Below are 238,154 nucleotides of genomic sequence, written 5' to 3'. Positions count from 1 at the left end.
CCAGTCAAAAGTTTGGACACACTTTAGCATTCAAGTGAATGGAAAGGTGTGTCCAAACTTTTGACTGGTACTGTATTTCTCATATTATCTAGTAGGCAAGCAGTACTGAGAGTAACCTAACTTGTTTTTGTTCTCCTTTAACCACTTACAAACAGAACATAAAGATAATATATGGTTATAAATGTACAGTGTTCATTACTGCAACACTGTGAGGTGTGACGCATTGTAGTATATGATTAATTCTATCAAGGCTGGAGTTTCATTTGAGTACAGCGAGGTCTAACTTTCCTGGGAAAATTAAGGTAAATTACTAACATAGAGGGAAAAGTCACTGCTTCACTACCACACTGTACAATCTGTAACTACGCACTGCTTAACGGTGCGTACAGCCTGCCATGCTAAGTGCCCCTTCTGTGTGCCCCGAGTAGTGAGGTGGGAGGTGTTATTTTGGGCGTCCAAGGTCCCAGAAGTGAAAGTCCTGTTCATTTTCTGCATAGACAGTGTGTGGTGACTGGCATTTGGAGCACGGCTTGGATGGACATTAAGCTCTTCTGGTTGAGTCATCAGTATGAAAACGAGTAAAAATGTGCTGGGAAAAAAACTGTTACATTGATGAAAAGTCAAAAGGTAAAAGAAGTCAACTGCACTTCCCAAGGAGCATAGTTGCAACAATCTATCATAAAGCTTAAAGGTATGCAGGATTTTCCTTAAAAAAAACAAAAAAATGTGTATTTATCTGCAGAGACTCTGCCCTCTGCCTGTATTTTCTCATTTTCTTTATTCTTTATTACTCATTTTATTATTTTGCTGTGTTCAAGACGCTTCTGGGTGTCAACATTTGGGCAGTGGGTGTGTAGCCCCCAGCCAATAACAGCGCGCAGGGTGTGAAGTTGGGACTCGTAGCGTAGTGACCAGTTTACATCGCTGTCTCCATCTCTCTCCTCTGCTTATAGTGGAGTCTGTAACATTCCTGAAATTAATACATAATACGACATAAATATCATATTGCCATCATGGTTTCTGCATGGTTTTCCAGTGTTTGACCGGCACGCTTTTAATTACATCATCGTTGCTCCCTCTTCATCTGCAATAGTTAATGTTATGGACTCGAGAATTAGGGCCTAATACTCTTCATATTTACATATGAGCACTGAATGGAATTGCAGATTAATTTCCATTTTCTTTTGCGATTGTCTGGAAATTCTGTTAAAATTTGAGCTGCATTTCGATGGAAACCTGGTTATCATGACATGTCTTAGAAATATCTCATGGCTTTGGTATTATCTTTCATATGACTGAGGTGATTAATTTATGTTTACTTTACTTAATGCACAGTCTCAAAGTTTTAGTATAGGGACACAGTTTTTGATATGTTGGTCCTGTACTCCAGCATCATGGATTTGAAATGAAACAACTCTGACGTTAAAGTCCTGACTCTCATCTTTAATTTGAAGTGTTCACACCCACATCAGAAGATCAGTGTGGGAACTATTGATGTTTTTATACACAGCCCCCCAGTTTTAGTTGATGGAAAGTAATCTGAAATAAAGTCAGCATCGTCAGAACTTGTTTGCAAATCTTAATCCTTTTCAAATCAATGATTGTCTGAAGTCAATGGAGCATGGCCATAAACTTAAGTAGATACTTGTATCTTCCCTGGTCCTGGTCCTTGTTCTTCAGGAGGGGATCAGTTGGATTGACTGAATCTCCTATCCTGGTAAACTGTCCTTAATGGGAGACACTTTTTAAAATGAAAGTCAGCACTTAACTGTCAGTGTTTGATTTCAAACACCATGTTTGAGTACCAACAATGAGAAACATTTAATGTCCTATCGCTTTGTAAGTGCACTGTACATTTCACATTGTACTGTATACATAATATGCCACGTTTCAAGCCCCTAAAGACCCCAGCTAAACGCAGGACTTCTGCAAGACTTCTGTAAGAATTTGAGTGATTGAGTCTGACTGACCCTCTGAGAACATTAAAATGACTCCCTTTGACGTCAAAATCGTTCATCATCCGCCTCTGCTGACCAGATAGGATTTATGTTATGCTAAACACTTACAAACACCCTCCAAGACATAATTAAGAACTGAAGAATATTGATGTATGTTTAATTTGAATTCTTCAAACGCTGTCATTAATCTTGATCGACATCCCACTTGCTGAATAAATGTGTTATTTTCAAGGATCACACTGGAAATCAATTGTGAACAGCACTTATGGCCGGGACAAGATTTAATTTGGTCCCAGACTTAGAGAAAATCAGATAAAATGTGGGACATCTGTGAAGTGCGGGGCACATAATATGATAAAGGTAACTCAATAGCTGTTACCAAAAATTGTTTTAATGACTGTAAACCCAAAGCTGTCGTGTTCTATTGCCAGGTCATACGTCCAAACGAATTTTTGTCATCTTTGGTCCAGCAGGAGAAATGATTTGAGCCATAGGGCGTGAAGGTTAGGAAATACAGACAAGGTAAAAGGAGGGACTGTGAGGTTAAAGGGATTAATAGCGGATCGTCTGAGAGCAGAGGAAAAGGAAAATGAGAAGCGTTGTGAGGAGACGAAACAGAGCCTATTCCCTATGACTCAAAGGGATGCTGCAGTATAGCTGTTAAAGTCATTTCCTCTCCACAAATTTCTGTTGCAGGCTGAAAATAGAATTTGCTATCAGATGCGAATAATAGAATATCCTGATGATTTCACGGCTGAGCCACACTCATTCCTAACATGTTTTTTTTTCTCCTCAAATTCCCATTATCTCCACAAAAATTACAGTGATGGAGGGAAAAATTAATTCATTTTGGTATAGCTATTCAGAATGAGTGAATACAATAAAGAAGGAGGGGAGGGAGAGGGCGGGGGGTTAGTAGGAATGAGATGACTCTCTACATTTAGAGGTATACATAAAGTACTTATAAAACAAAAAAAACATACATACAGTAGAATTATAACAGTGACAGAATGGTTGATTTGAAGTGTCCAACCCAGTCCTGTGAGTGATTCTGGGACATGTCAGTGAAGGTGTGTATCAAACTTTCAGAGGACATTAGTCAAACTGTCTCACAGCTGTTTCTCTTCATTTCAGAAATACTGTATAGTGGAGAAGCACATGAACTTAAATAAGAATGCAGCAGAAAATGTAATGCTTTACTGTCGGATACAAAGCAGGGAAGAATTTTCTGTTCATCCCTGTACAAAACTGGACCTTTGTAAAAGCAGCTGTAGCCAGCTGACAGTGATAGATGGTATGACAACCACACAAGCCTGCGTTTGACATTTACATCGCAGACTTGAAAATATCAACCAGGATGTGAAGGTAATACTCAACTCACAGGCCTGCCTATTTTTAATGGAGGGATGTTATTCAGATATTTGACGTGTAATAGAACTTTTGGAAAGTAATTATGTTAAAACTACTACTAAAACTACTTTCTACTTATCACAATGCCTGTCTACATTAAAGCAAGGAGCCTTAGGTTCGGTTTATTCTCAATCAGAACTAGTTTGGAAATCAAAAGTCAGCCATCAGAGAGACAAGGGGTGACAAGGTAACAGTCATACTGTATATAAATAGGGATGTAGCCAGGTGTGACATCACCCATTGGTTTGCATTGGAGCTGGTTTGAAGCCCAGAGTTGCAACTTATGGTCCGCACCATCTTTTCCATTTGCAGCCAGGACCTTCCAAATAAGGAGTGCAGGATGTTGCCTTCCACACTCTGGAAACATGCCGCACTATCTTGGACCAAAGTGAACGCTAGCTGTCTGAGGACACCGAGCAGTGCACACTTGAGCTATCATTAGCAAAATTGCATTAACAGGGCAGGTATCATAATCAAGTAACACTGAACTTACAAAAATATTGTAACAACAGTCCGACTCAGTCTGGAGCCTTGGAGAGCAGCAGGTCAATCACAGCTGTCAATCAATACCCACACAGCAGAGTCAAAGTTAGTATAAGTCTTCAATGGAGCATAAAATTTCCAAAATGACCACCAGCACACTTATATGAGGGCCTGAATTTAGCGACTGATAACATAAAAAATGATTGATGTAGTATTTCTAGAGAGAAGTTTAGGCTTTTTGAATGGGAGTCAACTGGAGCCAGGGATTTTTTGGAACCAGCATCTAGCGGCTGTTGTGGCGTTGCACTTTAATCTACTTCTGCACTGGCTTCAACCTCAAGCCGTGATAGTTGCTACTTGATAACAGTACAATTTTTCAGACAGTTTCTCCTGGAAGACATTCATAGTGTTGCATTGTGTTGTTCACATGAAAAGTGAAAAAGAGAGAGCTTGAGAGAGAAGTTTAAACCCTGACTCTTTTAGCTGGCCAATCACAGCGTGAAATTGTTGTGAATGTCGGATTGTCAGTCTCAGAATGTTACAGAAATAGCCGTCCAGAGCCCAAACCTCTTAATCCAATGTCAAAAGGTTTGTGTAGCTCTTTGACTATCCGACAAGCAGTTCCGACCGAGTATAGTGGCCCCTTTAGCCTTTTCCATTAACACCTTCATTCAGAATCATGTATTCACTAGTGGCCATTGTACGACTACAATAGCACAATCATCTCGACTGAATTGGCCACCTCTTCCATATTACTGTGGCCTGAGACTGATCAATTGCATCTTTAAAAAGATTATATCACCCATTCTCCAGGTGGTTTAAGTCACATATCTATGTGTGTAAAATTACATTAGAAGGATTTCAGTAATTACTGTGTGTCAAAGGGATTCATAAAAAGAGTGTGTCAGTGTCAACAAAACTAGACTCAAAGTCCCAAGCCTGTCAGGCAAAAAAAAAAGAAAAAGTAATATAAGGAAACAATAAAAAAGGCAAAATCTGATCCACAAGAGATTATTGTGACCAGTATCTGAAAAAAAAGGCAAAGATCATACATGACAAAAACATATAAGAAGATATTACATATATAAAAACATAGAAGATATGATAGGTAGGTATTACTATTATTAAGAGGGAATAATAATAATAATAATACCGATTCTAAAATAAAAAGTTTTACAGTTTAACCACATACTTTAAACCTAACTAAAAGCATGTGACAAAAGTGATGTTTTTAGTCTGTTTTTAAAAGAAGACACTGTTGTAGCAGACCTTGGTTGATGTAGTAGAGAATTTCAGACAGTAGGACCATAGGAGGAGATCTTTGCTTGATGGTCTAAGGGATCTGTCCGGTGTGTACTCAGTGAGCATCTCAACAACGTAAGAAGGAGCTAAGCCATTCATAGATTTAAAAACAATAAGTATTTTGAATTAATTCTTTGTTTTACTGGGAGCCAGTGAAGAGAAGTTAAAATAGGAGTGATGTGTTCAAACCTTTTGATTTTGCTGTCATGCTTTCACCCGCAGCACACTTCCTTGGCTTCACTTCTTACTCCCATGAGGACCTCAACATCTGATACCAGCATATTGATGTTAAATGCTCTGAGCAGGGGGGATCTCCGTCCTGCCATACTCCATTTCAGTTACTGAGGAATGTCTTTGCTCTGGGGGACTGTGAGTAACACACATGGGGGTTTTTATCTCCGCCATCACTGTGCGGTGTCAGGGGATGACAAAGCTGTCAGCCCCCAACCCTAAAGGCTTTCCTTTTAAAGAGGTGTAACTGTCTGTATGGTGGAGTTTGCAAGTCCACATGAGTTAAGTTGGACAAAACATACACGGTTTGTGTCTGTATGCCTGCACACTTATTATGTTTGTGTAAGCATTGAGTTCAGTTAGCTGCATCTGCAGGTATGATTCAGCTCCACACTGAGAAAATTATTTACACTTTAATAGATTAATGACCCATTGTGCTGGGTGAGCAGTGTTACTCAGGTGATGAGGTCAATGGAGAAGGGAGATAATGAGGATGACAGTGATGTGTTGCCTCTATTATGGTCTGTGTCATCCTGCCTGCCCTTTGATTTGATCACACAACTAGTTCTACAGCACAATAAGCAGGACTCTCATTCCTCATTGTCACTGTGACAAGGATGCCTGACAACCCAGATTCTCCAGATCGGAAAAGAGAGGCCTAGTTACATGAGACATCAGACAGAGACTAAATTTAAGCAAAACGCACAACTGCACCGGGGGAAAAACATAAATTCATTTGGCTCAATGGAATTGTTTCTTCCAGTCAGCTAGGACTCAGTCTACTGACCCGCTTAGCTGATATTTAGCAAGGGGATACTTTTATTAGCAACATGATTTGGAGCGTAACTGATACACTGGCGGGCTGATATTAAAGCACATTATTTTGGCTTATCGCAGCTATTTTGGCATCTGTGTAACTGTTGGCAGATATGCAAAAAGATATTGACGTTTTACAGGATGCATGTATATTTTACTCGCATTTTTCCTAAATGAAGTTTAATATGCTTTGTTGTATTTGTGATTTTATTTATGGTGATCATTCATAATTCATTGCGGGTGACTTTTAGTCAGTTCAAAATGTACTGTTATTATTAGAGCAGGGAATCATGCCTAAATATTGGTCTGGAACTGCCTGAAATTTGTCAGGAACTGCTAGCATTAAATGTTGCTTAATTATTCTTTTATCAGATAGTTCCTGATATAAATTATTTATCATTAAGTTTTGGCCAAATTTATTTGTAGAAGAACAAATATATATGTCTTAAAGCAACGTATTCAAAAAGAATATGTTTAATATTGGCACTGAAACCCCAGTTAATTGAATGGGTGGGTGTTAGTATCAAAAATTTCAAACAATACTTACTTATTCTTTTGCTAATCTGTAAAATATCAAATTTGTCACAAATTTGATCTCTTTAATTAAGTTGTGAGGAATCCTTGCTAAATATTTTTGTTTATATTATGTGATGTGTTTATGCCAATATGTCATTATAAATATTTTCAACATTGACATAGAATGTATGACATCCAGTACTGCCTCAAGTCCACGATAACTCTTTTACATATTGACCATAAACAAGCTGCTCTAATCAATATTCTTGTATGAACAATGAATCCAATGACTGTGTGTAATGTGAAAGGTGTCACTCATAGTGATGAATTTTCATCTGACTCTGCAGTTCCCTGCAGCTCTACTGAGCTTTATAGCATTTTCCAGCTCATTGTTGTGGTTTTCTGGGCTACAACTTTGCTGTTTGGGTCACTCTCACTGCTCTCAGTAGTGCTGCTTTCTGCAACACAAGGTAGCCGTTTTCAGTGCAAAAGCTCCAATAATCCCACAGTACACTTGTTGCGGTATTACTGCTTTGGATTTAAACTTTGCACTTGTTAAGAAAGTTGGGGCATCACCTTCATTAGGAGAAAAATAAATATTGTTAAATTAATCAGTCTCATAACCAGGAATTGCAATTCTTTCTGATACAGATACGTCTGTCTTCTACTCTGAAGAACATGCACAGACAACTTCCTGCTGATAAATGAGGACATTTATTTATAGATAAATGTCTACCATTAACTGAATAAATGAGGAGTTAATAAGGAGTACATGATGAAGAAAATAATCAAACAAATAAATGAAAAATCTTTAGATGGTGAACTGAACCTTAAGTGGAGCATGTGTCTCAGTTATCATAAAATGGTAGGATGCTAAAGAAAATATTCAACTTCTCTAAGATGGAATCATTTCTATTCGACATCAACTCTTAATCACAGAAAGTTGTGGATTATGCTGACTTGTTGAAGCATCAAGCAAAGATGAGACCGTTTCAGCTGAATCCGACATTGTTGCAATGCTGAGTCTGCTGGCGGTGTGCAGGCCTGTTAGTGTGCAGGGCTACGTTGTGAAGATGCCTCTGGGGCCGGCTACACTCCCAGGTGACTCTGGATGCAGTTAGTCACCGAGCAAACGAGGGCCTGACAGTGGGGCCTACCAGCCGGTGCTGCGGTTTCACTCCAGGCTAATGCGTTGCTGTCCTGGTTCTCTGAGGTAGTCAGATGTGGGCCAGCAAGACGGCGTCTGTTGAGTCCTTGTGATTTTGTGGCTGAATTTGATTAGAACTTGCTGGCTACACTGACTTCTTTCACTAGGTTCATTGACGAGTAACAGTTCTGTTGGCTGGATGGCAAAACTACAAAAAGAAAAGGCTATAAAACGTGGGCTTATTGGTACAAAAACTATAAAAAGACAAAAAGGAACACTTTTTCAGTTTGATACTGAAGTACTCTGAGGCTTGTTTAGAAAAAAGTTAAATTATGCGCATACTTTAAGCATGGAAAGAAATAAGAAAGAGGACATCTAGAAAGACTAAGATAAAATAAAACACTGTTCACTGAGCTCAGCTGAAGGCCAGCCTGCTGAAAAAGTTGGGTCAGTCTCTTTTTATCAACTAGCCAAAACAGGCAGAGTTTTGGGCATATTTTGGGCATAGAGAAGGCGTTTCGCACCACAACCTCTAATGCATTTTAATTCCTTTTTTCTCAGGGGAAAACATGGTGAGGAACTAAAATTGCAGCTTCTCCTCTGTGCCTAAGATGGCAGCTCATATCTCCTAGGATATGAAATTTTGAGTTTTATGCACAAAAATTCAAATACTTCACCCATCACGATGGTCAAACAATCGTGATTTTAAACATAAACTGTAGGTAATAATGTGTCATACAAAATCTTCAGAAAACACATTGTTTAACAGTGGTTCTTATTTCAGCATGCAATTCAATCATTGATTGAATTCAGCATGAAAGTCATGACTAATCTGCTGTAAAGATGATTTCCAATGCTGCTAATAGATGCGCAAAGTTTAAACACCAATTTGGTTACACAATAAAATGTAAAAATGTGGTCTTACACACATACTAACATGCAATATTCATTGTTCTCAGACAGAGATATAAAACTGCATTAAGAGTCCATGGATTTACAGTCTCTTTGCTCTGACTGCGAACAGCAGGGGTCAAGGCCCATGTGCTGCATTGGTGTTTATGCGTTAAAGGCTGATATTTTTTTGAGAATCCTGAGGGATTCCTTCAGGATGGGAGTCAATTTCACTATTCATCAAAAGACTGGTACTGGACAGGAAAAAAATCAATGGGAATGGGCGGGATGGGAATCACAATAACAATAGGTCAGTTTTTTGTATTTCCCCTGGATGTTAAAATGAGTACTATCGCACAAAAGAGAGCAGTAAACTCATCCATTTTTATGCCCGTTTCATCCTGTCCGCTGTGGCCTCTCTGCTCTGCGTGTGTGTGTGTGTGGAGCTCAGCCCGCCCTCGTGCAAACAGGCACTGACGACAGACAGAGAGCAGAGGAGAGAGAAGCAAACACCCTATTCTCTCTCCACTAGCTCCAATCAACTGCTTGAAGCGGACAAAATGTGCAGGGTTTGCGTTTGTTCTGATTATTATGTAGCCAGATGTTTCTGGCAAGAGTTGGTGGAGAACAAAACAGAGCTAAAAGGAGAGTGAGTATTATATTAATCAGGGGGACAGAAACACGACTCCACATGAATGCTGATGTTCCTCCATATTTGCGGGATGCTTAAATAAGCAACTGTTTGCTAACACGTTCACCATATCAACTTTATAATGTTATAATGTGTCAGTGGCCGAAAGTGGCCAAAAAAATCTATTGATACAGGTTTAAATACAATATAACTTTTAAGCAATGTCTAGTTACACTGTATGTATTATGACAACATCTGGTTCTATCCCATTAACGTATCTTGCTTATCCAGCAAAAAAATTAGAAGACAAGAACGACACAGTCTATTGTCGCTGTTATACTCATGTTTGGGTTCACAAAGCCCAAAAACATTGGCAACTAGAAGAGTGCACTCATTAGAGTGCAGATCTCCACCAGATGTGTCTGGGTAGTGTCTCATGTATAGTCTCACATGCATAGAATAGTAATGGTATTGTAACCGAACCTGGGTTCGCCTAACTGTATAAACTTATAAGGTAACAACAAACAGGACAATAAGTCCAAACATCTGAATTTAAACAGTTATTTATTTAGAACATTTTGTTGTGACACAGCACACAAAATAAAACCCCTCCCCACCTCCCTCTCCCCTTCCAAACAAAGAAGAGTTGAATTTCACTCAATTGTCCCTCCCAGCTCCCTTACAGTCAAGATGGCGGCAAAGTAAATTTAAAAAGGATTTATTCATCTCATATCGTGCTTAACTTTAACTTAATAAGATGAGACCAAACTTTTCTATGGATGTCAGTTTTTGTGCCACGACAAAGACCAAAATGTGGTCTGCAACAGACTTGTTTTTAGCCGAGCTGCTGTTGATCACCTGTGCCCCCTCTTGGCCGGTTAAGAAGAGTGAGGAGTCAGGCACGTTATAAAATAGATTTTTCAACAATTGTGAATCACTGCAACCATGAGAGGTCCTTGAGCATATAGTCATAAATGTGCACAAAAAAATATTAGGCTAATGGGTCCAGTAGTATGTGAGATTAGCTGTGGACAAAAACACACATGGACACACAGAAACACAGACACACACAACCAAACACATGAAATAAAAAAACTCCCTTTCTGAAAGCACCACTTTTCAGCTGAGACCAGATACAATTCACACTACTGTTCAAAAGGGTAAAGGAGCTGCCATCCCCTTCCCAGAAAACACAGAAGACACAACATACGCAAAGACAAACATAAAAAACATTTATTTCCTCTGGGTGAAAACACATTTTTGCTGTAGAAGTGTGGTCTGAGACACATGGTGTGTTCAGTTTTGCTGGGCTCTGCTTTTTATAGATGACCTTCTTCATCTAAACAAAACATCACCATTTCCTGGTAGTGCTATTTCGTGCCATCAGAGTGTGAATATTTACAAGCCAGGGCTGTGATGGAGTGATTATGTCCCAGTGTCCCATTTCCAATTACCATTCCTGCTTTTAGCTGACAGGTCTGTGTTTTTTTCCTGGAAATATCAACCTCTTCAGTGAAATCGAATGGAGCAACAACAAAACTGTGCTATTTGAGACTCAGTTGAAGAAGATATTTTTCCCTGTCTTAAATGTTCTTTGATTTAAATGCATTTATTAGATGAGGATGTGCTAATACATGGAGTGTGATGCAATTAAAGGACCAGTGTGTAGAATTTAGTGGCCTCTAGTGGAACGGATTTTGCAGGAATGGAATATAATATTTATGTTTTAGTAAGTGTATAATCACCAGAAAATAAGAATTGTTGTGTTTTTGTTACCTTAGAGTGAGCCCTTCATATCTACATGGGGAGCGGGTCCTCCTCCACGGAGTCTGCCATGTTGCATCGCCATGTTTCTACAGTAGCCCAGAACCAACAAACCACTGTAGGTTCTCCTACACACTTGGAAGGGGAGGGTGAGGGGTATTCAGTTGGTTGCAATTTGCAACTGCACTGCTAGATGTCACTAAATCCTTCACACTGGTCCTTTAACCGGAGCTTTTTATACACAGATTGAAAATGAACTATTCACAGTGGTAGATGTTGCACAGTATTTGAACTGCCATTCAGTATTTGGAGGTTTTGAAGAATGAAGACGAAACATTTTATAAATTATGCATCTGTACTTTTCATGTCAAGAAAATTCACAATAGAAAATGTTAACTTCTGGTTTTCCATTTGAGGCTATTGAGGATCTGTCTCACTGAATTAAGGTGTCTAAAGGGTTAACACTTGGTGATAACTACTCATGCTTAAGACCAGTAAGAGTTTTCAGTAGATGAGCCATTGATTCCCTGGTGGCTCAATGCACAACTGCACAGCCACAATACAGGAGGAGGAGAGTCACGCAGCAAAGATAATCCACTTTCATGGACCAGAAAAAGCATTTGGATCATGACATACAATTCAAAAAGAAGATTTAGATAAAATTAGATGGCTGTTTATGCTAAAAGCCAGGATGCACTATGCATCAAGATAAGTAAAAATATTGCTAACATGCATATGGGCAATAAAAGCCATGCTGAAACATGCTATCTTCTACTTGCTCTATAAACTGGGGGTGGGAGGGGCAGGGGAGTATTCAGTTGGTTGCAATCTTCAACCTCACCACTAGATGCCACTAACTTCTACACACTGGACCTTTAAGGCACAAGACTGACAAACAGGAGAGGATGTCAACCAGCCATCTTTATCACAACTCCCTTTATCACAACATAGACTAGGGATGTCAATGATTAATCTATTATTGATCAATTGCTGTTAATAATTAATAATAATCATTTAAAAATGTATTAACCGATAATGCAGAAGACGATGGACGTGCAGTGTAACTGTCAGAAAACTTTCTGTAGATTTGCTGTAGTACCTGGTTGCACTACTAGGTGGAGCCTCTTACGCTTTAATAAGGTTGGGTTACAGGTGTGTTTGGTGACCGCCCATAAGGGCTGCACAACTTTTAAAATAAACACACCTCCCTGCCATCCAAGGAAGAAAAAAGTCACCGTGTGCCTTGATCTGCTTACTGTGGCAGTCATGTTGACGAACGCTGAAGCATAAAGTTGTGAAAATTCCATAGAATTTTTGTTTGGTGGATATCCAGTTTAGCTATCTGAGGCTCATGCTAACGCTAAACTAGCATCTTGAACTGAAGCAACTGCTCGGTCAATTCAGGCTGAGAGCTGAGTATCAGACAGCAGAGAGCAGCGCTATGAAGCTAGCATCCAGGACAAACAGGACTTTAATTACACATTTCCAACAAAATCAACACAAAAGTGATGAACTGTGTAAGTGACACTCCCCTGCTCTGAGTATAAATACATTTTAGCAGTGGCAGACTGATAAAGACTGATAGACCGATAAAGTTGGAGTGGTAGTATTTGTGTGTCTGTTGAAGCTGAACAGCTGTTTCCAGCAGCTGGACTAACATTAGCTTTAGTGAACACACGCGACTCCAACATGTAGATCAGGTCTGCAGATTATTTTATATAAAACCAGACAGACTGAAATCTGACTTGAGGTGACTTTTTTTTACATTTATATGATAATGTTACGGGTTATTTACTATTGAAAGTTGCAGCAATTTTGATCAAATGTTAATTAATTGTTATATATGTCCAACACATCTAGTCTGATCTGATTATGTCCTCTAATGAAGCTGGAAGTTGTGCAACCCTTTGCTGAGTTTAATGCTCTGGATTTTATCAGGCCAGTTGTTGAATAGATGGTGACAGATGGGAGTGGGAGCTCAATAATTCTAAATTAAGTCATTATTTTTGTGTTATTTAATGTATCATTCCAGTAACTTTGTGTTTATCTGTTCTTTGAAGTAATTACGAATATAGCCTACTCTGATTTTGTGTTGAACATAGGTCATGTCAGTGGTTGACATGGTTTTATAATGAAAAAACGTCCAGTGTATTTCATAAATTGTTAATGATTAAGCGATAATCGATTATCAACACGGCAGGCTATTGATTAAAGAAATTACTTAAAATTTGCATCCTTAACAGACACATGCATGAACATCCATGTACAGATGGACACATACTCTCCACGAGCACACTGGGGGAAAATATTATGCAATTCAAAAGATTTAATCTAACTGCAGCTATTTGTTCTTTTCTGCAACTTTGATTGAAATCAAACAAAAGCAAAAGATTAAGAATAAACTGTATGTGCATCTTTGCTGAACGAGAATCAGTTTTCTATTGGCAAAAACGAATAACTATTATTTTGTGACATTTTTGCCACCATACAGTATACAGCCTATGTGCATACAGTAAGTCCCTTTACATTTAGCACCAAGGCATTACGTGAACAGTGTGGGGCCCTGGGGAAAAGCCTTCTGGATCTGCCACATCCACTTTGGGTAGAGATAATTAGATAAGACACCTAATGACAACACTTTGAATAGATGAGATGGGAACCACATGGGCACCATGTGCAGCCTGCCTTATAATCCTGCCTATCTGTTACCATTTTCACAAGATGCCACCATTACAAGAAACACACGAAGGGTTATTAAATGTTTGTCGGTCTCACTCTCTCATCTCTGGCCACAAGTGCAGAAGTAGGTCTAATAAAAGCAAAGCTACAAAGCCCCAATTTTACACTATAAATGCACAAATTAGCTCAACAAACTGCAAAACCACACAAGCATAACGATAAACCTCAAAGTGATGCTGAATAAATCCTCTGTGCTGCAAAATACAGTAATAGTTGAAAGAGTAAGTCACATCTGGGGATCAGATTGCTTATTTTATCATATAGCCATTTGCCTGTTATGCGAGGGCAGTAAATCACCTCTGATTGGGTCTCATATGCAGCATGTGTTCAGAGACTGTAACTCCAAACCCTCCTAACCCCCCCGTGGCATGACACTGAATAAAAAAAGAAACAAAACCCTCTATACATTTGAGCGCTCAATGAATGATGTGGCCTTCATACATCTAAAGCTGCCTCTATGTTCTGTGTCAATTTTTAGCTTTTGAATAGGGTTCTTTACAATTAAGTTTGTTGGATTCATAAAAATTTATTTGGACATGTTTTATACAGTGCACCACATAAAGAGATGTGGTACATAGAGGCAAACAGATCAGGGTAATGATTTCTATATGAGGTGTTATGAAACTGTCACCATTTGCATTTCTATTTCTGTCCGCTCTCCGGCATGTCTCCATGACTGTCATAGATTAACAGCTTCGGTATGATGTTACCTCATCAAGCAGGAGGAGCAGGTCACCCTAACATTGTTAGATCCAGAGTGGAGGGGTCACATGATACAGTCGACAGGGAAAAGCTCAGTCCCATTCCCTGCCAAATACGCTGTCTTAATCATACCACTTTCTGAATAAGATTACAGTTTCATATTTTGGGATGGAGAGAGCTTCAATTTATACAGACAGGATTACAACATATTCTTACACCCGTGTAAGTTATCCAGTGGAAAGTGAAAGCACTCTTTTTGCTTTTGGGACCAGGCCTCCGTCAGCAGCGTATAGTAATTGAAATATTGATTGAAAAAAAAATTAAATCAAGGAAACTCACTAGCTTTTTCCAGAGCTTTCAACTGAACACCAGACCAAAACCTGTCACAGTATAGCATAGAAAGGAGGTCAAAGTCATTGACCAGGAGTAAAGAGATGAAGGCAACCCACATTCAGCACCAAAGAGGAGTAACTTTCTCCCCTCCAGTATATGACCAATTCCATGATAACTGAACAAATTCCATCTGCTGAGAAAAACTGTAAAATGTGTTGGAAAGCCACAGAAAAAAACTAAGATGTTTTCTTTTTGTCAAACTTCTATTTTCAAGGTCGAGAATAAACTTTTAAATGTCACATTGATTAATTCAAAATAATTTACTGGGCAGATGCATAATTTTCCCCGGTAGTTTTGAAACAGCCAGTATTTTTTTTTCTAAATAAAACAATTATATGAAGTTTAGTATGTCTACAATATGTGTTATCGTTAAGCATGACGATGTGTAGGTTGCACCGCCCGGGGGGTATGCTAAGTGAGACAAATCGAACATTCCAATATAACCGCCCATCCAGCAGGTGCATGAAGTGAGGGAGCTGAAACTGAAAAGGCTAAGCTTAACAGTATCAGTCAAAAAAGTAAGTAAAAGTAGACATTTGGAGCTAAAAGTTTATTCGGATTATTTTTCCCTGCATCGCCGTCAACGAGGGAGGAAGAGGCCAACAGGAAAATCGTCGGGCTCGACTAACGGTAACGTTAATGTTTATCCTACGTGATGTGTTTGTACTCGCTGTAACAAGTTGTTTGAAAACACTTAACGCTGTTTTGAAGAATCTTGTACTTGACTGGAAAAACAACACAGTTAACACGATTTCAAAGTCGTTTTCCAAGTTGAGAACATAGTCTGAAAAAATTTGGAACGTGACTCTTGGGTTTGTGGATTCCCGTTTTTGTTTTGAAGCCTCGAGTTTGCATTTTGACCGTCGCCATTCTGTATTTTTGGAGCCAGAAGTGAGCATATTTGGATGAGAGGGTGGAGCTGACCCTAATGTTAGCTGTTAGCTTGGTTATCATGGTGCATTTACAGTCTGTAGTTAATAGTACTAATGCTAATGCCAATTTTCGCTAGCGAAAAACAGACTTAAAACCATTAAAACAAAATTTGAAAACTGAACATCTGACTCCTGAGAGGTTTAGTACAACCAAACGCTGAACAAAACTTTTTTGGCAACCAAAATGTTAACTGTCATGGACCGAAAACCCACTGAAATAGCTACGGCTTTGCCTATACTCTGTGAATCTGGGGTTGCACCATGGTTACATAACCCAACCAAAGTGGTAGCGACTTGTCAATCACGATGTAGCCACGACATAAAGCATATGCTGCTTTATCGTCTATTTTACTCTAAATGGGACAATAATTTACAGAAGGAACATTATGATGTATTGAAGAAGAGTTGAAACTAGCGATTGAGACCATAAACTCATTAGATAACTGTTTACTGAGGTAATAAATCAAGTGAGAAGTAGGGTCATTTTGTCATAGACTTCCATACAATCAGACTTCTTTTTGGACTCAGTGGAGTCGTCCCCTGATGGCCATTAGAGAGCATGCAGGTTTAAATCACTTCCGCATCGGCCTCACTTTTCAGACCCGGAGCCACCCGCTTGGTTAAGAACGAAATTTTGTTCAGCCAAAGCTGGCAGCCGGAAGTGACATAGGCCTACATACAGGACTTTTCATAATAACATTAAGTTATGTGATTCTTCAAAGCAGTGTAAGTGTTGCAAAGTTTGGCTTGAATTAATCCCTGAGAAAAACAAATCAACTATCAATGCAAAAAGTGTGTTTACATGAGAGTCACAAACTCAGACTGCTTTCTATGGGTGTATGTTGTTTTTTTTTGTTTTCTGCCTTGATGATGCTACATGTTGCTGTGGTTTGCTATTGTTTTAAGAATTTGTGTTAATAGCTGTGTTTATGCACATGGCCCCTGCTGTGGTAGCCTATGGGTTTATTGTTGGTCATAGCCTGTTTGTTTAATGGAATTGTGTTATTGTCTGTTTGAGTCTTAGAAGGAAGTGTGAGTTAGATGTGATATGACAATATGTACAGTGAGACAATATAAATTTGTCTACTGTCAGAGAAGAAGGTGTGTCCAAACTTTTGACTGGTACTGTAGATTACATTTCGCAACCAGAACTACAAATTTTCTGTGAGTACAAGCTACGGGTCAACCAATTGTGATTTCTGCTTTGATTCTCTCTCATACATATCAGAATTTCCTTCCATCAGTTGAGGGGACTTAAAAAAAAAACAATTTTTAACGTAGCTGAGTAAATGTTTTATTTTGTGCTAGCTGACATCAAAGGACTGTACAACCACTGACGCACAGGCTGCCACCACGGGGAATGGCTGAAGTAGAGATGAATCCTTTCAAATAAATTCTTAAAACATGCTTGCTCTAGAGACTTCCCCAACCGTACAGTAAAAAGAAGCATAAACATTTAGCACAGGAGGATTTGTCATTCGAAGTTACGTTACTTGTACAGTTGCCTCTATTGCTGTTGACGAGGTTTGTGTTTGTGCTGAGAACAGACATGGATGAGTGCTATCAAAACCAAATAGCAGCTTTTCATCTTTATTTCCTTGCTGTTTTGGAATCAAATTAACTATATCAGATGGATGTGATAGTCAGCGTGTTAATTAATATTAAAAAAATAGATGAAGGAAGACAAGGATCACAGCTTCTTTGCTGTGTTCCTCTGCCAAACATTTTTGAGCCACATGATCCAGTCAGAATCTATTGCTCTGACTTTGCTCCATATTTGGTGGAATAAAAAACAAACAGTGAGACTTGTACCCATCAGAAATACAACAAAAACCTGTCGTTAGTTGTTGCAGGCCTGATGAAAGCCAGGATAAGGCCAGAGCAAGACATAAATCAAGGCTATGTCACTGGCGAGAGCTCATATGGCGGGTTTCTGGAATATTAAACTGGTGAGGCTGGTACTCCGTAAGACCCTGAGCTCAGCAGACATGAGCACACTGTTTGGCCGTGATCTGGAAGACACTGTCATTTTTACCAGACAGTGAGGAGCTCTGTCTCCTGGATGAGCACAGAGCTTTGCGGGGCGGGGGGGGTTTGGGCCAGCCTCCTAGACAAGCAACAAACAGATCTGAAAAAGAGCAGAGCAGCAGAATCACAAGAACGTAGGCTTAGGGGAAACAAGCAAAGGTGAAGGACAGCAGTATTTAACCACTCTGTATACGCGAGTACCAACACTTACGCAACTAAGTACTGGATGATCATGTTAGCATTTGGGTTATTCAGTTCTATTTCCGAGCCTTGTAAGGATTACTGATGGGCCTATCATATTTTTGGCAACATCATTTAAGAGGAATTATCTAATATGGGCTATGTCATTAAGCGAGTGAGTAGGATGAGACAGAAGAAGCACAAATATGTGAGCGAGTGAGAGAGATGGGAGAGCGTATATGCGTACAGTGCATTATGTTATGCATTGTGTCCAAAATAGCAGGCTTAAACCTTTTTAACAGTGGTTGTACGCGATCATGACGAACATCAGAAGATGCTGTGAAGCTTTCATTTATTTCTTTCAGTTCACACACACGCACAAACGTACACAAAGACGCAGACAGACACACACACACACTCTCACACACACACATAAACAATAAATATTAATTTGATCCAGCTTTGATCAGCCACCACACATGAGCACACGAGGCAATCTGTAAAGCACGTTTGCCTTTAAGTTAAAAAGGAAAACTACATCCATTCTGGTTAGAAATAATCAGCATCTCCAAAGGCAAGGACAGTGACTCAAGCACATGTACACGTGTGCATCTGTGCAAGCAGCTAGTCCCTTTCATTGCCTGGTGAAAACGGTTGGATGTTAATCTGTCATGTGGCTAATGCAGGATTAACACCTCCTTCCTCGACATACTGGTTGGTTAACTGAATGTAATATTCTTATTCTTTGTTTGTTATGATGTTTATTTTTTGCATTGGCTGTGTCCGCTGTCAACATGCAGTACGAATTAATAATTCAAAACCACTCATGTCAAAGGAGAGAGTGGACCATTTATAGCTACAAATAGCTTTATGGTTGTTTTCAGTGGAAACAAAGGACGCTCCCCTCAGCATTCAAGCAGCAGAAAATACAGAGGGTGACAGAGGAGAACTCAGCAGACACATATCACTGAGATATTGCATATACATAATGCACAAGGAGAGAAATGCCAGTGAATGTATGATTAATAAGAAACCAAATCATGGGGCAGGAGGTTGGGGCAGAGGGGGCGTAAACAGCAGCAGCTGTGTGTAGCAGGTAGATGCAAACTGCAGCAGTAATGACCAGTGGAGTGAGACTGTGAGCCTGCCAGATTGTAAAAACCACCAAATTGACTTGATTGAAGTTGCAACTAATGATTATTGCAGTTATTGTCTGTTTTTATTATTATTATTATTATTTTTTTATTAATCCGTTAATCATTTGGGCTATAAGAATGTCAGAAAATAGTGAAAAATGCTCATCCCACAGCTTAAGATATCACCTGCAAATTGCTTCTTTGGTAACACTGTATTTTAAATCCCCCTACTTTGCTTTTATAAGAAATTATATATATTAACATTTTATGGTTTAAACACACCGTAATGTAGTTGTAAGCAGAACAGCACAAGGGAATTTTAAAATGTTTATTAATGTACAGTATTTGTTAACAATTATAATTTCTCCTTCTTACTATATTGTCATTAATTATCTGTTTATATACCAGTATCCACTAATAGGTGTCCACAGGAGGAGTTATAGTTGTTGAAAAATACATTAAGAAACCCTTATGTCTGCTTACTTATACATTACAGAGCTGAGCTACCATTAATCAATTAGTCGATCGACAGAAAACTGGGCAAGTATTTTGACAAGTGAATCATTGTTTTAGTCATTTATTAAGCAATAATACCAAACATTAGCTGGTTGCAGATTCTCAAATTTGATAAATTTGAAGCTTTTCTGTGGACTGTAGACTGTTGATCAGACAAAACAAGACATGAAGATGACACCATGGGCTCTAAGAAATTATTACCTAACAGACATTTTCCACAATTTCCTGATTATTTTATAGACAAAACTTTTAACTGATTTATCCGGACAATAATTGGCAAATTAATGAAAATGATCCTTAGTCGCAGCCCTAATGTGTAAACCGTTTATTATTTATTATTGTTTTATATATTGCTTATAAATGCTAAATAGGGGGACTAAGGAGAGTGTTACCCAAATCACATTTGAGAAGCTGGAATCAACAAATGTTGAGCATTTTCGCTTGAAAAATGACTAAAGTGAAAAAACAATTCACAACATTGAGGTCAAATCAATTTTCTATGATCAATTACTCGACTTTTACAGCACCAGATTGACGGAGATTTGTGACTATAAAACAGCTGATACTAATGAGCTAACAGCCTGCATTATGTTCTTTAAGAACTAAGTCTATTCTTCATCTTTGCATCACTAGCCGCCAACACCAGCAAAGGGAGCTGACTGTACCCCAAAGGTGAAAAACTGCTCCTGAAAAATATCTCCTTAAATATCTAGAAAAGGAAGCTCTTTGTCCAGCCCCCCCCCCCCCTTTTTTTTTTTAGGTGTGAACAGTAGAGAGTTTGTTTGATCTTCATGCATTGATGCTCTCCCTCACCTCCATTAACTGGTCATGCGGACAAAGTCACATGATTCCCACTCTCTCACAGGCAATTTCCCTACAGATGAGTTGCTATGCCAATCATCAGACCCCCCTCATGTAATTCAATAAACAGACCTGAGGCCTTATGGTCTTGCTGCTTCCGCAGGCTAACTAGCAGACTTCAATCAACTCTCAGGCTGTTGCTGAAGCTCCTCAAATATAGCTATCGGGCTTTCCAGCCGTAAGAGATGTGGTGGAGTATTTCATAACAATGAGTTAGCAAAACACAAAATCCTCCTGAGGAGGAGAGAGGGCTTTATCATCTTTAGTGTTACATCTGGTATGTAAAACAGTGAATCATTTTTAATTTTCACACATACCTACAGGAAAATACAACTTAAAAATTTTAAAGCCATAAATCAAGTTAATATAACGGTATGTGTTCTCAAGAGGAGTCAAATGAGGTTACCAAGCAGATGGGCTGTAAAGCCTTTGTAGACTATTCCCAGTCACACCCCTCAGGAGCCCAATCCATCATCTGCTGATCTGTCTCTGAGTCTGCACTAGTCCCTCCCTCTCATTAAGGAAATGAAAGCCTTAATTGGAAATTGTGTTAATTCTCTGGCATGTTTGAAACTCTATCTCCCCCTTCACTTCCTCTAAATTGGAGACACACTTGATAAATTTGGGGAGGCAGCTCCACTGATGCATATCCCCGTTGAATGTTTTCATCTTCGCCCACTTTCCAGTATTCACGCCACATCACCAGCCTGATGATTAATACCTTCAAAACTTACAAGCATGCTGGTTCACCAAAGCTAATCTGTCTGTAAAATTGGAATGAGTAGTGGCGAGTTGCTCTCACTGTCATGCATGAATAAGAATTTTGTTTTGAACTAAAGATAATCGTGTAGATAGCTAGTACAGTGGCGTAGGATTACTGTTTGGTTCATGTAGGACACACACACACATATATAATAAATATTAATGTCTCTACACAGATGAGCCCAGGCAAGCTTCAAACACTGAATGTGTAAATATTATTCATGCCCCCGATTGACAGGGCCCCTCTTTCTTTTGACCTGTGATGTCTAAAAATGAAAACACAAAACAGCGTCATCATGCTTTGTGCCGTGTTTCTTGTGTCAAGGCTACAGAGAGAATAAACACTATGACAAAAACACCTTCAATAGGACAAGAAATACGAGTGAGGTCCACCTTTGCGCTACCACGAGAGCACCTAATAGCTATAATATACCTAAAAAGTAATAAATACAATGAGTTGGTCCGTACTGTGATGTATCTGCAGGGTCAGGACGCACATTCTGTGGCAATTGTCAGTTGTCTCAACCATGATCCTGTCTAAACAGTGTGTCAGAAAGAGACAGTATGCATGCATGGAAGGAGTTAAATAATCACAAGTACAACTGTTTTTTTGTGGATCTTGTATTTGCAAGTAGTGAGATAGCAATGGCTGATGGTAGTGGTGCAGTAGATGTATTTGTTGTAATATTTATTGTAATATTAGACTCCGATTCTAGGGGGAAAATGATACAGTCTGGAAGATGCTTGGTGAAAGAGGTGGTTATGTAGTGATGCACTGAATTGTGTTGTTGGTGATGATATTGACCATATTAAGTTGATTGGATCCTGGCAATGACATGACAGATCCACAGTAAAAACAGTTTCTTTGTTAATGTCATTATAAAATTCAGTGTTTCTGCTATCAGTTACATTCATTTAGTCACAGTGGGCTCAGTTTTTAGCTCCACAGCAATCCCTGGTCTCATGTTACTTTACATAAAAATGATTCCAATTAGTTCCAAGCTGTGAGGTTTGCAGATTTTAAATTTGGGAAAAGACGAGTGCTGGTATTGGATTGGTTATTGAGTCGATGTATCAGAATCTTAATTGGGAGAGAAAAAGCTGGATCGGTGTATCCCTGTTATCTTCTTGAAGAAGCAACAGTTACACAGCTGAACCAACAGGCTGCAGTTTTATACAGATCACTGCTCTCGGTTGACATGTTTAGGATATGCAGTAGACAAAAGAGAGAGGACTACAGTGAATATTTTTTTATTTTATATTTTTATCAATGTTGACAGCAAAACGAGACCAATATATCTGCCAATTGACAGTATATAGTATATATATCAGTATCAGCTCATATGTCCACTGATAAGAAACAAGAAATTGCAGTACAGAAATGGTAGAGATAATTAAGGTAATTTACAAAACAATGTCACGATTACATAGATTCTCTGGCACTGACAAATTTATTTTTAACCCACAGAGTGTTGTACTCAGTGCATAGAGTGGCAACTAACCATTATTTTCATTATTGATTAATCTTTTTTCTTATTTTCTTGATTAATAATTTGAAATTGTGAAATAATGCTCATCAAAATTTCTCAGAACCCAAAGCGACGTCTTCAGTTGTCTTGTTCTGTCTGACCAACACTGGTAGATATTTATCTTACAAAGATTAAAAAAAACACAGAAAAGCAAACAATCCTCAAATTGGAGAAACTGGAACTGCAGAATGTTTGACATTTTTGCTCGAATCAATTATCAAAATAATTTCCAATTTATTTTCTGACGAACAACTAATAAATGAATCAACTGATTGTGTCAAAAATGGTTGTTTATGGTATGTTTTTATGTTAAAAGATTACGTTTGGCTAATATGTCATTATCATTATTTTTTTTTTAAACTTTGAAATATCTATACAGGTATCGGCCTCAAAAATCCACTACTGGTCACAGTGTAGTTGCCATCTGAGGTGGGACAAATTGCAGCTGAGTGTCATTTTATTCTGTGTTCGGCAGTGGAGGACTGACTGAGAGTTGGATCTGTGGCACTGTTGGATATACATTTCAAATTTGGATCAGTTTTGTGAGTGTGGACTTGAGAGGATTTGGGCTTAGAAGCAGCTCCAGTCAGTAGCTTTGCACCAGTTTTAGCCAAACTTGGCTGATTCTGGTACATAATTCATGACCAGTCTTGCATGAGTTCAGCAATCAGGTGCACTGGATTTGAGTCAGTTTTAACCACCTGGCTACATGTGCTCACCATGTTAGGATTCAGGTTGAAATTCAAATTGGCTTTTTAATGCACCAAAGGTGAAGGAGATAAACATTTGTCCACACAAGCCAAACAGTGCAACAACAAAAGCCAACACGCTGGGATCAACACGCCTGACCCGGGTGTTATTAGCCGCTATGCTAGTTTACAACCCCAAAATCTGTGTGTGGCTGTTTAGCATAAGAATGATAAGATATGATAAAAGGAGTTTAGAGAAGGCTGATAAATATGTGTGGCTTTGAAGCGGTTGTTGTGTGATCGTGTGCAGATGAGTGCGTGGGAGGTGTCGTGTGTGTGTGTCTGGAAAGTGTTTGCTGATGAGGGTGACATTTGTGCACACAGTGAGGGGTTTAACCACCAGCATCTGGGGCTTCTTTCTCTAAACCCTAAAACCTCAAAGCAGGAGAGGTAAGAAGCATACTCAGCCCGATGTTTTAGTCAGGGTGTGTGTGTAAGTGTGTGTGTGTGTGTTAAACTGAGGACATCGCTCTCCACACACTCCACAGGATTTCAGCACTCTGCACATGCACCGTGGATTCATAACCTTAGCAACCAGTCGATTGAAAGATGATGAATCATGTCAAAGACTGCTAATTTCTTTGCAGTTGTCAAACATGAACAATGGGCGGTAAGAAGGAGTCACAGAAACGTCACCACAGACAGAATGTTGCGTGTGTGTGTGTTTTTGTGTGTGTGTGTGTGTGTGTGTGTGTGTGTGTGTGTGTGTGTGAACTTGAAAGACCATAAAGAGACAGACAGGAAGAGAGGCTAATTGAGGCTAATCGGAGGATAGAAAGAAAGAGAGAGATTTACTGTTTGCTGTTTATGCTTCTGACTGTTCAGAGGGAAATAAGCCCCCCATCGGCTTACTGAAAAGGCTTTCTTTTTTATTTCTCATAAGACAAATAGATATTTTTAAAAGAAATAAGAGGTTGTTATGTGCTTGTACTCTCTTTTAAAGAGCTCAATTACTTGCAGATTTCAGCTGCTGTGTATTTGATTGCCTACCAGGGATCACTAGCTATACACAGACCTAAATATACAGTAGGTCCAAACACAAACCTGTTTCAGTCGTCTGACAAATCCTCCATCTCCTGATAATTTCAGGTGAGAGTAGATGGTGTTGATACCGTATGATCCGATTTTCCTGTGGGGCTCCAATAAATGAAGCTGTAACAACACCTCTGACCTCATCTTCTCTGCACTTTATGGTTACTGAATAGGCCTGGATGCTATTCCTGACAAATAACAGTCTTTGTCAACAAGAGGGGATGGTCAGAGAAGTCCATCTGACCTACATTACCGCCTGCTGAGAGCGCTGACACGTACCCTCGGTGCAATAATAGTAGTGATGGTCTGGAAGACGTTGATTTAGATAAAGAAACATGGACATGCATCAGCTGTGATGCACCAGGATTCGAGAGAAGCACTGCTGCAACTAACAATGTGAATAATGTATTGAAGAGAGGCAGCTTGGCAGCCTCAAATACTGCTGGCCTGAGATGGTACGACTAATCCAGCATCAAGATGCAAATATTGCTCGAGTCGATTCCTGTAGAATCAATAATAATGCAGAATGTGAACGATTTTATGTCAAGCAGTACAGTGAAGGCTAACAGCTCCCACTGCTGGCAAACATGCTTTAGGCATGTGCAACACCAAAGAGATCCACTCAACTGCCTCTTAAATGAAGCTGGGATTGATTTACAGATCATCTTTCTTTGCTTTGAAGTACTAACAAAGGAGAGCTTGTCTTTTAGTGGAGTAATTGTCTGCTTTATCCACTGACCTGCTGATAGACCTGTGTGTGATTAGGCCTATACCTAACCCAGCTCATGATGTCATCAGTAAAGCACCTGATAATTATTGAAAAACAAATCAGTGCTGAAACGATTAATCCACAATTACAGATTGCTCGATCATCAAGCAAGTAATCAACCATAGTTTTGACAGATAATTACTGTTTTAAGCCATTTATTGATTCTCTTCTGTTCTGTATCATGTAAGAATCGTTAGTTATTAATTACACAGGGGCTTGGCTCATCCACTGCACAAATTCAAACAAGATTTATTGGCATGAAAGTTACATATTACTGAATGATTAGGTTTTACACAAGAAAACAAAATAGATAATCACAATATAACAAATATACTTCAAACAGTATAATCTGTTTGAACATATATACAAAAATACAAAATGATTGAACAAAGTACAGTGAATGAGGATTGTTTTCTCTTAGGTTGTGGAAAGTGTATACATGTTTTGCAGCCAAGAGAGCTATTTTTGCTGCTTCCTGAGATGTAGGGAAGTTTACCCTCATTTGTATGGTGGAGGATTTCTTGACATATGATGCTTCATCCCTTATCTCTGAATATTTGTTTCACTCTGTCTCTCTGTCTCAACAGCTTGTAGATCACATTGTAGACACATCTCCTCAGTATGTTTGACATCTCTGTTTTTTCTTCTGTGTATTGTCTACCTCAGTCTGTTCTGTTGTTGCTTTTTCGTCTCATAACCAATAAAAAAAAATTGAAGAAAAGTAATTCATTAAGCTAAAATGCCAAATAGTTTGCAGCTTCTTGATTGTGAGAATTAACTGCTTTCCTCGCTTTCATATTATTGTAAATTGAATATCTTTTGGATTTTGAGCTGTACACACACAACTAATTTGAAGATATCACCTTGGGCTTTAGGAAATTGTGATGGACATTTGTCACAGTTTTCTCATTTACTCTCTTTGAAGAGGTCAGTTACTTGCCGATTTCAGCTGCTGTGTATTTGATTGTCGACCAGGGATCATTAGCTATACACAGATCCAGATACATGGACATTTGTCACAGTTTTCTCATTTTTCTTAGACTGAATGAGTCATTCATTATTCAAAAAATAATCAACAACTTAATCAATAATGAAAATAATGATTAACCCAAAGATACCTTTTGAGGCATAGTTTTCGTTGTTCAGACAGTCAAACTCTAAAGGAATCTTGACATCCTCGACACCAGCTGATGTTATTTTTGCTCTTACGGGTCTGATGATTTATAACTCTGAGTGTGAAATGTATGTGGGAGCTGGTGGTGTGGAATGTGCCATGTCCTGGTCACAGTGTTCCTCCTCTCTACCGGTCACTCAGCAAGAGAGTTCCTGTAGGCAGAGTGAGAGAGCATCACACTCTGCCCACACATTTGTCCTCTAAAAACCAGTCATTCATATGCAAAAAAAAAAAAAAAAAATAGCTGAAGTCTGGCAGCAAGGCTGTGGCTGTTTGAACAAAGTCCTATTTGTAAAATGGATATAATGTAAAGGGTAAACCAAGTGAGACTCGTTAGTGTTTCTAAGTCAGGATGGAAACACCTGAGTAGTGGCTCTCCTTAGTCAGAGGTTGAAGAGTTTTTAACACTCAAATCTCTACTGGACCCGCTGGTGGGATACAGGTACAGAATATATATGTGACATTGAAGAAAGGGCAGATATAAAGGGAAAAATCACTCACTCACTTGATAAAAATTCAGACAGTGCTTCTTCCAAACCATGTCTATTTTACAAATTAGTACATCTCAAGACAGTACAACAGTACATCTCCTGTTGTGTGTTTCTCTTTGGAGAGAAAGTCATACACTATTCATAAGGATAAGGCTGAATCTCAGTGTATTATTCATTACAGTGGTCCTTGTCTGAGGCATCCATACAGTCCAGGTGGATCCTTTTTTGACGCTGTAGTACTGTCCATATTCAGTTTAGCATCTTAGTAAAGGAGGTTCAGTGGAAATCAACTGCTCAATTAAACCATAACCGCAGCAGATATATTTGTTTATACACAAATTCGCCATGAGACTTAGACAAAACATTTTTAGTTTCCGCTGAAGACAAAGTCATCTTAAGATTCGAGTAATTCATGTAGCAGGCTCATTTACTCAAGAAAACGACCTGGGTTCAGAAGTAAACATAATTATCCTATTATTAGGAAACAAATACAATAAGGTAGTATATAATGTGATGAACTATTCTGAAGATAGAAAATGATTTTAGAGAAGTTCCAGTTTAGAGTTTCAAAGACTATAGACATTAGGACATGAATAGAATCAAGAGGAAATAATGTGTGTCCTGATAAAAGGGATGAAGGTAAAGTTAAAAAATAAATCAAGATTAAAAGTTGGACCTGCTGTGTTGAATGGAAAACAGTATTTTAAATGTGAACACTCAAGTGAAAAACTGTTGCTGAAGAGGAAGCTGATGGAATTGAATTGGGGGATTTCAGATTGAACTTTGAAAACTTGGTTAAAAATGCAATCAAGGTAATATCAAGGTAATATCAGATTTTGGTTTGATGTTTTTCTAGCAGCAGTGATTATTCACCTGTGGATTAAGTGTACTTCTTTTGGCTTCCTGAGGAGGGCAGCAAAACACCTACAGATCTGCCACAACAGAGCAGAGAGACTTTACTGCTAGGCTTTGTGCTCAGCAGGTCTGTCCTGATCCCCTCCTGGATCTGTAAATCCTTTACAACATGAGGATGAATAATAAGTGTGGAGATTGTGGCTCTCATGTCTCTCTACACAGTTTTGTTTTTCACAATTTTTTTTGCTAGTTTGAAGGCTTTATTTTAACTTACCATGTCACACAATAGTGAGCCTAACACACAATAGGTACTTTATTATAACACTGGTATGTTGATGCACAGTATCCTTTATTTATGCGCTTACTACCAGACTTATACTGTTTATATCTGTACCTATAAGGAAAAAAACAAACAAGAATAACCCTTATTAGTTTGTCATTATAGATCTCTGTGGGTCAGTGCTAACCTAGGTTTAAGACTGTTTTAGATTTTTAAATATATGATATTTAGACTTTAGACTGGAAACTGGAGTCACTAGATTCAAGTCTTCATGATGTATTTTTGTTAGTATGGGGTATTATGTGTATGTGGTTGGCAAACTCTCAGTTGAATCTCAGTTTCAAGCAACAATTCTGTAGAAACTGAAAAAGTAAAGAATTGAATTTATCCTTAGGTAAGTCGAGGGTCTAAGGATAGAGGATGTTGTATTGCTTTACAGATAATAAAGCCCCAAAATGGCAAATTTTGTAATTTGTGATGTTGGGCTATACAAGCAAAATTGATTTGACTTGACTTGACCTAACTCTAGAGATGTGAGATAATGCAAGCCTCTTAAACATGGCTAAAACACTTTTTAAGGTTCCCAAACATTTCTAATGTTCATTGATGAATTGGCCTCTGTATAAAAGCTGATGTGTGAAAACTTTAATTGCAGACAAATAGAAAATTGTTGTACTGTACGAAATTTGTTTAAAATTTACACTAGTACTCAGTTAGGCTTATGCAAGAATATTCATAATGACTTTTTAAATGAATGTCTTTTATATCTCCAAGTACATTTTCTTCTCTATATTACTTATATTCAAAGGTTTTGTCTATATTATTTCTAGATGTATAACAACATCTAGATAACAATATATAATAGTTTCCACTTAGTCCACTGGTCACTCATGGCCTATGAAAACAAGATTTTCCTCTGGCAAGTTTGTTTTTAAATTGATGTCATCACATTAATTAATAACCACATTAATTCTCTTTCACTTTTCACCTGCTCACTACCCCCAAGTGCTCATACATCATCATTTCAATCACTTTTCTCCTCTTTGCTTTCACTTTCACAGTTGTTAAAACATGTCTTGATTCATTTAGATTAAATGTATTTAGTTAATGGGCTCACTAATAAAATAAATGAATAAATGTATTAATAAAAGATTTAACAACATGATGCTCTCTGCTTCTGGAAACTGGCCATTATATCAGTCACATAGTCGTGTCATTACCTTTCAACCAGAGAGCACAGTTTACTTAGAAAGCGAAAATAACTTTCCTTAAAACACTTGATGACCACCATCCACCAAATTTTACCTCAGCCCACACCAGAATAGAAATACCATACTGTTCTTTGATAATTGTTCAATTGGTCTAATGTCCTTCATAATCAATCTGTTTTTTGGTGCAATTTTATTATTGATGGGAGAAATCTTTATGTATTTAAACCTGCTACAAGCTGTTCCAGTGCATGCTGGGATAGGATCCAGTGCCCTGCAACGCTGAACAGGATAATCGGCTATAGAAGATGGATAGATGGGTGGATATATTTTATCCCAAAAGTAGTTGAGTTTGGGATTGAATCTTTGCAGTTTGGTGGAAAAGAGCAAGTTCACAGTAAATCTTTATTTCCCGTTTTTAAAAATATATCAAAATATGTAGAGAATAAAATGAAGAAAAAAATTTTCACAGGAGTGCTTCTTGTGTCCCTCACATCTACTGCTGCTATTGGAAATGGAAAAGAATATTATTTAAGAGGAAATATATGTGTACATCCATGATGTACGATGTGGCACGCAGTATGAGATTAGAGCTGAAACAATTAGTCGAATAATCAGTTAACTGACATAAAATAAATCTGAAAACTATGTGATAATTTCACAATTTTGTTTTCTTCAAGCAAAAATGCCAAACATTTAATGGTTTCAGCTTTTCAAATGTGAGGATTTGGTGCTTTTCCTTGTCTTACATTATAGTAAACTGAGTCTCTTAGTTTTGGACTGTTGGTCAGACAAAATAGCTGAATCTGAAGATGTCATCTTGGGCACCTAGGAAATTATGATGGGCATTTTCAACAGATTTCTAATGTTTTGCAGACCAAAAAATGAATCAAATAAATTCAACATGATATTTTTTTACATGGATTGTGTCTGTATGGAGTCGAAAAAGAAATTATGTTTTTATTTTATCAGGCGGTTTTGGAGAGTGTAATCAGGTATGGAATGACTGCATGGTTTGAGAACCTTCCTGTATCATCAAAATCAAAGTTGTCGCATTTGGTTCAGACCGATCAAAAAGATCATCATAATCTTCAGTCTCTCTTTCACCTGTAAACAGGTCCATCCCATATTCTATACTCTGAATACGAGTTGTTACCGTCAGACAGAATACAGAGTGGTGTAAATTGAATTGGAGGTTTTAGAGGCTGTACAGCAGTACAAAACCACAAACAGATTGATGCCTTTGGGTGTGTATTTTTCTGTATTTGTATTTTTGTATTATTTATATTGTATTTTTGTGTACTCTTTAATATCTTCTGTCTGCTGGTGTTGGATGCCCATATATATTGACGGGACTAGCTTTGTAGAGTCCATATCTATCTATCTATCTATCTATCTATCTATCTGAGAGTTAAAGGTGGTGTCTTCAAATTCCTTGTTTTTTCAGACCAAGAGTCCAAAACCCAACAATATTTGTATAACTATCCTATATGACTTGAAAAGTGACTGAATGATTAATTAGTTGTCAAAATAGTTGATAGCTGATTAATTCTGTCCTGATTGACTAATTGACTAATCATTGCACCTCTAATAAAAAGTCTTTAATTCATAAAGGTTTTCACAAATAGCCTAATAGTGTCAAGATTGACCTGCAAAAAGTGTGGGAAAACACCACAAAAGACAACGCAGGAAAGCAGAACATTACTGTTACACTAAATATCACACTTAGCCTTGTTCACTTGTTTACAATAGTAAAAATGTAGAAATAAAACACCAAACACATAGCAATGAGTGTTTCACACTTAGCAACTCTTGACCCCTCCAACATGGAGGAATAATTCCAGAACAGTCCACGAAGAGCCTCTATTATCTCTGCTTTACTCCAGTGAGTGTCTAGATCATAATAAGGTGTTAATTAAGCAAATTTATAATGTGTGTAAGCATACATGTTAATTACTGATTTAATTATTAATGAAAAATACTGACACCATGGGTTCAAAGAGGCCTAGTTGCTTACATAGAAATACTTTATGTAGTAATTTGTGGTTTGTCATAGTTAATAGTTTGTTTATTCTGAAAGTGCTACACATTCATGAGCAATATTATGAATTTAAAAAAAAAAGAAAATGAAAGAAATATCAAGGTATCACATCTGAACAAGGCAACATCCTACTGAGTGAGAGTGACCCTCTGCGACATTAAATCCATTACAGGCGTGTGAGAGTAACACATCCATAAGCCCCAAATCTCTTTAATACAACACCCATTAGGAAAGTGCTGAGCTCTTTACCAACAGCTAAGATGGTCCGCTACTCAGCAACACTACTGCCTCTGCTCTACATCCAATATATTACAGACAATCAACTACTTACCACACATTAATACAAGAGACCAGGATATATTTTTAGAAATATTTAAGGCCTGTTATCTGTTGTTGCTATCTTGGCTCGGACGCTCTTGCACAAGCAATTTATAATCTCAGTGAGGCACTCCATGCAGTTCAACATCTTTTGGAAATAATCATGTTAGGATTATGTTGTAGATCATGTTACCCCATGTGTCCATGAGTCATCATTTAGTATCAGAACTGAACAGCCTCTGATGAAATAAAGAAATCTTGACAGCGATTTGACTGTCTTCAGAAAGGCCTGCCATATATTTATTTGTCATAAGGGTAAGTTATAGTTCACTATATGAGTTATTTTGGCTGCTTAATCGGATTTCATACTGCAGATATTTAGCAAAATGTTCGTTCTTAGAATTGGACTTGACAACTTATTTTTGGGATGAATTCATAGTCATTCAGTGTTAGATATAGGGCTTGGGGTTACAAGTCATGGAATAAATTAATTCTACTCTTTGCCTGCTAAGCTCTATTCAGGTTGAAGGGGGTTTGGGAAACCTTGGATAGGTCACCAGTCCATCACACAGCTAATACACATTGACACTAATGCTTAAATTCATATATACATGAGTGTCATATGTGGCTACAAATCAGTGGCTTCAACTCCCTAGACCTGCAGGTATTTGCTTTATTACCTTCCAATTCCAAAGAAAAAGGTGCCTAGTATAGTATCTATCAAATTTAGTGGACAAGAAAAGGTGAATTATTTCATGTAGATTGCAGAAACAGTTTTACCATGTTGTATTTATAATTTAAAATGAACAGTCATCAGACAGCTCCGTAAGTGGAATGAGCAGGTGTAACCTTAATATCTTGATGAGTGGTCAGTTATGTTTGCAGTGATGGCTGGATTAGATATTAACTGTGGCCTAAATCACTTTGTGCTGACGGATTTGGAAAGTGATAATCCAAGGTGTGCCTTTAAAAGCCAGACCGTGACCACTTGGGTCCATTTGTAGCAAGGTCCCTCTCCATCACTCTCCTGAACAGCCAGAAGAAACACCACCGAAGGGCTGATCGCAACCGCAAGCCGCAACCATGAACGGCACAGAGGGACCCTATTTCTATGTCCCTATGGTTAACACCACCGGCATTGTCCGGAGTCCTTATGATTATCCTCAGTACTACCTTGTCAACCCAGCAGCTTATGCTGCCCTGGGTGCCTACATGTTTTTACTCATCCTTCTTGGCTTTCCCATCAACTTCCTCACTCTGTACGTCACCATCGAACACAAGAAGCTGCGAACCCCTCTAAACTACATCCTGCTGAATCTCGCGGTGGCTGACCTCTTCATGGTGTTCGGAGGATTCACGACAACGATGTACACCTCTATGCATGGCTACTTCGTCCTTGGACGCCTTGGCTGCAATCTGGAAGGATTCTTTGCTACCCATGGTGGTCAGATTGCCCTCTGGTCACTGGTTGTTCTGGCTATTGAGAGGTGGGTGGTTGTCTGCAAGCCCTTCAGCAACTTCCGCTTTGGAGAGAACCACGCAATCATGGGCTTGGCCCTCACCTGGGTTATGGCTAGCTCTTGTTCCGTGCCCCCTCTTGTTGGCTGGTCCCGTTACATCCCTGAGGGCATGCAGTGCTCATGTGGAATCGACTACTACACACGGGCAGAAGGTTTCAACAATGAGTCCTTCGTTATCTACATGTTCACATGCCACTTCCTCATCCCACTGATTGTGATCTTCTTCTGCTATGGCCGTCTGCTCTGCGCTGTCAAGGAGGCTGCTGCTGCTCAGCAGGAGTCTGAGACCACCCAGAGGGCTGAGAGGGAAGTCACCCGCATGGTCATTATCATGGTCGTTGCCTTCCTGGTATGTTGGGTACCCTATGCCAGTGTGGCTGTTTGGATCTTCACAAATCAGGGCGCTGAGTTTGGACCTGTCTTCATGACCATCCCGGCATTCTTTGCCAAGAGTTCCTCCATCTACAACCCAATGATCTACATCTGCATGAACAAGCAGTTCCGCCACTGCATGATCACCACCTTGTGCTGCGGAAAGAATCCCTTCGAGGAGGAGGAGGGAGCATCCTCTACTGCCTCCAAGACCGAGGCCTCCTCTGTCTCCTCCAGCTCTGTGTCTCCTGCATAAAAGGGCCATCAAACAGAGGCTCCATGATCCACTATCCAAGAAGAAGACTTCTGCTCCCCCCGGGAAACGACTGAAGGCTAATGTCTACAGAAATAACTTCCTTTTTGTATTTTTACAAATGAGTTGGTTCAACCTAAAGACAGTTGCAGGAAAGGTCAGCCCATTACAGAATGGTTCCTGTATGTACAGAATATCCAACGCAACAATCTTTGAGATTTTTCCTGAGAGGAAAGGGAAATAATGTTAATCTTTTACAGTTGGAACCTATATGATACTGGCTTATTTTTGAATGTAGAGGCATGTAATCAAGGCAACGTAAAATAAATCGCACTTTGCAAATGAATCATCCTGTTTATGTTTTACTTACAGTTTGGGTGGCAAAGTTCAAATGATTGTAGTATATTTAATCAAATGAATAAATGTGAATGACCTATTCAGAATGCATTTATGTCTTGAGTCAATTTCTACTTTAGAGCTATTATTGTAGTGACTACCGCAGGACCTAATGGTACAAACACTTGGAACAGTTCAGAAACTTAACATTGTGTTTGTAATGCTCCTGTAGTTGCACCTGTATTGCTACTGTAATCTCAATTCAGTCACAGGTCACCTTGGACTTAGAACTTGTCCTAGCGAGGGGATTATGACATTATTAATCAGGGATGAATATACACCTGACACAACACCAACTTTATCTGATGACGAATATTAATCACATTAATGAAAGGTTAACACAGACAAAGACTTATTGGATAACACAAATCGGTATTACCTAGAGACACCTTGATGCAGAGGTTATGGAATGGAAACGATTACTCTTCACTTGCATCATATCACACACAAACCATATAGACCTAAAATAAACACATTGTCAAGGGAAGTTACTGGAAGTGTTATTATGATATTTGCACAACATTTCTCAACAGAATTCAAATAAAATGTTCTTTTTTTAGCTCTCACAAGATACAGTCTTAACAGAGGATAGATATTGCAGATAATGATTATGTAGTTCATCAATAAGTAGAAACCCACTGGAGTTCTACGTAGGTTTATAGCGTTATTTTACTAGAATACCAGGTTCTTGAAGGCTGGGATTTTTAAAAACTCTTTGAAAGACATCAATAATGACTTGTACCGGTATTATAAATGACAAAAACTCAGATAGTGATGTGATTCCTCCTCCTCAGCTCTTGGTTGTGCAGTATGCCAGACTGAAGAAATAAAAACGCTTCAAAATCTCTCCTGTAATGACCTTCATGCGTAGCTATAGCAACCACCATACCAGTGGATCTGTCTTGGAATACAGATACGCTCACTGAGCAGTCTGAAGTCAAGCTCCAGCTGAGAGCTTAAGGGGAAAAAATCCTTCAATTGCTGTTTTAATTTAGAATTAAAAAAGAAAAGCCCCTCTTTCTTTTAATGACGGTATTTGAAGAATATTTGATAGATGACAATCTTATGAATGCTTGTTCACACAGGTATGATACCATTTAACTTTTTATAAACACCACTGATATTATTAAAGTTCAGAAGAAACCTTTTTTTTTCTTTTCTCTTTTGAATCCCAATTATTTATATTTTTATTGATTAGAGTAATCACTATATAATCTAAAACTATAACACCACAAACATGTTTAATTGGAAGTTATGAACCCAGTATAGACATTGTCAATGAATTCAAATAATGTTTAATAAAGTATATTTATCAGCACCTTAAACTGTAACCCAGCTCTATATAGTGTCATTTTATTATGCAATTATTATTTGAGATGAAAAAGTATATCAGTGGTATTATTAGTCTTATTACAACACTGGCTATAACTTTAAAACAAATGCAAAAATATGGATTGTGCTTTTGTTGTCTCACTGTGAATACCAGTGGAGTGAATGGAGTGAGGTAGTGTGTACCGCATGCACCATTATGTCTTGTGGAAATAAGATGAAATGCCTTTTTCTGTCAAAAAAGGCAATACAGTTGACAGCCCATGCTTCCAACTTCTTTCTTTTCCATTGTTCTATTTCCATGTTACTCTTGTGGATTGTGTGTGAACCAGTGTACAGTCACTGTTAAATGTAGTAAATATTTGTCGAGTGTCGATCTTCAATGAAAGGAAGTCTCTAAAGCTGCATATTAAAACGTAACGTGACCACGACTCCCACATCCGAGTGATTTGATCAAAAAAAGAGAGAACAAACTCAAAGGCCTCCCCAGAGACGTGAGTGAAAAACGGCTATGCAGAAATATGAAAGCCTTTTTGAATTTGTATGGAAAACTTTATTTGATAATAAAAATAGCATTCACAGACTTCTTTTGATAGCTACATATACATTGTAATCCATCTCAAGGAAAGAAGCTGGATAAATCCACATCTACTTGTACTTAGACTAATGTTATGTATAGCTTCATGGGTCAAATAAAGCTATGAACAATGTAGTATTTATATATGCATAGTTTTATAAAAAAGATTGGCCCATATACATGTACTGCTTTTATCAACACAGAGACAGCATTATGTCCGGAGCACATTGCAAGAAATAATGCTTGAAGAACACAGACTGCATACAAGTGCTTTATAATACAAAGGCAGGCTAACCATCGAGAGAGATTCAAACCATCAAACAGTTTCTGATTGACCAAATACAGTCTTTCATTCTAAAATGTCTTTACATACCTGATCCAGAGTAAATCAACATATTTCCCATAAATCATCAGGTCCATTTCAGAGATATAAACACAATATCACATTCCTCACTGCTGAGGTTTTCTCATAAATTTCTCTTTTGTACAAGAAAAAGGCAACATTTTATTCCTTGACAGGTTCCTAATAGTTACATTGGAAAAAATCTTTACAGGTGATGGCCAACAGGTTAACTTCTTAAACGTGTTTCTTTTCTTTTCTTTGTTTTTCTTCTTTTTTTGTTAAATACAGTACCATGGCGACAACAGTGATCAAACAATGCATTTGTTGTGGTTTTCCAATATATTTTTAGTTCTTTAATGAAACATAAAACAGAGAATACACACAAAACACATTATAAAGCAGCAGTCAGACTCCAGTGGCGTGACAGCATGGCTCAGCATGGCAGATTGGTCATCTCCTGTACCGGGACTCTCCATATGTTACCAACACAACAAACCACACTTTGTGTCTGGACCCAAGAGGTGGTTAGTGCGCAAATGTGGCTATCATTATCAACAATTACCGTGGGATTACAGTGCATGTTCCTTATGGATTATTCTCACTCAGATCTATCGGATAAAGTGGTTAAACTACACTTTAATTTACACATGCATCTTGCACAGGGATCATTTACACATTTGTTTGTTTTAAATTTATTTAGTTTTTTTTTTTTTTTTTTTTTTTTTTGGCATATCTGAAAATCATATTTTATGGCAGCTTCAAGCTGGTATTCTGGCATAATGCAGAGTCATCGAAAGTAGGAAATTGAAATTTTGATGCGCAACAAAGTTGGATAATTCATTTTACGCAACAGAGAATCTACCAGAACAGTTTTGTAGTTGAAAGTTAGTCAAGTTCCTTCCCTGCTACATCAGTAGGAACAAAGGATCAGAGTATTCAAGTATTTAACTTTTATAATCCTACTCACACCACCATTTCCAATTTTCACATCAGATTTTTTTTTTCTTAATTTTGGGAGTTTGGGTGTATTTAGCAAAGGAGGGTGAGCTGCCACACATTTCAAAGATGCAACACAAACAAGGGTAGAGCATGCTTTCCCAAGTACAGTGTGTACTTCTACCATGGTCCTTAAAGATTTAATGAAGCTTGCTCAAAATATGTGCCAAATTAAAAATAAATAGTGAGCAAATGCAAAAAAAAAGTCATATATTATTTATATAATTTTCACTCTAGTTTTACACTAGATCTTAAATTTAGATTTTTTGCCTGAAGTCAAACGTGATTTTCACAGTTCTTGTGAACCATCAGTGTCTTGTGCTATAGTTTGTTCAGTAAAGCAATTCAGGAATGGAAAAGACATCGAAAAACAAGATTAAAACAAGCTTAGTAGTTAGAAGTTACCACAACTGGAAGCATGTTTCATACCTCTGAGGGAACATACTATTTAGAGTCAGCAATGCCTACAAAAAGCAATATCACTGATTTCATATGCAGGCACATACAATACCTTTACTATAGTACAACAACCTCAGTTATGTTCAAAATAACTATAACAATGACAAAACAACCAGTATGAACTGATAGAGGGATTGTACTCCTGCTGTTTTATGAATCTCGGGATGGGATCACAAGTAGTTAAGTCAATCAAATCAAACAAATAAACCAGTTGACCAAATAAAGCACAAGAGTTAGTATCCTCAGAAGTCCAATTCCAGTGTATGGTACATAGTTTGCACATATAGAGGAGAGAGTGGCGAGGGGGATCTCTGCTCTGCTCTAGATGCTGAGGTCTTTGGGGCTTTCTTTGTACAGCCTTCTCTTGGGCTCAGGGAGCTGGTTTGGGCTGCGGCCTACTGCGTTATTGTTATGGCCTGTGTTGTTGTAGGCAGCATTGTTGTGTGCAGCGTTGTTCTTCATCATGCTATAGTAGTCCTTTAGTCTGGGTGCTGCTGCATAGTTCAGCTCGTCCCGGCTGTAGTTGCTGTCAGGGGAAGAGTCCCGCTCCACTCTGTATCGTCTGTCCGGTGTCCCGTTCATCCGATATTGCTCCTCCCTCCTCTCTGAGGAAGAGTCTCTCAGGAGGTTGCCGTTCTTCGGGGCTCTATCATATGTACGGCCCCTGGAAAGAGACAAGGAATCTCCGTTGTTGTTGGTGCGCTCGGGGGTTGTGGCCTCCCTGACTCGCCCAGCCATCTGCGAGTCCTTGAGGAGCCTCCGCTCGTAAAATTTGCGTTCAGGGGTGACAGCGAGGAACCCTCCATCGTCATACTCCCTCTCAGGTGTACGGTCCCGATGCGCTCGCTCTGCCCTGCGGTCCATCGACTTGGCCCGCCGACGATCAGGGGAGGAGGTGCGCTTTCGGGTTGGTGAGCGGTCAAGGGAGCCTCGGCGCTGCAGACGAAACCTCTCGTCCAAAGTAGAACTGCTGTTTGAGAGCTCTCGCCCCCTTAGTTTCTCTGCAGCTGCAGCCTTCTTCCCTGAGCTGTCTTTCCTCAGAGTCTTTAGGAGTTTAGAGATACCACTCTCCGACTCGGACTTCTTGACTTTGCGGCCTCGGCTCTTCTTGTTGCCACTGCTACTGCTGTTACTGTTGTCTGGAGACTGCTGTCTGGGGGTACTTTGACTGTGATTGTTATTCCAGGTGTGATGATGGTGGGGGTTAAATTGCCGGCCTTGGTAGTCCATCTGATCTGACACAGCCCTGTCCCAGTTCCTGTCCCTGTCTCGGCCACGCGCAGACTCCTCCTGGCGTGATGGTTTGTGAAGGTCTGGTGGATAACTGGACTCCAATGAGGTGTGATATCGGCTGTTGGGTGGCAGCGTTCTCACTTCCGGAGTGTTTTGTGCCCCGGGTGTGGGAGGGTTCCCGTCACTGCTGCCGTCTGGAGGAGAGGAGAAAAGAGGAGAGGCTAGACTGGAAATACCTTTTGTAAGAAGCATTAGATTGAAGAATATTTTTTACAAAGTATGTCAGTAACATGACATTTATTGTGTTTAGCAAACATGACTTTCCATGTTGTCCATGTGGGCTCTTGCATTGACATGACAGAAAGTCAATGCAGTGGTTTTATGGAAATCATGCATGCACGTACACTGTCATATCCTGTATATATCCCCAGAAACAATCAGCTATGGATAATTTAAACTGATGTTTTACACATATACATATAAATTACATTGAAGTGATAAATCACTTCAACATGTTTTCTCTATGGGGCTGCAGTTTGAAACACAAGGTGATGTCAGCAACAACAGCAGGTGCAACACATCGGCACGTGTAGGGCAGGGGTTATCAATGACACAGCAGGCACCTAAGAAATCATTCAAAACAAAATGTTGAACAACTCAATGTGCATCATTGGGAAGAACAAACCAAAAGCGAAAAACAAAAACAAGAGTGTGTTTGGCTGCAAGTCTGCCAAATTAGAGACAGGTTGCTATGGCAGCAGCGTGTGACGAGCAGTGGCATTAAATTAGTCCCAGTAAAAATATCTAGTCTGACTGGGTGAGGGAGAGGGTTTGTACGTGTACAGATTCACAGGAGTAAAGTTTAATTCAGGCATGACAAGACTTAAAGCATGTAGACCATGTAAACACACCGGCACATAAACACACACAAAGTGGGATTCAGGTAGGGATGAGCTGGAAGGAGGGGTGGATCAAATTTGAAAGTAAAAAGATGGCAGGGAGAGTGGATTGGGACAGACTTTTGGCTACAAACCGTGGTCTGATTTTGGCCCATTAGGTAGAAACAGGGCTCTCCCATCTTGTCATTCCTCATTGTACCAACAGCGAGATGAGGAGCCATCATCGCTGGAGAGAGGAGGAAGAGCCCAGCAACAAGAGACAATCAGAGAGAAAGGAAGAGGAATAGAGAGGAGAAAACAAATAGAACAGACAAGAGGCTGTTTTACAGTGCATCTTAATAGAGAGAAGAAGGGGTTTGTTGTGAAAGACAAGAAAATATTACACTTTATACAGTATCAAACAACCATCTGAGAGGGAAGAAAAATGTATCAGAAAATTAAACCCCAGATAAACCAGAAGATAATGCTGAGAAATACAACAATATGACTCAGAGAGTGAGAGGAATAATCCATCAGCAGAGCATACAGCTCTTGGGAGGGAATATTACTTCAGCTATAAAACATCGGTGCTACAGATCTTATAAGGTATAAATCACTGAACAAGCTTCTGTGGCAACCATTTCTTCATTAATCAATAATATCTGACAGCCCAATCTTGTGCTGAAACCACGACAAGTCATTTTAAATCAACAGATCAGAAAGTGTCTTCCTGTGAAATGTTAATTATTTACAGTTATAACGTTCATGAAAATTAGTTTAAAACAGTTTTCCTCTGTGGTGTACTAAGCAGATACATTATGAAGCTTTTTTTTCTGGTTTGCGGTACATACAGCTGGAACAAAATATAGTTTCAATTCTGGCATTAGCAGTGTAATTTACATTAAGTTTGCCTACCATATTCAGGTACAGATCCATCCCCCCGTTTGAGGACGAGTCGCGCCCTCCGACCACCATTCTTGATCAGTTCAATGGCACGTGAATGCTTCATGTTCTTTGTGCTCTCACCATTAATCTCCAGGATTTCATCTCCCACCTAAAACAGAGCAGACATGACATTGTTATGGCTAGCTAATGATAATATTTTATTATAGTGTAAAAAAAAGGAAATTGGAAGTAGAATAGAGAGGGTGAACTGAAGAAAAATAGTTTCATACCCTCATCTTGCCATTTCTAACAGCAGCCCCATCCTCTGCTAGTCTCAACACATAAAGGTCCATGTTGTACTCCCGTCCGCCTCTCAGGCTGAAACCAAAACCTTTACTGTCACGCTCGAGGTCCACAGAGTAGAACTCTGCATCCTATGAGAGAGAAAAGAGAGACCCCAGAGGAGTGAGAAATCACAGAGTCAGAAGGTGAGTCCAAACTTCAGAGCTTATCAAGCAATGTCCCACAAAAACTCACAAAGATGTCAATGACAGTAAAATACCCTGGAATGTATGAATAATTAATGCAGTGTAATCCTGTGATCACTAAACAAGGGCACAACAAGGGCTGGACCCAAACTCGCTACACTCATCAAAAGCTCTCTCCCAACAGAAATATGGTCTCCAACAAAATCATCACTTACAGGTCCAAAGCTTTATTCAATTCAAAGTACTGAGTGATTTCATAGATTGAATGTTTACTTCAAGATAGTGATAGTATCTAAGACTTACTGTATATATAACAGATACAATCTAGGATATTACAGTGATTTGAGGACATCCCAAATAAAACATAGGATTAATCAGAATTATGACTTTGTATTTGTAACAAGAAGATATTAATTGGAGGTAGGATGCTACTAAAGCCTGACAGATAGCTGATACCAATATTGATATTTGATAGTTAAAAAGAAACAAATAATCATATACTGGCAGATATTAATATTCTTTACACAACCCATAACATAAATAAAACAAAATAATAATAAAAAATGTATAAGGTTCCCCTAAATTAGTGTTGTTTTTCTAACAATTGCAACCAAGAAATGGGCAGGATGTTTTACCGTTGAAAAATAAATTTGTCACTACTCTCTTGTGGATAAATTATAGAATGGTGACACTGTTTCAAATCATATCTTTGGCATTTCTATACAGCAATTTCTTGTCATTTATCAACTGACATAGACGCCAATACTAGTGCGATGAGCTTATATCGGCTGATTCATTGGTCAAGCTCCGGACGCTACAACAACTCGATTAATCTTTACCTTCCAGCGTACTACCAAGTCATTACAGTATGTTAAAACTGTCATCAAAGAATACTGTTCAACATGCTGACACACCCTGACATGCTGCACAAACACATATATTGCTGAATTGGTTTGGTAAGATACTGTCTGTCTTATAACACTGGACATCTTTCTATAAACACACTGGTCAAATACTCAGAGAAGATCACAACAATGAAACTTAGTTTTTGAAGGGAAATATATAGGACCTTAGTGTTAGAATATGTCATATTTGTTGATGTATGGCTTTTATCTTTCTCCAGGTGAACACTGATTGTCACTCTCAGTTTAAATGGGACTTAACTGTATCTGTTATTATACTTTCCCACACAGTAGTGTTGTACAACGGATGTTAAGTGTCCATGTGGTTGTTATTTTTGTGTTTAAGTGAACATGTACCATTATTTAAAAAAAGGCTTTATATAGATTTATGATTAGTGACTTTCCTCCGTTTATTGCTATAATTTGTATTATGTGACAGAGGGTAACTGATTAATTAATGGAAACTCAGACGATTTTTAACTGTGGAGTGAAAACATCGGTTCTTACCTGTGTTTGGGTTTGTATGGGTGGTGGAGGTGGAGCTCCTTTAGACTTTGAGTTATTCCTTTAAAAAAAAGAAGAAATCCATATGAATACACATTGTGCTGTATTTAAGAATATCTTCTAGAAAGACAGTTGCATTTATAAATATTTAAAAAACGGATGCATTATCACCCACCGGGACTCTGTAGACTGTTGAGGCGTGTGTGTGGTAGTGATAGTAGCTATCTTCTCAGCATTGGTGAGCAGGGAAGCATTGGAAGAATCTTGAGAGAAAAATAAAATAAAAAAAGAAACAAATTAAAATCAAGTGACTGCTTTTGTTAAACGCATTTGCCCATAGCTATGTTTTCAAAAGACACTCTGGAGAACAAAATGTTACTGTCCAGAAGAGTCCCCTGAACCGCCCACAGGCTACTCTATTCAACCTGATGCTAACTGCCTGTGATGTTGTCATTTGCCATCTGCTCATGGACAACACTGGCCCCACTGCACGAAAGAAAAACAACAGTAAAGAAAAAAAACAACCTTATGACTTGTTTCATTTGCTACTCCAAGAGGGAAAAGGACAAGGACAACTGTCTTTTCTGGCCTTTCTTAATTCCATAGCAAAAACACTGCAGTACATGTTAGTTTCCACTGACACTAGCAGGAGTGCAGCTCTGTCTGTGTTTAGCAAGAACATCAGCCTGACTCATTTGTCTCTGGCTCCTTGCTCACTCTCCCCTCATTTCCAAAAAAAATACTGTATGACTTCCTCACGGCCACCTCTCTGTCTTTCTGACTGCAACCACACACGTCTTGCATGGTATTTGTAAATGAGAATAAAGTGGATTAATAAAATCCGTCATTCCAGCATTACAAGGCCATACCATTTTCTTTTTTACGAGGAAACCTTGTATAGTGCATGTTCATGCACAAGCTTGTGAGTTACTGAATGTGTGTGTGGGAGTTTGTTCCCACCTTTCTCACCTCCAGTTTTCAGTAAGCTTTATTTTACTTTACATTGCATTGTATTACTTACATCACTATTTAACAATACTATATTACTATTATTATTATTGTGCTTATTTACAAGTATAATTATATGCCATATCATAGTATTCTTTTATTTCTATTATATATACTACATAGTATTATATTATTACTGTATAGTATATGTATTTTTATACTGCACATATATGTGACATTATATACTCTATTATGGTATTTTAATTCTGTATCTATACCTTTATACTCATAGTTTTATATAGCTCACACATTATGAATGCCAGAGTTGCACGACTGGACTTTTTTCCCTGCAAATATTTGCACAATTCATTTATATAGTCTAAGGTATTATAATGTATTATATGTAGCTTTTTATGTCACCTCTATTGTCACCTCTATAATTTCTTTAATCACTTATTCTATTTTAATTCATTTAAATTTAAGGATTTCTTTATCAGGTTTCTTACCTCAACTTGTCTCTGTGCTGTTGTAATATGTGAATTTTCCTTCAGGGATCAATGAAGTCTTATTTATTTGCGTAGGGTTTTACAGCAGTGTTTTCACTGGTTGACCAGTGACAAGCACCCTTGTTATGACACTCAACATATTTTACCCAAAATGTGGAGTTTTGGGTCGCAAACTGCTTGTGCTGCAATATTATGCAGTTCTATTTCCTTTTCTAAACTAAGCTGAAGAGAATAACACCAACAGGAAGCATTTAATTATATGTGAGCATGGTGTTTTTAATCCTTTCAAACTATTGCAAATGGAAAGAAAATAAACAAAGAGCAGAGAGAGCATGAAGGACATCGAGGAATTGTTGAAATGCTACTGTAGTTTCTGGGGGCAACTTCACCTTACTCCTACTCAGTGAGTCACTCTCTGAGATACCAGGGTTCACACCCTGATGAAGAGTGCTCTTGCCAGTGAAGAGCAGCGGTGCCCTTTCCTTCCCACCATATCCATGAATAAGTCACATCATGCTACATTATGAAACAGCCATGTGAGGCTAGAAGCCAAAAGTCTTACCATCACCCGGGATGATCCTGAGCGAGACTGTGTTCCCGGCTTCCTTGATCAGGTTGACGATGTCAGAATGGGACTTATTGGTGATGGAGCAGCCGTTAACAGCCAATATTCTGTCCCCGACTTTCAGCTTCCCGCAGCGATCCGCTGGGCTGCCCTCGATGATGCGTCCTATTTTGTGGGGCATGGCCACACAAGCGTTTCCAGCTTTGTTTGTTTGCATGTATAAGTTGTGTGTTAGAGTTAGTGTGTGGTGATGATTTGTTTGATCGTGTTAGTTGTATTGATTTAGATTGTATAAAAAGGAGAAGACAGAAAAAAATGGAGAAAGAGAGGAAAAGAAATATTAATTATCCAAATCACCACATCAGCATGTTGCAATCAGTACACATGCAACATACCACATGCCACATAAAGGAGGAGAAAAACTGTATAATGTCCACAAAAAAAAAAAAAAAAAGAATGGGCCCGGGGTCATCTGACCCCATCGTTTGACATGTTACTCAATGCACTGTGAATCATATGCCACTGGTCAGAGCCCACAGTGACCAATGCTTGACAGCCTATCAATACACTGGTCAAAGTATCATGACTGTCCCCTCCTCCTACACCTCCCTGCCAGAGATCAATAATCAATCTTTGCTGCAGTGTAAGACATTCGAGTAATTGAGCTGTGGGATCCTGACCGGCTCAGAAAATGATAAGGATTCCTAAAGAGGGAGGGACACCGAGGTGAGATGTGCAGCCTGCAGCTTATATATGACACTAGTTATATGGTCAGTGCAAACACTGCAAGAAATACAATCTGTACCTGAGTGACAGTGTTCAAAACTGTACAAAATCTTGTTAACACAGAAGGTCCGAACAGACCCTTGGGATCTCCAGTTCTCCTCACCCTCCCTCCACCTCACTCCCTTTATCTCCGCTCCTCCCTACACTCCCCCTTCCATCCAGGATTTTTTTTTTTTTTTTTGCATATTTATTACATCTTACCTCGCAGCTGCCCTCCCTCTGTCTTAATTGAAAAGTGCACTTGTATCCTGTCACTCTATCCAAATAATGAGATATGGGACATTACAGGATGCGGCAGGTACCCAGGATTTAATACTCAATCTGCTAAGCACAACACCCACCCCAGGTCACAGGAGGAAGGGACGAGAGGGGGATGGGCCCTGCTGGACTGGTGGACTGGAGCAAAATGGTTTATGTATCCATGATGTATGGGAGGTTGAATCAGCTGAAACGGCTTTGTTCTCATGACTGACAAACATCTGGTGCTCCTGGAAGAATCCTCTGAGCCAAGTCTGTTTTTTTCGTTGGGTTTTTTTTTTTTTTTTAGTAATACACACTCCTCTGTCAGATTTCAGCTCATGACCCATGTGGTTGGAATCCATTAGGAGAAACGAGCGCAGGATGCTACAGTACGATCTCAGCTCAGCACATGAAAGCACAAAGTCCATTCATCTCATCCTCCCAAGAGGAATAGTGACAGAGCAGAACGGGGGGAGGGAGCGCAGTGAGGAAGTGGCAAAAACAGGAACCTCAAAAGACACGAAGACGTTTAGACAAGGTTGTTGACTAGCACTAGCACTGGTGTCACTATAAATAATACATGCATTCTTGCATTGCATTTTGCAGAATAACACCATTAACCCAAGGGATCAATGAAATTTTCCCTGGCCAGTCAGTGTAGCTAACATCTCATCCATTCTTGTGTTTCGCCTGTGACACACCACAGTACATCATCATAATGGCTAACTATACAAGAGACCTTGGCATGACATTGGTGTTGGAAATTCATCACTCTGAGGTTAATACCAAATTTGTTCGAGGAGAACATCTACAATTGCTCATCAATGCCTGAGCAACTCTGATACACACAATTCTGCTGTTTTGCTGCGATACGTAAATGGTATAGACAGCTATGGACTGCACTGAGTAGACTTCAATTACATGCTGAATGAATTGGTGAGGGCAGCTGTGAGGCATGAATCTGTGATGACGGTGTTTGTGATAAAGCTGTTGCCGGCCTGATCCTGAGGGAATGAGCGCTGCACATAAAGAGATTTCTTTATCCCTAAGCTCATGATAGTAGGTTTGTGACCTCGGCCCGTCTGTGGCATTAAGCGCGCTCCTGTCAAACGCCACTCCCCTGCTATTCACGAAGTGGAGGAAACTCAGTGAGGAGTAACTGCAGAAATATTGTAATCCTGCCAGGAGATGGCGTTAGTCATTTCAGTTAGTACTCTTTTCTGGAGGTATGCATAGAAGATCGGGGCTGTTTTTAATATCAAAAAGGGTATAGTGTAAAATTGTTTTCAGAAAAGTATTACTGTCAGTGCCATGTAGTAACATTTGAAGAATTTAGCTTTGAGACCAAAACGTTGCTCTGTTTTGAAGTCATTTGTGAATGCTGCTCACAGTCAGAGAGCAAATTAATCAGAGAAAAATAATGATCGTCAGAAAAACTCTCCTCACATAACTTGCACCGACACAGATTACTAATGCCTAAACAATCAAACTGTTGAGGCAGATTAAAGCCCAAATTGAACCATGTTATCCTCTGAAGTGAAAGTGAGTCAGCCTGTAGTAAACATGTCACGCCGAATTCAAGTCTGTGTCAATCTCAACTAGCTCCAGCTCGCGCTGCATCACTTACCAAAGGTGGTGCCGGCATCAGGCCTGGAAACAGACGACACAATGACAAAACCAAAGCCTTCGTTCTCTCTACGTTGGATCTCCACGTCGTATGGCTGCAGGGAGGCAGGCACCACCGCACTCCCGCTGCCTCCTCCGCCGCCGCTGCCGATGCCGCTGGTGGATCCGCTGCCGGAGCTGACGGTGTTGAGAGAGTTCTGGCTGCCCTGGGGGGTCCGCTTGCCCTCCGTCAGGCTGGGTGCCTGCGTGCTGCTGTGGTGGGAGGAGGCCGGCGATGGGGGAATGTCGCCTTCCCCTTTTGAAACTGGGGATGAGGGGGAAGAGAACAGACTGGTTAGACAAGTTTTACTTTACAACGTGCATTTCCTCAACTTCTCATCCAAGCACTCATGTCAGGAACCTTGATGAGGTTGAAGATGGCCTGCCAAAGAAGAACAAGCAGTGTGCATCGTTTATATAACATGCATGTGATGATACATGACACATGTACAAATATCCGTGCACAAGTTTTATGTAAAGAGCTCATCACCTCCGTATCCGGGTGTCTTGCGTCTGACAGTGAGGTTGACATGGCCCTGTTTGGCGGCCTGCTGCATCAGCTGCACCACCAGCTGGTGGGACTTGCCCACCACCGCCGTGCCATCCACACAGATGAGCTCATCCCCCGACCGCAGGCGCCCATCCTCATCTGCAGCCCCATACTTCACTATGTGTCCTATGTAGATCTGTAAAAGGCAAGCACACACAATGCATGATGTAATGGATTACAGATTTGCGTTCAATTGTGCTTTAATTTAATGTATCATATGTCAACACGGGGACATGAATACAGGAGCTTCATAATAATTATACTGCAGCTTATTAAGAGTCATTAAACTGTCGGAAATTAAACCATCAGCCAAGAGAGAACATGATGAGTCAGTGTGACTTATCTCCTCCTGATTTTAAATTAAACTGTTAAACAGAGCAGCGTTTCAGAGTGTACTGTTGCATTAGCTACTTCAAGGTATTTGTGGCTGACGTTCAGAGAAACAAAGAAGGCCAACGCAGCCTATTGGGGCCATGGAGAAGCTGGTGTGCTTAAGGCGTTGTGTGGGAGTGTACACACAGCTTTGACAGAAAAGCGCACAACTACCATGCAGCATCTTTGGCACAAACAAGTACTAACTCCTGTGGGGTAGACCTGAAGCCTGCTGCCATTTTATTTCCCTCTCTTCCTCAATATCTGCCTTCCACTCTCCCTCTTGCCCCCTTCTTTGAAGACAAATATATGGCGCACAACCAGAGAGATTGTGGGTAAGGGCTTTGCCTCTCTTAACAAGCTGTCTATACGATCCTCCAGAGAACAACAGCTCCAGTTAGAAACAGAGTGATGTGTTAGGACTCTCTGCTACTCCGGTTTAAAGGCAGACTAAACAGAAAAGTGGGAGGAAAATAAAAGACAAAAAACAAAACAGAAAGTAAGAACCTCTTATAAAACTAGGAAGGATACTAAGAAAAGGACAGAACAACTTATCAGCAATAGTGTGAATGATGTGTGAAAGTGTGTGGGTGTACACTTCTGTTAACTTTTCATCTATGGTGATTTTGTTGTGATAAGCTATTGATGAGATTCAAAGGTAGAAGGATACTTACAGGCTCCCCAGGCTCATTTCCTCCCAGGATACGGAAGCCGAAGCCTGTGTCCTTCCGCCAAAGGAAAATGTCTTGCTCCTGGCAATCTGGCACTGAAATACACAAAAGGAAGAATGAGAGGACTCCAAATCCGCCTGCAGGCTCCTCTCAGCGTTGACTGATTATCATCTATGTAGGCTAATCACTGAATACTTGTTGCTTTAATTGACATGTTATGACCCATTTTGTCTAATTATCACCAATCTACATCCAGTTGTGTAACTGCTGATCAATAAGGTGTTTTGTTTTTCGATTAGAGTCAGATTGAGAACAGGCAGGATCGACAGCTGCTCCGTCCCTCGCCTCAGCCCTGCCTCGTTGAGCAGATTGTTCTCGCATGTAGACCACAAACTAGGCTGCAATGTCCCATGCTGTGACCCCGTTGTGCTCTCAGAACCCGCATTATGAAAAGTCACACGATAGCGATCCCTATTATTAACCTGCATTTATAACTTAACCTTTCTAGCTTCTTTCTCCCCCGTGTGTCTCCTGCATTCCATCACGCACACACAACTCCCAACGCATTTGCATCTCGCCGGGGATGGAGCAGACTGTGGAGGAGGACACAGGCAATTTGGCGTCAGTCTGTTCAGCCCACAGGGCCAGTCCACACAGGAGGCACAGGCCATTTCTTCTCGCACCGCCTGCTGTCTACACGGCTGCCACGCAAGGCCAGTAGTGAACCCATTAGCTCCAGCTCTCCAGTTCCCCCTCCCGATAACTTGCTCAGTGTGAATTAAACTGCTGCGGTTTGTAATTAACCCTCCAATGACCCATGTGTATAGAGTAGCGATCAAAGCTCAATGTAAACTAACAGTAAACGGTTCGGGCGTGTGCCACATCAAGCGGACAGGTGACATAGAGCATTGAGGGGAGCAAAATTCCCAAATGCTCACCTTTCAGTCCCGTCACACTGAAATATTGCTCTCCTTGCGCACTCAGTGGATGCGTGGATGCACCCACTCACAAATTCAAGAGTGCGCGCTTGGATGTGACAGCACGCACATGAATACATATGAAAACACAGACAGAATCTGGGCCTCTTTGTCATTCTTTGTCTGTGTCTCTTTCTTGTTTCATTGTGTCTCCCCTCCTCCCCATCTGACTCAAAAAGGGGCTGCAGCTCCTTCAGGGGTTATCAAACAGATATACCAATCAGCCGCAGCTTAAAGCAGCCCTCTCAGGGCCCAGTTAATATTTAATCAGCAGCAGTCCTAGATTCTACAGGCAGCCATGATTATCAACCAACACTGCAATGCATAGCGTGAACGCGGCCTCAACAATCACAAATGTGCGACAAGCTAACACAACAGACCTGCCTCTGCCATCACCCCTATACAATCAGCACAGAGATGTTTTTTACAGCATACACACATATTCTCTGTTTTAAATATCAACATCAGTACAAGTACAGGAGGTCTGAGAGATGTAATTCAGCCAGAACAGGCAGGTGACCCGTTATTTGGAGGATCCATCCTGTTTTTCCTCAAAGGCTCTTCTATTTATGAACAGAAAATAAGTGGTTTGACACCCTCACAGTGTTTCCTCATGAATAATGCAAGAATAAGCCGTAACTGAAAATGATATTGAGGAGTCTTACAGAGAGGCTGCCGACATTCTGGTGCTCCAGTTTTGGATTTCGGATACCCTGTTGTGACCAGAGACTAAAACAGGCCGTGAGACAAGCTGTTTGGCTGCTGATACTGTAAATGTGGTCAGTTTTTAAACGATGTGCAGTAAAGTACACAGGCACATGTTCCTCTCTGTCTTCTTGTACTTATAAGCTTACTTCAGTAGAGAGGAAGGCAACAACAGGGTGTGTACAGCTGACACACACATACCAGCACACCACTCATCAGTGAGCACTTGTGTGTTTCAAGGACACTTCCCTCTTGGAGGCACCTTTTGTCACAGGATCAGTTGTGACTCAGTAAGCACACAATAGTTTAGCAAACACACAAAAAGGCACCAACAGACACACATACACGCAGATGTGCCTCGTGGTGATCACGCTGACTACTCAGCTGTGATTCTTGTACCCTGTGTGACATCTCCACAATTGAAGAAATACATTTGCAAACGCACTCTAAGCAAAGCAATCAGAGATGTATTTTCGGGGTGTCTTTTCTCATTTTCAAAAAGGCCTGACCATCCAATCAGTGGATATTATAGTTTTCATAAGTTGTGTTGAATCACATTTTGCCTGACCTCCATGTATAATCCCAAAATCATTCATTAGACCTTTTATATAGCACCTAGGTAAAAGTGATTTCACAAAATGCTTAATTGAAAAACAGGAAATAAGAATAATATGGAATAGAATAGACAAAATCAAGGAAAAGTGTGATATGTTAGCTATAAAGCATCAGGTCTTTTGGCAGGTCATTTCATAGTTAAGAGCTTTCTTTTTCTTTTCTTTTTTTTTTTTTAGCTTTTATCTGTCTAAACCATCCCTCAAATGTCTCTTGCCAGAGGTTACATTCTTATAGAGGGTTAAAAGGTCTGTAATAGTGCTGGAGGATAAACCTGTTTAAACTCTAAATCAGCAAAACCTTGAAATTCCTAAAAGAAGTCAGGACTGAATTCTACTCACGTCGGCTCTCGTACATGCTCCTGGACTGTGCCCAGATCTTAAAGGGGTCTGGCTTCTTCTGGAGGGTGAGGGTGCCATCTGCAGGGTCCTGAGGGGGCAGGCCTGGCAGAGGCTGGGTGGGGGCAGCAGGAGTGGGCGCCACAGCCTCACTGGGCATGACAGAGGGTGGGTGGCTGGGAGAATCGGTGTGGGTGCTGCGATGGCTGCACACACTGTGCTGGGAGCTGCTCTGGCTGTCTTTCCTCTCTAACTGGTGCTGGATGGACAAAACAGAAAGAGAGAAAAAGAGAGGTGTATGTGTGTGAGGGACGGTGGTGGAAATAAGCGGAAGATGGAGGTAGAGGGTAGAGAGAGGGGAAAAAAAGTGAGAGTGATAAGTGAGTCAGTGATAAGGGTGAGATAGAGGGGAAAAGAGATGTGAGAAAAGTGTTGATGGAGGACAAAGAGATAGAAAAACATTCAAGGTCATCTTTTTTAGACATTGCAGTAGAACATCTTTCACTAAAACGTCTGCTGGAGTGTGAGGAAAAACGACTTGGTTTCCATGGTTGCAAGACAAAGACACTTTGAAATGTGAGGGAATCTTACTGAACAAAGATATTGCTTTTTATAAATCCCATGATTCTCTGTTTAGTGCATCGAAAACAGAATCAAGGATGGTTTCAGTTGCAACAGGAATGTGTAAAATCTGGCATGAAAGCAAATTGTAAAATTCAAACAGCTGAGAAGAATTCTGGTAGGTAGGAGAGAAGTATTGTGAGTATTACATCGCCAGTTATTTGAAGATATTTAAAAGTATCTGCAGTTTTGACAATGAAGTAAGAAACTGTTTAACAATTAAAATATTCACTGTTAATCTCCTGCTTATCTTCTTTTTACAGTCTGTGACTGTGCTGCTTGGCACCTTATAGTTTTCTATAAGCTGAGTGTTTCTTTGTATTATGATTCTGCAAACAGAAAATGTAAATATTACCGCCTTATTATTTGCAGACTGTGTATGATTTCACATTACAAACACTTCACAGCTCTATGAAAAACGAGCCATACTGAGAAAATGCAATTACCGGCTGTAAAAAAGCACAAATTTGACAACTGAATCATATTTTATCTGATATGAATAATAAACCAGGGCATGAAGCGACTGAGAAGTCCTGGCACAGTCCTCCAGTTTCTCACTCATCACACTGTACGAGATGAAGGGTCAAATATTCCAGTAATGCTTCTTAATGAGGACAACAGCCGTACGAAATTGACTTCTCATTTGATCACCGGGGACTCGCTTAATGGGTTGAGACAGCGCAGTCTCTCTTTCATATGGGAGTTTACTCTAAGCATCTATTTAGATTCTGAACTGGAGGCAAAATGGTTGTTCTGCGCTGACATGAAGTCACATGCAGCATGACATTTCACTGACATAACACAGAGGGGGGAAAACTGGCTTTTTCCTCAGCGGAAAGCTAATCCAAAGTGACAGCCAGGCAGGGCCACTATTGGTCTCACTCGACCCCCTTACAGCGCCCACTCCTCTTCCAGCCCCTGTGACCATGTGACCTGAATAGGTAACGCCCATAGCTTTGACTGATAGCACTGCAAACTAATCCTAATCCTAATATCCAGCTCACTGAGGGGAGGGTTTTTAATGTCGATCAAGAGACATGGGATGAGGTTTTCTTCCATTCAAGTGGTGGGAATTGAACCCACTGCTGACCTTGCACGAGCCTGTCCGGAGGAAACGTCCTTCTACTATAACTCAACGGCTCTCCGGGGTGAATTAGGGTGACAGTAATTTAAAGCTGCACTGGCATCTCTTCTGAGCCTGTATTGATTTTTTTATCAGGTTGAGATGAGTCGTAAAAATGAGGAGGCGTTTGCTCTTTAAACTCCTGAGTAACTGCACTGTCCTCAGAGAGACCCTCGCGCTGACAGAACGCTCACAGAACTGGTCTTTCTCCCCCTCTCTCCCCCATCCACTTTTATCTGTCACTACTGTAACTACGAGCCACGTTGCAATCTGTTGCAATCTCTCCTCCAGCTTCCCTCTCCTTTTGCTTCCTGCTCCCTCCATTGTCATTGCCCCCTTCTTCCATGTCTGTTAGCCTCAGTGCGTCTTCTGTACCTGTGGGCTATCACAGTGATTCACTGCTTTGGGACAAATCATCTCCACACTGGTGTTCCCCCTCCCTCACCCGCATCCCTTTCTCCTATCTTTGCTCCATGCCTTTCTCCCATCTTCCCTCAGCTGTGGCTGTCTGCCCTCCCTAACAGCTGGTCACTGTTACACTTTTCTACCCAGGCTATGCTTAATCAGTCACAGGATGGCAGCGTGGCAGGAGTGGAGTGAAAGAGAGAGGAAATAACACACAGAAATGACAACACAGAGGCAACAAAAGCAAGAGAAAGAAAACAATAAAAGAGAGAAGCAAAAGTCAAAGTGGCAGATTGAGGGGGAAAAAAGTAAAGAGTAATGGTGGCAGCAGGATAAAGAACAAAAAAGAGAAGCTTTGGATGTAGAGCAGAAGAGCAAGAGTTTGATATCATATCTCTGTGTCTTTTGTTCTTTAAATAGCGCTCCTTTCACTCAGTAGAGTGAACATGCACACACACAAAAGAGCTGAAGATTGTGATACTCACCACCAGCTTTGGACTCCTCTTGGCTGGCACCACTCCTGCAAAGCATCGGCAGAGAGACAGAGAGAGCATTAATGACCTGTGGTGCTCGTCCCTCGTACCCTCTGATCAAAAACTCCCCAGGACAAGCGAATGGACCCCGGGTTCCTGCTGCAGAGCTCTCTCTCCTCTTCCTCCTCCTCTCTGTTGCTTTCTCTCTCTGAGCAACACACTGCGCCTAGGCTTCTCGCTAATCTAAGTGATCTCCTCCCCCTGTGCTGTATCCCGCTCCACTCAGCGTTCTCACCCGCGCTATTAGAAGGGGAGCTACTGATCTATCTGCATTAGACAGGTCAACTGATGCTGCAGCAGCCCCAGACTGCTGGTCCCAGCTACAGGTCTCCACAACCAGCCCTCAGATACCCCCCACCCCTGCTCCCCCCCTCTCTCCAGCCTGCTCGCCAGCTGTCTCCAACACGGACGTTACAGTGAGCTCTCCAACAGAATCTCAACTATTACCCACAGTGAAGGAGCTCAGCTGCTTGAGCATTATATCAAAAGGAAAGCCTGAGCTTCTGCCTTACTATGCACATCTTCTGAGTGGCTCAGTAACTACAGAGCTGTTTCCTCTCCACTCCTCTGCTTTACTCAAGGCTTACATTGAGATCTTCTCTCTCTGCTTTTTTTTTCTCCCCTTGTTCCCTCCCCTCCTCTTCTTCCATGCACCATGGCTTGCACTCTCTCTATATATCTGTCTCTCTCTCTCCCTCTCTCTCTTTTACACCAGTTAACACAGAGAGTCACCCAGAAGATCAATCTCATTTGTGCTAATGAAATATTAATACGTGGAGCCAGTCGTCAGGGGAGAACATTCAAAGTGTACCAGTGTAGGGAATAATCCACATTCCTACGTTTCACATCCATCACAACTCAGCAATTCATCATGTGGGTTCCTCTATGTAAATCACATTAACACCAACTTATTCATTCAGACTCCACCTGATTATTTACACCACACACTGATATTACACACCGCTTTCCAAGAAAACTACTTTTCTGTCCTGAGGCTGACACTACAGCACAGTATGTTGAGACAAATATAGAAAAATGAATGCATGAATGACATCAGGCAGGATTTGGGACAAAGAGTTGCCGTTGCCAAGGCAATCAAGTAGTTCTGTATACAGTGGAAACAGTCCACTTTGCTAAATGTGAGGAGTACGCAGCAGCACACAACTTTTACATTCATTTGTGGACCTTTGATCAATTACAGCCTCATTCTCCTTCATTTCTGCTACAGACGGGATCTTTTCTACGACACCTGACGCACAGCATGCACAAAGAAAAACCTACTGGAAATATTAATGGAAGGTAACACATGCAACAACATGCAAGCATCCATCTTAGGCTCTTTCTGCAGCATTGGCAAAAAATCATTAAATGTTAAAACTCTCTGTTGCTGCAAAGCCCCTCTCTCTACACGATTCATAATTTATCCCCCCCTATTTTCTCTCTCTCTTTCTCTCTCTCTCTCTCTCTCTCCCTCAGATTACGGGGTGCCAGTTACTGGAGCAACTGGAACAACTCTGCTGCTGACCGTGTTTTTGGTGAGCGTGTGCAAGCGTATTTAACCCCGGAAGGACACCCATTAGAAGGTCATACGTCAATAATAAGTGTTTCCCATTACAACAGCTGGTTACATGACCCTGGAGCCCTAAATCACACAATGTGGAAGGTCAGTAGAAACATTTCACTTTGAAACAACCTCTGAAAATCTTGAAACTGCCAACATAATTATCACCAAGCATGTAGAAATTGAATTTAATTATGGCCATATGGTTCATAAATTTGGGAATGGAACTAAAGGGGAATAAAGATTAAGGGAATTGGCAAAGTTAAACAGAAATATAACCACAGCATTTTAACCCCAGCTCTACATTTATACAACTACAGTTTGTGTCAGCCAAAACAGCTGATTTACATGCTGCATGGTGCGAATGCATCTTCACGCGTGATGCAGTCTTTAAATCTGCTTAACTTACTCTGGCATTGTGATGCTGATGTATACGTGTGATTCAGAGTCGATCGAATCTGGCTGGATGTAACATTTATGAGCAGCTGAAAGCTCGGCGAAGGAAATATGGGAATCGCATGTTCCTGCACACACGCGACTCTGTGGATACATCCATAAATGCATGCATGCTATACATATGTAATATCAGCACAAGCAGGTATGCAAGAGGATGAGCCTTTATTTATGCAGAGAGGTGAGTTAGCCAAGCACACACATACATATACACAAGACGCACACAGCATTTACATTATGCACCGGGGCCATAATCCTGATTTTTTTTTTTTTCTGCAGAAGCTGCTGAATGACATTAAAACTCTGCTCAATAACCCCCCCCCAACAAAACACAGCTGCGTTTTAAAAGACTTTGCATTGATCGCTAAGGATGCAAAATGACTTGAAAGGCCTGGTTTTATTAATACTGAGGCAACCTTCTACCAGAAAGACTGTGTCCATTATCATTCAAATGAGAGAGGAAGTAAACAAATTGCAAGAGAAAGCGAGCGCCTTTAGTTGTTTGATGACCTAAACCGGCTCTAAACATCAGTGTGGAGGAGGCTGGCTCTTTAACAGACATAGACAGTGAAGTATGCCTGTTAAAAGTAGCACAATTACAAATAAATATGCTAATGAGGGAATTATTGAACAACACTAAAGGCAGCAGGAACAAAGATGCTGTACATGCATGTATGCAGCTGCAGCCTAAAGTAACACACTCATATTATCAATCGGGAATATGAACACATGCCAGTTAGTGTTTTCTTCTTAACAGCTTGTGTAATTTGTGTATGCACAAGCAAGTACTGGTGATAGTGAGTGAGTGAGTGGGTCACACCTATGTCTTGACTAGATGTCCTTGCTGTCAGTCCCACATATGCAGGTTTTTTTTTTTACCGGTAAGAGGCAACAGCTGAGCACAAGTTCAATAAAATGTAGAAAAGTGTGTTTATGCATAGTTGTGTGGGTACAATGTGTGTGTGTGTGTGTGTGTGTGTGTGTGTGTGTGTGTGTGTGTGTGTGTGTGTGTGTGTGTGTGTGTGTGTGTGTGTGTGTGTGTGTGTGTGTGTGTAGGGGTAGTGGTGTCTTTCTTTCATCCTGGAGCAACAGCACTGAAAAAAGCTTTTCAAACTGAATCTGCAGCGAGGCGAATGGCCTAGTGTTTCAATACGCTGTTGAAGCTGTGGCCTTGGTTGGTCTATGCAGAGCCCACACAGTGCGAGTCAATGGTCCTTCCTCCAGGTTTTCTATATACATTGTTCGAGGGCGTGCAACATGAGTAGTGTTCTCTTTTGTTGAGCCAAACCTGTAAACATTTGTCCTTGCTCTTCTTGTAAGATTGTCTCATTATCCGGCAGTCCTCTCTCTTCATCTACTCCAACTGATACTGTCTCTCCCTTCCTCGTCCACTATCATCATATTTCATTCCTCTGCCTTCATTTCCTCTACATTTTATTTCCCATCTCTCTTGTCTTTTCATTTTCTCTCTTCTTTCTCTCTGTCTCTCAGGGGACAGGAGCGCTGTGCACGATTGTCATGGCAACAACGATAGGAAGACAAGATGGAGGAGTCATAGCTGGCCTGGCCTCCTTTACAGGGGAGGATCCTGTGTTTGAAAACACCAGATGTTATCTTTAAAATTTAAATGGACTAGACTAGAAAGCTTAAGATAACAATAGATATTTCTAACAGGTAGATATTTACACATGCAACTGCTTGGAGTGCAAGTGTGCTGCAAATTCACTAAATGATAAAAAGGGATCCTGCACATCACACTTGCTTATTAACACATTTGTCAGATGAGGGTTAAGAAAAGGCTAAATAAGAGAAGTGTGCAGGATTTGACAGTTTTAATATACATTTCCAAACATTAGACAGTTCAGAGTGTGTGCACTGTTAGGTTAAAACGTTATTTCCAAATTGGAAAACACCCCTTTGGACAAACTAAGTTTTTTCTTTTTAATAACTGTCACTACACAGTCTTTTGGCAGCTAATTCCTTTATTACCACAACAACCTATTCTACCTCGTGTCTATTTCTATTGCACAAATTACATGTTGGCATTCTTGCCTCTTCTAAGTGTTTGACGACCACAGAATTTATACTTGAAAGAGCATTTTTTAGGCAATCCAAAAGCCAAAGTGTGGCTCTGTTCATTTCAGGCACATTGCTCTGCTATTGCAGGGAGCATTAACGTAATGGCAAAATGCATAACAACCATCTGCAAATGCTCTGTGACAAAACACATTTGAATTTGTGAAGCTTCTGAACTCTGTGTATCTATCTGAGATTAGCCACAAGCAAACTACTCTGACGCTGTTGAGTTCAGAGTGATGCTGCCTCCTGGGCAATAAAGATAATCTGTTGAACCGGGGGAGTATTACAAAAGATGTTTTTCTCCCTTTTTCATGCATGTCAAACGTAATGTAGACAACTCAATATGAATTTGAAAGAATGCTCAAAGCTGTCATGACAGATTTTTTTTGGCCACTCAAAGACAGCAGGAACAAGTTGCAAATACAACACTGATATATTATCACCTCTGAAGTTGCTATGTTGAACTTTTTAGCAAATGACTCATTTGGAGTTGTGTTTCTGTCCACCTGGTGAATGTAAGTCCAATATTGTCTCTCTTTAAACTCTGTCTGGCTGCTAAATGAACCACTATGTTCACCAGCTGGTCGCTAACGGTGACTGCTGTTTGTTGCTGAGTAGGTAAGTGTAAAGTAGGTTTTTAGAGCTTTTCCGCAGAAAACAGCTGCCTGCAGTGGCTGAAAACAACGATACGAGAATGAACCAAAACGGTGAAGTTGCATCTGGACAGTTAAACAATGAGGTGAAACTCATTATAAAGCTCCTATCTCCTCTTTGTAGGTTCATCATTAGGAGTGATGCCTCTCGCATTACACATTCTAATTTGATACATTGTTATTATAAAATATCAATTATAGCCTTTTAAACTATAGTAAGACATTTTGTAAAAATTGAAGGATATATTCATTATCTCAAGAAATATTATTTTACATAAATTTTGTCGCTCCAAATGCAAACACAGGAAATACACAAAATTCAAATATCAGCAATTGTTTTGAAATGACTTCAATGTCTAAGAGGAAATAAATCACTGTGGGAAACAAAATATGTTTGAGAGAAAACAATCCCTGTGGAAAATCATTGTGTGATGTTATGTTTGTGTGACCTTGCGCTCTGTGCCTCTCTTAAAAATGGACTTTGCTGACTCTGAGTCAGACAGTGCAGATTGATGAGTCAGACAGCGCAGATTGATGAGTCACAGATGGACAGATTAAGGCTTCTTCTCCGCTAGCTGAAGTCCACCTTGTTCCTCCTCCTCATCCTCTTCTCCGCCAGTACTTCTCTAAACCAATCCCCTCATATACGCTCCCCTCACTGAACTTCTAGTGCTGTTCAGCAAATCTCACACTCTTCTCTTATAATCCTCCACCTCCACTTTCTCAAAAACATGATCCCCAGCCCTCATGTTTCTCATCCTCTACTCTTTCCTCTTATCTGAGCCTTAGCTCTCTCCTCTTAGCTCCCATAATTATTGTTTGTGAATGATTATGCGCTAGCTGCTAGCGATCACTTGAAAGGTCACCGCATTATTCTCAGACAGAGAGCTGAGCACAAATCTCAGTCGCAAGAGCTGGTTTGTATCAAGTACAGCTGCAACTAACAATTATTTTTTATTTCTGAATAATCTGTCATGTATATTTAGTTAATTTGTTTAGTGTTTAACCTATAAAATAGTGAAAATGTCCGTCTGAGCAATGGGCCAAAACCCAAAGATATTGATCCTTACAATGATATAAAAAGAGGGAAAAGAAGCAAATCTTCACATCTGAGAAACTAGAATCACTAAGTGCCGACTTTGTTGATTCATTTTCTGTTTATATACTATTCGCTAGGTGTTAAAGCTCAATACTTTTTTATGTTATCAACCAAAATGTCTCCACAGTATTGAGCATTTAACAGCTTGTCCCAATATGTAGTGTTCTTTACTTATTCTTTGATCAGATAGTTTCTCATTGAAAGCATAATTTTGCCAATTTAAAATTGCACTTTATGTTGTCAAAGCTCATGTTTAGCTGTTTGTGGTCAGACAGTATTTAACGTTGAGATGTTTGGCTTCTTTTATGAGATGAATGTGGAAAAAAATGTTAATATTCCTCAAAGTAGGTATATAAAATCGTTTTAGTATGCACACTGAAAGTCAGATTTCATATTGCACCATTTCAACCACACAGATAGCAGTTTAATTAACCTGAATATCAACCCCCTGGCTGTGTGTGTGTGTGTGTGTGTGTGTGTGTGTGTGTGTGTGTGTGTGTAGTTTCTGTCCCTCATCACCTGGCCACTCACCTGGGACCACAGTAATGACAGGCTGGTGTCAAAGCTAGCAGAGATGATCTATGCTGCTGTCAGTCACCCTGCCTGCCCCAGTGACTGACTGTAGCCTCCTTCCTACTTATCCTCTCCTCTCGTCCCTCTCTGCCTTGCTCTTTCCCTCTCTGTACCTCTCCCTCAGTGTTCTGGTGAGACGAATACCGCTCCTGCATCCATATCACTCTCTCTCTTTCTCTCTTTCTCACAGACACACAGGCTCATAATGACGCTGACATTTAACACAATACAGCAGTGTTATTCCAGCAGCAGTGCACAAGGTCAACTCATTAGAGGGCATAATTGATGTGGGGTGCATATCCCAACCTGCCACTAATAGAGATTGGGGTCAGTCGGCAATTTAACAACAATAAGGACTGGACACAAATGAGACACCGAATGACATTCAGTGTATACGTGGATACCTTACACCCTGGCAAATAATTTGTTTTGTTTTGACATTTCAATGAGAAAAACATTTTCTCTGGGTCATTCCAGGCCAAACGTTTCGTGAGTTGGAACATGAGCGGCATAGCGTAGTAGTGAGCAGGCGGAGAATCCAGACAAAGTAGCATCCACCATTAAAAATCCTCATTAACGTTAGCAGGCATAAAAACAACCGGGAGTGTAAGCAGATTGAATATTCAATATTCTAATCAAAAATCAATGGAAAATCCTGTAATTTTTTCTGTTACCATGACCACAGGCTCTTAATCTCCCCTCACATATTAATTCCAGGCGCAGTAATTCGAAAATAAACGAGCATGCTGAGCAGACAATGAGCAGTCCCACCCCTCACCATACCCCAGTTATCATATAGGAAACATAAGATGATAGCAACTGTGATTGACAAAGTCTCCGGGGCCCAATTCAGCAGCATCTGTATTCATAACATATATGAGTCCCTGACCTCCCCTCCCCTCTCATTCATCCATCTCACCTCTTTACCCAGCCTCCCACTCCTTCCCACACTCATCTGCTCATCCGCTACCATGCTAACTGAGCCCATCTCTTTACCTCTCCTCATTTCAGCCCATCCAGTCCGAGCGTTTTCAACTTGCCACCCACTCTCTTCCTCAGTTTTTTTTTCTCTCCTGTTTTCTCATTATGTCACTCTTTCCATGCTAACTATTCAAGCTGTTTTCTGTTTAGTAGACAACAGTACATTCTTTTGTGTACTTAACCACACATCCTTTCCTGTCAAAACCTCAGTTTCTGCATCTGTTTATCCACCCCTGCAGACATCAGCTGACATCAAGATGTAGTACATACCTCTTTGCACCAGCATGGTGACCTCGCTGCCTCTGGGACATTTGCTCAGCAGGTCCACCACCTGGTTGTGGCTCATGTTTTGGACATTTCTCTTGTTGACCTCCATCAGAATGTCCCCCTCCTTTAGCCCTCGGCAGCGTGGATAGTCCACTATCTGCTTGACCCTCTGCCCGCCTCCCGTCAGGCTGTCAGCAATGGTGAAGCCGAATCCTTTGTCTCCCTTCTCCATGTGAATGGTGATCAGCTCGGGCTGGGTGGCTATGGACGAGGCCAGGGTGACCACATCACTGGAGTAGCCATGAGAGCCGTTGGACGCCACCTCAGCTGAGGGGCTGTGCGCCCGTGGCTCCCTCATGCCGTTAACGGGTCCGGCCTGGTTGGAAGGCGAGTCAAACGTTTCCTGTCCGTTGACAATGATAGGCTCCTTGTCCAAGATGGCCACTGAGGTCACCAGACTGGTGTTGGGGTCATCAGGGTCAAAGGGCAGCGGGTAGCCACGGCATAAGGCCAAGTCCACCATGGAACCAATGGGGATGGATTGGAAGATCTTAACCACCTGAGCGTGGGTGTAGCCCAGCACGATGGTGTCATTCACACTGACTATTACATCACCTGCACAAAGCAAAAAGATACTGTTAGTGATGCAGTCATTTACATAAGTAACAGTTATTTAATGATGTTTAAAGTGCACATATCAAGTCAAATTCATGTCACACTGTTGGTGATATTTGGTGTTAGTCCACAGTTGTGTGATGGTAAAATTTCACTTTTCAGTTTAATAAATCAATCTAACTACAGTGCTTGTGAGAGGTTGTACCCTGCTTCTCACCCAGTGCATGCTGGGATACACTTTAGCCACCCTCAACAGCATAAGAAGTAGAGAAAATGGATGGATGTAGTGGAGGAACACTTCAGTGTGTGTTGCTGAATGAAAACAGTGCCCCCTGTGGATGGTGGTTATGTACTGCACCTGTCTCCATCTTGCCATCCACTGCCGCAGGCCCGTCCAGCACCAGACTCTTGATCTGTAGAAACTCATCTGGCTCGTCACCTCCGACCACAGTGAAGCCGAAGCCGCGACGACTCTTCTTCAGCTTGGTGTTGATGAAGGTTCCTTTTAGCTCTGCTGGGTTTCTTGTGAAGAAAGGCTTCCCTCCTGCAGAGCAACGGAAAACAAATCTTATTCTGTAACATTCCTGAAATAATCCTTTGTGGATATAGTGGTTATTTTGAATCTAAGGCATCATACTTTGTAGCCTGCGTTCTTATGAGTATAAAAATGTGAAAGCTCAAAGACAGGATTAGGACCCGGGTCTTAGCACCATTTACAAAAGTTAATCGATTTGTCTGTTTTTTAGAAGTGTTGTTTGCTGATGACAAAAAGGCTGTACACAAATCAGTAAAAAAAATCTGCCCAGAAAATGGACAAAATATAGATGTAGTAAACAAACATAAATGAACATTTTTTAAATTGCTTCAGTTGTTTTCCTGTTCTTAACTGAACAGGTAACATAATGTACCATTGCGTCACTGTCACAAGCACATACTTGGAAGAATCAAGCAGTAGTAATGAAGCATATACAGGGTCTATTTAGCATAAAGATTTACGTTTGACTCCTGCAGGGCCGGGAGGTAGAGTTGGGGGGACCTGCGGGTCCCTGTAGGTCTCCAGGTGGTTTGGAGCATAGTTTGCCAGTGGAGCTGCTGCTGAGGAGTGCTCCTCTATCCACTCTGTGCAGACAAATCACACCCCCGTTAATCCACACACACACACTCAACACAAAGCTGTATTTACATGCCACACATATGCACACATATAAACACTTGACAGCAACGCACGTACAAACACACAGAGCTTAAAGCACATACTTGCCATCTGATTCATTTTTTATGCCTCGGTTGTTATTAGCTTCTCATTTACATCAGCTTTATTTGTTGAACATAAAATACTTTTGTAATTCTTGTAATGCAAAGAAACATTTCATCTCGATTATGATAATGTAGCAGAAATAATGTTATTTGTAAAATGGTAAAATGAACATATCTGACAACACAGACTAAAGCGAAAATCTCCTCTCCTTTTCATGGTAAAGCAAATTTAATGAGCAAATATAAAATGATGTACAGCATATATGGTTTTAAATCATGTAAATTAAAACCTAAACACCAAATGACAACACCAAGCCTTGGGCCAGCTCTGTTTTAGTAAAACTTATGAGAATCAACATTTTCGTTAAGCAAATTATTTTTTTCCACCATGTCTTGACAAGAATGTTAAAGTCAAGCAGGGAGAATTAGTCTGGCCCAAACCCTGGAGAGCACTAGACGAACTAGAAGGACATGACACTCACAGACATGAAGAAAGAAAGAAATGGTGCCGTGCCAGGGCAGGAAACGAACCTCGAATATACCGCTCACCTTCTGGAGGCTGCGGCTGCTGCTGCTGCTCCAGGATTTTCCGACGCCGCGCCTCCACCACTGGGTTCTCATACTGGGTCTTCCTGTTTATATGACTGAGACAGACAGAGGGAGACCAGGAGAGAAAAAAACGAGATAATAGGGGCAAAGATTGATTAGAGTTGACAGCTACAGTGTATCAAGGCTCATTAAGTGTGCTCTTCCCAACGTGAAGGTTCAGCCTTTGCAGTCAAGCAGCGACATGTGGCCTAAAGGTGAAAAGACTGAACTAAAGGAGTAAAAAGATTTGTAAGGAGGCCTATATTTTGGAGATACTCCGTTTTTCTTTGTTGTCAATAAGGTGATTAACTTACTCTACATAGTACACCCCGTACACTGGATCGTCTATCCTCTCCCATCCTGGAGGCAGCTCTGAAATACAGAAGGCACACAGCATTAAACACTGAATAACAAAGCTTTCACCTCAGTCATTAACAAGGCTGCGCAAGCTAGTGTGGTTGGGTTGACTCAAAACATTCAGTGCAGCAAACATAGTCATTATAACCACAATTACAGTAGATACAGTATGCAAAATTTTACTGGAGCACACTTTATCTACAATTACAAGACATTAGATCTGTTGTGTTGTGTTCAAAGCTGCAACGATTAGTTGATTCATACAAACTATTTTGATATAAATTTTTAGTAATTTTTTTTTTAAGGAAAAAATGCTAAATATTTGCTTGTTGCAGCTTCTTGAATGTGAGGATTTGAAGCTTTTCTGTGTTGTGTTGGTTGGACAAAACAACACTTGAAGATTTCAGCTTGGGTTCTAGGCAATCAAAACAGACTTTTTCAAGCGATTAATTAAGAAAATAATTGGCAGATGAACCAATAGTTAAAGTAATTCATTCTGCTTATTTCGCTCCTGATATGTCTTTTAGCATATGAAAAACACCACATGTTAACAAAGTTAAAAACTTTATTTTCATTGGCGGTGGTCTTTAAGATCTAACTGTGGTTTCTCTCTTCCAGGGACTCAAAACACTTTTACACTCTCCCTTTAAGATCTCAGTTTTATAACATTAATAAAAGTACAACATTTTGAGCCCAAATTGGCTCTTCATCAGATACAGAGGATCCTAGTTGTGCCAGTACTGCACATGTTTTAAGAATATTTACAAATCTAGTCAGCATGTTGGGCATGCGTAACTGCCAGTAAGTATTTTCAACTCAATCATGACCTGGATCCCTTCCTGCTGCCTACAAGCACATTTATTCTGCTCATTACGACTAAAACATTTCACAGTAACTCAACAAAGATACCACACAGCTCCAAACACGTCTTCACATCAGAATGCGGACCTAACAAACAGGTGGGGTCTGGAAATCTAAGAAAATAAGAGCTAATATCTGTATTTATAATACTGTAATTCTTTTACTAAAAATTACTACAGTATTATGCTCAGCTCAACATTTCCTTACTCTGTGAACACACCTATACACACACTTGATCGGTGGACAGACGAGACCTATTAAGCTGACACATTCCCGTTAAGATGTTACCATCTCATTTTTCCTTCACTGTATTTGATTTCAGACAAAGACATTACCTCCTTGTGTTACTGCGGGCTTCTCCCAAGTCCAGTAAACACTTTTATAAGGGACTGGATTTCACAATCAATAATCACAGACTGTCTGCATCTGAGCAGCCAGCAATAATAAAGGCTCACAGCCAGACATTCAAGGCCGTGTTAGAAACTGAGAGCTCGCTCTATCACTGGGATGTTTGTGCTACCTGCAAAAGGGATGAGAACCAGCAGCTGAGCCATTTGCCAGCCTGTGAAGCAACTCCAAGTATATATATATCAACCTGTGTCCTCAGCATAACATATTCCAAATGTGTTTTGTGCATGTGAGATAAATGAGTTGTGCCTTTCATGCTATGAACTGCATGCAGGAGCAGAATACCATATTTGTTACGTAAAAAAGCAAATTGAATGATCCAAAAAGGCTCAACCTTTGTATATGGACATTGGAATCAAAGGCACAGAGCTAAGATCAACAACAAAACTAAACCACATACAGTATGTCTCACATGAATACATGTGAGGGATGAGTGCTGGGAGGCTACATTAAAACCTCCCAAACCTCCCCATTCTCTGGGGACAGATTTGGAGAGCAGAGCAAGAAATGTAATAAAACAAACTGCCAAAAGCATCAAAGTCATTTTTAAACAAACACAGGCATAACTTATGATGGTCAGGTTTACATCAGATGGATTTATTTACCATTTCTGTTGTGCATGAATCTGGAGAAGATTCTCTCTGGAGTTTTCATTGTAAACAAATACAGTTTTGTTTATATGCAGTACTTCTCAAGAAAATACATTGTGTCTTGAGGCCTGATGAACATGTTGAATGCATTGCTGACTTTAAAAATGTTTTTTAATGAAACCTGCATTATTTACATTAGATTGTGGTCTTCTTCTCCTTTTCTTCAGTCAATTTTGCTAATATAGCACATTATCGCCACCAACTGTCAACTCTCTGCAGCTGGCAGGAACATATATCACTCCCTCTGCTTGTAGCATGCAGAGCGCGAGCTGGTAGAGCACAAAATACAAACATCATAACATTGCTCTACAGCACCACTTGTGATAAAAAAAAATCTTTCTTTCAAATGCATTAAAAATCTCTCCACCGCAACCTGCTGACACAATGCAGCAGCTTGGATTCCAAACAGTGTGAATAGAAGAAATCATGTGACCATACTTATCACAACAATTAATCTCTGAACTTTTAATCAAAGAGATGAAACATTTTAATGAGTTTTATTAAGATTAGGGGGCATTTTTCCTATCTTTATTCAAGAGCGTGGTCTTTCAATTTGAGAACATGATTTATTGATTTCACGTTCAGATTTTGTAATGCTTTCCCACAAACCCTGCCCTCACACTCAAATAGCACCTGCTAGCACTTAGATTTACTCTGCTTCGGCTCAAACTGTGTGCTTGTACTCAGATATATTGTTGCTTGCACAGATTTCCTGCTCCAGCCCTTCTCCTCACACTCCTCACACGCTGCTTCTGTGCACTCATGAAACATCTGCTCTCAAATTTCTGCTCTACTCTCAGATTTTTTGTGCAATAACCCTGTCAAAACCCCCAACCAATAGAAGGCCAGATGTAGTGTTGACCAATGAAATGATCCCTACCTCCTTGTGAGTGCGTTTGCTTTACTCCTTAGAGTGTCCCATAGGACAGGCAGTTACTCTTTAACCGGGTTCATCCACTCCCACCCTCCAGGGCTGTATTAAATGTACTTCCCTTGCTTTCTTGTACAAGTTTTGGAATAAAAGGACAGTTAATATATATACCAGTACCTGTACTTTTTACTATAACAGCTACATATAATAGTAGCCATATAGCACCCCGGCCTCCCGTTGGTGTGCTAGAGGAGAAAACGACATCACCTTCATGACTCAGGAGCAGGAGTGTAGCAGATCACCAAAGTCCAGGACCGAAAGTAAGTTTTTTCTTTTAATGGTGCTATTACTTTCTTCAAATTGAATTGGTTAAATCATACTTGTGGCACAAGAATACATCCATAATAATATGTTCAGCTCTCAAGTGTTGTGTGTTACATGAACACTGTTGCAAGGCAACAGATATGAAACATCAGACATTACTTCTGTGGATGTTACTATGCGTTCTACAACCAGCTTGGGCGTGTTGGATTTCACTGGCAGATCCACACATCACCAACCCAGGTACTCTCAACTATGCCCAGACTGACCTTTTGGAGCTACGACATGCTTTCTGGAAAATACCAGCATTGCCACTCCTGATTGCGGATGTGTCTGTTTCCACATTCGGAGGAAAGGGGGATCAAGAGGAGGGATTAGAAAGAGGTTGTGGAAAAGAGTAAGTAAGCTCCCATTACCTGTTTTTATTCTATAAAATGTGCGCTCACTGTGAAATAAAATGGATGAACTCTCTGCGCTGATCAAATGTGGCTCAGACAAACTGAACACAAGCATGTTTTGTTTCACTGAAACATTGTCTGAGGACATTACAGTGAGTTTAGACGGATTTACATTGATTTGTTTTGAACACTAGAAAAACGGGAGAATCAATTGGGGGAGGGCATTGCATGGCTGTAAATGACGAATGGGCAACCGACATTACAGTTCGTGAGACTGACTGCTCATGGCATTACGAAATTATGACTGCTCATTCCGTCCTTACTATCTACCTACTAGTACATTTTCTCAAGCGTAGAACTTCTGTATTCCTATGCATGCCGTGCACTGTATTACAACGCAGATCAGCTGTTTGGGACAGAAAGTGCTGTTGTGGCATAATACAGTGTGTGGCATGCGTAGGAATATGGAAGTTCTACAGTTGAGAAAATGTAGTGCCAAAGGAAAGGGCTGTCTGATGGCAAGGTAAAGCTGTGAAAATATTAGAAATCTAGCCTGCATTTAAACTGATATTGATTTTTTTAAGTGGGCCTTTATTTAGGTGGCTAAAATACATTTTGCTGCTGTCCCCGTCCACAGCATTACATTGCTTAGCTTCCATGCCGATACTCCTGTCTGCTTCTCCAAACTGGGGGCGTTCAAACCCCCATTTACGGCAGGGGATACACTGACTATGAATAAGTACCTCATTCAACCCCACTACAAAAAATACAAACTATCCCTTTAAGGATTTCTTCATCTTTATCAGTAACAGACCCCTCGTTGTTCAACTGTAAAGCTAGTGCTTAATGTCTGCAATGTAACTACCCAGCAAACATTCGTGACGTTGTGTCCATGGCCAAAAATGGTTCCAGTTGGACACCAAAACACAGCAACATGGAAATTAAATGCAAATCATGAAACCCAAGTCAAATTGCTTTTTAGTGGACATGTGCACATATTTGGAATGCAGATATACATGTCTAAGTTTCAATTTCTCCTTCTAACGAATATGGTCTGGTTCAATTTGGGTTTAAAAACTGTTGTGAGCAGATGGTGTTGTCCTTTCCATGTTCAATAAAAGTCCACCTGGACCTGACTTCAAAAACACTTCAAATACTTCTCAAAGTTTCGCTGTGGAACACATTTATGGGTGTGATGTTTCGTATTTTTCATACAAAAACTTTTTATTTTTATTTTTATTCATTAATTGGTTGAGTGCAGATTGTCCGAGACGGACATCCTCTGCCCATAGAATCAATGTCATTGTACATTACAAGTTTTTAACAGTTAGGCAATGATGTGGTCTTAAACTGGGTTAATAAAAGTTACGAAGGGTTTATTATTGACTCAAATATCTTCATATTTTTGGTCATTCATGTTTGATATGAGCAAAGCATCACCCCGTCTCAGGAGAAAACGCGCAAGTCAGCACGAGAGTTGAGAATGAGCTGAGTTAGAAAAGAAACAGGAACAAGAGAACAGAAACTGAGCAGAAATAAAACTGTTGGGTAAGTTTGCTTTTAAAGTTTGCTTTCATGTTCTATCATGTTCATGTTGCTGAAGAGTTCAGTGATTTAGAATCTCTGTTTTCCTCTGAGTTCAGAGGAGGACTGTCAGCAGCTGTTCACATCCTGGAGTTAGCATTAGCCTGCTGCAGCGCCTCAGTATAAACATGAGCAAAGTGATTCAGATGGAATTAAAAGAGTTAAGAATTCAAACTGTTAGACTATCTACAAGAAGCTGTACTTTTCCAGATCATCTTTTTCTCGGTTTATCCTCATAAAATACTGTTGCACGTTAGTATAAACTCAGTGTGTTTCTGTAGTAATGATTGCATGTCTTGTATTAACTAAGATACTTCATGTGTTTGCAGTGTGTTTGTATTTATATATAATTTATTATCAGGATTATCTTGAAAGTGACACGTTAAAACGTATAACAGATGTCTGGGTCAGACAGGACATTGGTTGGACCATTTTAGAACATCTAGCTTATTAAATTGTTAATCTGGACATATAGGATGTATAAAGCTGCAGAACGCATGCTGTGTACATAAATCTTGTACACAGTGAATAGCAGAATAGCTGAATATGCACGTTGATGATGGTAACGACATATTTCGATGTTTCTGGAACGCACAGAGAAGACGTCTAGCTGGTGGCCTGGTAACATCCTGGACGTGGGCACAACTTCCATTTTTGAACTATTTTTGAGTCATAATGGGATGTCTTGATGGGATGTTCAGACAACGGTCATTCAACGTTGCAGTGTTTGCTGGGTAAACACTACCCAGCAAACGTACGTAAAGTAGCTACAACACTTGAAAGCCAAGCATATTATCAATGGATATATTCTTGTGCCGCAAAATTTAACCCATTGAATTTGAAGGAAGTAATAGCACCATTAAAATAAAAAACTTACTTGAGGTCCTTGACTTCGGTGGTCCATGTTGACCAGCGATCCGCTAGACTTCCGCTCCTGAGTCATGAAGGTGACGTTGTTTTCCCCTCCAGCACACCAACAGGAGGCCAGTGTGCTATATGGCTACTATTATATATAACTATAATAGTAAAAGAAAACGTACAGGCGCTGGTATATACATTAACTGTCCTTTTATTCCAAAAGTCGTAAAGAAAGCAAGGGAAGTACATTTAATAAAATCCTTGAAGGTGGCAATGGATGAACCTGGTTAAAGAGAAACCGCTCATACAGGACGCTCTAAAGTAAAGCGAACACGCCTGCAAGGAGGCAGGGATCATTTCATCGGTCAACGCTACACCTGGCCTTCTATTGGTTGGGGAATTTTTACAAGGTTGTTGCACAAACAATCCGAGAGCAGAGCAGAAATCTGAGAGCAGATGTTTCATGAGCCTGAGTGTGAGGAGAAAGGCTGAAGCTGGAGCAGGAAATCTGTGCAAGCAACAATATATCTGAGTGCAAGCATACAGTTTTAAAAGAAGCAGAGCAAATCTAAGTGCAAGCAGGAGCTATTTGAGTGTGAGGGCAGGGTTTGTGGGAAAGCATTACAAAATCTGAGGGTGAAATCAATAAATCATGTTCTCAAATTGAAAGACCACACTCTTGAGTAAAGATAAGAAAAAAAGCCCCATATAAAATCCTCAGCATAACCTCAGTGTCAAATACAAAACTCCAAAATCTTACCTAGATCACTCTCCAGGTCCTCCGTATGTATCCCTTCTTCTCCAAGGTGAAAGCAGGATGGAACAAAGAAAACAAAATGAAGAATAGAAAAGGGATGGATAGTAGGAGAGAAGTGGGTGGGGGATGGAGGAATCAAGAGCAAATAAAGAATGAAGTGACAGTCCAGAGAGAAGCAAATAGGGAAACAGAAACCCCTTAGAAACTCATAATAACAGCATGTAACAACAACTTGAGCTGTCTAGAGGTGTGGTGTGCCACTTTCAATTTCACCACTTGATGGTGCAATTTTGCAATCTGTGTTTTGAATTCTGAACTGGTCAACTGTTTTTACCAAGCATTTCTTGTTTAAGGGCTTATTAGTCATTTCTTTGTGTGATAGTAATTGTGAAAAGAACCTAAAAGTCAACAAATCTTACAATAAAATCCAAATCAAAACTCAGATCAAACATGTTTTCTAAATATGCTACTGAAAAATTAAGGACTTCACAATGTGACCACTAGGAACACAAGAAGAGCCCCATGTATGAGACCTCAAGCACCACCTACTGATTCCTAAACCAGTACACAGAAGTGTCAATGTACACTTTTATTGTGTAAATGATCTGTAGCAGCTTACCATCGTCATCACACTCTTCCAGAGGCCTGGAGGCTTTGTCTCTACACCGAGGATCCAGCCATGATGTAGTCTTTGTGTTGTGGCTGAGAGGAAACAAACAAGACAACAGAATAATTCAACACAGGCCGCCAAACCAACATATAAAAGCACAGCAGGGGCGCGTGAATGCATCAATAAGAATTAGAAAGTAAACCGTGTCAGCAAGTTTACAGAGGACAGAAGGCATCTGCTGCAGAGAGAAATGAGAACAACAGAGCAGGCAGGCAGAATATCAACAATAAGCCACCTGACTTTTCCCTCTATTGTTAAATCATGAACATACAGTAAATCAGTGATTGGAAAAATGAACATACAAGCTCTGAAAATACACAGCCATGTCCTGGTGGTGTGCCTTTGCTGTGCTGCAGAGAGGACAGAGAGGTGGAGGTAGTCAGGTGATCAGGATGTGATCTCCTTTAGAGATCGGGACATGCAGGGATTAACAGGAAAGCAGTGGCACCCAGGGGGCTGGGCAGGTTGGCTGGGGAGGCCTAAAAACCAAATAATGGGGGAAGACAAGCCACTGGACGAACAAAAGGGATAATAGTGCAGATAAAATACAGAAAACATCAACTACAGTATGAGCTCTGGTGAAAAAATGCTCATTCAGGCAGTGCTAAGAGTGAATTCAGCAGGTCAAACTGTGAAGTGTTGCAGGTTGTCGATACATACTCTATGAAGTAAAGTTCTCCATTCTCAGTGTAGGCCATCTCCCAGTTTTCAGGCAGCGGGCCCAGCGGGTCTTCTGGAGAGACCTGCGGTTCTGCAAGGGTCTGCTGCCCACTTTCTGCGGTGGAGGTGGCCGCATTGTTCAGACCACAGGATGGAGCATTGTCACGTGCGGGGTACGGCCGGAGGATGCCGCCGCGGCTCTCATCCTGGTCGTTAGGGTTACCTGTGCACAACAGAGGAGAGGGGAAGAGACTACGCACTAAGGATCCTGGGTAACACAACAACACGGAACAACAATAAAAAAGAACAAAAACATGGTTTATGTCTCGTTCATGCAAAGAAAGAACATGAAATAAGCAGACATACACTTTAGCAAACATCATGCATCTTTAATTACATCAAACTCTCAGCCCTCCCCTTCCCCCTATCCTTTGGCTCCAGCCTGTTTTTAGTGTACTGAGAGGGCCCCGGGAATATGTTAATTCTTTCAACAGTCTTTCCCAAACTCTTTTGACCCCCACCTCGTTTTACCTCTCCACCCTTTTAAGCCTTTCTCCTAAAGCTAGCTATCCCAACCCCCCATTCCCACTCGTTCCCCAGTTCTGGCCCAATGTCCTCCACCACTTCCGTGGGCCTTTCAGGGTTGATCAAATGCTAATTCAACACTCTGGCAGCCTGGCAGGGGGACACAGAGAGGGCATAGATACAAAGTATCATGAGAGAACGAGAAAAAAAACACCATCTCTTCAACCCACCAAAACAGGACAGAGCTAACAGGAGAGAGGAAAAAAATCGGAAACACTGACACTTGGGCGTAAAAGTTGTCACCTGTTTTTCTTTTTTCAAATTTTATATTATGGAATTCATTTACATCCAGATGACAATTTGATAAAAATGTGTTGAAAATTAAAAAAAAAAAACCTGAGGTAGATACATTAATACCTGATGAATGTGTACAGATACTGTAGGAATGGTGAGAGAAAATGATGAATCTTGACAATGTAGCCTGTAATCTACTTCTTCACCCACTATACCCCTCCTCACAGGCAGATGGCAGTGTTTGGAGGCTCACAGAAAAGGAATCAGCATCACAAAGAAATGATGTAACCGCCAGACACCCAGCGCCATAGAACAGAGGAAAGGATCATAAACATACACACATTATCTTGCTCCTTCTGTTCTCCTGATCTTGAGCACACACGTATACACAGACGCTCCTAAACAAGCATCCACTCGAGAACAAACAGATGGAAAACACTACACACTCACAGACAAAGAAACCTGCAGATACAGAAACTTCAACAAACAGAAGAGAGGCCGGAGAGGTGCAGCGATGCCCTCACCTGTAAAACTGTTGTTCATTTCCGTGGCCTGGTCGTCATCGTCGTCGTCAGCAGGCACTACTCTGGCGTTTTGCATGTCATTGTAGGACTTTGTGCGCTTTGGGGTGGACTGCTGGGAGCCTGCATCACTGAGAATCACTGTCCCAATGACGGGCTGCCTTGGCGGCTTGGGGGTCCCATAATAGTTACCTAGGCAACAAGAAGGACATTAGCATGCTTGAGAGAGACACAGAAGGAGGGAGAAGGAGAAACCGAGACAGAAAGAGGAAGCCGGGGATAAAAACAGGCAGAGTGGGGGACAGAGATAGCAGGCAGAGGATCTATGAAACCTCCTAATCTTTTGCTGAGAGGAAAAGACATAAAGCTGGATCACAATGTAACCACAAATCTTGGAAATAAGCAGCTGGTGGGAAAGCAGAATGGTTCTAGTTTGTGTTATGGTCTGCAGGGTGTATTGTCTGGCAAAAACAATGGACCAGCTCACAACACCTGGCTTGTTTTAGTAGCGTTCTCTGGCTGAAACTATTAGTTACTGGTGCATTTTCACAAACAAAGAATTTGTCAAGTTTTTCTGGTATGATAACAATCATGCATCCACCAATTCTTTGTAAACATGCTTATTTGCTTTCTTGACAAGAGTTGGATGATTAGATCAATACCACTCTCATGTCTGTACATTGAATATGAAGCTGCAGCAACCAGTTAGCTTAACATAGCATAAAGACCGGAAACAGCTAGCCTGGCTCTGCCTGACGGTAACAAAATCTGCCAATCAGCTCCTCCGAAGCTCATTAATTGATGCCCTATATCTTGTTTGTTTAATCAAATGACAATTTGGGGTTGTGTGACTATTTCTTGACCGGACACAGTAACGTCTTAGAGGCTTTCTTGCTGAGACTTAAATGAAAAGATCTAAATCTCATGTTAGTAAATATGAAGTTAGGACTGGAAGCAGCTAGTATGGCTCTATCCAAAAACAACTTGAGGCATCAAAACGGGAGTCCACAAACCAAAGGATGACATAATGATGGCTCCATCCATTATTTTTTTACTTATATAGTCTCTGGTTTCCAGTCTTCCAGTCTTGATCTTCTCATCTATCTATCACCACGAAAGCGAATATGTGTATTTCCCAAAATGTCAAACCATTTCTTTAACAGTCTGACATTGACCGGGAATGTTGCTGCATGCAATCTCTTGTGAACTTTCTACTGGCTACTATCAAATAAAAAAGGCACAACTCTCCAGAAATACTTCCAAAGTTTTGAGGTACATTATGAGAAGTTAATAATCAAATATGTTTCTATATAATCTTATATCCATAAAAAAATCAGATTTAGTTATGAATCAATAATCCAGGCTTCCTCAGGTTATCTGGATGGCCACAGGCTCCTGTGGACAGGTATTTGACATTGTCTGCGTGAAAGAGAGAAACGTGCCAACACAGAGCAGAACCGGTGCCAAGCAGATTAATGTCGTAACATTCTCTCCCACCCGAATGAACACAAGCACACACCGCACACACACTTGTGTTGGACTTAGCCCTGCACAACACACAGCCCCACAAACAAACACACAATGCACACACACACACACGTGTGCACATGTTTACACACACAGGTTTGTGTCAGTATGAGACTTAGCTCTGCACAACACTGTCCTAATCAGAGTGAGAGGGGCAGATGTGGAGTGACCTGCTGTCTCCTGGATGCATCTACTCCCATCATGCACAGTCTAATCTGAATCAACTGAGTGCACAGTCTTACAGCCCTCCTGCATGTAGGGAAAAATAAATGTTGATTGCTGCTATGCTCATTGTATCTGTGGTGAATCAGGACACCTGCGCTCTCATGAGTCACACAGAATGTCAGTTATTGTCATGATGACGATCATGCTCACCGTCATAAGTTCCTATTTCCAGTAGTGTGCCACTCTCTTCAAGTTCAAGGAAGTCCTCCACAGACAGAAAGTTGTAATCCACCCCTGGGACCTCTCCGTCTCGAGGAGGGCGGGTGGTACCTAAGGACATGAAAAAACAAATAAAGTTTAGGTGCCAGCCAATAACCAGTTAAAATTCAAGCCACGTGCTTACAGTTGACTGAAGGTGAAATCTGATTTTCCTCCTGGAAACACAGCAGGAAACACTTCTTATTCAATACGCTCCTCTCACAACTTCCACACCTATCATTAGGAGTTAAAAGGCATCCCAACATTCAGCCTGCTTTTTGAGATGATGACCAGTCACGGGGAAGAGTTTCCAAAGCAGGAAATGACAGAAATTGGAAGTCAAGAGGGTGTGATTGTAATTCAGCACGGTGATTGGAAGTGCAGTGACTGAAGAGTGGCTGCAAATATTATGTAAGGAAATTAAATTAAGGCTCGCATCTTTGAGCTATCTCACGGCCTCATTGGAAGTTGTAAAATAAAATAAAGGCTACCTTTAGCAGTCCTGGTACTATTATAAGTCCATCCATTTCTTCTTAAAGAGTCTGAGATCATAAAATGCACAGACATAACACTATTAGAGCCAACGTACTTTAACTGTTATTGATTGTTATACTGTAGGTTCATTGTTCCTGTTACAATGCCATTGCTAAACAGAAACACTTACTGCATTCTTTGCTGTTGTTAGGTTTATCTGTACGCTTTTCAGCCTGAGACAATATAAACACGGACTGATTTCTTTTGTGTCGTGAAATCAGAGAAAACACGAGACAAACTCAGATAACTGACATCATTATAACTGAATAGCAGATTAAGGATCTGATGAGATTCTCAATCAACGCTATTGTTTCACATTCTGTGAAAAAGTAAACCAACATTAAAAATTTCCCTCGCACGCCTTACTGCTCTGAGCCTGAACCTCCACTGGAGTTAATGATTAGTGGTCTGCAGTGTTTTTACTTTGTAGTTGGAACACTTTGAAGCAGGACACCAGACAATGGAGACAGGGGCTATTGTGTCTCTCAAAAGGGAGATGAGATGACAGGCCAGATGGTTGACGGAAGTTGTAACCCATCTGTGATCAGGACAGGAGTGTTTGCATGCATGTATACACACACATAAATACATTGTACTCTCACACCCGTCTCTGTGAACCACTGTAGGTCAGACACAATGCTTCTCAGTGATGGTAAACAGATGTAACTTCCTTATGGATCATATTGTAATCTTTTCTTTTTAAGAACTATTTTAAAAATACCTAATCACTTTTTTAAAGAAGGTAAGAGCTGAAAGTTAACAGTGTATCTCTCTTCAACCTCTTTAACATCATCACTGTGTTCTAATCAAGACCGACGAGAAAGCTCATGATTGACACAAGGCTCTCTCTTGTTCAACTGTTTACCTGAGCCTCTCCAATGTAAAAGCTCACACTCCATCCCTCAGGGTACATCCAACCAACAAACAGCTGATAATGAGCCAGTCTTTACTGTGCACTGCTCAGTCCTACACCTGCACTGCAAAGGCAAGAGTGATTCTATTTTTCTTCCTGCCACTTAAAAAAAAATGATACTCAGGATAAATTGATAAAAGAGAGGCAATTTAGTTGACAGTGCTCAGACTGTGAGCGACAAAACAAATCCCTCACATGAAACTAAAAAACACAACAATTCATCTAACTGACCGTTTTACAGCAGCGCCACACAGGCAAAACACTGCTTTGTATTCACCTCAGTGGATCGCAATGAGATGAAAGTGAAGTTGTCTGGGAGTTTGAGTCATAGGACTGGGTGGTCCCATGGTGGGAGATGTTTCTGAGGCTCAGTGTGCTCTAATGATGCTGTCTGCTATGCAGGGAGTGGAGCTGTTATTCCAGGCTATTCCCCACAGTGGAGCACTCTGATAGGATGACTAATTCTGGTGTGCCTATAATACAGATTATTGAAGACTGAACACTGCCTCGTTATAACAAACCTTTGAGCTTCTGCTATGTGTTACGTCATTGGAAGGTTGGTGTAAAACAATTGTCTCTGAACATTCTTAACTTATCTAAGCTTTATTTGATGCCTGATGACGTTCCATGTCTATTTTGTACTGTTGATATATTAGAGAACGACTGCAGTGGTTTGATGATTCAACTTGCTCACGAAACTAAGCTGAGCTTTGGTTATGTAACACGGAAGAAGACTACAAATAGAAGTGTAGTCTTCTTCTATATAAAATCTTACCCAATTTCAATCCAATATGTCCTATACGATGTTGCATTGGGAGCAACATTTCATTATCGACCAACTGTCACCAAATTGTGATGTTTTTAATGAAGTCAAAACCATGGCCGCTCAACCACTGTAATACTTTGTTGAGATGCTGAGTTACAGTACGTCCAGCTGGAGTGCCACTGGTGCAACGCAGCTTACAGCTTCCTCGAATCAAAGCAAATTATACACTAGTCTAAAAAACCATTGAGTCCTGAAATAAACACTGTATAATTACTAAATGATCTTAATCTACATTAAACTTGTAAAACCACATCCCGCGGTAGGCAGAAACACAGAATTATCTTCTTCTTGTCACTCGACCCAAGTGTTTAAACCTAACCCCCTGAAAAACAATGTTTGCAGCATCTTTTCCTTCTGAAGCTTAAAAAAAATTAAAATCTACGTTTCAACTAGCAAAATTACTGACAGCCAGCAGTGAATTATGCACAAACAAGTAGAAGAAGTCCAAGAGACAATGACAGTGATGGTTCCAACTCAGTGTCCTGATGAGATGGTGTGGCCACAAGCTATGCAGATACCCAAATTAGCTTTACATGACAACCACATAGTACCGTATATATAGTACTATTACTGGTAGGGTTGCAACAAACAAATAATTTCCTTATCAATTAATCTGCCAGTTATCTTCTTGGTTAATCATTAGATCTATATTATGTCAGAAAGGCCCATAACACATTCCTAAAGCCTGAGGTGATGCCTTCCAGTTTCTCGTTTTGTCTGACCAACAGTCTGACACCGTAAGAGCTTCCGTTTACCATCACATACTAAGAAAAGCAGCAAATCCCCACAATTGAGAAACAACTGAAACTAGAGATTTCATTATTTCTTCATCAAAATAGTCATTTTTGTGGTGCTAGTGTTTATTGTTGCAAAAGAACCAGTGATGTGTTTTTAGAAAAGGCTATTCAATCAATTCTAATCATGAACTACACTGTCAAGTTTGGGAGATAATTCCTGTTCAATACCAGCAGCTCAGAGCAGAGAGAGTCTGAATGCTCTCAGTGTGCGACAGTTCCAGTGAGGTCAGACTCATCTCCTTACTATCACTGTGGATTGTCTCTATTTTCTCTGACCAGAGAAACAATGACTTGGCCATACTCAGCCCTGACCCCGGCTCTGATGAACTAACTTCCACTGACAGTCATCAATGGGCTCATTCTTTCGCTGTGAGAAACCAGCCAACGCACAAATGAACGGAAAAATGTAACACAAGCACATTTGGAAACGTTTTCGGTTTTGAAATACCACCAGACCCAACAGAGAGTAATCTTTGTTCAAAGACAAGTAGGGCTCTTATTCATCCAGAGAGCATACAAGACAGTATAAAAATGCAGGGGTGTTTTTCTCTTGAACTTTGATGGAAAAATCAGTCCAGAGATTTCATAAAGGCTGGGTATACAAGATGGGTACAATAACAGCAACAAAAAAATTCAATTCAATACAACAACAATACAACTCACAATACAAACAATAACTATTGCTTAAAAATAATTTAAGAGCTGAACCAATATCTCTCTGATACTAAACATTATAAGCCTCACAAACAAGAATTTACAACAAGTCTATTGCATTAGATTACTTCATGTGTCCAATCCCTGTATTTCTAATACTGTGGTTTTCCCAGTGTTACACGTCAGAGAACAACATTAAAAGCTTCATAAAGCCAACATCATACATTTCTAAAAATAATTATGATCACAACTGAAAGATCTTTTGGCTGACTGAACTGTGATATTTCTTTGAACTGTGGTGAAATTAAGATCTCTGCTGTCAACTTGCTTTTGGAAAAATCAAATATGACAGGCCCGGGTCTTCTTCTGTAGGCATCAAATAGACTCTTGAAAAGACACTTTTGCACACTGGGGTTCAAGTTTAATGGTGTCAGTTGGAATGATTATTCAATAAAGGAAAGGAGACAAATTCATCACATTTGTCCATGTTATTTAAGACAACACAGGCTGAGGTTTGGTTAGGTTTAGGCACCAAAACGACTTGGTTATGGTTAGGTAAACATTGTGGTTTGGGTTAATATTACCTCTAGGGGACCTTCGTGGTCATGCTTACAGTAATAACCATGTGGTTAAGATTACGTAATGACCATGGTCATGGTCAAAAGAAACAAACATTGACTGTTGGTAGAAAACAAACAGCTTTCTCCTGTTGCAAAGTCTGATGTCTGACACTCTCCCCACTTCATCCTTCACTAAAGTCGTAATTATGGTACTTAAATGTAAGTTAAATGTAAGTTTAAGGGGATTTGCTGAAAAGATTTATGCTGCCGTTTTTATTGGGAAGACAGTCTCTGTGGCTTCTTCTTGAGGCACCGGTTCGCCAAGTCTTTCATACGAGAGTGCAGGAGGACATCTTGTATGCACTAACTGTACATGCACAACATCTTTACAGACTTGTGGGAAAACATCTTTATGTATTATTTAGTGAGAGTTTAACACTCAGAAACTCAGCAAATCTTCTTCATCAGGACTGTGTTTGTGTGGTTTGATCAGATTTGACTGAAATGTATTAAGTTGCTAAAATCTGATTGGTGTGCGGTAGTATGCAGTATCAACTTTTTCCAATTTAGCCACTTTAAACCAGTGAGAAAATACAGAAATATCTCAAATGAAAACTGTGGCAGAGCCCAATGATCATAGTAAGAAGCTGATTGAGAAAATATGAACACATGCTCGCCTTATGCCAGGGGTGGATAGCACCATGAGCACTTTTCAGTGGCTGAAAGAAACTGTACGAACTTGCTTGTGTGTCTGTGTCATTATTTATTTTTCATTATTACAGATTTTGTTTGCTTAGAATTGATCTGGTGTTCCAGTGTATTGAAGGTCTATATTTTCTCTCTTTGTGCTGTAATTTTCCATTTGGGAGACATAAAGACAATTCATGTTAAAGACTTATATCTGCCAACTTTCTCCCAATCTATTGTGTGTATAAAGAGCACAATAAACAATACACAAAGCAAAAGTGTAGTGTACAGTGATAGGCTCTTGCACGTTTTTATGACCGTTTGTTACAGATAGAGAGGCTTTATGCACATTATAGTACCCCAGACATACAGATCTTACTCAGGCTGGGGTTGCCACATGGACTTACAGCTGAGAGTGTACATGTTTACTGCTGGTTCGAGCTTTTGTTTCAAATCCAACGAATTACAACAGCAATACTGCATTTGGTAAAACCTGATGAAAGTTTTACCATCACAGAATATTTACTGTACTCAACGTCTCTGTTCAGCAGTAACAGCACTCGCTGAGTAATTACTGACTGTCAAGGTTTACAGCCATCTCACACTGTTAAGACAACAATATTTACTGAAAGATCAATAATCGGTGTTGATAGAATGTACAAATATTCTTATTTATTACATAATAACAATGTTTGTATGCTAATTATGAAGATACAGCCAGGTTAGCTTAGCATAAAGTCTGGAAACTGGAGGATGTTGCTATGGTTACAGTTACAGAGATGTTACATCCTGCTGAACTACTTTTTAGGATGGAAGTTTATGAATGTATTTTGTACCACAATAACTAATTCATCTACTTGTATGCAACATGTGTATGAACCAAGACCCTTCTTCAAAAACAAGACTAATAGCCTGCAGCTATGCTAGCAGCTATGTGAGCCTGCACAGGCACAGTGGTGCTTTGTGCTAAATGCTAAGGTCAGCATGCCAACATGATCACAATGACAATTGCTACCATGCTGATGTTTAGCAGATAGAATGTTTATCATGTTCTTAGTTTAGCGTGTTATCATGCTGACATTTACTAATTAACACCAAACACAAAGTGCAGCAGAGGCTGAATGTCAGTTTTTTCAGGTATTTGGTCATAAACCAAAGTATTAGACAAATTGAAATTCTGATGTGGATGAGAGAACATGAATATCTGCACCAAATTCCAATCCATCTCATAGTTGTTGAGATATTTCAGTCGGTACCAAAGTGGTGGACAGACCAGCTGACACTAACATCCCTGGAGCCAACCTGCAAGTGTGGCTATAAAAATCTGAAATACAATATAGAGATGGCAGCACGACTGCAATTTAACTAGATTTTGCGCAAAATAAGCTGCAATTAATTGTTGGAAATTTAGATTAATAGTCATGTGACACCATGTATTTTGTGAAAAGAGTACAACTCGCACCAATGTTTGACTTGTAGCTCACAAATTCCCTTTTTAAAAAATACCAGTGTTTGTGTTACAAAATGACAACCTGATTCTGTCGTCTCTTTACAACAAAACAGGAAGTCACCACACTCTTATAGTTCATTACTACTGTATTGGGTTTGGCAATATGCTGATATATACCATGACTCGATAGAAAGTTGTCTACCATCAGAGATCTTGCTATACCATTTATACCAACATAACCATCCTTCGGACATCTCTGGTTGTATTAGCCTGCAACAGAGGCAATGTAGCAAGACATAATGCATCCATAATATGGCTTTCAAAAGGAAAGGAAAAAAAAATCATTAACCAAAGCTGACTGTAGTTTTACTTTGCTTTTTATTGCGTAATGAATAAATATAATTCTCACTGTATGCTCAGCTTTATTTATGAGCATTTTGTGTCTCTCCTACTTTCTCGCACCATCTCTTGATTCGTTGTTTGTATCTCATTTTTCTTGCTGTGCCTCACCATTAATTCCTCTCCTTTCATCTTCATGTCATGCTACAAAAAAGTCAAGTTTCTCTAATCCTGCTTGTCTTCCTGCTTTTGAAAATATTCACAGGTTTAAGTGGGCGGACACATCAGTAGCCACTAGGTGTGACGAGGTGTCCATAACAATATGGATGTTTTGGAGGGTTGGGGAACCAAATGCTCAACATCCAATCATTATCAATCCTTGTCTTAACAACTACATCCATTAGCAGCTCAGTTCGTTCCCACAGGGAGAACAAGGGAGGCAGTGCAGGGCTGTTGTGACAGGGTGCATCTGCGGAATGGTGGAACAACGGAGAGACGAGAAAGGGAGAGAGGACGACACATGACACACACAACAGAAAAAAAAAGAAAAACAATCACCTAATGGGCACGTGAAATCCCTGGCTCAACAAACAGCTCGCACTTTCTCCCTTATTCTCACCTCTCGCTGTCTGACAAACAACCCTCACACCACCGAGGAGGCAAACACACAAACACAGCACCTCTGGCACGTTGTGTGGCACACTCTCTGTGCTCGTTCTCCTCACATCTCCACTTTCATCTTGTCGGGGAATCGTGTTATTGAGTGAGTAGCATCTCGCTCCCTTTCTCACAAGGAAGAAGCTGGATGTGAGCATGCATGCGTGCCTGTGTGTGTGTGTGTGTGTGTGTGTGAGTGAGAGAGAGAGAGAGGTATTGATCTAAGCACTGCTAAAAGGATAAAGGAGTCCAGGCAAGCCTGTCCTCGCTTCTGTCACGTCATCAACATGGTCTCTATGTGTCACTGTGCTGCTGCATAACCTAAAGCTCTCTCTGTGCGTTGCAGTACTGAAACGAGCGATCGATGAATTGATTTACTTTGTTCGACAGAAAATTAATTGACAAGCTTTCTGAGAAACGAGAAATCGTTTTAGATCCCTAAACAAGCAAAAATGTCAAACATTTAAATTAGAGCTGCAACAACTAATTGATCAGTCGATCAACATGACAATTGAATAATCATTTCAGTCATTTTTCGATCAAAAATGACAAAACATTTTCTGGTTCCAGTTTCTCTTATGTGAAGTGATTTGCTGTTTTGCTGAATATCTTAAGGTTTTGGACTGTTAGTAAGACAAGACAAGCAAATTGCTCTAAGATATTGTGAACGCAACTTTTTTGCTATTTTTTTAACATTTCATAGACTAAATGATTATTTGGTTATTTGAGAGAATAATCCACAGATTAACAGATAATGAAAATAATTGTTAGATGCAGCCCTAAACTAAATATCTTTGGGTTTTGAACTGTTGGTCACAAAGAACAAGCAACATAAAGATGTCACCTTAGGCTCTGGAAAATTGTGATTTGCTTGCCATTTTTACTATTTTCTTACGTTTCATGGGCAAAGTCAAAACATGAAGTGGATGAACAATAATATGAATTACTATACAGCCCAATGCAATAGCACTGCCAAATATAGAGGTGTTAATTTAACTCCGTGGCCTCAAAATTTTGAGACCACAGTTGACATGGTTTTTGTACTAGATTGCATTGTACTGTAAGGTGTTTGTGTTACTGTCCCCTCCTATATAAGAAGTAGAGGGGCAAAGGGGTTTCATGAGCTAAACCTATAAGCTTTAAGTAATGTTGCATGTCTGCTCACTTTTCATCCTCATTGTATTCTCTGCTTGATTTAGCTACCACTCATATGCAGCAGAATGACATTTACAGTAAACACACATATGGATGCAGGTATGAGCATCTACACTGGTAGAGCAACACACACACACACACACACACACACACACACACTATGAGACAGACAAGACACAGATAGAGACACAGATAGAAGTGAGAAAGAGTGTGTAAACACATATACAGTTTATTCAGAATGTGGACTATAAATAGCAGGTTGTGGAAGCCAGTTTCTGTCCTCACTGGCAGTTCATAAAAAGCTCCGGAGCAGGGGACATGTGTCCCTGAAGTGGCCTGTTTGAGTGCATGCTATGACCCACATCCTGTCTCCTAATACTGGGACACTCACTCACTCCTACTGAACACGCATCATAAACTGCAGGAGCATCTGAAGCTGTCCTAAGACATTAATTACAGACCTTGAGAGTTGCAGACCTTGGAGGAACGTTATCACCTTACAGTACAGAAGGTGCTCTGTGCATTTGAGTCATGACGGTCATTTTTATATGAACTGGTAATCTGGCAATCTAGAGAAATCTATCATTTTCAGCTCTGTCATGGCCGAAGAGTTTAGGGGATGTACGAGAAGATCAGGATCACAGAAAGAGACCGACGTGAAGTGCAGTATAGCAGCATCATCTCTCAGTGAGGTGTCACAGAAAGCAGCAAAATGCACTGATAAGACTGATATGGTCTTTATCTCTGAGCTTTTGAACAAGCAAACAGCAGCTGTAGTGAAGGAGTTGGCCTTCCTGCAACTACATGGCAGCAACAATGTCCCAACAGTAAAGACATAACACATGACAAGACAGCAGCTGATTGATTTGTCCATTTTCTCTCTAGATTACTAAACAAAGCAAGTTATTTTTCTAGGACAAAGATCATTGTACTGCAGTTTTGTTGTGAAATGACATATAAACCTGCTTTAGATGAGACTGTAGGGAAAGAAGAAGTTTTTGATTATTTTTGCACTTAATTAAAATCTCACTTCCACCTGAACCAAAACATGTCATATAAGTAATAATCACTCTAAACTTGATCTCATCAGCATTTTATTAACTTTGACTGGGACAAAATCTAGAAGAGTTCCCCTTTTTTCAAATGTTTTTGAAGGCTTCAGCTAATGTACGCTGTAAACATGAGCTGCAGCTCTAGTGACAAAACATTTAGAGGCCTTTTCATCTAGCTTCAGAGGAAAGCAGATTCTTAGGCCATCTGGCTACTGAATCTTTTAAAATGCACAAGGCTCAACTTTGACTGCTTTGGCAGCCACAAATTCATATTTTCCTTCTTATAATGCTCCGCATCATTCGGGATTTCATCGTAACAAATACTGAGCTAATATAAAAGTGACACTATTTGCAAAATGGTCAAGAAAAGAAGACAATGTGTAGCAACAATGTGGAAAAAAAGACACATTTTTGTATGAAACGAAGTTGCACTGCAGCCCTTTCTGTTGGTCTGACGCAACCTGTGCAAGTTTGTACTAAAAGGGAAGCTGCTATCTGTGGAGACTGACTAAATATTTCATTCATGTAGCTGAGTGAATGTTTGTATTGTCTTAAAGTGGCTCAAGCCTGCCAGAGATCCACATGTACGAACATGAGTAGCTGAAGGATTAAAATATGAGAATCATATTTTTGAGCTTATTTTGGCAGTGAACAGGTTATAAGCGCATCTCAAATTACATTTTATGAGTCTTCAGATAGAGTCTGCCTTTAAACGCTTTTGTTTTTAGCCATGCTAGTCGTGTGGCTCTATATGGCAGTGCCAGTCAGTCGGTTCACCACTTTGGTTCAGATTGAAAAATATCAGCAACTATTTGATGGACTGCTATAAAATTTTGTACAGACATAAATCCTACTGACTTCTGTCATCTCCTGACTTTTCATTTAGTGCTATGATGAGGTTAACATTTTTGGGGTTTATTATATAATATCTCTACAACCGGATGGACTGCCATGAAATTGGGTACAGACACTCATGTTCCCCTCAACTGTACCAACTTTAGTCATCCCCTGACTCTTCCTCGTGTGCCATCATCAGGTCAAATTTTTTATTTTTCCAATACTTTGCTTTATGGCCAAATTCCAGCAAAACCATTTATATTCCCATCAGCCTCAGCCGTACTTTGTGTTCAGTAGTAATTGGCAAATTACACACTAAAACACGATGGTGAACAATACCTGCTAAACATCAGTATGTTAGCAATGTCACTGTTAGTATGTTGAATCAGTGCTGTGCCTAAGCACAGAGTCACTACCATGGTTATAGACTCTTAGCCTTGTTTATATACATATTTTATAAATTCAACATAACTGATCATTGATTTTAATATTTGATCAAGTGATAAAACCCACGTCAACACTGTACTTTGTCTATTTACTGAATCTGCTGCCATTGTTTTTCCACATTAAGTCCTTTGTTAGTTGAGCACCTACTTTGCAGAAGAAGTAGCGACAGCACACTCTACTGCATTTATTTACACCAACTACACAGACTATTTACTGCACAGACTAACAACTGGACTTTATTTATACTATATCACTAAACACAGCCTGAAAATGAACTCTGATTCAGACACAGCACATCTGTAGACTGTGTTTCATACTATTGTTTCACCTGAAACTGACATTATACAGTCACTTGCATGCATGCATGCTTCAAAAGTCAAAAATAAAAAATGTGCTTCTATTTTTTCTAAAAGGTGCAGTTAGGCAGAACCTGTATCATTTTTTCTCAAGGGGAGTGTCACAATAAGCCTCTTAAATGTCACCTTTTTGACTGAAAGGTAACATGTATCTCTACATCCTCTGCAGTCTTTCCTGACCTGGCCAGTTTAGTCCACTGCCACCTGAGGCCAAGACAGCCTGAATACCTCTCCAGCCACACCTGCATGAATTCCCGCTCTCCTAAGATCTTTACTCATCCATCAATTGTCATTGGGGACACAAACTGCATATGTCCATAATAACGCCAGTGAAAGCAAATGTTTTGTGTTTGTGAAATAACAACAAACAGAAAACCACATGCACAAACAAAGACAACCACAATCATACACACACACACACAGACAACTCCAGGTGAAAAAACGTCCTCCTGTGTATTAACAATAGGCAGTTGGCTGACAGTACTCTGGTTGATATCTGATACCCTCAATCGCCTTCCTGCTGTTAATGGTCTGGGGAGCTTCCACTCATTGTCTAACACAGACATACACACAACTCGTAGACACAGACAGGGACACACGCACACCGGTTCAGTCAAACATCTGCTGTTTTTAACCCCTGCTGGTTGGAAGTGTGAGCGTGGCGTTTGGAGGGGGTGGGGGGGGGGGGGACACGTGAGACCGAGCAACTTCCAACTGACCTGAGAGTGAGATCATCCTGATTGAAGGAGTATGAATTGTGCAGAGTCGTGCTTGTTTTTTAAGAAATGCTCTTAAAATGTGTAATATGAAATGGATGTTTTATATATTTGAATGAACGTCACAACTTAAAAATCCATAGCTACAGCATAAATTAGGGCGTGTTTCCAGGATAAACACACGCTTGGTGTTGACAGGGAAGTGTGTGTTATGAAAACAGAGACTGAGAGGTGTGACGCGAGAAGAAATTACGTGCATATCTCAGAGCAGACAGAGCAGAGAAGGAGCAGAGAAAGCAAACAATCACACAGGGAGTTAGCAGGGAACTCTCTTGGGCCTCTAAGCCAATTACCGGAGCGGCATTGATTGAGGCAGCACTTTAAGGCCTCATCTACACAAGTAGTCCCTTAATACACTGGTCAGATGATGGGAGCGTCTCAACCACAAACTATGGATAGATGGCCATTTGCATCCATTATGGTGTCAGTGGGACAAATCTTTTTAAAGATTCTAATAGGACTAATACAGAATATGTTTTTCAATTTGAGGCTTTAGGAAAGGTCTGAACATGGGTTTAACTTATATTAACTAACGGATGTATCACTCCATCTTCATGCTTGAAGGCTGGAAGTCTACTGCTACAGAGATGGACAGGTGCTGGACCTGTTTCCTCAGTCCTGCCTATCTGACCCGGACACCAAGGTGAGTATTACGTCCTGAGTGCCACGGCTGTGTTCAATCAGCACTTCCATCCCCCCATTAAAGGGATTGTTGGCCCATAATGATTTATGAAGGAGAACGGAGAGAGAATCAATGTAGCGGAGGCCCTCAGATTAATGATTAAGCAAATAGCAGGCCCACTCCAGATCCTATCAGGGGCTGGGGTGCTGCTCAGAGCACGTCATGCTATAGTAGGTTCAATTAACTACCGTGGGGTTGGGGAGGATTCAACCGCAAGGAGATGAAGCTGTGGTTCGTTGTTTCTTGCCTCTCACAGCGAAACACGCACACACACGTAACCATTCACACACTTCTAAAACTCACTATTAAACAGAATAAGTTCCTAAAAGATTTTCTGTCAACTATATCTGCAATATCACAAAAAAAGTGTCACTTTTATGTAGGGCTAGATATCAAATCTCAAAACTTTTTCTAGGAGTGCAAAGTACTGACAACAAAGAACGTACAGAAGGATCAAATTTTTTCAGATTCATACTATTATTTACTTATTCTTTAAATCAGACTTGATTGAATTCTGGATTTTGCCGTCTTTACACTGTTTTATTTAGGCGACGTACTTGTGTGACTGTCTGTATATATGAGAACTTTGGCTTCTTTCGTTGAATGAAAAAAAGGGGTTTTGTAGAAAAACATGCTTATATTTTTCAATGTAAGTTATCTAAAAGAGTATTGTTCCTGTGTCTTTTATCTCAGGTATCCTATTGGCACTATTATCAAGAATATTTCAAACAATACAGAGCCCTGCATTTATGGAAAGGCTAGCTTTCTTCATCAAAGAGCCTATTTTATTCTGTTTTTTATAAGAAAAGCAGGTTCCTTGCTGTGATTGTTTGAATAAAAGGATGATGGAGTTATTCATTAAAGAGGAACAGGACAGAGGGAGAGAGAGGCCAGACACACAATACTGCCACTGCCCAACACAACAGGCCATTCTTTCAGCTCGCGCCACAACACTCCTCACAGCTGAGTCCCAGCCACTATTCTCCTGCTGTTCCCCCTGCTCCCTCCCCATCTCTCTCCCCTTTCAATATGGGGGAGAAGAATGAGGGAGGGGGGCTGAAAATTAACAGTGGGCAAGCACATTCAATCTGAGGCGTCATTAAGCTGGAAATCTTGTAAAATTGCACAAAAGATGGCAGGGTTTTTGTTTTTTTTTCCATGTCTGACAAACCACTCTTTACTGGAGAAAAAGCCAGATGAAACAGGGGGCAAGACGCTTTAAATAAAGAGTAAAGCTGAGAGGCGAGAGCTGATGCACAAGGAAGGGTGACTCAAGGAGGTGAAAATGAAGAGAAGGAGGAAAGAAAAAGAGGCACACAGAAAAGATGAGGGAGAAGATGTGGCAGGCTCGGGGAATAATGTCCTCTAACAGCAGGCGAGCATGTCAACAGATCGGTGTTTAATTTCAACCCCTAACCAAACACCATCTCAGACAGACAAACATGCATATGTGTGCACACACAGATCCGCCATCATCACAGACACACGGCACAACACATCACAGCTCATCAATATCAGACCACAGACCTGCATAGGTACTGATTCTCTCAGCTTAGTGCTCATATATATATTAAAAAAATCCACCTGCCTCTGTATTTCTGCCCCTGTGTGTATCTCTCTATTCTCCCCACCCACATCCCTTCCAATCTAATCCCGGAAGCCAGGGCATCACTCCCAGGAGCAGAAGTAAATGTCACAGAATTACCTCTACACTGCCGCCGCCGCCGCCACTGCTGCTGCTGCTGCTTTCCTCTCTGCACGTTATTCCACAGAAATATTCAAAAAGATAAATCCAAGCAGGCTGAATTCTGCTCTCCCCGCTCCATCCAAACCATCCATGGATCATCCAGTTGTCTGTGAGCGAGTGCTAGCTCCCAGCTTGCGAGCTCATTCAGGCAGGCAGCTAGTAGGCAGCTGCCGTTTTTCTTCAAAGCTCCACAAGCAGAGCAAATTAGAGGTCCAGCCCAGCTTAGAGGCTAAGCCAATGTGAGCTATTCACACTCCAGTTCCTGTCTGAGGCCAATGGCTGCAGCCCCACAGCCCCCCGCATACTCCCGCCCACAGCCTCCCTCCCTCCCTCTTGCTCTCTCTTACTCTCTCCTCCTCTCCTCTGTCTTTCTCTTCTTCCCTGCTCCTTCTCCTGCTATCTTAGTCATAAATATAGACTCTTGACATTACCTAACACATGGTCTCTCCTGATAAACAGCGTGCGCTTCGAGCGGGTCTCGTGACTGAGAAAACCTCTCCAGGGGTGAAAGCTGGGTTAAGGAAGGGTGTAGAGGTCAGCGGGACAAGGATGGGGGTAAAGATTCAGAATGTGGATGAAGATGGGAGCGGGTACAGTATCATGTAGTGTAAAAGATGCTGATTATGTTACCAGCTTGGTAAGCAGAAGAGCAAATAGATGAATAAATATGACAGTTGATCAAATGCAGCGCTGGTTGCAGGTTGGATTTGTTTACTATACGTTGATCAAACTAGAGCACTGAGTCTGGACTTGATTAGGACCTTAGGAGATTAAGAGCCCGATGGCAGACCAAAGGAAAGCTTGTACCTGGAAATGCAGGTCTGTACCTGCATGGACATGGACTGCTGCCCAGGCAACCTGACCACAAAACCCAGGAGCAGCCCTGAGGGAAGAGGACTGCAGCTTTCTGTTTAGATTCACATGGTCCAACCTCAGCCACATGCCCTCATTGTACCACAGCTAAAAGTAGCTTTAATGACACTCCTGAATGAATCAACAATAATTCTGAATTCAGAATTTGGTATCCTGAATTAACTGTTCCAATGTTGTAACATGTCTTAATATTCACTTTCTAGCCAAGAGTTAGATGAGAGGATCCAACACTTGGCTAGAAAGCGAATGTCAAGAGTTTTTCCCAAAATGTTGAATCATTCCTTTAGGGATTAACTGGGTTGACAAAATGGCAGCGGCATGGTGGGAGGACAGATCAAACATTCATGTAACATATGTCATTTATAGTTTGCACACACTACTCAAATATTCTGATCTCCAAATATTCTAACAAAGTGCAAGAATGTTATTGTATATTACCTTCAGTGACAACTACACTGTAAAACCTAAGACCCTGAAGGAGGTTCAGGGTTTCATAGGTTTGTTGAACTCTAAAGTGCACTGACACAGCTACTATTAAGCTAAAAGTGCCATGTCATAAATAAACACCAAATAAGGCTATCGAATAAGAAAAGTATGCTCATTCACAGAAGGAGTAAACATGATTGAAACACAACAAATAAGCCGACACATCAGCACAAGTAAAGTTCAGTGAAGAAGCTCATGTATCCAATTTTAGATCAAACTGGCATCACCACACTCACTGCTCGGAGGCATCGAGGCTAGCAAACACTTAGGAGCTGCAGTATGTAGGCTAGCTGGCCCCCACGTTGGATCCAAATCATCACAAGACTCTCACAAACACAGATTAGTCTTGTACAAGACGACAACAGAGAATCTTTGTTCGCTCAGTGAATTAGCGCAGTTCATTTCCTTGACCTCAAAGACAGGGTCATCATCACCACACTCCACCACTGACAACAAAACACAGATAGCTAGCTGTGAAAAAAATAATCGTCAATCTTTAATTTAATCAACAGTTTTCCTTTTGCTCAAAGTGTGTGGTTGTCTCAAAGTATCACTCTGGTCTGAGCATGCAGGGACTGCAGTCCCCCCCAGCTATACAGAGGGAACTATAGAAAGCATTTCTGCAGCTGTTGGACAAGATAGTGACTCATTAATCAGGGACTGATCACTTTAAATTGACCTGAGTGACTGGGGTGATCCTGCCAACTATCTGCACATCCTTACTTGAGTATTCCCAAGATCAAAGGATGATTGTTTTGCATGAGAGAACATGAATAGGGATTTTTGAATGACAATAATATTATTGTGAGCTGCAATTTATATTCATGATCACAGTGGCTGCTCATCAGGATTGATTAAGTAAATGTGAGAGCAGGCTCAGGGTACAGTCTGTTCTAAACTACAGGTGCAGGAACAGAAGTAGAGGTTGTGTTGTTTGTGATGGGTTTTTTCCAGGATAACCTGCCATAAAATGACTTGGAAATGGGCCTGGAGGAGATTGTCAATAACAAAAACAGCATCAGAGACCACGGCCTCCACTTCCACCTTCCACCCACTTGCCAATCACACAGGCGATAAAACAAGAAGGAAGATCTGCAGTCCTGTTGGCCTGTTTGGCTTGTAATTCATTTTTATGAGAAAGAGGTAAGAAATGTTGCCTGTGTGTGTGGAATGTGCTAAATATGGCACTGAATACACCAACACATGCATTAAACATAAACCTCTCTCTCTCTCACACATACACACACACACAGTCCATGTAAACACACACATACAGAGTCTGCACCTGTCTTCATACATCATTACTATGCAAAAACACATATTTGCTCAGCTTCCTCAATGAGCATTGAAGCAATCGTTTTTTTTTCCATCCCTCGCCGTTTCCAGAGCGAACAGTGTGTTAACACAGCAGATATTTGGTCACATGAACAAAATATGAACCGTGCGTATGTGAAAAGCAGGCAAACAGAAGCTGGGGCCCACTCGCCCGTTACAAGAATGAATGGCCATCATTAGCATGAGGCTCCCCGGCAGCACCCTGCAATGCAGCGACACACACAATGGCGAGTGCCACGCTTCCCCCTGCCGTTCCCCCAGAGAAGCCCTTTTGTTTGAGCAGCATCTGGACCTGACCTCCATGCATTTGAGGCTGATGACCCCCCTCTCTGTTCCCTCTCAGCTCCTCATCTCTTCTCCTCTCCTCTCCTAACCTCCTCTTAAAAACCTGCTCTGCCTCTACAGCAACCCCCCCCCCCCCCTCCCCCCTCCCTCTCCTCCTCCTCCCCCTTCCTCTCCTCTCATATACCCTGTCCGTTCTTCACACACAGATACCCCCCCTCCCTCCCTCTTCTAGCTAAGGAGAGCAGCCATCTCTTGCTTCCTGAAAAGAAGGTCTGTGTACTAGTGGGCCTTACACAAAGCCTGCAGGGTGAATTAGAAAACCAAAGAGGAAAAAGCACCAGGGCTACTGGCCATCTGTCCCTCTGGGTTGGACGTGCCTGCTCCGAGTGTGCCTGCCCCCCTCTTTCCCCTCACATAATTCCCACCCCTACCCCCACCTTCCCTGATTCCCTTAGCCTATATACACAGCATCAACCACACACACTCTCTGCCATGCATACATCACAGGCTTCACCAAACGGATGGCGGATGGTGAGAATGGAAAAAAAAAAAGAGGAGAGAATAAGGAGCTGCCACTTGCCTGGGTGCAGAGCGAGCCCGGAGCCAGCAAATCAAGTCGTAATCCCTTTCTTTGTGTGAGCGGCAAACAGAGAATTTTGTCTCCAACAATGATTTCCCCGAGATCGGCAGTGGAGTGGAAAACAAGGAAGCGAGGGAGTGAAGGACAGCGAGGAGGGGAGGGAGAAAGAGAGAGAGAGAGAGAGACAGAGAGAGAGAGAGAAGGAGATGGAGGGAGAGGGCGAGAGCAGCAGAGGCAGGGAGACGGTGGGAGCAGCTAGAGTGTGACAGAGGAAGGCAGCAGCCACCGCCGAGCCACAGGGACGCTGACACTCACTGGAGGATTTGAAGTGAAGAGAGGAGAACGACAGAGAGAGAGTGGAGAGAGAGAGAGAGAGAGAGAAAGAGAGGGAGAGATCAGGTGGGGGGAGGGAGGATTGGTTCGCTCTGTGGCTCAAACGCTGGGATAACGCCGAGATAACCCTCATCCCCAAGCAGCAGCTGTAGACGTGAGAGGGAAATGAATCCCACGAGAGAGCAACTTCTCTATCAATTGTGACATTTGCTGCACATGATAACAATGGCCATCTGTAGCAGCGGGGCTATGAAGGAGAGGGGAGGAGAGTGGGTTGACATGGAGAGGGGTGAGGGGGGTAAGTGTGCCCTTCATATAAACACACATTCACATTAAAAAAAAAAAAAAAAAACCTCGGCCAGTGGTTGAGGGAAAGGCACCTGTTCGAGTCAAGCAAGGGGAGGCAGGGAGCAACACATGTGCTCAGGAGAGGGGGGAGGAGACATTAGAGACACAGAGACAAAGGAAACAGAGGGCTGAGAAGTGTGGCTTTTATTTGACAGCTTTTGTCATTCTGCCTTGTCATGCCAAGAAAATATTTGCATGTGTGTGTGAGAGAGAGAGAGAGAGACAATAAACAGGAGGCAGCAGCGATAGTAGGTCAACCAAGAAAGGGAGAGAGGGAGGGACAGGAAGAAAGACACAGAAAGACAGAGAGGAGGGGTAAACAGTGTAAACATTTCAGACTGACCAGGAGTGTGTTGTGGCCCATTTTTGAGTTTTCTGTCATTAATAAAGTACATTTACAGTATGCCATCAAAAAGTACACAGACTTTGAATCATTACTTTGAAATAAAAAATGTAGCGTTATGCAGGCTTCTTAATAATTGATCAGTACAACTACAGAGTGAGTCCAGTCTGTAGAGAGGCTGGAGGCTTTCCTTTTGAGATACAAGTCGGAAAAAGTGGAATATTTTCAATTAATGAATAATCAGGGCCAATTCCTCCTGCATGAGTGTGTTCTGGTGATTAAGTGTCTTTATGCCTCAAACAAAGTGCAATATGGAACATCAACATATCCTACACTTTTATAATTTTTCAAGAACTGACAATTAATGCCCAATCTCAGCGGTGACTTGCTCAGGTGTGAAGATACAGTAGGCAGGGTATCAAGTGGTCTATACATTATACTCTGTTTATTCTTCATGCACCTATTTGCACCACAGGTAATTGTTGTGAGGTCCTGCATTAAACATTTTATTTTTAAGTAAAAATACAGAATTATTAGTATCAAAATATAATAGTATAACACTGGCATGCAGTGAGATGTAATATTATTATATCGTTATTACTGATGCACTAACATGTAAACAGCATTTCAATGTTGTAGCAGATGCAGGTGGAGCTAACTTTGATTACATTATAGATTGTTGGGTAGTTTAATATATAACAATCAATCACACTTTATAAGATGATCGTGTTTTGTTTCTAAAATCTGTGAATCTGTAAAGTAACTAGCTGTCAAATAAATGTAGCTGAGTAAAAAGTACAATATTTCCATCTGAAATGTAGAAGTATAAAGTAGCATAAAAATGGAAGTCGCTTAAGATTGCACTGAAATACTGGGACGCATTGTGAGATTTTTCCTCCTCTGACATCTGTTCTTTGTGGACGAACATCATCTCAGGATTTAATGCAGCTGTTTTACACTAAAAAACATCTATTGTATTAATTCTTTCTTTTTTTTTTTTTTTACAGAGTTTTGCTAATCATCAAGAGCTAATGTAGCTCTATACAAGTTTTTCTGGTCATTTGAACTTTTGTCAGTACTTTCTTGTCGGTGCATCAGTCTAAATCATTGCAATGGGGAACACAGTAAAGAATAGCAGAGCTGAAAACAACAAGGCTCTTCTCTGTTAAGATGAACAAAAAGAAAACTGTAATAGAGTCACAAAGTGGGACGAGCTACTGGTTCCTGAAGTGTTTTTCGCGCGTTTTCTATTCCCAATTTTAAATTTTTTGTCGAAACAATCTCCTCAATGTTACTTATCATGGAAACACTGCAATCTCATGGATAATTTAACAATTCTATATGTTTGCATTATGGCCAGCAGCAGTTTTAATTATTTCAACTCTGTTTTTGAGAAATTATGCCTGGCATGGCTCTGGATACTACAGTACCCATGAGCCTTGGCCGCTGTTACCATGGAGAAGTCAGTCAGAGGCACCAATCAGAGCTATAGCAAATTCAAAATGCTTTGTATTTTGAAATGCAAAGCAAATTCAAAATACAAAGTACATATGAGACTGATACAACACAAGCAGGGATCTAGTCAGGAGACAACAACACGAGTAAGTACCATAAAGCTTAAGTTTGGGACCGATAGGACGTAGATGCCAACAGGCAGTGCAACAAGGCAATGCATAGAGTGCATAGATTGCATAGAAGCATGTTTTTTTTTTTTTTTGTTTTTTTGTTTTTTCTCTGCCTACAGTCCATCAAGTGCAGAGGTGTTTGCAAAAGAGCTGGGTCTTTAGTCTTTTCTTAAAGATTGAAAAATTTGGAAGTGAATTTGTTTAAGATGCAGATTCTATCATTAGTTTTCTCAGCAGTGTAATCTTTAGTTCCTACCTGCTGTTAGCACAACTTATTTTTAAACTCAATGAATGGATGCTTCTTGCTGAAATGCACCTTGGGGGTTGTAGTTAACTTCTACCCAAAGTTTTTGTCCATCAAAATTAAAACACGTCACGTTTTCGGCTATCTCATTTACATCGGGGTGAAACATTTGGTGAATAAATCATGGTGTAGTGGAGAACAGTTGTGCAATGTGTTTTTAACTCTGATGGACTTGCACACAGCTCACACTGGTCTGTACCTCGCTGTGTGTGTGTCCTCAAAGCAGGAAATCATTTTACACAGTGTTGTACTTTTGATTTTATCAAAGAACCAGATACTTGGTCATGCAGTTGTTAATCTTATTTAATGTTGATTTACTGTTGATTACTTATGAACTACACATCGTTCTTCTAATCTATAACCACACACCTCACTGACCTAAAGGTTTTTGCCCCATATCTGAGTTTAGAGTTCAGAGGAATTAACATCTGCCAGTGACCTTCATTTGAAACACACTGAAGCTTTCACATTTCCCCTCTACTTGCTTACACCAGCCCACAATAATAAATACAGGCACTGGTGTGATGGTTATCCTCTCAAATTAGTGACAGTAACAGATGTGCAGCGGCTCAAGGATTATCCTGTTATTGTTAAAGACAACCTGAAGTAACTGACAGTGATTTCTAAATTTGATTTAATTTGATTTATTTGACATATCAAAACAGATATATATATAAAATGCCACTGCGACAAATGCATATTCATTTAAAATGTCGAGGATAACACAATAAAGTTAAAAGATAACTTATTTCCATTGTGGTCCTCGTTCAAGGCAGACAAATAAATCAGCATCCCTTTTAGTACTGAACATAAATCCGATATTAATCTTACACTATTTCTTTAGCCTTTTGTCTGTGTCAACGCTGGCTGCCCTCTATGCACAGAGGCCTTTCCATCGTCCTGTGATCTTTGCGCGAGCCCAACATGTTCATCACATAATCAGGCAGAAATCTATTTTCAATATATCAGAACATCATAATCCCAGGCAGGGCACCGGGGGAGGCTCAGAGAGGCGGATTTACTGGTCACATGGCTGAGCGCAAGAGAGGGACAGAGATTGAGAGGCAGAGAAAGTGAAAAAGGAAAGAACAAGAGCGAGTAAAAAAAAAAAAAAAAACATAATCTAGTCTAGAAGCCACATTTTATTAGGGAACACAGTGATGCAAACACTTGCAAACAAACACACACACACAGCCCTAGAAACAGGAAGAAGTGGTGTTTGATGGGAATGATGATCCCTTTCTTCACTGATTAAATCATGTCATGCAAATGTGTAATAATCAAAGCACACACACTCATATTCCCAATAGATCCGCTGTGGTGTTTGTTGGAAGACTTTAAGCCTTGTGGTCATCACAGCTCGAGCAAGAAAAAAAATTGTTTTAAACATAAACATGACATGAGTACAGTAGCAAAATGAACTCAGCAGAGCTGGACTGCATCACCTAACCGCACATCCAACTGTTTGTGATGTAACCAAGCCCAGCTGTGGAGTCTGGCATGGCGCTGGGTGTTTGGCTCGAGCCACACAGTTTGTATATTTCACAGCTATGTGAGACAGCTGTAAAAATGGTCCTCTGGCGCGGTCAAGACACAAGTGTCTTTAATGGACAGTAATACATTGTGCAAGGGTTGTTTTTCTTTTCATTTGTTAGAGGCAGAGCTGGTGATAATTTTAAGCGATGAAGAGGAAATTAAGTGTAACAGATTAATTTATGGGTGAAAGAACGGAGAGAATGAGATTAATAGAAGATGAAATAAATGAGAAAGAAGCCAAAAGAAAGTGGGTCATTGGGGTAAAGATGAAGAAATGATGCTAAACACTGGTTAAACACACAATTCTTCAGCCAGATGTTCTGCTTTAAGCATCCACTGTCACTATTATCATCATGACTAATACTTTTTACTCACAAGGCACGGCATGGCGATACAGATTGGCTCGGATGGTCTTCTGCAGCTCGTGGTCGGGGGAAGACTTTTGAAACCTCAAGCTCAGGTAGCACTTCAGGTCTTTGTTGAGCCTGTGACCTGGAAACAGCAGACAAACAAACACAGCTCAAGTAAACAAACCTTGAAAAATAAAAAATAAATGGCTTGTCTTCCTCGCTGTTTACATGCTGTATTTGAACAAAAGTAAGGTCATAAAAGGTTGTGTTCTGTTGTTGAAATCCTCCATGAAATGTTTTGTCTTCCTGCTTTAGCCAACTTGAAAAAATGTCCTCAAATAAGTAAATTCATTTGTCATAGACTGTGTTTGTACATGAATATAATCCATGTGAGGCAAAACTTCAACACCATCTGACTCAAACATGCAACAGAAACAATGAACATTTTGATATTCCACTAATTGTTCATTTATTTCATTAAATGATAAAGCAATTGCCACATAATATGCAGTTATTAGTTAATCTAGAGAAATACAGAGAGATTGGGTAATTAATCAAAAGAATCTCTGATTGGCTGGAATTCCCAGGCTTACTCAGTGACTATCCAATCAGAGGTGCTGATGCTGCTGGCTGTGTTTGAACACAAGCCCCGGCGCTCACAATGGGGCCAGATGGTCAGAACTCGCTCTCACGCCAGGGTCTCATTTAGGACCATTTAATGATCTCCAAATATATCATCCATGTCTGGGAGAGCTGGCAAGCAGTTCTCGGGGGAGGTGCCATGGCCTCCTGTCGGCCTCCGATCACAGAGGAAGATTTTCTCTTGGCTCCGTGCTTCAGGATGGCAGGGTCAGTGTGATGACTGAATAGGTAGAGTTTACTTTAGAATGAGTTGGAATCATAACACAGTTTAAAGTCGCAGTGAAATGGCAGTTAGAGCATCTTTAACCATCTTAACCACATATTTCTGAGTGAATCTGAATATCTGGGTGGGGTATAGTTACGAGAGGGATTTATCAAATTCTTCAGATTTGAAGTGGGCTTGGTTAAGTGCAGACGGAGCGATACAGAGCTGTAGAGGACTGTTTGAAAATGTTAACGTTTTTTCCAAATAAAATGCAAACACACATCTCCTGGTCAAGAGCAACTGGACTTGGAGATTCCTGAAGATGTTTGGCCTCTCATCCAAAAGGCTTCTTCACTTCTGACTGACAGGTGGAGAGTCTCAGGTATTTAACCTCAGCAGAGTCATTTACACTTCAGGGGTGTAAATGACCACAGAGAGGTTAAAGAAGACATTTGGATGAGAGGCGAAACGTCTTTAAGAATCTACAACAAGTCCAGTTGCTCTTGACTCAGTGCTTTCGGATACTGCAAAGCTTCTGCTGACCATGATCGCTGTTCTGTATCACTGTGAACGAATGAATGGAAACACAGCGACTGCGTGGGAATAATCTCCTTTTCAATAATTAGACCGTTGCCAGGATGTAGCAACTGTATATAAGTATGTACAAAGCCCATTGTCACTCTATATCACAAAGTAAAGTGGAATTGAGGAATATAATTTAGAACTGCAACAATTAGTCCATTAATAGATCAGCCGATCAAAAGATTATTAATCAACAACAATTCTGATAATCAAATAATCGGTTCAAGCTATATTTTTAAGCAAAAATGGCCAAGATTCACTGGTTCCAGCTTCCCATGTGTGAATATTTTCTGGTTTTCATACTGCTCTGTGATAATAAACCGATTATCTTTGGGCTTTGGACAATGGTCGGACAAAACAAGATATTTTGCGGAGTAATCATGGACTCTGGGAACTTGGGATGGACATTTTTCACAATTCATTGACATTTTGCAAACCACACGAACAATAGATAAATCAAGAAAATAAACCGTAGATTAATCGATAATGAGAATAATTGTTAGTTGCAGCCCTAAAATACTTTCGTTTATAAGCCCTAAAAAGCGTGATGCAGCCTCATTAAGTAAAATAAAAAAAGTTTTATGTCTTGATTTAAAGGAACTGAGAGTTGGAGCAGACCTTAGGTAATCTGGGAGTTTGTTCAAAGACTTACTTAACAAAGGAGATGGTTTAAGGTTAGAATTGGGGCTTTGGTCATGGTTTTGGGGTGAGAGTCCTCCTAAAACGAGGCAGGAAGTGCTCGCAGCATGAGAGGAAGTGCTGCTGAGAGACTGTAGTCGGGGAAAAGGACAGACAGCTCAGAGGCTTCGGTGCAGCAGCTGAGAAAAGTGAAAATGGTCTTAAAGCAGTGAAATGTTTGTCATCTGCCCTGAGGTGTGGCCCCGCAGTGGCATCATCATCTGTCATAGCAGACCCGGCTTCACATCCACCTCCTCCGCCCCACGGACATGACTATAAATACTGAAGTATGTAAAAGTGAGAACACAGATGATGTGGAGCCCCGAGGCCAGATAAAGCACAACACACACGATGGAAAAAAAATGGGAAATCTAAACCAAATCAGCCACTGACACATTGGTCAACATGAATCCTGACAGACCGCAATATAAAAACGAGACACACTGATACATTTGTCACACAGAAATTAGAGACACACTGCTAATAAAATAAAATTCAGGGTACAAATCAGATTCACAAACAGACTTAAGCAAATATTATCATTGCCACAAATCTGATTCTAATGTGGAACATTTTCTACCCAGAAGTGGAGACACCGGTTTGTTGTACACTTTGCTGTATTTTTCCGTTGCTGTACACACACACACACACACACACACACACAGACAAACAGCCCGCTGTGTAATTCAGTGCAAGCAAAGCACAGTCAGGTAATTGTTACCTAGCAACCAGCCAGTGCTGACGACCATCATGCAAGCAGCAGTCAGATTGTAAAAGGAAAAACAGATACAACAGCACACTTCCACACACACACACACACACACACACACAACATATACAAGCGTTCTTTCAGTATGATCTTTCGGTATCAGTGCATCCTCTGCCACCCAGTTTCTGCTTTGGTGCTGTGGTTTATATAAATAACACCTCATCAGAAATAAAATATGTGTAGATCAAGCTGCAAACACACACACATACACAAGTGTTTGCGTTCACTGCCGTGTCAGTTTTGCTGGCTCAGATGCTTTCCCCGAGATAAGGACCGCTGTCAGGAACAACCCCCCTCCTGTGGGTACGTACAGCTAGCAGAGGGCGGGCCGCCCAGGTGTCATGCTCCATCAGTGAGAAAGTCATCAAATATTCAATATTTATGAGGATTAAAGCCATGTGGATCACAGATTACAATCACACCACTGTGGCAGGCATGTATGTGTACAGTTCATACGCCATTTACTTAGTTTCTGCCTGGATTTTTAATCACAAAGCTAAACAAATGAGCATTTTATGGTTCTGTTGATATTCTGGATGTCATATTGAAAAAAAACAACATACTGTTATCTATTTGCTTGACCAACAGTAAGTTCCTCTCTTCATGGTTTGATGTGGCACAATTTACAACATTTTCAATTTATTTTAACATTTAGCTTTATAAATGGTGTTGGAGTCTTTAGAAAGAAACAATTGGGGTTTTTTTATGACCCTTTTAGAGCTACTTTCTCAGCATTTATAACAGCAAAAACAAAGCTTTAAAACAACCAGATGTGGTGAGAAAACTGCAGGAGATATTATCTCAGCTCAGCAGCCACAGAGCTGCAGTGTTCCACAGATTTTGAACAATACACATGGTGAATTGTTCAGTTTACCATGTCTATTGAATGGAGATCCTTGTATTGTATACAATCAGATACAGCGTATTGTTGCTGTGATTGTGCTGGACATTCTCATACACTTTGTCCTCTAATCCACAGCTGTCTGTCTCAGCTAAATATAGTCTGAACTCATGTTTTGTTTTCCAGTTCTACAAAAATGGGCTGACGTTATTGGATTAAACATTTTGTTACAGGTCAAGATTTGATTTGAGTCTGTATGTTCTGACTCCCTGTTTTTACCTGTGGTTATAATGGAAAAAAATTAGTAGAAATATAATGACAGTGTCTCTGATTTTTTTATTCAAACACATTTACCCTGGTAAAATTTTTTTTTTTTTTTTTTTTACCATAAAAACAAATTATAGCTGAAATGATCAGTGGATTCTGCCACAATTTTGAATGTAGTACATTTTTCAAAATGTCAAAAAGCACCTGTTCCAGCCTCTAAAAGTTGAATATTTTGGTTTTATCCATTTTTATTATAAAAAACCGATTAGCTTTTGTGTTTAGACTGTTGGTGGCACAAAATAAGCATTTTAAATATGTCATCTTAGTCTCTGAGAAACTGTAATAGCTGTTTTTTTAAAATATAATTTTCAAGATTTTATAAACCAAAACAGCGATTGCTTTCGAGAAAAAAATCAGCAGACTAATCGATGATTCAAATAATAGTTACTTGGAGCTGAAAAAAAAATGCTATGTTGTTCTGTCAGTGGAAATAACTAACAATCAGAATGTTTTCTAGACGGTAAGATGGATCATTTGAGAGCTTGGAGAGGATACTCTTGATCCTTGTAACAATGAAATCATCCCATCAGGGAGAATCTGAGACACCATAGACATTAGCGTGTTGAGAGATGTTTCCTGGGAGCTGAGATGTTCGTGGAGCTGGCTGGTAAAAGACTGTGTGTGACAGAGATCGGTGCTTTTCAGCCCTGGGATTGGACAGAAGAGAGATGTGAGGACGCAAGGCCCCTGTCCTCTTACAGATAGACGGAGAGTGTGAGAGAGAGAGAGAGAGAGAGAGATGGGTTTAACCCAAATAAGAGTGGATTATACCCATCCTCCATGCCTCCAGTCAGCATTACATAACCTTAAATCTAGTTATGCATCCCTGTCTCATTTTGGGACTGAAGGGAGGGAGGAGTGTATGTTCTCAAACATCTAAGGAGATTGTGATTGACACTTTCACATATATTTCTGTGTACATGAAAACACAGAAAATGCATCCATGTGCTTTGAAGATATGACTTTAATTTGAGATGTTTGCTGGGTTGTTCAGAGGATTACAATATCTCATGCATACAGTATATAATAGGTGACATTTGAAGAGAATTGAGCGAAAACTCTACATTATAAAACACTCTGGCCAGATAGCAAGCGAACACAAACATATGGTAGTAGCTGCCTAACACATCAGCAGAAGACTGTGCCAAGCAGCTGCAGCCTATAGTACCACATAACAGCTGTCATCACTATAAGCCATTGCTACTACCTGTCAATCATGCATGTGGAAATAAACATGCCAGGTGGTAAAAGAGTGCTAGATGGTTTGGGTGTTTTTGATTATTTCGATGTACAAGAAGGCAAATTAAATCAACATTTTATAGAGACCAAACATTAATTTGAGGAAACGTCCATATCAGTGTGTGTGTGTGTGTGCGTGCATGCGTGCGTGCGCATGTGTGTGAGTGTGTGTGTGTGTGAGTGTGTGTGAAGCTCTATTGAGCTGCTGATTGGGATTCATCTCCTGTCCTCCAGCTCAACACTGCCCTCTGTGTCTCCCAGCCTCACCACTGAAAGTCTGCTTCACGCAGAGCCGTTACCACAGCAACCCAGAGCCAACCGGCGAATGAGAGGAGCCATGTGTGGTTATTATGGGCTGCTGCCCCCCAGTGGTGGATCAGTTACACTTGCAGGTCTGAAAAACAGACCTACAAATGACTGCAAGTGACTTCAACTATGTGATTCTTAATCATTTGAGGTTGCAGATGGAGTCATTAAAGATTCAGAATAACCGGAAATATCAGCTGCTCTCATATCATCCAGCAGAAACAGTTACAAGATAGGGTCACAATTTTTCAAGTCTGTTTTAAAACAATACTCCGCTGCCAAAATGAACATTGAAAGAGATTTTTCTTGCTGCAATCATTCCTTATTTTCATACAAAAGTTCATTTTCTAATGCAATTTCAATGTAAGTGATGGGCTACAAAATCCACAGTTATCTTTTAGTGCAAAATGTATTTAAAAGTCTATCTGAGGCTAACATGAGTTAGTCAAATCAAATGGATATTTCCCAAAGTTACTGTCTTTTTAGTACAGAATTACCTCTTTGTGTTGCCCTGGACAGTGTTTCTCTGTTGAGCTGGAATTTGGTATAAAAAACAGTAACTTTGAAAGATACAAACTAGATTTGATTAATTTGGACAGCAGAAGCTTCATATTAGCCTGCAATAAACAAAATTAAACGAAATATATTTTTGCATGGAAGGAGGATTGTGGATTTTGTCCTGCATCACTTGCATTGAAAGTGCATTTGGGAGGGATCTTTTAATGTCCAGTATGGACAAGAGGAATGATTACAGCAAGCAAAATCTGTTTCAATGTTCATTTGGGCTCCTGAATACTGTTTTAAAACAGACTTGAAAAATTGTGAACTTATCCTTTAAGTGAAAAGTATGAAGGATTTTTTTTCTCCCACGATTAAACCACTAAGGTGCTGCACCTAAATGTAACCTACAGACTGTGTGGCAATAACTTGGATAACACACACAAACAGTTTGGGACTAAACTATAACAAATAATTCTGATAGATGAGGTAAAATATCAACACAACTGTTTCTTCTCAAGAAACAGACCACACATGCAAAATCCTTAAATTATAGCCGTTCTCTGGGAGAATGCTACTCACTTAATCCTCTACAATTGGTGAATGACTAATTACTGTAAGCAAAATACATATTATAAGATTAAATGGGCATTGTAACACTGAGAATGAAAACATTCAAACTTTTGTTTTACTGCTATTTACACTAAAACAGATTCAAAACTAACACAAACATCACCAAAGACCCAGCCTCTGCTTGTGCAAGAGAGGAAAAAAACCTCATGAACAACCACAAAGATGCCTGCCAAGAGTCTGTATGCGAGTGTCTAGTCGGGACACCGGGAGCTGACACATGTTGAGAAGAGCGACAGTCTTGTGTGTCAGACTTGTCTTTGTGTGTTTCTCTCTCCCCTGCACAGTGCCGCTGGCAAAGATGAGGTGTTAAATGACAGGCAGGTTGCCCTTACTTTGGGTAGAGGAGAACAGACAATCCTGCAGTAATTGAAAGACAGACACACACACACACACACACACACACACACACACACACACACACACACACACACACACACACACACACACACACACACACACACACACACAGGTCCACCTAATGAAACACCACCTGTAGTGATGACAGAGAGGATTATAGTGCAAGACAAGACGCCCTCCCAAGCTCGACCCCATCTAAGTGTTTGGATAGAAAACAGCCAGATGGTGCAATGTCCATCGCTCTTCAGAATTTATGCAACTAGCATAACATACTTTAAAGGAATAATTTGACATTTTGGGAAATGCACTTATTCACTTTCTTGCAGGGAGTCAGATGAGAAGATCGATACCACTCTCATGTCTGTATGGTAAATATGAAGCTACTGCCAGCAGCACAAACACTGGAAACACAGGAGAGCAGCTAGCTTGGCTCTGTCCAAAGGCAACAAAATCCACCATATATCACCTCTAAAGCTCATGATTAAACACATTGCATTTTGTTTAATTTGTGCAAAAAAAACAGCAAACTGTGGTTTTAAAATATAAATTGTGGCACATAACCCCATGTAAAACCACAAATTGTCATGTTTACACTGTTTTTATACCTATTGAGCAAACAAAACAAAATGTGTCCCTTAGTGAGCTTTAGAGGTGCTGGCAGGCAGATTTTGTTACCTTTGGACCGAGCCATGCTAACTTTATGCTAAGCTAACTGGCTCCAGCTTCATATTAAAACTGACAGATATGCGAGTGGTATCAATCCTCTTATCCAACTCTCAGCAAGAGAGCAAATAAGCCTATTTCCCAAAACATCAAACTATTTCTTTAATGCTATCACTTAAGTAACTTAAGAGTACATCCAGATGTGCTCAATATTACAAACAAAGTTTGTACAGAACTAAAAAAGATCTCAAATGCAGTGGTTAGTTGGGGATTTCACAAGCCTGTCTGTTATCACATTTTGATTAAGATGGCTCCACTCTGTCTGCATCCTTCTATCTGGTGTGCGGCTTTGGCACAATGGGCGCAAGATAAACTTAACACAATTACAGACACAAAATCACACTGACTGTCCTTTACAACTTTATTTCTATGAGGCCCTCTTCTAAATCTTCAAACTGGTCTCTTTGTCATAGTCTAATACACTTCAGAGGCCATCTCAGGCTGATAGCACAGAACTCCAACTGAGCACAAAGAGACGGCATTTCCTCCAGAGGACAAATAATATTGTATTTCCTCTGGCCGATTCCAAATAATGGCCACAGAGTAGGAACTGGAAATGCTGGTTCTTAAACAGTAAATTCCATTGTTTCAGCAGCTTCCTGTGGGTCTCAGGACATCCCGTCAGTCAACACTGGACTCTCCAGTTACAGATGAGGGCATTTAACTCTACATTATCCAGCAGGAGAGAGGAGGGGCTGTCTGAGAGAGGTGAACATTTGGAGGGATGCAATAGACAAAACTAATCAAATGCTCCTGCTCTCAGTGATGGGCTTCACTCAGCTCTCTTGGTGTGATAACGTAGCTGCAATCTTCAGCTATTACACAGCCATTATCCTGATTGAGAGAGTTTGTGACAGCTAACACAGAAGACACAATATTAAACAAGCAGCTCACTTGTTTTGTTCTCATGTCAATTAAACTTATACACACTCTCTCTCCTTTTCTCACATATATACACATACATACAGCAGCCACAGATATAAAAGCAGTGACTTTAGCTTCTTCTGGCGATCACACACATACAGCCGCCGTCTTATTGCGGCCTTCCCTGAGCCCTGCAATCAGCATGGCGAGGGTGGAGAGGAAAAAACAACAATCACAGAGAGGTCCGCCGTAATGCTCTGGACTGGTCTTCTGCTTTCAGCGTCTATAATTACACCCATAACCAGCCACACCCAGAGCGGCTTTCATGTGTTCCCAATCCAAAGCAGTGGGCCAGGGGCACCATGGAGAAACTAGTCAGGAGTCCCGAATCAGGAGGCCTTCATATTCAGAAAAACTGTTTTTTACTGCTTTATTTCTTCAATAAGTTTTTAAAAACTTAGAACTAACAAGACTAATCAGTATGAGTCCAGTTTAAATTTGACATAAAGTCGGTGTATCAGTTCATCAAAGGAAGCGATTTAGAATATTTTAGCCCACATACTAAAAAATGTATGTACTTTATATTACTGTTGACCATATCCCAAAGCTTATCAAAGCTTTGTAGGTTTGTGAATGCTTTTATCTGGTTTCCAGGCAACCAATGGTATCAATTAATTCACTATGATAGGACAATTACCTTACATAGATTACAGAGAGCAATTTAACACCAGTTGGAAATCTTGTTTTTGCTGTATTTCCAGTGGTAATGTACAGGTGTACTCCAGGGTGTGTCAGTACACCCTGACATCACTGTTGAGTGTGGTTACAAGTGCAACAGGCGCTCCAAAACAAGCATCTCTATCACCTGCTGCTGTGTGATTATCAGCTGTTTTACTTTACTCATATATGGAAACACATGAGAAATTAACTAGGCTGGCACATTGACGTGCTTGTGGGAAGAGCAATTACCTGCTAACAGCAATATTTGCAAAAGTTACCAAATTCACTATATTCGGCTCACATGCATGTTTACTGTTGCCTTCTGGTGTTCATTTTTGGACAACAAAGCTCATGAATGCAGTGCTGTTGTATGTGCGACGGAATAAGAGGAATTAAACATAACATTAAGACTGAAATCATCCTGAAGGAGTTATAGATTATTTACTTAATTAGTAAGAAAAACATGAAAATCACAAAATCAAATTCTGCAAGCCACATAAAAGAGTAAACATGAATGTTGCTTGTACCAAAACCCAAAGATATTCAATTTGCAATGATATTAAACAGAGAAAAGCAGCAAATCCCCACAAATCAATTAATCAACTAATCATTTCAGCTCGAGATTGTATTATTATTTTGTAGACATGTTCTACATTGTGATTTTTTAAAAGAGAACAACACATGACAGATTTCAAACGTCGCTTTACAACAAACCATCTGGTTCTGACTACTGGACAGGATGGTATGGATGTTTTGTGTCAGGAGGCAGGCGGGCCAGTTCTGACCCATTTCTCCAGTACTGTGCTGCTGAGTCAGAGTCAGTAGTGCATGATGGGAGAACTGGTATGAAGGAAGAGTCACAGACAAAGACACACAGGCGCACACACACCGAGGCGAGCAGAGGCGGTATGTTCCGCTCCAGTGCGCTGCATCTGTTCAGTGCTAAATATAACCAGAGGAACCCAGGCCTACCGCTCCCTCTGCTCGTGCTACTGGCTGAGTGGGCCAAAGGATGGAGGAGGAAAAAAAGGAGCCAGGAAGGAGGCAGAGGTTGGTATCATTGTAAGGACTAGAATTAAGAGTAAGGGAGAGAGGGAGAGAGTTGAGAGGAGGGTCAGTTTTGAATGATAAGTGAACCATATCAGATTGCTACACACATTGCTTATAAATTCTGCCTGCGCAGTAAAAAATACTTTAACACAGACTAAACATGGACAGCAATTCCTGTCAAATACTGGAACACCAAACACAACATACTCCAGATGGCAGGATCTCTATTCTTATCCCCTGGGTTCATTTTTAAAGTCAAGGAAAAACCCTTCTTTGTGCCATGTTTCTAAAATATGCACACAAAGCAGCTACTTTAATGTGTCCATTGTATCTTTTTTCCTCCCGTGGGCTACACGTGTAAAAACACTGAAGCTTCCAGCAGGCTGAATCCTCCCTGTCGCTGATAGAAAGCATCAAGCATCAAGCATCGGTATGTGAGCATGCCATCAGTTCTAACTGGCTGCCTCTGTTAAATGTCATTGCCTGCCTTGCCGTCACACACAAAGGGCCCCTCTGTCATTAAAGTCCCCTCTTTCACAGGAGCCAATGACCACGGGCAATGAGACGGAGATGAGATACACGTCCCCCATCCTTCCTCCCTCCCTCTCTCCCTCCCTCGGCTGCAGCGGCAGACTGAAACACACCACAGGGACGAGTGTGTCATCACTGGCCGGCTAATATGATGAAACTCAACGCATCACAATAAAACACAAGACAAGAAATTACCACACTAGGCTTGAATTATAGTTTATATACATTTGGATGAAGGAGTGGAAAGGCAGAAGTCTTTCCACCGGGTGTAATAACCACTAATTTGTACCTTGAGGGTTGTAATTGAAGGGGATTCTTGCGCAGTTGATGTGGCACACCAGCTCTGTTTTAGCAAACAAATCAGTGAGGTTGACTTGAAGGAGACACATCTAGTGACCTATATAAACCTAATATTAATTAACATATATGGAACACCCACTTTTACAAAAATAGCCATTCTAACTGAGGGGCTATCCATCAGATGTACGGGGCTGTGTGTAGGGAGATAGCTGACAGACAGGAGGCCCCACAGGGAGATTCATTAAATTAATCTGTCATGTGAATTTCCTCAGTTAGTTACCCAATGGATGCTGCTACCAGAATTTTGTGCTGAGAGGAAGCACTATTTCAGAAATGCCAGCTGGGCATGTTTGTCAGAGGATTTAGCTAATATGCAAAAAAAAAAAAAAAAAAAAATGTTCCTAGCCAGAAAGTGAGGCAACCTTGCGAAGAGTTACAGTTTTGAAAGTGGAGTTTAAGGAAACAGCTTTCAAACAGAAGGAAGAAATACGAGAATGATTCACTTGCAGCGCGGCACACGTCTCAGTCTCTATCAAAACTGTCTGAGAGCAAAGATAACACGCAGCAGACTGACAGCTGGGGATGAACAGCTGAGATAAGATTAAAGAGAGGCCTTGGATCTCGGCAGCGAGCCTTGTTGTTATGATGCTGCAAACCTTCATAGGTACATATCAGGCCTGCCTCTTCAAACCTAATCATCAACAACAACAACAACAACATGTACTGTAGCAGCACACTGCATACAAAAGTTCTGTTTCCTTTTCTAAAAAAAAGAAGACAGAGAGAGAGTTAATCTGTTGAGAAATGTAAAGCACACTGTAAAAGTCAACCAGTCAATCAAACAGTAAACCAGCATGTGACTGGCAAAAACTGACGTTGTTATGATGCGAACGACATCTTCCTAAACTCAGGGTGCTGCTTCTGGCTTTTGGTGATGCAACGTGATTGATTCGTCGGGTAAATCCACCAAGTATCCCCCATGGGTGACGATATAACAGATGGTCTAGTGAACAGAATAGTCTGTCCCTTTCTGTGATGCTGTGTGGAAACAGAAAACATGCAAAAAAATGGACGGACTTCAACCTAAAAAGATAATGATGTATCTGTAATCCAATCAGAGGCACAATGGCAAAGATGAAATACAAAAAGATTATGGCTTTTTCTCTGTTCACCGTGCCATCAAAAAGACATTTCGATCACTTCATCATGCTCAGTGAAGAGACAAAACTAGAGCTTTCATTAAACCGCTGACACGGCCCATCTCAGCCTCAAACGGTCCAACTGCTGTGTTGCAAGTGAACATGTGTGAGGTTAGACTCCGGTCACACACTGTGCATCCTTCATAAACCACTCACTGTTAAACCATCAAACAACTGACCTTCAAACTGTAAGAAATCACAGATTTTCCTTCACAGCTGGATAGCATCAATCACAGAGATGATTACGAGAAATTTGAGATAGAAGCATGAAAGGAGATAACCAACAGGTGGAGGAGAGAGAGAACGAGGGGAAGAAGTGGGTGCGAGGCCTTTTAAAGAAAAGGAGAGATGGAGAGTGCAGTCGGTGCCGATGACAAGCAGTGATGATTCAACGGCTGTGAGCTTATATATAGTTTATTATGTATAGTTTATTTTCACTATGATAAGAATCATTTAAAGTAGAACTGAAATGATAAATTCATCAATCGGATGAAAATTTATCTGCAACAATTAGGATAATTGATTAATGGTTCGTGTCATTATTAAAGCAAAAATTCAAAGGTTCCGGCCTGGAAATATTTGCTGGGTTTTTTTTTAGAGTTGAAACTAACAATTATCTTCATTATTGATTAATCTGTTGATTATTTTCTTTTGTAATGTGGAAAACAAAATGGAGAAATATGTTGATCACTGTTTCCCAAAGCCCAAGGTGACGTCCCCAAACGTCTTCCTTTGTCCCGACCAACAGTCTACAACCCAGAGATATTTAGTTTACTATCATAGAAGAATAAAGAAAGCAGAAAATATTCACACTTGAGAAGCAATTAATTTTCTGTCGATCGACTAATCATTTAGTTGACTAATTGCTGCAGCTCTAGTTTAGTCTTTTGCGATAGTAAATTGAAAATCTTTTGGTTTTGGACTGTTGGTTTGAAAAAAAACAAGCTATTTGAAGACATCAGCTTGGGCTCTGAGAAATTGTGACACACATTTTTTACTATTTTCTGTCATTTTATAGACCAAACACATTAATCAAAAAATTATAGGCAAATTGATAATGAAAATAATCGCTAGTTGCAGTCCTAATTTAAACTTAAAAGAGAGCAAAACAGAAAGAAAGAGTGAGAGAGCGACACAGGAACATCTAAAATATTTTGATCAAAGCCTCTAAGCTTCCCATCGTTATCTCCCTACCTCCAGCTTTAACAGTTTGCCTGCACCGAATATGAAGCGCTCAGACAAAATCTTATAAAATGGGATCCTGTGGCATAAACTGTCCCTTTGAAACATAGAGAAAAAAGACTGTGAATGCTTGATGTTGACTGTTTGATGCGTGCAAAGAATTTTTTGACAGTTTTAAAAATAAATACTATAAAATAAACACTTCTCTGGGTCAGAAATGATTACATAATCACAGTTAACATTAATATGTTGAGATCACTGAAATGAGATCAAGCACTGCTTCCCGCTCGTTCAAATTCTGGCTCTGCAGTGTTTAATTGTGGCTGCTGTGAGTGCTTTAACGAGGCAATGATTCATTGTGTTTGATGTGACATAATATATCAAGTCCTCGTCCTTTTGAGCTCGCTTTTAATGAGAGCTCATTGTCATACAAAATGGACATCTATATATCACGTTTCAGCACACTGTATAACACACAATTATGAAGAACATAATACAGTTGGTTGACTGTATTTTCTATTCCTTTCTATTTTCTAAATGACCCTCATCTGGTTTTTAAAATTGAGCCATTTTCACATTTTGGATTTCTTCTTTTGAAGCTCCTTCTCTGGCCTCCGTGGTGTCATTACTGCATTCAAGGCCATTGTCACATAAATGGTAAAACCAGATTAGTAATTCCTTCCTTCCCACATCCTTCATACTAATGACAAGAAATCCACCAGAGCTGGAGAGGCGATGACAATAGGACTGGACAATTTCCAATGCTTACCCAGGCATATTCAAGCCGGTGATGAGTTCAAGGTCTGAGAGAAGGAAGGATGCGTATTAATTGTAGCCAAATATAGTAAAGACCTTGTGCCTTTTAGAAAGCTCTTCCTGGTGAAACCATGCAGGACAATGAAACAGAAAGATACATGACTGGAAAATACTGAAAATCTTTGTTCACCAAGTAAAATATATGATATATGATATGATACGATACGATACGATACGATACGATACGATACGATATATGATCCGAAGTAGGGCTGGATGATATATTGAATTAATTAGATTTATTGTTTTTGCACGATGTGTAAAACTAAATTGTGAAAGTCATGCACAATAAGTTTACTTCTAGTCAAAAAACAGCATAGACGATAACTGGCTACATTAGTCGTTTTGAGACACGACAGTCCTGTAAACTGTGACATGATTAGTTACACTACCTGCACACCTGCTGCAGTTTACGGGACTGTTGTGACTCCAGGTGGCGAGATGTCTCTGGCTATCTCATGGTGAATTTAACTGTTCCATTTTTAAGAAGGACAGACTGAAAACGACTCTGCACAATGATATGCACTCTCAGTTTGTGTTAGTTGACGAGGTATCATCTCTAATTACAAGTGTGTTTGTATATTATAGATATTAATGCCAAACAAGACAGTTAAAGTAAAATGTTGCAGTATTGACTGTAACAATGAGCTCAAGTCTGTCTCGATGATTTATAGTAAACTACTCTTTCACAGTTCCTCAGATTATCCCACTTCTGTTTCAGTCTGAGAGTGAATTTCATTTTAAGAAGCTCAGAGTTCATTTTTTGTGCTACCTGTAACCTGAGAAGGAGCTTTCAGTACTGAGATAACAGCTGCAGCAGGATCAGTGCTTCTGCTGAAAGTTATACCATCATACCATCTTCATTTCTGCCTACCATTATCCTCTAATATTGTTACATTAAAAACAATCGCCAAAAGGTAAAAACTTGACTTTCTGCCACTTCAATGTGTGTGTAGAAAACACACACACACACATTACGGTGGCATATGCACAAACACAGACTTACATACCTACTTATAAATGATCCTTTTAGTATATATTATTATAAAATAAATCTCCATCATCCAACATATTAAAGACTGAGAGACTGTTACACCACTCACTGTGTAATTATAAACTCTTACATCTTTCATCTTCCTACAGTATTTAAAACTTAATGATACACTTCTAACTAGCGATGGCGATCTCTGTCAGACAGAGAGAAACTGCACTTCACACAGATCCAGGACTGAGTTGCACCAGCTGTTTGTGAATCTATTACTAAGTTTGTCTGTTAGTCTTTCTTCAGTTCTTAGTCACTACAAAATCGTTTCCAACAAGTGATTTACCAAATCAAGTTTCATCACAAGTACTAGAGATGTCTTCTCTAGTAATGTGTAAACAGTTGCTAAGAAACATCTGTACTGACAAAAAAAATGTTTTGTAGCATCACAAGCTATAAAATATCTTATGAAAACAACCTTTTAGGGGCAGAATGATATACTGAAATTTATGATAAACTAATCCTTTGTAAATGGAAATATCACTTTTTTAAAATGTATATATTCATACATGGTGAAACACAAGTTCAGAGTTTCTTCATACAGTTCAGAGTTAGCGTGAAATATCCATTTAACCTAACTGATGCTAAATGGTCATTTAGGCTAACGTTATTGACATAACTTAATGTAATTAGAGGTGATTTGTGTTTTTTGGGGGAAATGTGATTTAAAATCTTCCAAGTTCACATTATTATTAAGTGTCCTTTCAGATTTTTTAACCATATTATTAGCAAGCTAATGTTAGCAGTGTCAGTTGGTTCAGTTAGCTACACAACAGTTACACCTGGTAGTTAGTACATGTAAATATTTACGAACAATTAATGTCTATCGTGTGGTGGAGTCCCATTTAAATGTAATGAACCTTAAAAAACCATTACAACATACACTGCAACTAGGCAAAGTTTGAATTTAAGAACAGCTGGTAAAACCGTCTCCAAGCTCTGGCTTGCAGTCTTGACACATTTATTACACTTAACAAAAACTTACAATGTTGAATTTTAAACATGTCATTCCTTCAAGTGAGTCTTTATAATGTTTGCTGACCAGCAGCTAATGTGGCCACAAATAAAATGCAGTGTAGCAGTAACACAAGTAGAAAAGAGTCATAAAGTCAGCAAACTGACTCAGTTGTGTCAGTTAAGTTTGCTAACATTAGCCAACATGAGGTACACAGATCACAGTCATACCAGACCAAGTAAGGATGCAACCCTGAGTGCTTTCAGTTGAGCAAGTATTTTATTTATTTTTATTGTAGTGTTTTATTGCTTATTAATTTGGTTTTCATTTATAAGAAGGAGAATGTGTTATTTCTTCTCTCAAAAGTACATACCTCACTTTGATGCTGTGAGCACCACAAATTTAATCACCTCACTTGTGTTGGAGTGGAGGCAGAAATCTCAGAGAGCAATAACTCAAAACCACAGCAAATAAAACCATATCTATCTGCTTGGCCAGATACCACTTGAGGTAAGTGAGAAAATGTCTCGTTTGAACTCTGGATAGTGTTACTAACATTCAGTTGCAAACGGGAACTATGTCTCTTAGTATGTTAGTTCAAGGATGCTCCAAGCTTCTGACATTCAGTGTTGGCTGCCAAGAACCATTACACCCGTGTGCTATGGCATCACAAATCAAAGACAAACACTGTTTCCTTGAACACACCAATGCGGAGTGTTTTCAGAACAGTCCCTGGTTGCAAATGCATCCTCAGGTTCTGATAACTCTGGAAGGACTAAATGTTCACTGTGATGAATTACCTACAGTATAAGTGTTTCAACTCTGCTGGAGATCAATCTTTACAAGTGTGCACAATTTGTCGTTAATAGACTACAACATGCCAAACTAAGAAAGTATCATTAATTTCACCTTTGTTTAATGTGTTAGACTCCTTCCATTCCACCCTAAAAAAAAAATGGCTGCCCAAATTACAGTCCTGCCCTCTATTTTACCCTCCATGACCTGCTCAGCAGAAAGTTTTTCTCCTCTCAGTGCAGCCAACTCTCCAGCTACCACACCTCACCCTTCAGCACAGCCAGATGGTGCCAACTTCTGACAAACAGCTGCAGCCCAAGGTCACCCCCTCCCTCGGACAGACAGAAGCAAACAGTTCCAGGCCGTAACAGAACAAATCTACACCATGTTTGAGTTGGAGGATACCATGTGTATCTGTTTTGAGGAACAGCAAAAGCAGATATTTAGCTTTTATCATCTGGCCTGTTGAGGGTTTTAAAAATACGCCTCTGTCTCTGCTCTTCATTTTGAAAACAGTTATCTGAAGACATTTCAGTCACATCATGGCATTTCCAGTGACGGTTAACTGATTAAACAGACTCAGCTACCATATATAACCTCACTGAAGCTCTATATTGAGAACAGAGAAAAACATAAAAGAATAAAACACTGTTTTCCCTCTGAGAGCTCCTTGAGATTTGAGTCAGTTTCAGGTCAGGTTTATAAAGGCAGCATAACACAAGATATGATGCAGAGCGAGTTACACAAGTTAAGTGTTTACAGTAAGCTTAGCTGACATCAAGAGCTCAAGAAAAAAGTTCCCATCATTATCTCACTTTGTCAAGAGAGTCTAAATTTACTCTGGAAATACAGTGATTCAGAACCACAACTGGAAGAGAAACAGCAACTGATTTGATTGGTGGAGGCATATGTCAGATTGTGGTGAATCTGTATGTGAAAGCAGGCCAGAGGACTGAAGGAAAATATTGTTTTTTAGGAAGGCTCATGTGATATGTTTACCCACTGGTCGTTAAGAGAGAGAGAGAGAGAGAGAGAGTTTTGTGCAGCAGGACAGAGAAATGAAGAATCCTATATGTCTGCTGGAGGAACTGTGGAGGCTTTCAATTACTTAAAGAAGACAAGGGTTGAAATGATTGGTCGAATTATTGAAGGTAAGTCAATCATCAGCAATTTTAAATAATTCGACAAGAAAAAAATGCAAATATTAAAAGGGTTATGCACCAATTTCAAAGTTCAGTTTACTTGCCCCCATGTGTACTAATCAGCCTGTTAAAACCTGTTAAACTGTCCAAAGGGTTTTTTTTTATTGAATATCAAAAAGTAACAAAACAAACAGGGCTTTACTGTGGTTATTATTTTTTTCATTAACCCAGCTGCACACAAACCACAAACATATAAAACTCAACTAAAAGGCCAACCAAGAAAGTTGTATATGAAAATGAGATAATAACACCACATTAAATGGAGGGTTACAAGCAGAATCATTTTAATTTTGTTAACTAAATAAATTAATAAAAATAATAATAATAGACAGGAAGATCAAGCACTCAGAGACAACAGTAGATGGTTTCTCAAAGACAGGGGCACCACACTTTTTAGAACTTATTCAATGTCTGTGATCCTGTGAGAACAAGAGAGAGAAAAAACATTTTTTCACATCATCAATCTTAATTTCTTAACAAAAAGTCTATATTACAAACTTGATATGTGGGGTTTGAAAGAAGTGGGCATTTGGGAGGCAAGGGAGGATCTAAGAGAGACACTGTTGACTTGCATTATGGGAAATGAAGGATCCACCCTTTTTGGAGCTTCATCCAAAAAAAAGAGAATAAATTGTTTATGATCATTCTGAAGTACCCGTTCAACTGTTTCCAGCTTCTCAGATGAGGGGATTTGCTGCTTTTCTTTGTTTTATATCATCGTAAATTTAATATATTTGGGTTTTGGACTATTGATCAGACAAAACAAGAAGCTTAAAGGGCGTCACCTTAGCATAATAGGAAATTATCAAGGGCATTTCCACTGTTTTATGACATTTAATAGGGTTTTTAGGTAAAAAAAAAAAAAAAGAAAGAATGATTAATAGTTAAATAAAGTTTTAATGTTACCTATTAACCTCAAAATGACACTGTCAAAGTTCACCATTTTCAAACTTAACCTAATAATAATTAATTAAATACTTTAATAAAGTATTATTTTATAATTTCTTTTGAGGATAATGATGTTTCAGGTTGCAAAGCAAATGTCTCACAAAGCAGGCCTACTGAATTATCTGGTAACATGTAAAAAATCAAATAAATCAAATCTGGAACATTGATTATAATAAAAAAAGAGCTCATTGCATTATCCGGGTGACTCCGACATACTGATGTGTGGGACAGAAATTCCTTTACAATGTAAAACAAAACCAAGATATTTCAACATTTTCCTGTTAGGGGAGCAATTTGACTGACTGATAGCCTGCGTACTGATAGCCACATTTTCAAAACAGAAACCTTTTTTCTGTTACATTTTGTAAATAACCGACACTGTCAGCGTGGCGGGATGGGGATTGATCAGCCTGTTGTGCCACTCAACAGAGAAATGTGTTATGGGTATTATGCAGATGAGTTCCAGCTGCACACACAGCTGTTTACATGCAACACATCAATCAAACAGTGCAAAGCTGCTGAACACATGGACTCTAGAGTGGTGTTGATTTTCTTTATTAAAACTTTCTTTGTCGTTCCGAAATAGTAATCTTTTCTGACATTACTTTTTTTGTTGTTGTTTTAATTCATGCACCTTTAAGAAACTGCAACAGAACTGAATGAATATACTTAACATTAGTTATCATCTTCATTGTTGTAGCCTACTTCTTCGCAGCTACTGTGACTAATTCAAACCACAACAACCGGAACAGTCTTCAAGCTTCTTGACAGTAATGAGAATCTCAGATGGGGGAAGCCAGTTTCTGCAAAGCTGCTTTGATTTAGATAAGACGTCCTTCCACCTGCCATCTCAGATATATGATGGGAGTGGAGGAGATAATATGGATGTTAGGAGACGCTGTGATATACACAATGTTTCAACCTCGGCAGTATAGAAGTCTCTTGTCCACCTATTTTTGTTTGTTTGTTTGTAAATTATTTAGGTTATTTTACACTTTTATTTGACAGGGAACGTAGAGAGATGACAGGAAAGAGATGTAGCTTACAGAGAACGTCAACTATGAGCTGCCCACCAGTTGAAGTCTGGCCAGGGACTCTTGTTGCATCTCTATCTCCTTCATTTGTTGATGTTTCTCCACTTTCTGTAATAAAGGCTTAAAAAGCTCCCAAAAAATACACAAAAAAAGGCACGAACCAAACACGCTGCTGTTTATGGTCAGCACCGTAACCCCGAGGCCAGCGGTGTACTCATCTTCTCCACCTGTTTGAAGTTGTCAGTCCTCTGGTGTGACTTAACTTTTTCACCTTTTCCAGGGTAAAAACTCTGTGAAAAAGTTCATGGGAAAATTAGTTGGGTTCCTCTAAACCTCAAAGATCAAAGCCTGCTCTGCTTCCTGACCCTCGTTGCAGTGTGTATGGTAAATTTTAGGTGTAATATGAAGCAGTTGGACCTTTCTGTTGAGCTATTGTTCATCGTGTGAACAGAAACACCTGAATGATGTTGATTAAACATTTGGTTTTTATACTCACAATCTGTCAGTGACGTGATGAAAGCCCTCCTCAGTCCATTGGATCCACCATCATCATAGTACACGATTCTACCACTAGAGGGTTCTATGCATGAGACTACATGTTAATTGTCAACAGCTTCACCTGATAAATGTCTGGAGTACAGTAACCATCCCCATATGTTTTGTAAAAATAAATGTGTGTTTTGCTTCTCTCTTGCCAGCTGATGCTATAGTGAGCCAACAGACCTACAGACATTTAATAAAGGCTTTGACATTTGCAGTGCTACACACCGACAGTATGAGGGCGTCCAGCTTTTCCAGGGAACTTCCTCTGCACTGAATGTTTGTATTATTACACACCGTTTCCAACAAAGGCTACATTTGTAATGCTTTACTCAACATGTCATGACTAATATCTGTCTAAATGTATAAGCTATTTTCCACAAAACATTTTAATTACAACTAAGTTTCAGCAAAAACACTGTTTTACAATTGAGCTTTTAGAGCATAATGAAAATCAAAGCCGTGAAGAAAACACTGTATGAAATGTTATGCTACCACAGTCAAACAAAATCATATTTCATGCCTTGATTAGCTGATATTGCATGAAGGGATAAACAGACCTATTTAAGTCATAACAGCTTTACTGTCCACCTGCAAATATCACTACTTCATCCAAGACTGTAGGCTGCATGCTAAACCAGACACAAGTCTGTACTTTGTTTACTTGAACAGATATGACAGCTCAGTTCTCTGAAGATATTCCAGTGAAAGTATTCCACATGAAAACATTTCAGATAAACATTTCCTCTTCCTCTACCTCCTCCTCACTATTCTGTTGTTTCAATAAAGTAAGTGTGATTCATGAGGACCACAACATCAGAAGCACTACTAGCTAGCTATAATAGAAAAAAACAAAGGGAATGTCAAGTTAACCTCTTAGGACAAGGGTTTCGTGATGTTTATTGTTAGATATAGAAATAGACAGAAATAATACCTTCAGAAAGTTTAAGTCACTGAATCTAAAAGTATGTTTATCATGTCTGTGTTCAGATTTGATCCTCAGAAGAAATTTTGACTTGCAGCAATCGGACTCGAAGGGTTTTAAAGTACCTTATTTGCCTCCATGAGCCGTATGCCACCACTGACCGTGTTGATAAGAAGCCAAATCAGCCACCAAACTACAGTACCTAACTTCCTTTTGGTGTTATAACACCAGCATGCACCTGTCTCCTTCACTTCAGGCAGTACATTTGCCTCATATCTCTCCCTCCCTTCAACTCATAGTTTGAAAACCTCTGTCTTATAACATTAAATAACCAACCCTTCAACTCATTAGATATTAACAAGCAGTGTCACACAAATAGAAAGGCTTAAAAACCTCTTATCCTTTTAACTGTACGAGTGCTCATCGCTGATACAGTGTAGACGTGTTAAACAACAGGCGTAAAGCTAAGTTAACTAAATCTGGCTCTTCTGGAGCTGTAATTTTGCTTCGGCATTCAAAATGATAACTGGCCGTACAAAACTGAGTCGTAGGATAACATCTTGATACACAGAAGATAAGAAGCGTGTTTTCAGATTAAGCAGCTGTGTGAGCATTAGTGTCAGGATATCAGATGATAGTGCATAAAGCGTTTTATACGCTAGTAAACCAAGCAGGGTCGGGTCAGCCTCTCAAGAGCTTATGAGCAACCTGAATCTCTGGATATTGACAGAGGAGGAGGAGGGGAGGGATAGAGAGATCAGCAGCAAGAGAAATCCTCTAAGGATCATCTGAAAACCTTTCACCTCGGCTAAACAAAGCACCAAGGTTTATATAAAGAGAATAATGTTACAATAGTGTACAAGCATTTGATTTTAGAAACAATTGAATGAGCATAGACGGTTCCTGTATAAAAATCCTGCTGCAGCCTGTTAAATCCAACTTGATGACAGAGGAACCTTCGGGAAAATTAGAACGTTTCTGACACCATACTCTATTTGCATCTTAAGGGAGGTGTAATTACTGTGCCATGAAAACCACAACAAAACCAAAGAAACGGACTAAAAGTAGATCTATGATTCATGTGTATAAAACGGAGCCTGTAATGGTGTGTAATCCCTTCCAGATGTGTGAATCTAGGAGGAGCACAGCTTAAATGTCAATTTATCTCCACGAGACTCGCTCGCAGTGAGCATGTGTGTGTTTGATTGACTGTGTGACTTAGTAGGAGCATGTGTGAGCGTGTAGGTCACTGCACGTGCATGCTAGTGCAGCAGAGAGAAATAGAGTAATGGTGCTTTCAGACTCGATTTCACTTTTCATTCGTTTCATCCAAGAGGTAAACGTATTTGCTTCAGAAATGATCCACCTCCACCACCTACTGACTGTCTATATCCTGGTTTATATACTGTAACTGCATAGTGAAATAATATGGAGCTGCAACGATTATTCATTGATTAGTCAATTGACAGAAGCTTTAATGGCAGCTATTTTGATAATCAAATAATTGTTTCAGTCATTTTTCAAGCAAAAAAGCCAAATATTCTCCAGTTTCAGCTTCTCAGATGTGAGAATTTGCTTCTTTTCTTTGTCATATGTGACACTTAATTAAAAATCTTTAGGTTTTGGACTGTTGGTTGGACAAGACAGGCAAATTGAAGACTTCACCATGAGCCCTGAGGAATTACATCAAAATGATTAATCAAGAAAATAACTGACAGATTTATCAAGGACGAAAATAATCATTAGCAGCAGGCCTAAAATAATAGAAGTAGCAGAGAGGGAGGTATGCTGCTTGGCTGTAGTGAGTGCCAGGACAGTGACGGAGGTTAATGACTGCTGCTGCTGTTAGTCTGTTTACAACCCTACCCACGCTCTTTCCTGTCCCATCTGCTTTTTGCCACATCACAAATCTTGTCTGACTGCACCTTAAAACAGACTTAGAGAGGGAGTCCAATGGCAAGCTGTTAAAGCTGTATCGTGAACAAGTTCTGGATCACCTCATTTGAACTTTCATATTCTTCAGAGAGGAGAAGAGAATCCAAACAGCACTGAAGCTTTCACACTGGAGAACATCTTTCTTTAAACGATACCGATGTGCCAATATGTATGTGGAAATTGGTCTCGGTCGTTGTAACAATTTGTGAATTAGTTTAATCGAGCTGCGATATTCCAAAGTTACAGTCTGTTGACAGGGAAATTCCCTCTTTTGGTTCTCCTGGAACGTCTCTTGCCAAGCTGCGGCGGAGGGATACATTCTAGCAGCGGTGTGTGGGTTTGTTGCTTGAACCGGCTTTTTACTCACATTACAAACAGAGTGAGAGCTGTCTTGAATAGTGCAAGCTGAGTATCATCAACAAACTTACATACTGTATCTCTCCGCCGCCGCTCAGCAACTGACTTGCTACTGACTCGATTTAGCTCACTCAGACTGCTGAAGCCTCATTTTAGCTTCAGCTGAACTTTGGATGCATATTTACACAGAACGAGGGTTGTGGATTTTGTGCCCTATTTCTTACAGCATAGTCTCATTCAGAGAGAATAGCTTCAGGGCCAGTATGGAGAGTAGGAATTTTTACAGCAACCAAGACCTGCTTCTATGTACATACAGTACTGTATGTATGTATTTCGAAAAAACACAAACCTATCCTTTAATTAATCAGCTGTGAGTTTACACTTCTAACAGCTCACAGAGACAGAGTCCTGTGTTGATTAACCAAATAAATAATTTCAAACAATACATGCATTAGCAGTACATGCTTTATATTTCACTGCTGCTCAGAAAATCCTCTTATTTCACACTTTCTCATTAAACCTATAGTGGGTTCATGCTTGTCATTTAGGTGTTTGGGGATATTCGCACTTGATCAGTTGATATTCTTTACAAAACAACAGTTGGAGTGGAGAGACAGCTGATAAGAGACAACACACTGTAATATAAATGACTATATAAGAATCTTATTTAGTGCCGTTTGGTTGTTCTTGTTCACACTAATGGGATAATGTGTCATGTGTTTTATTTCTGTCTCAGCTCCATTTTGCTGGTTGTATTACCGGACTGAAAAGCCCGAGAACTGTCATGTACCACGCCGCTCGATATAATAAAATATTCAGTGAAGTGCAGATTAGGCAGATCTTCCTTAGAACATCGAGGGATTCTACTTATATCCACATCAATCCATCGCAGCAGCAGAACAAAGTAATAAAGAGCCAAACACAGATGAGATTGTCTACGCAGGTCTCAAAAACACCCACTCTGATTGTCCATTCATTCGTTCATTATGCAAATTAGAGCATCTTATCTGTCAGAGGTCATAGTTCAGTATGCAGCTCCTGCAACATCACATTTTCACATATTCAGACAACAAATACGACCACAATTAATCATTGGCAAACATGTCAGTCCACGTGAAAATATAGGAAATACCATATGGCATTATGTTATGCGAGTATATAACATGCTCCATGTATCATATGGGTTCACATGAAAACCTTATAAACAATCTGTTAGATCAACTAAAAAGGTTGTTTGTCTTCATTTTTGAAATGTTGACATTTTGAGAACAATTATCATTATGAATAATAATTATGGTCATTTACGACCAGCAATGTAAATGTTACAGCTGAATGGTACATTTACATTAAATTCCCTTTCAGTTGCTGACATGTTGGAGCAGATAAAACGTTCACGTATTTGCTAGTTTACATTTCTCCCATTGGATGTTATCTTGTTAACAAAGATTAGATCATTATAATTACCTGTTGTGATTTACCTCTTTGAGAAAAACAACCAGACAGTCAAACACTGTCGAGTGAAGAAGCGGTCTTTCAATACGTCAGTCAAGCGGCAAAATATTTGTGATGATGAGGAATTTCAATTATTTGTTCTGTACAATATATTTATCATGCTTTAGCTGAACATCGATTAAAAACCTTTTTTTAAAGAAGGATGCATTTTCCAGAGAAGAGTGACAAAGTGAAAATGAGGAGAAGGAACTATGACCATAGACTGTAATAAAGATGGATGTAGCGAGGTGTGACGTCACCCATTGGTTTGCACTGGAGGTAGTCTGAAGCGCCATCTTTTCCGTTTGGAGCCAGGACCTTCCAGATAAGGGGTATGTAGTGTTGCCTTTCAGACTGTGGAAACACGTCCTGCTACCTCCGACCAAAGTGACCACCAGCACACTTATTGGAGGGCCTGAATTTAGCGATTGAGAGCATAATGACTTGTTTAAAAAAAATGACTGACTTAGTATTTCTAGAGAGAAGATGACGCTTTTTAAAATGGGAGTCTGCTGGATGCAGGGATTTTTTGGAGCCAGCATCTAGCAGCTGTCAGTGGCATTGCACTTTAAGGTGCTTCAGTATTGGCTTCGGCCTCAAGCTGTGGTAGATGCCACTTGACTATGACTAAATAGTTTCAAACTCCCGCAGTAATAAAGGATCATTTATAACACACCAGTATACAGGACAAACAGGCCGTGCGTCTGCTCCAAATTAACTGCCACACTACAAAACTACTACAGAGTGTACAAAACTTGTTAAAACATGATTTTTTAAAACTAGTTTTTTTTAATGGCGGTTATACTTTATGTACAAGCTCATGCTTAGATGCTGATGATACAAGAGTGAAACAGATACTAGGATTAATAAATGGTTTGATAAAAGGTTTGAGATTAAAAAAAGAAGGTGTGTCTTCAGGAGCCAAGGTTTGACTCACAGAGGACTGAACTGAACTCTGGGAGTCTGAGGCTGCATCTCCTCCCCAAACAAGATGCGTCACACTGAAGTGAAACTGAGTTCAAGTTCACTTAAATTTAAACAACAGTTTGTTTCAGTTTAAGCTGCAGTGTGACACAGAAGAAAAAAGATAAGACATGATTCTACTTTGTTCTGCTACGGAAACTAAAGTGTATCAGTAAAATCTCCTATTTGCTGCTTTCGCTGAGCTTCATGGTAAACATGTATCTGTTAGGACTCTGTTAGAAGTGAACATGATGCATGTGAACTCCACAAGACACAAATGTACTTTAGCCGCCCTGAGGGCTTTCCATGCTTGTTACTGATAGTGTAACTGGTGTGCTGTGGAGGAGTATCTCTTCATGAACCTACGGTTCAGGCGTAGATTTACTCTCCTTTATCGCCCGGAGCATTCCTTTCAAGCTGAGGTAATTTCTTAATTTCAAACTCTCCTTTACATATAAGAGCTGATGAGAAATACAAAATCTGAGCACATGTTGAAGCCACTTCAAACACAACTGAATCATTCAGTTAATAACACAACATCTGTGTGTGTGTGTGTGTGTGTGTGTGTGTGTGTGTGTGTGTGTGTGTGTGTGTGTGTGTGGACACGTAGGCTCAGACGAGACTTCCTGGCTCCCTGTGCGGTAACACCTGTTTTCTGCACCGGTGAAATAATTCACGTCTCCATCCAGCTTCCAGACAAACACACACACTTACTCACATCCAAAGAAACACAAACACACTAAACTTCCAGCTCATATCAACTTAAACAAGCACTGGAGGAATATTACACATTTAGGAACACAAGGAAATTTATTTTTTGGATTAAGATGAAACACTGTTTTTCATTTTACGAAATTCTCTCATCCAAATTAATGATTCCAAACACATTGTAATTAACTTATGAACAAACTAATATACTGAGTTACAAAGGTTTTAGTTTTGCATGTGTGAAGAGGTTTTGTGATGAAATACATAATAGTGGAAGGCAGTATATTGGTTATTTTGATTTTGTGATGTTATTTTACATATATATCAATGTCAGAAAACTATTCTTACAGATGTATGATAGTACAAGTAATAATTTAACACATTTTTGATACAGTTAAGGTATCGAGTACCTCAGAATGAACCTCAATATCAGCCTCCAGTAACATCAACTCACTTTTTAAACTTTACTTACACTTGTGCCAAAGTATTACCTGAATTTCAACACAGAAATCAAAATGATACTTTTTTTGATACCTTACTATGACAAACTTAACCATGTTTTCTGTAACAAAAGAAGCCAAACCTCTCTAATTTTGTCTAACTTTGTATAAAGTTGCAAAAAATTGGATTAAAATCAGTTGCTATCTGATCAAAGAGTAAGTCAACAAGATTACAAAGCGGACCCAACATTTGATGCCAGTTTCCTTGTGCGATGTTGCCAATAAAGTGATGAGGTATGATACCCAGTCTGAATACAGCATAATAAAAAAGTAACAAAAACATGATGTAACACATGGCAAAACACTGTTATCACCCCACAGTTAACTGAACTAAAAAGAACAATGACCGCCTCTGCCTGCTCCAGCATCACATCCACAGTACTGATGTTTATTGGCCTGCGTTTATTCCAACTTCACTGTTACAACACCTGAGGCAAAGTCTCTGAATTACACAACCGCTTGCTGAGGCTTAAATGACACAAGCTGTTTGGGTGTGGCGGTGCTGCCCCTTTGCTGGTATTCTGCCATTGTTAGAAATGTTTGGCAGTCACTTCATCAAGGTCAAAGTAAAATTCCAACGTATAAACCTTTTAAAAAAAATTTGCTCCTACAGTACGTGCATCAGTAGACAAAAGTTCCTTTGAAGACATCCACACCAGAGTTTCTTATAATGTCAGACTCTCTGGATAAGAAGGCTGAACACATGAGAAGATAAGGACAAACAAAACAACCGAGCCCTCACCGCCTAAAACACAACGCTCATAAAGGGACAGTGGTTGAGGAAGGAAAAGGAAAAAGCAGAGGCTACAGAGAGGAGGGAGAGAGACCGCCGTAGGATTCATGTCACAAGCCTTTGACAAGCCTTTCGGGATATACGTCGTATGCACTTAATCAAGACTGACAAAGTCTTCATACATAAGAAAATGTAAGGGACTTGCATTCTGGGACAAGCACATCACAGAGGAGATCTGTGTCTGCAAAGCCCTCACATCCTCATGATGTGTGTAAGCCTTCTTAACCACGCACAAAAGCCGCAGACACAATTTCAGTGACACAACTTAGTGCAATCTTTACATAACGGTAAAAACAGGATTAAAACCGAAATTAAAATTCAGTTTCACTAAGAAATCAGAATATTCATCCTTGGGGTTTGTTATAATACATGTATTTATTTGGTTGAAATTGAAATGACCAAAAAGAAGAAATTTTAGTTTTAGTTATTTTTCTGGTATGATAGTGCCCCCTACATAAGTGTTCTCCAGAGTGTCACTGTTGGTCCGGGTCCAATAAAAAGAGTTTGTAATATGACTTCAGTTCCAACAGACACACAGTCAGCTAACCAGCTGGGGGGTCGACATTGTCAGCCGTTGCTTAGCCCCATCTGTGGTTTATTCAAGCCCTCCATGTGGTACTCTGTGTCCTGTAACACTGGGTAACATATGGAGTACTGAGGTCATAGAACTAGGCTACTTGTTGTGGGGGGGGTTGACAGCGTGCTCATTTGTCATCACCACATCTGGACCCATGAAAGAGAGAGAAAGCCAGATAGACCCCACTCCTGCCTACTGCAGGACCAACACATCACTGAGTATGCAGAAGCTGCCAATGACTCAGCAGGTGTTGAAATAACATGAACAAAAAATAACGTCAAGAGGGAATCTAAGCTAATGTTAGCAGGCTAGGTTAACTAGCTTCCCTTTTCCAACCCATCCATATGATGGCTTGGGAGGACCCATCCGTTTAGGAGCCGATGTTTGAATGGGCACATAACCAACATTGTGTATGCTTGTTGAAAAAGGGGGAAAAAAACGTCTTGTATCCACGTTTGTACAGTCCATGCTCCAGCCAGCAGTTGACAGCTTGTCTCTTAGCGACTCCCAATGCCAAATGTCAGTTAACTGTTGCCATGGGAAACGGCCACCCAGAGGTCAAACACTTAGACACTATTTCCACAGATATGTCCAAAACAGTTTTAACCTCTTTTGAAAAATGGAAAATTATGATTATAGTTTATATTTCCTCTCACCAATGGTAGGCAAATATTGGCCTGTGGGCCAAATCCGGTCCTCCAGCAAAAATATTTGGCTCCCAGACGAAAGTTTTCACTTCATAGTTCACATTAAAAATTTTGCACAATCACAGATCTGCTGTAGGTAACAAAATAAATACAATACAATCGTGTAAATCCCAATGAATGTAACCGTGTTACATCTACTATTGCCCCCACAGGGGGAGGCATTAAAACAATGGTTTTGCTCATAGAGCAATGCATAGTGCTGAAATTAAGTCTAAAACTAACAGCAATGAAATTGAATTCCTCCACAACTTTAGACTACTTAACCATAACAGATTTTCCATTTTTTTCTTAAAGCCCCTTTACACTTTCTGATTTTGGGCTGTCTGTGACAAAATTGAGAATCATGAGAGAAACGTGGTAAAATGGTCCTAGATCGCACTGAGACACGTGCACAGACGACTGATGAGGAGCTTTGGCAACTAAAGACAGACAGCCTGAGGCAAAATTCTGTCAGAAATGTAAGCCCAAATTCTCACAATGTGACTGCTGCTACAACCCACGTCTACAAACAAATCGATCAGAATACAACATGGAATGACACAGAATACACAAGGCCAGCATGACATTTCACAAGTGTAGTTTTCTAAATAAAGTTTAGGGAGAAAACACACTCATTCTCCTTAATACATTCATGTCACAAAAACCAAATTGATGGAGGTGAAATGAAAAATAACTTTGCTGCATTTTCAAAACATCTGATGATGTGCTGCTGCTTTCATACACTCTTTTCTGTTTACATCATAGCGCTAAGATTCACCATACATTCAGCGCACAATCTGACAGTCTGAATCTGTCTCAAATTGACACTACACAGGCTGACACATATTGGAACCAAGATTTTATCACAGGCATCTGGCACAATGTGACATGCAATATTGAAGGCAAGCATAAGGCAACCACAACAGTACGTTATATCAACTGTGAATGAAGCAGGCCGCTGTTTAATATGGGCGGATAACCAGTAAAGTACGTCTCTAGTCTTGAAGTGCAACACAGAACTTATATTTGCTATTAGGTATTTTTAGCCAAATTAGTTGGTTTTTTTTTTTAGTTGTAACTGTAAGCCCCTAGTTACTAATAGTAAGTAGAAAAGTGATGTCTGCTCTCAGATACAATCCTTAACAGTGTTGTAAATCTATTTATTCTTGAATGAATTAAAAGAAATAAACAAAACATACTGCCTTTGTTTCCTCTGCCGGCCTATGAAACATCCTGAAAAAACTGGCCCAAGGTTGAACCTAATTGCTGACCCCTGTCTTACACAGAAGGGAGGAGAATTTTACTTTCAGTTTGACTTTAAAGAACATTATGTCTGTCTTTAATTGCCTTTCCCGGTCTAAAGGTTAACAGTTTTGTGATGCTGCATTGATTTGCTTTTTGCTCTGCTGTCTACCCTGAGGCCACAGCGTAGGGTTGGCTGTTAGTGACCCTGGTTGGTATACACGCCAAGTTTGGCTCAAGGACACTTCAGCAGGACAGATGCTTACTATCCTGAAGGTCTGAATGATTAAACAGATGGTCTGCCTAATCACTATGCAACCCTGCCACCAAGGGGTGAGCAGGGTGACCGGAGAAAGCAAGACCTGAGAAGAAGGGGTGAAACCGTATCAAAATGGAGAATTTTGGGTATGAATGTTTCATTGGGGTGTACCAGTGAACTCCTGGCCCCACTTCTCAGGAATGCCTGGCATCCAGCAGGCGGTCCAGATTACTCCCTGGCTGGGTTGAAGTGAAGGCGAGATCTAAGGCGACCCAGGGCCATTTGTTCCAGAGATCAGACAGCCACCCAGCCAAACCCACCCATGATCAGAGTGTCGTAAACCCACAGATACTTTAGGTGCTGGAGGAGATTGTGGTTCACTTAAAACTCAACTGCCAAGAAGAATGTACGAGTTGTAAAACAGAGAAACTGTTGTAATAATGTTGTTCATACCTATTTCTTCATTTTGTATTATTAATGAGCAACATATTTCAGCCTCAAAAGGTTTATACTGTACATAAGCTCTACTTTAAACCAACAACTGTCATTCTTAGGACAAAAACTAACAATTATTTTCATCATCGATTAATTGTTTTGTCAATAAAATGTTAAAAAAATGGTGAAAAATGACATTTACAATTTGTAAGAGCTGGCTGTGATGTCTTCAATTTGCTTGTTTTGTTCGACCAACAAGATTTTTAATCTATCGTCACATATGACAAAGAAAAGCAGCAAATCCTCACATCCTCCTCACATCTGAGAAGCTGAAACCAGACAACAGTTGGCCTTTTTGCTTGAAAAATGAAAGAAACGGTAAACGGATTATCAAAATAGTTGCCAATTAATTATTCTGTTGATCGACTAAATGATTAATCAAGTAATTATTGCAGCTCTGATCATTATATAACCAATTGTAATGCACAACCTTTGCACCTTTAGGTATCTTATCTGGTTATCTGGTGATGACTGAAATAATGACTGGACAAGACAATTATGACATAATCTTTCACCTGTGAGCTGGAATCAGCTGATGATAGCAGACAAGAACTATACAGGTGGGTCAAAGTCTTAATGTGCCTGAAAGTACTCCCTCTTTGTACTTTCACCTCAAAACTATTCCATACCATAAATCTATTCACCATTCACCCAGTGAACAAAGTACAACTGATATTATGACATATGAATTGACCACAGCCTAAAAGGAGACCACATAGCATAGTCACTGTGTATATTTGCATATGTACTTTAGTTTGAATAGGCACTAAAAGTACAGAGGGAATGCTTTAAAAAAATAGTGCCATGAATAGTTTTTAGATAGTTCTTTCTTTATGACTTCAATTATATGTTTGGGGTCATTGTCATCTGCAGAATAAAGTTTGGACCGATCAGAGGCCTCCCTGATGGTATTGCATTATGGATAAGAATTTAAACATCTAAAGTGCCTGAAACTTTTGCACAGTAATGTACATATTCTACAAAAGGCCAATGGGATTGAAAGGCAAAATATACTGGTGTAAAATTATACGTTTGTTGTGTAAATAAATGTTTGACATCTTTGGAAAATTATCCTTCACTGCTGTGTCATTCCTGAGTTATTTACAGAGCTTAATAAAAAAAAAACCTACAGCAGTGTAATATTACACCTTCTCCACAGGAATGCTCAGAGTTCATTCAGATGGTTTTCCTCCTGCATTCCTCAGTGGAAGACAACACACCTGTGGGGCTGCTGCGGTGTACCACAGACACGACCTGCCAACCTGCATACACTGATAAAGTTACAGTACTGAGGTGATGTGGCCCCCCTGTAATATGAGCCACAGATCTTTGAAGAGGAAAGGAGAGAGATTGTCCCGACAGACAGCCTGTCATCTGTTGCGGGACGGTTCGGATCGCAGTCCCAGGTTGGTTCTGCATGGGAGCCCAACAGACTCTGAGGCACAATGAAAGTCTTGTGAGCTACTCAGATAGTCAAAGAATACCCCTGCTCCTTTAATTAGAGACGAGGAGAATCTGCTGATTCATGCAAGAAACTATGAACACAGCTCAGGATATCCTTAATGTCCACAGAAAAGTACAAGGTGTTTCCACAGGAGAGGAGAGTAGTTAGAAAGCTATTTATGCATGTTAAAAATCTGCCTAGTCTGTTCATACTGACAGCAAAGGGTGACCGCACGCCTGCCCTGCAAACACAGAGCAGTGTTAGTGCTGAGCTCTCGTCCCAGGGGTCGAGACTTCAGCTTCAGAGGTCAAGCATTCACAGTGTAGCCGCTAATGGACATACAGTACACCAGAAAGGCAATGATGCTACACTGAACTAAACCGCTGTTATGTAACACAGTTAATGATTTCCCCAGAGAAGCACTGCAAAGCTTTGTCAAATATTGTGTGTGCAAGAGAGAGACTGTCAACGTGTGTGTGTGTGTGTGTGTGTAAACCAGAATGGCAGGCCGATGGCAGACATCTGAGGTAAAATATAGGCCTACACGTGCTTCGGGCTTAAAATGAAACTTAAACATAGGCTCATTTCAATATTCACTCAGGTGTCACAGAACATACACATTTGGCTGGTTTAGAGAGCAACAAAAGCCATGTGCAACACATTGGAGGCTCTCAGACAGATGCAGATGCAGCAGACCCTGAGCAATGGGTCAAACTCATCTAACATGAAAGGAGCACTTCAAGAAATACTAACCCCAGCTGCACATGAGAGGTGTCTTTCACTCACAAACACTGCAGCCTTCAGTTGACATTAACACAATTTACAGAGTGCTGTGAAATCTAAACTGCAGACTGAGGACTGTCACCAGACAAAAATTACACACCACTTACAGATAGCGGCCTTTAAGTCTTTGGCAGAGAGGAAAGTATAGTCAGGTGTCAAATGTTTGGGAATTTGATCCACCTACTTGTGAGAGAAGCTAATTGACAGTGTGTGTTGTGGGCTGTAGTCACTGTACAGTAAGTGGCCTAATCTGTGACCCTGCAGGTTTGACCCAGAATGGCTTGAGCGATGTTAGACAAACGAGGGCAGGAGGACTGTCAGGGCAGCTTCATGTCAAGCCTGTGAAAACTCCAGGCTGCTTGTGGAGAGAAGATGAGCAGCAGCAGCACCACTGATGTGCCCTATTTCTCACACACACACACACACACACACACACACACACACACACACACACACACACACACACACACACACACACACACATCTCCATTTTGCTATGTGCTTATAATGCTGTGCCACATGGCAATTATAAAACAACTTCCACTGGGATTTCTCCCCTCTTGTGTGTATGTGTGTGTGTTAATCTTCCACAAACGCTCTTTCTATCTTTCTGACACACCTTTACTCCTATATTTCACATTTCTCTTACCTTGACGCACAGTTTTCAACCTGATGGGACCTTGGCAGCATTTAATCACAGTTAAAATGTCATAGAGGGGTAATCCAGACACAGGTAGCCCCTCAACTTCCAGGAGCAGTTCCCCTTCGATGAGTTTACCGTCCTGGTAAATCACAGCATCCTCTCTAACTTGTCCGACGAAAGGAAACTCTCCATTCTCAGCTCCGCCGCGCAGCTCCACATTCAGCTCCCCGCACGCGTCCCGGACAATTGCGCACTCGTTCACTTTGGTGATCCAGTGGTTCTTCTTCTGAATGACTTTTGACATGATGACTCAGATCCAAACCAAATCCATTAGTTCCGCGGAATCGTGTAAAAATCAGCCGATGCATAGCACAGAGATAGTCCCAACAGACTGAAAACTTCAGGGTGTTTGGGTGTCACTCCAAGTTGGAACATTTTCACCCTTCTCCTGAGCCAAGGCATGCTGCTGCCACTTCATGTAAATATCCCGATGGATCAAAATCCAGATTGTTTGTTCCTTTGTTGTTGTTTCCGCATCTTTAACAACGCACGCTCTGATTCCTCGCTATAGGGATCTAATCCGCTCTCTGATTGCCCGCTTTACATTCAAAGACTCTTCTTCTCATTAATCCTCCACTCCTGCTTCCTCCTCTGTCGAGTATTTCCTCTCTTTTTTAACTTTCCACAAGATAAAAACTGTTACCTTTACCTATCCCGTGATCTGCTTGAGTTTTTCACTCAACCAGCGGCGCCTTTAAGCAGGTAACACGACAAGTTCATCCTATTTGCTCCTGCGCTATGGATGGAGAAAAGTGGAAGGAGGGGGGGCGCATGCGTCCAGCTGCTACTCCACGAGGGAAAATCCTACCCGACCCCACACCTACCGGGTCCTAAAGCTCCTCCCCGCCCGGCGGCCCGCACGCGTTTCCAAACGGATTACAGAGCTCTCCGCGTCTAATCCCCCCAGGAGCTTCAGCATTTACTCTCTATTCATAAATAATGCAGCCGCACCGCAGGGACTCTCTATGTGGAGCAGCAGGTTTATTAAGGTTGTTGGTTCAAACTCAGAACCAGCAGGTACATTAACTGTATTGTACTGTATTTTTTTATTTTTACAAGAGTGGTGATCTACTGTATATTAAAATTCAGAGCAAATGCTTCAGGGCTGCAAACACAAATTCTACTTTACATTTGTTTGCATTAATTTGTTCAAAACATCTCAACAACTTCAACAACTTTCTTCTCACAGACAAAAAGAAAAAGAAACATCCAAAAAATTCTCTATTTCATTTTAGAATTACACAATGTTAAATTTAAATTGAGTTTACATTACTGTTGTTATATTAGTAGAAGTAGCATTGATTACCTTAATACATGATTTTGAAGTTAATTCATTTGGCAGAAGACTGTCTGATGGTGTGTATCCATGGAGGATGTTGCCTGGACAGCTTCAAATACAGACACTGTTTTATACATTTAAAGGAAAGATTCATAATCTTTTTTGTTTCTTTTTTTACTGAAAAGACTGTAGCTGTGGAAGATATCAACTTTATTTTAGTAACTCAATTGGCTGAAGCCTCATATTGTCTTCAGAGAAATGTCTAAATACATTTTTACTCAAAGGGATTTTCTAATGGTCAGTATGAACATGACGAATGATTACGTGTGCAAAACTTGTTTCAGCGTTCACATGGGCACCTGACTGTTGTTTTAAGACAGACTTGAAAAATTGTGAACCTGTCCTTTAACTTCATAAATAACAAACTAAAACTAACTAAATGTATTCACAGGAAAACCAATCTGACTTATATCATCTTCCTTTTAACATTGTTCTGCTGAAGCAGTGCATGACTGATCGATATGAGGACGTCACTCCTACCAGCCTTGTTGTTGACACTTTGTAGGTCAAACAGCCCTTAAAAAAAAGCCAAACCAATTTGATTTCAGACAGAGAAAGGAACCCTTGTCACTGGCTGACAGTAACATTATCTACAATAATGCAAATATCTGGGGCGCCTGCAGTTTGGAATGAGCGAGGAGGGATCAGGTGAGAAACACATGCCACTGCACAGGGAAAACAGGCTCTCTGTGTTTCCTGCCTGCTCAGATAAAGTACAGTAACTGGCACTCTACCACAGGCTGCGAGGGCAGTGGCCTGAAAAGCCATGTATGAAAGGCAGCTTTCCATCCCATTTCATCTCAGTGTTGAGTGCTGGGAGTGTTCACAGTGACTCAACTGTGTCACTTTTACCTCTCCTGCATGACATATAGCCTAGACGGTATTTGTCTCAAACAGCTAGATTACAGCCATCATTCTTTATTTTTATCTTGCAGTTCTCACAAGTGTGTCTGCATTCATTTGATTTATATGTATTTGTCTGCATGGTGAAAAACAACATACATGACATGCTATCATTAACTCTGTGTTGTAAAGTGGGCCCTCTTCTTCCAGTCACATGTCACATGACATTCTTAGTGGGGAGGACTTACTGCTAACGGCTGCAGGCCACTGAACATGACACACATCCAGGGCGCTGATGTGCTCTGACTGGTGAGGTTGTTTCCAACAAACTGCCCTGTGATCAAAACACCATCTGAGAAACTCCTCTGCATACATACAGATTTTATCTATAATGGTACAGTTCATATGGATGAGTGTCACAGCCCCAGATTATTTGCTGCACCGATGTTCAAGAAAAAATTGAATTTCTGCACCCTGTATTTTATTAGCAGTACAATGTTTCGGTTATGGACTTTCATCAGTTATTAAATTCATAACAACTGTATCTTTAAACTGAAGCCACAGGCTGTAACAACCAACAAATATTTTTACTATATTTTAGTTTTTGATTGTAAATTTTATTTCTATATTTATATCACCTGTCTCCTGCGGTAGTTGTATTTTTGTCTTACTTTGTATAAGTACTTGTGTTTTTCTGTTACCTTCTATTTTTATATCGTTATGCACCAGAACAGCAGGACACCTTGTATGTGCAAACCTACTTGGTAATAAACCTGTTTCTGATTCTGATTCAAATCAAAAAGGGAGTCAAATCTCAAACACCTGAGACAATTACCACATCAATAATTGGTAAAAACATTAAATATCAAACCACATATGTCTAAATCTGTAGAATGCAAATAAAAATGAAAGAAAATTTATTTATCCATAAATCTGACCATAAATGTAGGCTAAAATATCTGACATGTTCATTTGAAAAAACAATGTTTTAATAGAAATTGAAATACAATTTTATGTGAATAAGTATGTAAGTTAAAGACCCTGCACACCCACACAGGTGTTTTGAGTTATTCTGGCTAATTAGAGCTCAGCTCAGGCTGAAGTTGGACAAAGTTATGTAATGAATTAAACAAGGTCACGAAACCCATTGCTTCAATGACAAATGTGTGATTTGTCCTACCATAACAGTTTCAGGAGGACTTTTTTCTCAGAAGACATTATGACATGTCAAAGTAAGAAAAGCACAGGTGTAAATAATTAAATGAATGACGACTGAATTCCATTTAGCTGCTTCAGTTTCAGAGTCGCATTGTTCATGCTGACTCACTGCCACGCTGTCATGGCTTATTGAAACACTTGAATGGAACAGAGCCATTGTTAATGTTATCAATAACACTTGTACTTTTCCTACTGCATATCAAACTGTTCTGCTGTGAAAATTTATAAACTATTATGTCATCACACTCAAAGTACCAATAAGAATGACGCACACAACAGGTGAGTGAAGGTGCAGTCAGGCCAGATTTCACTCTCATTTCTATGACGAACAGAGTGAGATGTGTTTGTCACAAACTGACCAACCTCTTTCACTTTCTGCACCCAGGAGGAATGCTGCTTGGCTTTAGTCAGTGTAAAGACAGTAACAGAGGTTAATGTAAGGTAAAGAGTTTGATTAAAAAAAAACCTGTATTACTCACAGCTTCCTGTACTGCCGTTGTCACTCATTCTGCTCCTGCAGTTTATGCTTGCAATCCTTCCACTGCTTTTTCCCTGAGCACCAGCTGTAGTCCGGTCTGACTGCACCATAAGGAGATTGTGAAGCAAGGTCTAATCATTGATACAGTATTTATCAAGATCATATAGTTCCGGACAGAGTAATTGCAGCGCAGCAGGAAACCTTATCAAATCTAAATCACACCAACACTAGTCTGTCCATGTATCACAGTATCGGGTGAAGTACTTTGTAAAATTAGTTTAAAATGTTTATGTTCATAATTATATATATATTTGTTCTCTGAGTTTCTCTATCCATTCAGTTACTGACTCTAAACAAGATTTAGCAATTTGAACAAACTGTTTCTCTTACAATAATAGAAAGTAAACAGTAACAGACAGTCGCTTTGTGAAGACAAATGAGAAAAACTTGACTTTATATGGTACATAAAGGTGAGCCTACAGCAATGACTGGTCAAGTAATACATGCAAAGCCTCCAGTATTGTGTAACACAGACTGTTTGGTTTTATGAGTGACAGTAATTGGGCATCCAAACCAAGAGTCCACAATCAATGTAGAGTGATTAAATATTAACCAGCTAGTCAAACATTGTATCGATCTGTCATGGCGGTCAGAGAATAAAAGATACAGCATCAAAGCTCTCGCTGGTGACAACAAAGAGACAGATCATGCTGGGATAGCTCAAGGTGTTTGGTTGAATCTCATCAATCACTTTGTAAAATATTCTCTTAGTTATACTGACTTATTCATCATCTTTCTGAATTTATTCATGTTTTATGAATCATTAAACACAAACACTAAAAAAGAAAAAAGAGTAAGAAGTGAATTCCATACATTCAAGAAGCTAGAAAATAGTTTGGATTTGTTATTTTCTTTCTCTATTTATCTACAATTAAGGTCTTCACTTCACGCATATGGTGTCCCAAGCTTGAAGGATCCAAATAAAATATTCACTCAGATATCTCAGACTCAAACACTTAACACCTCTGACAGTTTGGAGTAAGGATATACTAGTGTTCGATATAGTTGTTCCCAGCTGCTCCTTGCCTCAAGCAGCAGATTTTCTCTCAGACATCAGGTCACGGTCCAAACATTGACCAACTTAACACTGGAGACAGAGCTAACCGCTACTGCCTCTTCACACAATAAATTAAAACTAAAACAACTAATGAGGCTTAAAGTTAAATAAAAATAAGCATTGTAGGAAGAGAGTGCATATAGAGCTTAAAACCAATATTTAAAAAAACAGAAGCATTGCAACAGCAGTAATTCAGCCCTATTCAAAACTGTATTTTCAGCACAATATAAACAGGCCTAAAACTCACTTTTTTTCATCTTTTTTGTGTTCAGTGTTAGTAAAACCAAACTGAATATATTCTGTGTCAGTTTTGTTCAACCTGTGGAACAAACTTCTTCTCTTTCTCTGCAAGGCTGCTACAGTGATCGGACATGCAAGGAGAGGATCACATGACCCACACAGCCAGCATTGGTAGGTTACTGGTACTGTTGCATGTTGTAGTCGTGGATCTATTGAGAAGGTTGTAGGGCTGCTACCAACTAGAAATGGTTCTTAAAATTAAAGCATTGCTCTGGAAATGCTCTGTATTTATAGTTTGTTTTTGTTTTTTTGATGATGTTGACCCAAATGTTTCCACCTACACAGAATGAACTTGCGGTCCACTTTTGGACTGCAACCCGCAAGTTGGGAACCACTGCTTTAAAACATCAATTAATTAGAGTAGAGTTTGGAAAAAAATTAAACTTTCTTCTAGAATCACTGATTATCAATTAATACATTATATATTAATATGTTTACAGAGCATATTACTCCTCAGATCCTCAGACGTGCAAGGTAAGGGTCACATGACCCACACAGCTGGCATCGATAGATTACTTGTACAGTTAAGTTGCATGTTGTAGCCGTGGATGTATTAAGGAGAAGGTTGTAACACTGCTACTAACTAGAAAGCGGGAAATGGTACTTAAAATTAAAGTGTTGCTCTGGAAACTTGCTACAAGTATAGTTTTGGGTTGTTGTTTTTTTTTTTTATGAAGGTGACCCAAATGTTCATGACAAACAGAATGAACCCAAGAACCATCACTTTAATACAGCAATTAGCTAGGGTAGAGTTTGGAAAAACATACAATTTTCTTTGAGAAACACTGCTTATCAATTAGTGCAATATAAATAAGTTCACAGAGCTCAGAATCAGAATCAGTTTTATTAGCCAAGTATGAAAGCATACAAAGAAAATGAAGAAAATGAAGTTGCTCCACAGTGTGAGTAATGGATATAATGGGACATATTATCACATGGTTTAGGAATGCCAAAAAAGTGTCTGTGTTTTTGAAAGTGGTAAGCATGAGTACAGTATATCCAATTTTGTAGAAAATTCCTTGTTTACAAACTGTCCTACTCCAACATGATGATTCTTTCTTTCTTATCATGGCTCCAACAAAAAAAAAACGTTTGCTTGTTATCTCATAGACGTCGGTTATTTTCATGGTTGGATGCTATTTGTCCAGATCAAGGGGCAGCCAGAAAACATGGAGCAAAGACAGAAAAAGTTAATTTCGTTAAGTGAGTGTTACTGAAAGTCCAGTCAGCCAGCAGAGTGTGTGCTGGACAGGCTGATGCCTTCAGTTACCTTCTTGTGCATGTGAGAGAGATTAGTGAACAGCTGGTCAGTGGAGTTTAGCGATGTTTATTTCTGTTGCTCATGAAAAAAATGCCCACATGCCCTGACTTTGCAATGCACACAATGCATTTTCACATATGTTTAACCACATTGCTGTACATTTGATGAATGAATGTTTTAAACTGTTGCACTATTTTATATCTATGTGTTACCAAAGCCCAACAAACAACATCAAAGTGCGGAGTACAAAGTGTATTGACACAAAGATGAATTCACTGGCTATTTGTAATTCAGAGAAACATCTGAGGGTGTTTGTGTGCAGTGAAATCATGAGAAACAGACTCATGTACACCTGCGAAGGATCAGATGGCTGCAGGGTTTGTTAAATAATGCAAGAGTTACCAGCTGAATCCTCATATTCCAGATGTCTCACAGGATACAAGGTTCAAATCTTCTCTTTTAGAGAAACCTGTAATGGATGCAGTGAGCCGCAGTTACATTTTAATGAGCCCAATCTTCATTTTTTGTGTATATATCGTGCATTCACAAACAACATTTGCTCATGTTGTAGCAAAATTTCATGATGGTAACTCATCATTTACCAAATGAAGTGCTCCTTGAGAAGTCTAAAATGGTAATCATGATCTTGCTGTCAAAATGTCTGCCTGTTAAGAGAAGACCAAGGAGAGGGTGGGGGGTGGGGACAAGAGAGATAAAGAGAAAGAGCTGAAGGCAGATATGGAAACACAGACCGACTCAACGGAATGACAGAAAATGAGATATCACGATGGCGGAGCGTTCATGACGATGATTTTGACTGCTCATTAAAAATTAGGGCATCAGTGAGGATGTAACTCATAGGAAGTGAGAGCGGGGATGGGGACACACATAATGACAAAGCGACAGGAGTTTTCATGCAGTGTATGTTGTACTCTGGCCGTCCAACCCCCTCCCTTACATAAGAAGCACGCTTGGCTGCGGGCGTAGAAAACAAGGCCTGTCCCCATGCGTTGAGACTTCCCCTTCACTGGTTCTTAACCATGCAGTACACAACAGGAGCAGACAGTGAGCAATATTGAATTATTCAGGCACAGAGAACATTGCAGCAATGGAGGGAAAAGAGCTGTGTTGACTTTAGTCTGGAAAGAAGAGCATTGAGATTTAGAAAAGCCTAAGTTGGTTACTGTCAAATTCTGTGTGTGTGTGTGTGTGTGTGTGTTTGTGTGTGTGTGTGTGATTCAATGTGCTATTTGTTATGATAACGTTCGTTATGCATGTGTGAACTCCAGTGATAGAAGATAACTAAGTGTATTTATTCAAGTACTATACATAAGTACCATTTTGAGGTAACTGTACTTTACCTAAAGTTGCACTAATAAATATTTTGTATATTAACAATGGATCACATGACTATTTATATGTGAAAAAATGTAGCTGATGAACCCACAGAAAATTATCACCTGACTCTGCAGTTCCCCTCGGCTCTATGGGGCTTTGTGGTGTCTTTCAGCTCATTGTTTGCTGTTTTGATTCCCTCTCACAGCTCTCATCAGTGTAATTTCCAGGTGCAGCAGGCAAAACTCACAGTATGCTACCTTCCCAGCGCCAAACAGCATTCTGACAAAGTTAGAGACAAGCTGCTGGAACGTAGTGAAGCATTTAGCAGCTAAAGAGCCAGATATTTCCACCAGAGTTGATGGAAATCAAATCAGGGCTAAAAGAGAGTGCATATTGGACTTAAATTGATCAGGTGGACAGAAACAGAACTCCAATTGAATTATAATGTTTCTCTGTAACTGCTGGACATGTAAATAAGCAACTGTTTGCTAAAAAGTCACCTTAGAAGGTAATAATATGTCAATGTTGTGTTTACAGCTTGTTTCTGCTGCCCCCAAGTGGATGGAAATTATTACAGGTTTAAGGTTTATTTTGAACTACTTTAGTATTTTTAATCCACTACATTTATGATTGACATTGACACCTGTAGTAACTTTGCAGATTAAGATTTTATATACAAAATGTATTATCAACATATAAAATATGATGCATTGTTACAGATTAAATATCTTAACAAGTATATTTTAATAAGGGATTGAAACGCAGCTCACATGTTAATGGACCATTAATCCTACCTAAACTCTGTCATTCAGGTCTACAATCCCTCTCGCTCACTATGCTCTGCCGATGAAAGGTGCCTGTTACCACCACCACAACAAGGCCCTAAGTCACTAGCTAGACTCTTCTCCTCTGTAGTTCCCCAGTGGTGGAACGAGTTACCAAACTCTGTTTGATCTGCAGAGTCCCTCTCAATCTTTAAGAAAATACTAAAGACCCAGCTCTTTCGCAAAGACCTCTGGACTGAAGGTAGAAAGCTAGAAGGTAAAAACAAAAATACAAAAAAAAAAATGCTTCAAAATTACAAAATTACTGCTTCTATGCAATCTATGCACTCTATGCATTGCCTTGGTGCACTGCCTGTTGGCATCTACGTCCTATTGGACTCAACCTTAGCTTTATGGCCCTTACTTGTATTGTTGTCTCCTGACTAGATCTCTGCTTGTGTTGTATCAGCTCTCAGATGTAAGTCGCTTTGGATAAAAGTGTCTGCTAAATGAAATTGTGAATTGTAATCTACGTTTGTACTTTCACTTAAATAGCATTCTGAATGCAGGACTTAATTGTGATAAAAACTTGTAATGGAGTTGTTTTACTTGTATCCATGACAAGTAAGCAAACTCCATCCACCAATGAAGGCCAGAAGATGTGGCTGAAAGCAACAGAACCTCCACTGAGGTTACATATTGCTACTTTAAGTAAAGGTTTTGAGAACTTCTTCCTCCACTGGTGCGCACACAGACACACTCCCCTCCTGCATCGTTAACACACCAGAGCACATATCATTCTAATGCATTTTATCACCAACCACGAGATTCACATCACCCTCAGACCTCATGCTTGGTTTAAAAATATTTCACCAAACAAGATAATACGGCTTTCTTCCACCTCTACGTGTCATCAGCTAACTGTTCCAAACAAACAGGAAACATCTCAGCCAATGAGGTGGACAAGAGGTGAGCAACTCCGTACATTTCAGGATCAAAACAAGTGTCCTTTCTTACTTTCTTTCTTTCTTTCTTTCTTTCTTTCTTTCTTTCTTTCTTTCTTTCTTTCTCTAATCTCTTCAATTAAGGTCTTTGCTTGGTTGGAAATAGTAAGTAGGAGGAAGTGGACAGTATTTGATGTGAATTTCCTCAGACATCACATGTTTGATGTTCGTGTTCAACAGCTCACAAAGTAACAACTGAACATGAGTATTCACTACCTTCAATAAATAATTGCATCTAACTTGTCTGCAGTTTGTTAACATAAATAAAATCCTCATGGATTGGAGATCCTGTCTAAAAAGGCCTCTGTATATTTACTCTGTACTCATATGTATATGTGTGTTCAGTTTGTTTGGGTTCCTATGGACACATTCAGATCTCTTTTGAAACAAAAGGTTAGCCAAACCCTCAGTTCTGCAGGTTATTAATGTACGTTAATAAGCAGTAGTGTCCAATATTCCAATATTACCTACTTTAATAGCTTATCTCGGGGGGTGTGAATGACAAATAAGGGACATTTGTGCCTTTGAGGCATCTTCAATCTACCTGGTTGAGGCTGACAGTTTAATAACTGAAGGTAAGGTTATATGGGACATCATATTTATCACAGAGTTTATATTTAGAAAACGCAGAAAACCGAATAGATGATAACTGAATTAACTGGAATAGCTGATCTGTGGTATAAAGGTACTGATTTTTTTTGAAGTTTTTATTTAGGCTACTTTCTTACATCAAGACATCACTGTAGTTGTGTCTGAGATCGATAGCTGAGATCTTTCACAACAGGCATCAAAGAGGTATGTCATTTGTTCTGAGATGCCGCCACAACCCTCCCATCAAACACCACAAATCCACATGAACATCACATGTCCTCCTCAGACAGTAATTAAACTTTATTTTAAGATTTGTAACATAATTAAGACACTTTCAATAATAAAGAGATAGAAAACAACCGTGAGGAATCTTTTAATTGCAGCTATATATTTTAACTTCACAGTAATGCTTTTCTATCATCTCTTCTTCCTGATTTGCTTTCATTGTGATTTATGGCCCAATTTCTTCAGTATTAATACACAGTTTTATAGGCTTATATAAACCTTGCAGTGAACCACTTCATTAGGCTTTTTTCACTGATGTAAACACCTGGAATCAGACAGCACTTTTTGGGTAAAAGGCCTTTTGGCATACAGGAAGTAATGTTTTTTTATAAAGTCTATTGTTTGGGAGTTATGGCTACTGTAGCTCCCAAGGCGAATATTAAAAATACCCACAACAGTCAAATTGCATCAACAGAGGCCCGAAGAGGGAAACTATTTACAGCAAACCTGCTGGAAAGCAAATTTATTATCTTTGTGCTAAAAGTAGAGAGAACATCAGCATGTGTTTCCAACATAAAAAGCACCCAAAGATGGGAAAGAACGGGACTGATATGATTTTGACTTCAGCTGAAATGAATCTGTTATGCTCTTCCCAACATAGTAGGTCTTTTACAAGAGCTTTAACAACCCAAATATTCCACCTTTTCAGTATCCCTTGTAAAACTCTGTAATTGACTAGAATTAAAACCATCGCTGTTGTTGACTCTGAAGCATTAACAAACAGCATGTCAACAAATTGTTGTACAAGGAAACTGTTTGACATTTTGGGAAATACGCTTATTCACTTTATTGCTGAGAGTAAGATGAGAAGCTACGAAGCTACAGCCAGCAGCCAATTAACTTAGCATGAAGACTGGAAACAGGGGAAAGCACGCCAACCTAGCTCTGTCCAGGTGTAAAATCAATCAACTGCCAGCACCTCTAAAGCTCATTAATGAACACGTTAGATGTTTGTTTAATCAAAAAGTGAAGTATAGTCCAGCACGTAACTGCCCGTAAATTATCACAAATTGTTGTTTTAACACTTCTGTATTTGTGTGTATTAAACAAACATATATATGTTAATTATATGTTAGTTAGTTAGCTTTAGAGGTGCTACAAGTTAGATTGTTTTACCTTTGAACATCCAGGCAAGCTGTTTCTCATTTTTTGCAGTCTTTATGCTAAGCTAAGCTAACCGACTGTAGCTTCATATTCAACGAGAGTGGTATCAATCTTTTTATCTAACCCTTGGAAAGACAGCAAATAAACGTATTTCCCAAACAATTTCTTTAAAATGACTGAAATGATGTTGACTCTAAAGTGTCAAGCATGTTAGGTAATAACTTAAAATGTAGGTTAGCATGCCAACTGAAGACATCTCGACATGCTAATATTAGCATGTTAGTATCCCGATCAAAGCACCACTGACACTAACAGAGAACTTAGCCTCAGCTATCTGAGAGGTTGTGACCTTTATTCTGGAGCCACTCTCACATTTTTTGTCCCACTAGTGGTAAGTACATTCAAAAAACAAAGTTGTTTCTCAATTTCATTCATTCAACAGTTTTGTTTCCTGTTTTTTTTTTTTTCTTTTTTCTTTTTTGTAATGATAATTACAGTCTCACAAGGCTGCAGATATTTAAAACAGAAGATGTTTGTTTGAGGCTTTTGGTGACATAGTTCAGATTTCTGGGAAATGCAATGCAAAGTGCCTCTTCCCAAAATGAAGAAAAAATAAGTCTTAGAGACAACAGAGATGACAACAACAATAGAACTGAAACAATGAGACATTTCCATTATCTGCCTTCAGAGACGAGTCAGCTATTGTGAACAGCACACAGAGGATGTTTGGTGGGTGTAAGGATATGGAAGCTTGTTGTCCAGGAAGTCACAAAGCTAAGCAATTAGAGGAGGATGCCTTTTTTTAATGAGGATATCCTGTGCACACAATCCTGTCATGTGAACGAGGTAACCACAACAACTTTGAGAGCACTGACTCTTTAGAGATTTAATAGTGGTGACAGATATTGTCATTGTTGCTCACTGCCACACAGATCCATCCAATGACTAATAGATTAAATGAATTTATTTAAACAGGGAAAAAGTATAAATAACCAACTTGTTCTCACTTTCTTAACAATGTTTTGTTCCCCAGACTTTCATTTGGGATTTTTTTGCTTTCACAGTCAAGGGTTTTTAAATCTATGCGCCTATCAACACGACTTCATGGTGTGCAAGAAATTGTTATCAGCAGGAGATGAGAGCATGTTGCAAAGACAAATGTTCTTTTTAATGCTGACCTATAAAGTTCTTATAACCTTAAAGCTGCATGTATTGCTGTTTTCTGCCACCTGGGTGGGGAGCAGAACTAGCTAAAAACACAACATAGCGATAAAATAAAGAATTTGCAAGCAAAAAGTGTCCTAACACGTCCAGCAGACGCACGGTAAAAGAAGTATTCAGATTCTAGTATACTTAAATACAACGAAGAATACCACAATATGAAAATGCTCCAGCACAAGTAAAATTCTTTTATTAAAAGTCTTACTTAAAGCAGCTATAGCATCGCTCATAGTGATGAACCTATAGAGAATTCTCACCTGCCTCTGCGGCTCCCTTCAGCTTTATGGAGCTTAATGGTGAGTTTCATCTCATTGTTTAGCTGTCTTCACTGTTTTGGTTTACTCTCACCGCTCTCACAGCATCATTTTCAGCCAAAGCAGGCAGCTGTTTTCAACGAAAAAGCTCTGTGCACTACCTGCTCAGCACCAAATGGCAAACAGACCCAGTTAATGACTAGCTAGCGAATATAGTGGAACATTTATCAGCTAAAGAGCCAGATTTTTCCCTCAGGAGCTGATACAGACCAAAATCAGTTAATGCAGGTTTAAGTACAAGCACAAAATGTCTCACATTGTGCAGAATGGCCAGTGTTATGTGTTATGTTATATAACAGTCAGTGTTATATTATTTATTATACATTATAGTGCTTGATTATTCTTACTGATCCATAACCATAACATGCATTTTAATGTTGTAGCGTCACGTGTCAAGGTGGAGCTAATTACAACCAGTTTATAGACTATACTTTTGGGCAGTTTAAACTGTAACAATTAGTGGTTTTGTAATGACTGTGACAAAATGACTAATAATTATAGCAGCTTTAAAATATGAAATGCCTCTTCTACAAATTCTCCTCTGCTCCTGTAAGTTTTTAAGGGCTCTCATTTAACAGATGACATGTTCCTGAATATGAGGGCATCAAAATAACTTCACCCAGCTTAATGGCTTAAATTAGGAGCATTCACAACACACTAGCACTGCGGTCTCTGAGATCAGACGTAGGAGGCCACATTTGGACTCAGATGTTTCAGTAGGACATATTTCCAGTTAAAAGATTTGGTATTGTGCTGCACATTAATGCTAACTGATGTAAATGTTAATGTGTCTGTTGGCAGTAAACATTGCACATATTACACAGGATGGCTCAATTTAAACAAAGCAACAAGCTTTTAATTGCTGGACGTCTCTATAAGCCATGGGACATGTTCTGACTGCCGGCAGCCTGCTGAGTGGCCTTGTTTTTGATATTAGTGAGACTTTGAAGTACAAATCAGTTGGCTTCACAAAGCTTTGTACCATGGCTTTGCTCCCTCATTTACTGAATCATTTTGGCTCCAGTGCTGTCACTGCTGGGTGTCTTTTTATATCAGCTGGCTGCATTTGGTATCTTCATCTTGTGATGCTGTGCACAGAGCCATAAAGATATGCACACACATGCTCACTTACACATGCATAACACACACACATTTTTAAAAAATGACAGTTTTATTTCTTAATTTAAGCCAAATATGAATTTTAGGCTTGTCATTTGTTTACAGTAATGTATTATTATTATGTGTAGATACAGAAGTATGCTGTTGAACTGTATAAATGAATAGGAAATGAAGCAGCTTGTCAACAAGATATATGAGGCAAACAAGTACCCATCAGAGCTACTTAATAGTAGTAAGGCGATCCACACGTACATTACTGTGTGACTGCCAGTGAGCTCATATTAAATATTCATGTGTCCAGGTGATGGATTGGCACACTTTGTTGTGTCGCAAACACTGAGCAGCACAACAAGTGCAGTTGCCATGGTTTCTCGAGTGTTCACCAGATGTTTTCTGTCTTTGTAGAGCACCTGTTTCCTAATAAGGCTCCCTGGGAATCGAAGTGCAGCAGCTCATCTTCACAAGACACAAACCAGGTATTTACACACACTATCTTGTCTAGATAAGTCACAGATTACATTTATACTCACCATGTTGTGTAATGTAACTTGAAAAGTAAATATAGGGCTGAACCACCAGCAACAGATCAGAGAAAGTTTTTCACAAATTCACTTGTTAACCTGATTTTATGCATATTGTTTTTAATTTGTATATATATATATATATATATATATATATATATATATACATATATATAAAATTTCTTTTTTCTACATATAAGTTATATTTTTATATGAATTATGTCTAATCTGTTTTATTTTTACTTCCCCTTTCTATTTTCTTGTTTGATTAATTAATTAATTAATTATTTAATTTCTGCTTGTTACTGTTTTGCATTAAAGGAGAAAACAGGTGATATTCTAGATTTTTCTTATTGTAAAGAGACCCATGAAAAAAAACAAGTTTCCGACCTCTCAGAACTGTCTCTGTGGCGCTTAGCCCCGAGCCCATTCATTATTACTACTAAAGTCGTAATTCTTTTAACCTGCATTAACTATTTTTTTGGCCACTTGGGGGCAGTGGAAGCAAGTTGTGACACTGACAAATCATTAGCTTTCAAGTTAACATGTTGACCTTGTTAGCACACAAGTTGCTTATTTACAACATTATCATTCACTCTAGCTCTGTGTTTGGTCAACTAACCTCTGGACAAAAATATCTGTCTCTTCAGCTGCTAAACGCTCCACTATGTTCACCAGCTAGTCACTAGTCGTTTGGTGCTGAGCAGGTAGTGTGCAGTAGGTTTTTAGAGCTTTTTCTCTGAAAACAGCTGCCTGCTGTGGCTGAAAAATTGACACTACGGTATGAGAGCGATGAGAGTGAACCAACAGTAAAGTTGCAGCTGGACAGCTAAACGATGAGCTGAAACTCACTATGAACCTCTGTAAAGCCGAGAGGAGCTGCAGAGTCGGATGATAATTCTCTGTTCATCACTACAAGTGACACCTCTCACATTACACATTGTCATTTGATACATTGTTATTTAAAAAATATTGATTATAGCCACCTTAAAAGACAAATTTGTAAATCTTTAGTTTCAGTTTTTAATATAAATAATTCCATAAACAGCTAAATAAACAGCTGGGCACTGTGGTTTTTAGAAATATTTACTCAAACTGGAGTAAAAAGTGTATAGGTTAGGGACTGATTTGGTGCACTTGGCAAGTATTTTTATATAACATCTTCCAACAACAAGGCAATTCAAAGTGCGTCACATAAAACAAAAAAGGCATTAAGACAAGCAATTAAAGAAACGCAAGACAATATAAAAAACACATTTAACATAGAGCATTTAGAATAGGATTTAAAACAGATGAATAAAATAGATAAAAAAAATACAACACAGTGTGAGATATGAATAAACAGTCCCAAATTTAATTTAATAAAAGGCGGGGGCAAAACAAAAAAGTCTTCAGCCTCAATTTAAAAGGACTGACATTTGGAGCAGATCTCATGCTTTCTGGAAGTTGTTCCAGATATGTGGTGCATAAAAACTAAATGCTGCTTTTCCGTGGTTAGTTTTGTCTCTGGTGACAGAAAGCAGACCTGTTCCAGACGATCTGAGAGGTCTGGACACTTCATAACAAAACAACAGATCAGAAATGTATTTGACCATGTGGGACTGACTCTAAATGAACCACAGCGTCCATGTTCATTTTAATGAAGGAACATGTCATTCAGTGCAGCAGTGCGGCTCACTGGTCTGTTTTTAATAGTTTTTGAACAACACTGGGGGTCTATGACACAGAGGAATGAGCTGTATCAGGCTTTGGACAAATAATGCTGGTAGGATTGTTGGTTTTGGTCTTTTTCCTGAATTTGTTGACAATAAGAAATGTTTTCCTTCAGGGTTGCATGTGATTAGAGTACAGAATGATTCCCTCAGGTGAAGTCTTGTTTGTTCTGTTCTGCCCTGATGTGTTTTTAAGTCCAATGCTGCTCCCTGCTGGCCAGGAGTGATACAGTGATACATGTTTACTTTTCACACGGTCCAAAGAAAAAGAATCATGTGAAAAATTAAAACATTAATTAGATAAGATAAATCAGCCCACAAAAAAATGTAACACAGTGCTCTTGGGGATGGATATCATACTGTTGCACATAAAATATGTTTTTACTACATCTTTTGGTCTCAATTCCTACATTTTTTACCTCCTGTTGCGAAGACTGTCTCACATATTTTCATACATATTGTCTCCAGATGGAATCACAGTCTCGTCATCTCTAATTTGGAGTTCATTGCTTCAAATTCAAAAACATAACTGTGAATAAAATCAGTGGAACCAAATTGTTGTTCTCTGTTTTTATGCGCACTTCATTGTATGAAGCAACTGCTTAGAAATAAGCCAAAAACATACAAACACTTAGCATTTAATGGATCATGCCAGCTGGTCAGGATTTAAAATTGAGTTTTTGTGGGTTTGGGAGTCAGGCTTGTTTGTTTGAGTGATAACTTCCCTCGAGTCTCATTTCCTGCAAACAACCACTGCTCTGCTTCATATCTTTCTTATCATGATAGATAGCTCACAACCCTACAAGATCCTCTTACGTGTGTTCTGCCTCTGATGTGCGTCTGTCGGCAGAAACTCGTTTGAGGCGTAGTCTGTGGCACCTTTTTCAACACCCTCCTCTTTTATCATCACAAATCTTTTGGTTTATTTTGTTTTCAGACCAGAGAGTTATCTTACCGTTTAGAGCTGTAAGGCTGAATGAAGACTTTTGTACAGTTTATTTCCGATTTTCCAGTACATGTACTGTCCAGGCCTACAAGGGAATATGAGTAGCACTGAAAACCCATGAACATCACATAAATCATCCTTCAGGAGACACTTTCACATTTCCCATGCCCACCCGTGGAGTGGACTAACTGGAGAGGTGGGAGGCCAGGCAGGAGTGACGCATAGGTCCCTGTAGGCAGTGTGGGAAAGAGACTTATGGGTATGCATTTAGTCAGCCAGGTTAAGAGTCAGATGTCTGTGAGATTGTCCCCAAAATGTCCTGTCAAAATCTGCCTCTGAGGCCTAATTGCAGGACAGATAAGACAGGTACACTGGCCTCTTATTAAGTAAAATGTCTAATATTAAAGCTGTTTTGTATTTTTATAATAACAATGCATCAAATGACTACATGTAACATGAGTTATAGTAACAAACCCACAGAAAATTATCACTCAACGGAGCTTTTTAGCAGCTTATTTCTTTGTTTTTTCTGACCCACGTCTTTACAACTTTGCTGTGTTACTAACTAGCACCAAACAGTGCTGACAACAAGGTTAGCAACTAACTAGTAAACATATAAAAACACATATGTCCCTCAAAAGTTGGTGGAGACCAAACCAGAGCTAAAAGGAGAGTGAATATTTGATTTACATTCATCACGTGTCCAGAAACATGACTCCAAATGAATGCTAATGTTGTTAGCTGTGTCTATTGGATGTGTAAAAAGGGAAGCATATGTTTAGAGCTTGTTCAACGGCCTCTAAGTGGCCAAAAATAATTGTTTCTGCAATAAAAGACATTAAATAAAATCTATAACAGGTCAACATAGAGGCTATTTACATATTTTCATATTTACAAGTTGCACACAAGAGAGAAAGCACAAATTATCAGTCAATCTTGCCGCAGTAGAATGTTGTTGTAAGTAAGTTCTGCCTCTATAACCTGTGTGTAACCATGCTATCATTTCCACAGGGATTATCTCAGTGGCCAACCTCTGACCTCAGCTATGGCTGTCTGAGCTTTTGCTTGACATGGAAACTCACATATCTCCAGGATTGACTGGGTACGGTACCAACACACGACCCCATCCTGACAGGCCAGATATTGCGGGAATCCTCCCTCTGGTTAAACCCAGTGAGAACGACCACAGAGTGATTAGGTGTTAGTCCTTGTTGAGTCTGAGCATCACAGAAAGAAGTACAGTGCAGTATGAAAACACTGAACACTGCCAGTGTCCTACGCCACATAATACACTCAACATGGGCCCCATCTCCTGCTAACGATCTCTGTCTAAGACCTTGAAGTGAACTTACAGATGTGTATTGTCCTTCACCCTTAGCCTTTTGATGGGAAAATCAATAAAGTGGTGCACAAGCTGCAGTGAACTTTACATGAGAAGAGGAATCAGTACTTGAGTGTAAACAGAGAGGTGTAAAACCTGTCTACTCCACAGATGATGGCTGTGGGAAAAAGAGACAAGACAAGCAGCAAAAGACTGAAATCAACATTTTAAATCATACTGATCTTTAAGTTAAACATTTATAGCAAATGAGTTATAAGACCAGAACAGATCAGTATCAAGTGAAGTGGATATATAAACATAGAAATCATGCCTTAAAGTACGTTTGTAGAGTGCAGGCTGCAGCACCTGAGATTTAATACGACTTGTAACTGAGTTTAGGAAGTAACATCCAACTAATCTGTCCCTGACTGCTCAGAGCATCTTTCAGTCCCTCTAAAGCTTCTCACAGCCCTACAGACAAGGTGTCCAGCCTACCAACGTCAGCAATCTCAGGAGCTCTGCACCCCTGCTTTCTGTCTTCAATGTTTTTTAAGAGGGTCAAAGTTCAGACCTCTCACTGGGACCTGTTTATCACAGGAGGGGTTGTGTGACCAAGACAGAAGGGCAGGGGGAGGGAGAGGAGGAGGAGGGGGGGGGGAGAGTTTGTTTTCAAGTGGACACCTCCAGGAAAGCTCCCAGCCAGAGCCAGTGGCCCACGGGTGAGAACACAGTGAGGAGGACATGGTATAAAAAGAGTCGAGGGACTAGACGCCACAGAGAGACACAAACTCAGATTCAATAAACGTGGGATATTCACAAAACTGGAGAAACCAACTTTGCACATACAGCTTCCATCACTTACCCGAATATACCGCCTGCTATTATAGAAGTCACCATGGCCGCACTGATGAATTATTGGATGTGTTTGGCTGCTCTGTCGCTGACAGTGACCACGAGCCACACTTTGCGAAGGTAAGAAACTCTTATATACCTGCCTATTTAGCTTCAAGAAACAAGAGCAGTGCAGATTTACTATATAATTTGGATCCACGTAAGACAAAACATGCTACAGCAAAGTAGTGACAGCAAACAACAAAACAAATAAGGACAGGAAAACAAATGTGTTTTATTGGTTCATTATAAAAGCTAATGTTTTCAGCATTGGCTTACCATGTGTTTTTGTTCATTTTTCTGGCTAGGCACTGAGAGCAAAGCAGTCTGTACTTTATTAAGGGCTCATTGTTATACTGGCATGATGACCAGGCATATATGTATGCATGAAAAATAATATTCGCATACTTCTTCAGCAACTCCTCAGTCATCGCGTCGACAATTCCTCTTTTGTGTTCGTTTTCAGTTTTTCTTTCGCGTGAAGATGAATTTTCCCTGCTTGTCTGTTCTCTTTCCAGGATCACGCTGAAGAAGATGCCATCTATCAGAGAGACACTGCAGGAGATGGGCGTTTCTGTGGAGCAGGTGTTGAGTGAGCTGGCCCAGAAGAGCACAGGCGACACCAACAACGGGACTGTTCCCACACCTCTAACCAACTACTTGGATGTGAGAAACTTTTATCTGTTTTGTATTACATATTTAAAATATAAATTCTGAAACTTCTTGTGTGTGCATGTGTGTGTGTGTGTGTGTGTGTGTGTTTGTGTGTGTGTGTATTTGTGAAGGCTCTGAGTCATGCAGGTGATAAAAAATTCAGAAGTTGAAGACAACCAGATTTGCTTTTTTAGCCTTGAAGACAAAAGCAGACTTTAGTGTTGAAGGTTAAAACAGCAACTAATCCAAGAGCCTTCACCAGCTCTCTTGGACGAATATCATCAAGAGTAAAACAGCAGATCCGGTTGCCTTTGAATTAGTGCTTTAAAATATTCTTAGTGTGAGTCATACTCTCAATGTCACATTACCCTCAAATAATATCGCCTTACTGCTCCAGGATAAAAGGTTTTTGAATAAATACTCAAATAACACTGGAAAATCTGAATTTGTATCATAAAGACACATTTTCCTGTTTTTGTCCCTCCAAAAGACACAGTACTTTGGTGAAATCAGTATCGGCTCTCCAGCCCAGATGTTCAACGTGGTGTTTGACACAGGCTCAGCCAACCTGTGGGTGCCCTCGCAGAGCTGCTCTCCTTTCTCCACTGCCTGCTGTAAGTGTCCACGTGTACACAAAAAAACAAATGAAAGCTTCCCTCAAAGACTTTTGTTTTGTGACTCAAATGAATTTTTGAACTTTTAGTCACTCACAACAGGTATGATGCCTCCCAATCGCGGACGTACGTCGAGAACGGAACAGGGTTTTCCATCCAGTACGCCTCTGGAAATGTCAGGGGATTTCTGAGCGAGGATGTGGTCGTGGTGAGTTCAAAATCAGTGACCTGTATGATAAAGGAGTTTCATTTTTACATAAATGCTGCAACTTCCTCTAAGCGGTTACACTCCCAACCCATGTTTGACCCTCAGCTTGTTTTATTCCTGCAGGTTGGTGATATCCCTGTGGTTCAAGTGTTTGCTGAGGCCACCTCACTGTCTGCCATGCCCTTCATCTTTGCCAAGTTTGATGGAGTCCTGGGGATGGGCTACCCTAACGTGGCCATCGATGGCATCACTCCGGTGTTTGACCGCATCATGTCCCAGCATGTCCTCAAGGAGGAGGTGTTCTCTGTCTACTACAGCAGGTGGGTTGAACTGAGCGAACTGACATGCTCTAGATTCTGTATAATTTTGTAACCAGAAAAGTTCATAAGATTATTAAAGATTAGCAAGAAAATAAAGATTTTTCTTGTTGATTTTAGTTGCTGTTAAGACTTGAATTTGATCAATGAGAAAAAAAATCTAATATTTTTGATCTGACAGGCAGAGCTGAAGAAAAAAAAAAAACAGTTTGGAAAAACAATTAAGAAGAGTTCATTGTGGATCTAGAGAGGGTGTCATAACAAACTAGATATGAATTTATTATGTCTCCTTTTTTCGTACTTGTTTTTCATTTATTATGTTCAGTTATGTCCAGAAGAAACCAGTCAGAAAAAAATGAGTTGTTCTTTTGTGTTTTTCTTTCCTTTCGGGGACTTTGTAAGAATCAGAAGTCATAGGATTCAGCTCCAGCTGAATGAATATTTTACAGTTCATTTGAAAATAAAACATGAAAATCACCAGCAGGAGCAAAGACAATATGCTCTGCATTGTGTTCTTTAATAATGGGGCTTGAATATGTGATTTATTATTTTCAGGGATCCAAAACACTCCCCAGGTGGAGAGCTGGTGCTGGGCGGCACTGACCCAAACTACTACACCGGAAACTTCAATTACATGGACACCAGAGAGACGGGCAAATGGGAAGTTACCATGAAAGGGTAAGATCTTTGCTTCAGACCCTATACAGCATGTGTGCGTGAGTGTGTGTGCGCACCCATTCAGAAACATGTGTTTTATTTTCCACCACTTTTTTCATTCTCCCAGCGTTTCTGTGGGGACGGAGATGGTGTTTTGTGTGGAGGGCTGCACAGCTGTGATAGACACCGGCTCCTCCTACATCACAGGCCCGGCCTCCTCTGTGTCTTTGCTGATGAAAACCATTGGAGCACAGCTGGATGAAAGTGGAGTAAGTTTTTACACACGCAACATGGTTTCCCACAGAAAACATTTGCCTGTAAAAATTCATTACCCGTCATCACCCATTACTTAATGTTGTTCATCAGTACAAAGTCAATTGTGACACTGTGAAGACACTGCCCAGTATCACTTTCCACCTGGGTGGCCAGGAGTATTCACTCACTCAGGAGGATTATATCTTATGGGTAAGCAGGATTACAAATGCTGGAACATTTTCACATCACATTACTGTCATACAGGCTTAATTTGATTTTAAAATGTTCATTTGTGGCTCCAGCAATCACAGATGGAAGGGGATGTCTGCACTGTCACCTTCAGGGGCTTGGATGTGCCACCACCTACAGGTCCCATCTGGATTTTGGGAGCCAACTTCATCGCCCGCTACTATACAGAGTTTGACCGTCGCAATAATCGAATAGGCTTTGCCACAGCAGTCTGACAGGAAGCTAAACGTCACGCTCTGTTTGTCTCCTTTTCTATCTTTGCTGCTATCTCCCCATTTGTCCAGTCATCCCTTCAGTTGCTTCTTATGATCACTCATGACCAGATAAAGTTTGTTTTATAAAAAAGGAAGAGAAGAGTACACATTTAAGAATGTCATCCTTCCATTTCTTGCATTTCTTCTTTCCTGTTATATAACATTTTGTACTAGTTGCACTGAACACCTTCTGAGCTTTTTTTATTTATAAGAATTTACCAGCAAATGCAAAGTTTTTGTGTTTGTGTGTGACTCTGTTGAATAATCTCATACAGCAACAGTGAAAATCCATATCTGTATTGTACTGACGTAACAAGAATAAACTTGTTTACTTGGGATTTCAATTGGATTTCATCCTGTCTGCATTAATGAATGCATTGTTTCCATCCGAGTCAATCGAATGAATTTTGTGACCACGTGAAAGTCAAGGCCAAGTTGAAAACAGATTGCTGTAACATATTTAATCAACCACACCTGATCAGTCACGGATATGTTTGACATTGTTTATTGAGTAACTGTATATAAACGTTTATATTATTAGCTAAAAAGGTAAAAAACAATTGGATACACATTCGTCTCGTGTGGCAGTCATGTGCACTGCAGTGTGATGTGAAACGTCTGTACAGCAGGGCTTAGGAGCGAGGGCTTGATATAATGTCACAATCATATTTTCTAAATCAAATCATCCTTTTTCAAGTTTCTGTGCAGCTTGAGATCCATGACACTGTGAGAATCTCTCCTTTTCTGGGGCAAAAAGTTATGTTTTTGGTGTAAAAAAAAAAAGCAAGCAAACCATGGTGTAGCGATGGTCCTGAATTCCAGTTTTTAGTATCAGAGTAAAACATCTTAAAAAAGCCCTGGCTCTTTTAAAAGATGTATCTTCAGTGGGATCTTAAGACTGACCCCACCAAGACAGTTATTTCTGCTTACTTAGCAGGCTGAAGAGAGTCAAAGATAACAAAACAATAAAAGTACACATATTCATCAGATGCTCTTGTCAGATATTTTTGTCTTTCTTCTCTCTTTATTGTTCAGGAAAGTCCTTCCATACCACCATGAAGTGACAGTGGCGATGACATACTTCCTTGATCTCACATCCATGAATTGTCTGCTTTGGATTTTATCTGTTGTCAGTACACAGCAAGGTGAAGGTGGATGTCTCTGTACTGGCATTTAATCAACAGCATATTCAAACCACTGCAAAAACATCTCTCTCTGTACGAGTCAACAGAGCTATTTAGGCTGGAAACTTGCCCAAACAACCACTCAGGCATATCCCAGCCCCCTCCCCCCACCAAAAAAACAAAAAAAAAAACAAAAAACAGATGCATTATTTTCATAAAATATAATCTATATTATTCCTGGCTGTATTATTCTTAGCTATATTATTATTGTAACAGCTTCTTATGGACCTTGGAGCTGTTACAACAGCAAATTGATATTATTTGGGAATATTGTCTAGTCTCTTGACAGTCATTCTGGATTCAACCTTTGTCCTTAAAAAATGTATAACTGATGAAAGACAAAATGGTTTTTCTCCTCTTATGTACAAAGCTGCAGTCTCAAAGCTAATCTGTCATACATGACAAATGACACATCTTGAAGGAATAGTTCATACATTTGTACATTTTGGGAGATATTATTTGCTTTGCAGAGAGTTAGAGGAGAAAATTGCCATGTCCATTCAATATGAAGCTGGAGCTAGCAGCAGGTTAGCTTAGTTTAGCATAAAGACTGGTAGCAGAGGGAAACAGCCGGTCTTCCTCTTTCTTAAAGTAACAAACCCACCTACGAGCACCTCTATAGCTAACTAATTAACACCTTGCTTCTTTAATTCGTGTAAAAAATGTTGTACAGTACAGCAGTAATGCATTAGATAACAGCCTGCAAGTGTAATTATTTAGCTAGTATATACAGGATATCAATAAAAAACAACTTTCTGGGTGCCTATACATACAAATATGTGAGTGAAGGGGATGAAGAACAGATGGTTGGAAGGTGATAACGACTATGTGTTTAAGAAGGAAACTGTTGTCAGGCAACCAGCAGAGACTCCTGGTTCTGACCAAGAGATAGTCTGCTATATAACCCCCCGTAAACCGTATCTTAGTTTTCTGTATGGATTAAACGATTGAGATACAAGGTGGTAATTTAAAAAGACAATTTTTGATTTTCAGTGGGGGTTATGTGCTGAACTATGACACCATGACGCTTCAGTTTTTGATTAAACAAACGACATATAACTTGATTAGCAACCTTAGTGGTGTTGGTAGGTGGATTTTCCTACCTTTTGACACATCCAGGCTAGTGTCCTCTTGTTTCCAGTCTTTGTGCTAAGCTAAGCTACTAGCTGTAGCCTCATATTTAAAGGACAGATATGAGTGGTAACAATCTTCTTATTTAACTCTCTGCAAGAAAGCAAATAAGCGTATTTCCCAAAATGTCAAAACATTTCCTTAAACTGACATGCAGCCCTAATTTGAGACAGCAGCACTTTTGTCATCTCAGTTGGGGGAGTTTTTGTTCCAAAAGGGAGTAGCGGGCCAGAGTGAGATACTTAAATTACAGATATGTCAGCAGTTTGTGAGGTAATTTATTGGTATTTATCAAAACTCAACACATCCTCATAATTAAATGACGGCATAGGTCGATTGTACCATGCACTCCAGACTGACCCAGAGCAGCATTTTCTGATATGCCACCTCTATCGGTGCTTTCCAAAACTGTTACAAATCACAGTTAAAAAATGTTTTATGGTGTGACAACACTGTGGTTTAGGTCTGGTGAGATTTAGGCACAAAAACCACTTGGTTAGGGTTAGGAACAGATTGTGGTTTGGGTTAGATCACTTGAAACCTGGTGTGGGTTAAAGTTACTACTTCCTTAAACTTTCGTTGTCATTGCAACAGAAGACACCTCGGCAACTGTAGTTACAGTTTTTAAAAAACTGCCCTGACGAACAGTGGTCAGTTGCAGCTAAGTCCACTTTTCGCCTTCTAACTATCTAGCCATTCACCAAACCTGCTACCTCTGTTTATTTGTCACCCTGTCTTGACTTCATCTGAACTGCGTCAGTTCTCCGAGTCATAATTACTATAGCCGCTAGATGGTGTCTGTCACTCAAATGTTACCATAAGTCGTTTTTGCTGGCTGAATTTTCGACCTATACTGTCGTTTTTCTTTTAAGGATAGGCTGCAATAACTCAACCCCCTGTAGTTTTATTCTGGACATCCTGTGCAATACTAGAAATACTAAAACAGTTCATATGAAACAGATGGAAAATGACTGTTAAATAAAAATCTTCGCATGGTAGATTGGACAGAGTTTTGTCAGCTTTTGTTAGTTTTAACGGTACACTGCTCTGTACGTGATTTGGTTTTCTTTTCAGGTGCAGTTGGTGCATGAAGTCACACAAGAATTTGATGGACCTTGTGAATTTTTTTTCCACAATGGAAAATGAGGCACATAAAAAGCTGGGCTAAAGACACCTTTTCTATTCCCATGCCCTGAATTTAGAATTTGATCACATGTTCCCAAACACACAGAAATGATACTGTCAGATAAATTCAGTGGTGGAAAAAACACTAAGCCCCTGTACTTAGAGTAAAATCTTGTGTTATTCTATATTTTTCTTATTGTTCACAAATCCCAGAAAAACAATAAAACCAGCAGTTAGTGTCACTCAAAACTTTTCTCCTTCCCAACCCTTTCTGTGGCACTCCAAAGCTCACTGGTTCCTACAAATACATACAGTTTTAAAAACAGCTCATAAATATAACATAATATAATCTAATTTTTTAAAAGGTGAAATAATTCCCTAAAACAGCTGGGTGCAGACATTTTTAGCATCACTTTAACATCACTCAAATCGTAGCATTTGTTGGGGACTGTTTTTAGCAGCGGATTAATACACATTTACTGTAATGAGACAGTGCACGTGGGATTGACTCAAAATAAAGTACAGGCTGTAATGTTATGTATGTTATCATGTAATGTAATCATATTACTTAATACTCAGCAGCAAAAGTAACATTATATCACTTGTTACTTTTGTTACTCAGTCGTCGGCTCTGTCAAAGTGGCCTTTAAACAACTCAAAATCCTCCACACCCACACGCTGCATCATGTGTTTTTAACACATGAAGAAATAGAAAATGAGATGTTTGTGGTTTAACAAGCAGGCAGGATACAGTTTGGTAGGATTTAGTTACTCAGTGACTGCACACAACACTCCAGAAGTCCTGACTTCAGCTTCACAATTTACATACCCTCCAGTTCTGAACAAAACTAGTGTTAGGTGACTCCTGAATGTATAAGACAACTTTGGAAGTTGTCTTATACACAGGAAGACCGCAAGTAATGCAGTGTTACTGGGATCAGTAACAGTGATGTCATTTTTTGTCATCACATTACTGTAACATGTTACTGCCCAACACTGGTAACGAGAATGATAAACACTATCAGACTTTGGATACACAAGAAATACTTCTTAGTAGAATAAATTTACTGTTGGTTTTGGTCTTTTTATTGAATTTATTGACAACAAAAAAATAATTAATATTTTAATTATTAATAATAAGTAGTAATACCTCAGTGTAAAAAAAAAAAAATCTGTTACAAGTAAAAGTCCTGAGTTTATTTATTAAGTAAAAATGATTTATTATTTTTTACTTAACTTAACTTACTAGCAAAAGTACAGAAGTGTTATCACCAAATTTACTTTAAGTATCAAAAGTGCTCATTATACTAAATAGCCTCTTCCAGTGTTTTATATATATATATATATATTGGATTAATATTATGATTATTGATATTGTAACATGTAAGCAACACACAATGTTGTTGCTGATTGAGGAAAAGCTCATTTTACTATACATACTGTTGAATAATTTAATCTGCAGCAATGCATCATGTTCTATTTGCTGTTTGTATGTTTTGTAGGTAAAATATTAATCTGCAGAATAACTACAAGATAAGTGGAGCCCAATGTACAGTATTTCCCTCTGAAATGTAGCGGAAGTAAAAAGAAGCACAAATTGGAAACATTTAAGCAAAGCACAAAAACCTCAAAATTGTACTAATTACAGCGCTTGAGTAAATGTACTTTGTTATTTTCCACCACTAATTCAATTTTAAACAGTAGAAAACAGTAGAAAAGAAAGCACATTCCATAGTATGACAGCAACAAATGACTCAGATACATGACTTTACAACGGTAGGTTTAGGAATGTGTTCATAATGCAAAGTGTAGGAATTCACTTCCTGTGTTAATAGCTCCCAGGCCGAGTTTTTTTTCTTCTCTCTCTCTGCTGGAGTTCGTTGATCTGTTATGAGAAGAATTTCCCATCGAAAATAGCTCATAAAGGCGTTTATGCAAACTTGTGTGTGTCTGTCTTTCTTTGTCGGGTTAGGTCAGGTCTTACAAATAGTAGTACACACCCACTGTCCCAATAAATAAGACATTCTTTTCTGCACAACGTGACATTGATAAAAAATAACAAGTTCAGGATTCCACGAGCAGCATGGGACATCACCTGCCTCTGACAGCCTGTGCAGACACCCACAGTGATCTGCGGATCTTCTCTGTGAGTGTTGAGTCCATTACATTTCTTCTTCCTCACGTTCATTCAGTTGGGTCCACTCGATCACAGCCTTAACTCTCCTGAGGAAAGCGAGGATGCATGGCCCATGATCAAAACTGTTATTCTAAGGGATCATATGTGGAGCAGTGTTTTAAATGCAGGTCATTTTCAAGGGACGAGGGTTTTATGAAAAAGACCAGATGTTACCGGTACCCACTAAAAAAAACCCAGAGGCTCTTTTTTGCCAAATTTTAAAAAATGATTAAATTCAAGAACCCTTTCCAGCAATGTTAAAAAAAAATACATTATCCAGTCAGTCTATAGCACAAAAAACAATTTGTCATAACACATCTGCAGAGCCCAGGACGCTGTATCTTGTCAAACAGAAGAGAGGTGGGAGGTCTTTAAAAGGGCTGTCTGTCAGCTGAGACAGTTAGTCTCGGTTTGAACTCACTCTGTGCAGGAGGAGCACATCAGGCAATGCTTTGAAGAACAACGCCACATGACGAAGTGTCAAATTTACTTAACAGCAAATTCTTTTCTGTGGAGTGGAACTGAATATATGAAAAGGATCTCTTTGCTTCAATGTGTGTGACAGAGGAGTCTGGTACGTGTTTTCCATTGTCAAACACGTACCAGATGACCATCCTTGTGTCAACCCTGATTCAGAGCAAAGCTAAGGTAGGTGAGAACTTTTCTATAATAACTGCAATAAAAAATCCACCACCGACGCTCTCCGTGCAATGCAAGAAAAGAGTAGAGCATGCTTGTGTTAGTCCGTGAATGAATTTTGATGCTTGATAGAACATTTTGCTGACCTACATACAGATATCATGGACAGCATGGAGAAAACAAATCATGTGATAGGTGACATTTGCATCATGTGCTCCTGCATTTGCCACATACCAGTCACATCAATAGTTTTATTAGATTACATTAATTTGATTATGTTTCATCATCAATCATTAAGTGGGCTCCCAATAACAGTCCCAGGCTGACATAATGGTCTTTCAGCTCACACGTAGAGTCTTGCTCTGCTTTGAGAATCACTTTTTCTCCTCTGCTTTAAATGTCACTTTTACCAGATTATTATTTCTTCAAAATTTGCTTTGATAGTTAAAACTAGGATGGCGCGATCATTTTTTTTCCTTACTGGGGTCCTGGAAATGAAATGCATGCACATGCAGTTTGTATTCATGGAAAATCATGTCACATAATCTGTGAAGGAGCTGTGTGGAGTTTAAGTTTCATAATTCAAAAACCTAAACAAGAGTTAAACTGTACAGCTCAGCAGTATATGAGGAACAGACAACAAAATATGAAAAGAATACTTCTCCTCGCTTGTGCCTTTCCAAGAATTGTCTTTTGTGTCTTAATACATCTCAGAAGTTGACGGCGCAACAAATAAATCATATTTTATTGTTTCAATTCAGTGTTTGGCTGGCATCTGTCTTGACTATTTGTTGCAAAAGCTGCATCAAACTCACAGGTAAAGAGAGTAAACGGGATGATTATCAAGGAATACCTTCCAGTGCAAACATTTTGCCTGCAGTGTGAGGAACATATGCTTGTCACCACGTTTTAATCTTGAGTAGAAGGATTAAGTCCATCTGGAGCCCATTTTACTGTTGCAGTTGCCAAAAGGTGCTTGGTAGCAGGCATCACCAGTTACATGAGGAGTGCGGACATGTTGCTCTCCTGGGCCATGCTCCCGTGTTAGAGGGCACTATTTGACCACAACTGGAACTTATCTAACACCAAGCTAGGTTCCTCTGAGGTCATGCACAGTTAAACGTCGGTCATTGATGGTGTCGCAGTAAAGAGGCACATTGCCCAAACTCAACTCGAAACCTGATACTTTTTCAGGACCCAAGTAGCGTAGCCGAACTTTAACACACAAATAATGTGCAGGGGTAGAAAGAAAGTGGTGCTTTTACTGTAACTGAGCAATATTGTACATTCTTCTGAAGGCTGTTAAGCAGATTTGGGAAGGAGAGGCAAGAGTTACTTACGCAGATGCCCACTCTTATACTGTTATGGCACAATTGCAAGGAAATGACATTTAAGTTGCCTTTGAACATGGTTTTCCTTGTAAAATAATGTATAAGAAAGCTTTCTTATGAAGAAAAGATGATCGGGATTTGGGAGGGATTACTAAATCAGAGAGACTGCCATGTGGAGTGTTTTTCATTTTGAAATAGTTACATGTGACATCGGTTCTTTCATGGGGTCATGGTTGAATTGTTGGTTAAGTCTATTTTTCATCAGAGTTACTTTTGCAGTTTTAGGATGAATGATTTACTTGAGTAAGTTGAGTTATGTCTTAGCAGAGTAAAATTCTGTCTTATGATTCAGAGCTCTTTTCCTGGGAGTAAGTGCTTGCGTATGTGTGTCAGACCCTCCATGAAGAGCTGAGGGATGTGAGGATAATGTTTGGTTGTGTCAGTTGCAGGTTAAGTGTCTGTGTGTGCTTATGTTCCTGAGCTTCCCTCTGACTATGGCTGAGGTCCCTGGTCCATGCAGACACTCCATCACTAGGGAGCACCTGCTGACAGTCGGGCATCTGGTAGGTGTTGAAACAGCATTAGAAACACTTACGTTTGAAACATTAGCCATGCGGTCTTGGCTAAAATCTCCATGTTATTGTTTCTGCAGATGGATAACCAGTTGAGAAGTGGGTGCTCGATAACCTACACATTCATAGAACAGAGAAGTTTGGTAAGGTAACTTTTGTTTATGTGATTGTTTCCTTCTGAAGCCTTTAATTCAAACTTTTCCAAACTTTTCCAACTGTATCACACTTTCATGTTTATTACCTCGCACTCTGATTTCCCACAGAGCAAATGTTGCTTTGTAAAAGCTGCTTTACCCTGGATCCTGGAGCTCCTCACCACCCACTTCAAATATAGCAGAGGTTCAGTCAATGATGGCTACGTTCAGTCCTTGAGAGCTCTCATCCTTAACATCTACTCTCAGAAATGTGTGCCTCAGATTAATGAAGAGGTTGAGGTGAGTGAGTGTCTGAACTCTGAACTTGCAGTCTGTTTGTCAGGACAGAAGGATTAAGTTTTCTATAATATAAGAAATATGTGATATGAGAAACTGCTCAGCATGAGGAGATAAATCAGGAAAACTTCTTCAATACTTGTGAAAATATTTAAGGTAACTTTCTCGGAATCTGCTGCAGGATAAGCCAGAGAGTTTCGAAATGCTCTACAGAGGGTCTCCTTCAGAGGCCCTGCAGAGGGCTTCAGAGGTACTGTCTGTTTACTGGGAGCTGGTTACGACGAGTGACACACCAGTAGACTGGAGATGCCAACATGAATACACAGAAGTCTTTGGCTCTACTACAGAGCTATCCACAGAGTCACCAACACAACACTTTACAGGTGGGAACCTCAATCTTTTGGAAAGTTCTGTGATGAATTAAATGTGTTGAACCTCTGACATCACAAATCACATGTGCTTCTCTACAGACAGTTATGGTAGGAAGTCAGTGAAGGCCTCTCAAAGAAGACCGGTCAGAGACCTGTACAAGCTCGGCTTCATCATCGCCTCCATCTGCGGAGGACTGCTGTTCATACTCACTCTCTACTGTCTCATCACACAAAAGGTACCAGTACTCCTGTTTTGTTAATTCCACGATCACATGTGCCCTTATAAAGTTTAGCCATGCATTCCAGTTATATTGCAATAAAGTACGCCTTGGCAGCCTGGCTGTGCTTTCTGGGGCATTCCCTCTGATAGAAGTACCAGCCCTTCCTGTCTGGTAAATACTGAGCACAACAAAACAAGGTGGAGTCCAGACTTATTGGTGAAAAATGAAAGCAGCACATGCACAAACGTGTAAATTCAAAACAGTGCATTTATATGGCTATTGGCGCCATATTATTTGAGATAATACGTTGTGTGACTCAGAGCGGTGGTTTTCAACTGGCCGAGGCTCAGAATCCACATTTGTCCTCATTCATTAGGACTCAGTTATGACCTTGACAAAACCTACAATGTAAACAAAAAAATACTGTAAATTATTTCACAAAATACATACTAGAGTAATAACAATGCTTTTATGCACTAGTAAAAACATGAAACAGACAAAACGGCGTAGTAAGAGCACAGGAACCCAATAAAATAAAAGCACTGAAGCAGTACCAGCCACAGTTCATTTCCAGTAAATAAAAAAGTCTCTCTAGAAAGCAATAATATGCTAATAGGCCTGCTAACAACACTTAATGTTTTGATAAAAAGTGAAAAAAGCAGAATCAATTTCTTGAATTACAACTTGGCCGTGGTTTAGTTATATTTGGTCTCAATACAGTTTGTACTTTTGTAAGAATTTATCTGTGGGGAAATCAAACATACTCACACAGCTGCTGACAAGCCAACTAGAGATGTAAAGAACGTTTTATGGTGTGAACTGACATAAAAGCTTGGAATGTTTCTGAAAGTCTTGGGTGACGGAAAACAAGACTGTAGTTGTGTGTTTAGGGTTCACTTTGTCAAGTTAGATAAGCTATATTTTATTGATCCCCGTGGAGAAATTTGTGTTCTGCATCTGTGTTCTGCAACACAGATAGATATTTAGGAGCATTGGGAAGCCGTAGCAAAGAGCTCAGGGATTAACTCTGAGGCCAGTGCTTTGGTCAAGCAATTGAAGGAGTATTGCTAATGCCTGTGGAACGTAACTGTAGTGCCACATGAACATGCGGAGTACATGCTACACCAGAACTGAAGGAGGGCTTACATCAGTGACTTTGAGCACAGAATCACATTAAAACTCCACACAAATGGTGGGTTAATGGCAAACAAATGTCTCTTTTTGAGTAGTTTGCTTGAGTGAATATATAGCAAGATTCTTCTCAGTAAAATGACTATTTTGAGGCTTTTATTCTTCCAAGTGAATTGTATGGCCACACAAGCAGTTATAGTGTGATGTAAGTGCTGTGTTTAGCTCAATTAATGGGGACATAACATGCTTTTTGTGATTTTCTGCTATTTTTATACTGCTATGATGTCTTTGTTAAACATAGTAAAAGTTCCACAACTTGAGGTGAACGTATGTAAAAATACTCCCTGAATCAGAAGCCCAGGCTTCAACCTGCTCTGAATGCTTTGTTTGCAAAGTTACCTCTACTTCCTCGTCAAAATGATGTCAGATTGTCTGCATGCCTACAAATGGCCGTCTCCTCCGTAGACTTTGTTGCTAAGGTTGTTCTATGTGTTGTTGGTGTTGTCTACTTGCATATTTTGGATCAGATTTTGGCTCGAATATATACGGATGTATTTGAGAAGATGACATTTTGAGTAAGGAATGAGAAAAAGAAGTTAAATCTTACAACTACTGTTGGTTTACGTGGCCTCCAGCGCTGGTGGAAGTCTGCAGCTTCCTGAAGCGAACCAATCAGAACAGAGTGGGCTCATTGAGAGGGGGGCATTAAAGAGACAGGAGCTAAAATGTCCTGTTTCAGACAGAGGCTGACTTGAGTGGCTGTATAAAGAGTCAGTATAAGATAAATCATGAATTTTTGAACTGTAAATCAAGCAAATATGTTCCAGTAGAGCCCTAGAATATAAATATAGATCTGGAGATGTGCATAATATGTCCCCTTTAATGCACAAATAACACTACATTTTAGTCAGATGCCGACTTCTCAAGTTTAGACTTAACAGAGTCAGAGTTAAGATAGATCTCTAAGCTTTCAGCAGGCTAACTGAATCAGCTTAACACACACCAAATTTTGCACCCCATTCATTTCAATCAGGACTCTGAGTAGTGGTATTCCCTTCCTGTTATGACTGATTCCTCCATAGCTTAGAGAGCAGTCTGACTCACTTTGATCTGCCAAATACTGACACAGGTGGGATTGATCTCTATGTCCCTGTTAAGCTAACTTCATGCAGTGACATAATACAAGCAGTAAAGTAGAGGGGATGCTGCAAGTCTGACAGTGAATGTATGGACATTGATAGAGGGTTCGATGAGGTGCATGATTCTCCTCTTAGAAGAATGCTGGACTGCTATTTTTAGGCTGCTAGCCATGTATGCTCCTGTAGCTTTATAGTTAACGATCATACTTACGCTATTTACTGACTTGGTTGCTTTTCGCCACAGTGTTTGGGTAGATATTGCCCTGCAAACTTCCCCTTAAGGCCCAAGCTCTTAGCACTGGACCCTCTAAGACTTTAATTAACATAATCTGTGTTCAGTATAAACGCGTGGCTGCAGGAGGATGCAGGGGCTTCAAGTACTGTATGAACAAGTGGGCAACATTTTGGGAAATCATATGTTATTTGGGGTAGATTGATTTATGTTGGCAGTTACAGTAAGTGCAGTTCAAACAACACAGATGTTTCCCCTGAATGAAAAGCTGATGAATCAGTATGTTTGTATGAGTTGCTGTATTCCTTTTTTGTACCCTGAAGCCTTGATTAGCAAACATAATTAATTGGAATGCCATATTAAATTGTATTAAATTGTATTTATACATGCACAATCATTCTTTAATGGCTATCAGGTGAATCAACTGTGTAATTACCGTATGCATCTGGTTTTTCAGTATATGTGCAAGAAGAAATCCTGCAAAGACAAACAAAGTAGCCAGTTTAGTTGGACTCTGTGTCCTGTGCAAAGGCAGATGGTCCAAATTTTCTGAGTGGTGTCGTAATGTATAGGTTATTGAAAGTTGAGCCCCATGGAAGATTTCACAGCTATAACTTGGCCATAAACTCCAAACCGTTTCTGACACATGCGATTTCTGTCCATCTGCACACCTTTTGGGCAATAGGACTGTGTTAATATCAAAGCTTTACTGGAAGCCAGCTTGTGACTGCATGAAGGTCCAAACAGGAGCCAGACATACGGCTCTATTTAGTGCCCAGGGTCAAACTAACTGTCTTTGAAAATACCTGGAATTCCCTTTGGTCCTGCACAAGGGGGCATGTCAAAATCGTAAAGTGCTAAACTGGAAATACATTGGGACTTCAAAAGATAGTTCCATTTTGGCCGGGATCCTCTTGAAACTGACCTATGACCCACCTTGGGAACCAGGATCTAGCTTTGCTTTGTCTACAGGCTATGAGAAAAAAAATAACATAAACATGACATTGCCAAGGACTTTAAAGTGATACTCCCACTCAAAACTGATCTTCTGAGTGTGAGACGCTCTCCTGCTGTACATTTGAGAGTTAGCTCTAAAAAGTCTCTCCGTCAAGGAGAATGGAGACTGTGGTTCAGCTTGGATTCATAGCAGCAATTATGATGGACTAATAATGATTCTAATAAAGTTTCCACGGTGGAAAAAAAACCCATAGAAACTTTTCTACTTCCTGCAGCAAAATCTACATCTGCTCTGTTCATTCATATGCTCAGTATGTTCCAACTCTGTCATATTTTTGCCAACATATGACTAATTTTGTTTTTGGTCTCAGTCTTTACATATAACCCTACCAGTCGCCTGCCTCCTACTCTCTCTTCAGTCAGAGCTCTAGCTTATTGTTTGCAAGTGATTTAGCTTCTTCAAGATTTAAGAAAAGTTGTGTGTTACTTTGTCGACCACCCTGTAGTCACTCATCTTAAGTGTCCGCTGGTTTTATTTCATGAAGTCTTCTCTTTCCATAACAGAAAACCCACATTCATCACAGATCAAGATCATATACAAACACAAGGTAAGAACATACTGTATAAACATACTAAACATGATCAGATATTCCATGTTTATTGAACTCATCCTAATGCATACTGTTGTCATCTGGATTAAAGCAGAGACCCGCAGGACATAGAGATGGAGCCACAATAATGTGGGTATCCTTTTAACCTACATCAAAGTGTTATGGACAGTTGTAACAGCTGGAGCTCACACAGATTCATTGTTTTGAGTTAAGGCTTGTGCCAGGCTCAATGTAAAGTATGACTGCAGTGCACATTTGTCTTCATATTCTTTGTATTTTCAGTATTCTTCTGTCTCCTCAGGCAGTAAAGAGCACATCACTGCGGCAGCAGACGGAGCACTTGTGAAGCTGTACATTTTATCCATCATGAACAAGTTTTCATATCAGTAATGTGTGTGTATTGTATCATGCTGACCTGTTTAATCGGAAGCTTCGCTTTGACTGAGAGCAAAGATGGACCTTACTTGGAATAATATGCTATGTATATTATGTTTATGTGTTATCTATTGCAGATATCTTTTCAAGTTCACTAAAAAAGTTTTATTTTTACACTACTTATGTATGTTGAATAATGTGTTTCCATTTGCTATCACTTAACCAACTGTTTGTATTGTTGTTTGCCACATTTCCACAATTTTTATTTATTAGTTTGGATCTATTCAATCACTGTATTGATAATAAAAGTTAACCATCAATATCAAATCCAAAATTTAATGATCTCCAGCTGTCCAGCTACCAGTGTACTCATATATGAACACAGTGAAATCACATCTAAAGAGTCGCTAATAACCTCATTAAAGGATTTAGGCCTCTTTATTTTATAGCCTACATCCTGTTTGACATAACACTTTATGAGGAGTCAAAAATGCTTTTATCTTTGGCAAGAGATCTTTCCCTCTACTTTAGAAAGTAGTTTAGTTTCCCTCATTGTCAGCCCACATTGCTAATCAATACAAAGTCTAACACGGGACCAATTTTTAAAAGTTATGACCGAGGATTTGTATATCCAGTTTTATTGCAAAACAGTATGAATAGTTTCAACATGAACTCTGGAGAATATTCTGCTATTGGTCAAACACATTGAGCTGTTACTGGCAGAGAGGTGAAGAAACGATAGATGCACACCAGTTGCTGCTGCAGCTTTACAAGCACAGGGCGTGACAGGATTTGGTGGGAAAAACGTGCTACTACAGTTTACTCATATACGTGCACGACATTTAATCATTACTGTCTGAAATTGGCACATAACAGGATAATAGTGAGAGAGAGAAAAAAGGCAGTGCATGTGCATTCCCTCATGTTGTCATGACTTTCACTCATGTTTACTCAGTGATGGTCCAGCCTAATGTTTTATAATAATAAATTGCATAATGTCTGAGTTTGAGAAGAATTGGACAATTCCCCTGTCAAAAGATTCCCACATGTGATCGTGTGCATGTGTGCTGGCCTCTATTTTGTTTTTGAAGAATCTGTGTAGGAAGCGGAGGAGGGGAAAAACACACAGCCCTACCCCACAGCCTCTGCAGAACCATGTGCAGCCTGCAATATAACATGATCTATAACACACTTAATTTCACAGGCTACCACTTATCAGTGTGCAAACCACTGTTGCACTGGCAGAAATCCATTCTTCATCCCAAGACATTGCTCCATTACAAAACAAGGAAAGTATTTCTATAATTCAATTTAGTGCCTTTCTGCAGAGGATTAAAGGCAGCTGTGGAAGATGAAAAGGCAAGTTGTCTTCAACAATAAATATGTGGGAACTGCCTAAGACCAGTTAGAATTGTCAAGAGGGCTGCCGCCCTTTTTCTCTCTCCCAACCTCTCTGCCTCTTTTACCTTCAAATTAGAGGAAACACAACATGTTGTTGTTGCTAAAAATATACCACTGTCAACAGTCAGGGGAACAAATAACTCTGGAAATAGATTTTTTTCTTCACTATAATAATAGAAGGTACAAAGTGGTGAATTCCTAGAAAAAGAGTGACAAACAAAAATGTATTATTCATAGCTTTGTGGCTAAGTGGATACAAATTAAATAGTGTCAATTCAGATGTTACCAATTCTAATTTTAACTTTCTGTCAAACACACATTTCTGTGTGATATACAGTACAATACACATTGGCTCAACAATTACACCCTAAAAATATTTTTACAGAGTGAATGAGTTTAAGATAACAACACACAGTTACTAACAAAAAATAACTAAAACAATTAGATTAAATTTAACAGTATATGATTAGCTTTGGATAATTCAGAGGCTCATTTGAATAGGAATACATATTTTTCATCAGTTATAGATGCAAACACTTGATAATATAACCTTAAATGTTAAATTATGAACAGACATTATATATCATATGAGGCAAGTGTCCTTGAGTAAGACACTGAACCCCAAGATGGTCAGGCCAGCGCCTTGCATGGCAGCTCTGCTGCCATCAGTGTGTGACTGTGTGTGTGAATGAGCAAAAATTGTAAAGCGCTTTGTCCGTTAAGGTAAAAATGCGCTATAGAAGTCCAGTCCATTTACTATTTACCATATTCTATAGATTTATCAGCCAGCACAGTCAAACAGTAAATACAGCTTTGAGTGTGCATCATTAATTGTATACAGCTTTGCTTAAAAAGTGACCTTGCCAAATAATAGTAGTCAGAATCATTGAGGATTGTTGCTGCTTAACTGTTTTTATCATCTTGTGCCACATGGTGGAGGCAAAGATCCAAACTGAATCTCTCACTGATGATTGGCAGTTTTATACAGGTTATATATTTGCCAGAACAGACACAAAAAGAAATTGTTGTCATCAGTTACGACTTATTTAAACTTACAGTATAATTTTGCCAGAATACTGTGACTGATATTATAATTAGTTTGTTTAAGGATGCCAGTCATCTGGCCATTCCTCATTGCTCTTTGTCATCCATGTGCCTGTCATCTGGATACGTGATTATACAACTGTGGTATTTCCCGTTGACTAATACTGGAACTGTTTAATCATTTGGATTAATAATAGTAGCTCTCATAACAGTTAAAGGACACATTATCTCAAAAATGCATTGATAGAGAGGACTGTGAACAATATAAGATAAATATAGTGACATGGGACAAAAGGTAGGGGTGTTGCAGGGAAAGCAACACCCTGGATGAGTGGAGACATCATCAGTGAGAGATATCAGGAAGCATTACACATCGATAAAGGCAACACGCCGCAAACAGTAGGCAGCTTCAGCAGGAATGTCTTTGGCACTGATCTCATTGGCATCCAAACGCAGCATTCTCAGCTTGGAGAAGTTTGTCATGTCTATGCCATGTCCACAGAAACTGCTCAAGGAGAACTCTGAAAAAGACAAGAGGTGGAAGAGAGGAGACAGATATGAAGGGAGGCTACATGTTCTCTTGTAGGCTGTTATCCCGTGTGTCATGTCAAGCAGCAATCATTGTACTCCCATCACAAGTGCTAACAAACCAAGCCAACCATAATGAGAATGAGTACTACAATATATTCATCCAGGGACTTTAAGTATGTCTGTGGCTAAAGCTTAGAGTTGATCCTCACATTTCTATAATGCAGCTATTCTAAAAGCTGAGTAAAAATATTAATTATTTTTATTGTTCGATTACACTCAGTCAATGGTTTTTCTGTAGTTTTCTTAAGTTGAAGTTAATTTTAAACTTTGTTTTACAGTGTTTGTATTGTGTATGAGCTTTCACTGGACAGAACATATATGGAAAACCCCTTCTTCAGGGGAAGAGCATCAGTTCAAAAATGGATGCGTATAGTTAAAAATCCTGATTTTGCCATCATCTAGTGGTTGAAATTTTCTGTTTGTTGTCTCCGCCCCAAAAGTGATGTGCATTGTTGCATTACTGTTGGGCGTGAAATGTGTAACAAATCCAACTTTAAGAAATGGAGATAGAAAAAATATTCAGTTGAAGGAAGTTGAACCACTAAATTTGGAGATGGATGATATTGAACTTCCAAAAACAGTTAAATGGTACTGTGCTATGAAAACAAGGAAGCTAGAAAAAATATTGCAATAATATTGGTGAACTTGTGCATGCCTCAACTCCACTTCAGTGCAAAATCACACATGCAACTGGAGTGCATTAAATCTCTGGGGGGCAGGCATGTTGAGCACACTTATGCACAACAGAAGGGACCGTGACTGTCTATAAGAGACAAATACTAGCTCGCAAACTAGTAAGCCTTATTTGGTAATCAAACGTCTTTCATCTTTGTCCTGTGACTTAACTTATCCAGCTGGCGGGTCATTTTAGGAAAGGTCATAAGTGTAAAACTTTTACCTGTGCCATTAAAGATTTGTGAGATTTGTTTATTGTTTGTTGCTCACTTCGTAACTGAGAGAGCTGCAGAGTAAGAGAGCAAACCAACCCAATTATAGCAGTTACTCCTGAGTGAAGTAGATTTTCATGTATATGATTTTAAAGAAAGGGTCAGAAATGAAAAATAAAATATATGTATATATATATATATATTTTTTTTTTAAAAAAGAGGGAGAATCTGCAACAACATTAGCTCAGCATTGGAAATCATGGCTGCAGAGTCCATGTACAGTGTGGCATTTAAAATACACTATTAAGTAATAATAACTGTAATCAAAACATTCAAAGCAAGTTTTACACAGTTTATGACTGGTTGCACAATAAAAAAAACAATGTTGAACATTTATGGTGCTGTTTTTTCTTTTTAAGAAAGAGTAAAAAGTCTCATAATCGTATAATAGTTCTAGTGGTATTTTTATTTTAATTTTAATTGACTTTATTACTACTGTATATGTTACTCTTTAATACCCTTCAAAATGTCAAAGATCAATACTGTGAAGTATTGATCTAAAAGTTCTTGTTCTAAAAGTAACATAGATTTGTCCGTACCTTTGATCTTATTGGCTTGTAAATAAAGGTTCTCCAGGTTCCTACTGACAATGGGGATCTTCTCCAGTTTATTGAAGGCAAGGTCAAGCTCGACCAGCGTGCTTATATTGAAGACATTGGAGGGAAGTCCTTTATCAGTCAGCTTGTTATGAGACAACCGGACAAACTGCAGTTTGGGATACATAATAAGGAAGCCCGCCGGCACACTCTCAATGTTATTAAACTCCAGGTATAGCTGCTGCAGCCTCTCCGGGAGATTGTCTGGGATTTTCCTCAGCTTGTTTTTCCTCATGTCCAGCAGGGTCAGAGACTTCAGTCCCTTGAACACACCTCCAATGTCCTCTAAGGCGTTTGCTTGGAGCTGAAGGCTGGTGAGGTTGGCCATCCCCTCGAATGAGTTGGAGAGGATTTTTGAGATCTTGTTGTGACCAAGCCGCAGGTCCGTGATAGACTTGGGCAAGTTGGGAGGAACACGGGTGAGCTCATTGTGATCCAAGAACAGCCGGTCCAGGTTCTTGAGCTTGCTGAAGACATTCTTGCCGATCTTGTCTGAGTTGAGCTGGTTGTGAAACAAAACAACCCAGACTAAGCTGGTAGCATTGTCAAACACGCCATCCTGGATGCCTGTGATCTGGTTACGCTGCAGGTAGACGTACTTTATATGTGAGGGAACGTAGGGAACGTGCTGAAGGTTGCGGCTGTTACAATACATAGCCGTGGGGTAGATTGAAGGGCAGTCGCACTCCAGGGGGCAGTCCACGTCGTCAGCCTGCCAGCCGGCATACCGCCGCCGCCCTCGCAGCTGGGACAACCACTGGAACTGGCTGTAATGCTGACTGATGCTCAGATCCACTATTCCCATTATGAGGAGGAGCACCACTGTCCGCATGATCACTGATTGAAAACCCATGAAAAAAAAAATTGTCACTTGAGGTTGATATTGAGTCAAATTTCAATCCCAAAACTATAATACACTGACAATACTTGTGGAAATGTTTTGTAACTAACACTGAATTATGCTGGTGTAGCAATTTAAGACATCTAATTCTCTCTGCTCCACTTCTTAAATGTACAGTAGGTACAGTACACCTACCGGTTGGTTGATCAGAGATGATGCCTCCTCCCTTGCTCACGTTGCGTGTGTCTTTCTCAGACTGAGTGGAATATGTTGTTGGTATAGAGTAAATATCCCCCTCTCTCCGCAGCTGCAGCCCCAGCCACCCAGGCTCATTAAAGCACATACATTTTTCCACTTTGCATGCACAACCTACACTACAACATATCACCTCCAGCCATGTCAATATCAATTCCATCTGTGAACCGGTGCAGACATCTGCTTTTTAACAACCTTGTTTTCCCTTACTATGTCATGCCTTATCATTAGCACGGCCACTCAAAGTCTGGCTTGCTGTTTATTGTGCTGTGGAGGTTATGGAGAGGGTGGGGGGTTAAGGTATAGAAAATTTAACGAACCAGACTAGACGACATAATTAGCGGTGTGTTGCTTCTCAGATAAAACAATTCAACTGAGGTATAGTTTAAAATATTAAGTTGTGTGCTTTTGTGCATTATATGCTGAATATTTCAACATATACAAAGTGTGACAAACCCCGTTATTTGTTCACAATCATCTTCTTTTTTTTTTTTTCGCTTTCTCTGTTCCTGCCCATTCCAGGTACTCACCACTTTGTTAATTACAGTGTTCAAGCTGTGGAGAAAGTTAACATATGTTTGTGCTGGCGCCTGCAGACAGAAGAGCATCATTATCATCTTCTGTTTTCAGAATGGGCCTCGTCATTCATATCCTCCACTGGAGCAGGAAAATTTGAGGCAGAATTACAGAAATAATGTTTGTTTTTTTTCCTCACTCTGCTTCCCCAGTCCCTTTGAGGAAGTAAGAGATAATGTGCTGATTTGAAAATGGAAGTCGTTCAGCAAGTAATAGACCTTAATCACTAAACAATTACATCCCATTTAGGAGGAGAGGGAACCTGAGGATACACAGATGGGACTCTTTTGCACAAAGGATTTGCCAGATTTTTAGTCACAGCAGAACATTCTTTGGACAAAAAACAACCTTTAGTCTAAACATAAGAACAAATATGCAACAGAAGGTGTATATTGTGTATTGATATACTCTATTTCTCCAAGTGATCCTATGTTCAAGAAGCTATCTCTATCAGTCTGTGTTGTCGTCATTATTTATAAATGGAAATCCATCCTTGTGAATGTATCCAAAGTAGTAGTAATTGGTGGGGGAAATTAAAAAGTTCCCACGAAAACAATGTCTGTCTCAAAACTTTGATGTTGGATTTATCAGTGATTTATCATACAGTTATGATCAAACAATGACCAAACATCCTTACAATCCATATTCAATCTATCTGTCAAGACAGCTTTGTTTTCTGTGTGTGTGTGTCTCTCTGAATGCGCCACAAAGAAAGTCTGAATTAAAACAGGATGCAAATCCTGAAAGTATTATCTTATAATTAGAACATCATGTTTAATCCAAAACATTCTGTGTGGGCGTCATTTATTGACGGATCAAACCACAGCCTGAGAAGCCTAAAAGCCTATAGAGTCCCAAATATATGGCCACACACAATAAATGTGCATCCCAGAGCTGTTCTGCTGTTGTGGGCCATTAGATAAAGCCCAAACTATTTATTTTCATTAGAAACTACATATGGGATGGATTGTTATAAGGAAACTGAATGCTAATTTGAAACAGATTTTTGTATGTTTAGGTATCTGCATGTGTCCAATTTTAAGGAGGTGTTTAAATGTGTTTTTGCACATTTACTAAAAAATGTACTGCTGGTCATTTGTAAAAGCATCAATTTTAGCTAGCATTTTAGCTAGCATTTTTCTAGCTATATCTTAACAAACTGGATTGACATGAAATTTATAATAAAATAAATGTCCACCTGTCACTTCAGTTCATGACAGTATACCTCAAAATAACTCAGTTATTACCTAATATGTTTAATGCTATGATGGAATGCTGAGATGCCAATGTGAACATGCTAAGAATTGAAAATGCATCATATTTGGCATTTAGCTAACTTAAATCATTTCCTGCGCGATAAAGGGTTGCAGTTTGCCACCTAATTCTCAGGACTTAGTTTGAAAGCTGGACAATTGGAGCTTCCCACCATCCCTTAAACGCACCAAACTGTAAGTCAATAATCAATCCCATGTTTTCATCAAAGGCTTTCCATTTGGTGCAACCCTCATAAGTTCACTTTCAGCCACCCTAGAGAAAAGACTCTGTCTGCTCCATGATCCAACCCGAACATGTGGTGTAATGAACATCACAGTCTCTGGCTGCAGCTACAGGACTTTAGACTTCCAGTATTTTTTTTCTTTAGCTTTGTAAATTAGCTGAGATACATTTTAGCATGTAAATACTCTAGCTGCCTCCACATATGATTGTAGTCTTCAGGTGAAAAATGGAGTGGACATAAAAAAACCCATCATCATCATGTCGTTGCACCCTGATTATTCTTACATAGCCATACCTGGAAATATGTCAGCTGCACACTACATAGAACAACTGTTAGGAAACCTCACTAGATTCTGTCTCTCCATTTGTGACAAATCTACAGCCTTTATCTGATGGGAATATCAAAGCCAAATCTTCACCTTCTTCGATCCTGCATTCATGCCTCTTTCATTTTCACTGGCACAACTAATCTAGTGAAAATATGAATTTAATTGATAACATGCCTTGAAAAACATCTTTTATTTCTTAGAAACAATTTGCCAGCTGCACATTTATTTGACTTTATGCTAATAGTGAATATCTGAATGATCAAACAACATGCAAAACCACTGAGAATATCAGTGAGATTTAATCAAGACAGACAGGATAATAGTGACGTTTCCACGACATCTCGTCATTTCTCTGAAGGTTACGTGCCTTCCACATGGAAGACTTCATGCACTACTTTTATATCACTGCTTTGGAGAAAATAAATGCTACAGAAGCATGTAGAGTCCAGTTGGTGGCACAATTTTGTGAATAAAATGCAACTATGACCTGTTTCAGAGGCATAGTAAGCACGTTTACTGCTATACATGGTAAGTAAGTTTTAGATGCTCCACTTCCACACGGTGGCAAGAAAACTCCTATTCTGTGGTAAGAGGAAACACTTCTGACATCACGTCAGCACATAAAACAAACATTGTGGTTTTCTGGTAATGGTCAGTCAACAGACAAATATGAAAGATGCTGGCAAACTTTCTCAACATCCTCAAGGCGAAATGTCTAAAAGGTTTCCAAAACTGTGAACACACTAGCAGTCCAAAAAAGAACTTGTGTGAGCTGATGCCCACAAAGCTCTCTCAAATGTCTCACTGAGTATGTACATCAAAATAGTAAAAGCTGTCCTTACGTACAGCACATACAGTAGATTTGTTTCCTCTGGTGAGAGGATTGATTCAGAAGCCTTCATGCACATACAGAGCAGTTTATAATGCATAGAAGGAGTTCAAAAGTCCTTAAAGCACATTAAAATGCCAAATTTTAATGAAAAAGAAAAATCATCTGAGGTTAACAGAAAGAAATAAAAACAGCTAAACAACTCCAATATGGTATATAATGAAGGCATTACTTTAGGGCCTCTTGACAATGTCCAATTCCCCTCAACCTCTTCTTGAAACCGTGTATCTAAATTGTATGCATGTGTGCTTGTGTTACCTGTTAAAAAGTCTTTATTTCACTAGCGAGGAGTCTGTATGGCTGAGTTTTTTAGTTTTCTTTCTTCTCTTCAAGAGTAGAGGATTAGTTGAGTCTTCAATAGTTTTGATTTTAATTTGATCATAGTCCACTCTCATCGTTTGCAGGGCATTTGTCATTTCCTCCTAAAAGTAACAAAAAATATCACTTTTATCGTACATGACCGAGGTGAATACAGTATGCATGACATGCACATACAGTTTTAAATTGATTGGATTTGGAGTAGCAGCTTAAAACAAAATTGTTTCAAAAACATCAAAAACTTCTCTTGCCATCTAAAGTATTAGCAAAAAAGTGACCCACATGCACCAACACTTACCTTTACCTTCTCCCAGACATCTTGTTCCTCGTGCAGTACGCGGCTGGTGTGAAGAGGCGTTTGTGGGACCTCCACCGATTGCTGCAGTTGAGAAGGAATATGGATGATCAATCTCACAAACATCTTACTAAACCAACAGCTGCTCAGACAGATGAAGCCTACGGTACATGGAGCTGCTCACATTAATCCAGGGATGGTTTATGAACTCTGTGATGCTCATTCTCTGGGTGGGCTCAGTTTTCAGTAAGTGGCAGATCAACTGTTTGGCTGCAACGACAAATCATCATCATCAGTCAATGTTTATATTGTAAAACACAAACATGAGACACATCTTTGACTGTCATTCAATAGCTGCACATATTTTTGGCCAATCGTTGCTTCCAAGTGTCATCAATCTAGTTTCTTGAAAGCATGGCAATGCATGATGCACACAATCCACAAACAACAGGCAAACTTTTTAAGAAACAATCCGCTCTATTAGTGCTTTGCTGCTATGCTTTTGTATTGAAGCAAAAGGAAAATACTGTTACTGGAGTTACTGAAACTGAGTTTTCTGTTCATACTGATCATCATATCGAGATACGTAAAAAAAAAAAGATTCCATTTAGAAAGATGCACCACTTTAGAAAAATTTAGAGAGTGAAAAAAATGGAAAACTAACAAATAGGGGGGGGGAAAGAGAGGAAGGGTACATCATTCCCAGGAGAAACATATATATTTCCAACATGTCTTCCTCTCACCTTCCTCTGATACATCGGACCACTCTGTTTTGGGGAAGTCGTATTGTCCATTACGGATCCGTCTTTTCATCCCGGGAGATATTGCCAAACCATGATAAGAGAAAAAAGGAGGATATCCACAAAGCCTGATGACAAGAAGGATCAATTAACAGCAACATCAAGTTAGAGAAGCTTCAGTGTGAAGGATGAGTCACTGTTTGACTTACAGAATGTACATAATGACACCCAGAGACCACATGTCACAGGATCTGTCATACTTCTCTGGACCAAGAACTTCTGGAGCTGCCACAGTGTCAAGAGAAATAATTCAAATTTGAATGGAGAAATAACTTCTGATTCACACTTAATGCATATATGATAATTATACATAAAAAAAAACAATTGAGTGTTAAAAAAAAGGTAAAGGTAAAGAAGTGTATATAGGATTTTCCAACCAGTCCACAGGATATAACCTCTCATGGCCCACATCAGTCTAGCCATTTTCCACAGGAAGAAAACCATCTGCAGATTTTGTTGTTGTTGTTGTTAAATCCCCTCAGGGAAAGCACTCAACACTAAGACAGGGTCAAGTGACACTTCAAAAAGCACATGGAAACAATGTCATCATTTTAAGTCTGGTTATTAACAAGTACTACACTGACACTCTCAAAATCCGGAGACAATCTTAAAAACATGCCAGAAGCTTGAATTTTGTAATAACACAAAGCAGTATTGTATGTTCTGTGCAGTATCAAGACAAGTAAGGCTTTGCGCTTGGAAGACTTTTAAAATCCCTAGACAATATTGAAAATATGTCGCAACACGCACACACATACACACAGAAAGCCACAGATTTTTGTCTTGCAGACTCAAAAATGTGTAGAACTGAGATTATCTTGATGACACGGTTCATATATGGCTGACACTGCCATGAGGAGGTCTAATCTGCCAGGAGCTGCTACATTTCAATGTGATATTAATCAAAACAAGATTACATGTTCACAGCTGTGATCACCAAAGAGCACAGAGCTTACTCTGTAGAGATGAGATGGGATATTGTGTCACAGATATGAAAAGTGTGTGATTTGTGAACAGCTGAGATGGTTCTGCAAGTCAAGCAAGTGGTCTTACCAACATAATAAGGGGTAAAACATGGTGTTGCCAAAGAGTTTAAAGTTGTGATTTCTTTGGCAAACCCAAAATCAGTCAGCTTGAGGAGGGCATCTGGGCTTTTGGAGGTGTATAGCAGATTCTCTGGCTGGAAGAGACGGGAACAGTGATCAAGCTTCTGGGAAACAGAATTTGGATGACTGGCCATAAACCATGAGAGAAGCAAATTATTTAAAAATACAGTACCAGTCAAAGGTTTGGACACACTTTCCCATTCACTTGAATGAGACACTGTCAAACTTTTGACCGGTACAATATATATAAGTATATAACAAATAGCAAATGTAAGACTAAAAATACGTTATGCATATTTCTTTATAATGTGCAAGCCTCTCCATTTTTTTTACAGTATGTTACAAAATGATTTACAAAACAAATTAACAAGGTTCAGCAATCAGTTTTGTTTTCAATTTCCAGCAATACTCTAAAAAAACCATGTCTCTCCATGGTTACCGTCACCCTTAACTATCCACTAAGTAAATTAAATTAATAATTACATATAAACTACACTTCATACGTGCTTCAATGCTACAACAGACAAGAAAATGGTGCTCAGTGACCAAATCAAGATATAAAAAACTTTTAAAGAAAGACCTCCAGTGTTGGACTTGTTAATGGAAGGAACTGTTTGTTTTCCATTAGGAGCTGTCCACCTTGCCTATATCAGCTGCCATTCATTGTTGGCTTACTCCACATACGTAAACAATTAGAGGTTCATTACGTACAAAAGCCCTGAGGACTCTACTTTTATATCTCTCTTATCTCTTGTTTCGCTCCTGATTTTTCTACTTGGCCTTCAATATGGGCTCTTTGACATGCACAGGATATTAAATTGTCAAAATGTAATCATCACCACTTTTTTTTTTTAAAGAATGAATGTTTCTTTCCACAAAATAGTCCACTGTTGCAAGTTTTTTTTTCTGGAAAGTTTTGTTTTCTACAACAGGTTTTTTTCTCAAACATACATATATATAAATACATACATACATACACAGTGTATATATACAGTGAAGTACTACCTTGATGTCTCTGTGGGCAATGTTGATGGAATGCAAGAAATGGATGGCTTCTCCTATACTTTTCATGATGTCCGACGCCTCTGAGTAGCAAGATAGTGAAGAAAAATGACATGGACATGATGAAGTGAATGCAGAAACAGGTAGATTAAACCATACATACAGCACCACATTTTGAGATTGTTAAAGTTATAATCCTTAAGATTTTCATGGAGTATTTAGTGTAAGTGTTGAGTATCTGTAGTCTGCGTTTTTCCCGCTATAGTCATTAAATGTATTAACATTCTGTAAATTACTTTTCTATATATTAGTTTTCATTGTTAGTGGTGGAGTCCACCATTCCTGCCTGGAATTTAAACTGAGGCATTCATGAAGGATTTGCAGGAAACAATGCAGCGTGTAATCTAGTGTTACTGTTTTTAATTTCAACTAATTGATATCAGCCCATACTGTTCACTGCATCAAAGCTGCTTTATGTTACTGATAATGCTAATCCAACATTTCCTGCTGCTGCTGTGTCACATTAAGAGTGTTCAACCGGCGTAACATGGCTTTCATGGTGAAGCAGTAACAGGAAACGCAAAGTATTTGTCATGAAGGAGAGCACTGACTGCAATGGTTCATCAAAAATGCTTCTATAAAACAAGACACTGGCCATTTTTTGACAGTGGATAAGTTTTAAATATTGCAAGGACTAACCGAACAAGAAGGAGCAGCCACAGTGAGCTGTTCCCTGCACACCTCCAACATCCCAACAAGCTAACTAATTCCTTTCACTGTGCTCTGCCAGCATGAAATCCGATTGTGTTTTCTCATACCAAGATGGAACCATGCCAAATTATGACTGCCTTCTTTATTAAAATGCACTGTCAACAGAGACACCAGCTGCTCTTCTGGAGCTGGTTGCTAGTGTTTACTTAGTGGAGATTACACATCCCTAAATTAAAACCTGTTGCACCACAAAAACTAGTTGTTACATAGAGATTAGTTGTTAATAAATACTGAAATCTACTAACTGCCAGGTGGAACTGTTGCATAAGCTAGCCGAATGAACCAGCTGACAAATATCTGACCCAAGCAGCAACTACCATAGCTTGAGGCTGAAGCCAATGCGGAAGTACTTTTAAAGTGCAAAGCCACCAACAGCCACTAGATGCTGGCTCCAATAGACTCCCATTCAAAAAGCATCAACTTCTCTCTAAAAATACTAAGTCAATAATGTTTTTCAACAAGTCATTATGGTCTCAATCGCTAAATTCTGGCCCTCTAATGAATGTGCTGGTGGTCATTTTGGAAATTGTTGCTCTGTTAGTAAGATTTGAAGACGTATAGTAGTTTTGGTGTCTGTTGTGTGGGCGTTGATTGACAGTTTACTGACCTACTGCTCTCCCCGGCTTCTGGACTGGCACTGAGTTGGACTATTGTCTAAATCTTTAAGTTTATTGTTGATAACGATACCTGCCATGTTAGCATAATTTAGCTAAAGTAGCTAATAAGTGTTCACTTGGTGTTCCCAGTAAGCTAGCGTTAGCTCTGGTCCGAGGTAGTGGGGCATGTGTCTAGAGCATGAAAGGCAACACTCCATACTATTTATTTGGAAGGTCCCGGCTCAGATGGCGCCGACTGTGAACTGCAACACTTGGCTTCAACCGGCTCCAATGCAAACCAGTGGGTGACATCACTCCTCACTACATCCATCATTATATACAGTCTATGATCTGACCCATTTAGACTGAAGAGTGAATGAGGCAATATGGAATATGGTTGACATATTTGACCTGACACTTTAAATTTCACTAAACCTCATATTAAATTCACAAAAGACTGGCCATTAAGTTCATTTTATCTTTTGGCCTCTATAACTGTTATTTTTTGAAATTGTTTTTGAAATCCAGTGTTTACTAGCTGAGACATTTCTGGTGCACTTTGGTGTAGTAAATCACTTGTTTGAAACTAGCTAGTAGTTACTATGAAGAGTGTCTGATGCGCCAAGAACCCATAGTGTTAAACCGCAGTTGTCGGCAGAAATCTTAAGGATTATAACTTTAACTTGCTTAAGAAATAATAATTTCTTTACCTCTTTCTGTAAATGCATGATTCCCTCTGTCTTGGATATGACTAAACAATTCACCTCCATCCATGCTGAAAAAGAAAAGACAGAAGAATAATGATATGTAATACAGTAAGGGTATATTCATCTTTTTCTGTGAACTGCAAATGATGGTATGTTTTCTATTCTATGCTGCTTGCTATGGAAAAAAATGTTTAAGTTAAAATCGATTGATCAAAATGAACTACAGCTGCAAAACACTGCACACTTGACTAAAAACCTGCAAAAGCCAGGACACTTTTATGTTCAAGGACAGGATTATTCAATCATGACATGCCATTGATCATAAACCATATCCTATCCTGTTGATGTGCCATGGATCATAAATCATATATTATCCTATTGACACTCCACTGATCATATCCTACCCAGCTTTGAGCACATTTCTCTATCTTTCGTAACATACGAGGTGGCTGTAGACATCAGGTAGACGCCTGCCTTATTATATTCTAGACAAAGCAGCCTCTGCCTGCTTTTTATTATTTTCTGCCCCGGAGTGTTCTGGAAACAATTCATCTCAGTTGGTGTGCATTAAAAAAAGCTGGCTCAACCAGAACACAGAGCAACTACCACAAGCCGCAACTCCCAGGAGACATCCAAAGATGAACAATGTCCAGGGAAGAAAATCTGTATGTTTGTGTGTGTGTACATATGCGAAAGAACACACCACTCCATCACAATAAGGAGACACTTCCTGCCCTGATAGAGGTTCTCATAAACGTCTATGATGGGTACAATGTGGGGACACGATGACACCCTCCAGTGAAGCTCCACTTCCCGTCTCGACTCTGGAGAGTCATAAAGCATCTGAAACACACGGTGACAAAACATGAAGCGGAGAAATGAACAAATAAGAAAGTAAGACAAGGTTTTATCTTTGAATGTAGTCATGTAAACCTGTTCTGTAGGTTTTATGTTCTATTTCATATGAATTTAGCTAAAACAAACACCATTCTAGGTCGATGTGAATGAGTAAGATTAATAAGATTTAGATACTGATCGTGACCTTGCTCAAGTATCTGTTTTAAAAACAGATTTTGGGGCTTGGACATTTGACCTGTAAGGTCACTTTTTACTACAGGAAGGTTTTGCCTCAGTTGCAAATCAGCTCTGTGCAAATCCTTACTACTTGAGTGAGTAGTGTGGTCTATTTGTTTTCCTTCAAACCTACCTGTTGTGGGTCAGAGATTGCATCAGTTCTTGGCAAATAATTCGGGGCTAAACAAAATTCTTTAATCATATGGAAGATACATTTGTCTACAGCTGCAACGAGTAGTTGATCAATCAATTACTTGATTGATAGAAAATTAATCGGCAACTATTTTAATAACCAAATATTGGTTGTACGATTTTTAAGCGAAAAATGCTAAATATTCAGTGATTGCATCTTCTCAAATATGAGAATTTAAAGTTTTTCTGTGTCATACATGATAGTAAACTGAATATCTTTGGATTTTAGACATTTGATCAGACAAAACAGGACATTTGATGACGTCGCTTTGAGCTTTAAGAAATTATAACATACATTTCTCTCTATTGTATGACATTTTATAGGCAAAATGATTAATCAATTAATCAAGAAAATAATTGACAGATTAATCAATAATGAAAATAATTGTTAGTTGCAGCCCTACATTTGTCTCAGCTGTAATTGCGCATGTGTACAGAGAGAAGTGATTCACTGGATGTAGACAACTTTGTGATTTTGGATGTAGAATCTAAATACTGCTAAAATATTAATGATGAAAAACGGCTGCATGCTGATTTTCAGTTGCATTCATCTGTGATATTTTCACTACATAAATATGTAGCAGCCTCATCAAAGTCCAAGTTCAAGTTTTGTTCCCAACAAAACTCCAGCTGACAACCCTCTTCATCAGACTCTTTCAGAGGACCTCAGATTTTGATTTAGTGTGGTACATCCAGAAGCAATCATTTCCTTGACCTTTAGATGTAGATTAGTCTGCCTCATACATTTATAATAAATTGTTCTCTTATTTTCTGAGATGTGCTGCCTTCACAAGACATAAGAAAAGTCAATACACTGACGTATTTAAGGTCTAACAAGGTGCAAGAGGAAGATGATGAATTGTTTACTGATGATCAAGAAATCGGGAAATGAGGACGAGGAAGTCAATCATGAATCACAATCTGTCACTGGATGTTTAACCTCATATATGTGCTGCAGAAGCCGAAGAGTTTGTGACACTTCATATCTGTCCACTTAAAGTCAAACTCTTTTTTTAAGTGGGTTTTTTCTTAAAAAAAAAGGCCATATGACTTGATAATGCTGTTAATATAACGTGACATACTCCTAGAAGAAAACATTACAAAAATGCCATTGACAAGATCTGTCCGATACTATTATTATAACCATTCTAACCACCAATCTCTAGCAAGAAGAAGAATGACAAATGCAGACAGAAACAGAGGAATAATCTCCTTAAAAAACAATTAGCAACTGTAGTCTACAAAAAATATGTGGCTCTAAAAAAATAAACTGAAGGAGAGACAACCCAATAATCACATACGTGTATAAAACAAACAAAAGTCAGATAAAAAGACTTCTTATTTGCTAGTTTCTTCACTTTGATTACACAGCTCAAAACACCTTCACTGCATAATAAAAGCTGATAGTGTGCCATTTGAATGACACCCTGTCCTGCATGCTGTACCCCTTCAAACGTCATAATCTCTCAGCCATCTCTGGCCTCTCGCATGAGGCTACTTTTAGACACAGGCATGTTCCCCTCTCTCTTTCTGGCTGGCAGCATTTGGATAGGAAAAGTCAACACTCTTCTTTCAAAACGAGACTCTTGAACATGGGGACCAGAAGCCAGACCTACAAGACAATATATAATTTACAAACTCTGGGAAAGAAATTAGACCCTGACAAAGCCATCTGTTGTGCCAGAAAATGACAGGTTTCCATGAGAAAAAAAAAATCTATAACTCACATCTGATGCCAACAGTGACCCCATCCCGTGAACTTAGGCAGTTTGAACTATAATTACTGCCTGTCATGCCAAAAGCACCAATCAACAGAGGTACTCTGTAGTTGGGTACCCATCACACATGCCTCAGGAGTGACTGATTGATCCCAGGGGAATGCAGTGGCGTAATATCAGGATGTTGTCCATATTCACTCATCTCTCCCTACTGGCTGAAACTGAGACTTAGACAGGGACACATACTGTCTGGAGGAAAGGAAAAAGAAAACAGAGTATGGGAAGCAGATTTTCTAAAATCAAAGATAACAGAAAAGCATCTGTTAAGTTTCAAAGCTCAGCTGAGTTAAGCCTCGACAGCTCTTTCTTTGATTGGCTCTGAGAATGTGACAAAAAGCAAATAACCTCGATGCACGAAGGTTGCTAGTCATCAATAGCCAGACTTTGATCCTGTTTACTGCACAAAAATGCACAAAGGCTTCCAACAAATCTTTCTCTAATCACAGAAATGTAGCTAACAAACTAACTGGAGCAAAGAGTCCACAGTAACTAATCAAAACGTTGGATACATGTGCATGAAACTAATCAATAGCACAATGCTGTTTGGTTAAAATTTATGTTATTAATACAGATTACATTTAGGTACGATTCAGTGTGATCAAATCTTCTGGGTACTTAACTGTTTTTTGACCTTGAAAAAAGGGCTGCAACTAACAATTATTTTCATCATCGATTAATCTGATGATTATTTTCCTAAATTAATCGATTAGTTATTTGGTCTATAAAATGTAAGAAAAAATGTCAATTATTGTTTCCCAAAGGCCAAGGTAACGTCTTTAAATGTCTTGTTTTGTCCACAACAGTCCACAACCCAAAGCTATTCAGTTTACTGTCATAGAAGAGTAAAGAAACCAGATAAGATTCACACTTGAGAAGCTTGAATCAGAGAATTTGGACATTTTCTTCTTAAAAAAATGACTAAAAATGATTATTTGAATGTCAAAATAGTTGGCAATTAATTATTAGTTGGCAACTAATAGATAAATCAACTAATCGTTCAGCTCTACTTGAAACTAAAAGCAGCCAGAGTAAGACAACATACCCCACAATCCCTCTCAGAACTCCATCGTTGATTTATAAATGACTGTTATTATTTGGAAAAACAAAGCACAGCTGAGCTCCCAGTAGTGCTGCCCTTGTGCAATGTTTACACTCTGAAGCTAAGAAATCAACAAAGACACATAAATCTCCAATTCATATTCCACAGAAGTGCAGTCATTTGTGGTCATAATGGATTTGGCTCAGTAGGTCAAAATTAAACCACATGGCAGACAGATTTAGTGTTTGCCATGGAATATTTCTCATACTGTTGTCTGTATAAAGTGCAAGACTGTGCAGTTTCTAGAGATGATAGAAAGGTTATCATTACATGAAACCAACAGTGAAGCATCCGCCCAGATATTTGATTCCTACAGAAACTGATATGACTGGTTCAAGTGTCAAATCTGAGCTCACCAGCTCTGACACATCCTGAGTTACATACAAACACATCCCCTCGACTGAACTCAAACTGCTATTTCATAAAAGGGAATCAGGCTCAAATATCTATCACTTACTAGAAGTAGGTCTCATTTCACAGTTATTTGTTGATTTCCTATTTAAGATGGAAATACTGCTGCTCTTTACAAACAAATACAAAATGATAGCCACAATAGAAAATAATGTTTTGCTTATTTCTGGTTGTTGACATTAGTTTTGTCTCATAATAGTACAACTATTATGAGACAAAACACACACTCTGATGTCAATTTTTATAGTAACTAATAAAACTTAGTTAAAGACTTTCAAGATATTACAATCAACATGTTTACCTTTAGTGCATATTTTTCTCCACTGTCTTTGTGAAATATTTCCAGCACTTTGCCATTTATCCCCATGCCGAGCGCCTGACTTGTTACCCTGTAATCTTCTGTTATGACAGTCTTTTTCATTTGCAGAGGGTTGCTGAGAGGTTTCACGACAAACTGTGTGAAAGGATCAGAGCTCAGAGCCGCCTGCTGCTGGTTCGACATGTTTAACTATCGGCAACACATGAGTGAGATAACTGTCTGATAGGTGCGTTTCTCGCTGTCTGATTAAGTATCTTAGCTATTTGTAGATAAACTCATGTTGTCCTTGTATGATATTAGCCCACCGCTAGTCAGAATATAGCTCGACAGTTCTCACTCAAGTCCTCCGCCAAGCAGCAGCTGCAGGTTACCGGCCGGGTGACTGTCCGGGAAGTCCTCTGTCAACTGTGATTCTTGTCAAACAGAAAGAGAGTTTAACATCTTGGCCCGGAGTTCACACAGGTGTAAACTTATCACCTAATAATTAAATTAAATTAAATTAAATTACATAAAGAATATTATAAATGAATAAACAAATACTCAAACTTTCGGGCAGACATGGTTTGGACGTTTAAAGCAGCATCTCTCGTCAACAGTATGGCAGCCAGGGGCGTACACGCGGAAAACAGGCGCGGTGGGGGCAGCATAGGCAGAAGTGTGAGCACCATGGATGCATAAAGAGATACAGGATACAGGATACAGGAGCAGCGCAGGGCATCAATTACAACGTCATGTGATGCACACTGGCCCAGAAAGACTTTTTCCCATAGACTTACATTACGAAAGAGATGTCTATAAATCAGCAGATACATTTTTTTGAGTGTCACAACCTCTGCTAAATGACTTGTTTCACAATCACAATTTGATCCATACGTCTGATCTCATTTCGAAAGTCTAGAAGAGCCACATGATTGAATTGTTTTATCCCTATTCAAGATTCAAGAGGTTTATTATCATATGCACAGTATTGGCAGTTACACTGTACAATGAAATATAAGTCAGCCGTCTCAGCCAACGGAAGTCCCGTAGTGAGCATGCTCCATGGCCCATAAAGCATGCACAGTATGTTTTCATTCAGGTAATGTCTTTACAGTGAGAAATGGCTTTTTTAGCTTCATGCCCCACTGAGCAACTTTCATAGGAATGAACGAGGCCCCGCTTCCAACTCCAGTTCTCTTTCTACATCTATGGTGGACACAGAGAAAATCAGGTGGGCCTAGCCCGTCCAAGATCAATTATACTTAATAGGTTCTGAAGCGCATATGTTAACCATATTAACCATATTATTGTAGCTATAAATGTTTTCTCGAAACTATGATACAATTTACAGTGTTTTATGTGCTCTTATTGGGATTAAATTGCAGGAATTGGGAAAAATTGCAAGCAAAGGAAAATAATGAAAACGTTTAAAAATTACTACTGATGATGTGTGATATGTAATCACTTCCTTCGATAAAAAGCATACTGCATATCACAGAAACAACTATATTTCACTGCTAATTTAAAAAAAAAAAAAACTCTGAACATGAGAACCATGGGCTCAAAGTTATATAAAAAATGAAATACTGAGTTCCATTTAAAAGCCTTTATTAAATAAACTTTCACCTCAACATTAGTACCAAATATAATCAGTCAATAATGCCTTTAAATTAAACTAGCACAGTTTGGAACACACACTGTTTGGAACAGGCTGATTGCTTATTATTTCTTGAGAACCGCATATGTATCAACTAACAAACGTATCAATTAAAACAATAAGGAATTATTAAATTAAATGGTTTAAATCCAGACAGAAACTTCACCAGTGAAACTAAACTTTACGGCCTTCCATTGGTTGATTCTGTTGCCAATCAAACGTGTCTGGGTATTTGCTCTGTTTTACATGTGCAACTACAGTCATTGTGTATTGGGCTCTGAGCAGTTCTAAAACACGGGTGACCTACACTCAACAATTTACCTGAATGCCTCCTGTGTAGTCACTCGCTGCTGCTGATCTGCTAAACGTGCCGGTAACACTACACTTTCTGTCCAGAGATGGGGTAAGAGTGTCCATTCTTGATTACAAGCTCTGTTTTTGCTGTCCACTTTTCTCTGACTCATGTCATGACTCGTCTCTGGTCTCTCCCTAACATGCTGGAGTCAGTTGGCAGAGCCTTGCCCCTGCACAGGGTGGAGCGGCTCGCTGATCACTGGTTTTCACAATTTATTAATATTATACGTATGTCCACATTGCACCAAATTCAAAATGCACTCCCTTGGGTCCCAAGCCATACACCTGCCAAGTGTGGAGTTGATCGGATGAACAAATCAAGCAATACCTAAAGGACATACATACAGACAGAGAGTCATTCCTTTAGTAGACAGAGAGAGAGAGAGAGAGAGGATAGATGGGGATATTCCGGAGGTGCAGCAGGCCTGCCAACATGGAGACCTATGGTAAAAAAAAATACAGGGTCGTATGGCAAAAAAGTTTAACCAGGCTGCAACACAATGTGACATCATCCAGCAAGGTGGTGACCAGTCACATACATGCAAGTGCACATTCCTGTATTACTTGGTATCATGAACGGAGTATCTACTTTTAACTTTGCAATCATTGTGACGAAAGATAAAGTAGTTGCTGCTGTGACAACTTTCCAGAATTATAATCTGCATATGATAAACCACTGTGCAGCCTTTTGGTGTTGTACATTGCATGATCTTGCACTAGTGAATGTGGTCACTACGGTAAAATCGCCTCATAGCATCAGTGCTGTTTCTTGGGGCTTGGTGTCAGTACACCACCGATGTAGGGGCTTACATAGAAAGAAATGGTTGTTTGACATCCATCATATGCCACCAGTGTTTTTTTCTTAATGTTATGTGACTGATGACTTGGACATTGCTGTCTCCATGGCCCTCCATCATCTAAAGGGATTTGCAAAGACACTTAGCTAATTAGATTTCAGCAAAAATTCTTTGTCAAAAACTTTATCTTATTTTCACAGTTTGGGCCACAATTTCTCACCAGCTTAACTGCTTAGTGGTCAACCTGTAATGGTTTAGGGGCCAGGGGATCCAATGCCTTGACAAGCTTAGACCCCCTTGTGCTCCCCCTTTAATGTGGTGGGTTTTTCTTTCAGGATCCATTGCCTCGCTATACAAAATCTCTCTGTAATTTTAATACAGAGATTTCATTATTTATTCATTTTTGTAAAATATATTTATTTTGTTACATCTGATATCATCTGCCATGCCCTCTACCTCCATTTCAGTGTCTCCCTAGCCTGCTGCTGCTGTCCCAGTGGCACTCTCCCTCTCTCTCCCTGTGTGTCTGGGTGATTGCGTGAGTAGAGACAGGTGTGCTGGAGTCAGGGCAGAGCCACACCAGCTGGACCTCATCACTGTAATCAGGCCTTTACAAAGACTCAGCTCTGCCACTTCCACACTGCCAGATCATAGACTCTGCTACCTGTCAGTTTTATATGCTTTAAGCCAACTTATTACCAGTTTTGCTATTCAGCATTTAGTTCTTGTTGCCTGTTACGCAAGTACTCAGACTGTTCTCAATTTCCTTTGTAGTCCTGCCTGCTCTGACTCCGGTCCCTGTTTCCTGCCCCTTGTCTGGTCTGCCCTGCCGTTTGGCCCTCAGCCTTGCTATTCTGCCCTGGAACCCTGTATACTCAGTGTCCTTGTATTGGTCTCTGGACCTGCTTCCTAGGCCGCTAACTGCCCCTTCCCCAGTCTCAGTTCCTGGCTCTCAGCTACCATCTCAAGCTTCCCCTAGCCTGCAGCCCATCTTCCCCATGCTCTGCAATAAATATCAGTTTACCTTATTCCAGTCTCCTCGTCTGTGTCTGCACCTGGGTTCAACTGCTCTCCCCCACTTAACAGTACAATCTGGCCAAAGACAGGAACCCAGCAGACATCCACCTGCTCATGACTTGATTCCACTGGGTATGTCAGCATTGCATTAGAGCTCTGATACAGCCATGGAGCTGATCACGGCTACTCTAGTGAATGCTTGTGATCCAACCAGATGCACCGCAACGTGTTTCAGAAGCATCCCAGAAGTGGCCCAGAAGCAGCTCTCCACTCCACTAAACATATGTGCCTTGTCTATTTTTGACAGGAGCCGTATCAAGCTTCATAGAGCAGGTGCATAGAGATTTCAAAATAAAACACCCTATGCAGACTCTCAATCGTATATTACATCACTACATCAACATTTCGTTGTAACTGGTGGCACCAAGCCAGAAATCAACCAGTCATGACACCACTGTTGCCATGCCCCTGTCCCTGGCTTCCTCTCCAGGCAGAGGGGTGGCTCTCTCCTCTCTGGCGCTGCTGGATTAAGTGCTCCACTTCTGAAATGTTCCTGGTAGAGTATGACACTGTGTGGAGGAAAGAACAGAACTACATTGCAGCCAGAACATGACACAGTCATGCCTGGTGGAATCCAGGTGTCAGCCCAAGTACCTGGGAGGCTTTTGGTGTACCAAGAGACATTCTTCTTGATACAGAGCCAGAATTTTTAGGCTCCTCATTGCTTTCTGGAAGATGGATTCTGAGATGGCCCTGGCTCCAGGTGGAAAGTCACTTTTAACACTGTTCCTCCCAGGCCCAACATTTCAGCCGCCTGGTTTTCCCCAGAGTCTCCCAATGTCTCCCTGGAGCAGCCAAGCAGTAGCCATCCAGCCTCCAAACTGGTTCGCCCCCAGCAGCCAAGCCATCCTATTTCACCGGAGCCTGTCTCTCCAGCCTCCTTTGTATTTCGACCTGCATCCCAGCTTGCACCGCGGCCTGCACCTCAGCCCACATCCCAGCCTGCACCTCAGCTTGCACTCCAGCCTGCTAGCTTTCAGGTGCACCCTGGACAGCTCACAACCAGTCTGCACTCTAGTCGATTAGGCTTGGGTTTATATCCCTGCAACCTACCTGTTCTGAGCCGGCTAGCCAGCTTCCTGTCTGTCCTGATCCGGTTAGCCCATAATCCGCCTGTCCTGATCCTGCCTTCCCTGAACCTCAGAAGCTGAATATGGATCAGCTGAGAAGCCACCCTGATGTCCAGTGGTCACCCTTTGAAGGAACTTGCCTTGCCATTTTCACAGACTAATATGGAGTCTCCAAAAGGAGATGTGGTCCCTATGGTTCCCGACACCACTGGGTCTGTCTGTAGCTCAGTGCCACAGTGTTTCTGCTGCCCAGTGCCACTACTGAGGCTCAGCCTTTTCTTGTGCTGCAGTGGTCCTCACTTGCTGTACTGCAGCAGTCTCCTGTTCCAGAGTTGTCACAGTCCCTTGTTCCTGAGCTGCAGCAATGCCCTGTTCCTGCTGAGCTACAGGGTCCCCAGTTCCTGCTGAGTTGCAGCTATCCTCTGTTCCTGCTGAGCTACAGCAGTCCCCTGTTCGTAGTGAGCTGCAGGGGTCCTCTGTTCCAGTGCTGCAGCAGTCTCCTGTGGCTGTGCTTCAGCAGCCTCCTGTTTCCCTGGCTCCACTGGCTCACCTGTCTGTCTTCTCTGGTCTGGTCCTGCACTCCAGTTGCCGGCCTCCGGTTTGGCCCTTCAGCTGTATGCTTTATCTCCAGAGTGACTCCACCCATCTATCCTGCTGTCTAGTCACCTTCCAGAGCAGTCCCACCAATGTTGCAGGTCTCCAGAGCAGCTCAGCCAGTCTAGTCGTCCTCCAGAGTGACACTGGTTGTCTGTCCTGCCTCCTGGTTGCCCTCCGGAGCGAAACTGGCTGTCTGTCCTGCCTTCCGTTTGCCCTCCTGAGCGGTGACTCCCATCTTTCCTGCCTCCTGATCACCCTCCGTTTGCCCTCAGAGACACAGGCTGTCTCTCCTGCCTTCCGGACGCCCTCCTTAGCGACTCTGCCCGTCTGTCCTGCCTCCTGGTTGCCCTCCAGAGTGACACTGGCTGTCTGTCCTGCCTTCCGTTCATCCTCCTGAGCGGTGACTCCCATCTTTCCTGCCCCCTGATCGCCCTCCGGAGCAACATCGGCCATCTGTCCTGCCTTACGGGCACCATCCCAAGCGACTCCACTCGTCTTTCCTGCCGCCTGGTCACCCTCCTGAGTGACTCCGCTAATCTTTCCTATCTTCCAGTCATGGTTTCCAGCCCTTGCCTCTTGGATCCCATCCCTTCCACTTCATAAACACTCAGAATTAAGTATGTAATTGTACAAATGCCATTAAGCAAACCTGAAGCTAAGACATTCATTAGGACATACAATCAATATGGCGGGAGTATTGGGATGATAATGAAACTGCTGGTATATGATATACAAAGACATGTTTGTGTTGGGAGGATGGTGGGCTGAAAACGAAGGGAAGAAAATGTCATCACTCATCTGAGAATAGGTCATAAAGGTCTCAACCATACATTATATAAAACAGGCACAAGCACCCAACCGGAAAATGCACACACTTTAGCCAACCAGAAACAGTCGAACATATACTACTTCATTGTAGGAAACACAACATCAAGAGAAATCACCTTCTTCAGTCACTAAAGAAGGCAAAACACCATGACTTTTCATTGTCAGGTCTTTTGGAGAAAACAGCAGGCAAACTATACGGTGGCATTATTAAGTTTTTAAACGAAACTGATTTAGCTAAAAGAATCTAGAGGATTTTTTTCCTGCATAATCTCTTGTTCCACACTCCAGTCCAGTTGGCGGCGGTGGTGCACCTCTAAGCTGGTTTGCCAACCTCCAATAAACAATAAAGAAGAAGAAGAAGTTTCCCATCGGAAGTAAATATCCGTCGGACCATCATAACCAACGAGGATCGGCTGAGTTCTGTAAATCCTCAATAAGAAATATAATTGGCTATATCTGATTTCTGAGCTCATGTATTGAAAACAGACCTATGATCTCAACAGCGGAAACGCTGAATTCGTCGCAGCATTGTTTTATTTTCTGAGAAGATGTTTGCCAAAACGTTTCGTGTCAAATCCAACACCGTAATCAAAGGATCAGACAGGTGAGTCAGTCCTGCTGCTGCCTGCTGACAGCTCAACCCACACTTCTGTTTGTCGCCATTTATTCATAGCTGCAGTTTGATTTCTGTCCACATAAACTAAACCTTAAACGCATCACTGGGCTGTACGAAAATAACATCACCTGCCTCATGTTTGTCCATAGTAGTATAACAGATTCAGACCCCAGCATATCAGTTGTAGCTTAGTTATTTTTAATTGCAAACACACGTCCGGTTGACTTAATGAATATTTATCAAAAAATACAGCTCAATACCAGCTGTTTATTTATTTATTTATATAGTAATGCACATACAAGTGCCCAGCCCACATGGACAAGACACCAAATTACAGCTGCACTGGTTAAACATTTGTTGAACATAGACGAGAACAAAACTTCTCACATTACTTTGTAAATAACTTTGTCTTCTGTACCAACCTCTACAATTAAAATCAGCCACACAAAATGTTCCCTTCTTGAAACACAGCACAAGTTTGTTTTTTTTTTACAATCATTCATCCAGAAAAATGAATCAGAAATTAAGGGCATTTTACTAATAGTGTAGCCCTTAAATGATTATATAATGAGCAATAAAATGTAGAATGGACTCCAGTCTCACTTAAATCACACAGCAAACAGTCTTTTCTCTTCAGGGAGACCAGTAAAACCTGCCTGTTTTTATAGCTGATGGTAATGTTTCTGAACATAACTGTGCACACGGAGGTCTTTGACTTTTAGATAAATTCTGCTTCTCGTAAGGCTCCACGCTGTGGTTGTTTTTCATCAGGCAATATGTTCTTAATTTAGGTTTGTACCAAACATCAACAGACCATCTTTCTTTGTACATCAGGATTGAATCTTAAACCGTAATCTGTTTAGCAAAAATTAAAAAAAGAATCAATCATACAAACTGGTAATATGTTTAAGCCAGGGCATTGTTTGTTTGTTATTGTTGTATTAACTTGGAATTTTTACTAATACGGATGTCTGATACACTTTTGTTTTCTAACACTACAAAGCAAATATTCAGTCAGATTTATCCCAGCGTAATCTAAAATCTAAAATACTTGGTCTGCCATTTGAAAATGACAGTTTCAGTCTGTCTCTCTCATTATGCAATCTAATGTGATGAATAGAAACAAGTCAGCTCTTCTGGTTATTAGTTACTGCTGACATGTCACCCTGAGTGGGCGAGATGAATGGCAAATTTCTGTCCACTGAGACAAAATAATTACTAAACAGTAGTTGTTGATTGAATGCACAGATATGTTTCTGAGGATATTTATTTGGCAAGTGGATCTTACTGGAAAAAAGAAATACACAGTACAGTATCTACAGTCAATAATTTGTGCGTGTTAAGCCAAACGAGAAGTGTGCAGAAGGTGTGGCTTAATTATTTATTAATTGTTATTTATGTGTATGTAATTTATGTGTATGTAAAAATCAACAGAAGGCATTACTGCAGGGTACAGATGTATGCAAGTGAAAAGTATTAGTTCATTATATTCAGTCATTCAAAACGTCTGTCTGTAGCAGTAGTTATTACTAAATGAAAATGTATGATATTATCCAATAAATGAGACTTTTGTTTTTGTTATTACTTTTAGGAGAAAGCTCAAAGCTGACATATCTGCAGCCTTTCCTGCACTGTCTGCTGATGAGTTATCCGACCTGGTCCCCAACAAAGAGGAATTAAATGTTGTGAAGATTTATGCACACAAGGGAGATGCTGTAACACTTTACGTTCTTCACAAAAATCCACTGTTCTTTGAACTGGAGAAACGACTTTATCCTACAGGTATTAAACAGCTATTAAACTGCATTTGGATGGTTGAAAGTATTGAAAGCTCTCCTTTAAGTGACTTATTCATCTGTTCATTGTCATATTTTTCAGTGTATATGCTTTGGCGCTACCCTTCTGCCCTGCCGACATTCAGAACATGGCCTCCTGTGGTTCAGAAGTTGGTTGGAGGGGCAGGTATGCTTCTTTTTCTAAGATCAAGATGTACTTAGATTGATTGACTGAAGATTAAACAACTGTGCTTCTCCAAAGATCTCATGCTCCCAGGTGTGGTGGTGCCTTCAAGTGGTCTTCCAGATGTGAGACAGGGGGACTGCTGTGCTGTTACATTAGTGAATAATAGGTAAGTCATGATAAAATATTTGGAAAGACCTCTCATATGTCCTTCTCATGTGTAAGTGTGACAGTGTTCTCCTGGTTGATTGCAGAGCTCCTGTTGCAGTTGGCACTGCTGCAGTGTCCAGTGCAGAAATGCATAGTTTGGGCATGAAAGGGAGAGGAGTGTGTGTTCTCCACACATACATGGATAATCTCTGGTGAGTGGCTTCCATCGTCCTACATTTAAAAAAAATATATTTTTGCTATAGCTAAGCTAAGATATAATATGTAACTATTCAGCATTAAAATGTCTAAAAATGACTAGACCTATGTTATTTTTTTATTTTGTTGAGTTGTGTACTTACATTATGTACTTACATTATCCCCAATTTTCAAACCAGAGAAATCTGTAATTTTAATCAAGGTAACGGTCCATTTCATGTGGTCGCCTGTCAATGGCGTCATACCCCCTCTGCCAAAGAGTATACGTGCGCAAGATGCATACATCTGCATCGTTTGTCTGCTACAATGGCATCTACCAAAGAGTTTACGCATACAAGATAATACATCGACGTTGTGGTTGTTTGCCAGAAACTGTTATGAATTCAGTTTTAAGCCACATTTTTATAATAAACTTTTTAGATCTTGGTCATTTTTAAATATATTTTTAAACCGGATGAAGGATTTTAGTCATGGGATGTCTGGATCTGAAGTTATCAGAGAAACAAGCTGCACAAACGTTAGCAGCAGTTTGGCTAGCAGCTCTTACCTGATGTCCTGTGCTCACTGAACAGAGTCAGAGAAACACTGATTTTTTTTGATTTTTTTTATGTGAAACTGCTTTATTCAGTGTTTTTACCTGTTTTAATCACTGAGTCTGTTTGTTTTGGAGAGGATGAGACCTCTGCAGATAATTTGGCTCCTGGTACAAACATCCTGAACGATGAAAACTGGAGTAATCCTAACCCAAAGAAGCTGGTTGTTGAAGACAACAACTCCCATGATACCACGCTACTTCACAATGTCATCACACTCTGTCTTTTGTTATTGTTTTGATTGAGAGACCCCTAGCAGCTGAAATTACATATTGTGCATTTAAAGGAATAGTTTGACATTTTGGGAATATCAAAAAATATGTGCAAAAAAACAAATAAGGTTTGGTTGTTTTTTTTTCATATCTGTCCATTCAATCATCTGCCTACCAGCACCTCAATGGCTCACTAATTAATGTTAATAATTAATATTAATATTATATTTAAACTATTTCTTGACCAGGCACATTGACCAGGTTTCAGCTGGTTGCCTGGCAACCTCATGGTTATGACAAGACTTCAGTCAATGCACCTGGCCAAGAAATAGGCGAGCTATAAAGCATTTAGTAGTGAGCGAAGAGGTGTTAGGAGGCATTTGTTACCTTCAGACAGAGCCAGGCTAACCGTTTCCCCTTGTTTCCAGTCTTTATGCTAAGCTAAGCTAACCAGCTGCTCACTGTAGCTGTATATTTACCGGACAGAGAGTGAGATTGATCTTCTCATCTGACTCTCATCAAGAAAGTGTACTCTAAAATGTCAAATTATTCTTTTAATATTGAGTTCACACTATTTATCAAAATAATCCACCATTTTTATTATTTATTTGCTTTCATTAAGCTCAATAATCCTCTAAATAGAAATTACAATATACATTGCCTCAAATGTAGAACTGGTACCAAAATGATTTGAGTAAACATTTCACATGTGTTTTTATATACTTTTTTTAGGGCTTTTGGAGATAAATCATGTCCTCCTACTTTACCGTATGCCGAGAGTGAAGGACAAGGGGTGAATGGAGAGGAGTATGAGGTCGATGAGGAGGTTGAGGAGTGTGTGGAGGAGGAGCAGAGTCCCGGAGAAACGGTCATTGATCAAGTCTGTTCTGGTACTGAGGAGCTGAGCCTGACTGAGCAGGAGGAAGAGAAGGGTGAAAAGGGCAGTGAACAAGAAGATGAAGATGATGACCTGAGAACACCACAAGGTACCAGATTTAGTCACATCTCATATTTGTCTAATTGTAAACGGGTTGTTGGGAAGTGCAAGTATTAAAATGTCAATAAAAAGAGTTTGAAGTTGTGGATCTGGCATTGAGGTACTTATCACCACAGTTGTGCTGAATCTGCTTTTAATAAGACTCGGCTACAGCCTCATAAGTACTGTTATCCCAGATTCAAATCAAACTGAGACATTCACAACTAAGATGTTGCAGAGCAGGCTTTTGAGCTCGCTGAGTTACTTTTGTGACCATGTGGTTGTGTTTTTTGTTGATCCAACTGGAGATTTTCTGATGTGGCAAAATGGGAGCATGTTCAGAGAAAAAAGGATGTGACCCAAGTTATACCCTGATTTCACAGAGATAATGGACGCCCTGCTGTTGCAGTGTTTTTTCCACGCTCTCAAGAGCAAGGTGAAGAAGTCAGAGCTCCCTCTGCTGACCAGCACATTTCTCCGCAACCACATGTTCTCCTGCTGGTAATGCACCGTTCATCTTTTAAGAAGCACTGAGGAGGGATTAAATTTAGCACTGAAAATATCTTTTATATTTTTTCCAGCCCAAGTGGAAAACAACTTGATATCAAAAAATCCAGCTATAAAAAGGTATATCAAAATCCAGAATGTGACATTTAACACACACAAACATAATTATTAAGAGTCAGTTTGGAATCAGTAAGTATTTATTCAAAGATTTTTTTTTTTCTAACAGTTGTCCAAGTTTCTACAGGCCATGCAGCAGCAGCATAACCTTGTGCGAGTGAAAGAACTGACCAAGGGTGTAGAGAGCATCGTGGAGGTGGACTGGAATAATCGAGAGTGAGTCAAGCTTTGCCTCAACATAAAGAAACTTGGTTGAGATTCAAACTCACAGCCCACCTACATTCAGACTGACCAGCCTTTTACTTTTTATTTCATCAACACTTTATAGACTGCGTTCCTTCGCTGCTCCCAAGGAGACTGATATTGAAGCGGCTCCAGTGCAGGATGCAGGAGAAGGGGAAACTCCGTACCATCCTCCTGAGATCACAACTCTGTACTCTGTGTCAGCTCGGCTGGAGCCTCTTTTTGTGAATTCAAACAAGAGGTGTGTGTGTGTGTGTGTGTGTTTCTTAACCCTGATTCTTGATGCACCCACATGTTTGCATGGTTCAGACACCAGGGGGGTATAGGAAGAGTTGAAGCTTGTGTTTCCGAAAGCCTTTACAAGTTTCATATTCACTTGAATGACACAGGAGGGCTGCGCTGCTGCTGACCTCGACCTCTGAACTCCCTGTGAAGGGGGTAAGATAATATTACCGTGACACAAGTCATACATTTTTTAATCCTTGGCTGTTTCCAAAATAACTCTCTTGATCATTCATTTCCTACTCCCTATAAAGCAGACAACAGTTTACTCCACAGGGTGCAGTTACTTGAGATTCCTCATGAATCATCGTCATTTTGTGTCATCATGAACAGCCATAGTGTCACACCACTGACATTTTTAAAATATGATGCAAAGCAGACACTTTGACCTGTCAGGAAGTAGGAAAAGCACAGGTGTTACTAATAACATTAACACTGGCTCCTTTCTTTTCAAGTCTGTCAGTAAGCTGTGACAGTTAAGCAGCGTTCATAATACCAGGATCATGAAACTGAAGCTGCCCAATGGAATACAGCAGTCATTAATTCTATGATTTACTTTTCCCTCTTGAACATGTCAAAATATAATGTATGAATCTCACCCTCAGAATATGAGGTCATCAGAGGCCATTTTTTCAGTTATGGTTCATTTTCCAGTCAGTATATCTATTGCTTTGTTGTACACGCTTGTCAACACAAGAAGACTGTTTTTCCATTAACTGCTGAAGAGGGAAAGTTTCTCCTTGCTCATTGAAAATCTGAGTTTAAGACATATACGTAAAAGTATGACTTTGTGACATCACAACTAGTTTGGAAGCCAATCTGGTATGCAGCTGCAAAGTGAAAGGTGGAAACTTGAAGCCTCCAGACACTGAGAATGGACTTTACAGTGAAGTAAGAGACATCTTGTGTCCAGCGGTTAAACTTTTGAAATGAAAAATATTTGCATCTTCATAGATTCTGGATTTTTCAATGAAGGGGAAGGAGGAGATGCTATTTCAAGAATTTTTTACAAGCTTATTGAGCTTGATTTTGTGGAAAAACCACATCAGACGCACATTATTATTATTCCAAGCAGAGTATTTTTGTATGTCTTAAACCATGTTTGGAGGAGATCTTTAAATAGCTGTGTTCAAATGGAAATAGGCTGGTTTTGCCAGCTTTGTTTCTTTATTTTTTTTTAATTGGCGTTAAATTCAGCAGAATGACAAAGACATTAAAGATCTCCCAAATATGCCTTTCTTAAAGCTGAACATATCTTAATAGATTTCTCACATTTTCATGTTCATTCTTGCACCTACAGGAAAGGGACAATACTGCAGCCTACTGAAGTGAGAGGTATTGTCACAGAGTACGTGAAGAAGAATGAATTGGTGGATAAAAATAATAAGAAGTAAGTAGATGCTTAACTTTTTGAAACCACAAACCACAGGCATTAGAGCACGTTGTTGTTATTACCTTCACCAACAGTGTTCGGTAGAGGTTATGATACATGGAGATATAAGAATTTATTCTCATCTCACAATAAAAAGACGAAGACCCTCCATTATAGGTGTAAAATGTAAAAAAATATTGAGCTCAGTTGGGGTTTAAGTGTAACCACCATGCCAGTTCTTTCATAAGCGGTGGTAAAAGGGCAACCTTAATGGCCACTGAACAAATACAGATCTGACCCTTGGCCATTTGATGCTGTTATAATTGGCTAAAATGAATAAATGTGACTCTGAAACTGAAGAGGCATCTCATGTTTCTTCTTAGGTCATGAAAATTTGTGCATCTTCCGATGTGTAACAAATTGATAATGAGGGATGGAAGAAATTAAATAAAATGCAGCATGGCACTGACATAGCTTAACAAGGCAGCGTGTGTCCTGTTTAGTGCCATCCATCTATTTCACTTTTTTTTTTTTTTCCCTCCACCAGTTATGTGACCATAAACCCAACTCTATGTGACTGCTTGCTGGAAAAATCAGAGTACCAGGAGATAGAGTCTCTCAAGTGGGATGACCTCTTTAGCAGGTAAAAAAATGTATTTTATTTTATGTTATAGGAGACCTTGTGCAATATTAAACATAACTGTTGCCTTTTGATGCGTCATGCTCTACCCATCCTTACTATTCTGACAGGCTATAAATATATATTATATAATAATAATAACTAATAATAAATAAATGTTCTTTTCTCATTACAAGTAAAATAGGGGCTGTGTTTAATAATAAAATACATAATAGAGAGCTTTTAAAAAATGTGCATCTTAAAGTGCATAATTTTAGAAAAATGAAATAAAAAGTGTAGCTTGAGTTTCCCTTTTTCCTCTTTTTGTTAACTCCATTTCATATCTTGCCAGTCTCAACCAAGTGAGAGAAGTGAGCTGTTTGTCCTGCCAGGATTTTAAATCTGAGATGTGTTAGGATTCTGGTGGATTGATCATATTGGGCTCTTAGATTTTTTATTTTCTGTGCTCTCAGTTTGGATTTGAGTGTTATGTTTGCTCAAAAGATTTATGCTTTGTCTTGTAGTGGCGCTTCAACAAATACTGCACAAATACCTTTCAATTAAACAACTGTTCTGTTTTGACTTTCAACCTGCGTGTTCTCTGTGACTAACAGCGAGTCCAGGTATATGTGTCATTTGTTCAGCAGCTTATAAAAACTTAGTTCTGGGTTCTTTACACTGTTGGTTGTGCATCCCACCACACAGCAGCTTTTAGACATTTTTCTGTTGTTTGCTAGCAGACAGAAGTGACAAAGAGGCACCTTCACTCAATACAAAGTCAATTGAGAGCAATAAATTGTTTTCTCCTACCAGGTGGGTGAGACTCATTAGTCTGTGAGTTTCCTGGGCTGGTAAACCAGTGCCGTAAAGGCTAGAAAAGCTGCACCAGTTAAAATGGAAACGCTCCATCAAAATTCAAGAATTCTCAATAATTTATCAGATATAGGTCTGGGTCCAGATAGGACGGCGTCTGGGTCTGGACCCAGACTGCAGTTCACCTAATACTGATAATACTGTATAGACCAAACAACAAATCAACCAATCCCGAAAAATAATCAACAGATTAATCAATAATGAAAATAATCATTAGTTAGCCCCAAAGAAAAGCATAAAATCCTCACTTCAGAGATGGAGACTTGAGACTTGACTCAGACTTGGACCAAAAGACTTAACATTTGACTTAACATTTGAGAAGTTGAAAGTTCTTTAAAATGATTAATTATTAATGATCATTTCATTATAAAATTAGTTGTTGATTGACTAATCGTTGCAGCTCTAGATTGACTGAACATCATCATCCTTTCATGTATACCAACATGAGTCAGCATGTAAAAACACTGTGTTTACTCTAATGTGGGCAGGTGGAGGCAGTCAGCATCATCATTGTAGGACACAGGATAAAATAATCACCATAATCCCAATGCCATCTGTAATCCAAATCTGATCTGTAAACAACAATATCTCTGCAGCTCTGAGGTCTGACGCTTGAGCATCTGGTTTTTATCTGTTGCTATGAAAAATAACTTAAATCATCAAAGAAACAAGGACCATGATCCATAATGTTTTTAGTTCCTTTTGCCTCAATCCATGTGCTGCTTTAATGGGAAAGCGTTGGTGGGATTTGATGGTACTAATAACTGGGCAAAATAGTTCAACACTGACCTTTATTGCATTGTGTTTTTCCACCCCTTCTTCAAAGATGGCTTAAAATGTATCTGGAGCTGTTGTCATAGCAACATGTCCTTAAGCCCAACCCTGCAGAAGGTTCATGACCAAGATGTCTTAGGGTCAACACCCATATATCAACTAATTTTCAGATGAAAATTATTATCTTTCTTATAGATATGATAAAACATGTTTATTATAATTATAATCAGATTTTGTGTAGCTCCATGGGAGGTACTGCTGAAGCTGATATGCACCTCCTCAAAAAATACAAATACACATTATGGTCAATGGACTCTGATTGGTGAGTTTGGCCAATAGAAATTGTTGATAGTGAGGACAACATGGCAAGTTGAAGAAAGGCTCAGTATTCTTTTCTGTAACACCAGACAAATTAATATTTTGTGATGTATCAAAGCATTCTTCAGTGCAATCCTCATTACTGAGAGTAAATAAGGATTTCATGGCTTGGAATCATCTCTTTTTAAGTATTTGTATTTTGTCATTTAGGTAGAAAAGCTAATTCCAGTGCAACCCTCTACACTGTCACCCTCTGAGAAAGCAAATGAAAAAAAAGTATAAATACAGCTTTAGTTTACATCACAGTGTTAGATACACAGATGGATAGATAGCAGACAGACACAGTTCAACAGTATCTGCACCAGTCTCTGTCTCTCTATCATCTGACTTTTGTCTTAAACATTTCCTCATTTCACAGGACGTTGGGAAAAATGCAGGAGTGCTATCAAGTTGTGTTTCCTGGACAAGCACCGTTAATAAAGAAGGGCCACATTGAGCCCATAGACATCACTGTGGCTTCTCGAGGCTCCAATAAGAAGGTGATAACTTCTGGTACAATCCATGACATTATTTTGCTGCAGCTGTTGATCATTGTGGTTTTCTTCAAAATTCTTTATAACAATACTGACATTTTAGAGTTTAACAAGAGTCTACAGCCATGCTAGTGGCTCTGTGAGGCTGTACTCGGGCTGAGCTTTTAGTTAAACACTAACTTAAGCATGCTAACATGCCCACAATGACAATGCTTAAATGCTGATGTTTAGAAGGAATGTTTTCCATAACCATCTTCGTTAGCATGTTAGCAAAGTGAAGGGATCACCAAAGTGGTTACAATTCACCCTTAAAAGACACGAATGTCTGTCTGGCAATTCATCCAGTAGTTGTTGAGACATTTCAGTCTTAACCACAAATGACAACCTGCTGGTGGTGCTACCTGAAAAGTCATTTGGCTTCATCCTTTAGGGACCATTAATGTCTGCACAAATTTCATAGCAAGCAATCCAGTAACTGTCGAGATTATTTTTTAAATCTTGACCAAAGTGGTGGACTGAACAACAGGCTGGCCGTTTTGAGGGACATTTTATGTCTCTGCACCAGCAATAGCCATGGCCGGAGGCGTTACGTTTTTGGGTTGTCCCTCCATCCGTCCTATTCTCGTGAACGTGATAGCTCAGGAACGCTTTGAAGAAATTTCTTCAGTTTTGGCACAAATATACACTCGGACTCAAGGATGATCTAATCAGATGTTGGTGGTCAAAGGTCAAGGTCATTGACCTCACAAAACATGTTTTGGCCATAACTCAAGAATTCATGCTAATTATGCTAATTATGACAAAATTTCACACAGATGTCTAATAGGATTAAAATGATGAAGTGATGACTTTTTATATCCAAAAGGTATAAGGTTAACTTCACTGTGATGTCATAATGTTCTGCAAAAAGACTTTTCTGGCCATTATTCAATGCTATAACTCAGGAACAGAAGGGGAGATAATGACCATATTTCACATTTGGTCAGATACTGAATTGTTGACACTAATCTTGGTTGCCCACCTTGAAACTGTGGTGATTTTATTAAATTCCTTCAAAGTCTTCAGTACAAATATTATATGAGTGTAGACAGACATGAATGTAAACTGCAACTTGACTGGTTGGCGGAGACATACAACCGCGAGTGGTGTTCCTAGTTTAGCTCCTACTTCAGGGGGGATACTCTCCCAGCATAAGAAGAAACTTGAGTGACGTAAGTGTACTGTGATTAGTCGAACACATGTATCACCGGCAACCACCAAAAACAATGTAAACAACCGCATAGTCTGAATCCAAGCGTCTCCTTTCCAACTCCATTATTATCATGAAACCCTTGACACACAACAAACACAAAGCTCCGATCACAGCATCCTCCTTCTTGTTGTTGTTGTGGCTCGTGCAGAAGTGATGTTCCTTTTCCAACTGCCGGCTGGCTTACGTCACCAGCGTTCCTATTGGCAGTGCGAATGCAAATAGAAAAAAAAACCTTTGAAGGTATGTAGTTCTCGGGAGGGCTCCCCAGTGGGTAGTTCCTCTCAGGGAGCCCCCAGAACTGTTTGGTCCGAAAGCACCTTATGTAATGGAGACTGTTTCTCAATCACCTCAAACATACCTTCTACCGCAGTTTCTTGTTACTTACTGACATACAAATATTTGTGTGTGTGTGTGTGTCTTCGGTAACATGTAACATCAGTTGATATATCTGCCTGGCTACCTTGACTGTAATTGTTTCCATGTGCTTTCGTTAGGTGACTCTAATAAAGAACCTGGAAGTGTACGGTTTGGATCCTTCAGTCGTGGCCACTGCTTTGCAGCACAGAGTCCAGGCCAGCTCTGTCTTACAGCCTATTCCTGGGGCCAAGGACAAAGTCCTGGTCCAGATCCAAGGCAACCAGATTCAACAAGTCGGCCATTTGTTGCAAGGTTTGGAACTTAATAACACTAATATCTTACAGGTTAAAATTATTTTCTCAATCGATATATTTGTACAAATAAATTAATTTTGTCAAATCTTTTATTTCAATTTCAGATCATTATCAAATCCCTCGCAAGTACATCCAAGGATTAGAAAAAGCTCCAAAAAGTGGCAAGAAGAAGTAGCATTTCAACCTATTATACCAACCATTTACTGTCTTCAGAGCTGCTTTACTGGATGTAAACACAAAAACAACAACTGTTGGCCACTCATGTAATAAAGTTGATTCATTGTCACCCTCTGAAGATTGATGAAAGAGGCTGTTTGTGTTGTTCTGCCTTTTGCTCCCAGAGATGTTTCAGAGTAAATTTACTGATGGGGTTAGTTGAACCAGGCCAGCATTGTTTCACTGCATGGTAATTCGTTTCTGATGGTGAAAGATAACTTTTGGAGACAACTCTTCTCTCAGATTCAGATGTTCAAAACTGTCATATTAAACATTCAATGCAAACTGATCAAACAGTAATGTCAGCATGGCAGTCTTACACTCAGTTTAATGCTATGCCCAACATTTCGGCCCTGAAAGCATTTCAGAAGAGGAGGAAGTTTCATTACATTAGTGTTTCTCAAATTATTTGACTTAATTTCTCCAGTTAGGTTGATGTTCTCAAAACAAGACTGCACACAGTGTTCAACTTTTAACATTTTATTAAATGTTATGGTTTGTGGATTTAATTGTTTCTATATACAGTGAATACCTTCTGCTTCCCAAAAACTCAAAACACTGTACAATGTTCCCTTTTTAAAATATTCATGCAAAAGGCCTCAGCCTGATGAAAAGCCAATTTGGGCTTGAAAATTTGTACTCTTTCTAAATGCAATAAAGACATACATAAAAAAAGGGAGGGAAATTTACAGTCTCGTGTGTCCTTTGGAAGCAGAAGTTATTATTTTGGACTCAGCAAAAAAGATGTGTGTTCATACTGATTTCTTATATACAATGAGTAAGCATGTTCCTCATGATTTTAAAAACAACGTAGATTTAAATACTGACATTGGTTTTTCAAAGTTGTTTTTTTTTTTTTTGGCATTTTATGCTTTCATTAAACAGCCGACAGAGTACATATGAGGTGAGAGAGAGACTGTGAGTGACATGCAACAAAGGTTCCCAGCTGGACGCAAACCAGGGACGTTGCGGTTCATGGCTCTGACTTAACCTCTAGACCCGCAGGGTGCCTCCATACAGCAATTCTTAGCCTGTATTCCCACATTTGCAACTGGAAGCTGCTCAGTAAAACTTTAGTGATCTGCTGGCCACTGTGCAGCTGCACTTAAACAGTCAAAGATCAGTGGCCTTGCACAAGATCTCCACAGCGCTGGTAATAAGGTCAGGGCAAGGCCCCCCCGCCCCCTACTGTTCCTAGACCAGCCACTTTCAGGTTCAGGTTTTTAAGTTTTGGGACACCTGATTGTCCAGATAAATAATTCTATTTCAACACATTAACCACCACATTTCAGGATATGTATTTGCAGCAACACCAAGAAACATGGATGCAAAAAAAAAGTAACAAAATCCCGTTTCAAACAAGTCAGTATTTTGTGCTGGGTTTCTTAGAATTCAAAAATGCAGTATTTGGTAAAGTCACCACACCAAAGGAAACTTTATATTTCTCCTGCGGTAAATTCTTTCAAGCTCCTGGCAAGATTTGCCATAATTTTTCATTTGATTTTAGTTGTTATTGTGCTTCTTTAGTGATGGACTCGACATAAACTGAGGCTGTGTGCAATTACACAGCCTCAGTTATGCTGAGGTCAGGCCTCTGTGGTGACCGATCTAGTGTTCCATCTGCAAATTTGCTTTCCAAGTCTTTATCATTTTTTTTAGTGTTTTTGTGGACGTTGTAGTGGTGAAAGATGGCATTTTTTTTGCCAATCTGTTGTTTTCTCTAAGAAAATCTAAATGTTTTCATAGTTTTGACCATATCCTCTATGCCGCTGTAGGAAATGCATCAGACCATGACAGAATGGCCACCTCACCTCCTCTTGAACACCAACACATTTTCTGACATTTTGTCGTCTTTGTAAAACTTCCTTCCAGCCCCTCTGTGGCTTTAGGTAAGTTGTGTTCTCAGTCTCTCGTTGGCTTTCCGTGAGGCTGTTTTCATACAAGACCATTTCACACAGAGTTTCCTCTCTTTGTTTTGACTCTGTTAAGGCAACACTTCACTGGATTACTTTCTGTACCTTCAGGAAGTGACCTATAAGTGATTTTCTTCCATGCAGATATGTTTTTATGTCTTCCACTGAGTTTCATTCTCTGGAAATAGTCTCATTCATACACAGTTTATTTTATGTCTGTCAAACTAAGTTAACTTAGTCATTTCTAAACCTCTCCTTGAAATAGCAAATATGGGATGCCCCTAGAGTGTGTTTGTTACATGCTGCCAACAGCAAATTTAACTAATTATGTATAAATGTGTTGACTGTGGAATACATCAAATAGCTGGAGAGGGCATCAAGGAGAGGTTCTGGGAACCAACTCCTGTTGTTTGTTCTTATAGTAGCTCTCAACTTATCCATAACTTATTGGGAAATGCAATACTTTTTTGTTAGTACTTATTTAATTGTTCCACTAGTTTTGAGGGAACACAAACTCTTACTTTTTCGATGAAAAGCTAAGTTGGCTCAGTTGGCTTAGGACTTGTCCGCAGTGCCGCTGGGGAAAGTAGTGCAGTATTGTACCTTCTCTAGCTTTGGCAAGATCATTACATTTCGTACATTTCTCAGTGTTATCCAGTAACAACTTAGATGTATAGCTAACATTTGCCTTTATGCAATGGCTGATTATTATATATATATTATATATATATTTTGGACAGCTTATGTTTTTCAGAACATGGACCATTGTTAGGGAGTATTATGTCAAGATGGATGGTTAAGATAGCATCTTCATATATATTAGAGTCCATTATAATCTTGTTATCCTGTTCAGTGCTGTATTCTGTAATTTGTGTTCTGTTCTGTACACACAACATCTATTGGACATCGGGCGTCTGTCCTGGGAGAGGGATCCTTCCTCTGTTGCTCCTCCTGAGGTTTCTTCCATTTTTTTCCCCGTTAAAGGGTTTTTTTTAGGGAGTTTTTCCTTATTCAGATTAAGGGTCTAATGACAGAGGATGTTGTATTGCTGTAGAGACTGTAAAGACACTTTAGGTAAATTTGTGATATTGGGCGACACAAATAGGAAGAGAAATAGCATACATTGGAGTTTTGTGAGAAAATAACTAAAATCCACCGTGACTTGTCAGATTATTGAGTTTGTAATGGCCAGTGTTTTTTTGGGGAGTGTTTAATTTGGGAAAACACACATAAATGAATGAAAATAATAATTATTCTTCTCATATTATTTAAACACAGTTCATAGTCTAAAAAAGATCAACGATAGAGAAATATTTGCAAGATATACTGACAGAAACAACCTAAACAGCACTAGTAAGATTTGTTCAAAGATTATTGAAGTGAAACGGAGGGATCAGAGTTATTTTTGTGACCAACAAATTATGAAGATATCAGATATTTAGTAAAACATTTATTACCAATTCCACATATTTTTTAAGCTTATAGCCCTTTAATATTTTATCATTAATCAAAAATATTTATTTTTCCTATCTACTGTGAATCTTTTGATCTAGGTTGTGAGCTGCTGTCTACAATTGCTCTTACAGTGATGAAGTCAAATCAAATATGAACAAATGCTTGAATATTAAAATATCATTGGTTCACACAGTTTAGTAATAAAAACTCCAAAAGTCTTTAAATGTATAATTCACTTTGATTGTAAATGTATTTTTATCTCCATATTTTAAAAAACTCTGGGTAGAAATATTCAGGCATGGCATACAGTATGTTCATCTTGTTTGTCTTACTCTGCAAACTGTCTTGCCAAGAGTGAAAAAGTCTGTCAAGTCAGTGCTTGTTCTTGTTTGTTTGCTCTGGCTCTGGAAACCAATACAGGAAATTAACTCTGAAATTTAAACTGTCTTGTCAAACAGTGCAGATGTGTGTCAGGATTGTTATTGTGGAGGCTAAAAGTCACCTCCCTCCTTTAACAGAAGGACAGAATGAGTAAAACAAGTAATACAGTAATAAAGAAAATTAAATTATGTTTTATGGAGTCGCAGTTCAATTAAAGGCCTTACTGTCTGCTGGAAGAAACAAAGTCATTACCCGGTTATGACTGCCATGAAATCATTTCCTCTGTTCCTCAACAGTGGGAAAGTGCACCTGCACAGACTTCCTTGAACACAATAGGCCTCATGCAAAAAGCACTCATACAATCAGTTCAGTTAAAATGCACATGCGAGTGGTTTAAAGGTGCAGTGCATAGAATTTAGTGGCATCTAGAGGAACAGATTAGGCAGAAGTGGAATATCATATTCATTAATACGTTTTAATCAGTGTATAAACCCATGAAAATAAGAATTGTTGTGTTTTCGTTACCTTAGAATGGGCCCTTTATATCTACATAGGGAGCGGATCCTCTTCCACAGATAGCGTCATGTAGCACTGCCATGTTTCTACAGTAGCCCAGAATAGACAAACCAAAAACTGGCTCTAGAGAGGACCTTTCATGTTTTATTGCGAGTTTTGTGGCCACACTTGGAAGTGGAGGGTGAGGTTGGTTGCAATCTGCAACCTCACCGCTAGATGCCACTAAATCTTACACACTGGTCCATTAAGAACATTTGTGGCATTCATCAATTGTTTCGGGTCTCCCACTGACACTCCTAAATTCAGTACATGTTTTTCGTCTGTTTTCTGAAAGTGGGGCTTGAAGCTGCGCAGTATTTTTGCTCTTTGGGAACTTTTTTTGCAACTCCACAAATGGAGAGGAACCATTGCCTGTATATAAATATGAACGACGCATCTCCACTTCCTACGTCTACTGAAGCCAAAATATCTCCTTTTCAGGGGCTGCCATCTCACTTGTGTGACATTATTTGGAGCCAGTGCTCAGTAGAGTCGGGCTGACAGAGGTTCGAGAGCGGCTGTCACAGCTGTCAATCATGATGTCACACTCCCTTTTTATATCATCAAAGAACTAATTAAAAACAAACTTAAAAGAAAAATGAGCACTTGCACATACATCAGCATGATAAGAACACTGCAGCCAGCCACCAGGGGGCGATTGAGATGTTTTAGCTTCATTTTTGGGGAGCTGTCATGATGTCCATATGTATATACAGTCAATGAATGGAACATGGAGCCAATTTTAGGGTCATGGATTATGCTAATGATCACATCGCACCTCCTCATGAACAGGTGGTATTCATCAGGCTGAAATGAGCGATTTATGAGTTCAGGAAATTAAGAGAGTTTGTTGAATCCCACATAGGATTTTCTTATTTTCCTCTTACTGCTTTGTGCAAGAACAAATATAAAAGAAAAATAAGAAAAAACATTCATTCATGAGGCCCAATGTGTTGGTCATTGTGTGTAGCAAAGACACTGGAGGTTTTTTTCTGTCTAGAGTTTTGTTTTACAGTAGAAGGACACCTGTCTGATGCAGGCTAAGAACTCCTGGCGAAACTTGGACTGGGTGCAGACGTACAGGTACATGTTTGCAGCAGCGTTGGTCAGGCTCAACATGGTGCCAGTGTCAGCTGCTATATTTATCAGGAGATTATAATCATTACGATCCAAAGTGTACATGTGAGTCGTGCGGAGGATGATTTGAGTGATAACACGGGTGACAGACAGCAGGACAAAACTCATGGACACAGTCACCAGAAGCACCACAGATTTTCTCCTCCTGGAGCGCAGCAGGGGCATAACCTTGTGGACCCTGGAGGTTAAATCTGTGGTGATGTGAACACGGTTGCTGAGAGAGATCAGGCGCAGAGTCAGCCCGTTAAGTGTGAGAATGATGAGAAAGGGCAGTATGTAGGCTTGCAATGTTTGAAACCAAACGAGTGCATGAATGAAATGAGATGGGGCCTCTGGTTTGTAAATACATCTGGTCTGGTTGTTCTCGAAGACTGACACATTAGACCAGTAGTAAGGAATGGCAAAGAAATGACTTAAGAGGTAGACAGCTGTGATAGTCCATGCTGCACATCTTGAGGTGCAGATTTTGGTTTTCATTTTCCAAGTGTGGATGGCGACAAAACGTTCCACTGTGAACACAACCACCAGCCACGTTGAGGCATTGTAGGCACCGTAGTTAAAAATATCCCTTAGGTTACACCAGGGCTCGTAACTCCAAAACGGCTCTTGCTGGTGGTACTTAACAGAAAGCTCAAGAACCACAATGAAGATCAGTACAAGGTTGTCAGCCACAGAGATGGCCATCAGATAGAAGGTGCTGGACCTGGAGAGCATGCAGTTCCTCCTCCAGATGATCAATAAGGTGATGATGTTGGCTAAGAAAAGGACTTGTGTCAATGGAGGCATCACATTTCTCAAACCGTTATAAGAACTAAAAGTATCACTGCTTTACACACACATCACATTAACAGCATCATTCAAAATGCCATAAAACAGTATGAAATCAGCCAACAGCTGTAACTCGGATGTGGAGTTTAGATATACTTACAGGGGATGCCCACAGCTGCTAAGGCAGGGTAGAAAACTTCTTGTAGTGTCACCATCCAGTGTTTCTTTTGAGGGCTCATATTCTCTTGTACCACAGACTGTACCATGAACTGCAGCATCATGGAAGCCTCTTCGCTCAATGTGTACATATTGCTTAGGTACAAGTTGGTCACTCCCATCCCCTACGGTCACTCCTACCCCTCAACATACAAACCATGACAGTGTGTCAACAGCCTGGTGTTATGCTGAGTGTTGATTATTAAAGGGGATTTATGACAGTGTGATAACAGGAGAAGAAAAACCATGAATCCTCATTTGATGAAACTGGGTTTTATCTATGTCTATGAGGTAGTAGAAGTTTGATAAGAGAGATCTGTCTTAAGAACAAGGAATAGCAATGTCAGTCAGTCGATTGTTCATTGTGGTCCAGCTTGAAATATCTCTATCTATTTTTCATCAACAGGTAAAAATGTAAATTTCTCCAATACTTTGGTTTGTGACCAAATACCTCCAAAACTAATGACATCCCTGTTAGCCTGTACTTAGCTGTACTTGTGTTTAGTGCTAACTAAAGACAAAGATAAAGAACAACATAAACTCATAATTTAAACCTCCATTAACTGATTTTGTGGTCCCTTAGGGGCAGTGGAAACAAGTTCAACCGACATATCATCACCTTTAAGTTATTAACTAGATAGCAAACTGTTGCTTATTTACACATCCAGCAGTTAGAGAACAACATTATCATTCATTTGGAGTTGTGTTTCTTTTCACCTGGTGAATGTAAGTCCAATATTCACTCTCCTTTAGCTCTATTTTTGGTCTTGACCATCTCCTGAGGGAAATATCTGGCTCTTAAGCTGCTAAATACTTCATTATGTTTACCAGCTAGGCGTTAACTGTGTGCAGCTTTTCCCAGAAGAAGTTTTAATATTTGGGTTGGTTTTGATGAACTGAACACAAAAGTTCTGACATTTATTGTTATGTTGTAAAAAGATTTTATGTGGTTTTATTTTTTTCAGGAGTGAGGCTACATGAGACAGCTATTACTTCTTTGTGACTTTTCCCAGCGATGCATTGACATAATCAGAAGAAAACCTAAACTTGTTTCCTGCACATCTGCACACATTGCTGTCTGATATGAAGTTCATGTAGCAAACTTTGTTAGCTGCTTTTGGCAGCACTGACTAAGAAATTGGCCAGTTTAACTCAATCTGAGATGACCTGACTAAATGAGAGGCAGTGCACGCTTGCCAGTTCCTGAAATTTAAATCAAACAAGCCAGTTCCTAAAACTTAAATCTGGAAAGAGCTCCAGGAATATAAGGAGAACAAATAATGAAACTAGTGGTCATACACATCCACTGCAGGGCTTGATTTGAAACCAGTTTCCTAATAGAGTTCCCCCTAGCTAGAAATGCCCTAAAATACAAAAACCCCAGTTTGAGCCAGGACAATATAAAGGACTGAGTTCAAACATGGTGCATTCATATTAAAAAGGCTGATGGAAGGTTTTCTTGGTTTGGAGGAAGCTCATTCATGACAGAGATGACTGGCTCACCTTCTGATTAAGTTGCCATATGAGTTTGTTGCCATGACAAGTCCACTAAGGCTCTTTCCAGTTGGACTGCATTAAGGTTTCCATGGTCTGAAGTCTTCATCACCTTCCTTCCTGTATGACTCTAATACAGTTGACTCTGACCTGGCCATAGATATCATCCTCTCCATAAAGCACAAGCACTCCATTATTTTAGGCTTAACTAGTGGAGTAATGATGACTGAGTCAGTTTGAACACAAATAAGAATCTCAATTGGATGAGCTGTAGCTTCACACACCTCCAGCTTTTTTCACTGATCCTTCCAGCTGAATTCTCATAACCTTCAACACCTCCATGGTCAACCCAAACACCTGAGTGGCATTATGTAAGTTATGTAAAAAGCATTCATTCATATGATCTTCAAAATGTTATAGCACTTTTTTGCTATAACATTTTGAGTAAAAACTGTAGCAAGAGTAAAGAGGACTCATCTGGAGAGGATTTCATGTCTCTGGCTGCATGAAGGGTCATCTAATAATTCACATGTACTGGCTTCTTCCCAGGCTGCCCACAGCGATCTGGCTTTACTTAGCACGACGTACAGCAGGGGTCCCTGCTCCTCCCTGCAGCCACCCACTGAGGAGATATCTGAGTTTACTGATGCTGTGCCAACAACACTGCACAAAATATGACTGTGATTACTGTGTGGTTCAGAGGTTACATAAGGCTGTAAGCCAGTCATTAGGAAAGATGTTTTTAAACATTTCTGAAATCTGTAGTTGGCATGATGTCAGTGTTTGTGGTGTAATTCTGTTGTGGCAGATTATCTCTGTTTCACCTTTTACTGTTACACTAAATCAAACACTTCATGCCAGATTTGTGTAGATTTTGCTACCTATGAAATCAATATAAATGAAAGTGATTTAAATTATGGGATGGTCAAATCTTTTGACATCTTCTTTTTATTTTTTGCCATTTTCTTCCCATATTTTAAAAGTAATGTCCACTTGCTATGCAATAAAAAAACTATGGAGACTAAATATTTTTAAATGAAAAATTTTATATTCTGACTGTTTTATGTCTAATGTTGTTTTTATTTTTTTAAACTAATGCATCAGTTTCAGTTTAGATAACAAACTTGCTGATTGCGTAAGCTGGTGTGTGGTGAGGCTTCTTTTGTGCTTACGTCAGGATCACTGAGGTCGTTGTGCATCACTGCCAGTCCATTTTACAGCCTAGAGGATGAGTAAATGATTTGGATGTAGTTGTAAAATATATTAATCTGGTTCATCTAGTTTTGTTCCATAATCACCAGCATTTCTTTTGCCTTTTATAGCATCTGATAATCAACAGTGTTTTGAGCTTCTAATGTGGCTCATGAACATGAAAAAAGACTAACACTGGTTACTAATAAACCTGTGTTGTGTATGTTCTGTGTTGTGTGCTTTTTCAATATAGACATCAATGTTAATTCCATTTGGTGATAAAATTATGCCTTCTTAGCATAACGGCTATGTCTTTCTGGCTTGTCATGAAACATGACTCTTTCGATTTTTTTTCTCACAGTATTGGTGCTAACCTTGATCTGTGAATCCCAACAATTCACACAGATGAGTATCCAAATTTAAATTCCAGTGCCTCTCATGAGGGCAGAACAGCATAAACCTCAAGGAAGAGAATCATAGGAGGCAGATGTCAAACATGAAATAAAGGAAGAAGTATAAAAGCCTATAGTATCAGACTGTAAACCTTAACATTTACAGCATAGCTCTTAGTAAATCCTAAATCACACTAATTAAAAGGTGCAAATTATTAACAGTGATTAGCCAGGAAACTAGCAGACACACAGTCTCTGTCGCCATCTGTTGGTCACCAGCCAGCACAGCAGGAACACAAGACCACATAAGCAGTTTCATATAAAGGGTTACATTTTAGAAGATCCAAAAATGTGAATCCAGTCCAGCAGGCCTATAATAAAATGCCTTTTAAAGCTGTGATGTTACATTTGTGTTGGAACTGTGTCATAGAGATCACTGTGGGGACATTTGAGGCCATAGTTTGTGATGTAGCCTCACTTGAACATTGTGAGCTTTACAGTGAAAGTATTCACTGCAGGGTTGTCGTACTGGTTTGCATAATAGTGTGCCGGTGTTTATTTTATTGTGCTTTACCTCTTGTTATTGAAATAGATCAACAGATTAAACTAGACTATGAATTATCTTAATTTTAATCATGTTTGATTTAAGTTGTTGAGAGATGAAACGATCTCAGAAGTATATCCCACAGAGACATTTGCCCCAGATTTGGCATGAAACCGGCACAGCTGGCATTCAGTCGGCACTGGCATAAGGCATATGAACCGAATATGGCCCAGGTGTGGCAGAAATGGCATCATCTTTAAGGCGGCAAACAAGATATGAGCCAGTTGTTGAGCATAGTATTTGGCCCAGATGTCAAATTAGAACTGTGGGTCACATATGTATGGCCGGTCTTGTCCCATTGTAAAAAGTAATTTCAGATATTTTTGAGAAAGGTGCCAGTATTTGCAACATGGGTTTAATGCCTTCAAGATAATCCATCCAACAACATTGCATCAAATAAAATGCAAGATAAAGGGACAGTACCCACATCAAATAAAACACAAATTAAATTTCAAGTATGAAACACCATCAACTTTATTTGTTTGATTGTCTCATTTCATGCACAAGAAATATTTGGACTATTCTGCCTGATTTTTTAATGATTGTGTTTGAAGTTTAATAACGTTTAATAACTTTTTTGTTTTACATCACAGAACCATGTGATATAAATTATAATAAAGAGTTTTGTGCCATGAATTTACATCACTGGAGATACAGGTCAACTGTCATTGACCTTTTTTTGCCAAAATTTTGTCAAAGAATGAAAAGTATATGGTGCCAACAATTTGCACTGACGAATATAATTGCTACCATATTTAACTTCAAAGGTTGTTGTTGGCAGCAACAGTGAAATCTCTTATCCAGCACATCAACGTATCCACTTTTTTAAGAAGTCTAGTTCAAAACCTTTATGGCTGGACCAGGTATGAAATGCTAGAGGGCTTCTAATTTGAAACAAGGGGTTTTCATTTGAAATGGATACAGGAAGTGGCAGCATTTGGCCGACCAATGGTGTAATTTCATCACTCAGTCACACAACATTTGGCCAGCCAATGGTGTAACTTCATCATCAGTCTGTCAGTCAGTCATGGACTTTCACGTTTTGGCTTGCCCTGCTACTGCAGTCTAGCCAAAAATTTATCAACATACTGTGTCCACTCAATGTAGGCTACGTAAGGCTACGTAATGTACACCTGACACCACCAGAGCGAGTATCCCACCGTTGAGGGTGCTGACTCATTCACTCACTATCCACTCACAGTCATGGACTGAACTGGGATAATAACCAGCAAAGAAGTGCTAAGTGAGAAACTTGCCACTTATCTCTTACACTGTGTCTAGACCACAAGCCTTCACATAAGACTGAAGTGACTGTCTGTCCACTCCCCCCTCAGCAACAGCCGACTGTGCAGTGTGTGTGTGTGTTTGTGTCATGCATAATGATGCGTATTGACCTTGCTTTAAGGTGCCATTATTCTAGACAGCACTATTTCCTTTCAATATTGTATTAGTGGCTGTTAGAACCAGCAAACTGAAGACATCACCATGGCCACTAAGAAATTGTTAATGCCATATTTTCACAACATTTTTAGAATTTTAACATTTCATGGACTAAATGATTAATTGACGAATTGAGAAAAAAATCGGCAGATTATCCGATAATGAAAGTAATCGTTACTTGCAGCCCTAGTTCATTTTCTTATACTGTGCAAACTTTAAGGCCCTTAAAACATCTTTTCTAAGCCAGCTACTCACTATCGGTGATGAACACATTACATGTGCCAAAGTTATAAAAGTTATAAAAGTTATTTCCCTTGAGGGATTTCTGGGATTGTGTTTTTCTCTGAGCTCTTCTCACTGGTTTGAAGTGGGTGGAACTTGGAAAAGAGATGATGTCACATATTTCCATGAAAAATCAATAAAAAAATCTATTCATAATACTGTCATTTTCATCTGGACCAAATATGGCAAGTGTGTGTATTAATGAAGTGGCTTGGTTAAGGTTTAGTTGAGGCTGACATCTGGAACCAGGGCTGAAATTTGTCTGGTCCAACATTGGGTCAGAATAGGGCCAGTTACAGTCATACAGTTGGCTGAGATAGGACTCTGTCATGGGCCATATGTGGTCTGTGTTCTGGCTACCAGATCTGGACCACCCGTTGACTGCAATTCATTGCTGCATTTGGGCCAAGTGTAAGTGAGCTGTGTGGCCAGTCACTGGGCCAGACCAATTTTTCTATGTGGGTGCACTTACAGAGGATATTTGTCTAATTTAAAAACCAGATAGTGGCAGAAAATACTGTAAATGTCTCTTAGATTTACACAGAGGTTGTCTGCTTATAAGAACTGTTCAGCATTTTGAAAAATATGCTTTGCATTCTTGCCAATTTAGATGAGAAGATTTAGATACCACCCTACAATCTGTACGATGAATATGAAGGTACTGTCAGCAGCCAGTTAGCTTAGCTTAGCAAAATGTCTGAAAAAAACTAAAGGTTTAACAGTTAGCCCAGCTTTGTCCAAAGGTAACAAAATCCAAAATGTGGTTTTATGGGCAATTATGTCATAAAAACACATTGTGTCACTGTCTTTATGCTAAGCTAAGCCAACTGTCTCCTGGCTCTTACTTCATATTTAGTGCACAATCTCGAGAGTGGTGTCAATCTTCTCAGCTCCTGGCAAGAAAGCAAATAAGTGTAGTGATATGACTACTTGTAGAAATTAGATATAGTTAAAAATTAAAGGGCTTGTTAAAATTGGGGCACCACCCTTCAATTGAAGGGAAATAAATAAACCAAATTAGGCTGTCTCATAACCAGAAGTTGTAATTCTTTTCAATACAGGGAACACACACAGACAATGACTCACTAATAAATGAATGATGAATGATAAATGAATGATAAAAATGAATAAATTTATTTATGGATAAATGTCTATCAATAATTGAATAAATTAAGCATTAATAAGGAGTATACAATGGAAGAAAAGAAGCAAATAGATGAAAAAATCTTTTTAAATGGTAAGATAACCTAATCCTTGTTTGAGAAGACAGGCACATCAGCAGGTGCAGGAGTGACAACGTTGCTAATTGAGAGGACTGCAATGCATACTGTATGTTAGTGGCTAGTTAGTGAATTCTGTCTCTCTTAAAGAGAGACAATCAGTCCCAAAACAGATTCACACTGTCAATAAAACCTACATTGTGAGCCCTATAAGCAGACTGAAGCCAGTTGTAAAGGCTAAGGAGTCTGCTAAAATGACAAGTGCCACAGCCTACTGTTGGGATGGGACCTGAGATAAAAAGAGACTTTCCACAATATCTTAGGAAATTAATTGTTAAAATCACATTTGATGAACTCAGACAGTTGAAGAACTGTGTCATTTGTTCCCATGTGGACTATTACTCTTTTAATTGAGGACAGGACTGATGGCAGTAAACCATGGCGCTTTTTTAAAATGTGTGACTGCATTAAAGAAACACACATTCCTAGATGTGGAATCACCAACAATCAGTTTCGAGGGGGAGAAAAGCAGCTGAGGGGGTGATGGCTGGGTTCTGTCAGGACAAAACAGAGCGCTCTATGGATAGTAGTTAGTAGATAGTAGTTAAGTTTGTTTAAATCGTTTATTCTGCAAGGGCCCTGTTTTTGGTCTGGGAGAAATGGAATTTCATTTCAATGTATGCAAGTACAGAAAATTTATAATCAAGAAATCTTGAATCTTGAAGCTTGGTCTCTGTGTGTTCAGTTACCTTACTGGAGAACACTGTAACTTCACTGAGAAGACGGGACTCCATGCAGTCACTGCGAGCTAGTGCTAATTTGGCTTTTGATGGTCAGTAAATACCTCCAAACTGCAGTCTGGCAGCTTATTAAACCAAAACATCTCCTTTACTTTTGTCTAAATATGTTAAAGCTGTTTCCCTCTGCTTTTATGCTAAGCTAAGCTAACCATCTTTTGGCTCCAGTTTTATACCCATTGGACAGATATGAGAGTGGTATCAATCTTAACTATTGTTTTACAATGTGTTTCTTTTCATTTAAAAGTACAAAAAAAGTTAAGTTTGTCATTGCTCCAGACTGAACTAATACCTGCTTGTTATTCAACAATCCTACAATACAGCCAACGCCCTCTGCTTTTGCAGGATACATTAACTGAACTCAGCCAGTCACTGATCCATTGGACAGGCTACGTCATCATGCTGAGAGGATTGCACTGCTAAAAAGGATTACACCATTTGACATTTCTCCTGACCAAAACTGCTTAACCACTTTGATTAGAGACCAAAAAAAAAAAAGAAAAAATATGACGAAGGTAGATCAATTCAGAATATTTTTGGGGACTGATTATGTTCTCGTGGGATTGATGTGGCTGAATCATGGATTGGAGAAGATTATTTGAGGGCAGAGATGTATCAAAGTTACACTCTGTAGAGACAGCCTGTGCAATATACAGTAGTATAAATGTTATCTCTCCATCTACCTTAAAAGCTTCTTTGCAATGTTTGATTCTGTTTAATTCTTTATTAAATATGTAAAAGACATATTTTTTCCTTTGGGAATTTCACAAAAGAAATATAAAACCATAAATTTCATCTGCCATTATACCATAAAAAGGTAATTTTCTTTCAAAATAGCCTTTAAAAACTTAATATCCAGTTTAGTTTGTTTTGTTTTTTGTGTGTTTATTTGTCTGTTTTTTGTTTTATCTATAGCTTCATCCAGCAACTGTTTCATAAAACTATACCCATCTGGTGTTCTCATGGATTCAATTTCATTATTATTTGTCCTGCCAATATTTAATGTTGTGATGTACACACACTAAAAATCACCGGGTTAAAATTTTGTCCACTTTGGGTCAATATGGTACCAACACAATACTGGGTTAATGTTACCCAGAAAGCCACTCAAGACAAAGGGTTGTTTTGACCCAGTTTTACTGTTATTTTTTTATTTTACTGTTATTTACTCAAACTAAAGCATGTTATAATCTACTCTACTCTTTTTAAACTTACATGTCACGGTTTGTTACTGATTGTTAATAACTTGTGTATCTTTTGAATGTTTTATACAGGAAATAATAATTCTTGTGACAGTTTTTACATAAAGCTTGCTGTATATAACACCAGGTCAAAGTAACAGATTGCTCCTGGGTAAATTTAACCCAGTGCTGTTTTGGTGCTATATTTCATCCAATGACTTCCTGTTTTCTTTTTGAACCATTAAATCCAGTTTTCTATTAAAGGATTTTGTAGCACCTTTTTTTACAGCCTACTTTCTGCTTGCATGTGAAATCCATACTTTTCAATACAGTGCTTTATTGAACCCCCTCTCCCTCTGGCACATCTTGTAGAATCCCAATGTCACAGATCAAAGTGAGGTCATTCAGGGGACAAAACCATAAAAACATGGTGGCTAAGATCGCTGGCCAACATGACATTGCATCTATTCAAGTGATCAATGCTCGCACTAGCTGGACGATTCAGTGGCAGGATATTTGTCAGTCATCAGTCAGTTACAGTTTTGCAACACTGCAAGTGAATTGCCAAAGTTTGTTTCCCTCACATGCAGTCACACTGACATTGTAAGTGAGATGTTAACATGAATTGTCAACCTAATTATCTCTCAGTGTTTTGCATAATTCATCAACTGGGACTCCCTCTCTCTTTTACATTCTTCTATCAACTATTTTTATTTTATAATAGTTGAAATTAATCTTAATTAATTTACAGCCATTCTGCTCAGACACAGTTTCAAAGGCCGTCTTCATTTATTAACATTTATTAAGAACTATCAAAGAGAGTGGAGAGTGATGTGTGGCCACAGGGATTGTGCTTATTTGGTAGAGCACAGTATTAATACACTTAGTACATCACTTTGATATCACTGAACTTGGCATTTATAGTCAGTATTTCTAGTATCTCAACTCATTATTTATGTGATAAAATATAATGTCTTTGAGTGTACTGAATTTGGATTTTGTTGAGGGTCTGTCTATGACCAGTGATATGGAAATACAAGAATATCCCCAGATGCAGTTAGAGCAATGAACAGTTTATTACACTTAACTGGAAATCTGATATAGCTCTGCCGAATCGATTATTGAAAGTTATTGGGTATATAACATCAGAGAAAAAAACTTGAGTAACTTGAATCTTGAGGATATAGAAGCTCTTTCATGATAATGTGGAAAGTCTTGTTGTTGTTTGGATCAAGTCAATTATAACTGTATAAATATGATCTTAGATGTGATCTCCAACTTTCAACCATATACTTCTGTTTAAATAGATTTTCACACATTATTGATATGACAGTGTATTTATGCCACATGTGCATCAATTCCAGTTGAATAGGCATCTAAATGATAGGGTTGTGTGTTACTATGATACTGCTGTTGGAGGCCACCAGATTGCATAATTGTTGTTTGCAGTCACTGCACCAAGAGCCAGGCTAGCTGTGTCCCCCAGTTTCCAGTCTTAATGCTAAGCTAAGCTAAGTGGCTGCTAGTGTTAGCTTTACGGTATGTTCAGACAGAGCGCAAAGCAAATTTTCTTCTTACATCATTCATGCCCGCTGGACCGTTGGTGTTAATACGGCCCCAAACAGCCACTGTACCAACAGTACATTAGCTGTAAGCTAGCTAGCAATGGACACACCATGTGTGTGGGAGTGTTTCAGTGTGTTTGTGTTCAGTTCAGCTTCTGAATGAACCCAGAACTAATCACAGACTCCGATTCTTTCTGTTAGTTCCCTCCAGTCTCTGTATGTTTGTGAAGCAGATTCATAAAGCCCTGGGATACGCACAAATTTTTTTGCTCAGGTAGAAACATTTTCAACTCGCATGGACATGTATTTGCATCAATTTGTGCTGACTCCAGGGAATTCACATCTATTCGTATGTATGCAATCACGCCACCTCTAAAATTTGCTTTGCCTTCTGTCTGAAGACACAACTATATTTAATGGACACAAGACAAAAATTAAACTGGTATTGATTTCTGATTTTACTCTCAGCAAGAAAGCAAAAATGTCAAATTATTCCATTAAAGTGCAAGAAGTCTTTACGTCTTAACATTTGAACATGTGATAAAATCAACAAAATATATTTAACAGGAACATGGAATCAGGATATAATATTGACCCGTGCCTCTTTGAAAGCAGCGAGGTCTATAATGACGACCAAGGCTGAATCCTTCTCTGACAGTGTTTATTGCTGAAGTGCGTTTAGGGTTGGGGGGAAGGGATGGGTGGTTGGCAGGTGGCGGGAGCAAATATATATCTTTCTCTGTTGTTCATGGAAATGCTAGTGATGATGACAGACAGATGGTTTGGGGCAGGACCAGAGATCATTTCTGCCTTTGGATGTCCTCGCAGAGTCCAGCTTGGGGACAAATTCAGAACAGCTCTATCTCTCATCCTTCCTCCCAACTGCTCCCAGAGCCCCATATCAGTCGTAAATCTTAACCCTCCCAGGGAACTGTTGCCAATAATGACAAATCTGCCCCTGTAGGTATTAAAGGAATTTCGCATGTTGCACTCTGTCAGCTTCAAGACCTGCAGCACTGTGTGCGCTGCATCAAGACCACTGATGAAAAAAAGGTTTAAGTTGGTCACTGATGATGATGTTCATGATAGAAAGATGGTACAGGCATATAAGATGTGTAATAATATAGAAAGTGTGCAAAAAGAGCCCCAAAACTTCATGTGTTTTTCATTTTAAGTAATTCACTATGAAAAGCTTGGATGCTTCTATGACAACAAAACATCAATATAGCCAGTTTAATATACAGATATACTGATATATTCTGCTCTACAAATCCAGAGAGCAGCCAAAGAGTGTGGCTACAATGCCTTCATTTTATGCCTTTTTTGGCTATTCCAAGTTATTATCATATAACCATGGCTACATAATACTTAAAAATATATAATACTGCACTCTACCTTTAGAAAAATGCTGTATCTACAAACAAGACACATTTTTTCCTCGTTCTTGTCCATTTTATCTTTGTTTGAGGAGATAAACCATTGTGATTATTTGCAGTCCATATTGCATATGGATAAAATGTATATCTGTTTTGCCCTGTGTCTGACAATCTACTATTACAGTTTATATGGAAATCTAAAAATGTATCTACAGTTTAATACATTTAGGTTTCCTTACTCAGTCTGATACCACTACGACCCGCTCCCGGATAAGCAGTGAAAAATGGATGGATGGATGGATGGACGGATGGACTTAAAGGTAACTTCAACAAACCTAATTGTGTAAATTACACCACAGTCAAAAACTGGGATGGCAGTTAGCTACTCTGCTAAGCTAGGCTAGCTACCTTTTAACTGAACTACTTGTTTTCTTCCTTCATCTTGGCTGATTACAGTCTGTTTAGTTGACTGTCTCTCTGTGACAAAGAGTGCAGTAAGTGCAATGGCAGGTGTAACAGGCCACAGATTACCAAACCAGAGAGCAGTAGTTGTGGTTTGGTTTGGTTTTTAGATTTTTGTAGACATTGCAAGTTTTACATTCTGTTTTCCCAGAAATTATACATTTCTATTGCATAATTATTTTCAAAATGCTGAAACAGATGGCAAAAATCAGATACTTCTCAATTTTGACCATCCGCATTGTGGCTTTGTTGGTTAGTATAGATTGTTTTAATTTCTATTTTATTTTTTGTCGAAGTAGTTATTTGTTTTGTTCAGATTTAGGACTTAATTTCAAGTTAATTACTATGGCTGACTGTTTTTTATCTGGGGAAAATTGGGTAATATAAACAAAAAGCATGATGAGATCTGAAAACCGCTGTAGAAGCCCTCACTTTGGACTTAAATCACTCTGTAAGTGCAAAAGGTTTCATAAGTAATCATATTACACCCACAGTAATCAGATTACACCCACAATTTGTTAAACTTCTGTCTGTCTAGTCGTCTGTCAGCCTGCAGACTATAAGTAGGTTTTCACTGATTTACAGAGAAAATCCTCCTTTGATTGTATTTTTATCCAGCTGCAGCCTCACTAATCCTTAACAAACTCTCACCAGACTCCATACAAATATTTCACCTTTTTAGAGTTAATTGTAAAAACGCTGCTGCAGAACTCATGTTATGATATGTAGAGATTTCACTCACCAGCACAGCCAATGAAATGACTGAGGTTTAGAATAGTTTGGAGAAGGTTGGGGTAGTTTTGGAATTTCACAGTGTAGCAAGTGTCGACATCTCCACTGTGGTTTAAGGAGACAGTTTGACCTTTTACCCAAACATTGAAACACTTTCTTGGAGTTTTTAAAGTGGGTCCATGTTTTTTTAAATATAATCACACAAAAGTAATGTTTGTTTTTGTTCTCACGTTCATTCTGATGCAACTGAATCCCAAAGCCTTAATATTTGCTCCACTTATGTCAGTGTCAGACCACCAGCTGCCACAGGAGTGCCAGTAGATGCCTCACTCTTCACTAAAGTCATTTATAACAATCAGCTACAATAATGAAAAACAAATCCTCCATTTTATTATTGTAATATTATATTATAGGGACAGTGTAGATATAAAGGGAGAGAGAGATGGGGGTGACATGCAACAGAAGACCACTGCTGGATTTGAATCACAGATGTTACAGTTATGAAGCATGTATCTTAACCAGTAGGGTATTGAAGTGCATCATATTATTACATGTAATATGTTAATATTGAAAAACAAATATGAAATAGTGAAAAACAAACAAGTTTATAAATAAAAACAACATGCAACCGTCTTTTTTCAAAATTGTATTTTTTTATTTATTAAGTAGCCTACATGTTACTAAACTTATGTTTGCTCAATTATGTTTAAACCTGTGTTTACGCAATTATGTTTACATAACACAATTTCACTCTTACAATAATAAAACAGAGGATTATGTTTACATAACACAATTTCACTTTTGCAATAATAAAACGGAGGATTAGTAAGAGTGTATTTTTGTGCCTTTTTTATTTCAAAACAGGCGAAATCGTAACCTCCTTGGCGGATGTAATTACATAAAATGAATAAAAAACAAAAAAGTTGAATGTAGTTGGTAAACAACCATCCTAAAACAGACTTAAGGCTGCTGACCTGTTGTAAAAAAACAAGCCAGAAAATTTGGTTGACAACGAGTCTTTCAACTGCGGACAGAATGCCACAGGCTGCCACTGAGGTGCATCTACCTGCTAGTGCCACTAGGAGGATTGCAGCCTTACTGTCACAGAGGGTGTTCCACCCGTCAGTCCTCTCACCAACCTGACTTGATAGCTCAGAAAACAACCATTTTTTTAGAAGCCATAGAGGAGAGTTTGTAGTCTGGGCTGACCTGGTACCACATCCAACAGATGCTCCTGAAAGAAGTTTGCTCACCAAAGGGTCTACAGAGTCAACGCTTCATATGCTAAACGTAGGTTCCAAGATAGGATGTTTGGTCCAACTTTCAATCCATTTGAGCCATTGTCTGAGAAAATATGAACATATGGGTATAACTTCCCATTCATTTATCCTATCAAAATTTCCCATTCAAATGTATTGGGGGGTGGCCCACTTCCTGCGCAGGAATGCTAGGTGCTACAGGGTGCGAACGAAGATGGGCGTGACCCAGTTTGGTGTGGCAACAGCATACTAAAAAATCAGGGCTGTGACATGTTTGGAAAAAAAATTCTCTCCAGTCTGACCAACTTTTACAGAGGGTGTTCAACCAGTCAGTCCATCCTGACTTGGTAGCTCAGAAAACAACTATTTTTTTCCTAGATGCCACACAGGGGAGTTTGTAGTCTGGGCTTGTTCCAGGCCCCACCCACCCTGTGTGTGCAAAATCTGGGTCTCTGGGATCTTTCTCTGAGAAAATATGCACATTAGAATATGGCAAAATCAACACAGACATTGGCAATACCTTTGTATGGGGTGGTGTATGGGACTTCCTAGATGTCCTGCCTGATGTGTCATTTATCCTATCAAAATAAGAGAGGCTAGTAGAGACGCTGGTACATGCCTGTTTAAACAGGAGTTTAGCCAACTTTGCTGCATTTAATACTGAGCTCTTAATACTGCTGTCCTCCACTTCCATCATCTCACGCCAATTCATTTTGAAAGAGCAATGGCCAATGAGGAAACTCTAACACTCAGCTGGCCAACCAATGGTGTAACTTTATCACTCACTCAGGCAGTCACTCACAGACAACTGTGTCCAACCAAAAAAGGAAAAGGACAAAAAACAAAGGAAAAATACACACACAAAAGCACACAAAGTCCCTGAAGCTGCTTGTCACACTAACCTGGCCTTTCACAGGGCCCAGTGGAGTGTGCTGGTGCGACTCTGCTCTCAGGCTCTACTGACAGAGGAAACTGCTGCTCTGAGATTGACAACATGGACGTCATGGTGGTGATGGGGAAGAGACAGGTTGCACAACAGTAGGTCTGAAAGACAGAGTGCAGAATTACAATGATATTTAAAGAGCAGCACCAAAGTCTGATTGGCTAGAGGAGCGCAGCTAGAAAGATCAGTGGTCAGATGTGGTGATGTCAGAATTGAGAATGAAGGGATTTTGACAGGGTGGGACAGGGTGATATTTAGGCAGAGTGTGATGATAGAGATCTTCCTTATTGAACTTATGCGAAAGCTTCATTCCAATGAGAGGGGATCAATTGAAAGTGAATAACAATGTTTATTAACACAGAGATTTTGGAGATTAGACTTAGTTGATGTGAGGCATCTTCATAAGTGTAGGCCATTAAGATAGGACAGGATCCCCAAAAATAAACGAAAGCATTCTTACCATCCTGAAGATGATTCAATTCTGAGAGGAGATGAGGAGAACATGAAACAACAATGAAACAACATACCAGACAATTACACAGTAAACATAATCACCTACATGAACAATTGTTAGGAATTAAGATGGAAAAGAGGGGAGAGATAGAAATTCTGTGAAGGAGGCTAAAGGCCGTCAGAGGCCAAACATGGACCATATTTAAGAAGCACTTGCCTTATGAATAAACCAGGATTTAGTCATGGGATAACAATCAGGCATTAAAAAGTGAAGAGGTGATGGGTCAGAATTTTCTGAGCTTTAAAAATGTTAAAATGAAATTATAAGGAGAGAAAGGGGAGTCAGTGTGAGCCATAATAATAGAACAAGCACCTTTTACTGTAAACCCCAATATGTTCGACACACAACTCAACACACTATTATATAACTGATTACACTGAGTTTTGTTCATTTTTTAGAATATTTTTCCCCCAAACTTTGTGACTTGATATAATTGCTCATTGACAGTATTTGCAACATTTGTCTTAAAATGTTAAGACAAATGATACAACGTCAGGTGTTTCTTTCAAATCTCTTTATTATCACTTATCACTGCTTTAAACCTGGCCTGTGTTTTGTTCCTAGTGGCAACAGTTGGCGGAAAAGTTGTTCAGCTCTGACAAGCATCATCTTTTTCAGGTGTGACATAGGTTAGATGTCAGTCCAGGCTCAGCTGCCAGAGGAGCTGATCAGGAAAAAGAAAAAGTGGATTTCAGCCCGGCGCTCCATGGCCTTAATCTGCAGGATTAGGGCATCAGAAAGTTCCCTGCAGTGTGTTTGTGTCTATCCTTGTGTGTGTATTTGTGTGCTTGCATGGCTTTCTTTAGAGGTATTGTGTGTGTGTGTGTGTGTGTGGCATGTGTTTTGAGTGTTTTTTTAAACCAACATAGGTGTGAATGAGTGTGTGAACAGTAGTATCCTGAGCCACATGTGCAGGAGCAGCAGCAGGCAGGCTGGGAGGGAGGGAGGTGCCCATGGGTTAAGCGCTAAAGCCGCTTGGCCCAGATGAAGATGGCTCTCGGGCTCTCTGCCAATGAAAGCCTAGCCAACAGCCCACTCTCACTGACAGGGCAGGGAAATGGGGAGTTAGGCCACACGCATACTTGATGTACACGTTCAGTATATATGACAAGTTGTAACAGAGCATTACAGGGACAGAGACGAAGACTGAGGGCTGTACTTGAAATGGCATTCACTTAAAGCTGCTATAATCAATATCTTTATATCAAAATGGATGGAATAACTAAATGTATAGGAAAGGTGTCATTCGTGGTGAGAAACCCAAAAAAATGTATCACCCAATTCTGCAGGTCTACAGAGCTTTATAGAATCTTTCAGCTCATTGTTCTGATTTTTAGGCAACTTATTATCTTGGTTTATTCACACAGCTCTCATCACAATGTTTTCAGGAAGAGCAGGCAAGAGTTTTCAGAAAAAAAAGCTGTAAAAACCCACTAGCTACCTGCTCAGCACTGAACGGTAGACAGACAAAGTTAGAAATGAAAAGTATTTTGCAGCTTAAGAGTCAGATATTTTCCTCAAGAGTTAGTGGAGAACAAAACAGAGCTGAAAAGAGAGTGAATATTGGACATGATATAACTCCAAATGACTGTTAATTTTGCTCTGTAGCTGCTGGATGTGTAAATAGCTAACTGTTTACTAAGTTCAATATGTCAACTTGAAATGTGGTTGTTGAAGTGGTGTTTACAGCTTATCTTTATTGTCCTCAAGTAGCCAAAACATCAGTTACTGTAGGTTTAAAGACACCGTGATGAAATTGAGACCATCCCAGTTCAGGGGATGCGTTCTTCAGTCCAGTCCATACTATTTCACTTTTTGAAATATTTTGAAATACAGCGTTCATTTGCTCAAATTTCATGTACCCAACTAGTGTATCCTTCGCAACCCTTAGTTCATAATCCCATATTCACCAGTTATTTTTCAGGCAACCTTCGCTAACCTGTTAAGTCTTGTGTCATGTTGTTAGCAGACTGGATATGTGGTTCATCACAGAGCAGTACAGAGATTTTTATGTCATATGGACATAATATGAGGAGGTATTTACACTAAACATTGTCCATTATGTGTAGAAGTGAAATGTATTTACATATTAAGCTTTATTCTCACAGGGTAAGCAGAGAAAATATTATCTTTTCCAGCAACACCCTGTTAACAGGTACATTGAGAAATAACAGTAACAGATTCACTAACAGAACAGAATAACATATAACAAACAAGGTACAGTCTCAATTAATGCAATTACAGGCAGGAAGAGGTTGATAACTGAGAAAAGTGTTTTTTGCATGTTTTGTTTTTATGTTTAGGTGGTACTGTTTAAATTGGATCACAGAGCAGAAAATAAATATAGGCTTCAATAATAATAATAATAATAAATATATAATAAATACCAGTGAAATAGGGTTATAGTTTGTACTGTAAACCCAGGTATCATAAAACTAGCCCCACTTTAAATCTGGTATTTACACTGTGGAAAAGAAAGCTTGAGATCAGTGTGCTGTCGATGATCACGTTCTTCTTCTTTATTCACCTCACGCATATCCATAATTTCATGTCTAGCATGCTGTCTATCGTCATGATTCTTCTGTTGAATGTGCTTCTCTCAGTGGGGTAAGATGCTTGATTATAATCTAAAATGCCCCATTATTCTTATAAATTGCCTCTTTCCCTCTTATGACCCACTCTGTAAACCTTTTTCTAATTTCAACCCAGTTGTCCTTCCCTACATTAGTATTCCTTTCTCCTCCATCATCTGTCTGTCATTCATGTATTATTATGTGATTTTCTTGTCTTGCAGTAATTGCAGTGGAGCTAAAAAAAAAAAAGTATGATAGGAGGCCCAGAGACCAAGACGTGACACGAGTGAACATGCATGATGGAGTCTGTAGCTGTGGTTTCAGTCAATGAGGATAAAGTCTATATGAACATCTGCCAAAACTCAGAGATCATCTAACTAGAGATGGGCGCACAGTTAACTGTGACATAACATCAAGCACACAAATACTAATGGTTTAAAAAAGCTTTTTTCCCCTCCTTTCATCCATTTAATGCCAGTTGTGTTTTTGGCCATGCTATCTTTATCACTAGGCAGGTGGTGTGGATTAGTGGGGCTCTCTAAACTTCTGTATTGGATGATACACGCAACATACAAGAATGTATAATCCACAATCCTGCAGTTTAGTCTTTAACAGCCACCTGCATGTTTTTCTTTTGTCCATCTTTTCCTTAATTGCCTCATCTTCTTGCCTCTGCCACATCTTTTTTCCTCCCCTTCGTCTTCTACTCTAACAATCTGTCATTTCCACTCATTAAGCCGTCTCACCCCAGCTGTGTGATGCTGCCTTCCACACAAATTGCAATTTCACTGGAGCTCAGGGTCCTCTCGTTGACATTGATGGATATTTTTCTCACTCACAGTCAGAAAGGTTAAGTCTTCACAGTATGTACTGAGAAGAGTGATCCAGTGGGCGCTCATTTGACACAACTTCTTAATGCAAAGTTAAGGTTCCTTTCCTTTTTTAAAACAGAATCCATTAAATTTAGAGATGAAATAATGAACAACACTGCTGCCTGCAGCCAAGCGCTTGTCTTTACCTTTCAGTGATGTCATTTAGATTAAGATTTAAAATGAAAAGCAAGCATAAAAGTTACAATTTATAAAACAGCAGCTCCCACACACTTATCCAGGAGACCAAAAGCGTGCTCACACCAGGCCAGTTCAACCAGTGTGTGTGTCTGTGTGTGTGGTAACGGTGAGAGACTTGCATTTTAAGCTCACAGAGTTATACAAGTGAAGCCTGCAGCGCTTCCCACAGATAATGGGACATGACCATGCAGAGAAATATAAAAGAGAGAAGCAGGGTGGGGGAAAAATAACAAAAGAAGGATGAATACACAGTAATGAAATGGAATCTTGTCCTCCATCTGAAAAGAACATCAAAGGAGATGCTTAATCTCAGGAGGCAGTACTTTGTCATCTGACGTGCATCCCCTGTCTCACAATCCCTCTCCATCCATCCCTTTCTCATGATGAGATGGATGATGATGAACGTGTAGAGCAATAGGGAGGGAGGGAGGGAGGGAGGGAGAGAGGGATAATACCATCTGAATACATGATGAATGTAGTCATCGGGCTTAAACTGACTGGGGGGCGAGCGGTGCACAGAAACAGAGAGAGTACATGTGGGTGACACCGTGCTCAGAGGAGCACCATCATCAACTCTCCCCTGCAGCCTCTCAGTCTCTCTATCCTCCTCCTGAAGAGAGACAGAGGGACTCACGCAACAGACAAGACAAGTGAAAGAGAGGATAAAATATTGCTCTCCTCTCTCTGCTGCTTTTTAAAAAAAAAAAAAAAAAAAAAAGAAAACTGAGCTACCAGTGGCAAGAAAAGAAGCAGTGAGAAACTGAAGTAAAGAGCATCTTGTCATTGGCTCCAGCCCACAGAGATCTTATTCTAAGCAACAAGATCAAGAGCCGTGCTCAGTGCACACAGCCTGAGGAGGAGAGAGGATGCTGAACAACATGACGGACTGTGAGGAGGGAGAGGGGGGACCCAACAGCCAGGGTGAGTGACGAAACCTGCCACAGACTGATGAGAGAGAAGCATGTGTGTGTGAGTGTGTGTCAATTTGCGTAAGTGTGTGAGTGTCAGAGTGGGTGTTGAATGTGTGAGCGCACATATGCATGTGTGTGCGCTTGTGCTCAAAGTTAGGAAGACAGTGTTATGTCATTTGAGGGATGCGAAGAAGATAAGAGTTGCATCTGCCTTGTTTGTGTAAAAAACAACACAGAGATGGAAAGAAGAGTTGACTTTCAGTCCTGGTTTGATGTGTTAAAGGTTGGTGGAACACATATTAATTTTCCACATGTTGAGCGAATGAAAACAGGTGCTCCCTGCGCAGTCAAGGATCTGTCCGTCATGGCACCTTCACTCGGCTCTCACACAGAGCACCTCCTGGGGTTAAATACATTATATCAACCTCCTGCTCAACCAGCTCAGACTTTTTCCTTCCTTTGTGCTGGTTTTTGAGCTGTTTTTATCAGGAGCCGCATGTTCGTGACTTGCTGTTTGATTAGATGTGGTCCACCAGAGGTTCTGAGCCTGTATCTGTAAATTCATACATCCATGTCCAACACTTTTAGCACTCTCCAAAAAGGTTTACAGTGTAGTGAGTGCAGCCCCTACAGAGAGTCTGGGGAAACCAGCTTTTCATTCTTAAACTCATTCATGTCTCTCTGCCATCAAGAACATCCCGCCAGGGGCAATTTCTGCCTTTCATAATGGTGCGAGTGAGTGGCTCTGAGTGTTTGTGTATGTGTGTATGATGTACATTCAGGATACATAACCACTTGTATTCACCAGAGTATGTTTATTTTCTGTTTGCTTTCATTAGTTATGAACAATTATTTTTTTCCAGTGTGTGTCTAAGTAGGCTGCGTAAGGTCAACAAGGGAAATTATAAAAATACGCCAGTGCTGTTTTAAACCAAAGGGATTTTCCCAAATACAATGAGCCACCTAGCCAGTGTCGGTATCACATGTTTTTAATCATTTGAATCCAAGTTATTAAAGTGTCTATTGATGATTTCAATTTTCACACAGCTGCCAGACACACTTTATAACACTACTGTACTGCTCACATCATTTCACCCTCATGGCACATTTCAAAAAGTTTGTTTTATTGAAAAGAGCCACACTGTCAGACAAAAAGAAAAGAGAGAGACAGTTCATTTTATCATCATATAGTGTGATCACTTGAGGTGTCACAGACATTTTGACTGTTTTTTGCTTGTTGTGGGTTCTTGTTTAAAGTAAATTTTGTTTAGGTGGGTTCAGTTTTTAATATGATGTCCAGAAATGTCTAATATTTGCCAGAGGAACACTTTTCTGCCATTGGAGGATTTTGTTCTGTTCTAGTGTATCGACTGGTTTACTTGGCATTCCCCCATGGCCTGTTGTTTAAAATGATAAAGGCAGAAAATTGGATTACAAGCAGTTATGCACATTATACTCAGTGGAAATTCAGTCCTCATTTTCTAAGAGCTGTTCATTGATGTAAATACTTGCAAGTCAATGCACAGGTGCATTTTGACTGGTCATAGTGGGGAGAACACAGCTTACTGGTAACATTAATGATGGTTTAGGACCCTGAAACTAAAGCAGCTAAATGGAATTCAGCCTTTTTTAATTTTATTATTCATACCTGTGCTTTTCTTAGCATGTAGTCTTTTTGTCTTTCAAAAATAACTAACTGTAGAGTGGATCATATATGAAAAACACATTCTTTTACCTCCTGTAGGTTTAGTAGTGCTTATTTAGTAGTACTAGGCCAAATGTATCTGTTAATGAAAACAAAAAGCATGGTTGCTCCAGAAAACATGTAATTATCTTGCATACTCTTCCATCTACCTAATGATAATTGCTCAGTGGGTTTAATTATGTTACACATTAGAAGCAGAAGTTTAATGCTGTTCTCATTTTAGCCTCTGGTAGACTAATGGTTTTAATAAATTTCAGTTTTTTGTTTGCAGACACCAAACCCTGCACGTGTTCGAGAGTGAAATATAACATAGGTTATAGCATTGGAAACCAGAAGGTATTGCAAAAAGGAATTAATACAGTAAACTGGATTCAGAAAAGTATACATGTTTAAACTAACTTACATTGAGGTGTTCTGATCATACCAGGAAGTATCCTCAGTGAAGGAACCATTAAAGAAACTAAGTTTTGCTCAACAATGGCCACTGTGGCCACAAATGACAATTAACGCAAAGAAGTTCATGTCTAGATGGTAAATCTAGATCTGCGAAACTCTCAGGAGATTTGTACGTGTTTTTTCTTCATTGTGCGCGTTGTTTTTCATTGTACAAAACAATTATGTTTTATGTTGTGACAACGCTGTGGTTAAGGTTAGGTTTAGGTACAAAAAACACCTGGAAGCAAACAACAGTCTCCTGCAGCAAAGTCCACTAAGTTCACTTTTTGCAACAAATATAGTCTTGGTTTTCTCCTCGTACAAATGCAGATGTCCTTCAAACTCGACAAGACAAGAATATTTTGAAGTGGCTCCCAGGATATCTGCCATTGCTAGCGCATACAGAATCAAGCACTACTGTGCTGAATCAAGTGCGCATGTGCTAGAGTTTCGCAAATCTAGGGTTACCATTTAGACACGACCCACAAAGCCTAATTGATAAAATGCAGTGTAACAGTAGCAGACAGGCTGTAAAGCAATATCTATATTAATTTCGCTAACATTAGCTACCATAAGTGACCAAAATGACCCGTCGCTTATGGTACTGTAGCTAATTAGCTAATGTTAGCCAACATCAGGCTGTAGCGGCAAAACTTG

The 238,154-nt window shown here is 39.6% G+C and overlaps 8 protein-coding genes and 3 long non-coding RNA genes across 35 annotated transcripts; 7 read left to right on the top strand and 4 right to left on the bottom strand.

Annotated features, from left to right (window-relative positions):
- The first annotated feature begins 15,415 nt into the window (after positions 1 to 15,415).
- LOC121895353 lies at positions 15,416 to 105,101 on the top strand. 6 transcript variants are annotated; one of them, XR_006095754.1, is made up of 4 exons: positions 15,416 to 15,613; positions 55,825 to 55,895; positions 56,073 to 56,259; positions 104,819 to 105,101. It is a non-coding gene; the product is annotated as an uncharacterized LOC121895353 (long non-coding RNA). The 6 variants fall into 6 exon arrangements; XR_006095755.1 differs by lacking the exon at positions 104,819 to 105,101 and adding an exon at positions 89,012 to 89,084; XR_006095753.1 differs by lacking the exon at positions 104,819 to 105,101 and adding an exon at positions 73,163 to 73,246.
- On the top strand, positions 30,828 to 34,472 carry LOC121895352 (rhodopsin). The gene has a single exon (XM_042408411.1). The coding sequence runs from the start codon at positions 32,928 to 32,930 to the stop codon at positions 33,990 to 33,992; it is 1,065 nt and encodes a 354-aa protein (XP_042264345.1). The 5' UTR covers positions 30,828 to 32,927; the 3' UTR covers positions 33,993 to 34,472.
- Positions 38,208 to 134,947, bottom strand: LOC121895350 (membrane-associated guanylate kinase, WW and PDZ domain-containing protein 1-like). Of its 9 annotated transcripts, none has more exons than XM_042408410.1 (25): positions 134,060 to 134,947; positions 99,300 to 99,416; positions 76,360 to 76,479; positions 74,461 to 74,649; positions 73,118 to 73,385; positions 72,760 to 72,807; positions 72,407 to 72,489; positions 71,791 to 71,826; positions 65,037 to 65,094; positions 64,666 to 64,778; positions 63,874 to 63,996; positions 63,236 to 63,421; positions 62,266 to 62,877; positions 54,549 to 54,583; positions 51,918 to 52,173; positions 49,286 to 49,377; positions 48,180 to 48,375; positions 47,652 to 47,954; positions 44,996 to 45,199; positions 43,155 to 43,242; positions 42,983 to 43,040; positions 41,376 to 41,519; positions 41,116 to 41,254; positions 40,356 to 40,447; positions 39,380 to 39,516 (listed from the first exon to the last, which is right to left on the bottom strand). In XM_042408410.1, exons 1-25 carry the CDS (start codon positions 134,355 to 134,357, stop codon positions 39,460 to 39,462), a joined length of 3,915 nt encoding a protein of 1,304 aa, XP_042264344.1. In that variant the 5' UTR covers positions 134,358 to 134,947; the 3' UTR covers positions 39,380 to 39,459. The 9 variants fall into 9 exon arrangements, with proteins under 9 accessions (XP_042264336.1, XP_042264335.1, XP_042264337.1 ...); XM_042408409.1 differs by having other exon boundaries at positions 71,791 to 71,829; positions 134,060 to 134,946; XM_042408402.1 differs by lacking the exon at positions 40,356 to 40,447 and having other exon boundaries at positions 38,208 to 39,516; positions 134,060 to 134,943.
- Positions 109,306 to 112,128, top strand: LOC121895356. The gene is made up of 3 exons (XR_006095757.1): positions 109,306 to 109,708; positions 110,081 to 110,138; positions 110,249 to 112,128. It is a non-coding gene; the product is annotated as an uncharacterized LOC121895356 (long non-coding RNA).
- Positions 131,595 to 133,794, top strand: LOC121895354. The gene is made up of 3 exons (XR_006095756.1): positions 131,595 to 131,743; positions 132,343 to 132,589; positions 133,675 to 133,794. It is a non-coding gene; the product is annotated as an uncharacterized LOC121895354 (long non-coding RNA).
- Positions 134,948 to 145,926: 10,979 nt separating the features above from the next.
- ren (renin) lies at positions 145,927 to 157,326 on the top strand. 3 transcript variants are annotated; one of them, XM_042409421.1, is made up of 11 exons: positions 145,927 to 146,146; positions 148,815 to 148,885; positions 152,600 to 152,690; positions 154,319 to 154,466; positions 154,945 to 155,068; positions 155,158 to 155,276; positions 155,400 to 155,596; positions 156,149 to 156,271; positions 156,378 to 156,519; positions 156,617 to 156,715; positions 156,808 to 157,326. In XM_042409421.1, the coding sequence occupies exons 3-11, from the start codon at positions 152,659 to 152,661 to the stop codon at positions 156,967 to 156,969; spliced, it is 1,146 nt and encodes a 381-aa protein (XP_042265355.1). In that variant the 5' UTR covers positions 145,927 to 146,146; positions 148,815 to 148,885; positions 152,600 to 152,658; the 3' UTR covers positions 156,970 to 157,326. The 3 variants fall into 3 exon arrangements, with proteins under 3 accessions (XP_042265355.1, XP_042265356.1, XP_042265354.1); XM_042409422.1 differs by lacking the exon at positions 145,927 to 146,146 and adding an exon at positions 147,222 to 147,272; XM_042409420.1 differs by lacking the exons at positions 145,927 to 146,146; positions 148,815 to 148,885 and adding an exon at positions 153,797 to 153,881 and having other exon boundaries at positions 152,660 to 152,690.
- A 5,722-nt stretch (positions 157,327 to 163,048) lies between these two features.
- csf1b (colony stimulating factor 1b (macrophage)) lies at positions 163,049 to 170,945 on the top strand. Of its 4 annotated transcripts, none has more exons than XM_042409762.1 (9): positions 163,049 to 163,272; positions 165,044 to 165,157; positions 165,247 to 165,309; positions 165,430 to 165,600; positions 165,779 to 165,980; positions 166,068 to 166,204; positions 170,213 to 170,256; positions 170,354 to 170,388; positions 170,561 to 170,945. In XM_042409762.1, exons 1-8 carry the CDS (start codon positions 163,177 to 163,179, stop codon positions 170,385 to 170,387), a joined length of 861 nt encoding a protein of 286 aa, XP_042265696.1. In that variant the 5' UTR covers positions 163,049 to 163,176; the 3' UTR covers position 170,388; positions 170,561 to 170,945. The 4 variants fall into 4 exon arrangements, with proteins under 4 accessions (XP_042265696.1, XP_042265695.1, XP_042265694.1 ...); XM_042409761.1 differs by having other exon boundaries at positions 170,351 to 170,388; XM_042409760.1 differs by having other exon boundaries at positions 165,038 to 165,157.
- A 2-nt stretch (positions 170,946 to 170,947) lies between these two features.
- Positions 170,948 to 179,574, bottom strand: fmodb (fibromodulin b). Its single transcript, XM_042409750.1, has 3 exons — positions 176,250 to 179,574; positions 175,157 to 176,050; positions 170,948 to 173,600 (listed from the first exon to the last, which is right to left on the bottom strand). The coding sequence occupies exons 1-3, from the start codon at positions 176,467 to 176,469 to the stop codon at positions 173,446 to 173,448; spliced, it is 1,269 nt and encodes a 422-aa protein (XP_042265684.1). The 5' UTR covers positions 176,470 to 179,574; the 3' UTR covers positions 170,948 to 173,445.
- A 95-nt stretch (positions 179,575 to 179,669) lies between these two features.
- On the bottom strand, positions 179,670 to 194,071 carry LOC121896101 (MAP kinase-activated protein kinase 2-like). Of its 7 annotated transcripts, none has more exons than XM_042409754.1 (11): positions 190,374 to 190,686; positions 190,051 to 190,203; positions 185,899 to 186,038; positions 185,199 to 185,263; positions 183,125 to 183,204; positions 182,067 to 182,193; positions 181,163 to 181,238; positions 180,957 to 181,081; positions 180,398 to 180,483; positions 180,217 to 180,297; positions 179,670 to 180,022 (listed from the first exon to the last, which is right to left on the bottom strand). In XM_042409754.1, the coding sequence occupies exons 2-11, from the start codon at positions 190,168 to 190,170 to the stop codon at positions 179,873 to 179,875; spliced, it is 1,050 nt and encodes a 349-aa protein (XP_042265688.1). In that variant the 5' UTR covers positions 190,171 to 190,203; positions 190,374 to 190,686; the 3' UTR covers positions 179,670 to 179,872. The 7 variants fall into 7 exon arrangements, with proteins under 7 accessions (XP_042265688.1, XP_042265689.1, XP_042265685.1 ...); XM_042409755.1 differs by having other exon boundaries at positions 190,406 to 190,686; XM_042409751.1 differs by having other exon boundaries at positions 190,051 to 190,481; positions 190,627 to 190,671.
- A 2,745-nt stretch (positions 194,072 to 196,816) lies between these two features.
- On the top strand, positions 196,817 to 209,005 carry eif2d (eukaryotic translation initiation factor 2D). The gene is made up of 15 exons (XM_042410382.1): positions 196,817 to 197,031; positions 198,635 to 198,825; positions 198,922 to 199,005; positions 199,081 to 199,171; positions 199,257 to 199,364; positions 200,906 to 201,159; positions 201,533 to 201,650; positions 201,731 to 201,776; positions 201,883 to 201,989; positions 202,102 to 202,257; positions 203,599 to 203,688; positions 204,218 to 204,313; positions 206,673 to 206,793; positions 208,534 to 208,708; positions 208,815 to 209,005. The coding sequence occupies exons 1-15, from the start codon at positions 196,976 to 196,978 to the stop codon at positions 208,883 to 208,885; spliced, it is 1,764 nt and encodes a 587-aa protein (XP_042266316.1). The 5' UTR covers positions 196,817 to 196,975; the 3' UTR covers positions 208,886 to 209,005.
- Positions 209,006 to 214,226: 5,221 nt separating this feature from the next.
- Positions 214,227 to 215,473, bottom strand: LOC121895715 (probable G-protein coupled receptor 139). Its single transcript, XM_042409137.1, has 2 exons — positions 215,296 to 215,473; positions 214,227 to 215,122 (listed from the first exon to the last, which is right to left on the bottom strand). Exons 1-2 carry the CDS (start codon positions 215,471 to 215,473, stop codon positions 214,227 to 214,229), a joined length of 1,074 nt encoding a protein of 357 aa, XP_042265071.1.
- Between the last annotated feature and the right edge of the window lie 22,681 nt (positions 215,474 to 238,154).

The sequence above is a fragment of the Thunnus maccoyii genome, chromosome 4 (assembly GCF_910596095.1).
Source record: "Thunnus maccoyii chromosome 4, fThuMac1.1, whole genome shotgun sequence".
NCBI classification, from domain to species: domain Eukaryota; kingdom Metazoa; phylum Chordata; class Actinopteri; order Scombriformes; family Scombridae; genus Thunnus; species Thunnus maccoyii.
Note: the sequence above shows the minus strand (reverse complement) of the source record. Positions and strands in the feature narration are given on the sequence as shown.

Bases quoted from the DNA above. Each gene is read 5' to 3' on its own strand.
- LOC121895352 (XM_042408411.1), top strand. From the start codon at position 32,928: ATGAACGGCACAGAGGGACCCTATTTCTATGTCCCTATGGTTAACACC.
- LOC121895350 (XM_042408401.1), bottom strand. From the start codon at position 134,357: ATGTCAAAAGTCATTCAGAAGAAGAACCACTGGATCACCAAAGTGAAC. The intron at 72,808-73,117 runs GTATGTATCGAC...TCCTCTCTGCAG, and splicing joins GGAGAACTTTACTTCATAGA to CACAGCAAAGGCACACCACC. The intron at 63,422-63,873 runs GTAAATCTTTAT...GTTGCTCTGCAG, and splicing joins CGGCCCTGCAGGAGTCAAAC to GAGGGAAGCCTTTCTTCACA.
- ren (XM_042409420.1), top strand. From the start codon at position 153,805: ATGGCCGCACTGATGAATTATTGGATGTGTTTGGCTGCTCTGTCGCTG. The intron at 154,467-154,944 runs GTGAGAAACTTT...TCCCTCCAAAAG, and splicing joins CTCTAACCAACTACTTGGAT to ACACAGTACTTTGGTGAAAT. The intron at 155,277-155,399 runs GTGAGTTCAAAA...TTATTCCTGCAG, and splicing joins TGAGCGAGGATGTGGTCGTG to GTTGGTGATATCCCTGTGGT.
- csf1b (XM_042409759.1), top strand. From the start codon at position 163,177: ATGTGTGTGACAGAGGAGTCTGGTACGTGTTTTCCATTGTCAAACACG. The intron at 163,273-165,037 runs GTAGGTGAGAAC...TGGTTGTGTCAG, and splicing joins TGATTCAGAGCAAAGCTAAG to TTGCAGGTTAAGTGTCTGTG. The intron at 166,205-170,212 runs GTACCAGTACTC...TTTCCATAACAG, and splicing joins ACTGTCTCATCACACAAAAG to AAAACCCACATTCATCACAG.
- fmodb (XM_042409750.1), bottom strand. From the start codon at position 176,469: ATGGAATTGATATTGACATGGCTGGAGGTGATATGTTGTAGTGTAGGT. The intron at 176,051-176,249 runs GTAGGTGTACTG...GTTTTCAATCAG, and splicing joins CATCTCTGATCAACCAACCG to TGATCATGCGGACAGTGGTG. The intron at 173,601-175,156 runs GTACGGACAAAT...TGTCTTTTTCAG, and splicing joins ACAAGCCAATAAGATCAAAG to AGTTCTCCTTGAGCAGTTTC.
- LOC121896101 (XM_042409751.1), bottom strand. From the start codon at position 190,251: ATGTCGAACCAGCAGCAGGCGGCTCTGAGCTCTGATCCTTTCACACAG. The intron at 185,264-185,898 runs GTGTGTTCTTTC...TTTCTTTTTCAG, and splicing joins CTCCTTATTGTGATGGAGTG to CATGGATGGAGGTGAATTGT. The intron at 180,023-180,216 runs GTAAGTGTTGGT...TGTTACTTTTAG, and splicing joins ATGTCTGGGAGAAGGTAAAG to GAGGAAATGACAAATGCCCT.
- eif2d (XM_042410382.1), top strand. From the start codon at position 196,976: ATGTTTGCCAAAACGTTTCGTGTCAAATCCAACACCGTAATCAAAGGA. The intron at 201,990-202,101 runs GTGAGTCAAGCT...AACACTTTATAG, and splicing joins GTGGACTGGAATAATCGAGA to ACTGCGTTCCTTCGCTGCTC. The intron at 206,794-208,533 runs GTGATAACTTCT...TGCTTTCGTTAG, and splicing joins CTCGAGGCTCCAATAAGAAG to GTGACTCTAATAAAGAACCT.
- LOC121895715 (XM_042409137.1), bottom strand. From the start codon at position 215,473: ATGGGAGTGACCAACTTGTACCTAAGCAATATGTACACATTGAGCGAA. The intron at 215,123-215,295 runs GTAAGTATATCT...TCCTTTTCTTAG, and splicing joins AGCAGCTGTGGGCATCCCCT to CCAACATCATCACCTTATTG.